The sequence below is a fragment of the Pelodiscus sinensis genome, chromosome 10, assembly GCF_052426305.1.
Source record: "Pelodiscus sinensis isolate ZL-2025 chromosome 10, ASM5242630v1, whole genome shotgun sequence".
Taxonomy (NCBI): domain Eukaryota; kingdom Metazoa; phylum Chordata; order Testudines; family Trionychidae; genus Pelodiscus; species Pelodiscus sinensis.
Window position 1 is genome coordinate 28314164 of NC_143061.1, and position 243793 is coordinate 28557956.

The window sequence follows — 243793 nt, forward strand, 5'->3', positions numbered from 1 at the left end:
AGTTTCTGACTGATTTTAAGGTGAGTTGCATTCTCATTGCAAACTGACTTTTACATTATTATAGAAAATAATAAAACTGAAGCACAAGCTTAACACTTACTTTTCAGAATGGATTTCCATCAGAAGTATATTGCATTAAGATTAAGGGCTTGATTTTAGGGTGCCTTTACAACGTACTGGCAATATTGAGTCCTACCATGAGTGTGTAAATATAGTGTATGCTCAGTTTTAAAAAGCCACTGTACACTACTAGAGTGGTGTAAACTGGTCTAAGAATAAACAAGAATCAGACCTAGTACGCTATAGGCGGCTAAGGAAATGTAAGACTACACCAGAAAAGATCTCTACTAATGTGACATACAATCATAAATGTAAGTTAAAAATATACCATGCTGTTGGTATATTTCAAATAACTTAGATACTTTACATAGGTTAGATTTTCTCTAACACAAATCAGTACATCTCCTTTTGATCTGTATGGGAATTGTTTCTCTTTTATACCATGACTGAATTGGTTCCTATGTTTATAATCAGGCCCGCCAACAGGGGAGGGGGAAGGCTAAAGGGGACAATTGCCCTGGGGCCCAAAAATTTAAGGGGGCCTAGAGTTCCTGGAGCCCTGGGGCGCTTTGTCACCATAGTGCCACTCCACTTGGCTCCAATGGCTGGGGGGAGGAGGCTGCAGTCTGGGCAGCACTAACAGCACTAATCTTCTGCCTGAGGACCTGCCTAAACATCTACAGCCTCGCTGTTTATAACTGACATCTTTCAACCAAGCACTATCTTTCTTGAAATTGTTCCTTTTCCTACATTACATTACACTGTAGGGCTACGTCTACACTGGCCCTTTTCCGGAAAAGCTTTTCCGGAATAAGGACTTATGCCCGAGCGGGAACAGCGTACGGTTTCCGGAATAGCGGCTGATTTTGTACAGTACAGCGTCGTTGCTTTTCCGGAAATTCAAGGGGCCAGTGTAGACAGCTCGCAGCTTATTCCGGAAAAGCGGCTGATTTTCCGGAATAAGTGGCCCAGTGTAGACACAGCCAATTTCTCTTACAAGTATCAAGTCATGGCAGTGGATTATAAAATGAAAAGTTGATAGAACATAACTTGTTCAGGAATATGAGTTAAATAAAAAAAAATGCATTTAACATCCCCTCTTGCCTCTTGCCAGCCTTTTCATTAACTTCAATTATTTTTTATTTGATAGCTGAACAGGCATTTTACCATTATGAATTTAAAATCTTTTTCCTGGCCAAGATCACTAATAAAGAGCACATAAGCTGGAGAGAAATAGTGATGTGCGGAGATTTCTATTGGAAAGAGAAGGAAAATATCCTAGAATTGCTGATAGGTTAGTAGACTAAGACACTAGAGATTGTCTGCAATATTTCTTTTTTAAAAAGGAAAACTTCTGTGATAAATTGTATACTAATTTCTCTAAATAAACATTTAGTAATTAAGAAAACATGTATTAAACAATTCCAAGGCAGTTTTTTGGAAATCTCTGCAGTTGTTCCAGTATTTCATTTATTAATAATCTCTCTGTAGGGATCTACATTCCCAATAGGGTCCCCAGTGTCGTAGACACTGGAAATTGGAAAGTTAGTGCAAGTGCACATGGAGAGAAAGAGAGATTTCATTTTTTTGTTTGGATTTTGGGTTTTTTTGTATGTTACACACTGAAGGTCAGGGACTTTGAGTAATGTAATTGTTGTTATGACCAAATAATTGAACATTATCTGTCTATAGAGGAAATTGCCTTGATTTCCCATAAAAAGACAGTTCTCATCCAGAATAGTTACACATTTAAATGAAGAGAATGTCTACAGGGAGCTTCTGGAAGGGTTCTTGGAAGTTTCATGTATACTTAATCACATAGGTAATACTATATATGGCCAAAAAAAAAGAGTCATTGGCCATAGCAATGTAAACAGCAACAAAGGATATGAACAGTAGCAGGTAACATCACCCCTCAAGAATTATGAAGAAAGCCCTCTTTGGAAAACTAGCAATGCTTTAAAACTGAACTTGGAGAGTGAGAACCACTAGTGAATACCCCTCACTCACAGCTTAACATTTTAAGTACATATATTTGCAAAAGCAACACTTTAATCTTGTCTGGAAGGAAGGGTGTTTTATGCATCTCTGCAATATTTTTTCACTTTATTTGAATAAAAATGTTCCATATCCGCTGAATCAGAATTACTGTAGCTTGAAATCCCTGAATCCTTAAGCAACTGAGTTCAAAGAGTACCATATCTTCAATTTATTAAATAAGGGCTCCAGTGGAGAAAGGTTTAAAAATAGTCCATCTAGATAGAGACAGTACTGATAGCATGTAACGCTGTCATTTCATTTAAGGCTGTTTGGAAGAACTGCATCTATGATCTTGTTCAAATAGGGCTGCAGTAGAAAATGAAGGTGCCATAGGATGTTTTAAGGGTGAGCTCCTCCACCATGTAACAGAAAAAAAGTTATTTTATGAAGTGCACAGTGGAAATTATAACTAACATTAAAAGGGATGATTTTGAAATAGAAGCCTTTTCAAACTTGAAGGGGGAAATATGGCATACTTTAGGATTAACCTCTGGTCATGGTATCAGTCTTTTTTGTTTGATTTTTAGCTAGAAGACTGGTGATATGCTGCCTTATCATGCACCACATAAAAGACTATTTTAGCAGAACTTTTGATTTTAAAAAGGTATTTTGAAAATGTCAATAACCAGTCCTTCATATTTTTATCCGACCATTATCTTGCAGACAACATTCCTATGTCTTACAAATGAAATGCAAATACTGTAAAATAACCCAATTTCCTAAACTCGCTGTAAATGGTAATGTTTAACTGTATATCCCATATCTATCTATTCAAGTTTTTCTCCCCCACTCTGAACAGTGGCAATGATAAAGGTCTAACAAAGCTCTATAATACTTCAGTTTGTCCTTTTCTAATAAATAAATGAGGTCACAGAGAACATAATTTTTGTCTAGAGTGATTCAGAAATGTATAGCTGCTGTTGTGTCTAAACCTTTGGGAGTTGTTTATAAGAGAACAATTCCAGACGAGCATAATATAGGCCCAGGATATCTGAGGTATAAAGTTTCAGGCAGTGAAACATTTTCAAGCTTTTTTTTTCTCTTCTCAACCATGAGGGCTAGAAATTGACTTTACTGAAAGCAAAGAGGCTATTCTGATGTACTCACAGGACTCCAGGTGATGGAGCCCAAAATACAAACCTATAATGCAGGAGTGGTCAAACTGTAGCTCACAAAGCACATGCAGCTCTTTTACCATTATAGTGTGGCTGGTGGAACCTTTCCCCCAAACCATGCTCCAGCTACCTGACTTGGGGGAAGGCGAAAATTTGGGACTTACCTTGATGAGGGTTCATGCAATAATGGCTTCTTCCCAGCAGGAAGCTCCTGACAGAGCTCAGGGTTTCAGCAGGAGCAAGGTGTGTCCCAGCACCTTAACTTCTGACGATTGTCATATGTGGCTCCGAGGGTCCGTAAGTTTGGCCAATCCTGTGTATGCCTTAACATGGCTCTGATTTACATCAATAGAAGTCGACTGACTTCAGCAGACAGTGGATCAGGAATTCTATTAAAGAAGAATTGTCACAGTGTTACCTGGAGTGGGTTGGAAAAAGGGGAAACTGATTTTTTGTGTGTGAAATTCTCCTCCCTCCCGAATATTTAGGTTGTCAACTATGCTGCTGCAATTTCCAGCTTCCAAAGCTCCCTCTGGTCATGCAGAGGTTAGTCTAGGTTTGGAGTCTTCCAAATCCTGATTTTTGCAATTCAGTTCAGTCACAAACTGACTGCTTTGGTTCTTATCCAGTGCCTCTGGCTGGCTGCTGAATCCTTCTCTATCACAATTCATCCTCAATGTGTACAGAAAATGCTCCCAACTATATACAGGCTTTGTCTACACTGCAGGGTTTTTGCACAAGAAGCTTTTTGTGGAAGTGATCTTCCGCAAAAACTTCTTGCACAAAATCGTGTCCACACCTCAAAAGCGCATCACAAAAGAGATGTGCTTTTGTGCAAGAGAGCGTCCACACTGCATGGATGCTCTTGTGCAAGAAAGCTCTGATTGCCATTAACAAAATGGCCATCAGCGCACCTGTGCTTTTTCTGATAGGCTCTTTTTGCGCAAGAAATCCCTGCCTGTCCTGTTGATTTACTGTCTTTTTTTTTGCACAAAAACACACTTGAGGTGTGGACGTTCTGCTGGTTTTTGCGCAAAAACCTTGTAATGTAGACATAGGCATAGAGAGAGACAAGGCGGGGGTCATATCTTTTGTTGGTCCAGTAACAGATATATTACTTCACCCAACTTGTATCTCTAATGTCATAGGACTGGCAGAGCTGCAATAACATTTCAGTCATTTGCCTACAAAGTTACTGCTGAACGAGCCCTCCTTATCGAAATGTTGACGTCACTTCACACAGATATGATAATGAACTCTGACATTTCATAAGGCCTTAATAACCAGGTTGGGACAGGGTGGGAGATGTCTCTAGATAACAGTCTGTCAAGATGACCAGGGGATAGTCAGAGAGGAACCTGTCACCACACTTTTAAAGATATTGAGGTGCCTAAAAATGGGCTTGTCAAAAATCACATAGGTGTCTAACTCCCATTGAAATCAAGCAGTTTGCAAAAGGAGGTAAGTAATTATGGGAAAAACAAAAGAAACAGAGAGAAGTGATTTGCCTCGGGCCACTCAATGCATGTGACAGTCAGAAACAGAACCCATTCTCCTGAATACCAGTCCATTGCTCTGTTTGCTAGGCCATGCTGCCCCTCATAAGCTAAGGGAAGTCTACTTCACTGAGAGTTGCAAAGCACCCTAAAGTATGTCATGTAAACCCTTTCCTTTGATTTACTACCACTTTCTCTCTATTTTTAATGCATCTTATGTTAAAGCAGATTTAAAGACGACCACCCCAAAGGACACTTCCGAACCTCTCTGGAAAGGAGTTCTGGAGCCTTCCTGCCTGGCTGAGTGTCATTTGTGGATGGAGTTGACCTCTTTCAATCAGGCATTTGCACAGCGTGTAGCTGGCAAATCCAGGCTTGAAGAATACAGACAAAGAGGAGTTGGTGGACGCAAGGGTGATAGTCAGAAAAAAAAATGCAGATTTACAGTCTCACTGAGGAGTCAGCCTGAAGGAAACTGGGCTGAAAGGGAAACAATCTGGCCCAGGCTTATGTCATCAAAAGGAAACAAAATCTACTTATCAATATTCTACTGTTTCAAGTTTGCCTCAAATGAAAGTTCTTTGTACAATTGTCTTTGTTGCAATGAATTGATTAGTGCAAGTCGGAGTTTCTCAGCTCGTGGTCATGATCTAAAATTGGATCACCAGAAAGTGTCAAAAAGTTTGTATGGGAGAATCAGGGACAAAGGGGAAGACAGAGCCAATCCCCACTCATCCCATAGCAGCATCTCAATTGCCACACGGCTGGCTGAGCGCAGCTCTTGGCTGGCCAATAATTACAAAGGCCATTCATTGAATTAATGTTAGTAATGTAGCAGTTATTTATTTTGGAATGTTAGCAATTTTGAGCCTGTGGTTCTTTCAGTAGAAGCTCTATAAACCAGATAATTGAACAGCCGTGGGTGCCTGTGGTTAGCTATTCAAATACAACATTCCATCAGTTTACTGTAATTTTTCAGGGGAGAGTATTTTAGTTAGAGAAGCAAGTCTTGTAGTCAGCAAAATGGAGAAATTAAAAAACAAAACAAGACCTGACTTATTTCAAGTAGCAGTGATAGTTAGAATTCTTCACAACATCAGAAAAGTAGTCAGATGTACCAGCCTGCTTAAAGACTGAACTTTTATTTACTGAGAACCAAAAGAGTGAACCTAGATCCTAGAGTGTTACCTAGGGTCTACTGTTAGCCTAAAACCATCCGAATTATGCAGGCACTTGAAGGCAAAGCATCCAAGCTATAAACAGAAGCAAGTTGATTTTTTAAATCAAGGAGTAACAATTTGGAAAAGTCATAAAAGATTACAGAACATGTATATAGTGTCCAGGAGCAAGTACATGTTAGACCACCCTGGTGCAGCACCCTCAGGACCTGACCAGTCCCAGATGAGGGATTTTGCCAGACCAGGGAAGGTCATTTCTGGCCTCCCTCGCCTGGCTTCCCACCTCCTGCTGGCCCACTGCCCTGCTGGGCCCACTAAGCAGCCACTGCTGCTGTGGCTCTCAGCCTGCCAGGCAGCCATGCACTGGGTCAGTTTGCTTGCAGGCAGCCCACTGCCCTGCCATCCTCACGGGGGTCCCTTCTGCGGGCTCTCCACTGGGACTCTCTGGTCCTGCAACATCTGTGACAGACCGCAGATGCTGCTGGATGAGAAAGTCCTGGTTTAGAGAGTTCAATCTGTATTGCATGCATCGTTCCTTATTGCACACTGCATTGCTCAATGCAAAAATGTACAGATGATTGCTGAGTAGTTAATTTTGCCTTTTACTGAATTGTTGGGTAAATCAGCTACTGAAAACCTGAAAAAAAAACCCAGTCCCTCTTTCTAATGATAGAATATGGTGAAGGATCTGTGATATTTCAGCAAACAGCAAACAATGTCTTTTAGTCAGCCAAGACACAGGAAGTAGTATCTTTTACTGGACTAACTTGTTTGTTTAAGTAAGTGATTATTTCACTTAGGTGAATTTATTGAGCTCGACAAAGCATATTGATATTACAATTGATGAAGCCATTTCTGTGATGGGAAAACATTCAGGAATTGTGCAAAGAATGCTTTTGAAAGTACCTGATGCAACATGGAATCGTGTTTTCTAAATAGGGAGACATTAGCAGCTACAGACATGGTACATGAGCGTCACAAAAAAAACTCAAAGATACTGTGAAAATTATAATAAAAGAAAATGGCAAGAATTCCCGATGCTTTCAGATTTTCTGTCAGGTAATACTGAGACAGTGTGTCCAGTTCCTGTTCCATGCTGAGGTTCGTTGGCCCTCCTATGGCAAAGTTGTATAGTGACAAATGAGCTGACAATTTTTCTTTAAGAAAAACAAAGAGACTAACCTAACATTGCATATTGTATATCTGGCAAATATATTTGATCAGCTAAATTATTAGAACTTGTTTTTACAAGGCAAATGGTACAATCGCTTTGAGCAAACTGACAAAATTGAAGCAAAATACAGGACTATGTAGCACTTTAAAGACTAACAAGATGGTTTATTAGATGATGAGCTTTCAAAAGTCCAGAAAGCACTGAAGAAAGTTACCTGTAGTCATTTAACTCAATTACACATTAGATTCAGTGTATATTTTCCAGATGAGCAGCTGAAAGATGAAGAATGGATTTGGGATCATTTGGAATAGTATAGGAGACTGCCTATAATAGAAAAATCTCAGCAGGTCTAGTCATCTTGCAATCACAATTGCATTCTGCTGAGAAAATATGTGACTCTTTCCCAGTTTTGGTGCAGCACTCTGGGTGAATAGCTTTCTCTTCTTAGTCTTGCTATGAGAATGATTTTGCCATTCAGTACTACACGTTCACGTGAAACAGGACTTTCAACCTTCAAGTAATTTAAAAAATAAAAGCACAAACAAACTGGATATAGAGCACAAGCTTCACGTTGCCCTAGCTACAATTGCATCAAGCTTCAACTAACCTGAAAGAGAAGCAAACTCACTTTGCTCATTGAGTGATGTATTGAAACATAGTACTTTGTATGTGCTGTATCTAAATACATTATATCGCTGATAAGAAATATGATAAGATGTTTTGCACTAGCTCATGACAGGTATGCAAGGTTTACAAATGGATCCCAAGCCCAGAAAGATTGAAAAACCAGTTATCTAAGTCAAAGTATTCGGAGATAACACTGCTCTACAGCCAAAATGCTTCTGAAATAAATGTAGTCAAACTTTACTAATTCTGGGTCACTGAGAATGAAAATGATGCTTAAAATTGTTGATTGGCTCTAGTTTTCAAGATATGCTATTGGGTCAGTATATACGACCCTGGACTTGCAAATGGCGGAGGATACGTGAGTTATAAAGGAAGGAATCTCAATTTAAACCAGAAATGACTAAAATACATCTTTGACTGGATCTATGAATAAATCTATGACTGGGTTTGGAAAGTACTTGCTTTTTAGGCAAAACAATGAATGATGCAATCTGAAGCTGGTATTGCATCATACATGATACGAATTGCATCATGTTATTCCTAGAAGTCATGGATGTTTTGCTGCATAATGGCAATGTTTTGCCATCAATTCCAGTTGGTCATGCAGTCCATATGAAGGAAACCTATGACAACATGAAACAACTTTTGAGGTGCATAAACTATGACCAACATCAGTGGCAGCTCTGTGGCGATTTGAAGGTTATTGCTCTCTTGCTTGGTCTGCAGACTGGATACACAAAGTACTGCTGTTTTCTCTGCGAATGGGATAGTCGTGCAAGAGATTCCCACTACATCAAGATAGATTGGCCACTCCAACAGTCATTGGAGCCTGGGAGGAAAAGTGTTCAGCATCCACCACTTGTTGAATCAAGGAAGATTTTGTTACCACCCTTACACATCAAGCTGGGTCTGATGAAGAATTTTGTCAAGGCCATGGACAAAACACAAGCAGCTTTCCAGTACCTCCGTGGAAAATTTCCAAGTTTAAGTGAAGCTAAGATAAAGGAAGGTGTCTTTGTTGGCCCTCAGATTCGTGAACTTCTTCGAGATGATGCATTTGACCATGCACTGTGTGGCAAGGAAAAGATGGAATGGAAAGCCTTCCAGTTAGTGGCAATACATTTTCTCGGAAACAACAAGGCAGACAACTACAGGTTGTTGGTGGAAAACCTCCTCAAGGCATACAAAAGCCTTAGTTGCAACATGTCACTAAAGATACATTTTTTGCACTCTCATCTAGATTTTTTTCCACTGAACTGCGGAGCAGTGAGCGGTGAGCGATTTCACCAGGACATTGCAACAATGGAGAAACGCTATCAGGGCAAATGGAGCCCATCAATGCTTGCAGACTATTGCTGGCCAGTGACAAGAGATGTTCCATTTAATGAATACAAGAGATTTTTAAAGTGTTATATAAACAGGACAGGTGAAATATTATCATGTAAAGCAACCATAAACACATGAAAAGACCTAGGTTTACAATTTATGATTAAAACTCTACTACTTACACAATATACATAGACGTAAAATGTAAAAACTTAAATATCTTGGAAACAGTAGCCAATCAGTTGTTTTAATTGTCATATTTGAATTCAGCACATCAAACTACATAATAAATAGCACATTTTATCTCTGAAGCAGACGACTTCTAAAAAATTGTAGCCCAGTGTGATTTAAGACCTGGAAGGCAGTCTGGCATAATACATCAAATATTTATTTAACTTCAGGTGGTTCATTTGAAGATACAAGTTCAGTTTCTTTAAATTATAAGAACATTTCTTAAGGCTTGTGATTCATCATTTTCTTTCCTTGAAACTTAGTTACAATTAGAACACAGTGAAATATATTTTCATTTTCTTTTCTTTGGTGACATTTGTTTTGTAGTATTTGAAAGAAGTTGAATGAAGTCCTGGTTAAACCCCTGGAGATAAAGAACAGAAAATCTGATTTCCCTATAGTGTCGCCAGCTGGTACAACACTCCTTGACAATCAGAGTTGGGTATAGATGGTATTACTATGTACAACTGAGATTTAGTACTGCAGTACCTAGAGGGACCGAATCAAAGCTAGATTGTTACCTAACTGTTTGCCTGTTTTCATGGCTATGCTTCATTTTGTGCTGTATTACTTTTATTATAATTATAGCATTTCCTAGAGTTTGCCCAAACTATTGATTTAAGATTAATTACAATGTGTAAAGGATTCTGTAAAAACTCCATTCTGTTGACATCTGAAGTTGGAGTAGCACTGATGCCTACTGATAGCATGTCTGCTAAAGTTTTGCAGTTTGATGTTACTATATACATATTTTTCATTTATTTTATAAACCAGGAAAGATTATCCTTCCAGATTATAGAATGTAGAAAAGTTTTGGGAAATTAAGAGTCCAATAAGGAATAATTACATTAATTTAGATGAACAAATGCTTCAGAGAAGATATAAAAGTACATGCTACATATTATATTTTAACTTCCCTTTCTTCCATGCTTCTGTCTTTTTTTCTGTGTCACTGTAATCTTTCACTAGGAGTTTTTGCTTTTCATAAACAATAGAAAATGATCTAGGTTTACAAGATTAACACAACTTGCATATGCCATATTTGAGTCTAATGGCACAATCCTTCCAGGAAGTGGAGCCTTAGCACATGCTTTTGACATCTGAGGTAATAAGGATTTATATATACACACACCAAACTAATTTCCAGTATATTTTATGAGGAAAAAAATCCTCCTCAAGAGCAAATAAAACTTTTAATGAAAATATGATCATAATCAAGACTGCACACAATGGTCAATCCTTATGACACAGTGAAAGATATCATGATGGTGGGATTTGAATGATGGCTGAGAAACTCTGAAAGATTTCCAAAGTTTTGTTCAAATCAGTTTTTAGTGCTAGTTCTGTATAACAATGGCACATAAGAGGGGTTTGGTTTTTTTTTTTTTTTTTTTTTTTTTTTTTTTTTTGTAGAGAGAACAGTTAGTTAACTCAAAAATCCTCCATTTTGTTCACTATAACCTTGGGATCAATTCCTTTTAACTCTACTGTGCTTGAACTATTTTCCCTATTCTAAAACAGAAAGGAGGAGGTAGATGGGATTAATAGAATAAAGGCATACCAGTGAAAACATCTACTGTAAAATATGAAGAAACAAAGCAAACAAGAACTCTTAGAGCCTGATTCTCATTTAAACTAAATCCCATGGCCTCTTTGCACTACTCTGACCGTAGAAAGGGGCTTTAAAGTGGTTGTGCATTCTAGATACTGCTACAGCACTAAAGAGGCAACTTAGCAATAGGTTGGTAGGAGCCTTTTAAGTCTTATCTTTTAATAAGAAACAACTACATTTCTATTAATTGTAATTTATTTCAAACTAATCGAAGAGAAGTTTATTCCAGTCTTGGGCAACCCACCCTCCTCCTAGACGTTCAATGGTAAATTGTGCCTTAAGTCACATCCTTGCACGAGGATGGTACAGAGATAGTCCACTGGTCCTAGGAGAGTTTGTGGAGCTGGGTGCAATTCCTGCCAAAATCCCCATTGCGCAGGGGGAGTGATGAGAGTGGATGGTTCTGATTAATATCTTCAAAGGCACAGAAAGGCAGCTTTCCCAGCACTTCACGAAGTGCCATGGTCCTTGCAGGGAGGGACAATAGTTCCTGAGCCTCCTGGCCCTATATTCACATCTATATTTTTGTGCAAACTTTTAAGATAATACTGTGCTATGTTTATGAGCCCTTAAGGCCCTGGAAAAATACTGCTGTATTCTAGTTTACTTTTACTGGGTAAGTGATTGCTTGTACTTCATCCTGTGTCTGTAGGCCAACTCAAGTCCTGGATGTTTTAAAATTGTTCCCTAATAAGCATACATAGCACTTTCTAGGAAAAGAAATTGTCATGGGATGGTAATTGCTAGCATCTACCTACCTATCTCATAGAGCTGGAAGGGACCTTGAGTCCAGTCCAGTCCTGTCCCCTTCCCTCAGGGCAGGACCAACAAATTTTCCCTGACAGATTTTCCCCTGGATCCCTAAATGGCCCCTTCAAGGATTGAACTCACCATGCTGGGTTTAGCAGGCCAATGCTCTAACCACTGAGCTACCCTCCCCCCACAACTTTCTTGTTTGAAAAACTGGTGTCACATTTGGTGTCCAGTCTTACGCTAGCGCAAAAGTTTTTTTTAAAAATGTTCTACAGTATAAAGAACTGTCCAGTGTTGTTTCATTCTTGTTTTTTTATTGTGCTTGTTTTATTTGTCTCTATGACAAATATGAATTAGGCTTATAGAAAGCTGTAGAATCAAATATATTCAGGTGCATTCATATTCAGAAATGCAGATTAAACTCAGTATCACTTCCAAGCAATGAGACCTAAAGGCTATCTTTTAATTAAAATTGTGTCAGTTATGATAAATAGTGAAACGAGAGTGGGGGGAATCACTTGAGAGTTCATTTCTGAATGATTTTCTCAAATACCAGAAATGATCATGATTCTAAGTTTTAGACTATATTATTTGTTTAAAAAACCACTCCAATCATCTGGATGACAGTTATAGACTTATAACTGCATTAGACCAAGTTGTGTCTCCGGTGAGTGACTATTCTGTCCAATTAAGAGGAAAAATGCATTTATTTGGAAGGTTGTGGGGGGAACCCTGCCACACCTTCATAACCCCATGGCTTTTAGCAAGCCATGAAATCAGTGAAAGTAGAGATCTGGTTTTAATTCTCTGAAATCTATCAATGTTTAGAAGCCATTTTAACCTACAAAGATGGGGGAAGATTTGCAAATATGAACATGTGGGAGGATTTGCCTTTACTGGGAAAAACATGCTGTCGTGACTCAGTTCCCCAACCTGACTCTGAGTGCAGAGATGGGGAGCCAGTTAGGAGAATAAACTCTGTAAAACCTGTTTCTGTGACTGCCAAAGACAGCCTTGTTCGGTCTCAGTCTCCCTGAGATCCAAAAAGACAAAGACTCATTTGCTCACTGCCACCACCCAAGTAAGCGAAAGAAAATATAAAATAAACCCTTTTCCAGGGAAGTAATCACTTGGGAATCCCCTACCTAAGATAAAGCTCTCCTCCTGCCCCAACCTCTGTTTTGCTTGGAGTTGGAAAAACAAATAGAGGGAATTCGCAGAGAACAATGGGCTCTGCTCCTCCTGGATGATTTAGGCACATAAGTTTAAAGACACAACAATCAACCAATGCTGGTTAATCAAAACAAAAAGGAAAACACTTTTATTATCAAAACAAAACTACTGTTGCAAGCATAATAAATGACTGGGTGTTAAAAAGACATGGAGTGAAATAAACTCAGGGGAAATCTCTGAGTTGTAATCCTTAGTTACAAAGAGGAAAACAATTAACCAGCTCAGACATAATTTCCAAACCCCCAGACAAGGAAAACAATAAAACCTGATGGGCTTTCCTAACTTTTCCCTACTTACACATTTTAAGAAGTCTATTCCTGAGAAAGCCTGTCTCCCTCCATACCAGGAAGAAACTGCTCTGATCTTAAAACAAAGAAAAGAGAAAGAAAAACCCATCTCTCTTGGTTTGAAATTCCTATCTGCATTTTTATTAGCTGATTGCCTAAAGCCCCCTCCTTCAGGTGCATCTCCAGTTGATTAAGCCTTTCCTTACTCTTCAGGTAAGTCAGACTCTCCTCAGTAGCTCCTATTTATGACAGATGCATTGCTAACCATTTTTATGTTAGCAGGTTTTATAAGGTGTTATAAATATACCTTTTTACATAGTGTAGAGAGGGCCCTAGAGGCCATACTCTTTTGCATATGTGTTCACTTAATAAGTGAGTAGCCCCTTCTTGCACACATATTGCTGTCAAATTTACTGTTTCTGCGAATGGAACACTTAACTATAGGACTACAACATTTGCCATATGGGACCAGAGCATTGGCCCCTCTGCTACCATCCCCATTTCTGTGAAAATCATTGGCAATGTAAGGGTTTATGTGAGAGTACTTTTTGGCTGAGCATGGAGATTTTAACCTTTAGTTTGTCAGTAAAAAGAAGGCTGATTAAATCTGATAATGCTGAGTTAAAGCTCCACATACATGTTGCTGTAATAAAAATACCAGATGAACATGGCAGTATTCAGCAAATAAGCACCTTACCGTAGCCTGCTCTTGCAGTCTTTACTCATGCAAAACTCAAGAGGTCAGATTTTCAAAAAAACTGAGCTCCCATTTTGGCAACTAAAGAAGGGCCAGCTTTTCAAAAGTACTTGGCATCCAGCTATGCCTTTGAGAGTCATGTGCCCACATTTTCTGCATAGTTTAGCACCCACTGAGCTTTTGAAGACCTAGTGACCAGGTTTCATTAGGTAGCGACAGAATGAACAGTGCAGTGTTGAGTCCTTTTTTAAACTAAACAAAGATTTTTAGCTTGTAAGAAACTATAGGCCAGTATCCCATCTGAAATATTATTCTTAATAATCTTGCTTGGGCCATGTGCAGTGTTTTTTTAAGATTTCCCCACTTAAGTCACTCACAAAATGTGTTTAGCAGTTGGCCCAAACCAGAATGCCAAGTCTAAATACCCTCTAGCTTCTTTATTTTGGTTCAGATGCTGCATCTAAACAGAAATTTGCACTGCAGTTTTGGGTTCATGTAAAAATTAGAATTCTCAAATTCTAACCTTAGAGTTGAGCTGACGTAATGACATTCAATCTCTAAAAATGTGTAATACTTCTCACAAGTAGCTGTCTAAGCAACTATGGTTTTTTGCCCCGATGCCTTACATACAGTCTGGTTCAGGGTTGGGCAATAAGCAACCTGTAGTATGATTTCCCAGAGTAGCCCCAGGCAGGCTCCCACATGCCATATTTACCTGCACGTCCACAGGTATGGCTGCTCTTAGCTACTGTTGCAAACCATGGCCAGTGGGAGTTGCGAGCAGCCATACTTGCGGTGTGCAGGTAAATAAAGCATATGGTGGCCCACCAGGGCTAACCCTAGAGAACTATATATAGACTGTGGGACGCTTATTGCCCACCCTCGATTCACATGAACTAACTCTCTCAGCACATAGTTGGAAGCTTTTTAACTGATATACAATTTATCACCCCAAAAAGTACAAAATTACATTTTTTCCCGTCAGATAAAGATGGTCTGATTCCTCTCCTCTCTCTCTCCCCATTCAGAATCTTTACAGAGTTATGTAAGTGACTGGTACAGTGCCTGATAACACATTGTAGAGTTGCTTTCTACAACTGTATATGTGGCCACGCAGTGAAGAGAGTGACTTTGTGGAGAAAGGGTAACTGAATATTTATAGTTTGTGGCTCACTGAGTCATTGTCATACTTCTTGCTCTTCTGACCTCAGGCAGAAATACCCTATTAAATGAGAGGCTGAAAACAACTCATCTTAAAGATCAGAAGTGACAGTAGCCTTTCAGTTACTGATTTTGAGTATACGTTCATCCTAACTAGGCCCTATGAACCCAAAGTGTTTCAGGCCAAGCCATCATTTTCACTGTGCTCTTTTAATGACTTCAGCATGTGTTTTAATGTAATAAATTTAGTGCATAGGACATTTAAAAACTAAGGGTAATAAAACTACAGGCAAGTCTACTACTGCTTACATCAATCTACCTTACATTGCTATGGGGTGTGAAAAAGATCCTTTCCCGCACGCTCCCAGTGACACAAGATTTTGGGTCATTGCTGGTGCTATGTCTCAGGAAATGCTCTCCCGCCAACATAACTTCCACATCTCACAGAGGCGGAGCAATTATGCTAATGGGAAAGTGCTCTGCTATTGGTATAGCCTGTCTTCACCAGATGGACTGCAGTAGTGCCGACAGCACTATACTGTAGACTTGCCCTAAGGGACCGATAGATAAGCAAAGATCATACAAATTTCCAATACACCTTTGCCAATACAGCTCAGTGTTAACCTGCAATCCCACTGCTATTCTAGTCAAGGTCCTTTGTGGACTAGAGAATGCCTGATGACCATACCAGCTTATATCAGGGTGTACTGATATGTATAAATCACTGCGTTCATTTTTGCTTGTTATCCAACAAAGATTTAGTCAGACCTCCATAAGTGAAAGGTTATCTATCAAATGGCACCATGGACTATAAGCCAATATAGCACATTATGCAAACCTACCCCTAATTTAGTATGCAATACAACTTCTGTCTCCAGCAAGTGCCTGGAATGGACTTGAGTGAGTCTTTTCCATCTCTAACATCTGCTAGCCTCATTTGCCACATATAAGTGGACACTGAAGTTCAGAAAGGCACGAATAAGTTACCTTGTTTTTGTTTTTCCTGTTAGAGTTTAACTACTATTAAGGTCATCTGCTCAGTTGATGAGTGGCCTGGGGGGAGGGGGGAAAGAGTGAATGAGAGGGACTCTACAGCACAATCTTTTCTGGTATAATGTGTAGCCTGATGTGCTTCATAGAATGTTCATACTGCTTTAGAATTTTATCCCATACCAGGCAAGTCAAATGTGAATCTAGTTTCATAATATGTCTTCCCTCGCAGGACAAATAGCATTGACAAAAATATTTTTGTTTAAGTGAACATGAGCTGATACCTTTCTAATAGGAAGTCAATCACTGCACACTAATAGGCTATTTGGAAGTAAACATTCATCTTACACATGAGAAATATAATACTTATGGGAAATAGGTGTAAATTAAGGACACACAGTCCTGTTTTTACTGCTGTTTGCGTTAAACCGGCCAAGTCCCTCCCTCCCCCGGGAATTACCCACGTTGCACAGTAACAGACTATTGCCGTGTGTGTTGCATCTCATAACACTGCATAGTGTAAATAAGTGTAACCTGGTACAAAGTGAAGTATATTTCCATTTTTCAAATAAGTTGCCAAGCTTTTAATAAGCAACCCATCAATATTTGGAGATTGCAGTTATAAAAACTGGCACTCTCATCCTTTCCTAAATTAAAGATGGTTAACCAGCAAACATGTAGTATTGACCCTCATCAGAATTCAGAATTCTCCCTCATGAAGTAGAAATCAGAACTTCAGCTGAATGTCCCACTATTTTCCTTTTTCTAAATTTCCCCCAAACAATAGTTTTTGACTTAGCTCCAAGCAAATCAGTCCATCATCCTTCCAACATGCAGAATGACTAGAGCTGTCAGCATGATTGCTAAAAAAAACAATAGGTTTTACTGGTCAGTTTGGAACCAGAGGCACTATGGGCCAGTGTTTTAGAGGTAAGCGAGAGAGAATGGCTGCAACATACATTGAATACATTAAATCCCACTGGTTGGGATTGTACTGGAAGATGCCATATGCACCATGTTAGTGCTCCAGACTTTGCCAAGTAAATAGAATAATTATGAAAAAAGATTGTTTAATGGGTCCTTAGTGTCTTCATTTTCCTTCTCATGTTGAAGGCCCTACAGCAAAAATAGTTCATATGTCTGTAAATCTTTCCTGGTAGAATATATAGAAGTACATATTTGGGATGTTCCCAGCCTCACACTGGCAATTCTATCTGGCCACACACAGACTGGAGCCACCCTGCGCTCCACACCACAGGATGCCACATGGCATAAAACCATGCTATTCCTCAAACAGCTTCATGTTATAATATTGTACTGGTTATACTGAGCTGTTCAATAGGATTTATCATAGATCAAAGCTGATACATGTTTTTCATTATCCTTCCACAAAATTACACTTCAGAAAATAATCTCCTATGGAGAGGACAGCCAACTTATCCCCCATTCTCTGCAACAGCAGGACTGGAAATACTCCAACTCCCTATGCTGATGTGGTCACTTGACAGATGGTTTAACTCTATTGGTGGCTAACAGATGGGAACGTGCAATACAGAGTTGCTCTTTGGGGCATTTCAGCTCAAGTTCATTCAAATAGTAGCAGCAATGGGAATGTTTCACTTCTTACTGTTGTGTAAAATGACGACAAGCCTACAGGCCACTTTGTGGAGGCGCATTAGTGGGCCTACCATGCATTCCCTTAGAGTGAAGATGGGGGCCTACCCCTGAAGACAGCAAAAGGCAGGAGGAGAGAGAAAGCACACATGCATACCAGGGCGGGGATAGTTGAAGGAGTAGAACTTTTGAAGGGGGTCTCCACCTCAAAACACAGCAGACAGCCCAAGGAAGCTCACGTGGCAGAGGAGCTACCCAGAACGTGAGAAACATTTACAGAAGCTAATTAACAGTCAGGACGTCCTGGATTTTAGACTTTTAGCAAATCTTGGAGTGTTTTCCTGTGTTTACTCACAGCAGCACAGTGAAATACAGCATGGAGAGGTTCCAAAAAGTTACCTTAAGGGAAAAACTCATTTTGCATTTACCTCTCTGAGGGGACGTCTATATGCTACACTATATGCTTATTACAAAATAAGCTATTCCGGAATAGTTAGTCCAGAATAACTTATTTTGAAATAGCATGTTGTACTGCAGGGAAGCCTCAAAATTAGCCTGAGGCAGGCTTCCCTAACATAGATATGCTATCTTGATTTAGAGCCCCCGGAAGTACTGGAGAGGAATAACTTAGAATGGCCCTGTTGAGGAGCTATTTCAAAATAGCAGCAGTGGAGCATCTACATGCGCCTTACTTTGAAATAGCTATTTCGGAATAGGCGTTATTCCTCGCAGAATGAAGTTTACAGATTTCTGAATAAGCTGTCCATTATTTCGAAATAATTTCGAAATAACAGAATGGCTGTGTAGACGCTTGCATTATTATTTTGAAATAACAGTAGTTATCTCAAAATAATGGTGCAATGTAGATGCACCCTGAGAGGCTGTGTTTCACTACATATTCATATAGATCTTTGTTCTTCTCATCTCGGTAATAAATCTTTTCTGTTATCATATTTGTCACTTGCGATGAGCGTATATACCTATTTTCATATTCAGTGTGCATGTAAATATTCTTTGTTACCAAACATCACCACAGCTTGGTTATTGTGTTGAGAGACAAATGTATATCAGTCTGGCGAGAAGATTCAGTGGAAAGAAATAAGATTCAAATCTAAACAAATGCTTAACAAGAAGAGGCAAAAAAAATGAAGTATGGCTGGAAAGATAGCCAGGGACATTAAAATGGATATTAGATAAGAAAACTGAAAGATGGGTTTTAAAGCAATGGGTCTGGTGACTGACTGCACTGAGCTAGAAAAATGAGAGAGGCAGTATCCATAGTTCTTGAGGGCAATGCTAGTAAAGCTGAGCCAGGTTATTTACAAGTACTAGAGAAAGTGACCCATGAGCTTTTATAGAAAGCTGCAGACAGTGCTCTAGTGCAACCAGTGTTCAAAAGCAGCCATATGGAAAGAAAAGGTCACACTTTAATCTATTTTGCTCATGCATCATGAACGATATGGGGACTATTCTTGAACTTTAAAAATAGGCCGTAGAAGGTCCCACTAGTTCTAGTGCTCAGTAGTGTAGTCAAAGAAGAGGGCAGCATTTAGAGTAAGCCAGAACAAAGGGTGTGATCGAATGAAAAATAATTTCCCACACCGATATATTGTTGGAATTAGGAATGGTAGTGAAAGCAAAGGGGAGGAACAGGGAGGTTACAGTCAGTAACAGGGTCTTTTGACATGTGTTTGTTTGCATGGATCCCAGTACAAGTGTGTGCATCCCCATGCACATAAGGTTGGACTCTTTACACAAGTAGTGTCAGTTGGGGCAGCAAATGTGTCCTCTATCCCTCATAACACCCCTCTTTTAGCCATATCAGGCACAGCAGTTCCCAATGACCACTTGTTGCCTTCACTAATACAGGCATCCAGGTCAGGACACTATGTCAGTGGGAGAGGAGGGCAGCCAGGGAACTGAGTAGAGAAAAGCATCTCAAAGTTTAGTTACTTTGAGTAGCTTTTTCTTCTTGTTTTCCAAGCTTGCCTATATAGATGCCGCTCTAGGGGAGTGACCAGCAGATACCTCCAAAGGAGGTGGGTAGATAGGATTCCAATCTAAATAACAAATGCAGGGAACAAACATGCTGAATTGGATATCTGCTCTAGAAGTTGTGAGGGAGTAAGGATCTGTAAATGCAGTACGAAAAGCTCAAATCTCAGGAGTAGGAGCACCCCTAAATAAAGTACAGATGTTGTCGGAACATCTTAATAGGGTATGCCATAACTTGGAAGGGAAAGGGCTGTTTGTTCAACAAATAAAATAATGTAATATGATCTGAAACCCAATTTGAGGGCATCTGGAAAGAAAAAGCCCCTCCTTTGCATTTATTAACTACAGTAGACTTCCGATAATCCGGCACCCTTGGGATCCACGGGGTGCCGGATTATTGGATATGCCGGTGTATCGGGAGGTACTCCAGCGGGATGCTGTGATAGATCTGCCAGGACCTGCATTGTGTGGGGGGGGTCGGCGGGGAACGGCACGGGGAGGGGCAAACCCTCCGCCGTGTTGCGGGGAGGGGGTGGAAGCCCCAAGCAGCCGGCTTGCTAGCGGGGAAACTTTTAAGCGGTGGTGGTGGAGAGGGAGCAAGAGGCAGGCAGCTGTTTAAGGTGGGCAGGTGGGGGTGGAGGGATTGGCGAGGAACGCTACCTGCCTCTCGCCCTCTCTCCGCCACCGCTGCTTACAAGTTTCCCCGCTTGCAAGCCGGCTGCACAGGGCTTCCACCGCCTCTCCGCAACACGGCGGAGGGTTCGCCCCTTGCCGCGCTGTTCCCTGCCGACACCCCTGCCCGCCCGCCTGCCTTCCTTAAACAGCTGGCTGCCTCTCGCCCCCTCTCCGCCACTGCCTCTCGCCCCCTCTCCGCCACTGCCTCTGGGCAGCTCCAATTGTCCGGCTGGCCAGAGCACTTCCGGGTTCCAGTTGGTGCCGGACTATCAGGAGTACCGGACCACTGGATGCCGGACAATTGGAGTTTTACTGTACAATGATTTTGAAATGGTTTTGTTCTAGAAGGGCAAAAGGACATAGGTATGAAGTATGAGTAACAGGGTTTGGGAAGGACATATAGCAAGATATACAAAACTATGGAAGTTAAAATCTTGAAACAATTTTGTGTGTGGCCTGAAGTAAGTCTGTCTTTAGGAAATTCATCATATAGGAGCCCTGCCATCAAAGCCTGTATCTCACTCTCTCTGCAAGATGAAGAGAGAGCCATTAAAATCCCATTTTTATAGAGACTATATAATGAACATGACTTTCAGAAGGAGGGTCCATTAAGGAGAGCAGCACCACATTCAAATCACAGTGAGGAAAAGGCTTTTTAATGATAGGAATCAGCCATTTTAGCAATTTGGATACAACAGGGTGGAGGGAAAATAAACACAAATGAGTCTCATCCTGTGAATAATTCAGAGATAAGGGCCAAGTGCACTACGAGTGAGAATCCTGAGTGCTTGAGAGCACTACGGACCAAGATAGCTGAGATAAGGAGACTTCTAGGTGAGACCAGGCCCCTGACTGGACTACAGCAAAATGCACTTCTACTGAGGTTTATATAGAAGTCTGGTTATCACAAGGCAGGGGGAGGCTTTGGGTCATTAACCCTGCCAGCCCCTGCTGAGTTGAGGCTACCTCCTACCTGCAGACAGGCTCCTTGTCAAGCTGCAGCAGATCCTCTCCAAGCCCTGGGGCAGAGGGAGTCCAGCTGGGGGAGGGAGGGAGATGGAGACAATCCAGAGAGTGATTTGGGGGGTGAGGAGCAATGGGGTAGAGGTGAAAAAGTGGGTGGGGCCTAGAGGTCCAGCTACCAGCAATTAGAAGGCTTGTAACCCTACGTCTTGCTGCAGGTACCTCTAATGAAATACTGTACATGGCTCCCAGCTTGCAGAGAATGTTAGATTTTGTCATGTAAAGATATCTGTCAGAAGGGCTTTGCCAGTTTTTTCCATCCCACAACGGCCTCTTGTTGCTCTTAAAGGGAAACACATGCAGATACATTTTCAGTATAGGCCACAACTTGTTTGCCAAAGTGCTTGACTTTTCTCTTTTTCATTCATAAATTCCTGTGATGGGTAGAAAGCAAGACTGATGCTGAAATGTTTAACTGGCTGCTCTGATAGGCTGAGGTTATTGTATGATTAAGAGAGGCTTTGCTGCAACCCACTGGTGTGTTGATTATAGTTCATTTTTGACTGTGGCTGAATAGTACAGCTAATTAAAATTACTATATTCTTTCTTCACATTTGCATCTCCATTTATTGGGTCTTCTTTTCCCCTGGGATCTGTTAATTCATCTGGATAATTTGGCTTTTAGTGAGTTTCAGACACTAATTCAGTGATTTACAGTTATGCTTTGGGTATGCTGCTTATTCCTCCATTGTCATAATAGCATAAATATTCAGCCAATCACTGATTCTTACAGGAATGCTACAAAAATTAAACAAAAGAAAGAATGGATTTCTCTGTAGAACCAATAGGAAATGTTCCTACTGGGCTGCTGTGGCTGCTATCCTAGAGGGACCTTTGCTCTAGGGTATCCAACTGCTAGCTTCTTCAGATTTTGGTAGCATACTACTAACTTAAAGCAAAAGGGAAGGATTCATCCCAGTCATAAACTGGCATAGCCCCATTGATATCAGTGAAGCTATGATGAGAATATGGACTTAGATTTTATCTTATGGTAAACAGAGTGTAAAAAAACAACAACTACCCTTCAGTCTGAGTGCATGGACTTCGGTTAGCTGTATGAAGGGAGGGTAGCACAGAGGAGGCACAATTTTTTTTTATAGGCACAATTTTTCAGAGGTAATGAAAACCTGTTGCCTCACCCCATTCAAATGGACTTGTGAGTGTGTAGCACATAAAAAATAGGCATATAGAGTACAGTAACATCTATCAGTGGAAACTTTTTTTTAAAAAATCTACTGGTGCTAGCTCCTGTACTTTAACCTACTTACAACTGATTTCTTGCTATAAGTTTCCTGAAATGGACAATAATATTATCTGCTGCAGAAGGTTCCCCAGCGATATACAATGCCCTCTTATGCCAAAGACAGAAGAAGAGAGCAATTACGGTTCACGCTGCTCACCCCTTACTACCCCTCTTCCCTCACAAGGCTATGTGATGCAAGATCCCACATTAAAGCTTTATAAGACAGTGGCACAGCTATACAGCATCAAAGGATGCCACTGTGGTGTGACCTTTCCTTTCCATGCAATTACCTGCCTGCTTCATGCTGATTTCTTGCTATTTTATCCCACTGCAAGCCCTCAGTGTAAAGGGAAAGCATTTGTCACCTCACCATTTTGTGAAATGAACAGCAAAATACAAGGTTTCTTACCACCTATTGTGTAAATCATTCAGATTTCTAAAACAGTGCAACTACCGAATCCCCCAAAGGACTGGAACAAAAACATGCACAGGTACAATAAGTAATAATACACATGTAAACAAACTGGTGTCTAACAGAATAATTGGGATCCATTGAGTGTTCCCAGAAGCATGGTTGAATGAAGTAGTTACACAGGAGGAAGAGCATACGCCCATCACGGCTGTCTGAACTGGTGCCTGGTGTAGCTGGGCTTGAGAGTGACAGCCATATCTTTAGCTGAGCTTGTGAATAAGAAGTTGCAGGAAGTGTGTGGGTGTAATTATCACCAGGCAGATTTAAACCTGTGACCTTGGGAGCTTAGTATAGGAGCTTCTATCCGCTGAGCTAAAAGCCAGCTGGGTCTCAACCTATGCTGTAGAGGTCTCTTGTTCTTATCTGTTGCTGTGATCTAGATGCCACTACATGGGACAGTGAACCACACTAGGGCTATGTCTACACTTGCGGCTTCTTGCGCAAATATGGCCGTTCCTGCGCAAGAATCCGCAGTGTCTACACGGCACGCCCACTCTTGAGCAAGGAAAATTTACAGTACGGCACGGTTAGAGAGGGCTTCCTGTGCAAGAGCTACACTCTTTTTTAACAGGTGTAAGCCCTCTTGCACAGGAGCTTTTGTGCAAGAGGGCAGTGTGGACGCTCCGCAGGGATTTCTTGCACAAGAAACCCCTACGGCTAAAATGGCCATCAGAGCTTTCTTGCGCAAGAGAGCGTCCACACTGCCATGGGCGCTCTTCTACAAAAGCACAGCTTGCACATGGCAGTGTGGACGTGTTCTTGCACAAGACTTCTTGCACAAGAACCCTTGCGGAAGATGTTCTTGTGCAAGAAGCTGCCAGCTTAGACATAGCCTACAGCTATGTCTACACTGGTGGGTTGTTGCACCAGAAGTATGCAAATGAGGCTAAGCGTTGAATATCGCTAAGCCTCATTTGCATATCTAATGAGCCACTATTTATGGAAGAGGCTCTTGTGCTAGAAGGAGCTGTCTACACTGCCCCTTCTTGTGCAAGAAAACCCTCTTGTGCAATGCCGCTATGCTGATTATTTTCAGGCATAATGGCATTGCGGAAGAGGGTTTTTCATGCACAAGAAGGGGCAGTGTAGACAGCTCCTTCTAGAGCAAGAGCCTCTTCCACAAAAATAGCAGCTCATTAGGTATGGAAATGAGGCTTGGCGATATTCCATGCTTAGCCTCATTTGCATATCTCTGGTGCAAGATCATACCAGTGTAGATATAGCCCATGTGTGTGGGTTACACGTGCATAGGAGGCAAAAGGTGATAACATGGGGGAAATGAGATAGTCAAGTGGGGATAATTATTAGGGTTTAGGACAGTGAGGCTAATGAGTGGGCCACATGAATGCCCCTCCCCCTTGATCTCAGTGGGCTGCAAGATTGCTGTAACCAAGTCACACCTCAAATTTGCAGCACTGAACTCTAGCAGCACTTTGGTTGGATGCATGGCTTTCACAAGGTTGTGTGCAATGAACATGCACCTCTCTTCATGTGCCCCCCCTTTTTTTTTTTACATGCATGCCACTTTTGTAATACTGTAATGCTACACAAAGACCAGCACAATCTGGCAACCCTGTGCATGAGCAACAGTGAACAAAATGTCTCGTGGGCCACAAATAGAACTCCAGAGGGCCTCATGTGGCCCCCGGGCACAATCTTTTCTACCACTGGTTTAGCCCAAAGATAAGGACAGCGAAGGAGTGAGGAAAGGGCAGAATATAACAGAAGAGAGGAAGTAGAAGGATCAAACATGGTGGCATAAGGGGGAATGAAGTGCAAAGCTCTGAGTTCTGTAGTGCCTATCAGTAGGGTTCCCAGGTGTCCAGTTTTGAACTGGACAGTCCAGTATTTGAGATTTCTGTTCAGGAAACAAATTGAAAAAATATAAATGTCTAGTATGTTCTGAATACAATGTAATGTAGATTGTGATGTAATGGCAAGTGTGTCTGGTATTTTTGTTGAAACCATCTGGCAACCAGGTTGGTACCCTGGTGGATTTCTCAACCCTGAGGTAGGCACTGCATCTCCCTACATAATGCATGGGGAGAGTTTGGTGCCTCATAGTAGGAGTTTTAAAAAGCCAGAGCTGCCTAAGCTAGCTAACCAGAAATGATGAAGAGAGAAGTCTTTGACGTTATGGAATTTGCACCAAGCCTGCTCTTTTTTTAAGCTATCCTGTCTGAACCTCTATGGTCAGCTGTCTTTGCTTACTTTGATTGTGCTGCTCTATGTACATTTAGTTTCTGTGCTCATTTACTTCTTGGACTTTCTACTTTGAGTATCAGTATGAGTGCCAATTAGTACCATTTGTAATGGTAGCTTTTGTTATGTGGACATCTGTCCATTGGGAAATAAACTAAAACCATCAGCCAACACAAGCTGCTGAACAGCTGTTGGATAGTACAGGCTTTGGCCCCTGTTTTCCTGCGCTGGATGTGAGTGACCTAGAAGTGAAAGACTCTGTATCCAATTACTAATCCCCCTGAGGTGCTATGTGCCCCCTATCAAATGTTTTAGCTGCTTCAGTGCTTCCCTGCACTCCTGAATTTGGGCTGCTGCATTCTTGTGGCGTTCCTCGGCAGTCACAATGAAACATAAATAATACACCTGACAGATTCAGCAGCCCTGGAGAATCAGGACTTGTGAGGGAAAAGGTCCATGGCCTCTGTTGCCTTGGAGGTCGGACTAGATCGGGGTGGGGGAGTGGGGGGGGGGTGGAGGCATGCCTCAAATTTCATTGCACAGTGACCTCTACTGACAACAAAAATTACTAAATGACCCCTGAATCCTGAGCCTGCCCAAGCCCCAAGGCGTCAGCCCCAAGTGGGGATGGAGCTGTAACCTGAGCACTCCATGCAGGGCTAAAGCCCTCAGGCTTCAGCTTCCGCCCCAGGTCATGAGGCTTTCGCCTAGGGCCAGAGCAAGCCTAATACCAGCCCTGCGAACTGCCAGCCTACATTATCAGGGTGGGCCCTTCTGGCATTAAAAAACAAAAACAGAAACCCACATACACCCTTAGACAGGAAATACTTGGAGAACTAAGAGTATGTTTTTATTTTAAAAATCATTTTTATTTGCCAATATTTTAATTATAATGCCAATATTTTCATATTGACGGCCAGGTGCGTTACATGGAATTGACTGAAGAGTACGGCTACATCTATACAGTAGCACGTAGCTCAAAATAAGCTGTGTAATTTAAGCTATGCAAATTGTGTAGCTTATTTCAAGATAGCACCAAATTTCAAAATAGGCTGTCTAAACAGTGCTAATTTCAAAACAGAGCGCTATTCTGATGAGCCTTTTAATCCTCATGCAACAAAGTTTATGGGATGTCGGCATAATAAGCCTGTTATTTGGAATGTCTTTTGAAATAACGAGCTTGCTGTTAAGACGTGCAGATGCTATTTCGGGATAACGCACGGTATCCCGAAACAGCGCCACTTTGTAGACGTGCCCTAAGTAACCGTAATGACTAAAGTCCTGAAATAACAGTAGAAAAGCATACTACTCAGAATGTTACATTTGCACCAAAAATCACAGTGAGATGCCCCCCAAAAATCACTGACAGTGTTGCTCAATCTCCCATGTTTATTGGTCGAGCTGGTGTTGGCCTCTGCTGCAGAAGCTGTCACCTCAACATCTGTCCTCCCAAACTTCAGTCAATTCCATCCTCCAAACCCAAATACCAGTTCTGCCACTTCCCTCCTGGCCTACCTCTGCCCAGACAACCTGCTGTGCTGCTCTCACCCAAGCTTTCCAAATCTCCAATCCCTCCATCAGTTCTGCCTACCCCCTGCTAGCCTTCATCCCATCCCAATCTTCAACCTCTTGCCCCTGCCTAGGGCTGAGAGTCTGCAACAAAATCACAAGCTGGCACAACTGTGATCAGGGTGATGTGAGCTCTGGCCACCGCTGCTCCTTCTTTTGAATCAGCAGCCCCAAGGCAGCTAACCCCTTTGCTGCTCGCCCTTTGCCCCTATTGGTGGGCAGATAACTGGATGGTGCTAAAGTTATAGCAGCATGACAGTTCTTAAGCATAGTCCTTTTCACTGGGTAAAAACAGAGCATGTTAAAACATGGAATTTCTGTACCAGGGGAAATCAGAACATTTCAATGTTTGCTGTCAATCCAATGTGGACTGAAAATAAACATTCAAAATTTCCTGTGAAAGGCAAATGCTGAAAAAACATTTGCTTACTAAAATATTCCAAATTGTATTTTCTAAATCAAGGTAGTAGCTGTTTTTTAGCTTTTTATAAAAAAACCTAAACAATGTTTTGATTATTATGTTAATAAAGACATGACTTGACATCTCCAATAGTGGCCAGTTATCAACTCACTCTGCAGCACTGCTTCTGCTATTGCTTGAGTCTGGGCACAGAATCGCCAGCTGCAGATGCCAAGGTCTTTGCATAGAATGCCCCGAGGGTTAGATCCCTTGTCTCCAGCCATAGGGTTGCCAGATGGTTTCAACAAAAATACTGGACACACTTGCCATTACATCACAATCTACATTACATCTTATTTAGAAAATACCGGACATTCCTAGTTTCTCATTTATATTTTCTCAATTTATTTCCCGAACAGAAAGCTCAAATACTGGACTATCCGGTTCAAATCCGAACACCTGGCAACCCTATCCAGCCCTCTTTTGGAAAAGCCTCTTTTGGAAAAAAAAAAAGCAGAAAAAGTTATGCAAATTGCAGTTCGCAATTTGCGAATCTTTTTCTGACTTTTCTTGACAGTCCAGACATAGCCTCAGTCTTCTGACTCCGGTGCTTCATTAACACAGTTATTTGGGACATACTGACTGTAACTTATAGTCTGTCTCCCATGTGTATACTGCCTTTTTTCCAACTATAATCTTGCTACTGACAAGGATGAGAACCCAGATGCCAAGAAGAAAGATTTGCCAATATACGGTGAGAGTAATGAATTGCTATTATGAGGTACACAACATAAAAGCAAGACAAATATCCGACCTGCACCATTACTCTTATTAATAAAAGACAGAACATTACTATCTACTAAATTCCGTGTTAACTTGAGATTTCAAAGCCAGTGTCATAAATAAGCTTTAAGATGATTTTAGACGAGCAGACAGGGACTGAAATAATTTATAATTGTTTGGGAAATCTTAAAAGTCAGTGGTCCTGTATGCCTCTTTGGCTTCATTTATCTATTCAGCCTGACCCTACTCCGACTAAAATAAATGGAAAGGTCTCTGAGGTGAATGGGAATTAGAACTTTTTTTTTTTTTAAAGAAGCATTTGCTAAACCCATGAGGTCAGGTGAGGTAGATGATTTATTAGATAGTAATGAAGTTCTGGAATACATGGAAGATACAGCATATACATGTATTGGAGAGTACTGATCTACTTCTGCAATGCCAAGAATTGCAAGGACTACATACCCAAACAGGCCATTCACTCAGTCTCCATCAAGATTTAACTATCATAGATGGTATTTTTTGGCCCACAACAGCTTTTTTCCCCTATTGTTGTTGAAAGAAGCATGCAGTCCATGTTTGATTTCCTTTCCATCTTATGACTGAAAATACATTAAATCAATAACAAGATTTTAGTGGCCTAAAGACTAGTATTGAACAGCTGGCAACAGTATAGCATGCTAACATTTTAATTGCTATACTCTGGTGCTCAAAATAACAGTGTACTCTTGATACTATTGTTTTGGATGGCAAACAGTCTCAGCACCTTTCTGCACCAAACGACTGATTGACTGGCTGAGATTATATAATATGTAGCGTAGCGCAACTGAAAAAAAGATAGGTGTACACCGACAAGTAGACCGCTCCATTATGATGAATGGGGAGATGAAAGAGTCACAGCAATAGCCATTAGAGCTGAAAATAACTCCTCAGTGTATCATATGGCCACATTGTAACAGTCTGTAATATTATGTTCACTACTTTTACAAGACTATGATATTTTTGTACGAAGTATGCTTTCTGGGGTATTATTTGAAAAGTTATAATCTGCTGAACATCATTATCCTGTTGAAATATACGTAGCAACACTATACGTGAAGTTATGAGATTCTGCTCTGTTAATGAAATATGCTGTAATTCTGAGTAAACCCCACAAACCAATTTTTCAGAGACAAAGACACTGGCCCCTGCCAGGTGTTGAAGGGTCAACCTTCATACCTAGCAGTTCGAAGGTATGAATAAGAAATTTACATTTAATCACAGGGATGGTTCAAGCCTCATATCCACAAGAGACTGGTTACAATTACCCAGCTGGGGGTAATTCTCAAAGAGGGGAGAGAAGCATAAGAATGAGACAGCAACCCACAACACTACCCACAGCAGCTATGAGTCTTGAATGACCTTGTGTGCCCCCCTTACAGAGAACAGCATGTGTCCATACAGAAACAGGCACAGCAGCAAACAGAATGGGTAAATTTGTGCTGAAACTACCTAGGCTGTGTATAGTCTATGGAGAATAAGAGGATTTCAGATTCCAATTCCATGTATTCATTCACACAGAGACATTTTACTGGGAATCAACAGATTATGGTATTAATCACAGTTATGCTAGAAAAAAACTGAACACATGGAGACAAATTCTGTTCTTAGTAACTGTGGTATAAATCCAACATGACTCCATTGGCCACTAGAGAGCGATTATAAATCCTGCAAAGGAAAGCAAAATTTGGCTCCTAAGGCTAAATTCTCAGCTACTTGAGAATCTGGGTAGTTCTGCATAGGTCACTAGAGTAATACTGATTTACAGTAGCTAAAGATTTCTGCCCATTGTATCTGCATTTTTATTATTAAAAATTAGGAAGAAGATGAGTGGTTTAGAAACAAAGACAAATCCCTTTTCCAGATAGGTTGGGGTAGGATGGAGGCATGGATCAGTATCCTCATCTCTCTCCGTCAGCAGGGTACAAATGTGGCATGTGTAGGCCTCCAATTCAAGCCCCTTGCCCCTGAGTGGGAGAAAGGATTTGACCTGGGATTTGCTGTCTCCCAGGTGACGACCCATTATTGAGCTATAGGCTATGCTGATGTGGGGCTTCTTCAGGTTCTCTTGTTGAAGCTGTTCCACTGCAGATGATAATAAATTAAGAATAATAAAAGATTGGTTCAGGGATAGTTGGTCTGCCACAGCCTGGGGGAGTGCTCTAACCACCAGAGTACAGTCATCCATACTTGTTTTCTCTCTCTGGTCCTGTGTTTCTTATCTACAGTGCTACAGGACAGATTGAAGGGGTCTGACATTAGAAGATCCCAAAGCCAGGGATTAGAACACTCATCTGACAGGTGGCAGTCCCTGTTCAAATCTCGTCTCCCCGTCAGACAAAGAGGAGACTTGAACTGGGAGGCTCTGGCACCTCAGCTAAGAACACTAACCACTTGGCTGAAAGGTGTGAAGGAGTCATCCTCCAGTTGGCCGTTTGGGGTAGGCACCTATAGGAGCCCAGAACAGTAGGTGAGCTCAGAGCATGCTTACCCAGTTGGTCTCGGCAGTAGAATGAGTGGAGGAATGCCCATCGTCCTCCGGTATGTGCACTGCATTGGGGCTAGGTGTTCAGACACCTGCTGTGGGACTGCAGTGCATGTGATCAACATCTGAAACATAGGAAATTTTTGCTGCAAAAGTTTAAGTACTGAGCTATTTTAGGTCCCTACTGGCTCAAGGGCAGCTGAGCCGGGGTTTAGTAAATCCCTTTCGGGTCTTGAATCTAGATCTTAATTTGTATTACACCTCTTATTTTCAATTGATACATTGTGTCCACTCCTATTGCCCTGCCTGCCCCCACAATCATCTTATCCTTGGTGGTGCAATTAGCTAAGAGGCTTGCATGGATATTTTTATCACTACTGTCACAATAACAGCCATGAAAACAGTTTGGTAGTGCTCAGTAGCATTATCAATAATGTTACAGACAGTGATGTGCAATGGAAATTCAAGGCAGTTGAAAGACAAGGCCACACAGAACTCTTAAGCACCAATTCCTGCCCCAAATGCTTTCACATTTCATAGTTACATCAATATTCAATATGGTCCAAGAGAACCAAACAACAAATGTGCTAGTATTGCCATTGTCAAACACCACCTTTCTAACACCTGTGCGTCTCTGATTTGACACAAGTTGTTCCTTTACTCACATCCATGACTTGTAATCCTTTAGAGCATCAGCACAATGCAGTTTTCATTTCAACCTTTCAAGCTGTTCAAAGGCTCTAAGTTCTCTCTCTATTATGTGCTGGGCAGACATTCAGTATGTAAATGGGGCAGAAGAATTTAAAAGAACCATTTATGTTTATACCCCCCTCAGAATAGCCAGGAAACACCACCAGCATTCAAGAGGCATTTATAATACAATCACACGATGTTTCACAGTTTAAAACACAGGCACGAATTAGCAAGGTGCCATGCATTCCATAAGCTCCTCAACAGGCTTCCCTCAAATACCCTTACTGCTTGGTGACTGTCTAAGAACCACTTACACTAACCATCTATTTAGTGTCACTCTGGGCTTGGAGAGATTTCCAGAGCTCACCAAATTCCAACACTGACATCTACTGGAACTCTATGCTGGTCAGTTCTCCTTTATAAATAGAGACAAAACAAAAGTAAATTTTAAAGCATGTTGCAGCTTTATGAACTTCATAGGGATTTAAAATATTTAACAAACACCATTTATAGGTGAATTAGTCAGAAAATGTACTACAAAATTAAATTAAATTAAAAGTGTGATTTAAAACAATCCCATCATGGTTGTGGTCAAGTGATTTCCCTGTACGTACAATATTTTCTCATGCCCATAAACCATCTTAAAGACTAGACCAATCAGAGCTCCATTTATAAGTTTGCAGAGCAAAAGAGTAAGACTGGAATAGTTTGCTGTGTATGACAATTTTTCCATTTCAACTCCTCTTGTTCTCTATAACACTGTCCTAGTTACAGGGCTCATATTGGAGATAATGAACATCCCAAACTTGAAAGAAAAGCAGTTTTGCAATAATCCATATTTGTACAGTTCTATTTTACAAATGGGATTTCAGTTCATTTGTAAAGCCTTGGAGCAGCAAAGAGGAGTGGAATCTGTTTGTTTTATTTATTTGTTAAATGTTAATTCTAATAAACATTTGGCCTTGATTCATACTTAGTCTGTGTGGGTTTTACTAAAACAACATTTGATGAGCTGCAACAAGAACTATGCTTTATCTGCTCTCTCCCCCTCTCTCCTCCGCCCCCCCCCCAAATATTGATCTGAGCTGCACTTACAAATTAGACCTTTCTTAGTTAATCACTTGCTTGTGTTTTGCAATAACAGTCCTGGAATCCCCAGACTTGATAAAATTGCACAACACAACAGGCCTGTTACCTTAATAAAGGTCACAGTTTTGGGGGAGGGATGCAGGGGCAAGTAAGGAGGCATTATAAGTGGAATCAGGGATTTCCCTGCCTCTTAATGACTCAGCCATAGGAAAGCAGCCAGCATCATATTGTTGTGACGGGAGTCAGCAGGTGGCGATGTGCCACAGCTTTACAAGTAATTTTTCTTAGCATTTGAGCACTATTCAGTCTCTGAAGACATGCTGCATTATTGTTATTTCTAATACCATTTCTGAGTTGAGGCAAACTGCAGAAGCATTTGTGATGTGAACTGTCAAACTGGAGTCAGTACCTGCATGAAAAGGGGAAACCAGGCATTGATGTTTTGGCTAACATTTCCAGGAATTTCCTCTGTGTTGTTTGACCCCTTCTGTTTCAGGTTTCTACTGCTACCTGTTGTACGAGGAAAATATTCTAACACCAGCTCTCTTCTTCGAGAAACCAACCAGGCAATGCAATTTGCTACCATTGGGCAGCGGGATGACAATACAAAGTTGGCTTCTGTGTGGGTGATTTACCAGAAAATGTTCTCATCTGTATGCCCACAGTAGAGATGTTTAAGTGCTGTGGTCACAGAGGCTCCTCTAAACATCCATAGGAGGATGTGATTGTTACAATAAACAACTGGCACACAAGATGGGTACAGACCCTTCCCAGCATGCTACCAGTAAACAACTTTTTTTCCTATCCTATTCTCCTCAGCCTGACTGTAGAAAGAATTTTCACTCCCATGCTTAGTTCTAGCCCCTCTCTAAACTTTTTGGTACAGTTTCACTGGTTTCCCTTTGGGAAAACAGAGGCACTCTTCAGAATTCAAGTTAGGACTTATTTTTTGTTCCAGACTGATTTATTTATATCTAGGGCCTGCCAATCCGAAGCTCACAGGAACCCTCCTGTCAAGCCATCTCCTGGGATGGAACCCTGGTCCAACTGAGCGAGATGGCAGTTCTTAGCAGAGTGGCATATGAGAGGGAGAGGAAATACTCTGTAAATGAGATAACTAAAAATAAGAAGCAAATGTTAACTGACAGGTAACTATGGAAGGGCAATGCGCATGGCCCTGGACAGAGAGTGCTACAAGCAGTCAGTCAGAATTCCTGCAAGACAACTTCTTGTTTTACTTAGTACTTCTTCTATCTGACATGTTATTTTCTGAGTTAAGGATGTTAAATTGCGGTTAGCTGGCTAATCATGTTGTTGATACAAGTTGTATCACCTACACGATTAGTTGACAAAGACTGCTTTTCAGAGCCACAGCAAGGGTAGCTCTAGGAGCCAGCTCGAGCTGGGACTCAGCAGTCTTGGCTCATGCTGGCTCTGGGAGCCACTCACACTGTGGCTCTGCATTTTAAATGTGGTAAGAGCTGCTAGGCTGTTACTACATTTAAAATGCAGAGATGCAGTATGTCAGACCAATGCAAGCTGGGACTGCTTGGTCCCAGCTCAGGCTGAATCCAGCAGCACCTGTTCGTGGCACCTTCCTAGTGAAATAGTTTTTCCTAATATCCAGTCTAGACCTCCCCCATGGCAACTGGCTTTTTGTAGTTACTAGATAATTCCATTCCACTCAACCACAGTAACTATCTGCAGATTCACTCACCAATTCCAGTAGTGAAGCACTGCCTCCATTTCCCCGCAACCATCTTTAGCTTTGACCGGACAGCATCTGGACTATCTGCTTTAAAATGTTCAACCCCGTCTGAGGGGACAGAGTCCCTTAGTTTCATTCCAATACACCATCAGAACAAATGTGTCTCCTGCCCAATGAGGCCCAGACTTCAGCACACTTCATCCCTAGGGTTGCCAGGTGTCCGGTTTTCACCTGGACTGTCTGTTATTCGGGTCTCCGGTCTGGTAAAAAAAATACCCCAGGAAATACCGGACATATGAAATGTCTGATATTTCCTGTTTCCCTTGGACAGAAGCCCGGCAGGGACAATTTTCTCCTGCTACGTCTGGCAGGGGCAAGGGAGTGAGGAGCGCAGCAGAAACATAGCAAAAGCGGTGAGGGAGGGGGCACTGGGCAGGGGTGGGAGAGGAGCGCATGCTGCTCTGGCCCACGTGACCCTTTGAGCAGAGACCTGGGAGCTGGCCACATGATGCCTCCCTCTACACACTGCGAGCCGAGACAGATGGGCCAGGTAGCAGGAGCGGCAACTTTAAAAGTAAGATTTCTTACCCGGCCATCCGGTTCCTCTGGTGCCTGGCTCTGCAGGAGTGGAGGGGGTGCGTGAGAAGGATTTGATTGAGGTGGGGCACTCCCGGTGCTGGGGTTGCTGGGGGAGGGGTGAGTGCACAGGGATGCTGTGGGGGGCCTGGTTCTGAGGCAGGGGTGAGTGCATTGGGATGGGGGGATTAAGAGGGTCTGGCTCTGGGGGAGGGGTGAATGCATTGGGCATTAGTGTGTGGCCCCTATCTGGAGGAGTGGTGTAAGATGCAATACAAGCTCTTCCCCTCATAGGGTCAGGCTCAGCACCCTTTTTTTCTTGCTCAAAAACTTTGGTCTCCCCCCTTTTTTTGCTCAACAGAATTTTTTCCCAGTTTTTTTTTGGGGGGGCGGTATTTTTGGTTAAACCATCTGGCAGCCGTATGCATCCCCCCAACTTATATGGGCTCCCACTGGCAACACTCTGGCTCATTGTCCACCTGTCACCTCCCAAACTCAATGAACTCACCCATCTCATCAGCTGGACTCTTCCTAACCAGAGTTTCTAGCAGGCCACAGACCTCACTTCCCAACACTAGCTCAGCTGATTTCCTCACAACAGCACAGCCTGTCCACTCTCCTGCCCATCTATCTCTCAACTACTAGGCCTTCCTCTGCTTCAGTCAGCCTACCCATGGTCCTTCCAGCCAGGGGATTCTGCCGCACCTGGCTCCACTTCCAACTCAGGCTCCAAAGTAACCCTCAGCAGCAGCTGCTTCACTCCAAATCAAGCTGTGTACGATCTTCTCCCCATTCTGCATGCAGCGCAGTGGCTTCCTCAGGAAACTGGTCAATTCTCCCCTCCCCCAGCTGTTAATCTTCAGCTACCTTCTCTTCTCAGGATTTGCTATAGCAAAATCCCCACAGCAACTTTCCTCAGCCACTTACCTGCCTCCCCTCACTCCCTGCCCCTGACAGCTTTGCCCGGGGACTTCCATTCCAATTTCCTTCTCCTCCTCTAAGCCCCACCCCATACAGAGAGGTAGCAGGGAAGGCTAATTAAACAGGGCTGTCTGGCTCCAAGCCTCCAGGGCCTTAAGTGAGATGGCCACCCTGTCAGAGGTACCTGTATAAATAGTTTGTTATCTTAACAGGTTAAACATTCTCTGACTAGCCCTCCTGGGGCACTCCTTGGAAATCAGCACTGACAGCTGTCAGCTGGTGGGCTGAGTAGGCAAGAGCATAATCAGTCTTAGAGCCTCAAGCCTTTTCCTCCAGGGATCGTGTTTATAACAATAAAATCAGTTAACACAAATAGAAAGTAAACAGAAAACTTCTTCAGTATGGGACTCAAGCCAGTCCTATGAACCCAGCTGCAAGTCCACACTCCTCTTGCCTTAAGGTAAGGGTGGGGAACCTCAGGCCCGAAGGCAGGATGTGGCCCCCAGCTTGCCTCGATCTGGGCCCCAAGACTCCTATTTGAAGTAGGAATAAGAGATCCTCCGGAAAACGGCTTTTTTCCGGAGGCTCGGGGCCAGTGTAGATGCTCTTTTCCGGCTTTTCTAAAAGCCGGAAAAAAGTGGCGGACATTTTTATTTAAATGCCGCGGGGGATATTTAAATCCCCCGCGGATTTCCCTATTACAACCTGTGATATTAGCATGCCCCTTTCGGAAAAGGGGCCAGTGTAGACGTAGCCCCAGTGTGGTGCTGTGGCCAAAAGGACTAATGAAATCTATAGACATTTAAATGGGGGAATTTCAGTAAGACTAGGGGATTATACTTCCTCTGTATTTGACAATGGTGCAACTGCTGTTGGAATGTGTCGAATTCTAGTGTCCACACTTCTAGGATTTTGGCAGGAGTTTTAGTAGAAGTCTAAACAATATGATTGGTAAATTAACTCACCTTTCATATAGGTTCAGACACTAGTGTATGCTTGAGACAAGGTGAGTGAGGTCAGATATTTTATTGCTGTTGGCGAGAGAGACAAGTTTATACAGACCTTCTTTAGATCTGCTGATTATGTAAGCTCGAAAGCTTGTCTTTCTCACCAACAGAAGTTGGTCCAATAAAAGATGTAATCGCACTCTCCCTGTCTCTCTGATATCCTGAGACCAACATGACCACAACACTGCATAACACAGGGTTGGTCAGATAACAGACATAATCCTGTGGGAGTGGGCAATCCTGCAAATAAAGTTTTACACATGGACCCTCACTGATCCAGGAAGTCCCAGGGATGCCAGTGATATTCTATATGGGGAGTAGGAATCTCTGTTTGTGAATCTATTTGCAAGATAGAGTCCTTAATCCCTGATGATCAAGGGCCAGACTGCATCCCAAACGGATACATGACCAGATTTGGATGAGGGTTTCTGCAGCCAAACTAGGGACATAGTCGCTGAGCTAAGTCTGGAGATAATCCCACAGGCAATGGCGAACATTCTGCTTGACTGTAGACAGTCCTATTAGCCCGTTCCCACGTGTTAAAAATGTATTTAATTAAAAAAATCGAACCAAATTAATGTAAAATGAATAACTTGATAATGGAAGGTCTCACAGGGATACCATGAGGCTCTGCCCCCATGTGGGTAACTAGCAAGACGTTGGCATTTTCTTTGGTGGTACTAGTGCTGTATAATGCCATCAATTTATAAGTAGAATTTTCCAAGGGAATGCTAATCAAGAATGATTAGCAATGGTTTGGCCTTATGTCTCCAATGTGTACAAAGACCGAATGCACAAAATCCTCAACAACTTAGTACTTTGTCTCCCTGAATAAATATAATTCTTAGAAACATAAATAAGCTGCTTTTGAGAAATAATCTAATTTTGAATATTTAAATTTTATGCAGAGCCTGTGAACTGAAGCTACACAAATTCAGATTACAACGTGAGGTTTTTGCAGAACTTAGTGGGTAAGGCTCCCTGGCCTGTGTTATGTGGGCAGTTAGACCAGATGATCAAAAAAAGTAGTGTCATAGATTTTTAAAGCCAGAATCGATGAAATCAGGAACTCAGAAAATGAATTTTCATTAATGCATGGGACATGTCTATAAGGGTATGTCTAAACTACATGGCTCCATCGACGGAGCCATGTAGATTTGTTGTTTTGGCAAAGGGAAATGAAGCCGCGATTTAAATGATCGCGGCTTCATTTACATTTACATGGCTGCCGCGCTGAGCCGACAAACAGCTGATCGGCTGTTTGTCTGCTCAGCGCGCTAGTCTGGACGCTCCCCTGCCGACATCAAAGCCCTTTGTCGGCAGCCCCGGTAAACCTCGTCCCACGAGGAATAACGGGGCTGCCGACAACGGGCTTTGATGTCGGCAGGGGAGCGTCCCTTTGCCTATGTTTCTAATCTACATGCCTCTGACGACAGAGGCATGTAGTCTAGACACAGCCTAAAGGATTGCAAATGTCTGATTTGGATATAATAGACTGCTTCCTGGTCTGTATTGCATATGTAACATGGCATACATGGTGAAATAAAAAATATGATAGCGGACAAATCTTTTCAGTTAAATAATTCCCCCTTAGAAATAAATATGTGAATCCATTAAAATGTACACAAAACAGTGTAACTTAATCTGAAATAGAAAAATATAATTAAGAAAGAGAAGTTTTATTAGGGCAATTTCACTTTATTTTTCCATACAGCAAGGTCAACTATAGCAGTAATAATAAAATAAGCATGGAAACAAATTGCAGCCCCGGACAGAGTACATAATTTGCAGCAACTACAAGCAAAAAGTAAGTCTGTGATTACATAATAGTAAAACCAAGCACATCTGTCCTTTCAGCAGATGAAATTTGCAGGGTTGCAAGTAAGTGCAACAGTATTAATTAATCAGTGTGAAAACTGAATATTCCAGATAAAAATAATGGCCTAATCATTTTTCTTTCCAACTTTGGCTTATCGAATTACATGGTTTCTTGGGTGCTTCTCATTCAAATAGCAACATTTAATAAGTTTTTGTTTTTCACCTGCTAAAAGAACAGGACCATTACAATAAAAAAATAATCACATAACTACAGCTACAATGTGCTGTTTGGTTTGCCTGTTCATGATTTAATTTTTTGTGAAAGTCAATATTGTTTTGAAGATTTTGTTTTGTGAACAATAAACCACTGAAATTGTCAGAAACTGTTTTGAATAGCATATATCCTTATTATATTTGTTGATTGTTTTTTTGTTGTTTTTGTTTTTTGTTGTTTTTTTGTTGTTTTTGATACTTTAAACATGCAGTAGATTTTGAATAATGTACGGAATATTTAATCCATGATTTCACCTTGATGGTTTGAAGTACCTGCTTTTTAATTTTTTTTAAAGTAATGATTTTCAGGCAGATTTGAACCAGTGGAGCTTTTGTCAGTCATGAGGTCTAGGAAGGATGGCATATCTTTCCAGCTGAAAAAATCCTGGCAAACTACAAGCTGTCCACATAAAGCAAAGCAACTTTTTTGAAGGGGTATGGAGTGCTAACTCTGTGCCACTTTTGCAAGCAATTTTGTTCAGCCTGTCATTTTATTCGCCTTAACAAAACTCCTTGTAATTATAGACATTTTTATTCAAAATAAGATCTTACTATTATACAGGTTTCTCTCTTTTTTGACTATATACAGAAGTGCAAAAAGTCAACCTTCTCTCTATACGTTCCCACATGCTAAACTGCAGCATAATCAACCCTCAAGAGTTTGCACACACACTTTAATTCTTGTTACGTAAACTTTGAGTATTTGGATTATCAACAAAAAGTCCCTTGATCTATTGATTATGCAGCTTATTTATAACAAGGCCTGATATTCAGGGATTTCAAAAAATATTTAAACAATATTTTAACATTTGAAATGGATACAGTAGAAAATAAATTTTATTCTAATATCTAGGAACTAGATTTTCTTATAATAACTAATTACAAACAAAATAAATCATCAAAATATTATTCAATTGTCTGCCAGGATTGTTGCGATAGCAACAACTGAACTTCTTACTTAGCAATGATTATATAATTATAAGATATCCATATAAAAGATCTTTGTTCTTTTAATGAAAACTAGACAAGAACTAACAATGACTGACGTTCTTACATTGTAATATTAAATCAGTAAAATATAAATCATTTAGTTAACAATAATACAAATACTCATGACACTACATGTAAGTTCAAAACTGAATATGTTATGAAGAATAAAACTACATTTTAATTTTTTTATTTTTTTTGTATTTTGAAAAAGTCATCAGTAAAATCTAATAAAACAAAATTCTACAAACTGAAATGGTATTCAACTGGTAATAGAAAATGAAAATGATCTAATAAATGTAAGAAATAAAAACTAAATTTTAACAAGAAAAATAAGTAATAGTCTATAATGTAAGTGACTACAATAACATGTGAAGTCATCTATACTTTCTTAACACGATTGAAATTACATTGGTATGGGTTTCAACCCGTAATGTAATAATCTAAGGCTTTAATAGATGTACAGTACAATCAGTAAAATCAACACATCATTCTTATACTAGAAAGCATCTCTCTCAAGCATAAAAACTTGAAGTAAACTAGGAAGTATGGAAAGTTCTAGAACTGAACTCTCACTTCTTCCAATCCATGCTATTCTACCAGTGACCTGGCCCCCACTTCAGCAGTTTGCTGAACAGAGCAAAAATATCCTTTATTAACTGCAACATCCAAACCACAAAAAGGAATTCCTTTGGATGAATCCATTCTTAAAAACTTGAATGCACATCTATTTTTATTATTATTTTGTAAAGGCTTTCTAAGGCTATAAGCAGTTAATCTGAACAAAAAAAAAGTCACATAAAACTCACCCAGGTATTTAACCCACCCAATTTCTATGCTAATTAACATCTCAGTTTTTTTCATATTTTGGTTTATCATGCATCTGATGTCAGTGCTTCTTTCTTCTTTGTTTAGAGTCACTATTTTGAAGTGTGACTTTGATGAAACATTTTAGGCAAAATTGTAACCTCTCTTTGCAAACATTTATAGTCTTTTGACTTTTGAGAGTCTATAAATAGACGCAAAATAAGTTCCTCAAATATTTTTATTGTGTCTCAGAAATGGCTTTTCCCTTTTGTATACTGAGATATTTCAGTATAATATGAATAAATATTATACTACAATGGTTTAAGATAGTTTTTATATATATTTATATGTCCCGGTATGTGTTGAATTAATCTGTACTGATAGTTTGTTTTTCTCTTGTCTATTTTTATGATAAGGTAGAATTGGCCATTTCTGAGACAGCTTTGGTTTTGAAACAGAATGGTGCCTTTGACTGAACGGTACTAACAACATAAGCAAAAATGTGGCTCTGAAAATAACACTGCAGAAATAATACTCTAATTTAATGTACAGTCTATGGCACTTCATGAGAATCCTTAACAACATGGTACTTAAAGCCATTGATGTGCTTTAAAATATACACAGTTGTGGTTTTGCTTGGCACATTCATCTGTCAGATACCTCCCTTACCACTTCTTACAATCTATTACATTAAAAATATTACTCTTAAAACAAAAATTACTGTGCATGCACGCTCTCATCTATAATGGCAATTTTAAATACAAGGTGCACCTTTGTTATTTGTAAACCTTGAAAGAAATAAACTTACTTTAAAAAATTATATCTTGGTCTATAGACGTACCAATACATAATAGATTTATGATTACATCATAGTCTGTCTTTTCAAGATGACATACATGATTATGTAGGAAATAGACTATGTATGCATATTGAAATATATAGGCATACCTCTGTGCTAGAAAAGATAGACAATGTTGTAGATTTAGACAGTAAGATCACCTCAGCACAAATATCAATTAAATGTACAAAGTATATAGGCAACAGTGTGCAGTGGATTTCCAAGTTGTTGTTTCATTTTGTTAACATGCAGTATGTGGATGTCTTACTGCTGAGGGAGTCATGTATGTGGCCTGACGGTATATACATTATGGCTAATGCTCGTGTCCTTTTCGCTATCCAAGCACACTGTCCTTTTCTCTTTAGTATGATCTAGAAAGGGAAGCAGGCAGAAAGAAAATGAATTTAGCAATTTCATTCATTTGGCAAATCAGTCTTAAAATTAAGAGGAAGTTTGCATACAAAAAGACTACAGGATTGTGCTTCAAATAATTTCTTCACAGCAAAGATTTACTTTCTAGACATATTACACATATTATAAATATTGACTATGTTTAATAAAATAGCATCCTGTTGGTCCTGAATTTTATAGCGTCTGCTACGTACAACACCAAGACAACAATTTAAACTAGGATTTCATCACAGAAAGATCGGGGGAGAAATCCGTACAGATAAAGTCGAGTAAAAGTATTTCTTTGTGAAAAAAGTTAAATGATAAAAGTCTGGCATATAATATCTAAGACTGTAGTTCGAGCAAACATATGTAAGTGTAAACTGAGTTTATATTCTCTGCATGACTGCTCTTTGTTATGTAAACTAGGCAAATACAACTTAGATGGGGCTACTATAAGATGGGTGTATAACTGGCTGGATGACTATTCTCAGAGAGGAGTTATTAACGGTTCACAATCCTGCTGGAAAGGTATAACAAGTGGGTTTCCACAGGGGTCTGTTTTGGAACTGGTTCTGTTCAATATCTTCATCAACGATTTAGATATTGGCATAGAGAGTATGCTTATTAAGTTTGCAGATGATACCAAGCTGGGAGCAGTTACAACTGCTTTGGAGGATAGGGTCATAATTCAAAATGATCTGGACACATTGGAGAAATGGTCTGAGGTAAACAGGATGAAGTTTAATAAGGACAAATGCAAAGTGCTCCACTTAGGAAGGAACAATCAGTTTCACACATACAGAATGGGAAACGATTGTCTAGGAAGGAGTACGGCAGAAAGGGATCTAGGAGTTATAGTGGACCACAAACTAAATATGAGTCAACAGTGTGACGCTGTTGCAAAAGAAGCCAACATGATTCTAGGATGCATTAACAGGTATGTTGTCAGCAAGATACAAGAAGTCATTCTTCCGCTCTACTCTGCGTTGATTAGGCCTCAGTTGGAATATTGTGTCCAGTTCTGGGCACCACATTTCAAGAAAGATGTAGAGAAATTGGAGAAGGTCCAGTGAAGAGTAAGAAGAATGATTAAAGGTCTAGAGAACATGACCTGTGAAGGAAGACTGAAAGAACTGGGCTTGTTTAGTTTGGAAAAGAGAAGATTGAGATAGCAGTTTTCAGGTATAAAAAGGGTGTCATAAGGAGCAGGGAGAAAAAATGTTCTTCTTGGCCTCTGAGGATAGGACAAGAAGCAATGGGCTTAAACTGCAGCAAGGGAGGTTTAGGTTGGACATTAGGAAAAACTTCCTAACTGTCAGGGTGGTTAAACACTGGAATAAGCTGCCTAGGGAGGTTGTGGAATCTCCATCTCTGGAGATATTTAAGAATAGGGTATCAGGGATGTTCTAGATTGTACTGGGTCCTGCCATGAGGGCAGGGGGCTGGACTCAATGATCACTCGAGGTCCCTTCCAGTCCTAGTATTCTATGATTCTATAAGCAATGGGTTTAAACTGCAGCAAGGGAGGTTTACGTTGGACATTAGGAAAAAGTTCCTGTCAGGGTAGTCAAACACTGGAATAAATTGCCTAGGGAGGTTGTGGAATCCCCATCTCTGGAGATATTTAAGAGTAGGTTAGATAAATGTCTATCGGGGATGGTCTAGACAGTATTTGGTCTTGCTATGAGGGCAGGGGACTGGACTCGTTGACCTCACGAGGTCCCTTCCAGTCCTAGTATTCTATGATAAAGTTGGTTGTATACCCCTTATTTACTGGCTGTGTATTAGGGGTCACAGCCTGGGCCCACTGGAGTATATGGAGTAAGCAGGCGTTAGTCTCATTGACTTCATCAGGATCAAGGTAACATTTTCAAAAGTACTTAAACAACCTGGAAGCCAAAGTCCCACTGACTTTTAATCACACTAATACACACAAGTGCCTGGTACTTTGAAAATGGGATTTAGACCAGTAAAGGATTAAGGTCCATTGTAATTCCTGAGAGTTAGGTGCTTGAGGCCGTGAGCCTACATGACTTAGACGCTTCTGAAAATTTGAAACATTTGCTTGAAAGAATAATAAGACTCTTGTAGGATTCCATATATTAAGTCAGTAGTTACACTCTCACCTGAAATAAAGCATTCTGTTTTGGTACCTCATTTTATGAAGGACACACCAGAAACAGAAAACTCCCAAAGAAGGGCCATAAAAAGTGGAAACTGAGGAGGGGAAGGTGAAGTTTTGCATAAGGAGAAAATAAAGAGATGATGTAACTGGGTGAGAAAACAAGTAAGTGGAAAGAAAGAGTTGGAAATAGCTTTTAATGCAATAATAAATTAGAATGTAGAAGTCAATGTTGTCAGATAATGCTAAGGCAAATAGCTTAGCGTATTATTTTTTAAAAGGACTGGACTATGACTACAATAATATTTGCAATCACTCCAGCTAGGATAAAAGTTAGAAGGGGAATCAAGCGCTTTTCTTTCATGATTGATCACCAACTAGTGTCACGAATAAATTCCCTTCTTTGCTGATGAAAATTTACAATGAAGGGGCTATGAAAAACTTTGATAATAATGGGAACTAGATATCTAAATACTACAGAGGATCTTGGCCAAAGTGAATAAGTTTTTTACCGCTTGAACCTGAATAGTAGGCAGTACCTCTGTAGTGGGATAGGACAGTGGTTTTCAAACTACGGGTGGTAACCCACTACTGGGTTGTGGAATGCCAGGCAGTGGCTTTTATTGCTACAGGAGGATCAGGTGATCAGTGGGGGAGCTAAGGCAGGCTACCTGCATGTCTTGGCACCTCACACTGCACTCTGCCCCAGAAGAGGCTGGCAACCGGCCTGGCTCCTAAGTGGTGGCTGGGGAAGAGTGCACAGGTTTCCATACATTGACCCTACCCTGGGCATTAGCTCCATACTCCCACTGGCTGGGAACCTGCTGCTGGCTCCCTCTGTGGCGCAGCATGGTCTGTGGTGCCAGGAGAGGAAGGAAACCTAACTTATCAGACCCGTACACTGCTGACTGGGAGCCCCTCAAGGTAAGCCCCTCCTGCCAAAGCCCTGACATATGGAAGCCGGAGCTCCTTCCTATGCCCCAAAGCTCTCATCCCCAGTCCTACTGCAGAGCACACATTATAGTCAAATTACATTGGACTGCAGGGATCAATAATTTTCTTCCACTTGGTCATGAGAAAAAAAAGTTTTAAAAACCACTGGGATAAGGGGTGGGAATTAAGCTGTATATTAATATTGCACCAGTTATTAAGCTAGCCTAATATATTGGATAAGTTACTATATCAAACCGAAACAAAAATGAACAGCCCAAATCATAAGTTTAAACTGGAATTTCATCACAGAAAGATCACAGTGGAAAATCTTTTCAGGGGAAGTCAAGTAAAAGTCTTTTTTTGTGAAAAAAGATTAAATTATAAAAAAATCTGACTTATAATATCTGGGGCTGTAGTTAAAGCCAAACATATGCTAGTGTAAACTGATCTTATATTCTCAGCCTGACCTCTCTCTACTATGCAATCTATGTCACAAAAATACCACACATAATTTATCATAATTTGACAGTCTGCGCTGAAAAGAAGCCACAGGCTGAGTTCAACTAATGATTAAATCCTCATTCTCAATTACAGAGGCTGGCTTAGCAGACATTGATTTAATAGGTCTTTCAAATGTAACTCTCAGTAAAGCTTCTTGTCCCACATATTGCTCATTGTTCAGTACAGCTAGTGCTGCCTCTGTCCAGTACCAAACAAAAGCCAGATTATTGTTTAATAAACTCTAAGGGTGTTAAAAGTCAGTTAAATAAGTAACCATGTAACTACTGAAAAACTCAGCGACTACATCAGGGGTGGGCAAAAGGGCTTTCGCAGGCCGCATCCAGCCCACCAAGCAGGTGGATCTGGCCTGCAGAGGACCTGCTGCTCCTCCACCCCCTCCCCAGCCAATTAGGGTCTGGGGGTGGGGGAGCGCGTGAAGCCTTCTCCTGCCCTGCTAGGAGCATGTGGCACTTTGAAGCGCAGCGCACTGCTCGCAGGGTGGGAAGATGGGGGAGGGATGAGAGTGGAGGAGGTTTTGTGTGCTCCCTTGCCCCCAGGTCAATCAGGGCCTGGGAGCTGTGTGAAGCTTTCTTCACCCGGCCCCAGCCCTGCGAGTAGCCCGAGGCACTTCCAAGTGCCACATGCTTCTCGCAGGGCAGGAGAAGGTTTCCCACGCTCTCCCGCCTCCAGACCCTGATTGGCCTGGGAGTGGGGGAGCATGCCAAGCCTCTTCGAGGGCATGGGTGCCTAGTGGGAAAGGGGAGGGGGCTAAGGGGCTCCCCCACCCCAGTGCAGTCATGGTCTAGGGGTGGTGTGGCCCCACCCCTTCCTGTTTAGGCCCTGCCCTTTCCGGGATGGCCCGGGGCTACTTCAAAAAATTTTGAAATGGTCCCCGGGCAAAAATTATTGCCCACCCCGGACTCCATGGTGATAAGCTGAAGGCTTATATAAGCTTCAAAGCCTCCCCAGGAGCTGGCAGTCCTTGCCCCACCTGGCTCCCAGGGAGGAGGCTTTGCTGCTCTTCTACAGCAAAGCTGCCTCCCCAGAAACCAGCGATTGCAACTGACACCATTAACCAATAAACATCAGTTTCTCAGTTACATTGTGAGTTGGTTACACTCTAACATCGCTAATAAAACTCTGGTTTTATTGAGAGTTCATTCCTAAATAATGCTAGATATGCCTGATCCCAGGGTTACTTTCCTCAGCAGGGCAGCAAGATGGCACTAGAAGCTGAAGCCCACTGTAATAAGGCGGCAGAACACTTAATGTACTTAAATTACCCTGTTAGGAGGTGCTGAAACCTTACACAGAGCTGCAGGTCAATTACTATTAACTCATCCTGGTAGATGTGGCTTATTAGATCCCTACTGCCTATACCCACCACAAAGAGTCAACAGTAATTAATGTGGCACTTCCAGTTCCAGCTAGCAAAGGGGGTGCATTAGAGCAAATACTGCTGCCCCATGACAGTGCACGAGTGCTAACAACCTGGGGCCTCCCGGCCTCAAAAGGTCTTTTGTGTACTTGGGACATGAAAAACATTAATTTAAAGTTGATACAGTAACTGCATCTTTTGGAAGGGACAAACACAGGGCAATTACAAAGAAACTGAGTTTCCCTGAGCCTTCTGAAAATGGGGGGCTGATGTTTCAAGAAGCAGATCAAACAGCTAAGGGTGAAATGCAGACAGCTGGAAGCAAGGTGCCCAATGGTTGAAGTCTACAGGTGGACTGGCTGCTCAAGATGTTCTCCTAGCCATTCATCATTATGGAAAGAGTCTTTGCACTCCAAACAAGCTAGCATAAAGGGTATGGTTACAGGTGGGATGGGGAAGAGATTATTTTTTGGTCATGTATTTTCATGTAGTATCACATGCACAAGTAAAGTGTGGGACACGCTGGTGATGAATGTAGATTACAGGCTACTGAGTAGCTTCTGTGCAGAATCTGTGAGATCTGTTTCTGGGAAGAGGGGAGTTCAGCTTTCTGGCTGTTTGATCCTTGGCCTCTTCTGAGAGCGTCAGCAAAGGCCAAATGTGGCAGCCTACTGATGTTGTTGACTAAGTTGACTGAACCAACCAATTCACTTCATGCACACTCCTCTGTTTCTGTAATATCTTTTAAAGATCATTTCTATATGAACACTGTGACTGATATGTGTCAGAAGTTGGGTAGTATCAACAAAATCCATATAAATTCTTTCATCGCATTTCCCCATACTTTTAATTTTGAAAACATCAACTACACGTCCTTAAAAAAGAAAAGTTAGGCACATGCACAGAGTGTGAAAACTATGCAAGCAATACATTGACAACTTACTGTTTGATGAGAAAATGTCTACATCTGTGTAACATACTTGTGGCTAGTCAGATGTTCGGCAGATATTATGGGTATCTATAGGTAAAAATGTAAAAAATGAATAACATGTGCAACAAATCAATGAAAAGATAGAACATTTAATTAAAAAGAACATAATGGCTCAGAAAAGGGGGGAGCAGCTGTGAGGTGGTGGACTTTATACTATAAGTTAAAGTACGCTAAAGTAGCAACTTAAAACTGAAAAACATTACGGTAAGTACTGTTTGGCCAATGTAAATAAGTATTATTGTTTGTTTAGAAAGTAAGAGATGTTAAAATCTACAAAAGTTCATGCAATGCAGTAATTGAAAGGAGCCCTTTTTGTTGGCCTACACAAAATTCTGTAATTTCACTTAATTATTTGAAAAAATAAATTTTAGTTAAAGTCAGCCAAATTTTCCACCCAGATCATTAACTTTCAGAGTCTCCATTATTGGGTGCCAAAGCTAAAATGCCTTGTACACTGTTTTCACAGTGGGCGAAGACCCACAGCTGAGCTGAGGGTCCTCATCCCCTATAAAAATCTGGTACAAGGTGCCAAAGTGCTCACAATAAAGGAAAGCACCCCAAACCAGTGAATAAGTCTCAAACTCAAAACCAAACTCAAAATACTAGCCTTTGCAAACAGAATGTGTTTGGCTCCTAAGATTTATCAACTCATCTCCATAGTATTTTTTAAAATTAATATCACAAGATAATATTTAGAAGTAGCAAGGAAGCACACAGGACAACCACCTCTCTAGAGCCCAATCCTGCATGCCTGCCAATGGGTGGAACATAGATTGAAGTCAGTGGCAGTGCATGTACACAGGCCTTGCAGAATTTGGCTCTCAATGAGGGAAAACAATATTGTGTTTACAGTGAACTACAAATGTTAAAGGAATTGTACATAATCTTGCATCACAAAACAGGACAGGACATGGAAAGAGGTATTTATGAACAGAAAAACAAGCCCTGAAATATGATGTGATGCTGATTTTTTTCAAGGTTAACAGCTATTTACAGTCATACAAGTTATAGTTTCCATCAGCTAATAATTTTGACATATAAACCCACAAAAGAAAGGGAGGGTGGAAATAATGTTTTGAAATTGAATGGTTTTAGTGTTTGGGATTTTTTTCCACCTCTAATGCCCTCTCTTTACCTGTCATCTTTATACAGTTTTATAGCATTGCCAACTTGCACAGAAATGTGCTTCAAGCATAATGAAGCTTCTCATACCATTTTGTTTACTGCTGCAGGAGAAGATGTTGCACCCAACTGTGTAGAAGCATCAGGGATAGTGCTGTCGAAACATACCAAGGACCTTCAACACCAGTCAATGTAGATGAGGGCCAGATCTTAAGACCTTTCGCATGCATGCGCATTGCACTGCGTGGCATTAAACAATTTCAGCATTGCTTACATACTATATACATATATTAATTATATATGTATATGTTGAGGTTTGGCTGCAATACTTTGCTGAAGTGTGTTATGAGAGTCCAGGGAGAAGATGCATGAAATGGTCAGATTCTACAACAGAAAGTTTCCCTATACTCTCCTTGGGCAAGTGCTTGGCACCTCACATTGAGAGCAATCATATTTTCTGGTTCTCCTTGCTCAAGCAATTCTCAGGGGTATGCAGGCTATACAATCAAAGTGATCTGAATTGTACAGTAAATAACTCATGCTATTAAGATACATCTGACATACAACAGATGTATGTAGCTGATGCTTATTTACAAGAATGATGCTTGAGTATTCCTGGATATTAAATTATTCTTATTCTGGGTTAAATCTATGAGAGACTTAGTTACTCACTGGAAACCAATAATTAAGCCTTTTATTTTCTCTAGCACAAAGAGGTATGTGGTGAAATATTACATTCAGCTTCTTTGAAGACTGACCAGATTATCGTTTGGGCTTTTTATATATCTAATTAATACATCATTATACCATTATGATTTTTAGGCTCGATGGCTGTCCCAATTACTGTATATACAAACAAAGAACTAACAGTTGGCTTAGTAAAAAAAGGTGATGCAAGCAATGATGGACATATTCAAAGTCAAATACTAAGGCTCTGGGTCTGGCCACATAAAAGACTCAGAGCTCTCAACCCTCAGTGAAAATGTACAGAACTCAACACTTTGCTACAGCAACAGGCTATTAACTTCTGGAATTAGTGTCCTACTTTATAAGTGTAGTTGCCTCTGAGTGCAGGCGCATTAGATTTCAGGTACAAGTACAACTGCTCATAGAGCTACCTGATTGGATTTTTAAAAAGTGCTCAGAGTTTAATGGAAGCAGAGTTAGGTCAAAGGTAAGCACTTTTTAAACTCCTGGCCTTAAAGACTATCACAATACCCCTGCAATTAATTGTGAATGCAAAATATCCCCTGCAACATTGGATACTTAGTTAAGGACATTTTTGAAAATCAAATAACCTCCTCTAACCTCTCCCTCTGGATCTCCCAGAGAATTGATAGCGAGCACTACTTGCATCTTAGCAGAGAATTTGGGGCTATGTTTTTAGCACAATGATAATATGCAGGAATTCTAAATTTCTAATATGGGTTTTAAAATTTATTTCTGGGATTTAAATAAAAGAGAAAGGAAATGGTCTTTAGAATGCTTTTATTCTTTTACGTTTAATGTTCAAACTATGGTGTAATATAAAATGACTGAATTTTAAACAATCTCTTGAGTTAAAACACTGGACCAAATTTCATCCTCATTTGTGTAAGTGCAGTTTCCATTGGAATAAATTGGAGATACACCCATGAAAACGTGGCTCCCAACATTTATCTTAACGGCACTGTTTGTTTGTGGCAGTGGAAGGAGAAGTTTAATTTATGGCTTAGCTGGTTAAGCATTTGTATTTTATACTCAGATGCAACAACATTCATGGCTGTAGTTTAGAAAGTTTAATCAGGTTTTTAATGGACATTCAATTAGTTAAAGTGTGTCCATTATAAAATTAATAAAGCCTCTTCTAACTAATACACAAGTTGAGACAACAATTTACAAGTATGCCCTGGGTGGCCTAAACACAAATGCTTTTGTTTTGCTTTGGAAGAGGTTCAGAACATATCAGACTCTTAAATTCCTTATCCTATTATCTCTCCACACACAGCTCCCACTGGCTTTGACCAGAGATTTGAATACAAAAGAACTATAGGTTTTATGTGCACAGAAAAATTGGATTCTGTGTCTGGTTCCTCTCTTTTTAGATCTATGAAAAGAAAAATAAGCAGCAAGGCCTAGGAAAAGTAAGCCTCATGTAAAATATTTTTAGCATCAGAAACAGAGCTGTTGCACCTTTCAAGCATGGACTAAGCTATGCTGCAAGCTCTTAGAGAGAATGTGTAGGCCAACAAGAAGTAAAATCAAAACCCCCATGCTCATTAAAAGCACCAATTTCAAGTTGTTTTTAAGGAACAAAGCTGTAAATTAGCAAACCTGGTTGGCTGTGGCTGTTGCAGCGAAGGGGACACTTGTGGCAGATGTTGTTGCCGCAGACACAGTGGCTGGCGTAGCACCGTGCACCATGGGAACTTTCGGAAGGAAAATCATATAAGCCAACATACAGAAGAGTGTAGCAGTATGGGAACCATGGCAACATGTGATAGAATAATTGAGCATGGTATTTATCATAGCAATAAGCCATGTGACGAGACATCATTGCCAGCGAGTGACATGCAATCACAGTGCAAAGCAGGACAACATTCCAGGGAGAAGGGGAGAAAAGGAAATGAAAGAGGGGAAAAAAGGGAAAAATGCTTGTTAACATCAAATCAAGAAAATGAACACAAACAAGTTCAATTGCTTCAATACTAAATCAACAAAAGGATTTTTAAAAGGCCCTATGTTTACATTTTTATGTCTAAGCAAAAATACAAACAAAAAATCCAACCCAAGTATCTATCACACAATAAATTAATTAGTTTTAATGAAAGAATATTTATATATAACTATAGTAAGATACAGTATGTTACTTAATACAACACAGTGTCTAAACACAAACTCATAGTCCAATCAAAATCCACCAAGGAAAAAATGTGCAATTCAGAACACTACTATCCAACTTCTAGGTGTCTATGTCAATTAAATAAAATAACTGCATTTAATTGACAGTTGTTAGTGTAGAGGGTGTGGGGAGGGGGAGGTGAACTGGCACCAGAGCTGCAAGTTAAAACCTAACAGTGGATTTTGAGGGTCTGTGAGATGCACCACAGGTTTAAGATAATCAAGAAACAAAGCTGGCACCTACCAACACTTGTAGCGGGTGTCATGCACAATATTGAGCCTGCCCATCATGCATTGCAACAGGAAGGTGGATTTGAAAAGGGAAAAGAATTAAAACAACCCATCACACGTGTAATTAGAAAAATTTCATTTGAACAAAGAAGAAAAATTGTTATTATGGGAACAGTGGCATGTAACTGTCAGCACAATCAAATCACACAATAGCATAGTGATCAATTAGAACTAGTCTTAAGTGAAGAAAAAGCTGAACTGTGTGCTGGTACATTTTGTTTGCCTTTATTTCTGTATAGTTTCAGTTGTCTTTAAAACTTACTAGAAAAAGTCTCAAGGCTTATTTCAAAATTCAGTTTTTATCAGATTCATTTTTTATCTTTATGACAATCGGTTAGCATAAAAATAAACATGTATTTCTTTTTTAACTGCATTTTATTATGATTAAAGGAAAAGATCAAACATGTTGTTTATCTTTAACACCCTTAGGGGGAGCCAACACCCAAAATTATGTTAATCCTAACACTGAGATTATATGGAGATATGTACAATAATAAAGAATGAATGAGTGGGATTGTTTTACACATTCTTCAACCTATATGCGCAAGGGACCCTCCACACTGAGTTCTCCCTGCCTAAGCTCCTCAATTTCTGATGCTGCTGAGGACGGAAGTGGCGTGTGCAGGTTGAGAATTGGAGCAGCCTAAGGGACATGTTGTCCCCTTCTTCGTTCAGCAATAAAAACAATACAACCTAGGGCTGTGCTCTTTTATCTGCAGTGGTCCCAGGAGGGACTCCAAGAAGATCTCACCAAAATGAGTGATTGGACAACAAAATGGCAAATGAAATTTAATGTGGATAAGTTTAAAGTAATGCACATCGGGAAAAATAACCCCAACTATACGTACAGTATGATGGGGGCTAATTTGGCTACGACAAATCAGGAAAGAGATCTTGGAGTTATCGTGGACAGTTCTCTGAGAACTTCCACACAGTGTGCAGTGGCAGTCAAAAAGGCAAATAGGATGCTAGGAATTATTAAGAAAGGGATAGAAAATAAGACCCAGAATATCGTACTGCCCCTTTATAAAACTATGGTATGCCCACATCTTGAATACTGTGTACAGATGTGGTCTCCTCACCTCAAAAAAAGATATTTTGGCCTTGGAAAGGGTTCAGAAAAGGGCAACTAAAATGATTAAGGGTTTGGAACGGGTCCCATATGAGGAGAGGTTAAAGCGACTGGGACTTTTCAGTTTAGAAAAGAGGAGACTGAGGGGGGATATGATAGAGGTATATAAAATCATGAGTGGTGTGGAGAGGGCCGATAAAGAAAAGTTATTTATTAGTTCCCTAAATAGAAGAACTAGAGGACACCAGATGAAATTAATGGGTAGCAGGTTTAAAACTAATAAAAGAAAGTTCTTCACACAGCGTGTAGTCAACCTGTGGAACTCCTTGCCAGAGGAGGCTGTGAAGGCTAGGACTATAATACAGTTTAAAGAGAAGCTAGATAATTTCATGGAGGTTAGGTCCATAAAAGGCTATTAGCTAGGGGATAAAATGGTGTCCTTAGCCTCTGTTTGTCAGAGGCTGGAGAGGGATGGCAGGAGACAAATTGCTTGATCATTATCTTCGGTCCACCCTCTCTGGGGCACCTGGTGCTGGCCACTGTCGGTAGATAGGATACTGGGCTAGATGGACCTTTGGTCTGACCCAGTACGGCCGTTCTTATGTTCTTATGTAAGGAATGGTTTGAATAAAGTCCTGTGTGTTTTAATTGTCCAACCCCACTAAATGAATCTCATGGGTCTTGGTAATATATAGTTGTTAGGGCTAAGGTTGTGAGACAAAATAATTTCTCAGTTCACTGGCTGCTCCAAAAAATAATTTAAAACATTTTTATTTTTGGTCCAATAAAATGTTTTGTTTGAACTGAAGCATTTTGTTTTGATTTTGAGCTTTAAAACAAACATTTTGATTTTTTTTAAACAACTGAAACAATTTGGCAAATCAACCCAAATTCACAAAATTATTTGGTCAGCCTGAATCTGCAATTTTTGCTAATTTTTTGGCCAGCTGTAGTAAGTGTAGTGATGATTTTGCACACAATATTATTGAAAATATGTAGACATTGTGGGATAAACTGAAGATGAAATGTCAACTTTTACTTTCATTTTCCTCCCAAAATAACTATTTTGTATTTTAAATGCAAGATAAAGTGCAGGCCTCCCACACAGTCCTAGGCACACTTGGCTGGAATTGTTTCTAGACTGCAGGACATACTTTAATTGGTCATATGTTGTTGGGTCTGTGGGCCTTTCCAAAACATCAACAATACTTAGATAACTGTTCAGTTGAGAGAGATAATCTTGTAGCCTGCCACTCACTTTGTGTTAATCAATAATCAATTAATTCTCCAAAGAGACATCAATGTCAATATAAGTACTGCATTTTTAGGCATGCCCAACTGCCAATTTTCAAATTCCACTACTTTGGCAATCTCATTTATTTGCTAAATGCCTTGCTCTATATTGAGAACTCAGGATTTGCATTATTTTTGTTTCTTATCCAAAACTTAAAAATGAACCATTATAAACAAAGGGCCCAATTCTTCATGTTCCAACATACTGAATGTTTTTTGAAAAATATTTGCTTCCCTATTTAACCATATTGTTAGATAAATTTACTCTGATATTAAAATAATGAAATCCTGAAAATGGGGATCATATGAAAACAGAAACAGACTATGAATAAAACTGTCTGTCTGTGGTAGCTACTGCTATATGTTTGCCTTAGTGAGACAAGGTGGGTAAAGTAATATCTTTTTATTGGACCAAATACTGTGAGTGAAAGAGAGGCTTTCGAGCCTCTATGAGACAGACCTCTTCTTCAGTTCTATGTACGCTCAAAAACTTCTCTCTCTCACCAGCAGAAGTTGGTTCAATAAAGTATATTACCTCACCCAATTTGTGTGTCTCATATCCTGGGACCAACATGGCTACAATACCTCAGTATACTATTGTCTTGACACAATATGGCAACAACAAAAATAAATTACTGTGCTTGGATGGTGATACATGTTATCCTCTTAGCTTGTGGTAGGTGGTATATAAATTTATAAGACATCTAGCTTTGCCCAAGCCCAAAGCCATTACCTTGTGGAGAAAAAAAAATCCCAGTAATGAATATAATTAATGTTGGGGATATCATGGATGTTAATGCCTGTTATTATTAGAAGATATATTTAAGGCTATTGGGGAAAACTGCATCATTAATCTTTCTGATTACTTTACTGTATTACACAAAAAACAATGTATATATTCATGAAATATGTTTTAAAGGAGGGTATTTAAAGGAAAAGGCCTTATCATGCTTGTTTTACTCACATGTCATTTGTTACTGAAGTCAATGAGACTGCTTGTGTGAGAGAGTATGTGGCCCAAGATTTGGCCCTGAACTACAAACTGTGCACCAAAAACTTTGCTCTCAATTATACCCATACATACTCCATGATGTCAATCAGGTTGCATGAGTATAACTGAGAGCTATGACACCCTATGTTATTCAACACATACAAATGCCCTATTTATCATGTTTTACATATTTTATTACACCTAGCAAATTATGTCATTCCATGCATAATTAAATCTACATGCTGAAAATAAGAGTTAGCTTTCTGTAACGATTCCCTGAAAAATAACCGTAAAGCTTTCAGCTTAAATTTTAGTTTGAGTTATCATCATCATCAATGTTATAACCAGTACACACAGTTTTGAGAGGGATTTGCAGCAAATGAACATAAGCCAGCAATGAAAATACTAGCTAGGGTGCAATAACTTGCAAATATGAAGACATAATGCAGTAGGACCCACTTGCCAATAATAAAAATCACTGTTACTATTATCTTAATATTTATCTTGACTTCAAAAGCTTTGATTTACTAATACGAATGTATGAACACTGTATTTGCTAGTTCAAATGTTCCCTGACTTTTCAGCACCAGACATCATTTGATTTCTAGCATGTGCTAATTTAACTGATTATAATTTTTCAGATACATTGTTTCCAGACTGAATATAGTAATTCATGAATACTCTGTTTTCACTGGGATTTTAAGCAGTTCCTTTTCTATTTCCTACTCCTGATTTCCTATTTTACTCAGTTTTTTATTCAATTAAATCTCGAAAGCACCATACAGATCAGATTATCAGTACAGAACACAAATGCTTCAATCTTCATGAAGAATCAGTGTTATGAAGCCTGATCCTACTCCCATTAACTTTTCAAAGGGAGCAAAAATTACTCCCCAGAGCCAGAGGTCCCAATTAAGGAAAATGCTAAATAATGTGTCTGAATCCATCTCTAGTTAGGAAAGCACTTAGGGCTGGATGCTGCTTTCACTGAAGTCAGAGGCAAAACTCCCATTGTTCAGAGTGGGTTTAAAGGATCAGCCCTTTAAACACATACTTTTTAATGGTGTTTATTTATCTAATTCAGCTAGGCACCTAGTGGCATTTTCCACACACACTTTGGCATCTAATTGCCATTCATTTCAAGGAGACTAACACAGCTAGGAGCTTTTGAATACCTGACAGGGTGTCTCACTTAGCTTCAAGTCCCTACATTATTTTCTGGCCCTTTATGTTTTCCTAATTGGGAGCCTAGTTTGAAACTTTATACACTGATCTAATGTCATGTCTAAGATGCAGTAATCCAAATTGAGCTGGTTAAATGTTACCAATGTAAGTACCAGTGGTGCAGTGCACCCACGGTGGATGTAGCAGACTCATGATCTGACTTGCTACAGTTTTGTCCCACATCTATACTAGAGCTGTTTCAGATGAAATGCCCTCTGAGTACTTATCCCACAGCTCCTGAGGAAGCTTCTGAAAGCAGTGGATACTGGAAGACTACAAAGGGCCAGAGGTGCACAGCAGAACAATCTAAACCATTTCAATGTGAAGTATTTTAAGTCCAGATCCTCAGAGATTTCCGTGTCTAACGCATTGAAATCAGACACCTGTGCCAGTTAGGAGTTGTGTCTTAGTTGTGGTATTTTCATTTTTCTACTTTTTCTGACATGTCACCACACCCTGTAATTATGGAAAGGCTCCCTCCCTGCCAACACTTCACCTGCACTGACATTATGACAGATGAAGTCTGGCCTATTGCACTTTAGAAGAAATAGCTACAGATTAAGGACTAGACTGTGAGTTGCTTTGTGCCTAAGTGAGAGAGAGAGAGAGAGAGAGAGAGCATCCGGAGCATTCACCTCCTTGTTCTTTTAATGGGGAGCATTACCACTGCTCCTCATTAATATTACTGCTGGCTACTCCTGAGAAAAGCCAGGAGAGCAATGAAACGTGTTCCCATCCTTCACACTGGCTGGGCCTGAAGGAAAGCATGCATTGCACCTGTTTAAAGGGTGGCAGAGCTGCCACTTTGATGGGCACTTTTCAAAGCCCATGAAGGTAGGGATAGTCATCGGTGTGAGACACAAGGTAGTATGCTAAAATGCACTGATAAAAACCCCAAAAGACTTGGTCACACTGGGGTCTGAGTGCAGCTGTAGCCATGGATGACAAGGTTCAGAGGCACCGGGACATTTACCTACTACATGTCCCCTTTTATTCCTCCGTGAGCCATTTCATGCAAGGTAGTCAGAATCTGAGCTCTAGAATGAGGAGGTATGTTTGAAACACAAACCCAACATCATTGCCAAACATGAAATTCAGCCCAAATCAGAGGATCCATGTAAGGTCCTGCAGACTACATACATCCTTGAGGCACAAGTCCCGTGGAAAGTGTTGTCCTCTGGTGAATTTCATCAAGAAAAGTCAGTTATTACTCTTTGGGAGCCTAATCCTGAATGGGGCTGAGCTCCCTTGGCTCCCATTAAAGGGTTTAATCATGAAATGTGGCATGTACCTGTTGGGAGTTGCCAGACACCCTGAGCTCCATGTAAAGTCAAGACGACAGAACTGAGGACACCCAATCCCTCTCAGGACTGGGACTGCTGTGTGAGCCTCCTAAAAATATAGTGTAGGTTCCCTTCCTGGCGCCATTGGAAATCAATTGAAAAAATACTACTTCCACAGCTGTGCTGACCTCACTAATGATAATGATGCACAAGCAAGAATTAAACTAATTTTAGGGGCCACAAAGAGAAGTGAAAAGTGTTATTTTAGTTGAAAGTAATGTTGTTTTAAAGTTTCTGTGACAGCATTAGAGCAATGGCAAACTAGTCTGCCCCTTAACAGTGATTTTTAATAAAGAAATGAAAAACAGAATTGGTTCAATGGTCTGTATTGGCTAAATCCTGAAACCGCTAGCCTGTTCCCTCTGAATTCAGCCTCCAGAATCCCAGTGGCATTTCAGTAAGTCCTGAAGTTCTTCTTTATGCCAAATGCCCACTGACTTCAGTATGAAGTTGCCTGAGTAAGGACCAAGAAAGGCCCACAGAATTATTGATTATTCCCTGTCAGTTATGTGATGCAAATGCAGTTCTATTTATACAAATAGTATAAATGATCTTCACAGTAATGGGCCTGATTCTAAGGGGCCTGAAATGTACCAAACCCCTACTGATTTTAAGGGATGCTGAGGTGCTCCTTAACAGAGATGCATAGCACCAACCAAGATTTAGGGAATTTCTAAAATATGTGAAGCCTGCAGGATGGACTGTGATTGTCTACTATGTAAATACATGTAAATACATGCTAAGAGACATTTATGTCCCTTAAATATGTGTATGAGAGGCCTGATCCAAAGACCACTGGAATCAATGAGTGTCTTTCTATTTACTTCAATGGGCTTTCAATCAGACCCTAGTTGCCCAATGAGCTTCAGTGGGTCCAGAGAAGACACACCTCATGTCCAGCAACTGTTCTAAATGTGTAGATTACATGTATACTTTGTTGACTGAATGAGAGACCACACCACCAAAAGCAGAAGTGAATCCTGTTTATTTGGCAGAAACATGTCAAAAATGGTTAGAAAATATTTTTTCCATTTCTGATTGCCAGTCGTCTCATTTCTAAAAAAAGGTCCACTCTTTAGAGTTAAAAGTTGCCTTTCCCACTTTCACTAATACCACGTATAACAGAGTTTTAAATAAACTGAAAATATGGATTTTATGAAGCAAGTAGTGACACAAACTTTTTATAGACCCAATCCTGCAACAAAAAAAATGACTTCAGCAAGATTTTTTTAGAAGTAACAAGTACAGATTTGGGTTCTGCAACAATCATATTAAATTGTTAAGGATCATTGCATTATTCTTGATGAAAAACAACTGGGGGGAGGTCTATCATGCTCACGTTAAAATTAATAGAAAAATTTTGGTGACTGATCCCGATTTTTTTTTTTTTACAAGTGCACTCTCAAAGTGCTTCCATATTTGCCTTACGCTGGGAATGAGGGACAAGGGATGGATCACTTGACAATTACTGGTGTTCATTTCTTCTGGGGCACCTGGTATTGGTTATGGTCAGAAGACAGAATACTGGACTAGTAGATGGAGCTTTCTTTTGACCTAGAAGGTCTATTCTTATGTTCTTATATTAGCTAAGCTATAATGCTATCTAATTATTCATTTCATGATTACTAAGTAAAATTCAAAACCTCACCCTTCATAAAAATGATATGTTTCACAAGTTAAGGCAAAGAGGGTCTTACCGCAAAAAGGAGTAATACAAAACAGCTCAAAAGATGTATAATAAAGTATTAATTAGGAAAAAAGAGAAAGAAGAGAACAGATTTCAGAGTCTGTTTTGAAATGACAGAATATGTTCTTCCAAAACATTGATTTTCATTAGAGTGAAGAACATCTACCCAGCTTCCAAGACAAGCATACATAGAAACAGCATTCGACAGGATCCCTACCTGATCATGAATATCTTAATTCCTAGACTTCCTATCCTCAGTCTATTCTAACAGCATCCTACTGTAACTGAGCTTATATCAATGACTATCAATACAGATTTATTCCAAACGTTGGACACTAATTTCGTGGCATACTTTGCTCTACAAAAACTAAAGAGATACTTACCTGGTGGAAGGAAGGCTGTATGCTGTTGTAACTGCATGTTGGCAAGAGCTTGTTGGTACTGGAAAATACCAGTATTAAAGACTGCGGTGGCACCATTGGTTTTTTCAAGCGCAGGCCTCTTTGGTAATGGGGGAAGTACAGCTTGAGGAATTCCCTGAACAGTGAATGAGTATAAAAAAATAAAGTCCAGTCCAAAAGAAAAAAAGAAAGAAAAAAGAAAAAGAAAAATCAGTAGAAGGCAAAAAAGCATCAGGCAGCACCATGTTTATCCATGAGCAAGCAAGCACCAGAGCAGACTTAACTACCAAGTAAAAAGGCAAGGTGACAGCTTTAAAAGGAAGCATTACTTTAGTGTGACAATAAAGTAATATAAGTAAATATGTTGGAGCTCAAAGTTATGATAAGGTGCTAAAATATTATATAAAGCTTTGGGTTTTCAGTAAGAAGCAACAATATTGGAGGAGGGGGGGAAAGCTGCACTGCTAGCTCCATGAGGATTGACAAATAAAAGCAATGTTAATAGTAATCTTACAGAGTGAATGAAACAGATAGGATAATATTAAAAAATATACCCACAGTTCCCAAAGTCTAACTAGACATGCAAAAATGTACCAAAGCATGCTGGTACTTGAACATTGCATTACAAATGTTAAATCTACATAAGAATATCACTAAGCCATGCCAAGCAAACAGATACACAAATACATAGTAATAAATACAATTTTAATGTCCTCAAAGTACTTCATTTACAACATTCTAAAAGGTGGTTAAAACTGAATGTGGGCTGCTGCACTTTAGGAACATTTGTTTGGCATATACATTTATGTATATATTGCATTCTTTCCCACTAATCGGAACAGGAAACCACACTCAGTTTTCCATTGTATTTCAATACTTTACAAATTAATAAAAAAAACTTGTATCTACAATAAAGCTACATGCCAAGCTAAAAGGTGAAAGGTCATAGTACCAGGTCAAAGGTTGCCTCGAGGGGTCGCTTCAGTGATTTGACAGCCGACTGAGTCTTAATTAGCAGGCAGCGAGCACATGATGGCAATGGGCCAGTGGGGTTCAAGCGCATTAACATAAACAGCAAGCAGAGGTGCATCATGGGGGCAGCAGTGCATTTTTGGGTAGGTGAGAAAAAACAAATAAAAAACAAATCATCGGAATGCCATATACAACAAATAACAAGACTAAGCATGCACAATAAAGGCACTACTGAGTTGTTATTGTGAGGATTCAACCTCTATGTAGTTAATTACAAACAAGATAATCTAACAGAAAAGAGTGAAAGAAGGAGAGAGAAAGAGAATCTGCCTTCTGTATTTTTGCTCAAGTATCCATAAACAAACAGAAAAAAGGCCTCTCTCATGTTTATTGTACTATGCTAGGGACATCAAACCATGATGTAGTATTTTAATGGTCAAATCATGTAGTTATATAAAAATATAGGACAACATTAACAGCTAAGCAAAGAACAAAAACTGGATCCATTTAAATCAGTTTTAGATCACATTAAAATTTAGCATAAGCAAATAGCCTGTTTGTACTAATTTATATCATCTTCAAATGTACTGTAGTTTTCCTACTTCCTTTAACTGCAATATTCAAGCATCGCTAGCTGTGCAATTATTCATCATACTGTAATATTTAAGATGAACAAACCAATTAAATTTCCCTCAAATAATGTTACAGTCTATTTGCTTGAAAACCTACTTTTAAGTAGTTTCAGATCATGTTTTTTAAATTAAGTAATTTTTAAGCATTTGCTGTTGGTACAAAAAAAACCCCACACATAGATTAAAGAAGAGGAAAATGAAGTTTAGTGTAGAAACAGGAATACCAGTAATGGTAATTTAGATGGATATACTTAAAGACAGAAATAATGATACCTGCAAATACAGATTTATAGCAACACATACACACACTATCTATATATAGATAGATACATATATTAGGTCTACATATAAGTAGACACATGTATGTGTACACACACACTCACACACATCCTTGTATATGCCAGCTCCCAAAAATTAGTGACATATTTTAAGTCTGAAACTATTTAAGAGTAGATATGGCATCACATGCTGTGAAAGTTTATTACACTGTGTAGTGACTGGGATACCTGAACAAACATATCTTCAGCAAGAATAGTTAATGAATTAATCCTTTTCTAGCATCAAAATTATATTTGGAAATTGATTTGGAACTCACCATGGCAGCTGCAGTAGCTGCTGCTTGGGCAGCTGCAGCTTGGTTAACCTGGTACTGGGCAGCCTTGATCTTGGCTTGCAGATGTGCAGGAGGGTGAAAATATTTGCACTTTTCCCGTGAGCACCTTCCTTTGATGTAATCCATGCAGACAGTCACCGTGTTGTCATTGGTATCAATCATTGCACTGTCAGCAGGATGAGCAAACCGGCAATCATTTTCTCCTCTGTTACAATTGCCACGCTGGTACTCTCGACATACCTGCATCATCATCAAATGAAAATTAGTGAATGTGCCTGGATATCACATGACACTGCTGACTTGAGAAAAGTGATCACAGAAAAGGTGTAAAAATAGTCAGCATTTTTAGGGAACTCTTTCAAAAACAAATTAAAATCTTAGTAGTGCAAAGGGGCCTGTAAGTTTGGCATCTTGAATTCATGTTAGAGGTTCCTTACACTGCTACTGGGGTAAAAAAGAACTCAAGTAAAGGTGAATCAGCCCCAGAGAACCCAAATCAACTGATTTCTACTACTGGTTACATTTGGTCCAGTTATGAAGGTGCACTGATTTTGAAAAAAATGTGTTTGCAATGTTCATGTTGAATGATAATTGTAACAATAAGCCAAGGTCAAAGCTAACAGTGTAACATACATTTCTAAAGTACATTGCTAAGAATTGTTTTATTAAAATAAGTATGTACAATTATTGTCAAAATAAACTTCCTAATCCTTTGAGATCAATTCCATAAGCTACCTATTTGACTTCAGTGCATTGTATAGTATTACTTTATGATTCTCCTGTATTTATATTGAGGTATGTCAGCAACAGGATCAATAGAAATACAGCACTCAGATATATTCCATCCTTTTACCACAAGAGGGCAACTCAAAACACACAATGACCTATAGTTCGTTTTTTCTGAACCTTCCTCATAACAGGTCTAACTAACCAACCAGCTAACCAACTCTCGTTTTTTTAATCCCAGGTAGGATTAAGAGGCAGTAGGTAAAAAAAAAAAAAAAACAACACAGGTGCAGTGACTGTGTTTATATTGCACATTGAAAACAAAAGCTTATAGAAACACAAATCCAGATATTTCTTTTGATTCAGGAGAAACACCACCCTAACTACTTGTTCCAATTACAAAAACTTTCACTGGATGCTAGAGACTGCAAAAATCCATCACTGGTTTTACAACCATCCCCCACTAATAGAGCAGTAACTTCTCTAAGTGGTAACTTCCTCTTATTTATTACATCAAGATGTTGGGCTTATTTCTCCTGAGCTTTGCAAATCCTAAATTTAAAGGAACTAGATTCAAATTTCAATTTTATTCTTAGTTCTTTACAAATCATGACCCATAACAATCACAGTAATGAGTTTTACATACCAACTTCCAAAAGATAATTTAGATAATGCAAAAGTTCATACCCAGGTAAACTTGCACAATGAGCCAAACTAATGTAACAGACAAAATTTTCTTTTAAAGGTAAGTTCTGCATTTTTAGCATTTTCTCAAGAAGCTTGGCTCTGATTACTACAACAACTCAAATAGCTCTTCAGTTTTCATCCACACTGGCTCTCCAGCTACACTTTAACACTCTGTACTCCTTAAAAACTCAATCAAATGATACTAAAGCCATTTTTACACTATGCGAAAGGTAGATGTTGCCGCAATTAATCCCCCAGGGTTCAATTTAGGGGATCGAGTGAAGACCTACTAATTTGATCTGAGACAGCACCCCCGTCGGTACTGGTACTCCTGCTCCTCACAGGAAGTAAGGGAAGCCAATGGGAGCATTTGCTACTGTCAACCTCCCACTCTGTGGATGGTGATTTAAGATACATCGACTCCAGATATGTAATTAACATAGCTGGAATTGTGTATCTTAAGTCGATCTTTTAGTATAGACGTGCCTTAAGACTCTTACCTACAGCTCCATTTGGTAGCAGACTTGCCACCTCCCCAGTCTAGACCACACATACGACTCTATTTTTAGGTTCATGTTTAGGCAGTTATTCTACCAAAGTAATGCTATCAGGCCATATCTAATAGTTTCCCTTAGTTTGCTTCTTTATACTGAGTAGCAACTTTTCCAACCTACAACACATTTTACATGTAAAATAAAAAATATGTATCTTTTGTACTCTGACAGCTATGTTAGATCTCCTATGACCTTGAAATATAAAAGTACTGTATCATGAGAAAATTCTCTCTCTCTCCCTCTCTCTCTGCTCAGAAAAGAGGCGGCAGCTCAAGAGTCCAATGCATGAATTCAGCCATATCTGCAGTGTTTGGATAAAATTTAAAATTATTCACATTCAAACAAAACTGAAACTTTTTTGAAATTCCGATAACGTCAGTCAACTCGTTCCTTTACATTCCCCTTTTCTATTTCATGTTATTTTCTACTGTCAGATTTCTGCCAAGGCCAGAAGCAGGAATACAGAGAAGAGCAGACTTCTACTCAAAGTATTTTTAGTTAAATTTATGATATATTGGAACTCTCCTAGGGAAGTTTAATCTCATGAAATCTCCATCTTGATTTCCAGATTGGCTGGCATGGTTAAATCTAGCTAAACATCCAAACTTCTCTACCTGAACTAAACACAATCTCCAAAACATTTGAAGTTGATCCTTTTACTAGTAACTTGGGATGTCAATGTGTAGTCAACTACATGATTATCCGATAAATCTGATCTTATCGGTTAATCTTGTCGACTACACATTCCCTCCCCCCCCTCCCCCAGTGCCTCTGATACAGAGGCAGCAAGGAAGGTGGGAGCAGAAGCCCATGAGAAGCTGGCTTTAAGCAGGTTCCCCATGAGCACTGGGTCAACCTGCCTTCCCCCACCCCCAGGCTGCTACTTCTGATAGAGAGGCAGCAATGCAGAGGGCGAGGGGGGAGCAGGCTGGAGCCAATATGCACGGGGATCTGGTTTTCAGGCAGGCTCTTGGCGTGTGCCAGCTCCGCGGACCCTACAGAGACAGTGAGAGGGGCAGGCAGCTTAAATGCTGGTTACCCCCAGCACCAGCTCCATGGTGCTGCCTGCACCTTTGCGCTGCTACCTTTATCTCAGAGGCAGCAGCATGTGGGAGGGGAGGCTACCACGAAGCAGCCTCTGTTTGTGGCAGGCCCAAGCTCCCCATGGAAAGAGACTGCTCCGTATCCCACGGCTGCCCTGCAGCAGCAGCCCCTGCAGACAGAGGCTAGTCTAGCATCCCATGGTGCAGGCTCTGTCCAGTGAGCCTGGGCCCATTGCAAACAGAGGCTGGTTGATGGCAGCAGCTTCTGTCCATGGGGAGCTCGAACTCCCACGAACAGGGTCTGATGCCACCCTGCGCTGCTGCCTCTGTATGAAAGGCAGCAGTGTGAGGTGACAGAGGGTTCCCTGGGAGTGGGGCCAGGAGCGCACTGGCTGCTGGCCCGGCCCTTGGCGGCTACAGAATAGTCGTGTAACCGCTAAGATTTCATGTGGTTACATGACTATTCTATTACACAATATTTAACATTGTTATTAGTAACTATCAACAACTTTATTGCAGGGATATTCTCACTGATTCTAGGGCCCCTATGGCTTGCATAGAATACGTTGTGGTCTGTATCTGTCTTAAAAATAAATGATTTTAATTTCCTTTTATGAATGTTGAAAAGAATAAAAGCCTGTAGTTGTAGAACATTCATAGTTTAAGCTTCCAAGAGCATGTGTGTTACCTTAATGAACAAAGCAGTACATCATTTTTGAAAATATAGTTTTAAAACTGAGAACAGAATTAATAATTTGTAAGTTTTGACTAAAATCCCATCTGCTTTATTAAACTGGACAATGCTAAAGGCAGGGAGCTAAACTGTGAATCACTCAATAATCATATAATTTCAAATTATATTAATTATAGAAAAAAATCAGGTGCATGCTGTAGAAATAAAGCACATTTATTCACTGAGTAGGATTAAAGATCTGTAAATATTTAGAAGCCAGAAGAGCATTTTTATAGTCAATAAAATGCTAAATAGGAACTTTCTCTCCAAATACAAAATCTAGATATTCTAGAAGGCAGACCAAAATAAGTTAATGTCCTTACATTCTACAAGTAGAATAAATCAGATTCCAGAAGAATAGTTGCTGTTTTTGTGAAGAGGAGAGAAGCGAGGGTGAGAGTATAATTGTAGAGGAGGAACCACTAAGTGAACTCCAATATAGTCTGAATCACAGTCAAAACAAAACAAAACAAAAATATCCAAAGATGGGAAGCACCTGGATAAAAAAAGAACACTGTCCTAAAATGGCTCAACAAATCCACTGGAAGGACAGAAAATTGGCTTAACTAGTAGACTGTTTGCTTTCAGGAGCAGTGAAAATAGCAGAGGTAACAGACCTCCTATTTCCTATCTAACACAAAATTTCCGTTGTACAGATGGCTGCTTGAATCCAACAGAACAAACTGTCTAATCAATCTGGGAAGGCAGGGACAACTCCAGGCATCTCTCCATTCAGATCAATGCAACAGTAGCTGCATTGCCAGACAGCATAAAGTTCCTAACACTAAGGCCATGTTTACACTAGGAAATTATTTTGAAATTACTAAATTTGACAACCAGCATGATCTACTACACGGAATCACTGAAATTAGTTCAAGACAGGCTCTGTTAATGTAGACACGCTACCTTGGACTTAGAGCCACAGGAAGCACTGGGAAGTAATTAGTTCAAATTAGTGGCACCAGAGTATCCACACTACCGTTATTCTGAAATAAGTATTTCAGAATTAGCGTTACTCCTGATGAAAAGCAGGAGTATAGAATTCGAATTCTGTGGCCTGTTATTTCGAAATAATGGGCTTGGTAGTGAGGATGTTCTGCTTATAAATTCAATGGGGGGTGGGGTGGGGCGGGAAGGTTGGGGGTCATTTTGAAATAAAGTCCTAATGTAGACCAGGGCTAAGTGTCTCTGGACTGATTTAGTAAAGACACATAACTAGGGGCTTGACCACACACGAAAATTGTAGCAATTTAACTAAATAAGTTTTAAAACTGTTTAGTTAAATTGATACACCCAACAACCTAATGTGCAAGAAACTCTTATTTCACTTTAGCAAAAGATGGTAAGACATTTACTTCTACTAACTTGAGCATATAAAAATTAAGTGTATTATTGAAGCAGTTGATAATGCTGTTGTTATAATAGGCAAGAAATGCAGAACGAGTCCGCGAACTGGAAATCAGAGAGTAAACCTGAAAAGAGGGGCAAATGATTATTTCTTGCAAGCTCCAAGGGCAGGGAATGACTGGGGATCTGTGAAAAAAATGAGCAGGGACAGAGCAGCCGTAAAAGCTCTGGTTTAAATTAAACAAAAAACAGCACTTTAAAGACTAACAAGATGGTTTAATAGGTGATGAGCTTTCGTGGGCCAGAACCACTTCCTCAGATCAAAATGAGATCAGATCTGAGGAAGTGGGTCTGGCCCACGAAAGTTCATCACCTATTAAACCATCTTGTTAGTCTTTAAAGTGCTACATAGTCCTGTATTTTGTTTCAGCTACACCAGACTAACACGGCTACATTTCTATCACTATTCTGGTTTAAATGGGCATTGCTTCAGAATAGGATTCTCCTATTTTGTGCCATTGAACATGGGGGATATGACTGAAATGTGAGCAAGCCATATGATTGTCCTCTCTAGAGGACTCCCCTGAAGCATCCACTTGTGAGTAGGGTCATCAATATGCTGGTGTTACTTCACAAGTGAAAGTTACCAAAGGGAAAGAAGCCCTGCTCTCTCCTCCACTGTAATGTGAAACTTTTCTCAGGTCAAAGTGAAGCCCTATCCAGGACAAATCCTCAAACAATTATTTTCCACCAGGAAACCTGCAACAAATGAGAAACTTCTTAAGTCTCAATGTGTATATCTCCAGTGGTTTGTAACTTTTTTTCAATCAAAGTTTAAAGCAAAGCAGCTTGGTCATTTTAAAAAGATTATTGCTTTTGGATGCTTGCTGGGGCTTTTAAAATTTTGAAAATGGACCTTAGGTTAGACTGTGGTTAGTACAATTAGGTGTTCAAGGAGGAGCACAATCCTCTACTACAGAGAAATGTGATCCCCCACTGTGCTAATGTTTTAAATGTCATAAGAACATTAACAAACACATTCTGACCAAATGCTCCATTTTGAAGCTCTCCTGTCAAATGCTCCATTTTGAAGATCTACTGTCCTTGTCTCCAATTTTCAGCAAATTCTTATACATGCAAGGCACCATGCTTTCTGGAGCTTCCTGAATGTAGAAAGAGTGCAGCATGCTTTTGACACAAACAGGTCAGCAGGTGGACTTAGCCAGCACTTTGAAGGAGATCCCAAAATAATTCTCACAGCAGCACTGTCTTCTCAGATTCATTTCAGGTCCTCACATTGTTTACTTATCTTTCTTCATTGGTCTTAATTCATCCCTGGCAAGTAACCACTGTGATGTAGAAATTATCAAAAGAAAACCCTCCTTGATGATTTGGAAGTAACGGAAGAGTCAACATTGCACAGGTCTCAAATTGCTACACCAGTGATCTGGCTGGGTTTCTGAAAACTCTCCTCCTTAAAAAAAAAAAAATCTCCAAAAGGGGAAGTGAAGTGATCTTTCAAAAGAGGAAACTGTGGTGATCTAAACTCTTATTATAGTTCACACAGACTTGGGAAATGTTCAGAGAGTGATGACACTTTGGATGACATTCTACACTGCTTCTAACTTGCAACTCTCTAAGTAGCAACTTGGTAACTATGAGAAGAGTTTGTGGAAGGGACATAACTTCCATACAAGGAGACAGATTTCCTCTGGATGCAGGTCCAAAAAATGGCAGAAAAAGTTATGAATTATTTTATTTTAAAATGTTTGGAATGGCAATCCATTATTTTCCTTCTCACTTTTTCCTTCAAATCCTGATGGGCCAGATCCAAAACCGGTGTAAACTGATTTACAGCAGTTGAGGATCTACACCCCAAATTTTAACTTACCTCAACATCTCTCTTAATTGAAAAGACACAATTTGTATGATGTAGGGATGTAAAAGGTTTACCCCTTGCAGTTAAACAGTAAGGGCTGGATCAGCTCTTCCCCCACCTTGAGAAGAGAGTTCCTCCTGCCCTGCGGGGCCTGTCCAGACCCCACCGCCACAGGTTACTCGGGGAGCTGGTTGCAGAGCCCACAGCAGCAGCTGGCAGCCTCGCTCTCATGGAAACTTCGTTATAGGCTCTAGAGTATAAAGCTCGGTAAGCTTTATAGTCCAGCACTCTCAGCACGTGTAACCCGCTAAGATTTTTTTGTGGTTACACAGTTACCTTTTTAAATGACTTTTTACATCCCTAGTATTATTAAAAAATCTATCATGTGATTAAAAATCTGCAGGATTAAATTACAATTTTATTTTTTATCTATACTATAATACAGAGATTGGTACTAAAAATCCTCATTTGTCAGTTACCACACAGCTCAGGAAATAATTGGGGTTATTATTGAGTGATAGCTATGGCTAAATGTTGCCTTTATTGGGGGGGGGAAGGACTCACAATATCTGAATACCCTATTTAAAGCGTGAAATAGAACAACAAAACAAATAAATATATTGCTAATATGGTCTTTTAACATTTCTAACCATTTAATTATAAATACTAAGTCTGTGAAATTTGGGATTGTAAACACTATCTTACAGACTACACTGATAACAACAGAGAAGTGGAAAGCCATCTTTCAGCATATTTTGACAGTCTGCTGCACAGTGCTGGCTCAGGGCCTACGTCGCCACAGACATAAGGTGTTGAAAACACTGTCAGGCATTTTAGATAAGAACAGATTCAGGGCAAGGGAGAATAACTGCTACAGAGGACTAAAATTTATGAGGGCTGTAGCAAAAGATAAACAGGAGGCCTCTGAGGGAATTCTAGCAATATATACCCTGAATGAAAATAAGCAAAGAGACTGAAGATCTTTTATCCAGGTAGCTAAAGTATCACTATACCAAGTCCTGAGAAAACAGCAAATAGTTCTGCAACACCTTAGAGACTAACAAAACATGTAGATGGTATCATGAGCTTTCAGTTTTGTTAGTCTCTAAGGTGCTGCAGGACTACTCACAGTTTTTTAAGTTTTTTCAGTTACAGACTAACACGGCTACCCCTCTGAAACTTATACCAAGTCCTGACAGCCTACACCTATCTATATCACACTCAATGTAGTTCTTGGGTCCTGATACTCTTGTGTTCGGATTACCAAATTTTAAAAGGTTTGAGTGTCACCTATTTCTAGGGTTGCCAGGTGTCCGGTTTTGAACCGGACAGTCCAGTATTTGAGCTTTCTGTTCAGGAAACAAATTGAGAAAATATAAATGAGAAAATATAAATGTCCGGTGTTTTCTAAATAAGATGTAATGTAGATTGTGATGTAATTGTCAAATGTGTCCAGTATTTTTGTTGAAACTATCTGGCAACCTTACCTATTTCCTTTTGTGTTAGTGAGGAAAGCATGTGAGTTATTAAGTCACTGCACGACGGTCACGTTGCATTCTGTTCAGAGGCTTTTATGAAGATATCACATTAACCGTGCACACTCCTGGTCGGGATTGTAATTTATGTGCTATTAGTTTCCTTCATAAGAACAGCACTGAAGATGGAGGAGACTAATGCATAAGATTAACTAGAGGTAATAAAGCATAATACTTCCTACCTCCAGTCTGTCTGTCCTCATTAATTTTTGTGCGGCAGCAGCGGCAGCTGCGGGAACGGGGACACCAGGATTCCCTGCAACCAGCATCGGTGCAGTTGGTAAGATCTCCGCTGGGACCAGGCCTGGGGAGACAGGCCCCAGGTAAGGATTAAAGGCTGCTGATGCATTGGTGGCTAAACTTGGTGCAACTGAAAACATTGGCTGGAAAAAAAAGAAGAAACAATTCTTTAATGTTTATATTAGTCAGTATTCCAAATACTACCATATACTCTAAAGCAGCTGTTTCTTGCTGCCTTTGATAACAGTGTATTTGTTGCTATTAATTCAAACAAAATATTTGCTGTAGCTCAAGAATATACAGCACGCGTTAGCCATCTTAGTGCACTCATTTACTAAAAATTCCATTAAGAGGGAATTCAATTTAAAGACTCATTTTTCCAATAGAAGCTAATTCGGACATGCACGTATGACAGGTGGCAGTAGTATGACTGACCTTTGACTCTCTCAACAGCATGGACACAAATCAGCACTCCCACACGGCTGTGTAAGGAAAGCATCTCACAACTGTGATCTCAGAGACTCTCGTGTGCATGTTTGAACATGAAGTGTGCACAAATATCCACAAATGAGAATGATCTCAGTGGGTGAGAGAAGGCACCCTTACATTCAGTCACTGTTAAACAGCATGGACACACATTCTAGGGTAAATAGGTACTGAGGCAAAGGAATTACACCAACATAAAAGAAGTCCAAGATCAGAATATAACAATTCTTTCTGGTAAAAGTAAATAGGTTGCCCCCCCAGACATTCAGTAGAAAGTAAACATTTTCAGTATCCTGAATATTGAGGCCAACAACTGAAGCCTTCAGTTAAACAGGTTTCAGAGGCTCCTTCAAGTTCATGTGTTGTTAAGGTCCAGAAGCTCAACCAAGTTCAACTACAAAATTCTATGCTGTTATATTACACTGGTGTAAAACTGAAGTAACTCCACTACTCCACTGCATTTGACAGAATTATTCCATCAGTATAAATGACAAAATCCATACTTTTGATTGCTGTGTAGAACAGCTGGTTAATATGTTATGAATTATAGAATCATGGAACACTAGAATTGGAAAGGACCTCGAGAGGCCATCAGGTCCAGTCCCCTGCCCTAATAGCAGGGCCAAGCACCATCTAGGTTGCAGGCAGGTTCCCGTGTGGCCTAGTGGCTAGGGCTCCTGCCTGGGGAGGACAGGGTTGTGGGTTTGAGTCTCGGGTCCCCTGGGGTCAGGTCAAGAGGCACTAGGGCAGGTGGGATAAAGAGCCTACCCGCAGTAAGGTGGAGGGGCAGGTTCCTGCATGACCTAGTGGAACGGGTGCCCGCCTTGGGAGTACAGGGTTGCGGGTTCAATTAACCTCATGAAGTCTTATCAGCTACTTGACTATTCTATAAACCCCAGTGAGTGGGGCCAGCCGCCAGTGTGCTCTGGACTGGACTGGACTCCAAGGACTCCCCTGTATCAGAAGCAGCAGTATGGGGTTGCCCCTCACTACTGCCTCTAATACAGAGCCTGTGTGTGGGAGGTATAGAGGTGAGGTATGGTATCAGGGTTGGGGATTAAGTCATGGGCTAGCTAGGGGGCACGCATCTATGGGGGAGCACGCATCTATGGGGGAGCATCTGGCGGCTCCCAGATAACAGGCTGCAGCGACCACATTAACTCTCACAGTGCCCTGCCAGGCTTGGCCTGTGGTGGCTGGGCGCTTGCAGCCAGCTCTGCACACACACACACACACCCTCCCCCACGTGGTGGGGCCTCACATGAGCCCCCCTCCAACTCCGGGGTGCAATTAAACTGTCTGCTTGGGGGGCTGGAATGGCTCCGTCCAGTACTGGGTGATATGTGTGCTGGGTGATATGTGTGTCTAAGCTCCTGGACCTGGCATGGAACTGGAACTGAGCCAGGCTGCCTGCCCACCTGCTCCTAATACACTTTAAATGCAGAGCTGCAGCAGGTATGTCCTGGACCTGGACCTGGCACAAGTTAGGACTGAGCTGGGCTGCTGGCAAGCTTGCTAAAAAATTTACTGCAGGGGGTGGGGTGGGGGGAGAGAATGTTTACAGTATATAGCATTAACCTATAAGCTTTTGCTTATTGGTTAATCAACTATACTATTACATCCGGTCCTCCCTGATAGATGTCTATCCGACCTGCTCTTAAATATCTCCAATGATGTAGATCCCAGAACCTCCCTAGGCAATTTATTCCAATGTTTAACCACCCTGACAGTTAGGAAGTTTTCCTAATGTCCAATTTAAACCTCTCTTGAAAGCTCTCTTCAAACCTGTATTCTTAGACTACAGATGAACATGCACCATCTAATGGATCTCCCTGTCTCTCATCTGAGCTCTCTTAGGGTACGTCTAGACTACCGCGTTTTGTCGACGGAAGTTTTGTCGACAGATCCTGTCGACAAAACTTCCGTCGACAAAGAGCGTCCAGACACATTGAGTTCTGTCGACAAAGCAAGCTGCTTTGTCGACAGAACTCCGTAGTCTGGACGCAACGTTACAGGCAATAACACCTTCTGTCGACAGAAGGTGTTATGCCTCGTAAAATGAGGTATACCAGCGTCGACAATACTGCTGAGTTCTGCCGACGTTATGTCGACAGAACTTAGCGGTAGTGTAGACGCTGGTATAGTTTTGTCGACAAAAGTGGACTTTTGTCGACAAAACTAGGTAGTCTAGACACACCCTTAGGCACCATATACAAGGATATGTTTTTTTTTCTCTATGAAGTGACTCATGTACCTTACAAACCAGGAGCCAAAAATGTCATTTTAAACATTGAACAAAGGCACAATATATACAAAGGTAATTTACAAAGCATAAGTTTAAGCTGGGAGTAAATCCTCTCAAGTGTCTGGATCTTCATCAGAGTCAATGAGATGAGACCCAGACAAATTAGCTGATGGATAAATTAGTATAAGAGATCAAGCAACAGAACTGGCAAGTTAGTTCTTTGACTGTGGATAGCAACTAGAAGGCTAGAAGGCTAGAAGAATCCTTCCTTCAGCTCAATATACCAACTAAAGGGTAAATAATAAGGGATATACTATAGGCTTTCAATCACTGAAATGAGAAGCGTAGCAGATTTTACAAAAACAGCCTCAAATCATTCTGAATCTTGTCTTACAGGTGTTTTGCTAAGTATTCTATACATGTGTTGTACCAGATTAATCATTAATTATACTGGCCCAGCCTAAGATCCCTTTTCAGTCTTTTGGGGGCAAAGGTAATTTAAAGCTACGATAAGCAGGTAGCACAGAATGTCCCCTTCACTGGAGAATTCCCAGGTGGTAAAGCCAGCTTTATGTATTCAGACAGTGCAGCAGTCTCAGAGAACCTTAAACACTAGGCATAATTTACAGCACCTCTGAGATTACATCAAATTATGCTAAATTATCTTTAGCTGGCCTCATGACAAAATGGGGGTAAAGATGGAGTAGAGCCACCTTCGCTACCTAGATAAACTGAGCACCCTTCTGTCACACCTGAGAACTGCACACACACAAGATATATCTATCTATATCTATATCTATAGATAGATATAAAAACATAATGCAAAAAGATATTTCCATTGACTTTTTCTACTCTAAAGACTGAGCTATACATCTAATTTTCTCCAAAGAATAAGTCAGTATTACTTATAAAATCCATTTTCTTGAGGTCCCAGAAATTTCAGTTTACTCATTTCTTTAGGCCACAATATTTCCATAAACTTTATGTGTAGTTAATGAAGGAAATACATCCAACAAAACCTAGGACTAATTGTTTCTGCTTAAACTGGGTAAACAAACGATGATGAGTTTGACCAACATACACGGTATTGGATAACATGGTACAGAAAACCTGTAAAAATATACAAACCATAATGTCTTTGAAAACATTTTGTAATTGTGCCAAAATAAATGGAAATAAAATATTATTTCACATTCTGTAATTAAACAAATTATAGAAAGCGGGCACAAAGTATAGGTAGAACATTTCTAAATGCACCACAGCAAGTCAAGGAATCTCCACAGGTTCCCATAAAGCTTCAGCTTCTATTACTGAGAACATTTTACCACATTCTTTATATAAAGATTTACTGCAATCTGGAGTAAGTCAGAAGAGGAGTTTGGGTGAGGAGGTTATGCAGTTTCTTAGGGCACGTCTACACAGCAGGGTAAAAGTCGAATTAAGCTACGCAACTTCTGGTATGTCAATGAGAACACTCTTCCTTCAACTTCCCTTACACCTTGTGAAATAAGGTTACAAGAGTCAGAATAAGAAGTCCTCCAGCTTGTCATTATTTCAAAATAATGGCTTGCTGTGTATACATGCTCTTTGTTAATTCGGAATAATTCCAGTTTTTCTGAAATAACGCTGCTGTTCAGATGTACTCGTAGAGTAGTGGAATGGGAGTTGAGACTCTAAAATTTTATTCCCATCTCTGCTACTGGCTCTTTGTGAGTCTTTGGGGAAGCCACTGGTTTAAAATGATGTGGCTTAATTTTCTCATCTGTAAAGTGGACTTAATACTATCCAGCATTGTTGTAGTCGTGTTGGTCCCAGGATATTAGAAAGAAAGTGGGCTTACCGAAAGCTCTTCCTTCATTGTCTGCTGTTTGATATTTTAACACAGAGTACTATGCAATGGTAATGAAATAATGTAAAATTATAAACATTATATAAAAGTGAAAAACTAAAATAGAATTTTAAAAAGCTGAAATAAAATTTTCCCCAAAGTTTATTTTTATTTTGGTTTTTTTTATTACAATAGATCACTTTTTCTCAGATATTTCAGTGTGATGAAATATGGTGTTTTTTTAATGAAAAACCATTCTGGAAAAAAATATCCAACCAGCTCCACCCACAATAATAAACTGATCTCATTACATGTCCCATAAACCTTAAAGACCGCATACATTAAAAGCAGACAATAAACACATTTAGGTTTACAGTGAACCAAGACAACAGGGAGAACTGGACCTCTCTTTTTGTGCATCTAAGTTTGTGCGTTTAAAGAACAATAATTACAGTTTTACCCAGATATCTAAACACCTGATTGTGCTTAAGTGTCGAGTAACTAGATATTTAAGCAACAGAAAATGTTCCTACCAGGGACAAAATATTTCCTGCAACTAGTTGCACCCACAACATGTTTCAAAATCTGGCACTGACCGCACAGCACTCAAGCTGTTGTGTAGCCGGTCAGAGGAAACTGTGTACCTCTTTCAAGGCAAATGCAGGGAAGTTGCTGTAGACAGATCAGCTCAGCATGAGGATGCTGACTCATCTCCCGCCAAGGGACTAGAAGTGGGAGAGGGGTGAGTACACAGATGCAAGCTCAGCAGGAGGAACCAGTCTTTCACCTTGCAGGGAAGGAATACAGGCAGTCCCCGGGTTACGTACAAGATAGGGACTGAAGGTTTGTTCTTAAGTTGAATCTGTATGTAAGTCGGAACTGGCATCCAGATTCAGCCGCTGCTGAAACTGATCAGTTTCAACAGCGGCTGAATCTGGACACCAGTTCTGACTTACATATAGATTCAACTTAAGAACCCCAGGCGTCCCCAAGTCAGCTGCTGCTGAAACTGATCAGCAGCTGATTCCAGGAAGCCCGGGGCAGAGCAACTCTGCCTCGGGCTTCCTGTAGTCAGCCGCTGGTCAGTTTCAGCAGCGGCTAACTTGGGGACGCCTGGGGCAGAGCAGCTCGGGTGCTGCTGGGTTGGTCCAGTAGCGCGGCCGCTCCTCGGCGCTACTGGACCAACCCGGCAGCACCCCAGCTGCTCTGCCCCAGGCGTCCTGATTCAGCCACTGCTGAAACTGATCAGCAGCGGCTGAATCAGGACTTCTGGGGCAGAGCAGCTGGGGTGCTGCCGGGTTGGTCCAGTAGCGCCAAGGAGCGGTGCTGTGGGACCAACCGGCAGCGCCCCACCTGCTCTACCACAGGCCCCGGGCTTTGCTCCACGTCTCCCTGGTCTGCTTGGGGGGGGGGGCACTAGCTGACCAGGGAGACACGGAGCAAAGCGGCGGAGGACCCGGGCCAGACCGCGGCGCTTCCAGATCAGCTTCCAGAAGACTTCCCTTGTGGGGACATCAATCCAAGAGAGGTGCAAGAGCCAAATTTCACAGTATTTCTAAGCTTAAAATAAATTCCCGGGTAGCTTTATAGAGTGCACCATTGGCTGACAATTACAGTCAAATCAAGGAACAGAACTTTCTGGCAGTGTAAAGCAGTAAGCCTTGAGGTGACTGAGAAAAGCCATACGCAGTATCAGCACATCTTCAGCACAAACTCACTCTCACTGAAACTTCATTGGATGCATAATTTTTGCTCAGAAGCGGTAGCACTCTTTGGTGAGAGGTTCTGCCTGATTCACAAGAACAAATCAATAATTTAAATACCTTACTTGATCCTAGTAAGTAAAAGGAGGCTGCCCTGAGACGGCTGAAAGAAGTATTAGGGGCACGAGACTATTGGTGGGCTGCTGGGCACAAAACCTGTAGGTGTTTCAGCATCCCCACACTCTAACTTCCTGCACCTGTGAGCAGTGCATACAAATGGTTATTGGACAGAAAATGCATACTATCAACTGAGTGACCTTCTGACTTTCTGATTGCTGTGAGTGCTCCCCATTTGTCATTAGGATGGGTAAGGGGGTTCAAATGACAGTATCCTCAGAATCTCTGTCCCATGTTTATAAAACTTTTCAATACAGCTGGTCAGGAATTTTTTGACAAAAGATTTTTTTTTTAATCAGAATATGGTGATTTCAAAATTATTCTTGGGAACATTCCAGATTTGAAACTTTCATCAAGAAAACTCTCTTGGATTCAGGGTGGGAATTTCTGGTCAAAATGTTTGAGATAGTGTGAAAAATATGTGTAAGCCTTTATTCAGTCCAGAGTAGCTAAGAGCTTGGGGATTAAGGTACTCATCAGGGTTAGAGACCCGAGTTTAATCCCTGCTCTGTTTGATTTAGATGAGGGATTTGAACTCAGATTGTGCGCATCACAGGTGAGTGCTTGAAGAGTCATCAGGTTACTGGTAATTGCTGGGTGTGGAGAGTCTCTGTTTTTTGGTAAAATAAAATAAAATATCTCCACTTTGTCCCAGTAGAGAACTGGAAAACATTCTAAACCATCAGAAACCATTTACTACTCAGCTCTATCAGTCAGACAGTGAAAGTTTAAAAAAATGCAAACAAAGCATAAGTGGAAGAAGAGTTTGAAATGAAAGGCTCAGGAATTTAAGATAGGGAATGTTAAGCTGAGCGGGCATTTTAGTTTTGTTTTAATACACTGAAAAGGTGCATCAACTTGAAATCTAGTCATTCCATAAAGGCAATGTCAGTATCAGTTCCTAAATCCCCCTGCCAATTTTTGTGGTTTTACGATCCCATCCCTGTGCAGATACAAAACTTGGATGATAGATATAAAGCAGATATTTGAGGATTTGCAGGGCTCTACCCATCTTCCTACTATTTTATTTAAACATTTTTCATATTTAAATACTCAGTGTTGTAAAAGACAAATCCAGGGTCTCATTAACATCCTTATTGTGACAACACAAAACTGATAAGCAAACAATCCTTGCTATATTTGTAACATAACCTTCCAAGGTACTAAACTTCTACAAGTCAAGAAATCTGAAGCACTTCAACCAGTATATATACTCCACCAGTTTTCAGTTTGAACTCAATGAAACTTGTGCTGCTCTGTCAAGTAGGATTTTTGAAAGTCCACACTTACTTACTTGCCTAAATGTAAATTTAGGAGTCCAATAGCAAATAGGAGCTATTTGCTGGCCTGAGTGCATATAAAATTCACATTAAGTGTTAATATACAGAACATCTAAATAACTTTTCACTGATAACACTGAAGTACTTTTCAAGGGCATGTCTACATTAGGAAACTTTCAAAATAATTAAAATCAATTTAATAACTCCTGAAATAACAAAATCTAAATAGTGTGTTCACACTACCAGAAAGCCTAAAAATTAATCCAAGACAGGGTCCATTATTGAGGATGCTCTATCTCGCCTTAGAGCCCCAGAATTACACTGGGGAGTAATTACTTCAAATTACACTGGGGAGTAGTTATTTCAAAGTAGTAGTAATAGTGGAGTGTCCACCGTAATGTGTTATTTCCTGAGGAAAGCAGGAGTACAGATTTCAAAATAACGGGCTTGGTAGTGTGGATGCTCCAACTATTTTTTTGACATAAAGGGGGTTATTTCAAAATAACTTCCTACCGTAGACCAGGGTGAAATGACAAAGATTTTATGGTGTGTAGAGAAAAGGTTTATTACAAATATAATTTTAGCTCCTGATGCAGTAAATATTTATGTATATGTTTTACATTAAGCATGTGAAAATGATGGGAATAAAGTTATATACTTTACTAAGTGTTTACAAAATTAATTCATTTTCAATATTTTGGCTATCGCTTTGGCTCATGTTTGTAAAATTCCAGTAAGTTACATTACTAGCGGTGGTTTCATCGTTGATTATTTAGTTTATTAAACATTTTAATCTAAAGTTGCAACCACACACATTTTCAAATTAGTTTTATAAAGTCTCAGCCTGATTTTAATCAAGGATTTTTAAAAAGCATGTAATATAAATAATTATTTAAATTACCTTGGTTTAAATCATAGAATCATAGAATACTAGAACTGGAAGGGACCTTGAGAGGTCATCAAGTCCAGTTCCGTGGCCTCACGTAAGGACTAAGCACCATCTAGATCATCCCTTCACCTCGGGGAAAACTGACTATGTCAGAGGAAAGAGGCTACACAAAGTCTGACAAAAGAATTAAGTAAATACACAGAAAAAAAGAGGGAAAATATTCTTCTCTAATCTCTTTCAGTTATAGTGGGCAACCTGTGGCCCAACGGCTGCATGTGGCACATGTGGCACACTGGAGGTCTATGTAGAATAGTGATAGAAATGTAGCCGTGTTAGTCTGGGGTAGTTGAAGCAAAATGCAGGACAATGTAGCACTTTAAAGACTAACAAGATGGTTTATTAGATGATGAGCTTTCGTGGGCCAGACCCACTTCCTCAGATCAGATTTTGATCTGAGGAAGTGGGTCTGGCCCACGAAAGCTCATCATCTAATAAACCATCTTGTTAGTCTTTAAAGTGCTACATTGTCCTGGAGGTCTATGTGTGGCCCATGAGACATTTTGTTTACCATTTCGCATAGGGTTGCCAGATTCTGCTGGTTTTCGTCCTCATAGTTTTTCATCCGCATAGTTTTTTTTCCCTACTGGAATTATTAAAGTGACACGCATGTAAAGCACAGGCACGTGAAGTGAGGTGCGTGATGATTGCACACAACACTGATTGTGAGAGCCATGCACTTCCTTTGCATCCAATCAAAGCGCTGGTGTGGTTCAATCAATATTTCCTACAAATTCTAGGTATGCAAATGCAGTTAGCAAAACTACCCTATACCAGGAGACCGTCTTGGTTATGACAATCTTGCAGCCCTCTTACATGAAGGAGGGCTACTCATACATCCCACTCGCCAGCCTAGGTTGCCCCTCACTGAGTTATACTATTACTGGCATCAAAAATAATTTAAAACATTTGTCAAACAAAAGGATGGATTTTGAATTGATCCTATCACTTTACTTTTTCACTTCAGGCTTTTCACTAAGTTAGTGCATTTCACTTTTGTTAAATCACCCGTTATTAATTTTTAGTAAACAAAACAAAAGGGAACAAGAACCAGAGTCAAATGGGATCATAGACATATTTTTTCTACAATGCTCTGTAATGACATCTATTGCAATTATGCTCAGGAAACAATTTTAGAGACAGATTACTAGAGTAGAATCCACTTGTAGACAATATCACCCGTGCAATAACCCTCCCCCTGCTCTCCCTCTGACATTTTACATGCACATATTGAATGCACATGCCTTTTGAAAAAACAAATTTACATAATTTTTGTACTCAAACAATTACATATAAAAATTGCACATGCAAGAGTTTTAACCCTTAATATACAGAATTTTTGAGACACAATGAGAAGTCTTTGTGCTATGTTTTAAAATACGTTGACCCAAATTCTGTTCCCAATTTGGGACTCTAGAGACATAAGAAAAGGCAGAGTTTGACCTGCCAACTTTAATATTAAAATAAATGTTACTTCCATTTATTTATCTTTCAGAAAATTATTGTTCTAGAAATGTTATTGCAGCTTAGCTATATCATCTATATATTAGTATGTGCAAAGCAAAGTGAAAGCTGTATTTAGTTAAACTGTATTATACAAATAAATGTTGTGTTATTGACAATATTTTTTTCAAAGCACCCTCCTATATTTGCATGGCCAAGTTCTTGCATGATCCAAAACTTGGATTTGTTAGCACAAATGGCACAATTATATTCCCAAATCAGGGTTTTAAAAGACTACTTAGGTATACAAATTGTTTGCACATATACATCTATGGTTTTGGATGTTCAAAACTTGCATGACAACATTTAGAGACCAGTTTGGGGACCATTTTGAAGATACAACCTGTAAGACAGACTCTTCATTTGAGCTATTTGACTGGTACAAAGAAAGGGATTATTTCAGATTAGAAAGCAGGCAAAATTAGAGGGCACCAAATCACAGGTTAAGGTCTCTGATAGGTCCATTTCTTCGATTACTGTCTGGGTTATATTTTTATAACATTATAGCATCTTCACAGTTAGTATGGTGCCTTAACATTCTCAAGTTAGTATGCTGCTGTTGGTCTACTTAACTTCCTTGCTTTAACTAGAATTAATTTTAATTTGAAGAAAGGCCTATCACAACACAGCAAAAATTGAAATATAATATTTTCTCACCTTGAATGTTTGGTATTGATAATTGGTATCAATGTCGATGTAATATGGAGATCCCTCCCCCCCTCTTTTTTGGAATGACTGAGGCATATAGTTCTATGAAAGAATAACAATTGTATTGAGTTAACTAATTAAAATATGATTAAAAATTATTGATATTTAAGACCCAGCAAGTGTGGAAATTTTCAACTGTTTTACACAACTTTGATAGTTCTTGCTACTGTTCTAATTTTTGTAATGACTCTACTTTTACATTTAGGAATTTTAAATGACTATTACATTGTTTTAAAATTAAAAACCAAGTTAAACAAATACACCATACATTATTAATGCAGTCTGCTAGGTAAGCAGGCAAAAGGAAGTTATTCAAGGGTGAATTCTACTTCTATCAAGTTATCCACAATCAAGATAGGATGCTCAGGGAATGAACAGGGAAAAGGGTTTCCATCCTCTCATTTCTCACAGGCTATCAATTTACCACCCTTCATCTCTATGTATGAACTCTAAGAACTCCTGCAACTGGCAATGCAGTGGGCTGCCTTATGTACTTTTTTTGCAAACAGCACACTAGTCCTGTTCATATTAGGGATGTTAAAATGTGTTTATTTTATTGATCGAATAATCGATAGAATTTTTATTGACTACTTGATTATTCAATAGGGGAAGGCAGCCAGCTCAGTTTCAGCTCATGTCAGGACCAAATCCCACTGCAGCTCCGCAATTAAAAACGCGGTAGGAGCTGGGCTGCCTGCCCCCCAGAAGCAGCCCCTATCCATGAGGGGTCCCAGCGGGAAGTTGGGATCCCATTCAGAGAGGTGCTGCTGCTGTCCTCCCTCCCCAGCCATCCCCTGTGCTGCCTATGCAGCTGCAAGGGGAGGGAGCAGGCGACACCCCAGAGATGATGCTGGGAGGGAATTGGCTTTTAAGCCTGCTCCCCCCAGCACTGGCTCCTGCTCCCTCCCCCTTGCTGCCTCTGATGTAGAGTCAGCAAGGGGAGGGGGAATGCAAGTAGTCAACTTGACTACCCGATAAGCCTAGCCTTATCAGGTAGCTGACTACATATTTACATCCCTAATTCATATATTTATTAATGCCCTCCAGTAATTGAGTTAGTGCTTGCATCTGAAGGACCAGGGGCCAAATTTATTCTCCGTTTAACTCAACTGACTTCAGTGGAATTATATCAGTGATGTGTCCTGCATTGTGTTCAACTCCCAACTGAATATGTATATAGTTGGCTGATGACAGTCATATTTATATACACCGAGGCTGTGGATCACTGCAGAAATATAAACTAACTCATCTGCTTGGAGACCAGCTTACATGATACATTCCATGTGTATATTAAGCAAGGTATCAGAAAAGAAGGACAGACAATATGTATTAATGATTAGGTCACATTGCAATCAGAGAACAGATTTCTGATAGGTTCTCCTTATTATTCCCTTTTTAAAAATGGGATAAATTTACTGATCCTTCTGCCTCACAAGCCTGATATGTTGACTTTGCACGTCAAATTTACAGTAAACATAGAGGTCTGACTACCAGCTCTGAACTTTGTCTAACAGTATGTAGTGAAATTGTAATCATTTCAAAGGAAGTCTATTTTTCTGGCACTCTAGAGAGAGACCTATTTTTTTCAAATTAAAATTCATACAATTAAATGAACAAAACAAGAACTTATATTATTCTAATTGCAGTACAAACAAGGTAAAATAAAGCACTATAAATGGATACAGAAAAGCAATTTTGTTGTATTTGATGTCTCCATTACTTAGTGGTCGATGCCAAATTTTATGGGCATCTTACTAGATATGTGATACTGGCTATCTTATATCAGCCTTAGTCTATTTGCAATGACCTATTTTATAATTATCAACAGCTCTTCACTATGTTGCTCTGTTGACAAATAAGAGATGAAAATATGCTTACCACAGGTTGTAATGGGGCACCAGGCATCATGGCATTGGCTAGTTGCATTTGCTGGGCCAACATGGCCATGTTCTTCTGCTGAATCAGGTTATTGCGTCCATTTATCTCCAATTGTGTTTTTAAATGTGGGGGTGGGTGAAGATATTTGCAGTTCTCCCTTGAGCATCGACCCTACACATAGAAGAAATGAGCATAGTTGGTATTAAACAGCCACAGGAATATCTATCTTCATTATGTCACTTACCAAACAAGACAAACCAAAGATCTAAGGGGGGGAAGGACGGGAGAGGAAACAGCTAATTCTACAGACTACCTAATATTTATAAGACCAACAACAAATAAAATAGTATCACTACATTACACATGTTTTTACAGTATGTCTACAGAGAACTATTGTTGCTAAAACGCTGTTCCCTTGAAAAGAAATGTAACAATTTTCTCTGATTACACAATCTTTTTCAATGAAAATACCCTCATCAAAGCACTAATGAAATCTATAGACATGCAGCCACAAATCTCCACATTGGCAGAAGGTTATTTCTTCCCAGCAGACAGCCAACTACTGGAAAGCAGTCCAACTTTAGAAGTGAGCCCAAGAAAGTACAAATACTATTCTGAACATGCCAAAGACTCATCTCTGTTTGCATTAAAGGGGAAAGGAAGCAATGAAAGATCAGACTAGCATTCAAGGGTAGCAATATTACTAGGGAAATGCCTCGGCAAACCAGTAAGGTTTTGTAGCTCTGATTATAACTACAACATGGCACTTCTGGGAAAAAGTAAAAAATACATATTTTTTTTCAATGGCCATTTATGATACGCAAACACCATTTATGATAAGCAAATACTTGTACCAACTGTGGCAGTGATATGCATTTTCTAGGCAATACATTTCACATTTTAATTCTGTCTGGATTAAAAAGATACCATCAATGTGAACTTCTGTAATTTTTAAAAAAGGTGTAGCAATAATTTCAGGTTGTAATTTCCTGGAATCCCCTTGCCCAGGAAACATTGCTTGTTATTTCAGAATTGTTCTCTCTTCTCTATTACTGCATGAAAGACACATACGTAACAGAGAAAAATTACTTCAGACTATCTTTTCAAAAGTTATGTCTGTTTTTTGGGTGCCTCCCTTTTTTGGGTTCCCAGCTTGTGTCTCCTTTTTGAGAGTGCCAGGTACTCATGACTGCAGCTGAGGTCATTGGAAATTATCCAAGCGCTATATGCTGAAAAATTGGGCTGAGCTGGGCACCCAAAAAGGTGGGCACATAAAACCACAGGTCACTTTGGAAAATGTTGACTTTTCTAAATATACAGGAGAAAGAGTAAATCCGAGTAAATAGAAAATGCTGCCAAAAATGCACAAAGTAAACACAACAGAAAGCAGGAAAAACAATTTCCCTCAGTAAATTTAAGTTATAATAATTTTTGTAAAAGCACACATAACAGTAGGAAAAACAATCAGCGCGAAATATGATTTTTAAGATGATGGCATCCCTTTAACATGTAATATGACTGAGGATAGAGAACATTATCATTCATTAGCCATATGAAAGGTCCTATGCAATAACTTCTTAAACCAGGGCTACTCAACACACTACCCAAAGCTGAGTAGCCCTGTCTTAAAACTTTCAACAATGAAGCCCACTCTTCCTCTAAGACACTAACTCAATTGAAAAAAAAAATCAAAGAGAATAAAATCTTTAGTTGAGAAAACAGATCTCTTAAGCTGCAAGTTTGTGCTTCCTCCATTAATCTTTGCAATGAATTCGAGCAGAAGCAAAACCACTGAAAAACAGAGCCTTAATTTAAGCTGTTTTTATGTGGCTTGGCTTTGTTTTTCAGGAAACAAATTAACTCAGTATAGTTGGTCCTCATATTTAATTTTGCTCAAAAAACTGCAAAGATAATTTGAACTCTCTTTTTCAGCTCTAAGTCATGTAAAACTTTTTCCCTACCTTTTTCTGCTCTTGGCAGCTCAACATATATAAACCTCATTTTCACAGCAAACCAACTGGCATGTCAATGATCTTTGCATAATACAGTATGTCTGATCATGGGATTTTACATAATTCTTGAAATTGTTTTGGGGTTATTTATCCATTGCACACTCACTCTAAAGAATACTGTACTAAAAATCAATTTTTCAGAGCACCTGTTTACAATTTAGAACATTTCCATGAGTGAAATATAGTTTCCATTACAGGATTCAATATATTTAATCTTGTTTATCCAGTGCAAGCATGAATAAACAGAACTACCAATTTATTACAGTCACAATAGAAAAAATGCAGATGAAGGTACCAAACCAACTTTCCCCTTCTCAGCTTGTCAAGCTGAAAGACATACTTGTAGCTTCTTAAGCTTGTGGTCCTGAGAAGGCCATGGATGACAGTTCTGAGACAGTCTGAGGAATATTAGAGAAAGGATGCACTGCTATAGAAAACCAAAAATACTTCCATGATGAGGAGCTGTGGCCTTATTTGGAGGAAGAAAAATGTATGCTCCCAACTTCCAGATTTTGCATTTTAGCCATTGCCTCAGCAGGGCTCACAATGGCGATGTATTCCACAGCATATGCTGTGGCATGAATAAAATACAATTCCCTTGTGATGTTCTAAGCCACCATAAAAAGGATCTGATTGGCCAAATATAATATCTAACTAAATAAAACTGCAAAAATTTAACAAGACTACGATGAGCTGTAAGACAGTTTGCATTCAAAACCAAATAAGGGTCTCCTCTTCCAGTAAGAAATTCTACCCTGAAATTGCTAGTGAAGGTGGCAGGAAAGTGAGAGATTTTTTATTCTGCGTTGACATCTAGAGATAATTCTGTCTAATGCTACAACAGGACATGGCTTTATCTAGAAGACAATGTATGGGCTGCATTAAACACAAGTCCTTGGCTGTGGTACAGTGAGAATTTACCTAAGCTAGGATAGAGGGCTGTGTAATATGGCAGTTTTGTTTTGGTGAGTCACTTTATGAAAATCCTCCTTTCTTTCATTAGTTTAAAGAAGGGCTACTCAACATGCTGGGCCACATGTGGGCCATGGCCTATTTGTTTGCGGCCCGCAGTGCAGCCTGGGTTTATGGGGGCTCAATATATGGCCTGCGGTTGGGATCCTTTGAATATGGCCTCCACTGGGAACAGGCTCCACAATGGCAAGTCATCTCCAAGGCGGGGTGAGCATTGAAAGACACAAACAGGGCATTTCTAGCCCCCAGAGAGGGGGTGCTGGGAGCACTGGGACATTGTATGAAAAAAGCTATTTGCATATATATTTGAATGTAAATGCAATCACACTTAAGTTGCAGCCCTCGGCATGTGCTGAGATATCATTGTTGCCTCTGAGGCTTCCAAAGTTGAGTAGCCCTGGTTTACAGTCTGACTAAATGTTATTTTAACTCTTTTTTTCCGATGTAGCAGAGTGTTGAGAAAAAAGACTTAAGAATTAAAAAGGGTCACAGGGCAGAGACTGGCAAGCCCAGAAACTAAGTTATACAGTTTCCTTGCCATTTTCTCCTCTAGCAGGAAGGTGTGGACTGGTCCTGAAGGAGATAGAGTACTGTGTTGGACTCTTCTAACCCTTTGCATCCTGGGAAGCCCTTGGGAAAGGAACGCTCATTCCCAAGAAAAAGCTGCCCTAAGCTGCTTCTTTGATTTCTTCCTCCCCACAAACATTGATGGAATCCAGCGAGCTCTGTAACCCGCTCTAGAATCTGACCAGAAACTCTTTATGAATTGTAATACATACAAATCTGAAAATGCACAAGGCAGGCAAGCTGAAAAGAAGTTCCACTTGCAGATTCTTCTTGGCTACGTCTACACTGGCCCCAAATTCCAGAAAAGGGATGCAAAGCAGGTAAGTCAGAATAGGGAAATCCGCGGGGGATTTAAATATCCCCCGCGGATTTAAATAAACATGTCCGCCGCTTTTTTTCCGGCTTGGGGAAAAGCTGGAAAAAAGCGTCTAGACTGGCGCGATCCTCCGGAATAAAGCCCTTTTCCGGAGGATCTCTTATTCCTACTTTCAGGTACTATGTGAGTCCTACTTTCAGGTATGAATAAGAGATCCTCCGGAAAAGGGCTTTATTCCAGAGGATTGCGCCAGTCTAGATGCTTTTTCTGGCTTTTCCCCAAGCCGGAAAAAAAGCGGCAGACATGTTTATTTAAATCCGCGGGGGATATTTAAATCCCCCGCGGATTTCCCTATTCTGACTTACCTGCTTTGCATCCCTTTTCCGGAATTTGGGGCCAGTGTAGACGTAGCCCTTATGTTAAAAGTAATTAATTTCACAATAAGTAATTTCATAAGGACGTCTGTACAATGAAAGGTCACTGTAGCAGATCTACGGTGCAACACTACAGACCACGATACAAAGGTGATAGAGAGCGAGGTAGAAAGAGGGACAAATGGAGGATAAGTGTTAAAACATGCAGAGAGAGCTTTTAGGCCAGATCTTCCACCAGTACAAAGTGCCATAGCTGCTCTAACTTCAATAATGCTGTGCAAATGAAGGCTCTCTAATGAACACAGCAACAGACTTCCTTGCTTTGGCATAAGCAATCACTGGAGTTTACAAATTTGAATCTAGAGACCCATACCTGGCCTACTTCTTTTCCTATTCTACTATGCAAGTGTAATAGACTTACTCCATTATGTAAATATTTTGTGAGATTCTTATTTATACATCCTTGTAGTGTACCATATACACTGGCACCAGAGCCCTGCACTTGTCCAGAATGCAAATGGAGTCAGTGGAACTATGTAAGTGCAGCGTCTAGGATAGAATCAGGATCTAAAGCTATCAGACCAAATTCTGTTATCATTTAGGTGGCTTTGAAACCAGCATAACTTCATTTATGTCAATGGACTCACACCTGATTAAGTCCACTCAGAGCAGGATCAGCCCACCAATTCTAGTCCTCCTGAACTATGTGATACGGTTAAATGGCAATTGGGAAGTCTGAGTTAATTGACTAGAGGTAATGTTGTTATTCTCCTATGGAAAAAAAAGGATTTCTTTGTATCCTGTCAAAGTGACTGACTACATTTGGTCAAATTAAGGCAAATGATGATTTACCTAACATCATCTGATATCAAACAGTTAATGATTTGTAAAAGGTTAAAAATAAGAGGCCAATGGTATACACTGAAAGCAATGGTTGGTGTCATTTCACTTGCAATATATCCTCAAATGACAACAACAGATAAAAAAATAAAATCTTTGTACAGATAATGGAGAAAAATGCAACAATTACATTGTAGACAAGACATGAAATGTGTGTAATCTGATGAAATAATGTAGCATCTAGACTCTGACTGTCTGAGGGACCCAGTCTAATATTTCAAATAAAGATTAGGATACTATGTGATCATCAAATCCTATTTTATAAATATTAAAGAGTTGTGTTTACTTTATGATATAAATATACATAATCCATGAATGAGCAAAGTGTTGAATTTTAGCTTATTGCAAGCATAAAATGAGAACATAAATCTCAATTTTAAATATTACCATGAATACAACTGGAAAAAAACATGCCCTCAAATCTGAAATATTCCATCCTTCTGCACAGGACTACCTCCAATTTAGCCAATTTTTTTCTAAAATACAGCAAGAACTAACACACAGTAGAATGGAAGAATTACTTCCTGTGTCTTGCGAACAACATTCCTGCTAATACATCCCAGAATGATGCTTTCTTTTTTTGCAAGTGTTACACTGTTGACTCATATTTAGCTTGTGAGCTCCTATGATCCTTTTCTTTATTACTCCTTCCTAGGCAGTCATTTCCCATTCTGTATTTATGCAATTGATTGTTCCTTCACAAGTGGAGTATTTCACATTTGTTCTTATTGGGTTTCATTCTATTTATTTCAGACCATTTCTTCAGTCTGTCCATATCATTTTGCAGTTTAACCTTCTCCTCCAGCACTTGCAATACCTCCACAAACTTTTTAAGTGTATCAACCACAAACTTTGAAAGTGTATTATCTAAATCACTGATGAAGATATTGAGCAGAACTGGACCCAAAACTGATCCCTGTTGAACCTCACTTGTTATGCCCATCCAACTTCACTGTGAACCACTAATAATTACTCTCTGGTTTTCCCACCAGTTATTTACTCACCTTTTAGAAGCACCATCTAGGTTGTATTTCCCTAGTTTGTTTATGAGTAGGTCAAGTAAAACCAGTATCAAAAGCCTTACTAAAGTCAAGATCTATTCCATCTACCACCTCCTCCCATCTACAGGACTTGTTGCTAAATTGACATTATTTGTATATACTAATTTAGATTCCTACTACAAGGCCAATGAAGAGTGAATATCTGAAGGTATGCGTTCTCCAAGACGTACATAAACACTATTTTCTTCTATCTCACACAAGCAACTGGCTGGGTGAAGGTGAGATTTTGGACAATGCCAATATCATTCTAAAGGAACAGCACGAGAGGGGTTGCTCAAGACATACCAGACAATACCAAAGCTGTTTTTAGATAAACCAAACCATGAATAACTTAAAAAAAACATTCTGGTAGCACTTTAAAGACTAATAAAACATACAGATGGTATCATGAGCGTGGAGAATGGGAGGGGCCAGCCCTAGAGCATCTCTGTGTGTCAGTAGGAATTTTGTGTTCAGGAAATATTAATACTGAAGTTTAATATTTCTAGCTCATCTCTTCATGTACATTCATTGAATAAAAAAAATGGAAGATCTGTTGTTAACCCAAGGGTACATCTAAACTACATCCCTTTTTTGATAAATGGATGTAAATTAGACTTATCGAAATTGTAAATGACGCTGGGATTTAAATTTCCTGTGCTTCATTTACATAACGGCGGAGGCAGCTTTTTTTCAAAAAGCCTTTTTCGGAAAAAAACCACAGTCAAGATAGGGATCGTTCTAACAGAAATGCCCCGTTTCGAAAGATCCTGTAAACATCTTTTTTTTTTAAATAAAAAAAGGGATATAGTTTGGTTGTACTCTTAGCGAATGGATAGTAATTTTCTCAGAGGGTATATTTACACAGCAAAGATACCCAGTGGCTGTCCCCTGCCAGGTGACTCAGGCTGTGGGTATGTTTTATTGCCATGTAGAATCTAGGCTCTGACTGGAGCCCAAGCTCTTGGACCCTCCTATCTCACAGAATCCAGCCCAAGCCCCAAAGTCTTTGTGGCACTTAACAGCCCTGCAGTTTTCAGTCTGAGTCAGTTGCTACAGGCCAGCCACAGGTTTTTCTTTGTTGTATAAACATACCCGAGTGGTCTCAAGGGCACTTGTTCTAAACCAAAGGTGAACAACAGGCCACAAATACCCCTTAAAAATAAATGAATATTAACAATAAGGATATCATATTTTGGGATGGAGAAAATAAAGTTACTGCTCTTTATGTGTGTTATATCCCACCAGTATTACTTAATACTTTATATTTCTATAGGTGCCTGACAGTAAAGGATCTCAAAACATTTTACAAATATTAATTTAGTCTAAGCGTACCCCTACTTACATTCATCACAGAAGTGTGAATACAAGCTAGATTCCCTGATTTTCAGACTTGTACTTTAACCACAAGTTTACTCTGTCTGGCTTTTTTAGGAATATGTGCACTGAACACTAAACAATCCCTAGAAGCAAAAGCTATATTCTCTCTTATATCCAGTTTTCCGTTCAGATATGTTTAGTCACTGTTTTAGCCTTCAATGTGGACAACATGAGGTTGAAGAATTTGACTTTTGTTTTGAGGCAGTGAAGAATCCATAACAAGTCAAACTATGCCATAAGACAGTATTTGAACACAGTCTGTCAGGAAATGTGGGTTAGACAATCTCAGTACAATCCAGTAGTGTCTAAATCACTGAAAGCTGCATCGTCAATAAACTATGCTTCCAACACCAGCACATGCTCAAGATGAGAAAACAGCTCTTTCTGGATTTTGCATATGCCAAGATAAAGAACATCTAACTCACCCTCTAATACATACCAGCACAAAACAACTGATGAAAAGTGCAATAATGTCAACAGCTTGCAAAGGTATTATAGTACTGAAACTAATAGTAATTGTAAGAAGCCCAATCCAACTCTAATTTAAGTCAATGGGCAAAATCTCATCAACTTTAATAAGAATTGACTTGGGCCCAACTGGAGGAGAAAGATTTTTCCAGGGAAGGGCTCAATAAAACATGTGTATTTGCCAAACACTGAAATGGGGCAGAAAGATGAGCATGCCCAGGTTCAGGAAGAAAATAATCAACTCCTTTGGAGAAATCATCCAATAATAATTACTCATTGTAAAAATGTATCTTATGTAACACTGCCAAGGTTTGCAAGAGTGGGGTGATCTGCTAAATAAGTCTGGCTTTGGTATTGTGCCTGACTATTCTAAACTTGCGCACACAGAAGACAAAAATAAGTGCAACTTTCCCTTTTGGATGAATTACATCCCCTTTTTCTCTCTCACCTCCTGTAATGTACCACACTTCCTACTATGCAGTACATAACCTGTTTTTTGCAGAACCAGCACGTTCTAATGTTTACGAGAGATACTGATTTTCATGTTTGATGGCAAACATACATGCCACACACTTCTACAAATGCCCAGGGGCTAATTGTAGTCATCTTTTTTTTTTTTTGCATGGGTACTAAAAGTTTTTCCTTTTTTCTTGAGAGAATGGTTCAAGGAATATCCACAGATATCAATATCTGATTAGCAGTATCATAAAAAGAAAATTCCTGTTTAGTGTTTACAGCAGTGTTTCTTAAACTGTGTTCCGCAGCACACAACAGAGTTCAAAATGGCCACCCTTAAAGGGTCATGTGACTTTTTTGTCATCAATAACTTTTCCCCCTCCCCCCTGACCTTCTTTTTTTTTTGGCTCAATAAAAAAATCCTCAGTGTTCCTCATAAAAAAAGATTATTGTTTGGTGTTCTTTGTTCTTAAAAAGTTTAAGAAACACTGGTTTACAGAGAAGACAAAAATATATATTATTAATAATTCTCCAACACATGCTGTATATTGTCACATCAGTACTCAAAGACTCAAGTGTATCCTATGTTTAGCCCACAGGTTGCTTTTGAAAAACTGTGAGTCATGTAAAAAAATCCTCAAAGGACAGTTATAAATCCTCCTCATATTCCCTGAAACAACAATAGAGCAAGAGATTACATGAGCAATCTCACTGTTGAAACCAGCCTCAGGCTCAGATGGATTTATAAACTAATGGCACCCAAATGGCCCTGCTTCTACTATGTTATTTTAATGAATCATTTCAGACCGGACCAATTCTAGTTCTTTTAAATGTGGCATTGATCTCTCTGGCATAGATTAGTTTATACTTAAATCTGAGAGGGACCCAATGGGTAGCTGGTTCTGCTTCCTTAACTCTTTCCTTTAGTAAGTATGTGCCAAAAATTTGCCATGAGCTGGGTTGAGGGCACTTAGAAAACATAGGTGGTCGTCATCTGAAAAAAGATATATTGGCATTGGAAAAGGTTCAGAAAAGGGCAACAAAAATTATTAGGAGTTTGGAACACGTCCCATATGAAGAGAGATTAAAAAGACTTGACTTTTCAGTTTAGAAAAGAGGAGACTAAGGGGGGATATGATAGAGGTCTATAAAATCATGACTGGTATGGAAAAAGTGAATAAGGAAAAGTTATTTACTTATTCCTACAATATAAGAATTAGGGGTCACCAAATTAAATTAATACGCAGATTTAAAACAAACAGAATTATTTTTTTCTTCACACAGCACACAGTCAACTTGTACAACTCCTTGTTAGAGGTTGCGGTGAAGGTTAGAACTTTAACAGGGTTCAAAAAAGAGCTAGATAAATTCATGGAGGTTAGGTCCATCAACGGCTATTAGCCAGGATGGGTAGGAATGGTGTCCCTAGCCTCTGTTTCTCTGGAAGTGCGAGACAGGGATGGGATCAAGTGAGGATTACCTGTTGTGATCCCTCCTTCTGGGACAACTGGCATTGGCCACTGTTGGCAGACAAGATACTGAGCTAGATGAACCTTTGGTCAGACCCAGCATGGCCGTTCTTATGTTCTAGGGGAAAATGTTCAGGCTTGGGTAAATAAATCCGTATTTAAGCATCTAAATTAATTTTTTTATTTAAGACCCTAAATTTAGTTATACAGGTTTTGAAAAATCTGGATTCAGGCCTTAAAGATGGCTCCAAAATCTCACAAACATTTATTGTTTTCAGTAACTGGAGAAGATACATACTGTTCAGACACATCCCTTTAGATGCATGTGGGGCAAAAAGTTATAAATGTACTAGCACTGTATGCTCAAATTGCAAAGGGAAGAATAGCAAATTGATCATGCTGATGGTCTTGGCTTCTTATTAAAACTTTCTTGGCTGTCCCTGTGTGCTGATATAAAAAATGAGTTCTAATTAGCAAGCTGATATCACAGCCTATTCAGACCTGTGGGTACAAATTATCTGTACCCACCTTCCCACGGGAACAGCTATGCTGGAGCAGGAATTCATGTCTGACACTCTCCTCCAGGGATTTCATCAGCAGTCTACACACCAGCTGAGGTACCACAGGAGTCTTATGGCAGAGGCTAGCACAGAGTAGATCTGTGGCTGTACCCCTTTCAGGAATCCGGTTTGTCCTGCAAACCCCAAATTTCACCTCGTTTAAAAGTTACTTGCTTACAAATAAGACATAAGAATACTAAGGAGTCACAACACACTAGCACAGGCAGTCCCCGGGTTACGTACAAGATAGGGACTGTAGGTTTGTTCTTAAGTTGAATCTGTATGTAAGTCGGAACTGGCGTCCAGATTCAGCCGCTGCTGAAACTGACCGCCAGTTCTGACTTACATTCAGAATCAACTTAAGAACCCCAAGCGTCCCCAAGTCAGCTGCTGCTGAAACTGATCAGCAGCTGATTCCAGGAAGCCCGGGGCAGAGCAACTCTGCCTCGGGCTTCCTGTAGTCAGCGCTGGTCAGTTTCAGCAGCGGCTAAATCAGGACGCCTGGGGCAGAGCAGCTGCTGGGTTGCTCCAATAGCGCCGCTCCTTGGCACTACTGGACCAACCCAGCAGCACCCCATCTGCTCTTCCCCAGGCGTCCTGATTCAGCCGCTGCTGAAACTGACCAGCAGCGGCTGAATCAGGACCAGAGCACCTGGGGTGCTGCTGGGTTGGTCCAGTAGCGCCCAGAGCGGCGCTGCGGGACCAACCGGCAGCACCCCAGCTGCTCTGCCACAGGCGTCCGGAGAAAAGCTTAGTTTGCTGGGAGGGGGGCGTACTAGCTGCGCCCTCCCCCCCCCCCCACCCCAGCAGACCAGGAAGACACGGGCGGCGGACCGAGACGCACCGCGGTCCCGCCGCCTGGGTCCTCCGCGGCTTTGCTCCCAGTCTCCCTGGTCTGCTGGCGCGCCTGGGCTACCCCAGTGCCCGAGCCCCTCCGCGGCTTTGCTCTGCGTCTTCCTGGTCTGCAGACCAGGGAGACGCAGAGAAAGCCCCAGAGTACACGGGCGGCAGGACCGCGAGGTCCCGCAGTCCGTGTACTCGGGGCAGCCCCGTTCGTACCTGCGGATCCGACGTAAGTCGGATCCGCGTAAGTCGGGGACTGCCTGTACTGAACAATTGCTTACTTTCTCATTTTTACCATGTAATTATAAAATAAATCAACTGGAATATAAATATCATATTTAGATTTCAGTATACCACATATACAGCAGTACAAACAAGTATGAATTTTTTAGTTTGTACTGACTTTGCTGTTATTTTTTAATGTAACCTGTTGAAGATTAGGCAGTATCTAGATGATCTGATGTTCCTCCTAAAACAGTGGTTTCCAATTGCCAGGCCACGGACCACTGCCTAGCCAAGGTGGCTGTAAGAGCTCAATCCAGCTGTTCATGACAAGTTAGCTCTGGAAGCCACTGTAGCTGAGGCACAACAGGAGGAGATGTAGCAGGAGGTGCCTCCCTCCCTCCTCCACGCTTGGGAAGGGAGGGGCACGGAGGAGGGAGCGCATGTGCCACGAACGGCCGCTCTCCCTGCCCACACACCTGCATTTGCCAGCAGCGGTAGGAGAAGGTGGGGCCTCCCTCCCTCCTCAGTTATGGCAGTCAGCTGGGGTCCCACACCCGTGTGGGTGCACGATGTGATAGGGGAGGGAAGGGGCACGAAGGAGGAGGGAGCATACACGCTGCCAACAGTCGCTCCCCCGTCCACGGCATAGTAACAATGATGTTCCCTAGGGGGATAGCCTCACTCTGGGGCGTGTGGGTTGGGCCGAGCTGAGGCTGTGGCTGGCCCAGCTCTCCCCCAGCTGCTGGGCAGGGAGGGCTGGGCTAAGCCCCTCTCCCCATGCCAGTGAAGGTCCGAGGCCTCCCCGGCCTCAGCTCTTCCTCCCTGTCCCCAGCCCCAAGGCTGCCCTGGCTCTTGCCCCCTCCTTACTCCTCCAAGGTCCTGGCTCTCCCCCCCAGCCCTGGGGAAGGGAGCCACCCTGAGGCCTCACTAGGCCCTGCGCTCTCCCCCCGGCCATCACCAGGGGGAGGGGAGGGAAAGAAGGGGGGCTGCTTCTGGGCCTCGCCACACCCCACAATCTCCCTTCCCCCCCGGCCACCGGTGGAGAAATGGAAATGCTTCTATGCCACACTAGTCTCTGCACTCCTCTCCCTTCCCCCCCTCCCAGCTTCCAGGGAAAGAGGAGGAGAGTGGCTGCAACCCAACGCTGGGGAAAGAAAGGGGAGGGAGGGAGGAGTTAGGTGGGACACAAAGTGATGTCATGACGTCACTGTGTTATCCCCCAGGAAAAGTTTTTTTTAATATAGAGAGAAATTTTAGCAGTTTATCAACAGATAGACATTATTTATTCATCTTTTTGCAGATACATGAAGGAGCATCTGAAATTTGCACAGATCAAGTAGGACAGAACAATAATACAGGGGATTTGAATGAATTAGAAACAATGGTCAGACATAACAATTAGATCCAGCTAGGAAAACTGAAAGCTAACATGCAGGGGATGATCTGAAAGGACAAAATCTGATAATCAGTAATGTTAAAAGAGATGTAAGAATTATCAAATGAAACATGAGTTTGCAAGGTGATGAGAAAAAAAAAGCAGCAGCAATTTTGGACTGAGTACCCAAAAACATGCATGCAGCAAGAAGGTAACAAATTCTCTCTACATGACTACACCTGGAGCACTGCATTATCAAACATGTATGTAACAGATTTAAAAAGTGTTTAGAAAAAATAAAGATAAGTATCACCTGTAGAGAGAGAATCACTTCTGAGGCAAGATTCAGAGAGCTAAAATACACAGTGGGGAAAGAAGACAAAAGAACAGCATGTAACCATTTCAAATAAACTAAAGAAGTAAAACTCCAGATTATAGAGGACTTACATAGAGTGATACACAGAATTATAACTAGGAACAACTGAATGAAATGAAATGAAGAAAAGAACATTTTAGGTTAAGTACCAGAAAATACATCCTGAATCTGAGCTGCATTAGCCTATGGAGTTATCTCTCTATGGAAACAGTGCTTGGGATTTTTAAAGTAGGTTGGATAAGACAACAGAAAACGTAGAGATGAAAATAATCATGCATTAGCAGGGAGGGACTAGATGACATAGTAAATGTCTTCCATCTCTACGGTGTAGACAAGATTTTATGATAAATGGAGAAACAAGCAAATTCCTTTCTGACATTGCTCAACCCTGGACAAGTGGAAATAATGCCGCATTAAAAAGATACATCATACAAATAAATATGGGAATTTTGAATGAAAAAAGCCTCAATGACTGCTTTCAGTTTGTGCTCTTACAGTGGAGCTGAATAGCTTTCCCTTCACACTAGATTCTAGAAGACCCACCTCTAGATGACGATTATTATTTCACAAGATTAAAGTTATGGGATTTCATATTTTAACACCACAGAGTGAGCATCGAGCACAATATTTCTGTCAATATCATATAAGGTTTTGCTACTGCAGTGATATAAAAACACCAAGCTGATATACTGTAAGCTTTAATGTGTGATATTTATTTATTCTGCTACCATTAGGTAATGTTTACTTTATAATCATATATAAGAGCACTTTCACAGCTGGCCTTGGCCAGGGAAGGTCTTAAAATTAAGCTGCGCCTGCGCCTGCCTGCTGGGTCTGTTTACTTAGGCTATTTTTATAACACTGCAGTAGCGTAACCTGAGTTACAGAACACTTGCTATATCATTCTGCTCCTTGTTTATTCAAGAACTGTTGCTTATAAAAAAGCAAATCGAAAGCATCTTGTTTTTCATAAATCAACTGATACTGCACCATTAAAATACTTCTATAGATGTTCACAGACACAGAAAAACGGAAGAGCACAAATATGCTATTTGTTAAGGGCCAAAACATTATTTGAATAAATGTTTGTTCTTTCCCTAAGGTATTAGGCTCAACCTCTTTGCCCATATGGAGTTAACTCAATTAGCCATTTACACAATTTCAGGGAACAGTCTGAAGTCTGTACTAATTCTGTGTATTTTGATAGACAAATAACAGATCGCTAGAGTAAGTTTGCACTAACAGGGACCATTTAGCAAAACCTTACTCAGGCAATTAGTCCCCACTGGAGCTAGTTACCTGAGAGAGGACTACTTTACTCAGGAGTTTTGAGGACTGGGTTCTTCTTAGTTTGAAGCAATGTGCAATGCTTTCAAGCATTCAGAGTAAAATTATTAGTAAAACAGGTCCTTGATCATAAACATCTAGTACATGTAGAATGATGCGCACACATACAAAACAAAATCTACCTTCCTATTTTATCTGGGATTCTTAATATAGTGCCGTATTCAAAGAAAATGGGCTGCTAGCATGATAATTCTCCAATTAAAAGGTGTTGCCTTAGCAACAGGTTTTAATACATATTATAAATCATATGAGCTGGCAATGCTAATAGTTCAGTCATTTGCGTGCTAGCACAAAAATAAGAAAATATATTGTGCGTAGAGGAGCTATCTTAGGGAACATTGCGACAGGTCCACTTTTGGTGTGCATGCATCAAAAATGTTGAAATTAATGGACCTATGTTGATTTACAGTAGATGAGGACATGATCTGTAGAGTCCTTTATTTCACAAGAAGTAGAAATAAAGTCTATATGAATATAAGTACAACATTGGGACATTCATATAGGTGAGACCAATGGTTCCTCTAGCCCAGCATTCTGTCTTATGACAGTGACCTATGCCAGATGCTTCAAAGGGAATTATCAAGTGATCCATCCCCTATTATTCAGTCCCAGCATTTGTCAAACAGAGGCTTAGAAACACCCAGAGTGTGGGGTTGAACCCTTCACAATCTTTGCTGATAGACACTGATTGATCTATCCTTCACGAACATCTTTCTTTTCCTAATTGCAATAAATGTAAACAGAAATGTGGGACAAGTATTTTTCTCAATTATAATAGAACAAATCTAGATTTTACACCCTAACATATTTTATTCCTTTTGTGATCTTATGGTTAAATGTATTACCCTGCAACCAACAACATTTAGGGTTATTAGTGTTACCACTGAAATCAATGAGAAAGCCTCCATACACTTCAAAAACCACAGAATCAGCCCATTAAACATTTTAAAAAGCTTTCTCCTGAAAGCACACTTTAATTTATCTAAATAGTTTTTGACTATTACTACAATCTTTAATGGTATGACATATCCAAGGAGATCATATGACATTTATGCTTCTATATTTTGGTGAGAAAAACCAGACAAATTGTCCTCTGCTACTGTAAAATCATAAACTAAAAATATGAAAAAGTTTCTTATGTTTACTAGATGTTCATACCACCAAAGTATCATTACATCAAACTAGATGCAGTTAGATTTTATTAACAGTATTATTAAAATAATCACTGTTATACACCTATACTGCACAAGGACACAGAAGGGCTAATATGGAAAATGAAGTTGTTCCACGGATATTTTCTCCAATGTGCTTTTTAACTAGAAATTGGGTTTCTGGTTTCCATGGGAAACTCACAGTGGTATCACTCATATTGATGAACTATATTTATAGTATTGTAGGTCAATACAGGCAGTCCCCGGGTTACGTACAAGATAGGGACTGTAGGTTTGTTCTTAAGTTGAATCTGTATGTAAGTCGGAACTGGCATCCAGATTCAGTCGCTGAATCTGGACACCAGTTCTGACTTACATACAGATTCAACTTAAGAACCCCAGGCGTCCCCAAGTCAGCTGCTGCTGAAACTGATCAGCAGCTGATTCCAGGAAGCCCGGGGCAGAGCAACTCTGCCTCGGGCTTCCTGTAGTCAGCCGCTGGTCAGTTTCAGCAGCGGCTAACTTGGGGACGCCTGGGGCAGAGCAGCTCGGGTGCTGCTGGGTTGGTCCAGTAGCGCGGCCGCTCCTCGGCGCTACTGGACCAACCCAGCAGCACCCCAGCTGCTCTGCCCCAGACGTCCTGATTCAGCCACTGCTGAAACTGATCAGCAGCGGCTGAATCAGGACTCCTGGGGCTGAGCAGCTGGGGTGCTGCCGGGTTGGTCCAGTAGCGCCAAGGAGCGGTGCTGCGGGACCAACCAGCAGCGCCCCACCTGCTCTACCACAGGCCCCGGGCTTTGCTCCACGTCTCCCTGGTCTGCTGGGGGGGGGCACTAGCTGCGTCCCCCCCAGCAGACTAGGGAGACGCGAAGCAAAGCGGCGGAGGACCCGGGCCGGACCCGTGGCGCTTCCAGATCAGCTGGAAGCACCGTGGGTCCGGCCCCGGGTCCTGCGCCGCTTTGCTCAGCGTCTCCCTGGTCTGCAGACCAGGGAGACGCTGAGCAAAGCCGCGCAGGACCCGGGCCGGACCCGTGGCGCTTCCAGATCAACTGGAAGCGCTGCGGGTCTGGCCCCGGGTCCTGCGCTGCTTTGGTCCCCGTCACCCTGGTCTGCTGGCTCCCGCAGCAGACCAGGGAGACGGGGAGCAGCTTTTCTCGCCCTGGAGGAGGCGGGCGGCGGGACCAGGCGTCCCGCCGCTCCAGTCCTCCGGGGCGAGAAAATCCCCGTTCATAACTGCGGATCCGACATAAGTCGGATCCGCATAACTCGGGGACTGCCTGTATTGTTAAGCAGAATCCAAATAAACTGCACTATAACTTCATGGTAATTATATATTTTTATAAATAGCTGTAACTTTTGGTATGTCTTATCATATACACTTTCATTATTCTTTTTTAATTTTCTCCCTCCTGTCCTCCACTCTATGTTGAAATTCTATTTCTGGAAAAACAATGCTACCCAAATCAAGACAATGTTTGAATCAACAGGGATAGGAAATATTATCTTTATTTCTAATCCTGGGAAAGAAAAATCTGATTTATTTGCTTGTTTGGACAATAAAAAATGAGGTGAACAATTTAAAAATCTAGAACATAAACATTGTCTGATTTCCAGTGCTAAAAAAGACTCTAGCTCTGATTCTAATCTCACCCATTTTAGTATAATTCTACTGACTTCAATGGGTCTACTCCTGATTTATTCAAGCATAAGTGAATTCAAAATCTGACCAGTTTATCAAAGGCCTCCTCCAAACAATAATCATGCTAAAACATAGACTTTTCTCCAGCAGGTTAGACACGACCATTTGTTTGAGGCAAAATCACCCAAAGATAGCTCTCCAACTCATTTGACTCCTATCGTAGTCAGGAATAAGAGGCTCAATTAAATCTATCTTACAACTTTCAAAAATACTCTAGCTTATGACTGGTGGTTATGTCATTAACAGAAATAAATAATTATATGATATTCTAGCACAGTGCGTCATTATGTACTCTGGATCAGTCATCAATAAAATCTGGAATTACTCAACATCACATCTGGATCTTTAGATACCTATATCAAAATCAAGTTTGTTTAGAAATAACTGGAGAAAAACCCAAGAGAGCAGCTTGTTGCCACACCCCTAAATTCTTTTGTTGCAGAACAGTAATGTTACTGCACTGTAGCTGTACAAATTTAAATATTTTTGATCTTACACAAAAGAATCTTTGTTTTAGCAGCATAAATGCCTTCTGCCAAAAGAGATCTCAGTTGTTAAAACCACAAATTGGAAACTGACACCCTATAAAATCTGCAGTTTGCTTGTGAATTGTTAAACAACCTGTATGAATGCATGTCTGTTTTGGTTCACAGAAAATCACTTTAACATGTCTCTTGTTGTGAATGGAGAGAAATGAGAATACAACCTAAAACTTTATTTTATGATAAATTACTATCCTTTTATTATTGTGGCAGTTCTGGTGTCCTTGATCTTCCGGAAATAATTATTTTTATATTTATTATGCTATTATGAATATTACTGTTATTTTGATAATTTTATTCTTATGATAAATAAAAATTAATTTATCTGAATTAATTTCACTGACATTGGCTTGATTTGAAAGGTGCAAATTCCATTCTCAATGAGTAAGTGAGCGTCCTTGCAGTTTAAGGACCTTGCCCTTATTTTGCAATTCAGGGGTACATCAGCAGCAATAGCACATGAAAGTCTGGAGGACTTTTTACCCTTTTTTATGCAAATAGGATTCATGTCAACAAAAATGCATCAAGAAAAATTAAGCTTGTTATATGCGCCAACCATTTATATATTTTCGGTAATCATATGAGTTCATGAAAATATTAACTCAAAATAAATTGCAGATATTTTGGTTTTTTAGCCAGTAGTAGTAGCAGATAACAATATTTTTGCTTTTATTTTTGTAAACCTAAATTGATACAGTGAGATTGTTTATAACAGCTTTTAATTTTTTTTCCATTGCTCATTTCCCGTCCATTACCTCCATTTTTCCTTGCGTTTTTATTGCAGCTGGAAACTATAAATACACCAGGAAGGAAAGATAATTTATGGATTTTTTTGTTTTGTTTTTCCTACAAAAATAATGGCTGCTCTAAAATAATAAATCCTCACCAGTGTTGGATGCATTAAAAAGAGAGACACATTTATAGCCTATCCCAAAATGCAAACACAGTATATGAAAGTGCAAAATTCTACATTGACATGTGAAAAGGGAATTCTTCTATCAGTAATACCAGTGAAAATCCAAAATAACTGAGGACATAATTAGACAAGAAAGAAAGAAAGAAAGAAAGAAAGAAAGAAAGAAAGAAAGAAAGAAAGAAAGAAAGAAAGAAAGAAAGAAAGAAAGAAAGAAAGAAAGAAAGAAAGAAAGAAAGAAAGAAAGAAAGAAAGAAACCGTTATATATATTCCAATAGTAACACTTAACAAAGTGTAACAAATTAGTGTAGCAAAACATAGGCTACCAGAGAACTTCAATTTGGTAGAATTCCTGCTCCAAAAACATAGAATAATTGAACATTGTAGTACTTACAACTTATTGCTGGGCCAAGAGCTCTGATTCTGTTCAGCAGAGGGTAAGAGAGAGACAGACTTAATAGCCAGGTCTTTACATACTCCCTTGGTTTAGACAAAGCTCAACTGCAAGCATCCGGGATTCAATGGAATTCAAATCCCATATCAAAAACCAATATAACTAACTTGTGACCATCTGGGATATGTTCACATTGCAATAAAATACACACATAGATGGCTCATGTCAGGTGACTGACGCTTGCAGGGTTCAGGATTATAAAATTGCACTGTACATGTTCAGGCTCAGGCTGCAATGGGCACCTGCCCCCATCAAAGGGTTCAAAAGACTAGGTTCAAACCGAAATCAGCTGACAAGCACCAGCCGTGGGATGTTATTGCTGTTTAGAATAACCTTAGATGATCTTTTGATCTGAGGAAGTGGATCTGGCCCACTAAAGCTCATCACCTAATAAACCATCTTGTTAGTCTTTAAAGTGCTACATAGTCCTGTTTTTTGTTTCAGCTACACCAGGCTAACATGGCTACATTTCTATCCCTAGAAATGTAAGCGTTATTTCTACATTGTACAGCATAACAACTCATAAAATCACAGTGCTAGCATGGAGAGAGTACCCTGCTTCCTCAAAAGCTGAAGCCTTTTGAACTAAAGCAGAATCTCCACTATCTAGTAACAGTATGTGGCCTATGACACACAGTTCTGATTCCATTCTAGCAGAATCACACACAGTCTGGTATGATGAATTGTGATTGATAGCACAGATGGACTAAAGATGCAGAAGCTTATTTTAAAGGTGCTGTATTAATTAACTACTTCATATACAATATAACTTGGCAATCTACTTGTAACATGGTCAAAATCTAGATAACAGGTTCCTTTTAATTTCTGCATCAGGCAGCATTGTCTGTTGATTCTACATGCTGTTCTACCACAATTTTTACAGTGAACATGCTACTGAGTCCAGCTTCTCCCCATTGCTAACTAAGGATGTTAGAAAGCATATAACCGAATATTCATGTAAGTGCATCAAATTTTAGCAGTTACTTGACTAGCAGGGAAGACAGTTTAAAAACCAGCTTCCCACACAGACTGGTTCCCACCTGCTGCCATGTGCTGCTGCCTCTGATACAGAGGCAGCAACACAGAGTGGCAGTAGCACCGTCCACAGGGAGTCCAAGCTCCCAGTGAACAGATGCTGCTCCAGCATTCCATGGAGGAGCCTCTGTCCTTCGGCAGCTGAGACCCCCATGGACAGGGGCTGCTGCCTTGGAGCAGCCTTCTCTCCCTCCCTCCCATCCCCCCGCTGCCTCTGTAGTTATAATTGAGGGGAGCTAGAAATAAACAATGGATAATTCATATCTTTTATAGTACATGCATTTGGCAGAAGAAAGCAGAGTTTTAGAAGATCACTGTCATTTCTAATTCTTTGTTAATACAGCTAAAGCTCCACTTGATTTCTTCAAAACGGGGGAAGGTTTCCTACTGGCTTTGTGTAAAGCTCCTGTAGGCTTTCATCTCCCCAGCTAAGAGGATTTAAGGTCAAATTATTTCACACTGATATTTGTCTATTCTGTTATACATTAAGCCTACTGTTCAGTAAATAAGATTATATAAATCCTCTTTCATTCTGTTACTCTAATGTGTTGTGCTATGCAACTGAACTACTTTGGTAAGTCTCAAGCATAATCTCTCTTTTACTCAACTCAGACAATATGTGCTAATCATGAACTACTCTCTGGCAAAGCCCTGAGTAAAGTGTGTTATTTAAAATGAGTTGTAGTAACCTCTAGAGACATTGTTTCCATGGGACACCCCAATTTATCTGGTGCTCCCCTCTTGCATTTATTTAGTGTGTGCTTAGTCATCAAGTCAAACAATGGCATTTTCAGTGGCGTGGAGCAGTTCTTTTAGACCATCGCTGAACCTAGTCAGTGGGCACTGACAAGGAGTAATCAACATTAGCCCTTTACACAGCACAGCATATTTCCCCTGCCACATCCACTGCCTCAACTGTCCTGCACATCTACAGTAGGTAGGGCACAATCTAGCCCCATCTCTATATCTCTGTGAGTAGGTGGAGTGCCCACTGTGCTTTAAAAACGAAGCATAGGCACAGTCCATAAATAACCCTATTTTGCTACTACTTCTGCTTAGGCTTTATTGGTAGTTGAAAAAAATACCACCATAAAATAATATTCCCCCAGACTGACTGCTGCAAAGATCCCCCTGCTCAGAGTAGGGATATGAAGGACTAGTCCACTAAGCATTTGCTTATCGGATAGTGGACATGCTAGCTGACTAGTTGCTTCCCCCCATTTGTTGCCTCTATCAGAAAGAGGTGGGCGAGCAGCAGGTGGTCCTTCAAAGCAACAATGCTGCCTGAAGCCTGGGGCCAGACCCCAGGCTCTGTGTGGCGCTGCCACTTTGAAACGCCCCAGGCTGCATGTGGCATTTCAAAGCGGCAGTGCTGCATAGACCCCGTGAACAGCAGGGGACTCTCCTGCTGACCCCAGGCTGCACGTGGCCCTGCCACTTTGAAATGCCATTGGGACCCCAGCATCAGGCTCTTCCCAGCATTTCAAAGCAGCCGCATGGAACCCAGGATCAGGTGGGGACTCCGTGAAATGCTGTGGGGAGCCTGACATCAGGCTGCATGCAGCTTTTCAAAGCGGCAGCACCACCTGGAGCCCAGGATCGGCTGAAGTCCCCAGCTGATCCTGGGCTCCACACGACGCTTTCTGCTTTGAAGTGTAGCAACTGCCTTAGGTTTATTCTTACCCTTCAAAGGCGGAATCGCCCTATCGACTAATTGAATAGCTGATGGAAAATGCATCGACTATTCAATTAGTCCATTAGTCGATATTTAACATCCTCAGCTCAGATCAGACATCACTGCTCCAGACCCAAATTTGCTCTGTCCAAAGAACAGCATTCATAGTCCTGGCAGCCTGGTAGAGAGTACAGGCCTCTTCAGCCACAATGAGACAGCAGAATTCACTCAACAGCTAACAGGGCTAACAGCGTGGGTTAATTGCATTCCTATTAAAAGAAGGTTAACACAACTTCTCAAAACATCTTTAAGTCAAGGAGTTCAGAGCTCTTGTTCTCCATAGAATAAAAATTCATTTAGCAGATACTCCTCAGTATTTTTGCAAGTGTTATAATTCAATTAGTACCATACAACATTTATGACAACATAATAAATGTATAATTCATCCTGGGGATGTACTTATACTTTTTTCCTTTTGCGTGGCAGGAGAATAAGAATTAGGTACCTCTCACCCAAGCTCAGGCTTTTAACTGCAGCTAATCAAGTTGACAGAAAAAAAATACTGTCCTATTGGTCTAGCCTGACACAGTGCTGTTCAAATGATCCATTACAACACATTTTATTTCAACATTGCAGAATATATTGTCCATAATTGCTTAAGTAAGTTTGGCTGAACAGAATTATTTTTAGGGAGGTGGGACCCCCAACCATCTTCTCTTCAATCCATATTTATAAAAAATTCTGGCCGTGGGCTGGGTTTCAACCAATGCATTGTTAAAACCAGGGTAAACACGATCAGAATCAGAATAAAAAAGTTGTGTTTTCTAAAGCAGATGCCAAAAAGTCCCACAAAGCATACGAAACAAGTATCAGCAGTTAAGTATGAAATGAGCGCAGCTGGTTTTAGCTGCCTAAGTTTGAAAACTTGGCCCATGGTGAAAACAGTTTATTGAATGTGATATCACCTCGTAGTTACCATGGCCTCCTTTGCAATTAGTATTTAATTCCCTTCTTACACAGTACAGGCAGTCCCCGGGTTACGTACAAGATAGGGACTGCAGGTTTGTTCTTAAGTTGAATCTGTATGTAAGTCGGAACTGGCGTCCAGATTCAGCCGCTGCTGAAACTGACCGCCAGTTCCGACTTACATACAGAATCAACTTAAGAACCCCAAGCGTCCCCAAGTCAGCTGCTGCTGAAACTGATCAGCAGCTGATTCCAGGAAGCCCGGGGCAGAGCAACTCTGCCTCGGGCTTCCTGTAGTCAGCGCTGGTCAGTTTCAGCAGCAGCTGACTTGGGGACGCCTGGGGCAGAGCAGCTGGGGTGCTGCTGGGTTGCTCCAGTAACGCCGCTCCTCGGCGCTACTGGACCAACCCAGCACAGCACCCCATCTGCTCTGCCCCAGGCGTCCTGATTCAGCCGCTGCTGAAACTGACCAGCAGCAGCTGAATCAGGACGCCTGGGGCAGAGCAGCTGGGGTGCTGCCGGGTTGGTCCAGTAGAGCCCAGAGTGGCGCTGCGGGACCAACTGGCAGCGCCCCAGCTGCTCTGCCACAGGCGTCTGGAGAAAAGCCTAGTCTGCTGGGGGGGGGAGCGTACTAGCTTTGCCCCCCCCCCCAACCCCAGCAGACCAGGAAGACGCGGGCGGCGGACTGAGACGCACCCCGGTCCCTCCGCCTGGGTCCTCCGCGGCTTTGCTCCCCGTCTCCCTGGTCTGCTGGAGACCAGCAGACCAGGGAGATGGGGAGCAAAGCCTCTGAGGACACCAGCTGCGGGACAGCCGCGGGGCGCCTGGGCTGCTCCGCTGCCGGCTTCCCCGAGGCTTTGCAAAGCCGCGGGGGGGCTCGGGCAACAGGGCAGCCCAGGTGCGCATGGGCTGCTCCGCTGCCGGCTTCCCCGAGGCTTTGGAAAGCCGCGTGGGGGCTTGGGCAGCGGGGCAGCCCAGGCGTGCGAGGGCTGCTCCGCTGCCGGCTTCCCCGAGGCTTTGCAAAGCCTACACTATTATATCCTACACTATTATATCTTGTTAGGGCTGTTCCCCAATCTGGCACTCTGAGTGCAGAAGGTGAGGGCCTGCAAGGCACTGGTTACTAACACTTCCCAGAGACACAGATTCCCTGGCTCTGAGAAATGAACAAACAAACAAGCTGCCACCATCAAGTGATTTTATCCCTAAAACCGGGTTGAAAACTTGAACCCATCTCCAGGGGTACCCCAAGCCCTTTTGCCCTAAAACAACTTGAAAAAAGGGGAAAAAAAGAAAAAAAAAACAAGCTGCTGTCTCTAGTAGCTGACCTCTCAGTCGGAGGCAGACAGACAGACCTCCTGTACCTTCCAGGACACAAGAATCAAATCATTACCTTAAAAAAGTGATTTTTATTACAAAACAAAAGATAAAGATACAAAACAAAAGATACTTGGTTGCTAGATGTTACAGAGCAACTAAGGAAAACAAAATTAAAACAGAGGAAAATCTCTGGGAACAATGCTAGATGGTAACTGGGGAGGGGAGGCACGGATTCACACAGAGCAGTTCAAACCAAACCACAAAATAAAGAAAAATATCCTGATCGTGACTAGATCCACTTTTTGAGGAATAAGGGTTCTTGCACGAAAGGGTTTTTTTGCCCAAAATGGCCCCGTCCATACTGCGTTTTTTTGCACAAAAAACTCTTCCACAAAAAGGATTGGAAGAGAATATGCAAATGAGAGCACGAGATATGATAATGAGTTCTTCATTTGCATTTCCTCTTCCTCAAAAATAGCGCCGTGTAGACATAGCCCAGGTGCTGGTCAGCACTCCTCCTATCCATTACACATCTCTACTTGGCACACTGGCTTCTCCACTTAGGAAAATGTAGGATCAAATTCTGCATTAAGGTATCAAGGGGGAAAGGGTTTGGAAACTTAATTCTTTGGTTAAAATCACAACACTGGCATACTGTCCGGCACAACTGGAAGTGAAACCAAGGATTAGGTTGGCTGGGGATTCTTCAGTTCATGGCCAAAGCACTCCCACCACTTTGCCTGGAATGATGATGACATCCTTGTTCTCATGAGCAATGAATACACAGGAATGTTTTTTAAAAAACAAAGTCTTGTTACTCATGTTAAGAAATTTTGATTAAGTGAGCAATCTCTGTTGACAGCACGATCACTCACTGTATTTTAAAGCAGTGGTTCTCAACTAGAGTATGTGTACTCTTGGGGGTACACAGCAGTATTTCAGAGGGATCATTTACACATCTAGATATTTGCCTAGTTTTACAATAAGCCACGTAAAAATTGCCAGTGAAGTCAGTACAAACTAAAATTTCATACAAACTGAGAAAGTACATAATTTCTCAGTGATTTTGTATTTTTATGTATGATTTCTTAATCAAATAGTTTTCAAGTGAGGTGAAATTTGAGTTTCGCAAGACAATTTCAATTCCTGTCTAGTTAGATTTTGATCAGATAAAAAAAGCATGTTTCCAGTCAGGAAAGTGTGCATCAGATCAGACACTGTGATGCTTACACCGTGAACAAAACACTGTAGGGAGCTGTCCCTTCAGCTTTTTCTATTGACCAGCCGCCTGGTCTCTTACATGCCTATGATCCTTTTGTAGTCAAAACAGATGCACATCCAGTATAGCGGGTGGAAGTATGATGCTGACAAGCAGACCCAAACCTGGGACCTCTGGAGTTCCCATGAGCCTCCACCACTTGAGCTAAAAGCCAACCAGCTCTCAGCTAAGACTGTAGAACAAACTCATTCTTTCCTCTATGCAAGTAATCTAAGTGCCATTTTATGGGAGAGTGAACCACAGCCAGTAGGTGTGGGGGTTACATAAACACCTGGACATAAAAAATTCGAGGGCAGGGACTGAAAAGCAGTACTTGCAAAAGTGTTTTTTCAGACCCACAGGTGACAGTAATAACTACTAAAAAAAAGAATCAACAGAATCTAATTACTAAAATTAGTCATACTGTCTTGAATTAGTCATATTGAATTCTTGCAGACTATTTATTTTGATTCAATATTGTTTGCACCAATTAAGAAAGGTGCACTTTTGTAATTGGAGATAATTCATCAGGATTCTGGGATTCAGCAACAATTCCAGCTGTGTAGACAAACAGTTGAGGCTGCCTCTAGGAATCACTGAATTTGCAAAATAGAAACAGGAAATATTCTAAACTCCCTGATTTCTCTTTGTTAAAAGAATTTCTCCATTATTTAAAATGAATTCTCCTGTGATGTGCACGAAGTCAAAGGACTTGCTAGCAGAAAAGAGTTGATGATGATAGATGTGGCAGTCTATGTTAGTCTGTCTTGTTAACTGCTCAAGTAGCCCTTCAAGATCTCATCTATTTTCACAATTATCATCACCATGTTCTGATCCGCTCTATACACACTTCTCTTGTTTGGTAAATTGTTTCTAAATTGTCCAGTGAATGACAGATCAATTTCACTTCCCTGACAATACCATGCTGACCATTTTCAACCTATTTCCTCTGATCTCAAGCTGACACTATGGGCTAGCTGATCAAAGCAAGTATGGAAGCTGTCACTGTGGATCCGTCACCTCTACCGGCTGGAGTGACTACAGTATTGGTCTGTGATAATATATAATAGAGCTGAGAAAATACAGTTCACAATGCTGCTGCTGACCCTTTGAGATATCAGTCTCTGACAGAGCTTGTAGAAATCTGCACATTTTCCAGCAGAAGGTGCCTCAGAGCCTTTTTGTTTTCTGCTGATGTAACTGGAGGAGACAGACACACACTAATCATACACATCTAAGTCAAACCAGCCATGGATGAGGGGAGAAGACTAGGAGGTTCTAGGTGATAACTTTTACTGGAGTAATGAGTACCTAGTCCTGTAATGCCTTCAAGAGCTCCCAGAGGCTGACAGTGATCAGCACTTGTAAAGAGGTGTTCAGTACCTTTCACGATCCTGCTTAAGCTACTGGAAAACACACTAAATAGCATGCCTTAGTACATTCATTAACACACTGAACAACTGTATTTTATAACCTGCCCACATTCATGGCTTTAAGAATTTCTGAGCTGGCAGAAACGTTACATGGCATTTTACCACACCAGAAGAATAAAAATGACAGGAAGCTAGATAAAAACCTATATTTCCCTCAGATACTCCTCAACGCTGTGCTGATTAAATTCAACTCTGATTTAAGTCCCAAGGAAGTGAGTTTGAATGGCTTCTGCCATTACATATTACATCAGTTGAGTTCATGGGAAAAAGTGTATTCAGTAAGGTTCTGTGAACTGGCCCTGAAACGTAGTTTGATTCTAGCTATGTTGCTCAGAATTGGAACAAATTTTGCACCCAGAGCTTTGTAGGTGGGTCAGTTTAACCCCTACCCCATGAATATAGATGTAGCTAGATACCCTGAGAGCATGAGATGCTTAGCCAAGGATTCCAGTGAAGGTTCTGAATAATCAGCAGCCCACAAAATCACTTCTTAAAGCCTTCGCCAAAGAATGGAGGGAAAGAAGGAAATGTGAAGGACTGATGGAAGAAATATTAAGGAAAAACACTGATGATTTAGACTCCAAATTTTAAAAAAGCATAGCCCACAAAAATAGTGCAGTACAGTGAATATCTACCCAACAAATGTTTTCACAGGACGGCAAAGCTATTAAATCAGGGTGCTCTTGCTGAAGATTTTCTTTTTAAATGCTGAAAGGGAGTAGCACCCAACTGTTTATTTTATGGTAGCTTCATAAAATAACAGAATAGTGATGAGCTATTTTCTAATAGTAACTGTGTAGCTAAATTACTTTTTACCATGAGGTTCTATGGTATGACACTTCTCAGTTTCCTAAAATGGCTGCCAGAGGCACAGCTGCTATCTCTAAACTGTAAGGTAGCTTATTATTTCTGATAATTGATAGCAAAAATATGAAGCCCTATCTGCAGATAACTTGCCTTAACAACTCATCAACCAAAATAACTGACATAACTGAGTAAGGAATTTAATGTTATTCCTTTTAATCTCAAATAGAAATCTACAAAGAATGACTGGAAGATGGCATTCAAGAACTTGTTCACTTTTCCTAACTGAAAACAATGTTTTGGTTTATTATTATTCATATGAACTTTAATTGGATTTGGAACCTTCATTGATATCCCCAATTATATCAGATTTTGGCATTTACCAATAATAATTATGAACTATAATTAACCTTCAGATATGGCAATTTAAATTCAGATGAATGATCACACCATGCTTTAAGGAGATAGTTGGAAATCAGGAAGATGATGCTTTTGCAGAGTATATTATCTTAAACAGGCAGTAAAGAAAAATGTTAGTAATGATCATATTTTGCATGTTTATACCTAATTGCTCTCTTGGAAAATCTCAAAGTATTTTAGAAACATTAACTATCAGCGGCCAGACTTACAGTGAAATTAGTGGGGACTGGATCAGGTCTTAAGAGTCAGAAAACCCCCATGAGGTATTATTAACCCCATTTACAAATGGGACAGAGAGGTTGGAGGGAGGCATAGGCACTGTGTTTCCAACAATGAGAACAGAAACCAGCTCTCCTGGTTGCCTGTTCTATGCTGTATTTTATCAAGAAGTTAATACTTCCACAGCCACATGTCAGAAAGATCCATGAAGATCTTTGTATATGTTACTGAGCAAAGAGGAAACAAGGGGTGTGTCTAGACTACATGCCTCCTTCGACGGAGGCATGTAGATTAGCCAGATCGGAAGAGGGAAATGAAGCCGCGATTAAAATAATCGCGGCTTCATTTAAATTTAAATGGCTGCCCCGATCTGCCGATCAGCTGTTTGTCGGCAGATCGGGGCAGTCTGGACGCGATGCGCCGACAAAGAAGCCTTTCTTCATCGGCACAGGTAAGCCTGGTTTCACGAGGCTTACCTGTGCCGATGAAGAAAGGCTTCTTTGTCGGCGCATCGCGTCCAGACTGCCCCGATCTGCCGACAAACAGCTGATCGGCAGATCGGGGCAGCCATTTAAATTTAAATGAAGCTGCGATTATTTTAATAGCGGCTTCATTTCCCTCTTCCGATCTGGCTAATCTACATGCCTCCGTCGAAGGAGGCATGTAGTCTAGACACACCCAAGGAGGTAGCAGGAGATGTTTGGGGCACATCTATCATATAGTGCACACTTTATATAAATGTAAAAAAGCAAACTAAGCATACAAATGTACAGTCCTTACTCAGTTATAACTCAAGAGATTGGGACTGGTGAATGAGTGAAGACTACAGGACTGAACCCTAAACAGAAGAAAAGTCAGAATGATAGTTGGGATACTTTGCAGTACAACTCATATACGACATTTAAATTTGAGCTGCAGAACACCATTTATATGAGTCAAAGTTTGGCGTACAACTCTGTGCTGGATTGCTAGCTGACTATTGCTTAACTAATAGGTTCCCTTCCTCAGAATGATATTAAAACGTCTGTTTGCTCATTCAACATGATGAAAAGATGTTTTAAAGCACACATCACCTAGTAAGGAGACTGGAATGGCTCCAACTGCAGGAACAAAGGAAACTGAAGAAGACATAAAGTAAGTCTCAAAATGAAATGACTTCATCATGATCTCATTAGGAATGCAACTTGTGATCTGTGTGGGACCATGGGTTGAGTCAGAAAGGAGCAATTTAAATGTTACTTTTTAAAATATTTGAATCTGTTGCACAGTTTAGGATTGTTAGCATTGACATAGTCAACAGTGACTAAAAGTCAGCATCTACTGGTGACCTGTATGAAATGACTTTGGCAGATATCCTAATGGAACAAATTGAGTATCAAGGGCGGGTGATTGACCCTTTCATTAGCTGTCTTTGCAGAGATGCTAAGAAATGAATGGGCAGGAAGACTGATTTACCCGTCTCTTGAGTGACAGCCCCATTGGTAAAAGACTACAACAATGGTACAGAGCACTCTCTCATGCAGGTTGAAAGAATATGATCTGTTGCTGAGATATCAAGAACTTAAGAAATTGCAGCAGTTGTTAAAAACATTGAAGTACTGAATGTTAGGACATTACAGTACCTTTGCCTTTTTCACTCTAGCTACATTAGGCAGAGAGCCTGATAAGTCAGCATGGGGTAAGGAAAGGGATAAAGGTTCTGATCCGGGCTCTGGTAGTGAGCCTGTTAAGGAAAATGATTGTGAGTGAAAATGTTTCTTTATACAACAGTTTTATGCACAATAATCCCATTTCTGCCTTCACAAACTGATTGTGACTAGCAAAAAAAAAAATCAGACCACTGTATAGCAGTTATATATGTATGTTGCCATATGTAAACAGCATATGTTCATGGAGTTACATTATCAGTGAGCTTCAGAGGGGTAGCTGAGTTAGTCTGTACCTGGAAAAACTTAAAAAACAATGAATAGTCTAGAAGCACCTTAAAGACTAACAAACATGTAGATGGTATCATGAGCTTTCATGGGCACAACCCATCTGAAGAAGTAGTTTGTGCCCACGAAAGCCCTTACCACCATCTACATGTTTTGTTAGTCTTTAAGGTGCTGCTAGACTATTTGTTGTTTTTTAAGTTTTATTGTCAGTGAGCTTTGATAAGTTTCAATATATCAGTAGGAATCTTTTTTTCCCTCCCCGAGGCTATTTTTACAATCAGTTCTACTCTGTTTTATGAAGTTCTTGTAGGCCTAACTTCTTCCTTGTTTTTTATTTTTCATTTACTAAGTTCTCTAAAATCAAGTTTTTGACTATTAGCAATAAAAAACAAAACTCAAAAAACTCAAAACAAAAAATCCTGAGCCTGCTTTTCAGATTGATTTTCTCAAACCCTCATACCAGCTTAAATTTATGTCTCTAAACCGGTTTCTAAGTCTATAATACATTGTTATATATTTTACCCAGAAAAAAATAGAACAGTTTTGACCTAAAAACCCCCAAACTCCTCAAATTTTAACTGACTGAAGTATGTGTATGTATTTTGTTCTTAAAGAAAAGTGCCTAATCCAATGTGCTTGATTTATGATAATGGTCCTGCAAACTTCACAACTGAAACTGATCTTATAGTACTGTGATTCTTTAAAATTGCAGAAGTGCAATAATACCTATTGAGCAGTACTAGCAAGATGAATAGCAATACACAGATTTGGTCAAAGATATTTGAACTAGTTTACAAATCTAAGGTACAAAACCAATACATTAGTTACAATATTAGCAATGCAAGGTTTAGAAGTATTAACATAACTTTTGCCTTTATTGATTTTAACATGTGCATTAAGGATATTAAATTGCGTTTAATCAGCTAATCAAGTAGTCGATGAAATTTCCATTGACTCCTCGATTAGTTGATAAGGGGGGGAAACTGCAGAGCCACAGTGAGGTTCTCTCTCCCTGCCTCAGGAGCTAACTCCGCATTGACTCTGCCTTACTACATTTAAAAAGCAAAGGCACAGCTTCTGGGAACAGGCACAAGCTGGGATAGCTGAATACAGCTGTACCTCTGCCCCTCCTGTTCCTCCCTTGGAGATGGTGCTAGGGGGAGCTGCCTTGATAGAGGCAGCAAGGGGAGGGGGGAGAGAGAAGCGACTAGTTGAGTAGTGACTTGACTAGTTGCTTACATCCCTAATGTGTATATAATTTTAGAATTTCATTACATACACCCTAAGGATTCTATTGTGTCTTTAGACCCTGATACAGTAAACTATCCTTGTTTAGAAAGACCACAGTAGCAGGAAATCACCTTTAAGCTATTCTTTTCCAACCTTGGCTGCAGGCCCGCTGACAGGAATTCTGGGTCCCAGGGCAGCATAATCAATGGACCCCCTAGAACAGGTGCCTTGTGGCTCTGGGGAAATTTTGAGCCTCTCCTGCCAATCAGAGGACCCCCCTGATCGATCACAACTCCATCCTCATCTGCAGACCCTAGAGGTGTTTAAAGAAGCAGGGAGCAGAGCTCCACCCCATCGCCACATCACTGCCACCCTGCAGACCCGAGTGGGGTTTAAAGTGGCAGGGAGCTCTGGGTGCCCCTGCCCTGTTGTTCCATGGACCCAAGCTCCTGGTCTCTCTGTGTCTGCTGCCATGCTATTTAAAAAGGACCCTCGTAGCTGGGCCCCCTTAAGTCCAGTGGGCCCCAGGACAATTGTCCCACCCCTCCCCCCAACCTCCTCTGTCGGCGGGCCTGCTTAGCTGTTCGGAGCAAGAAATTCTGCCCTTCCTACCTCCCAACCAGTTCTGGGGATCAAACACCAACAGGCTTGAACTGTGTTATCTCTGTGCTTCCCAAAAACTAGGACTGCCACTGTGTCTAATCTTTGCACAGGGTGCCCCATCTTGTGCACTTATTTAAGGTCAAGGACAGCTGAGTTCAATCTCTTGAGTCCTGGTCTACACTCAGGAGTTACTTCAAAATAACTCCGCCCCCCCCCCCCCATTTTGAAATAATAAGCAGAGAGTCCACACTACCAAGCCTGTTATTTCGAAATAAAGTGTTGGTTATTTGGAAATCTGTACTTCTGCTTTCCTCAGGGAATAATGCTTATTTTGAAATAGTTATTTCAAAATAGCATGAGTGTGGACACTCCACTGTTGCTATTTTGAAATAACTACTCCCCAGAGTACTTCTAATGTGAAGTAATTACTCCCTAGTGCTTCCTGAGGCTCCATCTTGAGATCTTGGCGGACACTCGATAACAAGTAGGGTGTCTTTCTGTCACCTGCCTATTTGTGGATCTGTTGATGGCTGACCATCTTGATTCTGGAGCTGCAGGTCTTATCACAGAAGGGGCAGGTGCTGGTGGCTACTGGCAGGGTGCAGGGCAGTTTCTGCAACTCTTTTCTCCTTCTCCGCCTCTCCTTGTCTGCGCTGAGGCAGGACCTCTCAAATTGCACCATGACCTCATGGATTAACGCTCTCCACTGGGAATGGGCCCAGGCAAGTTTCTCCCAGATGTTAACACTGGTGCTTCACTTTTTCATATTTGCCTTGAACATGTCCTTAAATCGCTTTCTCTGGCCCCCACCACTCCTCCATCCTTCCTTCAGCTCAGAAAAAAGAATCTGTTTGGGGAGGCACTGATCAGGCATCCAGACCACATGACCAGTCCAGCAAAGTTGTTGGTGACGATACCCTCAATGCTGGTCAACTCTTCCATGATGCTAGTGTTCATACACCTGTCCTCTCAAGGGATATTTAGGATTCTCCCAAGGCAGCGTTGATTGATATTGTTCAAATGCCTTCAGGTGGCACTTACATGTTGTCCAGGTTTCACATCCATACAGCAGTGTTGGAACTACCACAGTGCGGTACACAAGGATATTTGTCTTGGCACTGATGTCCCAGTTCTCAAAGACCCTTTGTCTCAGGAGGGAAAAAACAGGGCTTGTGCAGCTCATGTGATGCTGGATTTCCTTGTCAATGTCGGAGAGATGACTTCCAAGTTACAGAAAATGCTCCATGTTTTCCTGCAGTTCTCTGTTAACTTCAATAGAAAATACATGAGATTGTCCAGTTGGCGAGGGTTGATGGAGCACCATGGTCTTTTTGATGTTCAGTTTGAGGCCGAGATTCCCATACGCTTCAGCGAAGGTGCTTAAGATGGTCTGAAGGGCTACAGGAGAAAGAGCAGCGACCATATTGTCATCCATGTACTGGAGCTCCATGATCAAAGTTGTGGAGGTCTTGCTTTTGGCGTTCAGTCTCCTGAGATTGAAAATCTTCACATTCATTTGTAGACAATCTTTACACCATCTGGAAGCTTGCTGTCAATGAGAGAGAAGGTCATGGTGATGAAGATGCAGAACAGCGCTGGGGCAATGATGCAGCCTTGTCTGACTCTTGTTTTGACCTCAAAGGGGTTGCATTGGGATCCATTGTTGCTTAGCACTGTGGCAATCATGTCATTGTGAAGCAGCCTCAGGATGCTGACAAACATCTGGGGCAACCGATCTTTGAGAGGATGATCCACAGAGCACTACGACTGATTGAATCCAACGCCTTGGTCAGGCTGACGAAAATCATGCATAAGACTTGATTTTGTTCACAACATTTTTTTTGGTGGGGGGGGGAGGCAATTGGCGAGCGGTGAAGATCATGTCCACTGTTCCTTCGAATGATCAAAAGCCACACTGGGATTCTCGAATAATTTCTTCTGAGTGTGGCAGGAGTCAATTTGCAAGGATTAGAGCTAAGATTTTCCCTGCTGTTGCCAGGAGGGAGATGCTGCAATGGTTTCCACAGTCCATTTGTCGCCCTTCTTGAAGAGACTAATGATCACTTTGTCTCTGAACTCTCCCAGTATCTGCTCCCTGTTCCAGATCTTGAGAAGCAGGAGATGGAGTTGTTTGTGGAGCTCTGGCTTGCCTTCTTTGAAGACTTTGGCGGGGATTCCATCTAGTCCAGTTGCCTTGTTGTTCTTCATCACTTTGATGGCAGCTTGGACCTCATACAGCACATCCTCTATAACGGAATCTGGCTCAGACTAATTTAGATCCTCCTCCGTAGTGGGAACAAGCTATTTTGATTTTATTATTTCGGAAGTTATTATTTTGAACTTAGTAATTCTGAAATAATTTCCTAGTGTAGACGTGCCCTAGTGACCGAGGACACAATCAAACAAAACCATACAGTTTGTGCCTAGACTCTTATGTACAAACATTATCTGAAGAAATCCTGTAAGAATGATTTTTGCTTTTTAAAAAATTACAGACTTTCAGCACAACACATTAGGCCAAAACCTGTTCCTGGGAAAGTCAATGGAAGTTCTGGCATGACTTCAGTAGAACAGGCATAAGCTGCTTTAAAGGCTTTTAAAATCAGCAAATTTTGTTATTGTTATAGGGCTAAATCCTCCTACCCTCAGCCACTGAGTAATCCTGCCTGGCTAAAATCTGCTCTTGTTTAGGAGTCAATGCCACAGAAGTCAATGGCAATTCTCCGCTGACTTCATTAATACAGTATCAGGCTGTTAAATCCAATGCTACCTGAATGAAGTCAGTGGGGGTGTTAATAGCCATAAAGGCTTAATCATTCAAGGTCCTGAGCAAAACGGCCTAATTCTATGATGCACCTGCTTAATTTTAAACAGAAGAAAAGTCTCAAAGTCTGTGGGACAAGATATGGGATGAATTATTTTGTCGAAATGGGACCTTAATGTCTCATTTTAAGCATAAAAAACAAACAAAAAGCAATCAGTTGCCCTCCAAAGAATATTCCTAACTCCTCACAGATAAAATATAACCTATGGAGCAGACTGCTGTGTAAAGTCAAGCTAATCTCACTCTGCTGCTAAAGAACCACTGAATTCAGAGAAGTTACTATAATTAGTAACTCTGCTTTGCCAGGCAGTGAATGGTATCCAAAACATGTCACTTCTTGGTGCAAAACTGTCTCTCTGTTGGGTAAACGAGAAGGAATTAATCAATGAAAACATGACAGCGAGGGTGGGAATTTTATAACGGAGGCAATGTTTTTATTTATTAGGCCAATTAAGTATGATTGACTTGCAGATTACATCAGCTCAGACTCTCACCATTTCAATTCAGTCTGGAGCTCTGCTGAAGTGCAGAAACACTGCTTGAAAGAATGGGTTTGAAAGAATTGAAGGTATGTCATTACGAACAGCTTGCTCATACCAAGGTTTCAACTAGCTGATTCCACCTACAATAAAACAATATAACTAACCTCAACGTTATTTTATCTATGAATAGCTGCAAACAAATTCTATTCATACCAACTAAATGAGCTAAGTAATGTTATTACCACATTTCCCTAATATTTTTTTCTTAGAGAACGGTTTTGTGAAAATGGGCCTTTTTGCGCTACTCCTGCCCAGTAAGGGTTGCTTTCCATTCATAACCCAAACTCTACCAGTAGAAACAGATTTTTAAAAATATACATGAGCATTTCTGAATTTGGCTCAGCATATAATAAAGTGGAAAAATAATTAAAGGCTATGATCGGTGCTTATCACATTATAAAAGTAATTTAGTGTCTATATTGACCAGTAATGATAATGAATTAAAAATCTTGATCTGTGTATTTCAGGAAGATTTTTGCTTTGTTTGTAAATGCAGTTTTCCCTCTTGGGGATGACTCAGAGAAAAAGCCAGGCAAGTTATCCTACCTACTAAATAACCTTAAAAATTGTATATGCATTGTTTTCTCTGAATTAATGTAATACTTAGGAAAGATGCAACCTTGGAGAATGGAATCCTTCTTAATCTAGGCTAATATTCAGGGGTGCATTAACAGGAGGTCGTTTGTAAGACAGAGGTAATTGCTCCATTCTATTCAGCACTGGCAAGGCTTCATCTGGAATATTGTGTCCAATTCTGAGCACCACACTTTAGAAAAGATGTGGACAAATGGAGACAATCCAGAGGAGAGCAACAAAAAAATGAAAGTTTAGAATACCTGGCCTATGAGGGAAGGATAAAAAACCATGGCACATTAAATTTTCAGAAAAGATGACTGAGGAGGGACTGAATAATAGCGTTCAAATACCTTAAGATCTGTTATAAAGAGAAATGAGATCAAGTGTTCTGAATATAGGCAGTCCCCGGGTTATGTACAAGATAGGGACTGTAGGTTTGTTCTTAAGTTGAATTTGTATGTAAGTCGGAACTGGTCCATATTGTAGAGGAAACTCTAGCCAAACATTTCTTCTGAGCTCAGTTTTATTCTCCCACACCTCACTTCCCTCAGTCCTTTATTCTCAAGCTGAGGTGTCTGCTGAGAAAAGCTGCTCCGCGTCTCCCTGGTCTGATGGGGGCGGGGGCGCTAGCTTCGTGTCTCCCTAGTCTGCTGGGGGGAAGCAGCTAGTGTGGGGTTGCCTCACCCTGTCTGTAAGTAGGGATTCGATGTAAGTCGGATCCATGTAACCCAGGGACTGCCTGTATTCACTTAAGGAAGGACAAGAAGTAATCATCTGCAGCAAGGAAGTTTTAGGTTACGTATTAGGAAAAGCTTTCTAACTAAAAAGATAGTTAAGCTCTGGAATATGCTTCCAAGGAAATTTGTGGAATCCCCATCATTAGAGGTTTGTAAAAACAGATTAGACTGGGGTGGGCAATAAGTGGCCCACAGGCTGGATGTGGTTCACCAGGGTTTACTCCCGGTGGGCCACCAGATGTTTTATTTACCTAAATATGGCCATTTGCAGAAGGGATGTAATAGTGTAGTCAATTAACTGATAAGCAAAAGCTTATAGGTTAATACTATAGACTAAACGCATTTCCCCTTTCCTTGCTGCCAGCAACTTTTTTAGCAGGCTGGCCAGCAGCCTGGCTCAGTCCTGGCTTGCACCGGTTTTGGGACCTACTACTGCTGTGGCTCTGCCTTTAAAGTGTATTAGGAGCTAGGCAAGCTGGCAGCCTGGCTCAGTTCTGGCTCATGCCGGGTCCAGGAACTCAGAGCGCGCTCCACTCCCCCCAGATAGGGGCTACTGCTTCCCTGCACTGTTGCCTCTGGTTCTTAAACTGGCTTCCCTCACAGACCACTGCTGCCTGGAACCCAGGCTGTTATCTCTGATACAGAGGCAGCAGCGCAAAGTAGCAGGAGGCTCCTTGGGAGTGGGGCTAGAGCGCACTAGCTGCCAGCTGCTGGTCCCGCCCCTGGGGACTATAGAATATTCTAGTAACCGATAAGAATTCATGCGGTTAATCGACTATTCAATTAACCAATATTTAACATCCCTAGTTTGCAGCTTCCGTTAGCTGCCTTTTGCCGTTCCCAGTCAATGGGCTCTGTGGGAAGTGGTGAATCTCGTCTGGTCCCTTGGCTGCTTACTGCCCACTCCCAGGTTACACAAACATCTCTTAGGAATGAGTTAGGTCCTCGCCTCAGTGCAGATGGCTGGACTTGATGAATTTTCAAGATCCCATCCAGCCCTTCCTTTCTAGAATTCTATGGTTTCATTGGAGTTTCACCATGAATAAATTTGGTCCAGTGTTTCTTAATCTGAATGTCATCCCTTGCAATGAAGCAGTAGCCTAATTGTGCCCTCCAACATGCCTGCACCATGCCATTTGAATTCTCAGGATGTATCCGAGTATAGTGCTAGGCCCAAGGCCCACAGCTGCTGCTAAGCTATCCTTTTCCATAAGCTAATGTCTAGGCCTCTACCAACTTCAAGGTTGTGAAAAACACATCATGGGCTATGAAATCTGGTCTCTTCCATGAAATTTGGTCTGGTGTGTACTTTTACCCCATACTATATGGATTTCATGGGGGAGACCAGTGTTTCTCAATCCAAAAGGGAGTTGCAAAGTTACTATAGAAAGTTGCAGTATTGTCACCCTTATTTTATTGCTGTGTCAAATTTAGAGCAGGGTGGTTGGAGAGTGGTGGTAATGACCAGGTGTCCAGCTCTGAAAGCAATGTCTCGCCAGCAGCAGCGCCAACATGAGAGTGACAACACCATACCATGCCACCTTTACTTCTGTGCCGCTGTCATCAAAGTTGGGTGGTTGCTGGCCAACGGCCCACATCTGAAGGCAGCAGGGCAGAAGTGTGGGTGGCAATATCACAAAACTATGCCATTCTTATTTCTACATTGCTGCTGGTGGTGATGCTGCCTTAAGAGCTGGGCACCTGGCCAGCAGGGGCACTCTCCAGGCATCTGGCTCAGAAGGCAGTGCAGCGGCAAGGGTGACCTCCCCACACACAACTTTGCAGCTCTACTCACAACCCCCTTTTGGGTCAGGACCCCTACAGTTATAACATTGTGAAATTTCTAATTTAAATATCTGAAATCATGACATTTACTGTTTTAAAAATCTTATGACCATGTGCAACGGCGAGTTGGAGTTCCACCCAATCCTGCACCCCCGTAGCCACAGGCACAGACTCCACCAGCCAGTAGAATAGAGGGAGTGTATTGCTTCTCAACGGTACAGCACAGCATAGATGTAATCTGGTTACAGGAATTAGGGTCAGGATGACTCAGGCCCCCTCGAGATGGGGGTGACTGGGCCCTTACAACTCCAGCCCCCTCCTCAGTCTCTCTCTTTCATGGCTTCAACCTGAAAAAGTGCCCCTTCCCCTCGCGCACACACTTTCTTTGTTCAGTCTCTTCCTTTAACTTGTAGAACTGGTTTTAGCCACTGCCCAGGGGTGGTAAGGCACCCCCTGCTGGGCCGTGCTTACAGACAGCTGCCAATGGGGGTCCCCCACAGCCCACGCATAGTAAACAACAAGATACTAACACTATACCACACCAGGAACTTGACCAAAATGGACCATGTATTTTGTAGGGTCTTATTAATGCCTAAGGCTTAGAGAGTGAAAGGTAGAAGTATTAGTTCTGTATTTTGCAAATCATGCATGTATTTCTTTGGTGTCTCCACGTCCTTTCCCCTTTCTGAGCAGTTGATATGGTTATACAATGTATTTAGGATTGCTGTGCAGCTTTCTGCTTTCATCAGTTTAGTTTCCTTTCCAATGAAAAATGCATAGCATTTGAGATAATGATCCCTGACTGTTGCAACAGTTTTAATTGTATCAAGTCCTTTACCTTGAACAAGAACAAATTAGCACATACCTGACAGGAAACAGTGGGCCAAACTCATCCTTCATGTGACTCCATTAACTCCAGGGATGAACTTTGTTCTGCCTTCTGAGCCCTCATTTTCATAGCAATTTGGTAGTTTCCGAATCTTTAAAAATTGATATTTGTAATGTTGAATATATTTCCAAAATAAATTAGCATTGAAATGCAATTTGTGAAGCAGGAATTGCAAAGATTACAGCCTCCATAAATGCAGAATCAGAAATGAGAAAAAAAGCGGGTTTCTTGAAGCATGGAAAAGTAGCTCATGCTTGCTAGTGCTATACAGCTGACATTTCCTTAAAAACCAAAGAACAAATTCTGCTCTGCATAACAGCCATATTGCTCTAGAGTTCTCTGGAGAGTTAGCAGAAAGCTTAATTAACTCAATTGTATCTAGCAAAGTATATCGCTCATACCAGGTCCAAATTTATCTCCATTACACAGAAACCTAATGGCATCTCACTGTTTTACTAATGTAACTTATTGAGATGATGAATTCTGAAAATGCAATAAAAGAAAATTTTCTTCTCAAAACCAGTATTCCTTACTCAATCAATGTGACTATTAACGATGGGATGGCAAGATTTTCCCTGCTTGAAACATTGTTTCAAGTTTCTTGGCCAGCTATTGTCTGTTATGCCCATGGAAACTTATTTTATAGAAGATTGACAAAAGCTGTAAACAATATCATCTCCCTAGTATCTGTGAACTGAAAGACCCTTTCACATGTAGGTAGAGGATCTTGCCCACCTGTGCCTCTCCCTTTCTCTGAGACACATGGAGGGTGGGTGCTCTCAGGCTCCAAGGATCTGTGTGGGAGGGAAGGGGAAGATAGCAGATAGCTCTGATTTACAGTCCTGATACTTTAAAATTACACCAATCTTTCAGGGGAGTTGTACCAAATAATACTAAAGTCCTTTGACAAGTTCTGGTTAAAAAAATCCTAATAAAATACACTCAGTCCTGCAGGAGAAGTGGGATTTTAATGTTCCAGATCTGTATTGAGTAAGAAAATCCTGTTACTTTTGAAGTTCAAGTGCAATTTGTCAAGTTGGGTTATTTTGCCAGCTGTTACGTGTACAGTTTCACATGTGGGCAATGACAGCAAATATTGGAAAGCTATACAATTTTCCAAAAAATGTCTAAAAAGTAGTTCTATATTATACTTTTTACAGAAAAATAATCCTAATGCCACACAAACTCTACTAATCCATATAATCCTTAACCCAATGCATGTGAGAGCTAACATTTTAATAGTAAAAGCAGTGACTACACTTCAAAATCAAGTAAAACACATGAAGGATTACTCCATTTGTCATTGAAGCTTTGCACAGTGCAGACCAGCAAGAGGTTTTTAACAAAGAAGCACTGTACAAGTCTAAACCAGCTGCAGGTACTGTGGATTATTTTATCAACAATTCTGTCTACTGTCTACAGTTTCCCTGCAATGACTCAACTCAGTTAACCATGAAATAGTCAACTGCTTTGGAAATTAGTTATCCAGTCCTAAGTCTGCTTTTAAGGTACCAACAGTTCTGAGAAAATGAGTAAAATTTGTATTAGGCAACTGAACTGCCATTTCCGACTGATTGCAGTTGTTTAACGGATGTTGAGCACAGCATGTCTGCAATGCTTCTACCACTTACGCAACTTTTCTCCGGCTTCAGTATTGCAGAAGTTCTACGGTACTGTGCCCAATAATCCTTTAATGGATGGATACTGTATGGGGATTCAAAGATGTGTATTTTAAATTGTTTATTAGTACAGTTGTGCAAGGTGCTTCATAAACAAACAAAAGAGAGCTCCCTGCTCAGGGAGAAGGGAGAATACAGTTACAGAACCAAGATCATGCCAAAATGCCCATTCAAAAGAATGGGAGTCCTTCCATCAGATTTCAGTGAACACTGGGTCAAATCCTAAATAATGTGCACAACTTGATTGAACTACATTTTATGTCTAATATATCTACCATATATATGCATATACAATTTATAGATGCACTCTTTCCCACCCCCTCTCTTTTTTCCAGGAAATAACACCACTGTCTCTAGCTGCTATTGTGCTATAAGGTGTTTCCAAAAACCATGCCATTTAGTGCCTAATGACTCATAGTATTGAGGTCTTATTGCATATTTTTAAAGTTTGCATTACAGTGTCATTGATTTAAAAATATTTAGATATACATAAATGATGGTACTGTAACATTTTAAGCTTGTTTTGGTTGTGCATTGGCAATGGTCTCTTTTGCCTGGTGAAGAAAGTAACAAGGTTGCCATGAAAATCTAAATTGGATGAGTATAAATACTCTGGAAAACTGTGTAATATAAAGGCTATTCAAAAGCTGAATTGCTACAGTTTAGAAATAAAAAAATCTTGATAAGATTTTAAAAAAATCACTTTGTAATGTACATAAGAGCGATGTAAATGTGTAGCCATTAAAATGGGTAACCCAAAGAATTACACGCGATTCCCGGTTCAGCTCTCAGGGAGCCAGCTGCCAGCCCATTCTGGTCCCTCTGTATCAAAAGCAGCAGCACCTGGTGGCAGGTGGGAGCACTGGTATTTGCCGGGAGCTGGCTTTTAAAAGCTGGGTCCTGGTGTGCACTAAGTCCCTGGGAGCTGACTGCCACCCCACACTGCTGCCTCTCAAACAGGAGCAGCAGCACAGGCAGGAGGCAGTACACCTAGGGAGCCGGCTTCAAGGCCAGCTCCTGCCTTGTAACAGTTCCTGGGGAGCCAACTGCCGTACCCACGGTTCAAGTGCATGTAACCTCTGAAATTGTTCACAGTTAGCCAATTACCCACATTTTAAACATCCCTAGTACATAAGAAAAATGTATAGATTTGAATCCAGTTGTGACATCCTTCCCCACACTGAGATGCACTTTACTCTGGGAGTAGTTCTACTCATCACTCTACATAAGAGTCCAAATATTTATAACTTTTTTTCCCTTCCCGGCCCATTGCTCAGGTGCAACACAGACTATTATTATGTAATCCTCAAAATAAACAATAATTAAAGGAAATATACACCTCAGAAAAACAAATGCCATACCTTGGAACAGATGCTGATCACTTACTCTGACCCCTTTGTGTCATTCTCCCTATGTGTAAAGGGGGCTAAGAAGCTCAGTTGCTAATATTTTGACTACACCGCTAAATACTCCAATCCCGATTTGGGTTTGTTTGTTTTTCCAAATAATGTTAATTTAATACTTAGTGAAGGTGCTGGAGTGAGATGCCCTGGAAAAGGCCATTATTTCTTCTCTGAACAGAATGCATGTACTTCAAAGTTTCCAATATAACTCAACCCTGAAAGCGGGGGATTGAATCAGCACCAGGAAGGAGTTCTGTTTCCAAATTCTCTCATTTCTTGGTCTGTTTAAACTGAGAACACTGCTATAAATTGAACATTTCTAAGAACATAAGAACAGCCATACTGGATCAGTCCAAAGATCCATCTAGCCCAGTATCCTGTCTCTCAACAGTGGCCAATCCCAGGTGCCCCACAGGGAATGAATAGAACAGGAAATCATCAAGTGATACCTCATCTGTCACCCATTCCCAGCTTTTGACAAATAGAGGCTAAGGATACCATTCCTACCCATCCTGGCCAAGAGCCATTGAATTTATCAAGTTCTTTTTTGAACCCTGTTAAAGTCCTGGTCTTCACAACATCCTCTGGCAAGGAGTTCCATAGGTTGACTGTGCTTTGTATGAAGAAATACTTTGTTTTAAATCTGCTACCTATTGATTTCATTTTGGGGACTCCCAGTTCTTGTGTAATTGGAACAGATAAAAATGTTGTCCTTATTTACCTTCTCCAAACCAGTCATGGTTTTACAGACCTCTATCATATCTCCCCTTAGTCTCCTCTTTTCTAAGATGAAAAATCCCAGTTTTATTAATCTCTCCTCATATAGAAGCCATTCCATACCCTTAATCATTTTTGTTGCCCTTTTCTGAACTTTTTTCAATGCCAATGTACCTTTTTTGATATGAGGCAACTACATCTGAACACAGAATTCAAGATGTGGGTATACCATGGCTTTATATAGAGGTAATAATATTTTCTCTATCTTATTTTCTGGCTCCTTTTTAACGATTCCTAACATTGTGTTGGCTTTTTTGATTACTGCTGCATACTGACTGGATGTTTTCCGAGAGCTATCTACAATGACTCGAAGATCTCCCCCTTGAGTGGTAACAGCTAATTTAGTCCCTATCATTTTGTAAGTATAGTTGGGATTATGTTTTCCAATATGCATTACTTTGCCTTTATCAACATTAAAATGAATCTATCATTTTGTTGCTCATTTGCCTAGATTTGTGAAATCCCTTTGAAGCTCTTCAGTCTGATTCAGACTCAACTACCTTGAGCAGTTTAGTACCATCTGCAAATTTTGCAAGATCACTGTTTAACCCGTTCTCCAGATCATTTATGAATATGTTGAATAGGACTGGTCCCAGTATAGACCCTTGCAAGACAACACTGGTTACTTGTCTCCATTCTGAAAACTTATCATTTATTCCTACCCTTTGTTTCCTATTTTTACCAATTATCAATCCATGAGAGGACCTTTCCTCTTATCCCTCTTTATTTTAAGAGCCTTTGGTGGGGGGCCTTGTGAAAGACTTTCTGAAAATCTAAGCACACTATATCCACTGGATCCCACTTGTCCACATACTTGTTGATGCCTTCAAAGAATTCTAGTATATTAGTAAGGTATGATTTCCCTTTACAGAAATCCCAGCAAATTATGTATATCTAAGTGTCTGACAATTCTATTCTTTACTATAGTTTCAATCAATGTGCCCACTACTGAAACTATACTTACTGGTCTATAATTGCCATAATCACCTTTAGAGACCTTTTTGAAAACTGGAGTTATATTAGCTAATCTTCCAGTCATTTGGCACAGAAGATGATTTAAAGTATATGTTATAAACCACAGCTAGTAGTTCCGCAATTTCACATATGAGTTCTTGCAGAACACTTGGGTGAATGCCATCTGGTCCTGGCGATGTTACTCTTTAGTTCATCAATTTGTTCCAAAATCTCCTCTAATGGCACCTCAATCTGGGACAATTCCTAAAAAGAATGGCTCAGGTTTGGGAATTTCCTTAATATCCTAAGCCATGAAGACCAATGCAAAGAATTCATTTAGTTTCTCTGCAATGACCTTGTCATCCTTGAGCGATCCTTTAGCATTTTGACTGTCCAGTGGTCCCTCTGGTTGTTTAGCAGACTTCCTGCTTCTGATGTACTTTTAAAAATTGCTATTACTTTTTGAATTTTTGGCTAGCTGTTCTTCAAATTCCTTTTGGTCTTCCTAATTATACTTTCCACTTCACTTGACAGAGTTTATGCTCCTTTCTATTTTCCTCACTAGGATTTAATTTCCACTTTTTAAACAATGCCTTTTTATCTCTCGCTGCTTTTTTTTACTTGATAGTTAAGCCATGGTGGCACTTTTTTGGTTCTTACTGTGTTTCTGAATTTGGGGGATACATTTAAGTTGAGCCTCTACTATGATCTCTTTGAAAAGTTTCCATGCAGCTTGCAGGGATTTTACTTTTGGCACTGTACCTTTTAATTTCTGTTTAACTAACTTCCTCATTTCTGTGTAGTTCTCCTTTCTGAAATTAAATGCCACACTGTTGGGCTACTCTGGTGTTTTTCCCTCCACAGAGATGTTAAATTTAATTATATTATGGCTACTATTTCCAAGCTGTCCAGCTATATTCATCTCTTGGATCAGATCCTGCGCTCTACTTAGGACAAGATCAAGAATTGCCTTTCCTCTCGTGACTTCCACGAAGCAGCCATTTAAGGTTTCAAGAAACTTTATCTCTGCATCCCGTCTTAAGGTGATGTGTACCCAGTCAATATGGGGATAGTGGAAATCTCCAATTATTAATTAGTTTTTTATTTTTATAACCTCTCTAATCTTAGCATTTCACAGTCACAGTCACTATCACTATCCTGGTCAGATGGTCAGTAATATATCCCTACTGCTATATTCATATTATCAAAGCATGGAATTACTGTCCATACGGATTCCATGGAACAGCTTGATTCATTTAAGATTTTTACTTCATTTGATTCTACATTTTCTTTCACATAAATTGCCACTCCCCCACCAGCATGAGCTGTTCTGTCCTCCAATATATGTAATACCCTGGTATTACTATGTCCCGTTGATTATCTTCATTCCTGCAAGTTTCTGCGATGCTCAGTACATCAATATCCTCATTCAATATGAGGCACTCTAGATCACCCATCTTATTATTCAGATTTTTAGTGTTTGTATATAAGCACTTTTAAAACTTGTCACTATTTAGCTTTTTGCCATTACCTGATGTGACTGAATGGGATACTTTCATTTGACTGTCTCACCCGACCGTACCCATATCTTATCTTCAATCGTCTTCTCTTTACTAAGACATAGAGAATATCTATTAATAGGTCCTCCCCTAAGGGATGCCTCTGCCCAATCCATGTGTTCCTCCGCATCTGTTGGATTTCCCCCAGTCCTTAGTTTAAAAACTGCTCTAAAACCTTTTTAATTTTAAGTGCCAGCAATCTGGACCCATTTTGGTTTAGGTTGAGGCCATCCTTCCTGTATAGGCTCATTCTTTTCCGTAAGTTTCCTAATAAATTTAAACCCACCTCCCTACAGCATCATCTCATCAACACATTGAGACCCTGCAGTCCTGCCTACCTAGCCCCGCATGAGGAAATGGAAGCATTTCAGTGAACACCACCACTGAGGTCCTGGATTTCAGTCTCTTTTCTAGAAGCCTAAATTTGGCCTCCTATCCTTCCCTATGTCATTGATATTTACATAACCAACCAGCTCCTCCGCAGCATTTACCCATAGGCAGGGCTCAACAAACCACGGCGAAAACCACTCACCAGCCACGCACTGCACGTGGGTGAGACCCACACTGCGCATGTGCGAACTGCCAGTGAACGGGGCGAGTAGATAAGTGGATTTGTCGAGCCCTGCCCACAAGTCTATCCAGATATCTCAAGAGATCCGCAACTTTCACACCAGGCAGGCAAGGCACCCATTCAGTTCTCCCGGTTCTTGCAAACCCAGCTGTCTATGTGTCAAATGACTGAATCCCTCATGACTAAATCCTGTCTTTTCCCAATAGCAAGAGTTCCTTCCCACAGAGAGGTGTCCTCAGTGCGAGAGGATATCACATCATCATCATCTGGAAGGACGGTCAAAACGATGGGATCATTTCCCTCTGCTCCAGTTGAATGTTCTCCTTCCCTGAGCCTTTCATGCTTCTCAACACACAAAGGCTGTCTGACCAGGGGTGGGACCATTTTACTGTGTCCTAGAAAGTTTTATCTACGTACCTCTCTGCCTCCCTTAGCTCCTCCAATTCAGCAATCCTGGTCTCCAAAGTCCGTACTCAGTCTGTAAGGGCCAGGAGCTCCTTGCACACATACACCACCAGGGCAAGTAATCATACATGCTACATTGGGTGCAATAAACTGGATTATGCGCACTATGCTGCTGGGCTTCTGCCTGCATCCTCTTTTTATTCAAAGCTAATTAATTTTGTGACAGGTGGGATTTTTAAAACAGGTGGCGGTGGTTTTAGTTTAGTTTAAAGAAGTTTAAAGAATGCCAAGTCTATCTAGCCTCCTTCAAAACTCCCCCTCCAAAATCCCTTGCAAAACTTCCCTATTAGCTGCTTCTATTCACTAGCTCCTCTGATCCTTAGGAGTGGTCTTTTTAAAATAGCCTTCCTGAGCAGTCATGCTTCCTAGTTAAGGCTTGATGAGTATGAAAGGGATTAGTATCAAAGCCTCATTAAGAAGCTCTCAGGCTTGCCTAGTACCCTTCTCCATCTACAAGTTTCAGGTTGCTTTTCTATACTAAAAAAATAAAACTCTCTAGTGCTCAAAACTTTCCTATTTGTAAGTGGCAGGAGTCAGTGCTTACTTTACATGCTTCATAACACACAGTTTTATTGGCATTACCAATGTCAATGTATCTACAGAGCAGTACAATCAGGCTCATCCCATTTTCCTCTCAGCCTCTTGAAAACAAAAAGTTTCTCTTTCAAAGATATATATTCTCCCTACACCAGGGTTTCCCAAACATTTTTGGCTAGGGAGCCCCTACGGGATCCTGAAAATCTGTTGGAGACCTTACTAGCTGCTCTCTTTTTCAATGTCAGAGCAAGATTTTGAGTGTGACGTGCAACACTATTGTTTGACAGTATGGTTTCCCCAACCTGACTCCAGAGCTAAGGATGTTAAATTGCAGTTACCTAGCTAATTGTATAGTCGACAGGACTACTCTGTAGAGCCGCAGCAAGAGGTAGCTCCAAGAGCCGGATTGAGCCAGGACTGAATAGCCCCAGCTCATGCCGGCTCCGGGAGCCACCCTCACTGCAGCTTTGCATTTTAAATGTAGTAAGAGCCACTGGGCTCTTACTACATTTAAAATGCAGAGGTTCAGTGTCCCAGACCAGCGCGAGGTGGCACTGCTTGGTCCCAGATCATGCTGAGGCGAGCAGCCCGTTCGCAGTGGACAGCTCTGTCCGCTGCAAACAGGGGCTGATGCCAGAGCAGCCTCTGTTCACAGCAGCCAGCCTTATCCGCAGTGAACAGAAGCTGCTTTGGCACCAGCCCCTATTTGTGGCAACCAGGGCTTCCTGGTTTGGCTGCCACGAACACAGCAGCAGCCTCTTCTCTCCCCCCCTGCTGCCTATCACAGAGGCGGGGGAGGGGGGCCGACAGCACCCCGGAGATGGTGCTTGGGAAAACTGTCTTTTATGCCGGCTGTCCCCAGCTCCTGCTCCTGTCCCCGCCCCCTTGCTGATGCAGGGGGCAGGGGAGGCAAAGGCAGAGCAGGGGAATGGCATGTGTCAGAACTGCTTCAGTCCCTGCTCGCGCTGGTTCCCCACTATGCCTCTACCTCCCCTGCTCCCTGCCAAGACAGTGCTGGGGGGAACCCAGCACCGGCTCCTGCACCCTCACCCCTTGCTACCTCCCTCTGATAGAGGCAGCAATGGTAGGGGGGAAGCAACATATACTTATAGGATAGTCAACTAGTCACTTACATCTGCACCCAGAGCAATGATTTAAATGAAGAAAAACAAAAATTGAGTTAAGGACCCAAGCAACACTGGATAAATCTTCTAGTAATAAAATAAAATAAAATAAAATAAAATAAAATAAAATAAAATAAAATAATAATAGCAGCAAACAACAGCTAATGCAGGCTTCTCTAGACCTTGCATTTATACTCATGGACCATATTAAGATCCACGTGTTACTATGTTAGTATGGGAAGGAAAGGTTATTTAACAAAACTAAAGGGACTACAATTACTGAAGTATAGGACCTAATCCTGCAGATTCATACTCTTAAGGAGCCTGACCAAAACACATTGAAATCACTGGAAATATTTCTTCTAGACTTCAGAGAGCTCTAGCTCAAGCCTATAATGCTCATAGGTTTGCTGGAATTATTTCCAGGAGTAAGGCTTATTCACACGTTAAAGGAAGTGGCAATGCAAAGACAACACAGCTATATTTTCAGCAGAGATTTTTTCAGAGCTTTTTCTGCTCTATGAACAATGATTAAAATATATTTTGGCATGTCTAAATGTCTGACAGAACTCTTCACATGCATATATAGTGCTTGAGTGGTCGTTTTCACAACAAATAGGTGAAATGGAAAGAACTACACACCCCATATATAGTCAATTCTTTACTTAAACAGGAGAAAGAAAATCTCCTACCCATAAGGTGCATAGAGTATCCTACTAGATTTTATGGTAATATGTCACTACATTGAAAATTACTGTGTCAGAACACAAATAAACTCTCATGCAATTATAGCTGCAAAATGCACTGCTTTTGAATGGAAGGCATTTAATAAAAAGATCACAACGTCCTGGATTAACTCAAAAAAAGGAAAGAATCCCTTTAAAATAGCTTACCATTTTGATAATTTGATATTTTAATTATACAAAAATGAATTTCCTTGTTTAAGTTTTGTATGTTCATCATTTGTATTTTGTTCCTACAGTTCTATATCTCTGATGCTATAAGCTCACAGCTGTGCTCGCATGCATTTCTGCACAGCTCCATGAACTGATTTTTTTATAAAAATAGTAATTTGAAGGCAGCTCTTAAGATAATTCTAGGTAATTGTCCATGTTTTGATTTCCCAGAGCTTAAAAATATTTATATTATATTCTTATTATAGCATATACTCATTTTAGATGCATCCTCACAGTAACTGAAGTGTCTAGAGCTCTATGCCTACTATAATGGAAGTCAGTGAAAGCCGGATGTAGCCACTGGTGGTAACTGGCTATGAATAGAGGGCCAGATGAAATTCTTCACTGTGCAAGCATACACACAGCAGCTAAGCAGTCGCTTAAGTCTAAGAGCTGCTCTTTGTTATTGTGTAAAAGGTGATTGCATACAATCTTCCCCCTTACCTACCTAATTCATTGGAAAGGCGTGAGTAGCTGTAGCAGGGGCTGAAGATCTGTCCCATTGTCTGAGAACAAAGGATGTATCAGCAGGGACCTGATTGTCCTTGAAAATTATGTGTGAGAATAAACACGTCTGAGCAATTAAAAACTTAATTATTAAAATCTCTTTGTATTCGGGAAAGCAGAGTGCTTCTTCTCTGGCATTTTAGTCAAGATACTTTGTGGACTGTAACAACATTCAGCTATTTTTAATAATTATTGATGGCTGTTTGATAGCAACTAATGTACTGTATCTGAACTTTGGGTTCTTTCCTGAATTCCCAGTGACAAGTGTTTGTAATTAGAACAGTAGGGCAGATTATTTTTCTTTTAGCTCTCAAATATTGTAACTGCTGTAAAGTCAAATGTAATTAACTACTGCACTTCCCTAGTCCCAACTCTCAGGAATGTGCAGTATGCTGCTCCCAGCCTTCTCACACATACACATGAACACACATCCATAGACACCCACCGTCCTAGTTCTACTGGCCTCCCAACTGCTTCCAGCTCAAAACTCTCCTTCAGATTCATCTTCAGCTCAGTGAAGTCAATGGGCATTGTGCTATTTGCTTCAAACAGAATAGAAGGCCTCTAATTTTTTAAATCTTCCAGAGACTCAATTCCACCCCACTCAACAGACCTCATTTCTGTGTCTCATACTGCTCATCTAGGGTGAAATCTGGTACCTCTAAATCACAGCACAGAATATGGAGCTACCGTGTGGACTGGAGACAGGCTATGGTGGCACTATACCACCTTGGCACCCACCTGACTCCAGGCTGCTCTGAGGGCTGGACTGGCCCCCGATACAGCATCCTGGGAGCCTGTCTTGTAATTAGGGATGTAAAGGGATAACTGGATCATGCCTCTGACATTGTTAGTGGCTCTGCAATTTAAAAAGGCAGTAGGAGCCCTCCTCCCCCCTCTCCACCTCGGTTCCCACTGCCTTTTAAATTTCAGAGCCACAGTGGGGTTTGGTCCCAGTGTGAGCCAGTACTGAGCAGGGCTGCCTGCCCGACTGGCTCCTACTAAGTTTAGGAGCTGGGCGGGCAGGCAGCCCAGCTGAGTACCTGCTCACACCGGTCAGGAACCAAACCCTGCTGCAGCTCTGAGATTTAAAATGCATTAGGAGCCAGGAGGCAGGCTGCCCAGCTCATATTGCCTGTTAAATTGCAGAGCCGCAGCGGGGTTTGGTCCCAGCATGAGCCGGTACTGAGCAGGGTGGCCTTCCCCTATCAAGTAATCAAATAGTCGATAAAAATTCTATCGACTACTCGATTACTATAACCACCTAATTTTAACATCCCTAATTATGATGCTTGCTAAAGCTGCTGAAGTGTATGCATTCTTCTCTAGATATTGAAATCTTAGCATTATACATTATACCTAGGGTTCAATGAGGAAAATAGTAACACTCTGCTACATAATTCAAATAATAGAAGATGTGTTAAGTATAACTGAAAATAGGTTACTGATGCAGATGTCTTTGGCATGTTTGTGACTTTTATAAAAAAAAAATACAAGAAATTAACAAAGGGAAGCATGTGAAAAAGGGTTCCTACTCAACTAACAGAGCATGCAATTTAAGAACTGAAAATGTTTCATGTTATCGCCGTTGGTGACAAAATAGATGACTACCAGTCCTCACACTAATTCTGATGCATTAGAGTAATTACTTGGTTATTGTTCAGGTGTCTGAAAAAGAATGTTACAGAATCTCTCTTACAACATGTTCTATGTTTTGAGGATTTAATTCTGCAAGCACTTACGAGAAATAGTGCTTACTATCCAGTAATTCAGGATTTATATGATAATATGGACAGTAATAAGCATTCCTTCTGATAGCAAATGTTTTTAAGAGCAGACCTTTAATTGCTTAAAGTCAGTAGGAAGTGTTTAGCCCCTTTCAGGGTTGGACCCTAAACAATATGGTTTGTTTCAACATATACATGTTTATATTAAGGGCTTGATCCTTCTCCCATTTAAGTCAATGAGAAAACTGTCACGGACTTAAATGGGAGCAGGATCAAGCCCTGTGTAAAATGAGGATATAGTTTGAATTCTTTTGCTTTACTATATATGGGAAGATGTAAAGCAGAAAATAGTTTTTCAAAATTGCATAGTAAATTTTTGCAAGTGGAACTAACACCTTTGCTGGAGGGAAAACCCCTTTTATGACAAACTGTCCTCCACTTTCACCCAATAGATGTAGCGCTATTTAAATCTAAAGCTCAATTTTTTTTTTGTTTTAGGCCTTTAGTTAACAGAAATTGATTTACAAGCACTGTTGTCTGTGTTGCCAGTCACAAGCAAATACAAGAGAAGTGAAACCATGCATATAGTAGAGTTCTGAAACTATCAAGTAAACTTATAGCATAATCCAAATAAAAACTAAAATGTTCTCCGTTTCCTTGCCTAGAACGTAGAGATTTAAAAACTTGCTGTGTATTTGGAAGCATTATTTTCTGGTTCTGAAAAACTGCAGAATCTCAAGCATGGTAACAGATTTTAAATCCTTTCACTAGTTTATACACGATACTAAAGACATCTGAGTGTTTACATTGCTACTTATACATTATTCATGGAATACATTTACAAACTGCATGGAACAGCATAATTTATACAGAAACAGTCAAATACAAACTGTCCTGGAGTATGGCCCTCACTTAGGCCCCAACTGTTTGACTAAGATTTGAACATAGAACCTGAAGCCCCAATTCTGCAAGCTGCTCTCCACTAGCAGGTCTCTGTACCTCTATGAAGTTCCAATGTATACAATGAGGCTCTCTGCAGCTGTAGGGGTTACTCGTGCAGAGCAGCTTGCAGGATTGAAGCTTCAGGTTGCACATTTAAGTCTTGTTGCTCTATCCAGGGCTCGAGTCTATTGCAAGGTGCTGGCAAAGAAAGCTGAGGGGGCTCACCATCTTGCAACAGACACACAGCATCTGGTGCGACTGGCTCTAAATTCTCACTCATTGCTACCTGTGGATACTTCCCTTTTTGATGTGCTCTCTGATTTCCTGCTCCTGGTAACATTCCTCTCTCAGGCAATGCTTTTTCTATACAGGTATTTCTGATGGTTAAAAATTCACAGGTAAAAACGGAACTGAGCCTTTTACATAAGTCCAGACACACCTGAACAGCCATTCCTGTCACCAGTCATCCACCAAATGGACTGTTTTGTCCTGGAGCACCTTGCTCTGAGCAGAAGTTGATCAAGTTAAGTTAGAAAGAGGGTGCAAAACATTTTATGTTAGTTTAATGTTAAGAACTGCACTTTCTAGCTAAAAGCACAAAACCACATAGCAGACAATTTAGCTGATTAAAAATAATGGAGAACCCTGTCAACCACAATAAGCTTTGAATTAGGCCAGAAGATGCTTTGGATTAGGTCTACTGGATGCTTACCTTCCACAATTCCCACTGAAATTAATTGAAGCTGAGATTTCTCATCATCCCATAGGACAGCGTTTCTCAAAGTGTGGGACTGCTGGCTTCCCCAGGGTCCTTCGCGCCACTTCCAGGGATTCTGGAAGTGCACTCCCCTCCCACAGCTGCGGAGCGCAGCGCCGGTGGCTTCCCTGCAGCATAGTGACTGCAGGAGGGGTGAGTAAAGCGTGAGTGGGGCTTTTTTTATTTTAGCTTACCAACTTTGGTGGGGGGGAGTCACACAAATTCAATGAGTATTTTAGGGGGTCGCGGTATCAAAAAGTTTGAGAACCCCTGCCATAGGAGGTAGTCAGCTCCTAACAGGATCAGGCCCTTAATGTGTAGCATACCTGCAGATCTCACTTTTTTGAAATCAAGTTCCACCCAACATGCTCTAATTTCAAGTCAGCTGAGGAAGTATCTCTGTGTTGAAGGATTCTGTTGTGTTTTCCAATGAAGCAATATAAAAATCTCACTCAGCATCTGAAAGCATCACCCAATGTAAATGGTCACAACCTGCACTTTGATACAGACAACATCCCAGCTGGGAGGATCAATTGTTTTTGTGAAAAGACAATGTCTTGTAGGGAAATAAAGAGGCAATTTTAATATGCATCAACAGGGAACAGCTAAAATTATCATTTTTATCTACTGCATAACAGCAGTGCCTGCCCCGGGTTTTGGCACTCCTAATATTAGGATTTTGATCTGGGTAAGCTTTACATTAGCTAGTTTGTTTTAAAGCTCTAAGTAAATGGTTATTATTCCCCCTTGCCATGTACTGCAAATACTTACAGGGTGAAATACCAGCCTCAGTGAATTCAGTTTGATCATGATCTTTAACTGTAGTTTCTACAGGGTCTATGAATGACAGAGAAACAGTAGTGCCGTGTCACTTGGGCTACACTGCTTGTCAGTTTGCATTCTTGGACCTTTTCCTTCCCTGCCACCTCTGCAGTAGCCTCTTCCAACCACCTCTGCAGTAGCTTCTTCCTACTCTCCACAGACAGCTTTTAAATCTGCTGCTACAATGTCAGATATTTGGCCAGCTATAGAAACTTGGGACCGCACAACATTCTGCAACAGAAGATGCCTTGTGCACACTCTCAATCCTTAGTAGAAGGGTTTCTTGACTGAAATGGTCACAACCCTTGACTCTATTAATAGACTGGGTGCAGCCTTATGGCCCTACTCCTCATTCAAGAATGGCTTTTTGATGTGGCCTGTAGATCGCCATTTGAGGCAACAGTGGATTGAATTAGGTAGCACTCCCAGTCATGATGTAGGAGTACCGCCTGTCTGGCTCCCCTGGGATATTGGGGGATTATCTTCAGGCATCTGAAAGATGCAGTAAGACAGCCAACAATCAGAAAAAGCTAGTGGCTAGTTCTTGCCTCTAGTTAGTCAGTTGCATAGCAGACTGAATTATTCCATCCAAGTGATGCGCATCTGACAGACTGGCCTTTTGGGATGTGTGAGGTCCAGGGCAGACCTGTGTTTGAGGATGTAGCCAAGGGATGTCAATAAAGCATCATCTGGGGAGGCAAATGAATCAGTTGACCCACCCTTTCATTGTGCAAATGCAACACAGCTTACCCCTGCTTAACACCCAGAGAGTACAGCCTCATCATTTACACAACTGCAGCTACCGGAGGGCCCAATATGCCACACTGGATCATTGTCAGGCACAGGTAGTGAATCCTGGGGTCAGAATCACTAGTTGTGCTGGTCCCAGGAGATCAGCATAGCTGGCCCACAACTCAGCAGTGGATCATATACTGTACAATGGTTCAGGACAGGGAAGGAAGCTTCAGCTTCAAATTGCTATTGTCAAAAGTAGCAGCCCTTTGGGCTACACAGTCCACTTATAAGTAAAGAGAGTTTAATAGACAGAAAAGTTTCTTTTCTCCAATCCAAGAGCCACATGTGAATTTCTGATATCTTTTGATCCAATTAGTGAAAGTTAAGGATCTGAATCAAAAGGACAAAAGCAACAATATGTAAGTAATGCTAGACATCTGCTCCCTTGTTCCATATAAATTTCCCCAAATCCAGAACGACCTCATATCCCATTTATACTGGAAGAGCCAAGCATAAACATGCTTCTTCCCCAGGATTTTAAACTGGCCAAATTTATTTCAATTTAGTCCTAGCAATTACATATACAGTTTTGTAGAAGTATATAATATTTTACAATTTTATGAAATTTTCTATTTAGGCGTATGTGGTTTTTATATTAATTCAGTGCTCATTAAAATTCAGGGCTAACAGACATGGCATAAAGGTAGGTATTGTGCAAGCTCCCTCAACACACTGCAAATGCAGTGCAAATGCAACTGACGTTCATCTGTTACCTAACTTGAATGAGAGGATAAAACTTTGCGAAACTTGGGGCATAAAACACAAAAGGCATATGATGCTTAGCGGTTCTGGGGCATATCACAAATACAAAATTTAGCTCAAGTTCACTGAAAGTTTCCAATAAATCTTAGCCCAAATTCAGAACACTCTGGTGGTTAAACACTCCCACGTGTAAGAAATTTTACTATAAACTTTCTTAGCTGAGAATATATTGCTTCAATAACATCCAAAACGTGCTACCTAATTACAGTGCATATAGTGTATTTCCAAAGTAAATTGAAAGCAGCCAATATGGAGGAAAAAGGAAGAGAAATCTCAGGGTACTGAAACAAGATGGTGTATCTGGCAATAGGGTAGAAAAACAGTGCTTCTGTGTCCAACACAATAGTCAAATAGCTATCGTTTTTACCAGCACACATGACAACTGAATAATTATTCAGAGTATGCTGTAAAACATTTTTGTACTTTAACATGGAACTTAACCCTTTTATGACGATCAGTTTATACTTAGAGCCCTGTCCAGATTTTGATTCACAAAAATGATTTGCAGATATAAAGCAAAGGCCTACAGATCTGCAGAGGTCTAATTTACTATGGTTAAATTAAAACAATTTGGTCTTTTCAGAAACAATTATTTGACTGAAACAGAGTGGTTTTTCCCCCCTCAGATGCTCAGCCATCTAATAAAGATCTAAGTAAGATGCATGGGTAAAATTAATTGCTTGTGTAACTGCATTGGGTTTCAGAGATTAATTTAGTCTATTGTAACTATGCTACATAATACTTTACCTTAAAGCAAAGCACATGCATCATTTATAAGTCTGTATCCTTTGTGTTGTGTTGGTGTTATATTTGGGTTCTGTGTTTAAATAGCTTTTGAGTCACTTTCAACTGCCCTTCAGTGGAAACAATGGACAAAGAAAGAGACAAATAAACCAAAGTAGTTAGTCAAAACTCATTGGAACCATTGGGGCTTTTCTGCAGCACTATTTGCAGGACATTAAACTGCATCATGAGTGACTGTGTCAACACCTCCTTGAAGAAGCTTCAATAAGTTAACTTTTTATTATTCAAAAGAAAATGCATTCAGCTGGAACTGGCTGCCTCTGCTTTCACTGCTTAGCTTTAAATAGTTTTTATATATTTTTAAGGGGAAATGGAGAGGCTCAACATGAACCAGTTTCAAATTGCCTTTTCATTATTTTTTCATTTAGAATTAGATTGTGCTCAGCCTCTATATGGGTTGGGGGGCCAATCTGCTAAGCAGTTAGGCAGTCTCTATGCTTCCCAACACAAACAATACAGCAGTCGAGTATCTTTGATTGGCAGGTGTAGGAATTTGTCAATGAGTGTCACAGAGTCTTTGGCCTTTTACTTTTCTTCTATCAGCTTCAATGATGGCAAATCACAGCAGCTACATTTCAAACAATGGCAATCTCTTAAGAGCAAGATTGTTCTCATGTTGAGCACTTAGTGTAGTAGTCCACTTAAGTAAACTGAACTACTTGTGGAAGCAAGTGTTTTCCCAGAAAAAGGGCCTGCCATCTCTAGCCCTAAACGTTCTATTTTTTACATCTCTGAAGGCTGCTTATAGCTGGTGACAATGTGAAAAATCCACCTAAGCCTCTAGTGTTGTACTTTATGTGATTTTGTTGGACAAACAGATGGCCACACCAAAATACTGGAGGATTTTTAAAGAGAGCCAATGTTAAGCTTTTTTAATCTTGAAGAGTTCGTGCTCAATTTATTCAAAATTTCCAGAATTAATACATTGTCAGTGAAACTCTGCTTCTAAACTCTGAAATGATAAGGATTTATCCTCTTTTGCTGGAGATGGGAGATAGAAAAAGAAATAAAAAGTGGCCATATAAAATGGAACCCTGCTTTTACCCTTATCTGCAGAAGCTACTATCCCTCTGCAATATAACACAACAGCACCAGCAGGTCTAGAGCCTAGTCCTACCTCCAAAAATCCATAGAGCGCTACTGCTTGAATTAGGAGAAAACTTCAATTAGCTGTAGAGAATCCTTATGTCCTATCCAAGTAGCCATCTAGGGAGAGCAATATGTTCACTCACACACATCTACCTTTCATTTCATCAGGAGGCATATCATATAATACATCTCATACTTTAAAAGTGTGCCAGCAAGTATTTTTATTTTGGCTTCCAGGTACTTATAAAAAAATCTAAATAAAATATAATCTCACAATGGTTTATATTACAGATATGATAGACCACTAAAATCCATTTTTCTTACTTTGGGATCTGAGTTTCTCCCACATATGTTTGAGTGTAAGATTTTTCATTTGACTTAGCTGACAGATTTGCAAACCCCAAGAGAGTCAGCCACTGAAGCAGGTGTATTAACGGGAAAATCACAAGAAACATTTCTTTCCTTTTTGTAGCAGAGAGGGGCGAGGCACCACTGCAGTCCGAGAATTCCTTTAAGCAGACAGAACTTTTTCTGGCTAGCTAAATGAACAGACAAGTTTCAGAGGGGTAGCCAAGTTAGTCTGTAACAAGAAAAACTTAAAACACAACAAACAGTTTAATAGCACTTTAAAGACTAACAAAACATGTAGATGATATCATGAGCTTTCGTGGAAACAACCCACGAAAGCTCATGATACCATCTACATATTTTGTTAGTCTTTAAAGTGCTACCAGACTATTCATTGTGTTTTAAGTTTTTCCTGAGTAGACAAGGACAGGTTGCAGGTAAGATTCGGAGGAAACTACATAAATTCTGAAGGTTGGTCAAGTGACTTTGCCTCCTAGGAACTCCATGAAGCATGTTAGACTTCCTTGAGCTAACATGACAGCAATTTACTTTGTCATCGTTCCCGGCATGGGGCTGTGAGTTCACAACATATTTGAGCCCTAAGCTGAGAATCAAATTCTGATCTAATTTACATCGGTGCAGCTCCACTACAGTAAAACTGAGATTGTGTAAAGGTAGAATCAGACCCTTTGTGCTTTATTGGCAGAAAAGGGCTAAACTTCATGAAGTAAGTTATCAAAGTTAATTAACAGTTCAGAGATATTGCATAATGTGGGGAGAAAAAGAGAACCTGGGCTGAAGAACTATGGAAACCAGACAGATATTTCTGATTTCCAGTAATGAATTACTTCACTTAGTTAATAATTAACATTCTGATTATCAGGATTAAATACTATTAATCAAAGAGACAGAAATCACAAATCTGCTTCAGAGTGCAGTGTACCAACAACTTTTATTTTTATATCTGACACTTTATTCCCTTAATTATGAAGTTTTGACTAGTTCACTAAAGCCAAAATCCACCCTGAACTCTGTTCCCCAGAGATTTGGGCCAGTGCTGTTCTGCTGAGCAAGGGAGAAATGAGAGTTTGATGGGGGATACACATAAGAAATATGCACACTCTGCCTTGCTCAGCTATATGTAGGCTTCCTGCATGGCAGCTGCTGCTGTACAAATCCTCCAGTCCTCCCACTCAGGATGTGGTTATGCCATGGAACCTGCTCCAGACAAAGGAAGAGGCTCCACCCTGCAAGTCAGATGATACTCCACAGCCCTGGGAGACAAATTACTCTCATCTTTAGTTCCCCCAATGCATTTGCTCAGCTCGTATAGACTCAGGGGATTTTAGCCAAAGCAAACTGTTATGAGCTCTGTCTCAGACAATTATATGAGACAATTAACATAAATAAAAAAGATTAAATGTTTATTTAAATAAAGACAGAAGAAAGAGAAACATTTGGCAAGAGGAAATGGAATTGAGGAAGCATAAAAATTCCATATAAAAAGCTGGTTCCCCCCAGCACCATCTTAGCAGTGCCACCTGCCCCCGCCCTGCTGCCTCTACCAGAGGCAACCCTGGGGGGGGGGAGAGGGAAGAAGGTGGAGGGGAGGAGATGCTGCAAAGCAGCCTCTGCCTGCTGTTGGCCGAGGTTGGCTGCAGTCAGAGCCTGCTCCGGCAGCAACCCCTAGTCACAGTGGCTTGGACTGGAGCTCCTGCCGGAGCAGCCCCTGCCTGCAGACAGCCTGGGCCACCATGAACAGGAGCTGCTGGACCCAGCGGAATCCGGTACCAAGTATTCCTGGCTCATGCAGGCTCAGGACTGCTGAGCCTCTGCATTTTAATTGCAGTAAGAACACTTACTACATTTAAAATGCAGAGGTGCATCAGTCCTGGAGCGAGGCTCCCCTTATTGACTGATTGTGTAGTTGATACAAATTGTGTTGACTACATGATTAGCAAAATACCCATTCCTTAACATTCTTAATCATATGTATGGCCCTACCAAATGCATGGTACATTCTGGTCAATTTCATGCTACCTTTTTTCGGCACTGCAGCTAGTGGTGGGGTTGCCTTCAGAGCTCTGAAATTAAGATAGCAAAGATGAACCAGACACAGTGTATTGGGTATATTTTATGGATTTATAAATAAAAACTGGTTTAAAGTAAGGATAGTAACTAGCGGTTAATTTACTGGTCAAGCAGCCAATGGAATTTCCATTGACTACTCAACTAGTCGATAGGCACTTCCGCATTCCTGCTTTGAAATGTACACGAGCCCCTACTGGGGCTCGTGTACATTTCAAAGCAGGAACGTGGAACTCTGCGTAAGGCTAGGGCCAGCGGGAAGTCGAGACAGCATTTCAAAGGACCAGCACCGCACGCCTGATCCCAGGATCAGCTGTGCAGCACTGCCGCTTTGAAGTACCTCTTCTCCCCCCCCCCTTTGCCTCCGCTACCTGACAGAGGCAATAAGGTTGGAAGAAAAGACTAGTTGACTATCCGATAAGCATTTGCTTATCAGATAACTAGTTGTTAACATCCTTAGTTTAAAGTAGGGATGTCGATGTGTAGTAGAGCACACGAGTAATCAATAAAATCTAGACTTAGCAGTTAATCTTGTCAAATACATGCACTCCCCCATCCCAGTATCAGAGGCAGCAGGGTAGGAGGGGGAGTGGAAGTCGGTGCCATGGGGAGCCCACTTTCAAGCCAGCTCCCCGCGCATATCAATTCACATGAGCCGCTCCCCTCCCAGCCACTGTGCTGCCTATCAAAGGCTGCAGTGGGGGAAAGGAGGAGGGAGCGGATACATGGCTTTTAAGTCAGTTCTCCTCATATGTTGGCTCCCTATCAGGCAGCAGCAGGAAGGGCAGAGGAGGCTGAGGGATACTGAATAATCATGTAACCAACAATATTTTGTGCAGTTACATGAGTATTAAATTAATCACTATCTCATATCCCCAGTTTAAAGTTTTTCTATTAATTTATAGAATCATAATTAGAATTGGAAGGGACCTCAAGAGGTCATCAAGTCCAGTCCCTTGCATTCATAGTAGGATCAAGCACTATCTAGATCATCTCTAACAAGTGTAAGTCTAACCTGCTCCATCTCAATGATAGAGATTCCACAATCTCCCTAGGCAATTCTAAAATTTGGAGGAGTTGGAGTAATTTTGTTCTTGTCAAAACCGTAAATACCTAATTCTGAAAAAGACAGCATTATAACTAGTTTTCAAAGATGCCAGATGAATAAAGAGGTATTTAACAGCAACAGTGTATGTTAATTGCCTATATTTTACTTCAAAATGGGTGTGTGTCTCCCACTGAATTCAGGAATGATGTAAACTGAAATCTACATAACTCCACACTAGGAAAAACTCATGTAAGCAGCTTTGTGATATCTAGATGCTTCCACCCAGAATCACACATAAAATTGAATAGAATAAAACATGTCATAAAAAGAATTATTGGTAGCTGTTAGACAAAGTGTTTTATTTTGCAAATGCAGAACAGTAAGTAGACCTTCGCTGAGTGTAGGGATCCTATTAAGTCAATAGTTACTTCACAGTCAATTTCATTTGCAAAGATAAGAAATTTATGTAACATTTTTTATAAATTTTGTAGTAAATTTGCACTGGGTGCTGAGAATTCAGTATTTTGTAGGTTTCAGCTGATGTTTTTATTCCATACTGATTTATTTACAACTATAAATATCTATTTAGTAGAGTTGCTACAGTCAAAACGACTCTGGCTACATCTAGATTGCAGAGTTTTATTGGAAAAAGATACACGGTTTGCAATTTGTATATCTTTTTCCATTTTTTTTGGAAAAGTCTTTTCTGAAATTTGGCCCACCTACATGGGGCCAAATTTCAGAAAAACCTCCTCTTTTGGGACATCCCTTATTCCTCTCACCTAGAGGAAGACAGGAATGCCGAAACAACAAGCGTGCTTTTTTGGAAACTGTTCCAAAAAAGTGGACGCCTTCCCTGGACACAGCAGAGCTTTTCCAGGATAAAAACTCTGCAATCTAGAGATAGCCTTCGTCTGCAGTAGATAAAGCACATGAGAAACAGTCCAGCGGACTGTATGTTAAAACAGGTCATCTAATTGGGCACTTGCAATTTTGTGTGCATACACACACACATATTTAAATACCTACATGGTACTATAATTAAATGAGGCCCCTCTATATTCAAGGTCTGCTTTGAATCTTACCCTCCAAGCCTTATTCAGATAAGTAGATCTACCAAAGTCAAAGAAACTAGTTGTGGAAATATATGGGATAGAATTACTTGTGTGATTAAAGCCCATAGCTATCCAAAAATCAGTCACATTTTTTAAAGCCATACTTCATTGCTGTAAAATTAGCAGAAGCTTGTAATGAATCTCTGATGCCTTTCTTCTTCATTTCATATTGAAAAAATGCTGCTGCTTAAGGAAGTAAATATAATTTCCCTTGTTTTAAGTTTCTCATTTAATTTAAAAAAAAATCTTAATTCTATATTTAACACACAATCCAGTGGCAGTAAAAACTACATTGCCAGACAATTGCACTTGTATTCCTCCTTTAATGAGAAGAAAGCGGATTGTGGACAAACATTGTTCTTTTGGGGTCTTTCATATTGCAATGCACATCAAACAATAACATGGGTTTAGTCTCGTGTGTGTGTGCGTGCGCGCACGCTCCTGAACCCTCATGTTCCACACAGTGATGTATTTTACTTAAAGTACTGAATAAATGCATTTTAGAAAAAAAATGAAAAAAGTTATCTAAATATGATACGAATTTTGAAGGGAACTTTTCAGGTAATATAAATGAAAAGATTTCACTATCTACCAGTTTGTTTTCTTTTGCTTTCTTTCACACACATACACCTCGTAGGCATCATCACAATTATATCAGTTAAAAATCATAAATAAGTGTGGGAAATATTCCCCAATTCTGGTTTGCAGGGTACAAACAGCATAACTTGGTGGGCCACTCACACTCAGCAACACCTCCAGCTTGTTCCCAGGTCTAAGGCACAAATCCAGGTTGTGAATTAGCTGAGAGGCAAAAGACACAGGCATGCAATGCTGTGGTGCTTCTTCCTATTTCTTCCATTCAGGAGGCACTGTAAGCAGCATGTGTGAGGCTCTGTTTAACTGCTTCTGCTTTTCCCTCCACATACCCACTCCCAGGAAAACTGAAGAGGAAGCAACCTACATGTATGGCTGGGAGAAACAGCTAGTGAGTGAGATTTAAAAAAAAAAATTAATGGAGATTGCCTATCTCCTAGAACTGGAAGGGATCTTGAAAGGTCATTGAGTCCAGACCCCTGCCCTCACAGCAGGACCAAGTACCATCCCTGATGAATTTTTGCCCCAAATGGCCTCCACAAGGATTGAACTCACAACCCTGGGTTTAGCAGGCCTATGCTCAAACCACTGAGCTATCCCTCCCCCTAAAACTGGAAGGAACCTTGAAAGGTCATTAACTCCAATCCCCTGCCTTCACAGCAGGGCCAAGTACCATTCCTGACAGATTTTTGCCCCAGATCCCTAAATGGCTTCCTGAAGGATTGAACTCACAACCCTGGGTTTAGCAGGCCAATGCTCAAACCACTGAACTATCCCTCCTCTTGTCTGAGCAAGAGAAGGTGTGAGAGAAACTTGAGAGGAGGCAGATGGTTAAGAGGGTAGGTACTGGACTGAGTTAAGAGACCCAGAAATGGAGCACACTAGAAAATGCAGGGAGCTAGGTCTCATTCCACTTGGTATGAGCTGGTAGGAAATGCAACAAGGGTCTACTTGTTTAAGCCTCTGTTAAGTTTGTGGCTATGAAGACCTGGGGAATCACAAAGCTGGGGAAATTACAGAGAAAATAGTGATGGGGGACAGAAAACAAAAGGAGGGAAGGACTGATAGGACAGAGAAGACCAGAATGGGAAGGAGTGACAGGCATGGATAAGTGAAAGACTGAAACAATGTGCCAGTCAGCAAAACAGGAGAAAAGTGAGGGAGAAAGCAAGGTGCTGGATGGAGAAGAGAGCAAGAAATTGCTACAGAAAATAATGAGAATGGGAAAGAATGCCTATGGACCAGTGCATGCAACCTTCACTCACCACAAATAGGTCAGCACTTTTAAAATGGTTCCACTGATTTCAGTGGGACTATTTGAGAAGAACAATTCTATTTGTGATGAGGCTATGGCAATCTGGTCTAGGGTATTGAACATAACTTGCTTGCTTGGGGAAAATCAGAAATACAGACTGGGCAACTTACTGTGTATAATGGGAGGAATAGAGACAGCGAGTGAAATCCTGGCCTTACTAAAGTATTAGCAAGGTTCCTGTTGATGTCAGTCAAAAACTTCCAGGACTAGGATTTCACCCAGTTTGCTTAAATGTAGCTAAAAATGTCCCAGATGGGATTGTGTAACTTTAGTTAGGGCTCTCGAAAGAAAGGTAGAATTCTAAACCTAAGGGACGTTGTTTGGACTTCCTTCCTTCCATCTGACCCTGACTTAAAAGCTGTTCCAGAGTTTGGATGTTTTCCCCAGGCTGTTATTCAATAGCCCTACTCACTCACCAACATCCATTAGCTATCTCTGTTCCTTACCTTCAGTAGATAGGAGACGGCTTCCTCTTGCTCTGGCAAAGATCCAGCAGTCACCCATTACTCATGTCTTGAATGTTTGCAATATTATCAGTTGCAAAGGATGCCAAGACAGCAGCTTTTCCTTGGCCAGCAAAAAATGGAAGCAGCAACAGCAGAAGCCAGTGCAGACTCTGGGGAGGCAGCTCCTTGCACAATGCTAGCCAAAGCATTCTTGATTACTATCCATACAGAGAACAGCTATTTGTATGTTTACAAATAATGAATTACAAGGACTTGTGCTATTGCCTTTTATAGTCAAAAGGCATTATTTCCCTCTGATACAATTTGAACTCTGCATTCGGATATGCATTCTGTCAGGCTCTAGCCAAAATTGAGCTCTATATCTGCACATATTTTAGCTTGCTTAGTAACAAACCCAGCCCAATGTTCTTAAGGAGCCTTGTAGAAAATGTGTAATAAGATATGTCTGCATAAGGAAAAACATTGATAAAAATTAAATCTAAAATGTGATCTCCATTTAAGAAGCTGTTACATGTTTTAAAAACTGACTTCCTATTGAATTTAAAAAGGAAATAGACCAACAGAAACTGAAGAAGAAATGAGCTGTGGCAAACAAATCTATTAAATTCTATTGGTTAATTTAAAAATTCTCTAGTAAGGATGTAATTTGCAGTTCAATTCTACAAGACTTCTTAATATGGAATTTTCCTTTTGTTTAACTGGCAGGCCGGATTTTAATAGCCAGCGATAATCCATTAATTTACGTTAAGATTTATCATTAGGCTTCTAAATAACTGGGCTGATTTTCAGAAAATTGATATATATAGATATTCAAAAATGTATTGCTGGGGGTGGATGAATGAAAATTAGCAGGGTAATGTAAACTCCAGACTGCATTAACTCCAAGGAGGCATACTTTCAATGTTTACATTATCCTGCTTATTCATGAAATTGCAATATTATTCTAATTTTAATTTTCCCTATTAACAACTACAAGCTTTAGCATGTTGCTGAAAACAGTGATTTGGAGCATTTCCCTTTAGAGAGCAAACACTCCAATGAACTGGAAGATGATACTGGATTCCAATGGTTAAATAGCACGCAAATGAGATTCTTTGCATGAAGACTATGGAACTTAGCTGATTTGAGAAACTCTTTGTTGAGCCAAGGGAGTATGTTCTGTCATGTGGCACACAACCACAACACTATTCAATGACAGCACAGCTTAAACTTCCGATCAAGGTAACTATATTAATTCAGTTAGTAAGACACAAAAAAGTAAAATAACATTTGTGATAGAAAATAATTATCTTGTAATACAGATTGCATAAAATGGGGTGCTTAAACAGATATTTTTTATGCGCTGGGGATGATGGCATAGGTCATAAATGGCAGAGCCATGAATCATTTACGCGTGGTCATCCCTAACACACAGAAATAACTTTGTTTATTTCTTCACCCGTGTTATATTTATACTCCTGACAGCTCTGATTTACCTAGGTTATTTGTTGTTGCTGATTTTAGTGGAAACATACATTAGGTATATTTGATTTTCCAAAGCAATTAACTTTAAATTTGATTAGGGAGGCTCTTCCATGTAGGTGTATGAATAAACAACAATAGGATTTTGTGTGCACAGAGACTGAGTAAAACACCTAAGCATCTAATTTTAAGTGTGGGAGTAGACTTATTGAAGTCAATAGAACTGCTCCCAGGCTTAAAGTTAGGCATGTTTTTAGGCACCTTGCAGAGTCTTGATTGGACTAAGCTCAGGAGAGTAATTGTCTCTGGTGCAGGAACAGCATCAGCAAGTTTCCCCCTCACTCCACTAGTCTCTATGCCCAATTCAGTCTTTGGCCTCTTTGCTGAGACTGCATGCAGAGGTGCCCTTTGAGGCCAATTAAAGTTATGGGTTACTTTGTTCTCAGATAGAACCGGACTGAGCTATGAATTCATTGCACACAGTACCCAGCTATAAGACAATGTCAACTTTCAGTCAAAAGCAACTTAGGCCAGGTTTGTGCTGGTGACCTTAGAGCTAAATCAAAATATGGCCAAGTCTCTCTTACAAGCATACACACAAGGGTTTGTCTTTCTTTTGTACATTAAAACATTATCAGTTCCTAGATGTACTTTATTTTGACCACCTCTATGAACTTTTCACCAGATCTTTGTACATTTACCCTGAGTTACTGATCAGGGCGACTCACATTTTTCATAGCACTGACTGCATCTTAAAGAGACAGTCAATATGACAATCTCCTCTCCCGTTACATCCCTGAGGCAACCACATCATTGGATCACATGGAATACAAAATGTTTAGCACACATACATGCATCTCATTAATGTAATGTCCTGCATTTCATCCTGCTCATTCACCTCTTCCAATCTCCCACATATTTCTCTATCAATAGGTCTCCTTCGCCTTACTTTCCTCTGCACATCCATTTCCTCTGCTTGGAACCTTTTTTCCTTGGCATGCTGTTCAGCAACCGGTACTCTTCTCCATTTATTCATGCTGCCTGGATACCTCGTTCCTTCCACTCCTGGACAGTTTTCTCACACTCCTGGCTAACAGCTTTACTCCCATTGGTCCCAGGGAAAAAAAAATATCGACCCCCCCCCCCCCCCCCAAAAACCAGGAAAAAATGTTGTTGAAGGAAAAAAAAAGGGGGGGGGGGTAGTCATTTAAAAAAAAAACAGACACACTTGGGGGGGAAGGGGGGACTGGCCAGGAAGGGAGCGGTGCTGGCTTGGGGAGAGAGAACAGGGCTGGCCAGGGGAGATGGGAGGGCCAACGGGATGCAGGGCTGGTTGTGGGGTGGGAGGAGGCGGGCGGGCGGAACGGGGCTGGCCGCAGGATATTTGGGGAGGGAGGACCGGCTGGGAGGAAGCGGGGCTGGCCATCAGTAAGGGGGGGCAGGAAGCACAGCTGGGGGGGATCGGGGGCCGTGGGACTGGCCAGGAGGAAGGGGGACGGGAAGCAGAGCTGGGGGAGGGGGTGTAGCGGCGCTGGCCTGGGGAGATCAGGAAGAGAAACGGGATGGCGGGAAGCAGAGCTGGGGAAGGTGCAGGGGGGCTGGCCGGGGAAGTGAGGGAGAACCGGCCGGCCGGGAAGGGGGGGGGGGTGAGCAAATTGGCCGGCGCGAAGCAGGACTGACCTGGGCACTTGCTGCCTGTCCCGCCCAGGCTCCTGGCAATGCACGAGTGAGGAGGAGGCTTCCCCTCCTCACACTCAACCAACTGAGGGCTCCCGGCTGCAATCGCGGCCCTGCTGCCCAGCTGGGACTTTCAGCTGCTCCCCCGCCCACCTGGCTTCTGGTGCGCAGCCAGAAAAATCAGAAAATACCGGACATTGCACCTGTCCGGTATTTTCTGATTTTTTATTTTTTTATATTTTAACAGCGTGCAAATACCGGACTGTCTGGTACAATACTGATACCTGGATACCCTACCCAGGGCAACTCCTGTTTCCTATTCTATTATGTAGCAATTGCCTCTATTAGAGATGGTGAGTGTGGATCCTTGTTTACAGCCCTCAAGTCTTTGTTGCAGTAAGAAGCCCGGTCATCAACAGGAGCAGTTGGAAATGAGGGCAAGCACCATGTGACCACCCAGCTCTCCATGGACTATAAGCAAATCTGCTAAATCTAGGGATGAACAATGCTCACAAGAGCAGTAGGAGGGCAAAAGTGGCTTTGCAACACATTTGTAGCACGAGGATTTTTTATAATGATCTGCACTAAATTAGGCTGCTATAGCTTATGTTAACAACTCATGGCTACATACCATGGATATCAATGGATGCTCCTACCACAGGTCCCTTCTCCTAATCATAAGCCCTCTGTTGGAAGGAGAGTGGTTTATAGGAGTCTCTGGGGCAGGCCTACACTCTCCTGAAGATTCCCCCAAAGTGGGGTTATTTCAGCTGGTCTGAGCTTCTGCAACAAAGTTGGCTTTGGGATACTGGAGTAGAGATGATAATTTGGCTCCTTTCCTCCATATGCATATATTTGTGCTATGTTTCTGTGCATATGCTGTTCTCAGACATATATTTTAAAGGAGTGCACAAATACTTTAGAAGGTATGTTATGCACAGTTGTCTTCTTTTCAGATCTAAACACAATGTTCCCAAACAAATCAAACTCAGTATGATTTTGAGTTTTATTACAAAATGGGGTTTCAACCGTGGATCTATTTCTGGCTCTACAACAAAACCACATCTCAAAAATCATTATACTGTATCTGATTTTGATGCAAAACAGCTAGAAATTCAGAGGTTCATTTTACTTTGGGGGTTTGTTGAAACCCCAAACTTAAAGCAAAATCTATGGCATGCGCAACTACATGAAGACATGCTGATTTTCAGGCAGCTTCGTTAATGCTACACAGAAGTACACATAGATCAAATTACATGTTTCATTCTAATGACAAATCTGTTTTTTCTGAGGACTACATTTCACCAACAGTATCTTGATTATTGCTTTATTTTTTGTAGCTTGTTCTTCATGGTCTCTCTCCCTTTTAAAAACATGGAAGTTTTGACACTGATTTCAACTAGAGCAGGATTGCACCAAAAAGAATTTTACCCTTAGCACATTTTCCAGCATGGGAAAGCTTAAGTGAAGTCTCAGAGCTTTTAGGCTTGAAATCTGTGGTGTGCTGAGGAGACTTTCATTTTGATTTTTGCAAAGAAGTATTTATGGTGATTAAGTTCCTAATTTAAATCTCTTGTGATCAGCTCTATGGTTCAGAAATCTAACTGTAATTTTTATTCTGGTTGTGACTATGATTCCACTAAATATCAGGATTTAATGATAACTTAAAATCTAAAAAGCATGAATTTCTACACAAAGTCACTATTGCAGCAAGGAGGGGGAAAAAACTCCAGCAACACACAGCCTTCTATAAAGTCCTGAACATAGTTAACACTGAAAATAGTAAGTTCAGCATGCACAGTGGAAATGACACTTAGGGGATCAGGTCAAGCAAACTATTACACACAAGAAACTTTACACATCTGAATAAGCCCACTGGAGGCAGGGTATATAAAAATATAGTGACAATGAAAGATCTGTTATACAGTACTAAAATGCAAAGTGTAATATTCTCAGGAGACGGAAAGCAGAGCCTTCCCAAAATACCATTTGACAGTCTTTTCTGAAAGAGTGAATTTATGATAAAAATAATTTGAAATTATTAATTTTTCTTTTTCACTTTGGGACATAAGTTTAATTGAGTAGCATATACATGGACATAATGTCTGCTAATAATAAAAAGTAACTAGCAAATGAGGAAAAAATACAGTGGAGATAGAGTAGGAAAACTCCAAAGGAAGCTGCTGGCAAATAAATATTGCTCAACATGAAAAGAATATTGGGGGAAAAACTGACGGAGTGGAATAACAGGAAGCTTAGTCATTTCTGGAAGAAGAAGAAGAAGAAAAAAAAACAAAAGAGAAAGCTAGAGGGAAAGAGAAGTGGGAGGGAAAAGCAAGGTATTAAAAACAAGAATGCAGAACTGGAAGTGCAAGTGCTGAAAGACAGATAAGAACTAATTGGGCTAACTGAATTGAGCTAAAAAGGGCATACAGAAACATCAACACAACAATTATTGGAGGGATAAACAAAAACAGAACGGAAGGAACTGTGTTGTTACAGATTAAAAACTGATTGCATTTTTTTTAAAAAAGGATGATACGCAATGTATTGTATGTAGTGCAGCAGTGAAAGACCAGATCAGTGTAAAAAGCAAAACAAAGATCAAAACCGAGCAACTACCCAAAGTGACAGATTTTGGAACAAGATAAGATCAAGAAATATTAAAATAGATCGAGGAGGCCTTGAAATAAGATATCATTTTAATTAAGACATAAGTTTAATCAAGAAAATATCAAAGACCCTGGAATTCACTAGGCTAGTGATTATGGAAGAACTGAGAAAGCAACATATTTCTGTGGCTACGTCTAAACTACACCCCTCTGTCGGTAGAGGGATGTGAATTATACATATTGAAAGTGCAAATTAAGCTGGGATTTATATATCCTGTGTTTCATTTGCATAATGGCAGCCGCCGCTTTTTTTTGAAACAGGGCTTTTCGGAAAAACCCAGCACTTTAGATGGGGCTTTTTTTTGACAGAAATGCCCTGTTTCGAAAGATCCTGTATTCCTCAAAAACTGCCTTTTTTTTCAAAAAGCCCCATTTCGAAAAGAAGCGGTGGCTGCCATTATGCAAATAAAGTGCAGAATATTTAAATCCCCGCTTCATTTGCACTTTCGATACGTCTAATTTACATCCCTCTGCCGACAGAGGGGTGTAGTTTAGACATAGCCTGTAAGTGAAAAACAATGTCCTAATGCAATCTGAGTAACAGCATCCAAAAATATTGTGGCTTGCTTATATCAAATGAGATATTTTTTAATCTGAAATAATTCCAAGGGACTTTATAGACCACAGTATACAGAGAAATCATTTGACTCAATCTTGGGATGCAGTACACAGCAACGATACAAAATAATTCATGAGGGGGTTAAGAGTATCTTATGCAACTAAAACTGAAAGAAGACTTGACATAGGCCTTGTGTAGCTCATACAGTGGAATTTAGACAATGTCAGAGCTGATAAACTTAGAGAACATGTAGGATTCTACATTTTTCATAAAGTTATCAGATTTGAAAGGGTTCTCAAGCAACATACCGACAAAATTGAACAGGCATTTCTCAGAAGCTTTGAAATTTAGGAAAAAAGGGGATTGTAACTGAGGTAAAATCAAACAGTCAGATACTCTTTTAAATGGAGAGTATTTGTAAAGCCTTGAAGATACAATGTGCAGTGGCTTATATAGAGTATAGACTACTACTAAATACAATAACTGATAGAAGAGGTAGCAGGAACACATCTTGAAAAAAAACAGGATCAAAGATAGAGAGCTAACATTTTAATATATAATCTGGTTTGGGAAATGGAAGCGATGGCTGTATTTGATAAGGAAAAATGTTAAAAAATTATGAAAGTAGAAAAAATTGTGAGTAGAGCAGAGATTTCTCCAATAAATTGTGCTTATCTGCTACGCAAATAATGCAAGAAAAGAACATTTATCTTAAAGCAACAGCTTGAAATTAGAGAAAGGCAGGCTTCGCAATGCCTAACAATTGGCTTCACCATGTCTGTATATCAGTTAAAATTATTATATTAAAGACTGGTTTAGATCTGGATTCATATTTCAGTGGTAAACAAAGTTAGACTCCAAAATACAAGTAACAGAGAGTAAACAGATTCTTAAATTTGAGAAGCACTACTTTCAAAGCATATGCAGCTGAAATTAACAAAGAAAAGTAAGCCACCATTATGGAAAAGTTCAAGAAACAAAAGCCTCAATGGCAAATATTTTCTAATGTTAAAGTAAAATGCATGTTTACTGACTAAATAATTCTTCAAACCACACCCTCTACCTCCTAAACTATGCACAGCTGTGGTAAAATCAAGTAGCTTGTTGTCTTGCCAGAGGGATAGACAATAAATCAAACAGGAGGACTGACTTTGCCAAGTGAGACCTCACCTAATGCAACTATTCTACAAAAACATATTGTACTGCATTGGCCATCACGTTCTTCAAAAGACTGCCCCTTAAGGATTATCATGGACACAGGATAGAAGAATAAGAATGAGATACAGCTTCAAAGATTTAAGTCAAGAAAGAGTAGCTCACTGGGAAACCATGTAGTCTCTTACTATAAATACCATACAGTAATAAGTTTATAAAAGTAATTCCTAAGGGCACTGATAATAAAATATTTGTACTACAAAAACACTAAAGCAGACATCCTTGTATAACTTCATTTTTTGCATTTAAGAGTATGGTATTTACAAGGATGATGAAGGGTAAAAATTGACAGAAAATGTACTGTTTTATAAAACTAGAAGCTCTGTATTTCTAAAAGTTAATGAATTTATTTACTGAAAGTTATCATTCCTTTGGGGAGCTTTTAAAATACATTCATCTACAGTGTCTGTCACACAAATATTTCAATACTGTACTGGTACGACCTGTGCGCACACACATCAGCCCCTCTGACAATAATGTGTTAAAAAGGCTGGCATCTATGGGAACCTTGGCTCCAATACAGTTTCTGCTTCAACCAACCTCAGTATTAACAATGGTGGGAAATCATTGCAAATAAGCCACCATGTTGATATAGCCTTAGAGTCCCTTTTCACAAATAAATTCATTGGCTTCAATCCTTCAGGCTCTCATGTGGCCACAAATTTCAAAACCAAAAGGGACCATTATGTACATTCATAGAATTTCAGCCACCTAAAGTTCTCAACCCTTGGAGAAGCAGTCAACTCACAACACACTGCTCAGTTCACAATAATTTTTGGCCAAATTAAAAACAGTGACCAGAGATGAAACACTACAGGCACTATACATCACAGTTTCTCAAGGTTACTGTTCTAAACTCTTTGAGAGGTGCATTAATCACTAGCATTATGATTTTCTCTGGGTTCGCATTTACTATCCCTCACAAGGATGCTAATTTTAAGTGTTAACACATTCAGATCATACAACATGTTAAAAACTCAAGTAAATTAACATCTAAAAACCGACTCCAACACCATGCACACAATCACTGTCATAGGCAAAATGAAAGGTATACACAATCAACGGGTTCCTTATACTGGCTCCACTGTACAGCACATCAGAAAACATCTTAGAAAGAATATTTTCAAAGGATCACATCAAAGATCTATCCAAGGATGACCAACCAAACCTGCTCACTCCCAAGCATCTTTTAAATACAATAAAAATGGAGTTCTGGGTACCAAGCAACAATTTAAAAAAGTCCAAAAGAAAAACCAAATCACAAAACTGTTTAATATGAAAACTTTATAGCTACACATTCAAGCAAATACAAAGTTAAAGTTTAAGCTCTGCTCTTACCTCATTTTATTGAACTTTGGTTTGCTAATGTTCCTTCCACAGCTTCAGAGGTAAAAAGGCTTCATCTGAGCTAAGGGGAATTGATCCCTTTAAGGACTGACCTATTTCCTCTACCTTACAATTACAGTAGGACTGGGCATTTGATTCTTGCTGCTAGTTGCCTCTTTTAGGACTGGGAAAGACTTTTTCCCTCCTTGACAAAATGGCCAGGATGGGTGCGTCTACATTGCACCCGTAGCACAAAATATGCTATGCAATTTGAGCTATGCAAATTGCATAACTTATTTAAAGTCAATTTCTAAATACATAGCACATATTTCTAAATAAATCACTATTCTGAAACATCCCTTACTCCTTGTGTAATGAAGTTTACAGGGACGTCGGAATAATGAGCCTGTTATATTTCAAAATAATGGCCGTGCTCAAAAGACAAGGAAGAGCTATTTCAGGATACCTCCAGAATCCCAAAATAATGCTGCAGTATAAACGTTTTTTACCTCCCTTTCAGTAGCCTGGGGAGCCAGCAGGGAAGATAGATTGTAATTTGGCAGGTGCACAGAGCAGGTAATTTTTCACTACACAGAAATAAATTAAATGAACAACAATAGAGGGTCCGACTCTCAGACACTCCACTCCCCTACCACTCCATCCCCTATCCCTATCCTCCAGCCCCTACCACTCCATCAGGGAGAAGACTGTAGCCTTTTCCCAATCCTTCCCTTAACCTTCATACACGTGAGGATGATGGAATCCCAGCAATGGCAGGGGTATCAGGTTAACAGGATGGGGGGCTTGTGGTAGCTTTGCAGCAGGTGGTATAGATTACAAAGCAGGGATGACCTGCATTGGCTGAATTATTGCCAGCAAGTTCCAGAGGTGTAACTTATTCAACTTATTAATGGAGGAGTTTTGGTGTATGGGATGGAGTTTGGGTGCAGAAGGGTTTTGAAGTGCAGGAGACTTATGTGGAATCTGGGAGAGGGTATGGATGAAGGAGAGGATTCTTCCCTGGAGAAGGGAGACAGTGCAGGGTCTGGGACAGGGTTGTGATCTGGCGCAGAGAATTGTGGTGCAGGGCCTGGTAGGGGATATGGGTACAGGAGCTGGGGTACAGAGGGTTTGGGTTGTGACCTAGGGAAAGGGCACTGGAGGGGAGCAGTGGATTGGGGAGGGGGGGCTGTGATGCCAGAGGCAGACTCTGGCTAGGAGGCTCGTAGCTAGGCAGCTCCTGGCCAACAGCCCAGCAGGTCCCTAAAGCAGGCTCTCTCCCTGCCCTCACACAGCACCCAGAGCAGCCAGTTATGGGAGCCATGTGCTGCTCGGAGTGCCACAATCCAGGGCAGAAGAGAGTATTTTGTACACTGCCTGCCCTGCAAACAGGCAGCTTCTGTTGGCCAGTTTCTAATGGGAGCAGCGAGATATTGCTGGGGGCAGAGCAGCATGCGAAGTCTCCACCTTTGCCCCAGCCTTGCAGGCACATAGCCCCTGCAGCCAGCCGCTGTGAGTGGCATGGGAGTGCTGGGCCAGCAGGGAGACCGCTGGGCCATGGGCTGGATCGGGGCCACGTGTCATATTTTCCCAACCCCTAGTTTAGCTCCACCATACAAGAGTAAAATGTAGATGCAGTTTATTTATCCATTGCTGTTATAGAACTCTTGTGCCTTAGATCAGTGTTTCCTGTACCCTGGCTCATTACCCACCGGTGGGCCAGAGGAAAGGTTATGTGGGTTAACATATGCTGGAGGTATTCATGCCCTCCATGTTTTCACTGTCCCAGGGCAGCAGGCAATAGCATGGGAAGCAGAATCAACATGGTGGCAGCTAGGGTTGCCAGGTGTCCGGTTTTCTACCGGACAGTCCGGTATTTGCATTGTCTGTCCAGTAGAAAAATTCAGAAAATACCAGACACATGCAATGTTCAGTATTTTCTGAATTCCCAGCTGGGTGCCGGATGGAAGCCTGGTGGGGGAGCGACTGGGAAGCGGGGCTGCGATTGGCACTGGGAGCCCTCTGGTCACTTGCAAAAGTCGGGTGGGGTGGGACGGGGGCCAGGACTCCCAGCCACTCCCCTCGCCTGGGTTTTGCACGCGACCAGAGGCTCCCAGCACCAATCGCAGCCCTGCCTCTCAGCTGGGAGCCTCTGGTTGCGTGCTGAAGCCGGGCAAGGGGAATGGCTCCCAGCCCCACCTGGCTTCTACTAGCAACTAAAGGGAGTGCCTGCCGGGGCGCAGCCCAAAGGACTCCAGCTGTGGCCAGTGGCTGCATCCCTCCCCCCCGCCAGGTCTGCTTCCCACCCCCCTTCCTCCGTCCCCCCCTTCCTCCCATCTAGCCCCATGGCCCCCGGATCTTCCCCCCCACCAGCTCTGCTTCCCACCCTGACCCCTCCTGGCCAGTTCTCTCCCCCGGCCCTCGATCAAGCATGTCCGTTTTTTTGGCAGGATCTACCTGGCAACCCTAGTGGCAGCAGCAGCACAGAGGAATCAGCCAGAGCCAGTGAGCATAGTCAGCAGCCAATTATGATTGTGACCAGGACATGAGGAAAGAACAGCCTTTTGGGACTACAAGAGGTGACAGGACTGGAAGAGTGAAGACAAGGGGGTTCTGAGGCAATGGTGGGTCCCCAAAAAACAAAATGAAGTTTGTAGATCATCTTAGTAAAAAGTTCAGGAACTGCTGCCTTGGAGTGATACCAGATTCATTGTTCCTAATCATTACAAAATATATTTTATTTTAAAAGTTACTAATATACAAGTTTTCTATTGATAACGATACAGAAATTCTTGTTACAAGCTTATTTTAATTTGGTTACACTCTTCCAAGTTGCAGTAAAATGATAAGTGCTGTACTTAACTACGCAGATGCACTGTTGCTGGTCGAAGAGGCATACGTTTTTTGAGCCACACAAAGCTCCACTTCATATTGACTAGCAAACTTTCCATCTTACCACAGGTTTGGACAATGACCTGAGAGTGATTTCCAACTTTACAGGCTTTATTGCCAGCTTTTGGATCACTATTTTGCAAAGATAAAGTCATAGGACAAATATCTACAAGGACAAATATCTACACTGGCTAATTAAACTGCAAGTACTGCATGTATAGAATCATATAACACTAGAACTGGAAGGGACCCAGTACAGTCTAGACCATCCCTGATAGAGGTCTATCAAATCTGCTCTTAAATATCTCCAGAGTGGAGATTCCACAACCTCCCTAGGCAATTTATTCCAGTGTTTAACCACCCTGACAGTTAGGAACTTTTTCCTAATGTCCAACCTAAACCTCCCTTGCTGCAGTTTAAGCCCATTGCTTCTTGTCCTATCCTCAAAGGCTAAGAAAAACAATTTTTCTCCTTCCTCCTTGTGACACCCTTTTAGATACCTGAAAACCACTATCATGTCCCCCCTCACTCTTCTCCTTTCCAAACTAAACAAGCCCAATTCTTTCAGTCTTCCTTCATAGGCCATGTTCTCTAGACCTTTAATCATTCTTGTTACTCTTCTCTGGACCCTCTCCAATTTCTCTTGTATTCTTTCATTGTTCATACCAGTGATTCAGCCAAAACAGAACAACAATGAAACTGAAGAACAAAAATTCCATAATAAGCTATGGAATGCAAATGAGGAAAATAAATACCAGGCCAATGTAATTATAATTCAGAAAACAAGACGACATCAGCTGGTTTCATAAACCCTCTTGCTTCTTACTGTTTGGTGCAAAGTCTCTGTATAGTCTTAGCTATCAAGACTTGGAGCGCCTTTTGCAAGGCAAATAAATTATTTCTGGATTATTATTTAAATACTTACGTAGAGGTTTCATCAGTATGCTGTAACTACATCTCTTCTGGTAAGAAAAGATATCTGCATGAAAGCTAAACCAGTTGTTCATCTCTAGCTGACAAATATGGATCCTCAGGCTATACACTGACCTATTCAGGAGAGGCTACATCCTTTAATGAGATGACAAGAGAAATATACACTTCAGAGCAGGAATTGAAAGGGGGAATAGTTGGGAAAAAGCCCAGAGCTGATTTAAAGCCGAACACTTCCTTGATCAGTATTTACACACAAAAAAACCAACAAATGGTTTGGTAGCACTTTATAGACTAACAAAACAGAAAAAGAAATCATGGTAGTTGAGTGTAAAATATAGGTAACCTGTGTAAGGACCTCAGGATTTGCATCTCCAGAAAGCAAAGCAAAAGGGATATGTAAATGACAGAAGCAGCTTCTGGCTCACTGTAGCAAGAGTGGGCAATCAGTGGCCCATCAGGGTTCTATGTGAGACATTTTGTTTGTCGTTGCCCCCATACAGGATTGCCAGATTCTACTGGTTTCCATCTGTATAGGTGTATTTTCCCCCTACCAGTGTCACTAAAGTGACACACACACATATAGCAAGGGCACGAACTGAAGTGCGGGCTGACTGCGCACAACATTTACGGTTAGAGCCATATGGTCCCTCTGCATCCAATCAAAGGGCTGCTACGGTTCAAAATCAGCAAGCCCCACAATTCTAGGTATGTAAGCACAGCTAGCAAAAATACAGTATTGCAGGAGACTGTCTTGGTTATGACAACCTTGTGGTACACTGAGGTGAAGGAGGGCCACTCACACAGCTCACTTGCTAGTCTAGGTTGCCCATCACTGCACTGCAGGGTCTTACACATTTTTTGTTTTAAATGAGATGGGGAACATGAGACTTAAACAGAAAGAGGTACAGATTAAACAATCCATGGTACCTAGACTGATCTTGTAAACATGTCTGGGGGCAAGGGATCTGAGACGAGGGATGTGAAGGACTAGTCGACTATCCAATAAGCAAATACTTATCAGATAGTCGATAGGATAGTCGACTAGTCACTCCCCCCCTCCCACACACACCTTGCTGCCTCTATCAAATAGAGGTGGGGGAGGAGAAAAGAGAGTACTCAAAGCAACAGCGCCACGTTAAGCCTGGGGCCAGACCCTGGGCTCCACACGGCACAGCTACTTTGAGATGCATTTTGCATCAACTATTCAATTAGTCAATTACTTGATATTTAACATCCTTATCTGAGACCCAGAGAAAAACAGATGGAAGAATTTTCTTTTTTTAAATTGAATTTAATAATCATGGAATAAGACAGAATGGCATCTCCATTCAGCCCTTTGCTTACTGCTGAGGCTGCTAAGAGTTGTGGAGGTATTTTTTTGTACCTAAATAAAACCACTTAACCCATAATAGCAGAGAGATGGTAACATCTTTTGGGAACTACTACTTTTGCTGGATTTGAATTTTTGATACAGAGGTGAACAGCAGCACAAGCCATCACTAATCTTCTGATTCATATTTATCCTGTGGTAATAAGGCCAGTGGACAGGAGTGTTGCACTTAGACAAACACCAAATAATTAGAAATGCCATTCAGCAAAAGTTAAATAAGAAATCAGAAATGAAATGAAAAATGAAAAAGCAATACCAATAGGCAGTTACCCTCATACCATCAATATGAAAAATATTACTTATAATATTACAGTAAAAATTACATGTATTTATAACTTTCTATTGTCATCCTAAGAAAGTATGAAAAATGCCACACTGCCAATAAATATCTATTTGCATTTGCACAGGAATTTCTGTACTTATCCCTAATTATGACAATATGTTACTATTGGTATTTAGAGTTGTTGGGCTTTGTTTTTTTTTAAATCACACTGCTGCTTGGAATATGTGAGTGAAATGGACAATTACTGTTGTGTATATAGGCCTCGCTCAGCCAGAGCCAGAAAGAACTGTACTAAATGCATTGTACTTGCAAGTCGTCCTTTCTATGCCATACCAGGCCAAGTATAAAGATGTAGGAGGCCTAGAAACACAGGCCTTCTCAGAGAACTGTTAATGGAATACTATGCCTCATTCAGGATCAGATAGATTAAAAACCGGAATGCAATGGTGTGAAAGAAAAGGATTTATTTCTGTGTAGCACTGGCAATCATTTTGGGTGAGGTGGAGTCTATACAAACACTGTGGCTTATATTTCACTACAAGACATTTCAACATTTTCTTTTAATTTTCACCATTCAATGGAAAAGAATATTCAATCTTTGCTGATAATATCAATACAACATGTAAATTCAAAATACTTTCTATAATCTAATGGCTTGGGTAGTCCTTGCTTAAAATATTCTACCATCAAGATGTGGGAAATTAAAACTTTTCCATGTTCTGGAGCCAACCGAGTTGATGAAACAAGAAGTAACATTCAGAATGAGAATCAGTGTATCGTAATCTCATTCGAGAAGCAATTTTTCCTCTGTATCCAGCATATACGTGAGGTGCAATTAAAGTTGCAGAGATGAGTGTGTCAGCATTTAGCGATGAACCCCAGGAAAACATTTGTGTCGGCTTTTTAAGAATCTAAATTCTCCTTTAATATACTGGACACATATCAGTGAGGAAGAAGAACTGCTCAATTCTGAGCATAAAACTCAAAAGCTACGTCTACACTGGAGGCTTCGTGCAAGAACAACTGTTTTGTGCAAAAACTTGCCGGGTATCTACACTGCACGTGCGTTCTTGCACAAGTAAATTTACAGTACAGCGTCGGAACACAGGGCTTCTTCCAGAAGAGTTATTCCTCTCCCCACAAGGAATAAGCCCTCTTGCACAAGAGCTCTTACAGTGTAGACAGGCAACATGAATTTCTTGTGCAAGAAACACCTATGGCTAAAATGGCCATCAGAGCTTTCTTGTGCAAGACAGCGTCCACACTGCCATAGATGCTCTTGTGCAAAAGCACATGCCAGTGTAGACACGCTCTTGTGGAAGACTTTGAGGAAGAACTCTTCCACAAAACAGTTCTTGTGCAAGAAGCTGCCAGTGTAGACGTAGCCAAAGAAAATAGTCTTGAAATAGCCTTTTGCATCTTCGTCATGGACTGTATTTTGTTTTACCACATCAGGAGCTAGCCACAGAAAGAAAAGGTGAGCAAGAGCTCTATACACTAACATCCTGTTGTATTGAAAATTGTGTAGGTGAACCGTTAATTATAATGAGCAAAAGTTTTATCTACAATTCAACAGCCAGCATTGTTCTACACTACATGGCTATTTCAGGATACCAGAAGTATCCCAAAATAGCTACCCTGCATCTTCACAAGCTGCCTGTTTTTTTTAAATATTTTTCAAAATAACAGGCACACTATTTCGGCATCTCGTTGCATGAGAGTTAAGGGATGGCTCGAAATAGCGTGTTATTTCGAAATTTGGTGCTGTGTAAACGTGCCAAATTTAAAAATAAACTATTTTGAAATAGATTAGCAATAAGATATACAATTTGCATAGCACAATTGTGTTTCTTATTTCAAGGCTAGGGTGCTGTGTAGACACACCCTATGTGACTTCCAAGTGGGGAATGAAAAGGGATAACGAATCAGGCTGAAGTATTGGTAGGTCTGGTACAAGCCCCGAAGCTTCAATTTGAAAGGAAGGGAGACTGTATGGGGCTTCAGAAGTAGTGTTGAACAAGATGATATCAGTACCCCAACATTAGTTCTCCCCTTCTCCTCACCAGGTATAGAGTCACTCACCAAAAATACATCTGAGCAGCAGGACTCTCTCTAGCGCCCTTATATTCTTTAACCTGCAGTAGAAGAGCTGATGTTTGGCATCTAGGCTCTGACAATCTCTATCCTGGCATCTATGCAACAACCAGAAACAGACACCACAGGCCAGGTCAGGTTCAGATTTTCAAGGGCTCAGGCCCCACCAACAGGAATGCATTTTCAGAGACGTCAGTGTTAAATTCAGGTACCTAATAAAGGTCAGGAGCTTCAGGGGGTAGCCGAGTTCATCTGTTACAGAAAAAAAAACCAACAAGCAAATGGTCTGGTAGCACTTTGTCTACATGTTTTGTTAGTCTAATAAAGATCAGATTTTCATAAACGTTGAGCAGTCAACTTTCTGGCTCTTTTGAAAATCTGGCCTCATCTATGGTGCTGAGTATAACAAATAAGACAAGGTCTTGTGACTTCCTTGGGAGGCCTAAGACCTGCAGGCCAGGATTAGATGGGAGATATGGTAGATGTGAGACCTGGGAATTCAAAGGACTAGACTGAAAAAAAATGTTGCAGAGAAGCAACATTTGGGGAGACCTGTTAAGTGGACTTCCTGGAGACTGTAGCGGAGTGCCCCAAGGTTCGGTTCTAGGACCGGTTTTGTTCAATATCTTTATTAATGATCTGGATGAGGGGATGGATTGCACCCTCAGCCAGTTTGCGGATGACACTAAGCTGGGGGGAGAGGTAGATATGCTTAAGGGTAGAGATAGGGTACAGAATGACTTAGACAAATTGGAGGATTGGGCCACAAGAAATATGATGAGGTTCAACAAGGACAAGTGTAGAGTCCTGCACTTGGGACGGAAGAATCCCAAGCATAGTTACAAGCTGGGGACCAACCGGTTAAGTAGTAGTTCTGCAGAAAAGGACCTGGGGGTTACAGTGGATGAGAAGCTAGCTATGAGTCAACAGTGTGCCCTTGTAGCCAAGAAGGCTAATGGCATATTAGGTTGCATTAAGACGAGCATTGCCAGCAGATCCAGAGATGTCATCATTCTCCTTTATTCGGCTTTGGTGAGGCTGCATCTGGAGTATTGTGTCCAGTTCTGGGCCCCCCACTACAAAAAGGATGTGGACGCATTGGAGAGGGTCCAGCGGAGGGCAACCAAAATGATTAGGGGCTGGAGCATGTGACTTATGAGGAGAGGCTGAGGGACTTGGGTCTGTTTAGTCTGCAGAAGCGAAGAGTGAGGGGGGATTTGATAGCAGCCTTCAACTTCCTGAAGGGAGGTTCCAAAGAGGATGGAGAGAGGCTGTTCTCAGTAGTGACAGATGGCAGAACAAGGAGCAATGGTCTCAAGTTGTGGTGGGAGAGGTCCAGGTTGGATATTAGGAAAAACTATTTCACTAGGAGGGTGGTGAAGCACTGGAATGGCTTACCTAGGGAAGTAGTGGAGTCTCCATCCCTAGAGGTGTTTAAGTCTCGGCTTGACAAAGCCCTGGCCTGGTTGATTTAGTTGGAATTGGTCCTGCCTAGAGCAGGGGGCTGGACTTGATGACCTTCTGAGGTCTCTTCCAGTTCTATGATTCTATGATTCTATTCCCCTCCTCCAATTATGCAAAAACCCAGCCTTTGAAGCAAAGCTCTAAGGAGAGGGCCTCTGTCTGCTGATTACCTGTACCTGAAGACAAGATATCAAAGGCCCAAACTGTATTATGAAGCTGAGGCCTCAGATTGTTAGTTCTACATCCATTAATAAGTATGGACAGAATCAGTCCCTTAAGCAATATCTGCAATTGAGGGCCTTCTACTATTAACATATTAAAAGCACCATAACAATTCATACTCTCACTCACACACACACACACACACACACACACACACACACGCACACACACACACACTTACTCTAGCAAACAAATAGGCTGATTCAAAACCCTGAAACAAACATAAAGAAAACACAGTTAACCTATTGTACTGTGTATAAAATGGTCAATACAGAATAGAAATAAAGCGGGGGGGGGGAGGAGGAGAAAAAAGCAGAAAAGACTTGCAGGCATAAACAGTATTGGACAGCTGGCCTAGTTGCATTACTCCACAGAAACCAACCAAATTAGAAATCATTTTCCAAATCTTGGGAAAAGCAATGTTGTTCCACTTCTTGCAGCAGCCATTTTTCAAATTTGTGAAGTAGGCAAAATGATTCTGAGCCCTTCAGCAAAATATCCTGCCAGTTGGCAAAGATAACCTTGAAGGATTCCGTTAAGCACAAATGCAAGGAAGCCCATTTAGTCAGCGTAGAAAACACAACACACTGCACAACCAAGAGAAGCTGATTGGCACCTATTGCAGAGTCTCAGCAGAAAGGCCACAGAAATTGCACTGTGATGCATAGAAATAAACTACTTTGAAATTAGATCAAAATAAGAGACAATTTGCACAGCTCAAATTAAGCATCTTATTTCAAATTATGGGCGCAGTGTAGATGCATGCTCAGGATAATATGGTGATAAGAGGGCTCAGTTCCTTCTACTCCAAAACAATAGGGATCCCAAATCTTGGAGGAGAATCTCCTTAAGCAGCCAAAGTGCTGCCAAGTATCCTTCTAAATGTGATGCACTTGGGATAGCTCCTGGTTGGCTGCCAGCACTTCATTTACCTGCAACTCCAAAGGTTTAGCTACTTGCAGCTCACGTTGGCCAGGGTTCACCATTCCCAACCAATGGGATCTGTGGAAGTCATGCCCTGGTCCACGCAACTTTCCACAGCTCCCATTAGCCACAAACAGCAATCTGTGACCAACGGGAGCTGCAAACAGCACTACCTGTGGAAATGTGAGTAAATAAGTACCAGCAGCCTGCCATGGCTTACCACTGGTGAACTGTCTCCATCTTATTGCCCTCCACTGTTCTACAAGATGCAGAAGATAGTGATATTGCAAGCAATATATTAAAGAGTATTTTGAAGATATAAAATGCCATATATTATTGATAAATATAAACTAAATTAGGCAATAGTAATGCCCTACAGGTACCACTGCTCTTGCCCATGCTGTACTTGCTCCATGAATAATAAGGCTATCAGTCAAAAACACCAAAGCCAAATTCTGCTCTCATTTAAAGCACAGTAATTGGGAATACAAATTAGCTGTAAATTTTCTTCATATTTACTAAAAAGAAAGAAACAGCTACTGTGCTGGTGTTAAGGAAAATAGCTGCAGAAATAGAGGCTCATGTACACAAATCAGAAAAGATACAAACGTCAGTAACTGTACCAAGAGAAATCAACAGAAAGCCGTGAATATCCGCATCCACATCTGCAGACACCTGCAGATGTAAAGCTGATACCTACCGATATACGGTGGATATCCACGGATTTGCAGGGCTCTACCTACATACTCTGAAATGTAGTAAACTACAGTATTGTGTGTTTATTTACTAATCAGCATGCAATTTGCAAATGTGTGCTACTTTCATTTAAAGACCTCGTGGGCTAAGGTCTCTCTAACCCAGTGGTTTTCAAATTACAGGTTGCAACCCAGTACTGGGTTATAGAATGTCAGGCCCTGGATCTCATGGCTGCAGGGTGAACAGGTGACCAATTGGGAGTGCAGACAAGCTGCCTGCCTGTCCTGACACCACTGATAATGCTGCACCCCAGAAGCAGCTGGTAACAGGCCCAGCTCCTGTGGGGGCGGGAACAATGCACAGGGATCCACGCACTACCCCTGGCCTGAGCACTAGTTCCACAATCCCATTAGCTGGTGTGGCAAGGGCCCCTCTTACCCAAGCCACTGCTTGGGCCAATCTCTCGCCCTTCTCCCCAGGGATTGTGGCCTGCAGCACATGTCAGTGGTAGGGAGCCCAAACACTCCTCCTGGGACTCCCCTGCTATTTCTGCACTGAAGCTGGTATGACTCAAACTTTTGCTGGCTCTGGCTCTCACCTCTCCTCGCTCTCACCTCTCCTCACTCTCCCCCACCTTCCCGCTGTGGAGGCTTTTAAAGCCCTTCAGCAAGCCAGCAGTGGAGTCAGCTGGCCCAAATATGCCTGAGCCGGCTTCCTCACAGCTGCTTCTAATTGCCCTGCTGCCCTCTACTCCTATTTAGCAGGTCTTTCCCCCTATTTGAACTGCCTTTCTCCCACTCTGCAGGAGCCCTCTGGCCTGACCCTGCCACACTGGCAACTTGCTGCTGGCTACTTCTGGGATACATCATGGTCTGTGGTGCCAGGAGAGGCATAGAAGCCAGCTGACACAGCCAATGGGAAGGCACCTCTCCCCGCCAGCCCCAGAGGAACTGCTGCAGCTGGGGCAGCTCTGTACTGGGACCAGCTGGAAAGCATTTAGCACAGTAGATCCAGCTCCAAGGCTACAGGATGCTCCATGTACATAGGGCTCTGTGTACTGTCTTGGCCCTGCCAGTGAGAGCAGCATGTATGATGTAGAGCCCCATGTCCCCTCCCAGGAGCTGGACCTGCTGGCTATTTTCAGGGGCAGCATAATGCCCCAGGACAGACTGGCAGCAGCACCTGCCTTAGCACCGCTGCCCAAGTAAGCTTGAGCCCAAACCCCTACCCTACCCTGAGCCTCTCCCCAACCCAAAGCAACCGCCTACACTCCAAGCCCTTCATTCCTGGACCAACCCCAAAGCTCGCATCTCCAGTCCAGAGCCTGTGCCCCTCCTGCACTGCAGTGACCAAGCCTGAGCCCCTCCTCAAACCTGGAGCCCTCTCTTGCATCCCAAACACCTCATCCTAGAGCCTACCCAGAGCCCTCAATCCTTCCTTTACCCCCTGCCTCAACCCACAGCCCCTTTCTACATTCCAAATCCAGCACACTCAGCCTGGAGCACCCTTATGCACCCAAACCCCTTATCCCAGCCGCACCCAAGAGCCTGCACCCTCTGCTGGAGCCCTTGCACCCCAATCCTTTGCCCCAGGCCTGAGCCCTCCCTCACACTCAGAACCCCTTGGTCCCTCTCCCACCACACATCTCTTCACATTAGTGCACATAACAAAATTCATTCTGCTCCAGGGTGGGAAAAATTAGAGGGAACACTGCTCATGACTCAAATATATCTAACATAACAAAAAGAAGCTGAGCTCAAGAAAAAGGACAATCTGTTTATGCAATAACTGCTGTAGGTGTCTGCATCTGCAATGCGATCTGCAAGCTACTGTGTCAATGACCTGTGTTCTGTTATGAGCGCACAATGTCTCCCAGAGGAGAAAGAAACAGTCTGCATGCTAGCTACAGTCTTGGCCATGTGCCACAAACAGACTATAATTTTTAGGAAAATTGTACTTCAATCAGTGCAAAAGGTTTATAAAATGGATTGTCCAATCCAGGTTCAGCAAGAGAATCTACAGCTCTGATTCCAAATCCAAGAAGCTAAGCTTTAAACAGTAATACACAGGAATACTTCTGGATTCCTAAAATCCTTTGACTGTGCTGACTAAACTTCTGATGGTATCTAGCTGCTCTGGCTTTTTATAAAAAATAAATGTTAGATTGTATTAAACTGTAAGGTAAACCACAGAACTATCAATCTGCACATACGAAGAACTAATGCAGGCTACAACGAATACAAAATACTCCAAAATATTAATGAGAAGCATTAAATCTGGGGAAGAAGTCAGATCTATTAAACTATGTATGGTTATCTGATGTTTACTCCAAATGTTCAATAGATTTCCTTGTGAAAATTGTTGTACTTACCATTCTCAATCACATTGGAAATACAATGAGAATAGTTTTCCCTCATGCGGTAAAATACTTCCTAATTCAGACAACTAGCATGAAGCCTTTCCATAATTTAAATCTTCCTATTAGAAGACGTAAGTGGTTTTAGGACTTGCCCTTGGCATCTGCACAAGGTGAGTTTTTCTACTTCTAGCACCAAATCCTGCTTGTCATATTGACTTTGATAGAATAATTGATTTGGCCTTTAGTCTTGGACATTTCTAGGAAATGGAGTGCAGAAAATTTAAATCAACCAAAACAGAATGAAAAGAAAAAGTACAAGATATTTGAAAGTTCATAAAACAGTCTGGATTTTATTTCATTCTGATTGGTTATTTGATTCCTAGAAAACATAAACTATTAATTATCATGTTAGAAATAGACTCATTACATCACTGTATTTCCAGGCTCTGTTTACACCTAACAGATCTACCTTTGCATGGTTTCTGATGAAACAATGCTTTAACTTCAGAATGGCATAGGAAAAAGTGAGCTTCTTATAAATGTTTTCTGTTTGAAACAACTGTAAATGTCCTGGATGGATGCTATCTTTCGTAAAAGTAGATCGCTTTTTCGATGCACTTTTGTGTGTGGATGCTCTCTTTCGGGAGATCTCTTCTGAAAAAAATGTCCTTCCGAAAGAAGCCTGCAGTTTAGACATAGCCTAGGGGATTTTTCGGGAGGAGGGGAAATAATGATAATGAGTAGAAAATTGTTAACGCGTCTTGACCTTGCTGATGGCCAAAAAGGTGACTTTTTGTTTTACTTTCTGAGCCTTGATTTAAGATGTATCCGAAAACTGATACAATACTAAACATATTTTATTACCTTATCAAGAGCATCAACAATGAAAAGGAGATAAGAACAGAATTTCACTCTGCTGTCAGGAGTTTTGCCATTGACTCACTGGAAGCAAGACTGCATCTTTATCCCAAAGCTCTGGGTTTACAATTATTTTGTAACAGCATTTTATAATGTTTTGCATAGTTATTATTCATATGCTGTCAAACCGTTTCTGCATTTTTCATACTAATAAATCCAATATCCAAATAATAGTTAAATATAGTTTTAGAAAGCTAGTAATATTAAAAATGCATACAGTAAACTACTCAATGCAACCATTCAACAGCTTCAAATGTGAAGATCTGTAAGTAATACTACAAACACACAATTATTTCTAGGTTGAAATCAACCACTACCTTCACACACACATACCTCTTGCAAAAAATGAAATGTACGCCCATAAAAGCTGTTCTTAATTTGAAATTAGGCTTTCAATCAGCATTTAACAAATGTAACATATATGCAAGAGATTAAAAAGAAAATCCCAAACCTCAAACATGTCTCAGAACGGTTCATGGAAGTTACACATAAGGTTTATGATACTTTCAAGTGAACTTGGCTCCATATTTGACCAAATCTAGGACTCCTTTTGTATCAAAATCATAAGAGATTCATAGTTCTAAAACCAAGACCAAGAGAAACCTGATGTCTTCATTTTAATATTTAACTTTGAAGTTTGGGGTTCATTTGTTCAAAGCTAAATGGAAAGCCAAAGATACAAACACGTCAGTCAAACCAGAGAACATTTAAACAAGGAAACTCTCCAAAGCTTCTGAGTTTCATACAATTCTAGGGCTAAATCTTCAGATGGTTTAAATTGTCATAGGTCCATTGTGTCAGTGACCAGGATGTGACACTGACACCCCCACTACGTCACACGAGTTTCATCCTTCAGGCAGCTGGTGCTAGGTGACAGGAAATTAGAGCCAAAGCTCAGGACCAGGTTATCTTGAGTGAGGCAAGAACCCTGCCAGTTCCAAGGCAGGAGCAGTGTGGGAACAAGCAAGCATCGGAATTATTGCAGCCATGGTTTAATAAAAATTATTAACCACAAAAAACCATTGTTTAACTGATTAACCAGCCCACCACACTGCCCCTTGGTTTGGAGGACACTGGAATAGCTCCCTGCCCATCGCACGGTGGGCCTGGCGGGGCTAGACAAAAAAAATGAAGCCATTGATGAATGGCAGAGCAAAAGAAGCAGTAAGAGACAAAAAGTCATCCTTTAAAAACGGCAAGTCAAATTCCACCAAGGAAAATAAAAAGAAACAGAAACTCTCAGGAATAACGGCATTGTGCAAGAGGGTTTTTGTTGTGCAAGAAGGGGCAGTGTAGACAGCTCCTTCTTGCGCAAGAGCCTCTTCCGCAAAATGGCGGCTCATTAGATATGCAAATGAGGCTTGGCGATATTCCACGCTTAGCCTCATTTGCATAGCTCTGGCACAAAATCGCGTCAATATAGACATAGCCTGACAGTTCAGGTATAATTTAGTCAGGGAAAAAAATCTAAAGAGCAACTAGCAAAAGACACAAAACCTAAGTCTTTTCAGAAAGCCTCTGAAAAGTTCCCACACCAACAACTCTTAAACAAAGGAATCAGTCATGGGCAAGAGGAAAGGTCTTTTCCTAGATCAGTAATTGGTTAAAATATTGGAAACAAAGGGTGGGAATAATTAGTTTCCACAATGAAAAGTTTAATATTGACTGGTCCATGAAGGATATATACTAGGACATGTGCTGTTCAACATATATATAAACGATCTGAAAAAGGGTAAGATGCAAGCAGTAAAATGGCTAAGTTTTCACATGATTCTAAATTACTGAAGAGAAATCCAAAATTGACATTGAAGAATTACAAAAGGAACTTACAAAAATGTGTGTCTATGCAACAAAGTGGCAGATTGATTCCATGTTGACAAATGCAAAGAATAGCACATTGGAAAATGTAATCCCAATTATACATACAAAATTATAGATTATAAATCTGTTACTGCTCTAGAAAGAGATCATGGAGTCATACTGGCTAATTCTCTGAAAATAACTGCTCAGTGTGCAGCAGCAGTTAAAAAAAGCTAACCATGTTAAGAACCATTAGGAAAGTGTTAGATAAGAAGGCAGAAAATATCATAATGACAGTATATAAATCCATGGTTCGCTCATACACTGAATACTTCACGAAGTCCTGGTTGCCACATCTCAGAACACATTAACATTGCAAAAGATACTAAGAAGGGCAACAAAAATGACTAAGTGTATGAAATACCTCCGATATGAGAGAGATTATAAAGCCTGTATCTGTTATCTTAAAAAATGATGACTAAGGGGGTTATTATGAATGGTATGGAGAAATTGAATAGGGAAGTATTATTCCTCACCAAATACAAAAACCAACAGTCACCCAATGAAATTAATAGGCAGTGGGTTTAGAACAAACATAAGGAAGTACATCTCACAATGCATAGCCAACTTGTTGAACTTGTTGCCAGGGGATGCTGAAGGGCAAAAGTATAACTGTGTTCAAAAAGAATTATAAATTCATGGAGCTTAGGTCCATCAGTGATTATTAGTGAAGATGGCCAGGGGCCCTTGCTCTGCGTGTTCCTAAATGTCTGACTGCCAGAAGTTAGGACTGGATTACAGAGGATGGATCATTCAATAAATTGCCCTGTTCTCTTCACTCCTTCTGAAGCATCTGGCACTGGCCTCTGTTGGAAGACCAGATTCTGGACTGGATGAACCATTGGACTGATCCTGCATGGTCATTTTTATGGCCCATTAATTTCAATGGGTTTTGGATTATGGACTTCTCTACACAGTATTAGTCCTTCCCCAGTGCACCTGATGATACAGAAAGATGTCTGCAAACTCAGTGCCACATAGGAAACTTTTCACAACAAAGTTAAAATGCAATATCCTGAAAACAGGAGCTGATAATGGAAATGCTGGCAAAACCTCAACTGTAGAAGTACACAAGGACCTTTACAATAGATTATTCTTCTCTCAGGGTCAGCACCAGAATCATCCTTACCACAGGCAGGGCCACAAGAAAGTGAATGGCCTCCCAGGGATGGAAAAAGAGAAACCACATCATGAGCTGCCTCCTCTTCCACTCCTATTACTATGCGGGATGAGAGGATTTGAAATGAGTTGTTACTTCCACTTTAAGCCGACTGCAGGAGACTGTGAGTTGCAGGATTTGCATGGGAAATGGAGTCACAAACAGCTGTCTGCTTAAATTTTAATTAAGGCTGTCACAGGGCATCAAGAACCAACATGACTGCATTTTTCACAGATGGAAGTATGATAAAGAGGAGAATGTAACAAACACAGATTTTGTGGGCTGTTCCACAAATCCTTCCTCTGTGCACTAATGATTAACAGTGATTCAAAAAGGACTAAACCTGAGATCTGGCCTAGTGGGCATATGCCAAGGCGCTAATAACTTCTGATTTCCAATCACAACTATAACAGTGACTCACTATGTGGCTTTGGGCTATCCTGTGACTCGCTATGACTAAAATGGGAGTAGAATCTGTGTGTTTTTATATAAAATTTTGAATATAAGCACTAACAACAATACATGGGTACAGATAGGTATTTGAATAGTAAAATGTTTTCAAGTAAACACAGCATAGTAAATACTCTCCTATTGTTCTATCCTAAACTTACTAAAAATTGAGAGAATTTGCAGGTATGGGACTTCATTAGGACAGCTTCTTATCTGCAAATTGCTGAGATGTTCCAGGCTTATATACAAATTTTACTTGTGGTACCGTAGTTCGTCAATCCTATTCACCCAGTGACCTTCAGAGAAGCATTGAATTCCTAGGACAAAATTCTGTAGGCATCCCCCCCTCAGAGTTGCAAACAATGGTTAGCGATATAAACTACATGGAAAGATACTTCATGGTTATCCCATGATCATGCTGCTGAGGACAGATAAAGCAGCCAATAGACTTCTCAGAACTAGGTCACTGCAGAGGAAAAAGAGAGCAGTCAGGTATAGGTGGGATGATGAAGAGGAGATACGGTATAATACACCATATGGTATTATCGATTAAAATGTCTAGCAAGAGAAACACTTCTCACCACCAGTTCAACATGGCACTCAGTCTGCCCTTGCCAATGGACAGCTGACTCATCCCTGGTCTGCACAGCTCCTAGTCCCTGACCTAAAACAGCACACTGCACTACCTGATCTGGATCCATTTTCCACTTACCACGACTAAACCCCTGCTCTGTGCTTCCCCGTTCAGTGCTTTGCTTGGAAGTGGAAGTTCAGTTCAGCATCCATCCTCTCTTCCCCTTTTGCACACACAGATATAGCCAGTCTTTTACTCTTTATAAAGACAGAACTTTCAGACTGTGGAAACGTCTAGACTACAGGCTTTTGTCGACAGAAAGATGTCGACAGATACTGTCGACAAAGCTTCTGTCGACAAAGAGCGTCTAGACTACATTCAGTTCTGTCGACAAAGGAAGCTGCTTTGTCCACATGGCAGTGTAGACGCAAAGGACAGTTTAGATGCAATAACGCCTTCTGTCGACAGAACTCTGTCAACAGAAGGCGTTATTCCTCGTAAAATGAGGTTTACCAGCGTCAACAAAACTGCTGAGTTCTGTCAACGTTACGTCGACAGAACTCAGCGGTAGTGTAGACACAGGTTTAGTTTTGTCGACAAAAGTCCACTTTAGTTGACAAAACCCTGTAGTCTAGACACACCCTGTGCTTAGGTCAGCCAAAAGTAGCAGAGTTTGCAGAGATGATACCTCATCTACCATCCCATAGAAGTTTCTTCTAAGCCAATGATCTTCTAAGGCCAAGTCCATACATGGGTCCTGAACCAATATTAGCCTGCAAATGGTCAGTCCTTTGCTAAGTCTTGAAAACTGAAGAACAGTGATTTGGTGGGGAAAATACAGCATCATGAAATGAAAAAGGAGCAGAAGTCCACTGTGACTCTCAAAAATATGGAAAAACAGAAAGGCCATTTCTTTGCCTGCCAACAGCTACTCGGAAAAAAAAAATTCCTTCTAGAGGATTTTTTAAATAATGAACTCAGTCATTTTCATGAGGCAAGATCTCTGGTTTAGATGATGTACAGCTTCCAGTTTGATTGCATTTTCTGACAAGGAGTGCAATGAAAATGCATTCGCAAAGAACTACCAACTGATGAGTGAGCATATTGCTCTGGTTTCAAACTGATTCTCCCAGCTTCCTCATCAGCTCCTTCTTCCCTTGAATTTTATGTTTCATCCAATGTCCAAATATATTCATTTTGTCCACTTTGACTGAAAATTGTTGGAATACACACAGCAGGGTGAGTAGGCTATAATTATCAGAACATCATTATTTCAATCAACTCTCAGGATGATCAGTTAAGTATCAACATATAAAAACTGTAAGCATCTCTAAATCTTTCTTTTGCATCTTGGAATAAATTTTTTAAAAACTTCCTATGAACCTCTCTGTAGAGTGAGAATGCTAATGTATAAGTTATAGAACTCCAGATTTGAGGAAAGTTAGTTGAATTTATTTATCTTATTAAAGACCATTTTTCTGATTTTTAAACCTGCTGAAAATACGTCACAAGACTGAGTTAACAGAGCTAATTCATTTAATGTTTTGTGCACAGCAACTGACATTTTTTCCTTCTGTGCAGAGATTTTTTTTTAAATAAAACTGTTTATAGCACAATTTTTTTCATCTAAGTACTCAAGGCCCCCAAACTGCATTATTTGAGTAGCTGAACAACTTCATACATATGAGTAATCACACTGAATTCATTAATTAGGGACTTCAATGAGACTATTTACATAAGGAAATTTACTCTCATGTGTAAGTGTTTGCAGCAGGACAGAAAGCCTTAAATTGCAAATTTGGGACAAGTACTGTCTCTTTTGTTTCTGTAATATGTATATAATGGAGCCCTGATCCTGACTGAGGCTTTTCAGCAGTACTGTACTATGAGTATTAAATAACAACAACTCCCATTGCCTAGCATTCAAGATTAGGCCCTAAATTTGGACAATCAAGATTCAAATAATGAAATATGTGTTCATGGCAATTAATAAACATTTATGACATGCCCCTATTTTCAGTACAAGGGAAAGTAGGGGCAGAAGTCATCTTCATTTAAGTTGTTTTTTGCAATAAATTGAAAACCAAACTTTCTATAGATCAGATTAAATCCCATTCAAATTGGAGCTATAATTACATGTTTTGGTTTTCAAAATGTGTTTCTCTCACATCTAATATTCATAACGGTGCATGTGATCTTCAGCTAATGTAAATTCACTTAGCTTCACTGACTCCAAAGGAGACATGCCAATTTATACCAGTTAAAGATCTGGCTCTGTTCTATCATTTCAAGGAGTGTTTTAGACCCAAATGAGATATAATTTTATAACAATATTATCATCTTTTATTTGAAGTCATCATTTGTTTTACTTATTTTTTCTTAATACAGACTAACATACAAAAGTTATTTTAAAAGACCTGATGAATGCTACATACAAATTTATCCTTCGATACATCCATCTCACAACTCACTCAACAAACTGCTCCTGTTAAAATGGTTTAATCAATTATAGGAATTAAAGTAATGATCTCCCAGCAGTACTGTGTAGTATATGTAGCTTTCATCTGTGATTGGTGACCAAAGAATTGTTAACATTAATCTTTACAACTGTCTTGAACTGGTTAAATACATAACCATATATACTTATTTCTAAAAAAGTGCCTGAAAGTATTATAGTGCTAAAATTGCACTTGGTGAACAATTAAATGATTTCAAAGTAGAATTAATCACTTTTCTGATTTCTGAACACAAAACGTGATAGAATTAACCTTAACACATGTACAATTTAAGTTTGCTTGACAGTTAATATCAAGGCTTTAGGAAGATAACATTTAAGTAAAGTCTCATACAGCTTAGAGTATGTCTACACTGCACGGCTACAGCTACCTCACGTCTACACAAGACGCCCGTTATTTTGAAATATTTTAAAAAATAATGGGCATGCTATTTTGGCATCCCTCATTCCATGAGGGTTAAGGGATGTCTCGAAATAGCATGTTATTTCAAAATTTGGTGTTGTGTAGATATGCCAAATTTCAAAATAAGCTCAGCTACATCAGGCTAACACGGCTACAGTTTTATCACTATTTTAAAATAGATTCGAAATAAGATATGCAATTTGCATAGTGCAATCTGCATATCTTATTTTGAATTTAGGGTGCTGTGTAGATACATCCTTAGTCTCTGATCTCAAACTCAACCCAAGTCAGTCTGTAAAAGAAAAGTAATAGTACTAGAAAAGGCAAGTAGGTAATGTTCTCACAGTGGCATTGTTTTGTTTGTCAGTTAACTGTATTCTAAGAAAAGTTCTTAATTGATTGATGACCCCATTCTATATCCTATGTAACCATGTCCTCATCTCTCTTTTTGGCCACTGTATCCTTCCACCATTTCTCTATTCATATAAATATCTAACTGTCTCTTATAGTCATTAATTATATTCTAATGTAATCAAAATCTTCTCTTATTAGTAATACCGATTTCAACAGGAGCAAAACTAGACCACATATATTTTCTATAGTCTGTGTCAGCGATGGGCAACCAAGACTAGTGAGTGGCCCTCCATCTCTGTGGGCTACAGTAGTGGGCAACCTGTGGTCCACTGGAGTTACCCTTTGGCCTGCACACCCCTCACTGTCCCCTTTTACCACACTTTCTATTTCTCCCTCTCCCTCCCAGCACTTTCAGTAAACCATAAATCCGCTCACTCATGCTCCATCCCTGCTCCTCTCCCTGAACAGCCACAAACAGCTGATTTGCGGCATTCCCGCTTTGGAAGGGAATGAAGTGAGGATCAGCAGATTCATGGAGCTTCAAAAGTGCTGGGAGGGAGGGGGAGCTCCAAAAGTGCTGGGAGGGAGGGGAAGGAATAGGAAGTGTGGGGCTCCAGTATGTAAGAGGTATGTGGGGGAGGAGGACAGACAGGGGGATGAGCAGGCCACAGGTGGAATCCCAAAGGACAACATGCAGCCCACTGATTGTCCACCCCTGGTCTGAGTTAACATTTTACCTGAATTCCCTTTAAAAAAAATAACGGTTTTAAATTGAGCCCTTTCATTTTTGTAACCATCCAGACAGTTTGCTGCATTCTTCTTTTGCGATTCCGGACTCATTTATTATTTTTTAATCAATTTACCTGAAAATCCGCTGATCTTCATCAAGATCATCATCTTCAGATGCAAAATTTACTTATAATAAATATTTTTTAAACCTACAATAACTCAGGTTGCTGTCTGACACAGCAACCTTTCAAAGCAACACTATCCTTCATATCCCCTGAGAATATGACTTAAGCTAAATATAATATTTGAAATTGAGTTCAACCAGCTGCAATAAACACTGTTTTGAACTTTATTCCATAACTGGGATGGTCTCTCTCACTATCATGTCTATCTTTGGGTGCAGGTTTTCACTTCAACCATCCAGTAATGAGTTTTTCCTCTATTCTTCTGAAATAATCCCTAAATTAATTCCTTGGTGACTACACTGATTTTCTTAACTATTTAGGTGTATCCCCACTGGATTTGTTGTCCTCGGGTTTATTTAACATTTACGTAACTAAAAATGAATTTTTTGTCATTGTTTTTGTAATTTTAGAGGTCCCTAATCTTTATTCTTCCTAAATGCTAAATTTCCTTTATCAAATTTGTTATTTTCCATGTGACAGTGTTCTACCCACCCTGCATAAAACACAAATAACTCCTGTTCATGCATCAATATAATTAAGAAGGACATCAGGAATGTGCACTAGGATCTTGTGTACAACCTGGGAACAGCTCTGCTTATGATTTGTAATCTCATTTTTCTCCCCACCAATAGCTAAGACCATTAAGCGCTGTTCAAATCATGATTTTAAAAAGAACCAAATATGGTTTTATATATTATGCAGATTGATCTTTATAAAACAAAGGGTCATTAACATGAAAACTATCTCTGTTCAATAAACCATATTACGAGTTCCTCTGAACTACCCTTTAGTTTAATTGGATTCCACTTAACAAGATGTAAGGGTTACCGTTTCAGGCTGAAACAACAAAAGGTATTTTACACAAACAGACAACTCTTAATAGGGCCTAAATGTAAAAGATGAGAGGGCTTCAGAGACTCTCTCATGCAGCTTTGTCTCAATTCCTTTTCCCTTGGAAGGGGCAATGCCTTTATTCTGGAATACATAATCCTACCAATTAAGATGACAAGTGCCATGGGAGCTACTTAAGATAAATCCAGCCACTAAGAATATTGTGCCTACTTTCTCTCTCTTTGACAACTAAAATCTCTTTCTTTTGAGCCTGTCCATATCTCAGCTCACTTCAGCTGCCCACAGCTTATACAAAATGTTTCTGCTGAAATAAATTTTCCCATGCCCTGGATTTGTTATTCCTTTATCCAAATTACCTTCATAAGCATTTTGCCTCCCAAATTTCCTGTATTCACCTTTAAAACCATGGATAACTGCCTCTGTGTACATCTCTTCTCACATATCCTTCCCACGCAAACTGACATCATAAATCCTTCTACCGTATCTACTTTGTACCTTGCACCTCTAGGGCATCAAATGGTCATCTTTAAATAAACCCTTGAAAATCACTGGGGTTTTTTATTGCAGTGGTTCAGCAATGCTCCACCCAAGAAAAGGAATTTGTGTTTTGTAATAAAAGTATGTAGCACTTTTAGCCTGTAAAGAGGAAGTATCTCCCTTTATGTTCTGTACAGCACAATGTACACTAACAGTATGCAATAAACACTAAATATGTAACAAATAAGAAGGATTGGATTCCTTTTTTCCTACATTGTTCAGGAGTCCTAATTTGTATTGGATATCTTTAATCATTCAGTGCTCATAAAACAAGGATTTTTTTTCCAGCCCCGGTTATACTCCTGTAAAATTATAATGACTGAATCATTCTGAGAGAGTTCACCTGACTCATTCCAATGCAGGGAAGATTTTAACAGAGCATTGGACAAGCAGAGATATCTAAATGCAAACTGGCTTTTGAATATGCACTAACACACATAAACTGAATAACAGATGCAATTTATCCATCACAAGCAGGTTCTAAATACTGATTATATCAGTGCTTGTGCAGAAAACTGAAAGTGATAAAAAAGCCAAGAAGCTTTTCAAACTTTAATTTGCCTTGTTTCTCTTTGTGTAATATGCTCTGAACTAGTAACAGCTGATACAGTAAGGGCTAAATTCTGTTCTGTGGTAGAACAGAAATGGGTCCTAATTCTTTAATTTTTTTAATTAAAACTTTTTGTCTCAACAGTAACAGCGAATCCTAAACACAGAATACGTCTTATAAAAGAGTTGTTTATTTTATAAGTTTTAAATTTATCAAGTTTCAAATTAAACGAGTCTTCTCTTGTTCTCGTATTATGGAATGGGGCCAAAATGCATGCCTGTATTGTCACCATTATAACAACGGTTATTTTACACACAGCTAAAATTTGTCAGGCTTCTGACTAGTGAAAACCCTGTGAAAGGCCATTCAGGCTCTGAAAGATCTAATTGGAAGTTTTGCGGCCTTTTTCTAGCACAGCAGCCAGCCACAGAGAATTTTTTTAATTGTACCCAAATCAGAAAATGGATTCACATAATAAATGAATTGTATCAAGTATATTATAGCATACACCATGAATAGGAGATATATTATTAAGCATAAATACACTATGTATGGAATAAAGCATTTATGATACACTTTGACTTACAGACACCTGTTAAGCGTGTTCCCAAAAGTGGTATAATACACTGAGCAAAATTCAGTAAAAGGTAATCATGCCCAATATGATTTAACAAGTATATTGCATTGTGCTTTTAACACTGATGAAGCTGTCATTTCTGTTTTGAAACAATCCCCTATGGGGAAAAACAAGGATGGTGAGGAAGTCTGGATACACAGGGAACCTCAAAAGTAGTAATAAGGCAATATCTACACTATCAGCAACAAATGTAATTCTCACCTCAAGTGCACAATACTCATACTAGCGCACATTGAGCAAGCAAGAATATAAATAGTGTAGCATGGGCTGAATACAGACTCATGGGGTTTGGGCAGGATTATGCCCAGCAGGATTCCACTGGTGCTTCCAGTGTTACTATGGCCACGTTATTGTTTATACGAATGCTAGCTCAATGAAAGCTAGTGTGAACATGGTGTACACAAGCTGGGAATCACACATACCTAGATCAGTGATTTTTTTTTTCTTCCTTAAAACTCTGGGTTGGGATATACAGTAAGCTTCCAATAATCCGGCACCTTTAGGACCCAACGAGTGCCAGATTATCAGATATGCCAGACTATCGGTAGGGGGGGCTATGAGGGGTCCGGGGTGGAGTGCCGATAGTCCGGCTCTGCCCCAGGATTCCCCGATTCAGCCGCTGCTGGTCAGTTTGAATCGGGGATGCCTGGGACAGAGCAGCTGGGGTGCTGCCGGGCTGGTACCGCAGTGCCAAGGGGCGGCACTACAGGACCAACTCGGCAGCACCCCAGCTGCTCTGCCCCAGGCATCCCCAAGTCAGCCGCTGCTGAAACTGATCAGCGGCTGACGAAGCCCAGGGCAGAGCTGCTCTGCCCCGGGCTTCCTGGAATCAGCCGCTGGTCAATTTCAGCAGCGGCTGAATCTGGGACGCCTGGGGCAGAGCAGCTGGGGTGCTACCGGGTTGGTCCCGTAGCGCCGCCCCTGGGCACTGTGAGACCACCCCGGCAACACTCCAGCTGCTCTGCCCCAGGCGTTCCAAGAGCAGCTGGGGTGCTACCAGGTTGGTCCCAGAGCCCTGAGGGGCAGTGCTACGGGACCAACCCGGCAGCACCCCAGATACTCTGCCCCCGGCTTCCCCGATTCAGCTGCTGGTCAGTTTCAGCAGCGGCTGAATCGGGGAAGCCGGGCGCAGAGCAGCTCCAATTGTCCAGCTGCCCGGAGCACTTCTGGGTTCCCGATGGTGCCGGACCATCAGGAGTGCCGGAGCATTGGATGTCAGACCAATGGAGTTTTACTGTACCTGAATCTGACAACAATTGAGTGAAGGGTAAAAATTTAAAGCCACCTCGATGGTACATTATGAATTCCATTGGTAGATATCTCATAACAGATACCAGATGTGCTGATGACATGCTATTATTTGCCATGGAAGAAAAGCAACAAATAACAGAGTCTGTAAAAGTAGTCAGTTAGAAGAACAAGGAATATTGCTGAATGTGTCAAAGACAAAACCCCCTTACGTTGACATGACTAACAAAAAGGATGTAAGTGTACACCACAATTAAAGGACAAGTTGTAGAGGCAATAGCTGAATTTAGCTATATATATCCAGACAAGGAGGCTGTTCCCAAAGAAATTAGAAGACAATTAGGGGCAGCTAACTCGGTTGCAGACTGTTTGAAGAAGCTTTAGAAAAAACACATAGTCTGTCAAAATCTGTAAAGGTGCAAGAGATGAAAAGCCTAATTTTTTTCCATATCAATTTATGAATGTGAATCATGGGAAGTTAATGCTGCTAGAATGAAGAAAACAGAAGCTTTTTAAATATCACGCTGGTTAAGTTTTTTGTGTATTTCCTGGATGAAAAATAAAAGATGAATCCCTCAGAAGTATTATTGAAGAGAAGCAAACCCTGATGTCAGAAATCAACAGATGCAAACTTATGTACTTTGGAACCAGTAGGCAGAGAGATGGAAACAGGCTTGTGAAAGCAATTATGAATGGAATGGTGGAAGTTAACAAGGAGTTAATGACCAGCCTGGAGATAGATGGTGTGTGGCAGATCACTAAAAGTTCAGCCACTGAGTGCTCAAGTTAGCAATGGATCATGACGGATTCCACAAACTTCTGCTGTGATCTCACCAAAGTTCAGACATAAATACATTTACTTTACTTACTATTGCTGAGTACAAAATAACCAATTAAATACCATTTATAAATATCCCTTTCCCCTTTTGCAAACTTACTCCCCAATCCTGCTAATATGTATGCATTTAATTTGAAATATGTCACCCCACTGACTTCAGTGGAATCACTTGGGTTTAAAGTTAACGGTACCACCTTCTCAAACAACTGACATTTTTCAAATAGTTATTATATTTCTTGACTCTGTATATTATTTTAATAAATTAAGTCCTGAGCCAAAGGCCATTGAAGTTAAAAGCAATCTTTTCATGGATTTCGAAGGGTTCAGATCCTTGTAGCTTGCAGAGTATTATAAATACCTCCAGTACCTACAGTTTTCAGACATACAAATTTTTTTCTAACCATTGCAGCACATCTGTTTAAACAACTTAATTGTAGCCGGGCAGGTGATGAAATGTTTGGGTGTAAAAAGTACAAAAATAATATAGCACTGTAAAACTTAAAACAAAAATTCAGTTTTCTCCAAATTTCAGTTGTGTTAACATATCTTCCCCTCTCCCCCCCCCCCCGACTTCTCTCAAGTACCTCTAAGGGTAACTCATACCACTGGTTGAGAAACACTGCAATACTGAATATATATTACAGATTAAAAGTACCCGACTTCCCTGCCAGCATAGAGTATATTTAGAATTCTCACTAACTACAGAAAATTTTATACTGAAACTTTATGATGACAAATAAAAGATGCGAAAACAGAACAACTTCATCACTCCAATATACCTGGCATGTATCCATCAATGTGTCTAACTGCTTTGGCATAACAACATTGTGTCCTGAGACTCAGCGCAAATTAAAAATAGCTCTGTTTCTTTGGTATCAGGTTCCAGCTATCAGTTTTATCCCCTGGCAAGGTTGGATTGGGAGTTCCCATGTTGGTGCCAGTGAATTTTGCCATAGCACAGCATAACGGGAAATCCTACCTCTCTATATCGAAGGAATAATAATTGATCCAACAGATTTTGCTCAGACAAAAGCAATCAGATCAACATGTGCAAATTATGGCTAAACAAAACTACTGACTCATTAACCCAATGGAAGTTCTGGTACAGAGCTACTAAATGACAATTAATTCATTAAAATGATTAACAGTTGCGGGTGGCTTCTAGTGCAACTGCATGATGCAGTGGCTCTTTGAGAAGATACATGCGCTGCTGATATACCAGTTTCTTCTCCCACTGGACTGAAAACCCAAGGCTCCCTGAAATTATTCCAGCCCTTAAGGCTTGAGTAGCTGCTCTGAGGCAGTTCCAATACTATTCTTCAGTTTCACTGGAGGAGACTTTCCCTCACTGTGTTCCACAGAACTCCCCAGCCTGCAGGAGGTTTTATTTGGGCAGAGCACATAGACACAGATTTACCTTTAGTTTTCCTATCACACAAAATACAAAGGCTTTTTATATTGGTGACCTTATTATACCAATTAAAATTAAACATTGTTAATTAACCCTTAATCCTGAGCTGCAAATAAAATTAAATAGTATCAGTATTTCTGATTAACATATCAATATGATAGCTATGTTCTGTTATAGTGATACTTTATCATTCATAATTTTTAAATCAGATATTTCCTTTTCTCATATGTTTGGCTTGGCCTGGCCCAATATCTGAGTACATGCATTCAACTACAAACTCATAGCTATAATTACTATTAAATTTAATATACCATTTAGAAATCCCCATTGAAGATAGCTTTGCCATAGGGGTTCTGAAATATTCCTCACACCAATAATGCATACAGATTTTTCTACTGACATAATTTTCTATGAAAATAAATGGTGTTTTGCAAGTCCATTAAAAAAGAAAAGAACTGAGTCTGGGTAACTGAATCTCTGTTAATTTTGTTTTTAATATATTTAAGTAGTGATGGTGAAAGAAGCAAAATTCATAGCATGAAAGATGGAAATGCTATATTTACCCATAGACCAGATCCAGCATAGTCACTAGCAGTGAAAACTTCCACATATCACTTTACGAATATGCTACTTCAAAAGGACAGTTCCATCTTGAGGAGCATTCAGTCCTTTGTCCTCTTTTTTGGGATTACAAATAAGCTTCCTCATTAGCATCACCCCAGTACTTGGTTTCAGTGAGGCAGGTATGTGCCACTAAGACCTGGAAACCATCAACTCATTTCCCACAGGTATTATGACAAAATTCTACTGAAAGGGGGAAGAGAACTTTATTTGATATATTAAGTATAGAAACTGATACAGTCAAACATCATTCATGCAAAACTTGTATAGATGAAGTTTGCTCCACACGTTTTTAATTTTATTTTTCCTATCTTTCCCTCCACTTTGAAAGTGATTTAAGGGTGGAAGAAGCAGAGGAAACTTGCAGGAATCGCATGAATAAACAAACTACTTTCCAAGGAAGCCTTCTTCACTCCAAAAGAGCTGTCTAAGACCTAGGAACTGCTGTCTTTTTTTCTCCAGCTGAGAGGATGGACTGCTTCACTTGAAGTAAGCCTGGGATTATTCAGCAAAAGATTAGATAGTAAGATTCCATTTTCACCGCAGATAGGAAACAGGTAAAATCTTTTCTGCCAGTGATTGCATGGACATAAACAATGAGATGAACCCCAAAACTCCTGTGCCATTTCAAAAAGGACTTTCAGTTCTCTACCCAAAGAGAACAAAACAATGTGATATAAAACAGGGGAGTTAGGCAACAACAAACACCAGGAATAAGAATTTGTGAGTTGCTGGTTTTCCCAGAAATAATAAATAACCCTAAGTTTATTTTCCGCAAAAGCTAACTCATAAAATGTCAGAAGAACTGCAGATCACTCAACTTGATTTTAGCCAGGAGACTCTGATTCTAAGACTGCATAGACTGTCCTCATATTATGTCAATTCCTGACAGAAATAAGTTCCTCACAAATGCAAGAAGTATGACATCCTTCATGTTTCTGACTTCTAGAACTGAGTTGTAACCTTACTATCATTATTATTCGGTCCTCATAAAGCTTCTTTGAAGTTGAACAACAGATATAAAATGTTGGTCTTAATGTAATTTCTTGGATCCATCAAAATTAAGAGTGAACTTTGAAAGCCAAACATTTGTATTTAGAAATGTAGAAAACACAAGATTTTGTTTCAGCAGAAAAAGGAGAGAGATTTCAGAGGCTGCTCCTAATACCTCAATATGAAGATTTAACTTCAGATACAAGTTCATTCATGTAAACTTTTGCGCTCAAACGTTTTATTTATTTATTTTTATTTTGTGTGTCTTTACACTTTTCTCTCAAATGTGAAAGTTTTTTCATCTTTACTACTGTACCTGCATCTGCTCAGAGTTTCTTCTGTTTAGAGTCTGTATAAATGTAGTATTGTAATATTTTAAATTTCTTCCTTCAGATGCTAAATGAAACAATTTAATATGAAACATGCCTTATAGAGCTATAACTCTGAATCATTTCCGGTATGATTTTTGAATGCCACTGATGCTCCTATAATGGAACTTTTATATGTGCTTTTTTAAGTGTGTTATTCCCCTCTTATACCCTATTTTCCCACTTAATTTGCTTGTTTTGGTTTCCCACATTCTTTCCCCCAAATGGGAGCATAGTACTGAAGAAGGTAATTAAATGTGTAACTATCTCCTGTATGGCAATGATATTCTCTCTCTTTGTATGTTTATACTCAAATCAGTTATGAAGGGACTGATTCTGTGAATTTCTACTGGTATACCCCACAGCAAAATTAGGTTCCAAAAGTGTTGTTTTTCTTTTTTAATTTAAGGAAACCCAAAATGGAGATATGCATAATTAATAATTCTATCTCTCAGGTGATGGAGAATTGAGATTCTCCACAGATTAATCCATAATGAATTCATACATTTTACAAGGTCAAAATAATTACCTCTAATATTTCAAAGCTTCTCAGTAAAAAAGTGGAACACTGCTATGAATTTATGAAGAGTCTTAGTGTTCATATTACAAAGGAGGTGTCTGTACAATGGAGTGTAATTTTAGCATTAATTTTAATCATTAAAATGCAGTGCAATCTATGTATCTCATATGCATTGCTATATTATTAAATAATCTGCATAGATAAACACTGCAAAAATACCTGAAATATCTAGCATCTAACTTTTACTGAAAATGTTTAAAAAAAGGAAAAAGAGAAATTATTCAGAAGGAAATATAATATGATTGCTCATGATTTTGCACCTGGGAAGTCAAGTTTAGGTCCAAACCCATTTTATATCCCATCAATATAGAAATTGAGTATGAGGTAACAAATCCAGGAGATGTTATAAACTTAAAGAGAGCAATGGTTTATCAGTAAAGCAAAACCTTCTGAACATTAGCATTAGAAGGATAATCCTTTTTATTTGGCCCAAATCCTGCAGTGTTTACTCAGTCTGTTAAAATCAATGGGAGTTTGCCTTACCAAGAACTGCAGGCTTTAATAATAGTGAACCAATAGTCACTGAATACATTAAATGTCTTCTAAACTGGAGACCACTACTCCAATACTGTACTCACATAAGCCATCACATGACACCAGTGGGCTCAATCTTAGGACTAGCTCAATTCTCTTACCCGCAAATTTACACATCTATCCTTATCATTTATTAAAACAAACCTTGTTTTTGTCTAAACTGAAAAGGCATTTCTCAGGGATGATTTTCCCTTATATAAATAACAATATCTTCAATATTTTGGTTACTTGTAACAAACTGCATTTCCTTCTTGCAGCCAGAAACTCTTTCCCAGTATATTAAATATAAGGCACCCAGGAGTTCAGCCAAAGTCTGAAAGAGCACAGCTGAATGGTACTGCCATTTCACGGGGTCCCCTCAGAAAGTATTTGCTTTGCCTGTCTAATGTTCTAAATATAGAAAAGCACACAGGGGCTCTATCCACCTTGTGCTCAAACACTGATACTAAACAGGCTCTAGATGCATTCTTCAATATCTAACACACATCTCATCACACAAGCTAGAAAGCTACAAGATTTAAAAACCACTACTGTACTTGTCAGATGATTTTTTAAACCATATAAATTAGAGACTTAGTGCCAATTTGCTAACAAGTCTCCATAACTAAAGATCTGACCTACTTCCAATAATCTAAGATGAGCTATTTAGATAGTTTATAATTATATTATTATATGCATTGATAAGGTGATTAAACATTCTACAAGTATTTAAGAAATAATAGTCATTTTATAGTAAGCTTTTAGAGACACTAGCATGTTAATAAAGAGTAAGAATACTACGTATAAATTCAACTTATATAAATATTTTCATTCTAGATATGGAATACATAGAATACTTTCTGAAAAACATGTGTTTAGATGCCATATTTAACATTTTAACTAAAAGCAAAAAGCTTTAGAAAAAAACAAAATAATCAATACATTTGTAGTGCAGCGCGTGTGTGCACATGCACACACACAGTGCAGGTATTTTGCTCCAAGTTGAATTAGGCAGGGAATTCAGTAAAGAAATATACTTCATTTTCAAACTGCCAAAGAGATTTCTGGGCAGTTGTCAGAACAATCTAATTTAACCACAGCTCAACTATCTGCTTATAAATATATATTAGCCAAATTATCCTATATGCAAGTTTACAGTATATATGAGTTTAATGATGTAGTTTAGTCCTCTCTCATGGATGGTAATAATGGCCCTGGAGCTGCAGAACTGGTGCTCTACAACTTGCAGAAAGGAGAATTCCATCTGACACCTGTAGAGTTTTCCAGGACAAAGCTTTGACAGAGTGATTTTGGGTCACAGTAAGCCATTGAGGTTAACAGAAGAAAATATATAACTATTAAGCAATAGGTTTTCACAAAGTAAAAGAATATCTGGAACAAATTCCGCCTCAATTTATAAACCACTCAACTCTAATAACTCCACGTGGTCACCAAGAATAACCACCCCCACCTAACATTTTGGAACCATAGTCCTTTCACCCCTGGATCTCATGGCTTCCTACTGCGAACCATGTTAAGGTTTTCAAGAGTATAGTTAAACGAACACTGGTGTCTCATTTTCTACCTTTTCACATTTTTTCTGAACCCAAGGTATTTTAAATTTTCTTTTTTAAACTTATGACTAATAGAGCAATCCAGGAGTGGAAATGTGAAACTCTGTGCTGTCAAATGAGTAGAAGCAATTAGCTAGGAAATTAAACTGTGTGTTGCTGTTTCAGCTGGTTATGGTGCTTTAACAATAAACAAATTCTAATTCTTACATTCTCTTATATAGAAGCATTTTATTGAGTTCCATGAGTGAAACTTGAATATCAGATATCTAAGCTACAACACAGATACTTTTACAAAATAATAATAATAAACCTTCACAACTCTACAAGTGCAGAAAATGGAGCAGGTTCACGATCGTGGCAGGGATTAAGTCTATACACAGTTCTTATGCACTAGATCAAGCCTACCACCAAAAAAACAAAAACAAAAAACTATCATATGTATCCACTCCTATACAAATGCCCCAAAGCTGTGACTAGAATTGGTTGATAATTTTTTGATGAAATATTTTTCATAGGGAAATACTGATTTGTCAACAGCAAAACTTTTTGTGGGCAAGGATCTATTCTGATAAATTTCTCAACTTGAAAACATTGTGGAAAAAAGTGTAGAAATTTTCAAAATAATTTGTTTTGAAATTTTAGAAATGGTAACATTCTGTTTACCAGATCAAAATTACTTTTTAACTGCAAAATTTAAGCGATAGGAAAAAGAAACAAAAGTTTTTACATTAAAAAGAGCCAGAGTCAAAACAAAAGGTTTCAAATTTATTTATGTGAAATGCTTGATTGATCTGAACCACACATTTTTAAATTCTTGGTTAACAAACATTTTAATTTTTTGTTCCATTTTGGAACTGGAAAACATTTTGAAATCTCATAATTTTGGTGGGATAGGAAAAAACATTTCCTGCCCTGCTGCAGTTGTGATCCTAATCTGACTATAAATCGGCCTACAGTAGCTACCTAAGACAGAACGTTCCCTCCAGCAAAGCCCGTATACTCATGTTTTGCGCCACTTCCTGGGATTTGGCCCCAAGAGCAGCTATATTATATTCTAGAGAAAACAAAGAGAGACTCTTCTGTCAGGCTTTATGATTTATGACTTTGTGCTGTATTAAATTACAGTTTGTGGGTTAGCTATTTAAAGTCTGAGACTATTTAATTAATAAAGAATGAAGAGAAGGAGCTGGAAATCTGTGTGTTTCGCAACTGACCCCTGAAACACTATAGACAGTTGAAAATACCTGTCCTACACTTTACACAGCTTACCTAGCATATATGTTTTAAAAGTGGCAGTAAGCCTGCAGCTTCTCTGTTTTAGTTGTCCTGGCATGACTGCAGATACCTGGCTTTCAGTTACATTTTTTCAAGAAATGCATCACTACTTTCCTTAAATATTTGTAAGCAAAAAGGAAAAAACCATGGCAGTCCAAAAGATGGGTGAGAAAGATGTTTTCAGAAGTAGCCAGGCTAATTTATGAAGGAAAATACTCATCTCAAATATACAGCTACTATCCAGAGCCAACAACAATCCACATGCAGTTACAAGACAGCAACAAATCATCATTTAGAACACATGGTTTGCATTTCCAGGCTGATTTATTTAATTTATTTATTTATTAGAATCTTTATGATCACTTTACTATTTCTAAACAAAATATTCACCACTTTTTACACTAGCTGCAGACCAACAACAATTCAGGGTTAAGGAAATACTAACTGTAACCACACCAATTCCAGAGATCCCGAACTCTGTTATAATTATTTTTCCCTTATTCTTTTTCCCATCCCGGGAGAAAAACAAAACGAACAAATCAGCAATAAAAAAAAGCCATAAATCTCCACACTAGCACAGACAGCAATCCATATCTCCCAGACTCTATGATTCTGCCGATTATAATTGTTTCATCCATTAACTATTTATCCTTGAAAAGAATATAATATTTACTCACTTTCAATGAATCAAAGCAGGCGATTACTCGTCCATTTTCAACTTGGCAGCTTTTCGATGGATGTGCAAATTTACATTCCGTGTCTGGCCGTGAGCAAGTCCCTCTTTGGAACTCTCTACACACTTCCAGTGTTAGCCATTTTGTGTCCCGAATCGGTGTGACACTAACAGCCATGTTTAGATTTTTACAGGTAGTTTAAATTTTCAGTGAAACAAACAAACAAACAGCCAAACTGATAGACTGGAAATGATGAAAATGTCACCTCCAAAATACTTTCCCCCCCACTCTCTACTTTAAAAGTACATGTAAAATTGTGTTGTCACAATATCAAAGAAAAGGTTTCCAACTAGAAATTCACAGCATGAAAATGCTAATTGAAACAGGTTTTGTACTTAAAGAAATGCTAGGTTCATAAGTAAGATGAATGTTAAAAAGTGTGGCTTGAAACTAGCCTTGTGCTCTCAATAACCCATTCTGAGTGCCAATTTGGAGCCCAAAATGCAAGCATGAAAACGTGGCAGACCCTTTGACACAGAATTTCCAAGCTGCTTTCAGTACAGTTATCTGAAAGGTAATCTCCAACACAGCTGAATTTGCAACCGAGTTTTGTGGTGCAATCGGTATTGATTAGTTTGGCATAGACAGATGCAGCAGTTTAGAGCAACAATCGAGAATTTTTTTTCCTCTCCTTGATTTCCTGGCAGAAGATATCTTACTTTTTCAGCCAACTTATTTTTATACTAAAGCAGCCTAGGGCAATGCCTGATACTTAGAGCTTTTCTCTTGATTATAAGTAGAAATGGGGGTGTCTGGGCTAGAGGTGGAGGGTGGATGTGCTGTCGTCGCAGTCTAGCTGGCAGCAAGCAAGGCAAAAAGCAGAGACTGCTCTAGAAGCGGTTCCAAGCAGCAGAGACGTCAGGAAAGGCACTTCTTAGTACCAACCTGTAGAAAAAACAAATACGTTAAAATTTACCAAGCAGCATTCCACTGAGGTCCCACAGCATTACAGCCTTGCCATGTGCTCCTAGACTACTGTGCAGAATTATAGTCTGCCTGCTTCTTTCACACAAAATACTTACAGTGTAGCATATTGCAGCCAGCCATCGTAGATTTATTAAAAAAGGGGCCGTTTTCCCTTGTGAAGCAATGCATGATAGAGAGATAACCAATCACAGATAGTGTTGCAGCAATATTCTGGGCAGAAAGCCAATAGTGTGGGCTGTCTTATGAAAGGTCGCGCCTGTCAGACGTTCATTACTATGCTATAAGCACAGAAAATGTCCATCAGATGTGACTTATTCCACTGCAAGAGGACGAGCATGTGGGTTTTGAATTTACCCAACATGCAGTTAGTGGATTAAACCATGTTAGTTTTAAAACAGCTTCCAACACAAGCACAAGCACCCTGCCGAAAAAAAGCAAGCTTTAAAACTGCAGATCACTTTCAAGCTGCTTTCTCTCCAGCGCTGCCTTGAGCACAGCCAGCATACTGTCTACTGTATCCAACACGTGAATATAAAAAGAAAGGGAGAGTTCATAAATGGTACATTCTCCTGACCTAACCAATTCACTTCCTCCTAAACCATAAGTCCTGCCTCTCCTCAGAAATCAGCACTCGTTAATACAGTAAAACTATTCCATTCAGCCAGCAGACACTTTGTCAATATATCACCGGCAGGCTAGATATGAACAAAAGCACCCTTTATTCTGACCTTTCTCAAGGAAAAAGTCCAGGTCGTAGAGGGAACATAAGAATTGCAGTGTTGTCAGGATGTCTGGCAAAACGTAAGTTAACCTCAGGGGAGAAAGTGATTCCATCACAGTAACATTAAATATTAATCATGGAATTTGATTTAAGCAGCATGATGCACTTCAGAATGACACTCATTCTGCATGAGCTTATGCCTGCTGGTCTTAACCTCTAACTGCACTGCTGAGAAACTTATATTAAAATGGTATCTTTACGGCACCAGCTTAACTTATCCTTATAAAAGAAATGATATTCTTTGGCCAAATGTGGTGACGTTCTTATTATTATTAATAAAAAGAAGACAACTGCAGCACCAAACACATTAAAATTCAAAACTTAATTTCCTATTTTCATCCTTTAAATGGAATATATATATTTCCCAGGATTTCATATTGCTTCAAGATAAAAACTCGTATTGTAAGCTATGAAATGCTTATTTTTTCAAATGACCTCTGAGTTCTACTGGGGAAAAAAAAAAGACCTATAGTCATTTCCAGAAAGCATCTTACTTCTTTAACAGACAGCAAAGTTTCCAGTGACATAAAACTGCATTTGTTATTGTGTGAGTTTGCTTTATGAGCTGCCATAACATTAATAAAAAACTGAACACTGAAAGACGTTACAACATAATGTTACTGTACTTATCCAACTGCAAGCTTTCATATGCTAATATGGTAACTCAGCAGTTTGTTTATATTCTGCAGGTCAGCAAAAAGAGAGGAAAAATTCAGTTTGTCCATTTAACCTTATGTCCACGCTAAACTAGTTTTGCATTAGAAAGCTAAGCTTTTAAACTTTCAGAAACGGACATGAGAAGTTGCTCTTTGGCAGCATATTCAATAGGGCAGATGGTATTTTGTGCATTCAAATAATTATAAAGAGCCAGTCTCTGAGAAAGACATCAGGATACTGAACATAAAAATAATTCAATTAATAAACTAAACCTTCACCCCTTCTCAAATCAAGACACCGAAAGAGAGGCAGTTAAAATGACCATGAAAAAACTAACGCAAAAATCCAAGACAAGTCCTGAAAACATTTTCAGAGAACCTTCAAATGACATGCTCAGGCAGCGAGTTCCTGACGGGGATCTCCCTCCAGTCCTATTCAAACTGAGTCTTGGCACAGTGAACAAGATCAGCCCAGTTGATCTCAGATGACTTAACAGGACATAGAACAAAAGAATGTCCTCCAAATAACTCAATTCTAAGTTATCTTCTTTTTTCAGCATGAGCCCTAACATATCCTGCACTTGTCTAATCTCTTTTAGGTGAAGGAACTGCATATGCCTATGCTTCAAGTACTACACCCCATAAGCAGCAGACTTCGGTTTATTTTCTCTTTCCACACTAACATCAGTGACAACATCGGCAGAAACAAAGTTCTGGAAACAATGTTTGTCAATTTAGAATGGCTGCAACAAAATAAGGAACACAATGGGTGGGTGGTGGAGTAGTTTGTTTTGTTTTGAGCATACCAAAACAGAAGGGGAATAAAACTGGTGACTAGAAGATATAACCCATAAAATCAATTATAAATAGGGGCTATTTTCAGCACATTCTTAGCAAAGCCTCCTATATAAGTAAGCAACCAGAAATAGGCAAAATATTTTGGGCACAATTATCCACAGACACAATTTTCAGTTAGAACACATCTACACTGCAGGCTTGCTATGTGATGTAGACCAAATCCATCTTCCAACTCTTCTGTGGGAAGAGTTAAATATGCAGATGGCCAACTGAATTAAAATTCAGGGGCAAATAACTCTGGATGCAATTTTTATGCCTGCAATTATTTTCACTCAGATCTTGAGGGTGCAAAAAATGGGGCCATGCTGAGGGTGTTCCCAATTTGTTTACCACCATTTTATATTAGATGAATTTGGTCCTACTAAAACTGACATGGTATTGCCTTATCCAATTGAAAATCTATTGCTAACAACTGATTTACCAATGTTTCATCATGTTATGACAGTCTTCTATGGAAGAGAATAATATTTTATGGATGATATTTCATCACTGTCTCTGTATCACCTGTGGAATAAAACTGTATGCCTGGAAAGGAGATGCGGTGGCTGGGGGAAGTTCAGCCATTCTGCGGGGACGAGCTGCCAGTGCAGGATGCTGGCTCCTGGAAGCGATGGGACCATGACTCTCTCCGTTGGCCACAGTGTCTCTTGGAGTAGAGCCCTACAAATCACTGGATATTGGCTAGAGGTTGGGAGATACGTGTTTTATTACTAGCTGTGTAATGAACTTTTTGTATAACCTTGGGGAAACCACTAAACTCTCTAGATGAATCATAGAACTGGAAGAAACCTTGAAAGATCATGAAATCCAGTCCCCTGTACTCATGAAATCCTGGACCAATTGAAGTCAATGGTAAAATTCCCACTGATGTTCTTCAGCTTACCATCTGTAAAATGAAAGTAAAAATACTTTCTCATCTCACAGAGGAGTTATCTCATCTCATTAATGTTTGTAAATCTTCTGAGTGAAAATGTTACACAAATGCCAAATATTATTGATATAACTGCACATTTGACTTGTACCATTACTCATCTGTGCCACAAATTATTTTGGGTAGAATTAGTATTTTTTTAAAAAAAATATAGCCCTCAGAGTCAGCCTTAAAAATAATCTGCAAAGCAAAAACAAAGAACAAATGTTATCTGAAAATGCTTGAGAAAGTAACACAGAAGAGGACCACATGATTATGATTTCCAGATTGTAATTGAATATGTTCATTTTCAATCATGTCCCATGATTTTTATAAACAAGTGTTATACAACTGAATTAACAATATGCCATTTTTCTATTCTCATTATAATTTGTCTAAAGAATAAGGTATCTGAAAAAGAATGCCTAATTTATACAGAAAAATACTCTATGGGGAGCCATTGTTTTGACTCTTCCTGTAATTGGAGCAGGTGGGCATTCCTTTCTCAATGTGAAGTCACAGAAACCTTATAGAAACAGATGTACATGCCAGACAACCAAAATGCACAACATTTAAAAAAAGGTTAGAAAGAGAGGTACATAATTTTGGGCTCAAAGAAGCAAGAAAAACTAATCTTATTGTCATGAGAATTATCCACAAGAACAGAATTATGCAACACGAATCTATCTTCGTGACAATGATTCTAATAAGAAAGGGAAATGGAATAAAATTAACATACTAATTGTTAACATAATCTCACTTACTGCCTGCAGTGGCCAAATTGGGCCTAATTTAAATCAAGAAATATAAAAAACTAATCAGATTATAGCATTTTCCAAATATCTCTGACTAATATAAAAATTACCAATAAGATATCTAAACAATAAATATGAAAGGACTGCAATAATGACATCATGGATCAAGTAAGACCTGTAATTGTAGCAGTGTCACAAGTGAAAACAAATAAAAAATTAGACTAATTATTAAATTGGCCATACATTTCAGAGCCAATAGTGCAAACAGCATGCATCTTCAGTGTGCTCCTTCACAGAACTTGAAGTTACTCTGTATACTCTTTCTAAATCTGCTTTGTCCACATATTTACTCTGGAGACACCATCACTGGACCTAACCATGTCAGTTATACGATCAAGGATTATATATAGTCCAACAATGTGATATATGCCATCATGTGTCAGCAATGTCCCTCTGCCATGTATATTGGACAAACTGGTCAGTCACTTTGCCAGAGAATCAATGCTCACAAATCAGACATCTCTACAGAAAGAAAGCTGACAGCCAACATTTTAATCAAACTGACCATTCCCTTAAAGACCTGACAACATGCGTCTTACTACAAAGAGACTTTAACACCAGATTACAGAGGGAGACTTCAGAACTTTGATTTATGCTAAAATTCGACAGTTGCGAATGGGCCTTAAGTTAGATGATAATTACTTTACACTGTACAAAGACAGTCTCCCTACTTTTTGATATTCGTAGTAACTCCAGATTAGCCACTTATTTGACTCTTACAATAAGTAATTTCCTCCTTCCTTATCTACTCCTTGTCCCCTCACCCCCACCTTCTGTTCTATGTAGCTTATTTGTTACTGTGTAATTTGTTTACTTCTTCATTGTACCCCTCTGTAATATAATTGTCATGCCCAGGGCTCGACAAACTGCTGTTTCTACTCGCCCATGGTGAGTAGATTTTAGCCGGTCACTCCGTGCGCCCCATTCACCAGCTGCGCAGAGCTGATCTGGCGCATGTGCGGTGCGGGGCTGGCGAGTAGCTCTCCCCACAGTTTGTCAAGACCTGGTCATGTCAATTCACTTTCAGAATATGATCTGAAGAAGTGGGTCTGCCCCACGAAAGCTCATCACCTAATAAATCATCTTGTTAGTCTTTAAAGTACTACATTACTTCTTTTCTTGTTTTACCTGAATCTGAGAAACATTCAACTCAAGAGCTAGGCACACTCACAACATTGAGAGTCAAATGAAAGCCAAACAACTATCACAACTTCTTAGACATTGATTGTTCTAGATTTGGAGAAGTTTTAATTCTCACTAGACCAACATGGCATCAGGTCCTAGAAAAATTAAGTCACATTTCTCATTTTGTCTTTATACAGAAAGTCGTTATTGAGAACAGAACTTGGTTTGCCAGCTCTGAATTCTAATTTTTTCAGGTGCACTATGATTTCAAGCATGAGTGCTTTCCCAAACTGCTTGATGTGTCTCTGCCCATGTTACATCTACAGGCCCTTCTTGCTCCTTTTCTTGTTACAGAGCCTGGGGCAGCCAAGCTGGGGAATGCGTGAGACTCTAGCACTGCGCTATGCTGCCCATCCTCCTGGCACTGGGGCTGCTCCAGCCATGCTACCTGCCCACTGCTGGGAGGGGCCACTCTAGCCACACCACCTGCCCAATGCTGGGGCCAGGACCTCTCCAGCCATGCTGCCTGTCCACCACTGGGACTGCTAGCCTGAGGCAGGTGCCAGCAACCATGGGGTGGGCCTGGGCTGGAGCCAGCAAACACAGTGGAGCTGAGCTCCAAAGAGCCTGGAAGAGGAGGGGCCTTGCATCCAATAGGCAGGCATAACCTCCACAGTCTGAGGTTTCACCCACTACCCATAATTTCAAGTACATTGCTTCCAGTCCCTATCATTCACAAAACAATGGGCTGACAAAGAGAATAGGATTGTAGAATCAGGTTCTTATACATTAGTGAATTTGAATTGTAAATATACAATTCAACTAATGAATATATTACAAACAATTTTATTTAAAATAAATTTTGTACTGCACACAAATATGATCTAGTGCCCTTTGAAGTTACTATAATCCTAGGATATATCAGGCAAGATACTTTCAGTAGAGTCTGGGAAGTGATATTCCCATTATACAAGGCACTGGTGAGACCTCATCTTACATAAGCGTGTGCAATTCTTGTTTCACTGTGTTTAAGCAAGATGAATTCAAACTGGAACAGATACAAAGAAGAGCTACTAGAATGATCAAAGGAATGGTAAACCTACCTTATGAGAGGAGACTCAAAGAACTTGGCTTGTTTAGACTAATCAAACAAAGGCAGAGGGGAGATAGGATTGCTCTATAAATACACCAGGATAAATACCAGGGAAAGAGAGGAGTTATTAAAATAATGCGCCAATGTTGACACAAGAAGCAGTCCTATGGGGAATTCTGTAGTTGTACTATGGTTTCAAATGCAACAATTGCAAGATTCCCCCAGGGCTAAGGAACAAATGGATAAAAACTGGCCAACAGACATGTTTAGGTTTGAAATTAGATAAAACCTAACTACTAGCTCTTGCTTCTTAAAAGTTCTGGGCTTTCAATTTCTGTTTCTCAACAGTCTAAAAAGTGTCACATGCAAAGAAAGACACAGGCTGAATAGGATTGCTTTTGTTCTGTGCTTATGTAGTAGCGGACCTGGGTCAAACATGGAAAAGAAGTTAGTTAAGACACTGTGGGTACGTCTACACTACCACTCTAGTTCGAACTAGGGTGGTAATGTAGGCAACCGGAGTTGCAAATGAAGCCCGGGATTTGAATATCCCGGGCTTCATTTGCATCTCGGCGGGCACCGCCATATTTAAATGTCCGCTAGTGCGGACTCCATGCCGCGTGGCTACACACAGCACGGACTAGGTAGTTCGGACTAGGCTTCCTATTCCGAACTACCGTTACTCCTCGTGACTCCTATTTTATGTCAGTGAAACGAGGAGTAACGGTAAGCTTATTGGATAGTCAACTAGTGATGTGACTAGTCATTTCCCAGCCTTGCTGCCTCTATCAGAGCTTAAAAGCTGGCTCCCCCCAGCACCATCAGCGCGGGGGGAGAGGGCAGGGAGGTAGAGTGACAGCAGGAAACGGCACAAGCAGGGACTGAAGCGGTGTCTGCTCATGCCTGTTCTGCTCGATTCTCTCTTTTGAAATGTACAAGAGCCCAAGCAGGGACTCCCCCCACGGTCTCACGTTCTCTGCAGGGCTTCCTTTTGAAATGTATATTTCAAAGGCTCAGGCGCCACAGGGAACGCACAGCCAGTCCCCCACTGGTCCCACACTCCCTGCTGAGCTTCCACTTTTGAACTGTAGCAAGAGCCCAGTAGGCAGAGGTGCCCTTTTCGACTAATCAAATAGTAGATGGAAATCCCATCAACTATTCAATTAGTTAATTAATCTAAATTTAACATCCCTAGGACTACCCCAGTCCTCTTTAACTGCAGAAACTTAGAGCCAGGTGAGAAGCCCTTCTTCATGATCGCTGTAGCTCCAGTGGGTATAGCTGGGGGAAAAGTGCATGTCCCTCAGCTGGGACAGATCCAGGTTCCTCTGCCCCCTGCACACTCCAGCCAGAGTGAAGAATGCAGCAAACTGTGCACTTTCCCCTCGCTCCCTCATTCAACTCCACATGAATGAAGCCTGAGGCATGCCCCCCAGCCAGCCCCTTCTACCTGCCTGGTAATTCCGCCTCTTCTCTGTATAATTTTATGAGAGGCAATCCCTTTTTCCTGACACAACCAAACCCTTACGTTGCTTTTAAGGAATGATGATAGGATGCTGTATATAGAATCTGGTGGTCCTCCTAGCTCTTATCATTTAGGAGAAGTTCTTGAACAAGCAGACAGACAGACCAACAAACTTTCTCAAATATATAGTAGATTGATGCTCTGTTGTTTGCACTGATGAAATGCAAAATAAAAATATTAACACCACAACCAGAGGAGTATATTTATATTAACATGTATTAGATACTTCCAACTTGTAAGATATATGGACACGTAATGGCATGCTAGAGTGTAATACATTAAAATCTGTTTTTCTATTGATTTTACTTACATATCAAACACAAACTTGCCATTTTACTTCACTTAATATTTAAAAGATGCATACCAGCAACAAAACATATCTCTTCAATCCCTATACATATAAATCCACTTGATTTTGTTAATCATATAGAATTTTGTATCATCTATGTATAGTGGCATTTAAACCATGCTACAGGTGATACTTACAAAACAAGTTCACTGATGGTATTTTGTGATTCTGTTTTTAATTACTACTGCATGCTAGTAATTATTCTCAGAACTTCAACTAAAGTTTATGTTTCGGAACTTTCTTAATTTTTTTAAATAGTTCCCTAAACAAGGGTAATTAGCTCAGCGACATTACCAAAAATCAGTCTTCATTTGTCAGACTGAAATTACTTACCCAATCCTATTAAAAATAATTGAATACTTTTTGTCCACAAGGAGATTAACATAAAACAAAAGAAGTTTTAGGACACTCTGTTTAAGCAATGTGCAGTAACAAAAAAAGGTAGATGACTTTTCAAGAATTGAAAATCCATTCACTATTTAAACTCTCACATATCAAAAGAATTTTATTTGATTAGCCTCAAATTTACACTCTAACATCCTCCTTAAGCACAATGATTTAGGGTACATCATTACAATACAAAATTGGAAGACTTTTCAAATTCTCATCTAGGATATCAAAACTATCTCTTCTAATCAACTATGCATTTATACCAAGGGTGGGGAACTTTTTTTGGGCCAGGGGCATCTCACCCACAGAAAAATCAGTTGGGGGCTGCACAAAAGTGAGAAGCAAAAAAAAGAACAAATCCTTACTGATGAGGCTGCTGACTAAGAAGGAAAAAGATATTTCCCACATTCTCCTCACACATCAGAGCCTAGGAGGGCCCAGCCTAATAGATTTGGTGTGCTTTAGCCCCACAGTAAGGCAAAGGGAGGGGATGGGATGGTGTGCCAGCACAGGATTCCCAGTGCTGAGGGGAGCCTCGAGCCTTGGGGGGCTGGATTCAGGCAAGCCAGGGGCCGCATTCAGCTCCTGGGTCAGTGGTTCCCCAGCTTTGATTCATACCAACAGATCCTCCTTTGGCTAGAGAACACACGAGAAATGCAGTCACAAAGCTTTTTTTCCATAAAGTTGGTACAGGACATAAATTGGTATTTTGATAGATACTGGACAGTAGAACTTACAAACACTGGGATTAGAGATTGTTTATAACTGAAATGTTCATACCTCTGAACAAAACATTATGGTTTCTCTTTCAGAAGTTTACAACTGAACACTGACTTACTACAATCTTGAAACTTCCCTATGCAGAAGAAAAATGCCACTTTCCCCCTTTTTTGTAGTTTGCATTTAATGGGGCAGTGATTTCTGTATACATCTAATCTCTGACTCTGCGAACTTATGCATGTAGAAAAAAAACAATACATGGTCTGGTAGCACTTTATAGACTAACAAAATATGTAGATGGTACCATGAGCTTTCGTGGGCACAGCCCACTTCTTCAGATGATCGGAGTTATGAGTTTAGGATGTGCACACCCAAAATAAATAGAAGAGAGGAAGTGGAGGGGGGAGAGAAAAATAGGAAGGGGGGGCGGGAGACAGAGAGCTAGAGGGAATCAGTAAGTATCTAAAGATTGGATAGTTAAAATGTCTACTGAAGTCCATTAGGTATATCATTTTAATGCAGGGATGGGCAAATACTTGCCAGGGTTAGCTCTTGACAGGCCCCCCACCACTATATTTACCTACACGGCTGCAGGTACCAGCAATCACAGTTCCTGTTGGCTGCGGATCACAATTCTGGGCCAATGGGAGCTATGAAATGCAAGGTTCCAGGCCACACTGCTTCCTGCCACACCCATTGGCTGGGAACAGCAATCCAAGGCCAATGGGAGCTGCGATCACCGGTACCTGCAGCCGTGCAAGAAAATATAGTGATGGAGGCCTACCGGGGCTAATGATAGCAAACTGCCTCTGTTTTATTGCTCACCCCTATTTTAATAATACAGACTTCCAATCAGGTTAATTTTTAAGACCAATTTTGTAATAGGTAAGAACATACGGGCACCATTATGTAAAAACAAATGACTAAGATATCAAAATGTAATTAATGGGTATAGAGAATTAGCGAACATTACTAGGGATGTAAAAGAGTAGTCGATTAGTCAACTACTTGCATTCCCCGGTGCTAGACCAGTATCATTTCTGCTATGCCGTTTGCCCCCCCTCTGTGCTGCTGCCTCTCAGAGCCTGGGCTCATCAGTTAATCCTATCAGCTACAGACCCTCCCCGCCCATCAGAGGCAGCAAGAGAGGGAGAAGGCAAGAGATGGTGCCCCATGGGTGCCAGATCCAGTGTAGCCACATGCCCCCTGCGCTGCTGCCTCTGAGGAGGATTGGGGGGCGGGCAAAGGTGGGAAATGGCACAGGTAGAAGCTGGCTTTCAAGCAGGGTTGCCAGGTGTCCGGTATTGACCTGGACAGTCCAGTATTTTCGCCTACTTTCCGGTAAAAAAAAAAAAAAAAATCAAAAAACACCGGACACCTAAAATGTCCGTAATTTTCTGTTTTTTTCCCTGCCAGGAGGCGAAAATACCGGACACCTGGCAACCCTAGGACACACTCAACTTGGCCCAACTCCCGGCCCCAGACCGCCTGTTTATCTCATTCCGCAGGGAAGCTCCCTTCTGGCTCGACCAGGAAAACAAGATGGCCAATGGCAAAAAACCTAAAGACCTGAGCAAGGGGAAGCAATGCCTTCCCTTGGTCTTAGTGCTCAACCTCTTCTCTTCCTATTCTTATTCTGACTCAGCACACAATTAAAGGGGCCATTCTGTTTAAATGCTGTTTTATTTTATTTATTTATTTATTTAGCTTAACTCTTGGGGTCCTTTTTTTTCCTCAACAACTTTGGTCTCCCCGCCCCCTTTTTTTCCCCCCTCCACAGAATTTTTTCCCAGGTGTTTTTTTTGGGGGGAAGGGAGTGAGGGGGGGTTCAGTATTTTTGTTGAAACCATCTGGAAACCCTACTTTCAAGCTGTCTCCCTGCATGGACCAGCTCCCATGGGGTCCCTTCACCTCCCCTGATGCTGCCTCTCAATCAGAGATAGCAGGAGGAAAGAAGGTCAGGTGGGAGCCACTGCTCACAGAGAGGGCTGGGCTTAAAATCCAGCTCCCTGCAAACACCAGCTCCTGCCTGCCTCCTTGCATGTAAATGTGTACCTACTGAAAAATTCAGTGGTTACATGTTTACAAAAATAAACATTTGCTAACATCCCTACCTGGGACCGAATTACCTTCTCTATCCCACAAGTGGTCTATCAGGCTATGACTGAGGCATATTGGCAGAGCATTGTGAAGTCTGTTCAGTAATTAGCCACACAGTACCTGATTAGGTCTCTTTATCAGTGTTGTGAAACTGACTACACTACATTTAATTATGACGACAGTGAACAAGATCTCAACAACGCTGGGGCATCTGACATCGGCCGCTGTCGGAAGACAGGATACTAGGCCAGATGGACCTTTGGTCTGACTCAGTTTGATCGTGCATAGGAATCAAATATATTTAAAGAATTTGAAAGGAATGTATACAAAGTAAAGATTACATTACACAAACACTGTTAAAGTATTATTCATTTATTAGAACTTATATTAATATGGTTAATGTTCTATGCCATTTACAATCTAGTTCCTGGCTAGACTAATTAAAATAATTGAAAAGACAGCATTTTAAGATGCTAATTCACAAAAGCACGTAGGACCAGATTTTGGCATTGCTGCATTCAGCCTTGCAATGGTGCCTAAATCACATTGCCAGTCAATGCGATTTAGGTTACTGTGGTGCCCAAGTCCCTTTAAGAATAAGAGTTTTAAAAATAAATCAGTTAGACACTGCAACAGCACCAGCTAAATACCTTTAAAAGTCAGGGCTGTTAGCTCACTGAAAGGGAATACTCATATGCTTAAAGTTCAGCTTACATTTAAATGCTCTGGATCAGGACCTCTTGAGGCAGGATTTATGTCCTGCTTAATTTTGCACAGATGGTGGGAAATGGCATCTTACGTGTATAACACATCTAACTTATTTTCTTCCAGGAAGCCATTGCAAATTGGTGTAACCCACATTACTGTTCAGTAGACAATTCTCTGTGGAACATATTGACGTGCTGTAGGATCCAAGTTCTTTACAGCCATGTTCAAGTACCACCACTGGTTCTCAGACAAGCAAACATCAAATGGCTCACAACTAAACAACAGCAAACTCTCAAGTATTCTCAATTAGTGTTCCTAATATTTCACCCCGTTTTATAAAGGTCACATTGCACCTTGGAGGTAATCTGCACTAAGTCCAAAGTATTTCCTGCATTTCTTATCCTGGTATATTTATCAAAATTTTCCAAAGTGTTTTCCGTATGGGAAATTGAAATTAGATTTTATATCCTGTTGGAATTCTCAATTAAAAAGATACCTCCATAGCTATGGAGACTAGAGAAACTTAACAGGAAATTTATTCAATATAAATCCAAACAGTCAAACTTTGCTCTCTAAGCTATAAAAAACTGCTATTTGAAAAATGGAATTTTATGCAATCTTAAACATTACCCAGGAAAACAGAGTATTCTTAAGTACTATCTGAACAGATTGAACAAAAGCAAAGCAAGTTTTCATACATCTTCCCTGAATCAGAGAGAGAATATTAAACAGCAAAAAAACAAAAACAAAGAAAGTAAAAATAAAGCAAAAGAATCGCACATACCCTGTATTAAACACTGATTCTGCCAGTGTCATAGCATTTACAAAACAAAAGCACCAAAAGGGTCAGATTCTTTCATTTTTGCCTTCACTATTTTAAAAGAAACAAGCATTTAGAAATAAGGTCATATCTCTCGTCAGGGTTTGGGGGGTTTGAGGGGAAGGGAGGTTTCTTACCTATAGGAGGTACTATGTTATTACTATCTCTGATTCACTGCCATTCATTTTTCAGAGCACTATGAATGAAATCCTGAACTCAGTCTTAGTTTGGCTTGAGTAAGTCCTAAGAGTTGCAGGATTTTCCCTACAAGGTGATGTATAAAAAAAGATTTTTTTAAAGCTAACTATATAAAACCAAGAATTCTGTGTAGGCTTCCAAATACTTGAAAAATGTATTTCCTTGCAACTTCATAAATCCCTAAGCAAAGCACTATTATTTACCCACAGTCATATGTAAATCGTTCTGTGTTTATCACTGTGTTTGGACTTTTGTTCCCTGGAAACTGAATGGCATGGGTAAAGTGGTACCTTTCCTGAAATAGCCAGTGTAAGTTTCAAACTATAAATGCATATCATCAGTCAAATGCCCAGGAACTCATCAATGAAGATGAGTGGTGTGAACTTTCTGAATAGAACTTAAAGTACAGTGGCTGTTATATCTAAATTTGTAAGCTGAATATTAAACAAAATGTTGGAATGGGAGAATATATTTTTAATGTGAACCCAGGCCTAATTACTGTTGCCTCAAGCTTGGCAATCTACTTGGAAAACCTGACAAATCTGCCTGGTTCACTGAGCTTCTGAAGCCTGAATAGCACTCTATGATACCCCTGGGAAAAATGGAATTTAAAGGCGTTATGAGACTGTGATGCATCTAGACCCAATTAATAAAGAAAACATCTTTTCTTTCTAAAGCAATTTATTTGGGTTTTTAAAGATATGTATTTTTTATTCTGAAACAAGCATTGCTGTATTACCTTATAGCTGGGATTCTCTCAGGTTAGGTCTATACTGCACTGTTAAATCAGAAAAAGAAACACAATTTGCAACACACAAATAGCATCTTTTTCCAATTTACTTTCGAAAGACGCTCTTTCAAAATTTGGCACATCTACATGGCACCAACTGTCGAAAAAGTGCTCTTTCACATCCCTTATTCCTCATAGAACTAGGTTTACAGGGATGGAGAAAGAGCTTATCCATTTTTTGGAAAAAAATTTTGAAAAAGCGGACGTTTTCCTTGGACGTGGCATTGTTTCTCCAGTATCCCGAAAAAGCAATGCAGTCTAGACATAGCCAAAGTGGTCCACTGGCCCAATTTAGGAAAGTTGCTAACAGGTCGCTCCACTTTGTTTATCTAAAGGTTCCACCGTCACAGAGCGTCATGGATCCCAATGGCTTTGGTTTGCCATTTCCAGTGAATGGGAGCCACAGGGAGCCAGTTATATGAAGACCCTCCCACCCTCACCGCCTCTATATCAGAGGTAGCAGGGAGGGAAAGGCGGGAGCCAGTGTGCATGGGGAGCCAGTTTTTAAGCTGGCTCCCTAGAGCACGGAAGCTCCCACAGAGCCACCTTTCCTGCCTCTTCCTCCCTCTCCTCCTCCCCAGCTGCTGCCTCCCACAGAGGCAGCAGCATGCAGGGGGAATAGATAGGAGCCAGTGCTCATGTGAAGCCAACTTAAAAGCTGGCTTCCTGCAAGCACTGGGTCCCACAGAGCCACCTGCCTCCCCACACTGCTGCCTCTGATATGAAGGCATCAGCTGCCGGGGGAGGGTGGAGGCGGAGCAGGTAGGAGTCCATTGCTCACGGGGAGCAAGCCTCACAAGCACCGGCTCCTAAATCTCCCCCACCCACTCCCCGCATGTAAACATGTAGCCATTGAAAATTTCAGCAGCTATACGTTTACAAAAGTAAATGAACTCACATCACTACTGCTAACGTTGTCATACAATAGTATCTAAGAGTTATGAACACCAGAGTAACAAACAGATCAGTCAACTACACACTCATTTGGAAGCGACAGAGATTTTTAAAAATCCAATTAAATAAATACACTAAAAAATAAAGGAAAAGCAGCACTTTCCTTCTGCACAGTAAAGTTTCAAAGCTGTATTAAGTCAATGTTCAGCTGTAAACTTCTTTTAAAAGAACAACCACAATGGTTCCGAGTTACAGAAAGCCTCCATTCCAGAGTTGTTTGTAATTCTGAGGTTCTACAGTATTGTCCTTAATGGGGACTGAGACTGTATGATACTTCAGTTAAGTACCCTCTTTCTAAATTACCACTGCTTGTCACAGTTGCCACTAAAATGAAGCTAAGGTGCCTTAGGCCAGGTCTACACTAGACCCAGCCACTCAGCTTAGGGTACGCAACTCCAGCTACGTAGAATACACAGCTGGAATTGGTTTACGTTAAGCTGATCTGATGTCCTCACAGTGGGAGGCCAATGGAAGCATATGCTCCTACTGGCTTCCCTTATTCCTCATAAAATGAGGAGACAAGGCCTTAGCAAAGATGATATCCCCGACAGCTGTCAGGAAACAAGAGAAAGAAGGGAATAAGTGGACATGGACATAGAATGGAATAGATTAACAGGATTTCTGCCAAAAATAGCCTATTGCCTTAGCCCTACTAGAAGATGATAGATAGCTGGTTTTAAAACCGTGGTCACCAAGCAAGAGATCAGGATCTACTCATAGATCTTGGAGCCTCTGACAGGTGATCCTAACTAGATTGGCTGGGAGGCTATCAAGTGTCAGCACTTCAGCTGCCCCACCCCGCACCGCCCTGCTGCACTCGCCCAGAGCCTCAGAACTGCCCCTTGGGAGTCTCCTGCTTGTTGTGCAGGGTTGGGGAGACAGAGGCAGAGAGGCGCTGATGTTACACTGTCCCTCTCTCCTGTACCCCATCTTCACAGAGTAAGGAGGGTAGAGCCTCAGCAAAGGGGTGGGGCGGGGATAGGGCCTTTGAGAAGGGACAGGGCAAGGGTATTTGGGTCTGAGGTAGATCCTGGACTGATAAATTAAAAAAGTGATCTTGTGCTTAAACAGGTTAGAGACCACTGTTTTAAAAGGTCAGTTCTTTGTGAAATTCTCTGGCTACGTCTAGACTGCTCTCTTCTGCTGAAAGAAGATATGCAAATCCTGAGCTAATTTGCATATCTTCTTCTGATCGCGTTATCGGAAGAGGTTTTGTCCAAAAAGAAAGCAATTTAGACACGGTTCTTTAAAAAAAAAACCTTTTTCGAAAGAACCCTGCATACCTCACTTTTTTAGGAAGGGTTCTTTCAATAAAGGTGGGTTTTTCTGAAAGAACCATGTCTAGGCTGCTCTCTTTTTCAACAAAACCTCTTCCAATAACGTGATTGGAAGAATATATTCAAATTAGCTCCAAATTTGCATATCTTCTTTCGGCAGAAGAAAGCAGTCTAGATGTAGCCTCTGTGGTAGACCCTTATTCCTCAGTCTGAGCTAAACGATAAAGTTTAAGTTAAAAACCAATAATGGAAAGTATGACCAGTAGTTCTCAACTAATTCTTCAATGAAGCCTATACACAAGTTTTAAATTTTGAACTCTAATCGTATCGGAAGTTTGAAGAGATTCTTTTGTTTCATTTAAAGATCATCAGGGACAAACTAAAAGTCTGATAATAGGTGCTGATAATAGGTGCTACCTTTCATTAAAGACTAATCTTTAATTTTAATTTTTAAACAAATTAACAGATAATCTCTTTTCAGAAAATTCATTTTATTCTCAAAGAGCAGTGATATAATTTTGAGAAGGATACAAAGATGCATTGTTATAAATCATACGGTGTTAAACTTTTCACTTGGTTTAAGTGAAAAGCTCAGGGCATCCTTAACTATGGAGGTATTACTGGTGTTTCTACAAAGTGTGTCTCTCTCTCTCTCTCTCTCACACACACACACACACACACACACACACACACACACACACACACACACACACACACACAGAGAGAGAGAGAGAGAGAGAGAGAGAGAGAGAGAGAGAGAGAGAGAGAGAGAGAGAGAGAGAGAGAATAAGTAGAATATGCAATACAGATATTTAAAATAAAAGCCTTGTGGACTCTGAACTTGGAGGACGACCTCTTCTGTCTCTTAGCAAGAAGTGCTATATCTCATGACTTAGTATACCATATTTTCCGGCGTATAAGGCGACTGGGCGTATAAGATGACCCCCTAATTTTCTAGTTAAAATATAGGTTTTCATCTTATACTCGCCGTATAAGACTACACCCCCTTCAGAGGCCAACCGGCAGCGCCCCAGCGCCCCTCCGCCTCCCCGGCTTTGCTCCCGGTGTCCCTGGTCTGCTGGAGACGGTCCCCAGCAGACCAGGGACACCGGGAGCAAAGCCTCTGAGGACGCCAGCGGCGCGTCTGGGCTGACCGCTGCCGGCTTCCCCCGAGGCTTTGCAAAGCCGCGGAGGGGCTCGGGCAGTGGGGCAGCCCAGGCACGCCTGGGCTGCCCCGCTGCCGGAGCCCCCCCGTGGCTTTGCTCTGCGTCTTCCTGGTCTGCAGACCAGGGAGACGCGGAGCAGCTTTTCTCGCCCCGGAGTACACGGGCGGCGGGACCACAAGGTCCCACAGTCCGTGTCCTCCGGGGCGAGAAAAGCCCCATTCGTACCTGCAAGTCGGGGACTGCCTGTATACCCGGCGTATAAGACGACCCCCGATTTTTGGGGGATGTTTTTTAGCATAAAAAATCGTCTTATACGCCGGAAAATACGGTAATATCTCTTGAGAAACAGCATCAATTTTGCTAAACTCTACAAAATTAGATTGTGAGTCTGGTGATCTGCACGACTGAGTCTATGAAATTTATTCTGTTTAATACCATAAACTATAGCTAAACTGCTATCCCTTTCAAAGGCTACTATTTCACTGAATAATCCTATGTTAAAACTTAATTTAAGAGGGGTTTGAAGTAAACCTTTTGTCACCACATATAATTGGATCTCTTGACTGAATTATTGCTACTTTATTATTCTAGACCCTGAAGTTTAATTTTGGAGTGTGATGCAAGTTGACATCAGACACTGTAAAACTTTTATGTTCTGAAGCAATCATCTGCATTTAGCCTATGTTTTATGGACCTGTTTATACTTCATGGACTGTTCGCAAAATCTTCTTAGTCTATGTATTTTTATCTGTTTCTGACAGAAATTATCACAAATAATTTTAGGGCCTGAATCTGAAGATGATGAGCACTCTGAGCCCCAAGACAGCACGGCACTTAATTATGTGATTAATTTTTAATTATGTGTACAGTTCTACTAAAGTTTATTCGGAAGTTTAAGGTTAAGCAGTATATGAATTAATACTTACTAGGCCTTAGAATATGGTACATTAGACCATAAATACCTGGCTTTAGGTCAGGGGTGGACAAGACAGGGTCCACGAGCTACATCCAGCCCGCCAAGCCATTTGATCTGGCACATGGAAGCCCTGCTGCTTCTCTGCCCCCAGACCAATTGAGACCTGGGGATGGGGGAGCACGCAAAATCTCCTCCTCCCGCCAGGAGTGACCCACACCTAGAGGGAACAGTCACTTCTGCGTGAGGCTCCGCCCATTCTGCCTAACGGCACCACCCCTTCCGGGGAAGCCCGCAATTACTTCCAAAATTTGTGACATGGCCCCTGTTTGAAAAATTACTGCCCACCCCTGGTCTAGGTCAAATTATACTCCCAGGAAAGTTAGTGGGGGGGTTACCCTCTAAGTAAAGCATTTTCTATAGCAAATATTCTTACCTGTTCAGATAATGAATGCAATACATAACTCACATTTTTCCTCACCTTTTAAAATTAAGCAACTCTCCCCACCCCCAAAACCTATAAGAGAATATGCACATACAGAACTACCAAGGTGAATGTTAGCTTGCATGAGTAAGGGCCTCAGGAATTCTCTATATTGACATTATGACATCCAGGAGCTGGCCTAATGTAAAAACTAAAGGTTATGCATGGTCCTCAGTTAGGCATGTTCATTCCTATTTATATCACGTGGACTTGCATATGTGTTTAACTGAGGGAACACTTTGCTCATTATCTTCTCTATATTACATATATATAGAATGTGCTATGAATCTTTTGAACTTCCCATTCAAAGCACTGTAGGCCACATAAATCTATGATGAGCTAGCAAATTCAGGAAAGTTTATTTATAACTTTTTAATTATCTTTCAAAAAATGCCTGTTCTAAATTCAACTCTGCATATTTTGCTTCACCAAATGATCTGTGACCATTAGTTGACACATTACATTATCATCACTAAGCTTAACAAACATGTCTGCAAAGTCTGTTAATTTTCTGGCACATGAAATCTGAAGCTTTAGAAACTAAACTTCTTATTGCAAGATAGAGAAAATGTGATGTTGTAAGTTTGAAGAAAAATTCAGTGCATATTCCATTAAAATCTCCATTTTGTATATCAAAGTGTAACTGACACCCTTTTATTAGAATCCAACTATAAATGTAATGTTAATTAATATATTGGGGGAGGGGGAAATCCTTATTGCAACAGAAGCTTCTCATACTGTCAGACAACAAAGCATTCAAATAACTAAAGAAAAAAAACCTGAACATATTCAAATGTAAATTACCATCCATATACCTAAGAAAAGCATCATTATTGTCTGCATAAATGAGTGCAATAAATCAGCACTTTCAGGTTTCATATTATATTTCACATTTTAAAGTGTACAGTTACATAAAATACATTATTTAGGCTTTCAAATTCTAATTCATTTTATCATGCTAAAAAGGGGTCAGATTTAAATACAATTTTACGTCCTGCTTTTACACTGGACGTATCCCAGAATGTTAATTTACCATTAATCCCTTTTTCAATGGTTAATATACCATTAGTCAAAGAGTTTAAGACTAGAAGGGGCCACCAAATTACCTAGTCTGACTTCCTATACATCACAAGCCAACGCTTGATATCTCAAATATATACACACAAACTGATACATAAACACTCACGCACCACTCATTGATATGTGAGCTGAATTCTCATTTACACTACAGCACCTTTATGCTTCTCTGGCAATGACTAAGGCTTTGTCTAAACTTAAATGTTTAAAGTGCGGCTGTGGCAGTGCTGCTGCATCAATGCTTTAAACTGATAGTGTAGCCACAGCCTGAGCACTGGGAAACCACCCCCAGGAGGGAAGTAGATAAACAGCGCTAGGGGTGTGTTTCCCAATGCTATGGCCTGGTTCACACTGGTGCTTTACAGCACTGATATGCCTGGGGGGGGGAGGAGTGGGAATTCACACCCCAAGCCAGAAAGTTACAGCACTATAAAAAGGCTGTGTAGACTCAGCCTAAGAGCCTAAACACTGTATAAACTAGCTTAAATGATGGGTCCAACCATAAAACATATCTGTATGCACAGATAATAACTCTGCTGCCTTCAGAGGCCTTCTGAGAGACTGTAAGGATGCTGCAATGCAAATCTCATAGGGTCATGCCACCCTACAGCACAAAATCCTCCCAAATACCATGAAGAGGAGACAACTCAAGCTGAACTCCTCTAGAAGGCAGGAAGGGAAGTAGAATGCTGCCTCTGTTGCATTGCCCATCACTGCCATCCACATGTGCACCAAGAAGATCAGGCCAAAATTTAACAAAGTTACTTGAAAATAAACTAGTTGGTTGATCAAACAGGTGCAAGCTGAATTTGGACTGCAGTTATTTGAACAAATCATTCAGAACAATTTCAAAGCCTTAGCATTTGCCAGTGCTAACACATTTAAATGGAACTAAAGTCCTAGTACCAGGACCGGATTAAGGGGGGGGTTACCCGAGCAGCTGCCCGGGGCGCCAACCAATGGGGGGTGTCTGATGGCAGCTGTAAGGGGCGCTGCGCACCTGGCCGCGCAGCACCCCTTAAAGCTGCAGCCAGGGGCCGCACGGCACCCCTTAGAGCTGTAATCAGGTGCCACACGCCCGATTGCAGCTGTAAGGTGCGCAGCATGCCGGGAGGTGGGGCCACGCATACACCGTGCACCCAGGGGCAGAGCCGCATGTGAGTCACATGCCTGCTGCCTGGGGCACTGGAATGGCTCGAGCCACCCAGCAGAGATTCAGGTGCCTGCCAGTTGATTAGCAAAGTGTCCACAGCCACTCACAACGGACAGCATCTATTTTTATTGGTGGTGCACATATACACATACCTCAGTACACATAAAAAATTTATTATGCACATGGTTAGAAAAAAAATTAGAGGGAACCTTGCTCTGCAGCTATTTTTTTCCAGGCAGGAAGGGTTAACCTATCCCTACATGAATCAGAGAGTACAGTAAAGTCACTTAACATTTTAATGATATTAGAAATGTTTTTATCTTTTAAATTTACTAATGAGGTTTCAAATTAAAACCACGTAGCAATCATTCCATTGAAAACAAGCTATAATTAGAATAGTAGCACTAATCTATTTATTTATTTGTGTTTTATACAGAGTGTAAAACATTGCATTACATCTATGGCAAACTAACAACTATTTTTAATGGTACAGTTGTCCCAGCTTGTGGCACAAAAATCAGACTTCGCAGGCAATTTTCTGTTGGGATAATGTAGTAAATAACATAATTTGAGGGAATCTCTTTAGGTATGTCTACACTAGCCCCCTAGTTCGAACTAGGGAGGCTATTGAGGACGACCGAAATTGCAAATGAAGCGTGGGATTTAAATATCCTGCGCATCATTAGCATTTTCCCGGGCGGTCGCCATTTTGGAAATTGACTAGCCTGAAAGAACTGCCTGCGTCTACACGTGGCGGAGAAGGGCGATTTCAAAATAAACCCCTTAATTCAAATTAACAGTTAAACCTAATTAATAACTGTTAATTCGAAGTAAGGGGTTTATTTCGGAATCTCCCTTTTCTGCCGCGTGTAGACACGGGCAGTTCTTCCGGGCTAGTCAATTTCCAAAATGGAGACCGCCTGGGAACATGCTAATGAAGTGCAGGATATTTAAATCCCGCGCTTCATTTGCAATTTTGGTCGCCCTCATTAGCCCCCCTAGTTCAAACGAGGGGGCTAGTGCAGACATACCCTTAGAGATACTGAAGCAGACAGTATGTAGATTTTTAAACTAATTTATCTCAGTGGAAAATAATTCTCCTGATATATTGCTGTATTTTATCAAGAGGTTAATGTACAATGAGCTCTTACAACAATAGCCAAATAAATACTTGGGCAACAGAATCTATCCTGATAGCCTAATGTACCCTAACTTCAAGGGAAGTTATACATATATACATGGTCAAAATCACTGATGTATATGCTATAGAATAATATACAGTTGAGCTGGCTGAGTTTGTTTAACTGTTGTCACACACATATGTTATATAGTAAAATGGATTCTTTTGAAAACATGAACATTTCAGAGATACCTCAGAAAACAGCAAAAAAAACAAACCAACAACCCCTCCCCCACATTACCTGCCTTAATCCAAACACATTTTAAAACCACATTAGTCTATTTCTTTATTATTTAAACAAAATGTTGAATAAGGAGATGTCCACATGCTACTGATCTTTGCAGATTACTAATGGTAAAAGGAGCAGTTTGATACCAGGTCAATAACTAGTGTCTGGCATTTATTTTAATACAAAAAAACTGAAATAAAAACCTGGGAGACATGTCATGCTAAAATCCTCATCTGTTTAATATATAATCCTTTACCAATAGACATGTTGTTAAAAGTTCAATCACAAACCAAATATAACAGTAATGGACTCCACTCTTCCCCTTGCTAAATGCACAAGCTCCTATTGATGATGGCAATAAAAGAACAGACATATGCTTATGGCTTTGGTAAAAAAATCATGGCCATACTAGAAAGGAAATGTTCTTTTCATGTTGTTTCTCTTATTGAATTATTTAGAAAAACAACTTTAAAATGAGTATGTATCAATGAGAAGCATTGAGCAGTCCCCCTGGTCCCCAGGGAGCAGAAAATATGGAGACCAGCAACAAGAGCAGCCATGAAAGCATGGGGAAATTTCTTAGTCATCCCTCTATGCATTAGCATAGGATATAGCATACAAAATCCCGGATCTGAACATTGTTGACCCTGGGGCAGGGAGAGAGGATTTGAATCTGTACCTTATTATGGAAATGTTATGGCTAAGCATTATTACCTCTATAATCAGGCAAATCAAAATTCTGGATCTGAATACCTTAGTATTTTGCAATCCAATTCCTATAGCTCAGACTCCTCTCTCTAATAGGCATATAGACTTCACTACAATATCTGAGTGCATAACACATGCATAGATATAATTTCATTATGCTCTTTCCACTGACTCTTTACTCAGAAGTGTAAGAGACTGTGAGAGTGGACCTATTCTTTGATATTATACTACTGTATAATGCCACTGTGAAATAAACTGTGTAAAATTGCATCAAGCTGAACAGCTTCTAGAGATCACAGAAGATCTTATAACAAAAGAAAGGACTTTTCCCCAATTTTATCACAATGCTTTGTCCTTTGCTAACAGTAAAATTTGTTAAACATGTTAAACAATATACAAAAACAGGAACTTCATTGCATTTCATTAAACTATACCTAAGGCAAAGAAAGAACACATATTGCCTATGAAGATAATTAATATTTACTGCAAGGTCTATTTTTATGCCAATTAATATGACTATCTTGGCTTTAGCTTTTAGGAGAATGACAGTTGTAGTTTCTCCAAAGAGCTCCTAAGTAGCATCAAGAAGTGTTAAGTCTTATCCTCCTCATTATAGGTCTTTCCTGTGTTATTTATCATCTCTTTATTAACTCTCCAGAAGCAGAACTCAAGCAATAGTTATAAGCAAAATAAATAAAAGAAGAAAATGAGAGGTGTTTTAACCTGGATAGTGGTTGCTATACCCTCATACAAAACAAGAAAATATGGAGCTCTTTAAATACTCGACTTCTGGCAACACACTATACATTACATCTTGCCCACTTCTTAAATCTGTGGAATACTATTTTTTAGTTCATAAGGTTTAGTTGAATAAGGTTCTCACAGACCAATGCTCTTTGGAGAACTGTCTTAACACAGGGCTGGGGCAAGATGTGGCAAGGGGGCCAGATCCAGCATGCCTAACACTTTGATCCTGCCCGCAGACTGCATCTGGCTGCTTTCTATTTATATCCTGCTGCCTGTGCCACAGGCTTAGGCAGCAGGATCCTATTTAAATGGCTCACGGACACGGTGCTAACCCGGTAGGGGCCAGAGCCATGAGTCCTTTAAATAGCGGCTGCTAGGCAATGCTGAAGCAGTAAGGCTAGTTACTGAAAGCCCTTTGCTGTGTTTTTTCATTCAAAGCCCCAGACAATTCTGTGGGGAGGCTAGTCCCCCGCACCACCTTCTGCCCAAGGCTCTGCCCCTTCTGCAGGGAGTGGGAGGTGGAGCTGTCCCATACCACATACCAACATTCGTTAAGTGGCCCCCCCTTCAAAAATTACTGCCCACTCCTGGTCTAACATGAAGCATTCATTTATCAACCATCAATCCCCTTTTTCCTAGAGATCAAGTTTACTTTTAAATGCTTCTACATTCCTTGGGTCTAAACTGCAAGGGAGTGAACAAGCCTTGAGACATTAATAAAAAGGATTACTGCTAACCTTCTAACCCAGACCATGTAAAGTCCCCAGGGCCTTAAAATGTATCAGTCCACTAGAAGTTCCCTGCTCTGTAGGGTGGCTTCTTATAAGGCCCTCCATTTCTTCACAAACGAGTGACATTTTTAGTGCTCATGAAAGGTATGCAAGTTGGAAAACCTTGGAGTGTGAAGCCCCCAATTTATTCACAGAACATGTACTACACAAGCCAGTAGTAGTACAGGCTGCCTCCCAAATCTATCAGTGCTGGAAGGGCTCAATATGTAAGAGATTAAAAGGAAATTCAGCCTCCTTGCTGATTTGCATCGTGCCCCCCTGTACTAGGCAGAATAATGGTTAAGTTACAGCTTGATTTTTATATTAATTACTATGCAGTGAACGGCACTCGTTGTGTTATTGCCTACATCTACAAAACTGAAAAAAGTAAAAAACCATACTCAAAATAGGTTAACTGTGAGATTGTCTAGTTATGGAGGGTTTCTAATTTACCTGCGTTCCAAAGTGCTCTAAGTGAAGGGGCAGAATAAAGCAAAATTTAAAAAAAAAAAAAACAATTCAAACCTTTGCCTGAAATGAAAACCAAATTAAGCCTCATTGTGAGCCACAAAAGATACAATATTTTCTTTTCTTTTTCTTTTTTTTTTCCTGTTCAAGTTTCCTGAGTTTAGCTGGAAATAGGAGAGAAAACACTATAATAAGATAAGAGACTGTTGGCTTTCCATTATATGGGAGACTAAAGCTGTTGAACAGGAGGGAAAGGAATGTCTGCACTTCCCAAATGTGGTACGGCTGAGCACTATGACCTGCATGGAGGGAGATTCTGGGGATGAGTTGAGAAAAGGCAGCAATGTTGCCCCTGTGGTTACACTTGTAGTGGCCGCACTACAACAAGAACAGCTATACTGGTTCAGACCAACCATCCAAGTAACTTGTCTCCTAACAGCAGCCACTGCTAGATGCTTCAGAGTGAATAAACCAAACTGGGCAATTATCACTTGACCCACTCTTGCGGTCCAGTCACAGTTTCAGACGTATAGTGACACCTGGAGCATCAGGTTGCACCCCTGACCATTGTGACCAACAGCCATGTTGAAGAGCACAGAACCAATTACAGTTTCAACCTCTAGCACAACTTCCAAAGATTGACTGGTTGTGTGAAAAAATACTTCCTTCTGTTTTGGTTTTTTTTGGTTTTTTAAAGCAGCTGCCTATTAACTTCATAGGGTAACCACTGGTTCTTGCTATATGAAGGAGTGAATAACACTTTCTTATTCATTTTCTCGACATCATTCTTGATTTTATAGACCTCTATCATATCCCCTCTTAGTTGCCTCTTTTCCGAGATGAACAGTCCTGGTTTTTTAAATCTCTCCTTATAAGGAAGCTGTTCCATACCATTAATCATTTTTGTCACTTTTCTCTTTACATTTTCAAATTCTAATATATCTTTTTGGAGATGAGGTGAGCAGAACTGCACGCTGAATTCAAGGTGCGAATGTACTGTGATTTACTAGCATTACAGTATTTCCATAATGGTTCTTAATATTTTGTTTGTCTTTTTGCTTGCTGCTGCACATTGAGCAGATGTTTTCAAAGATCTATCCAAAATGATGCCAAGATCTCTTTCTTGAGCAGTGACAGCTAATTTAGACCCCATCATTTTGTGTGTATAATTGAGATTATGTTTTCCTATGTACATTGCTTTGCTATGTACATTGAATTTATCAATATTGAATTACATTTTGTTGTTGAGAGATCCCTTTTTAACTAACTCTTTGCAGTCAGCCTTGGACCTAACTATCTTGAGTGATTTTGTATTATCTTCAAACTTTGCTAGTTCATTCCTTACCTCCTTTTTCAGGAAAAACTAAAAAACAATGAATAGTCTAGCTAGCACCTTAAAGACTAATAAAATATGTAGATGGTATCATGAGCTTTCATGGGTACAACCCATTTCTATGAGTATACTGAAAAGCACAGACCCCAGTACTGATCTCTAGGAAACCCCTCCTCCGTTACCTTACTACGCTGTGAAAACTGACCATTTATTCCTAACATTTGTTCCTATTTTTTAACAACTTACCCATGACAGGACCCTTCATTCTACCGCATGACTCCTTATTTGGCTTCAGAGGATTTGATGAAGGACCTTGTCAAAGGGTTTCTGAAAGTCCAAGTAAATTATCTTCATTTGTCCATGTTTGTTGACCCTCTCAAAGAATTTTAATAGACTGAAAAGGCATGATTTCCCTTTACAAAACCGGGTTGATTCTTCTGCAACATATCACGTTCATCTATGTTTCTGATAATTCAGTTGTTTACTATATTTTCAACCAGTTTGCCAAGCCCTGAAATTAGGTTTACTGTCCTGTAATATCCAGAATTGCATCTGGAGCTTTTAAAAAAAAAAAAAAAGCATCAGCCTCCTCCAATCATCTGGCACAGAGGCTGATTTTCAGAAACAGGTTACACACCTTAGTTAGTAGTTCTGAATTTTCATATCTGAGTTCCTTCCGAACCCTTAGGTGAGTACCATCTGGTGACTTATTACGCTTTAACTGATCAATTTGTTCAAAGCCTCTTATATTGACAGCTGAATCTGAGATACTTCCTCAGATTTGTCAATTAAAAAGAATAGGTCAGGAGTGGAAATCTTCCTCACATCCTCTGCAGTGAAGACTGATGCAAAGAATTAATTTAGCTTCTGTGCAACAGCCTTGGCTTCCTTCAGTGCTCAATCACCCAGTGACCCCCACTGATTGTTTGGCAGGCTTCCTCCTTCTGATGTACCTAAAATAATTGCTGTTCATTGTTGTGTCTTTTGCTAGTTGCTCTTCATTTTTTTGGCTGCCTAATTATACTTTTACAGTTGCTTTGCCAGAGTTTATGCTCATTTCAATTAGCCTCAGCAGGATTTGACTTCCCATTTTTAAAAGATGTCTTTTTGTCTCCCGCTGCTTCTTTTACTCTGTTATTTAGCCATGGTGGCATTTTTTTTTGGTCCTTTGTTTTTGTGTGTATGCTTTGTTTTTTGGTTTTGTGGGGTTTTTTTGTTTTGTTTTTGGTGTACATTTAATTTGAACTTCTGTGATGGTGTTTTAAAAAAGTTTACATGCAGTTTGTGGGCATTTCAGCATGACTGTTCCTTTTAGTTTCACTTCATTTTTGTATAGTTCTCTTTTTGAATTTAAATGCTACTATGATGTACTTTACCCTTCACGGGTGTTAAATTTAATTACATTATGGTCACTATTATTAAGCAGTTCAGCTGTATTAATCTCTTGGACAAGATCCTGTGCTCCAGTTAGGACTACATCAAGAATTACACACCTATAGAGACTGTGTCTCTTATTCCAGACTAGAAGAGGGTCTTAGCAGCCATACTGAGTCACAGATTCCAGGGCCAGAAGGGAACATTCTAATAATCTAGTCCACTGTTTCTTAAACTTTTTAAGACCAAGGAACACCAAACAATAATTTTTTTTTATGAGGAACACCAAGGATTTTTTGTTGAGCAAAGGTCGGGGGGAAAGTTATTGAGGAAAAAAATGGGTCGGGGGGAAGTTAAAGAAAGAAAGAAAGAAAGAAAGAAAGAAAGAAAGAAAGAAAGAAAGAAAGAAAGAAAGAAAGAAAGAAAGAAAGAAAGAAAGAAAGGGTCACCTGCCCCTTTAAGGGTGGCCATTTTGAATTCTGTTGTTCTCCGCGGCACACTAGTGTGCCACGGAACACAGTTTAAGAAACTCTGATCTAGTCCAACCTCCTATATAACAAAGGCCAAAGAACTTCCTCAGAAAGAACAATTTCTACCTCAAACTTGCATTTCCCTATGCCTCATCTGTGGATGAGGAGTTGGGGTTTTTCCTGGGTTAGACTCCTACATAATTCTCTTCCCCTGTACTCATCTGTTTCTGAGTACAACCAATCATCCTAAACAACTCTACTCCTGAAGACCCTCTTCTGCCATGCAGACTAAATGATTATAATGATAGCTTTATTTATTCAATAAACAAAGTAGGTGAAGTCTAATAAAGATTCTCCCTTACCCACCATGTCTCCCCAACATCTGGGCACCAACACAGCCACAGAGCACACAAATGTATCTGTTGTTCCACTTTCTTCTAACCTGTCTAAGTTTGTCTTTCTGCTCTTAGACTGGAAGCTCCTAGGGAAGGGATCAAGCTTTGTTATCTGTGTCTGTCTACCAAGTGTCCAGCCCATTGTAGATGTTACCATAAAAATAAACAAATAAATAACAATCACAAAAACATTTCATTTAGATTGTGTGTGTGCTGGGCAAAGGGAGAAGCTTGACACTTTCTAAAAAAAATGGATAGTGTCTAGTCTTGCTTACACTGAAATCAGGAGCTCTGCTATTGGTTTAAATGACAGCAGAAACAGTTTTTCATTGTATACAGTGTAGTTTTCACTGTCACTTACAAAAACTATAGGGATTGTCAGACTGTGTCATACCAAAAGAAATGCTAGTGCTGGACCCTACCTCTGACAGTGGCCAGTATCACATGGAAAATGCAAATAAAACCCAAAATTGAATTCTATGCAGTATCCTGCTTATAAGTCAAGTTTCTTCCTAACCCTAAAAATAGGACTTTTTTTCTATCAAATGTAGCTGTGTTATGTCCTCATCATCCACATAAGTATCTAACTTCCTTCTGAATTCTACGTATCTCTTGGCCTCACTCATACCTTGCAGTAATAAGTTCCATGGGTTAATTATTCTTGTGTGAAACATTTCCTTTTATCAATTTTGCCATTTCAATTATTGTCTCTTATTGTGTTACTAGTAAAGAAAACCCTATTTACCTTCCCTATTTCATTCATTATTTTATATTGTGTCATTCTTATTAATCTTCCATCTAAAGTAAACATTCTGAATCTTTTCACTCTCTCCTCATGCAGAAGTCTTTCTATGCTTCCAATCATTTGTCTCTCTTGCTTCTGTTACATGTTTTTGGGTTAAAGTGGCCAGGACCAGATACATTATTCCTTGTGAAAGTGCCTCTAACACAGAATACCTTTATAATATTTCTATTCTGTTATTTATACAACCTAATACTTTGTTTTATCTTTTGACCATCACTGTATATTAAACAAAAGGTTTTTATTCAAAGGTTGTCCCCAGTAACCTTCAGGTCTCTAGCCAAAGTCATTATGGTTAATCTATAACCTCATAAAGTGTATGAATGTCTCAAATTATTCCTTTCAACTTACATTTAACAATATTGAATTTCATCTGGCATGTCACCTAGATTCAAAATCCTTCTTAAGTTTTTCACCCTCTTCTCTAGTATTTCCTAAATTGTGTCATCTGCAGATTTTGTACCTTTATGGTTCACTACCTTTTCCAAGCCATTAATAATATATTTAACTATCGTAAACCTAGCATGTAACCTTGAAACAAGCAATGGCTTACCTTTTGCCATGTTGAAAACTAAGTATTTATTACTACTCTGGGTTCTACCTTTTAGGTTGCTCCTCATCTGCGGCAGTACTTTCCCTCCCACCCCATGACTGTGTGATTTCCTTAGTAGCCCTTGAGATATGTCAAAGATATTTTTGAAGGGCCTGATAAATTATAACAGCTGATTTTCCTTTATGCATAATGTTGGCAACAAATACTACACTAATAGATAATCTAGAAATATCTTGAATAGTCTACTACTTACTTTTCAATAGATATTATAATTGTATACGTACACATACACACGTATATATTATGATCAGAACATACATAAATATGCATGTATTTAAATACAATCCACATGCTGAATTTAACATAAGCACACACTCTATATCTTAATATGCTGTTGTATGCAAATAATGTGCACTTGTATACCTATATACCTACACACAGTTACTGAACTTTTCAGCTATTCCTACCATTTCAGTTTTGGTAGACAAAATGAAGAACGTAACTGTTCAATTTGCAATTTAGAAGCACCATTATTTTCAATGGGATTTGAAGAGTTTCAAAGTATAAGTTGGTTCCGTTAGATTTTATATATCCAAATGACAGTAAACTAGTTGGGAGGTAAAACACTGAACAAAATCAAAATATTTGCTTATGATGTTGTGGTGCTGATTTTAACAAATTCCAGCCCATTAAAGGAAAATAAGACTTATCTTCTTCTTTGAAGGAAAACCAAAACCAAAGTATTTTAAGTTTATTTCACACTTAGTGAATGATAGTATGCAAACCCAACTTCAGTTCCTAGACACCAGTATACACACTCACTTTTCTTACAGTTTGAGTGACGCACCACAAAACAAAATGAATAAATAAATAAATAAATAAATAAATAAAAAGAACTTCTTAGGCAAGCTGTCCTCCACCCTGCAAACTTGGCAAAAGCCATACTGTACTGAAATACAGCGCTCTCCATATAAGGAAACGCAGCTAAACATGTCATGCGTAATTTATGTGCAGTAGGCAGAGAATTAACCTTTCACTGCACACATTTGGCCCACTGGAAAACCGAGCGAGATTGCAGATTGAGATGCGATGCGAATTTTCCCTCTGAATAAATTCTTTGCCAGTGTTTACGAGCCTCTGCGACTCGATCTAGGGTTCCCTCCAAACAAGGCGCATTAAGCCAGTATGACGCTTTATATGCACCTGTGTTTGTTTGTTTTTTTCCTGCTGCTTCTCCTTCCCCCGTCGCCTTCCGCCCACCCTTTTCTTTTTGCGAAGACTGCGAAAACCCTGCGATCTTGACAGAGCGTGCAAAGCACTAACAGGAAGCGCCTGCTTTAAGCAGAAGTGCAACTGCGACCTACCGCTTTCTTTTTAGCTAGAGATGGTGAGTGATATGAAACCATCCCCTGTGGAAACCCAGCCCCTGGCTGATAAACTGCAAGTCAGTGAAAGCCTAAACTCACTTCCTCATTCAGCCATCTAGATTTTGCACCCTGAAAATAAACACACGAGGACAGACAGACGGACTAGTTAAAAAGAGCCAGGCAGGCAGGCAGACTGTGGAAATGGAAACTTACCTCTCACATTTTTTTCCAGAGGCAAGCAGACTGTGGACAGAATGCCCAAGGCATTGTGGGATTCATTCTTGCAAGATGACAAAGATTGGAAATGGAGCCTGACAGTCCCCTGTCACAGGAGCATTCTGACAGCCACAACTCGCTCAGCTGCAGTGAAAGACTGTTGCATATAGCTGTGCAGACTCTTATCTCTAATGTCTGGTTTCCGCTGCTGCCTGCACTGCCCCTCCCCCATTCAGCAAAACCTACCAGGAAGCACGGGGCGTACTGGTCGAGCCTTAAGAATGCACTAGGGGGGGGGGGGGAATCTTTTCATGCTACTGCAGCGTTTTGCCTTCGTGAAACTCCAAGTACCGACACAAATGCAAAACCGTAGGCAACTGAAAAATTGTAGACGGGTGAGACAGACACAACAATGTGGTATAAAATGTATCTGAGTAAAAATCAACCCCTGAAAGCTAGTGGTGGTATATCCCAGCTTATATGTTAAACATCATAACCTCTGAACTAGAGTGAAAATATGACACATGCACACTACTGTTTTTCTGGACTGTTTGTTCAGACAATGAGTGAATCCTTTAAAAAAAAAAGATTCTGAAAGACAAAGTGACGATCAGGCTGCAAGAATGCAAAAAATAACCAAGCAAGTAGACTTTATGCGGCTTAGTAAAGTGCTGCTGCTTTAAAATTCTCTGTGTACAGTGTACCAATGGGATTAGTTAAGCACAGGCACCCTGTCTGCAAAATACTGTCTTTCTGTGACAACCAATTGGCTACAGCTCTGCAAATTTCCAGGAAATGTATATATGAATTGCCACTAGAAGTATGCAACACTTTTGCACAAATAATGTAAAATATTCCTAACCTTAAAGATTCTAGAAACAACAACAACAATCTTTAAAAATAGCAGGTGCTGTATCCTTTTTTACTAGGTCTCGGGAACATTTCAATTAATTTTGCATGGCTCCCAAGATTTATGGTTTGTTTCAATAATTACACACTTAGCCTTATTGTATTCCACAATACACACCAACTCATAATGTGTTCCAGGATCCAATAATAATTCTGAAGGAAAAGGAAGGGGAAAAACCTCCTGCTAAAAGCCTAATTTCTGCCTTAAATGATCAGACATAAATTTTGCTTTGACCTGAAATTTTTAATTAGGTTTGTACTTTGGTTTTTAAAATGTTATGTTGATCATTGTGGGTGTTAACCTTTCTTCCTCCCTGACAACTTAGCAATGTGATTCTAATTAGATAAAAACCACATTTCTTTCCATATTCACTGAAACAGGGCAAATGATCACCCCCACTCTAGAACTAGGGTCAAAGAGACTGCAAGTGAGTTTTTGTTTTTCCACTAAGAGTTCTTTTGATCCTTCCTCAGTGTGAATAAAGAGCACTGCATATGCTACTGTTTCTGGGCCACTAGATCCTATCTAGGTGTTCCCAGAGTTCCTGAAGAGAACAAGTGCAGGTAATATTGAAATAGGGAGCAGCACATTAGATATGGGAAAAAATAAGTTCTGTGGTGATGATGCATGAATGACATTGTAGAGTAACTCTATATACAAGTTTCAATATATTGCACCTAAATTTCAGGAAATAGTGCAGCTGTTCCACTTCTCCATTCAAGAGTAAGTTGAATAATGAAAGCAACTTACTCTTCTAATATTGTATTTGAAACACTTCCTGAAATTAAAAACTATTAATTTCATGAATATCGCAATTTGACTATTTATAACAGAAAGAGCAAGGCGCTGACATGGCAATCTATGTGGCTGGTCCCTGCTCTGTGTAGAGCCCTGCTGACTTAATCAGATCTCCATATTTGCACAAGAATTTGTGTGAATAGATCACGGTATTTCTTACTGCAGAATTAGTTTGACTACACCACCAGAGAATCAAATTATTGCAAAACAAAAAAACCCAAAACCCTACACCTTCATTCTTAACCATTAACAATGGGAGAAACAAATAACCCCTGCCACAGCTGTCGACTAAATACCTTCAGGATTCCTGCAATACTTAGGCTGGCTACGTCTACGCTGGAATGTTCTCACGCAAAAACTCTTTTGTGGAAGAGTTCTTCTGCAAAAACTGTTCCAGAAGAGAGCATCTAAACTGGCATGCGCTTTTGCGCAAGAGATGTGCTTTTGCACAAGAGAATCCATGCCAGTGTAGGTGCTCTCTTGCTCAAGAAAGCTCTGGTGGCCACTTTAACCATATGGCTTTCTTGCGCAAGAAATTCATGTTGCCTGTCTTCATTGGCCTTTTCTGGAAGAGCTCTTCCACAAGAGGGCTTATTCCTGAGAGGGAGCATCAGAGTTCTGGCACAAGAAACCCTGATTTTATACATTAGAATGTCAGTGTACTTGCGCAAGAACACGTGACCAGTGTAGACAGGCCGCAAGTTTTTGCGCAAGAGCGGCTGCTTTTGCGCAAGATCACGCCAGTGTAGACAAGCCAAGGTGTCCAAATGGAACTTAAACCTCACCAGATAATTAGTCTCCTTTTGAATCTTTTAAAACTTTCTGTACTTATACAAAGTCAGACCTTATTTAGCCCCAAGAGGTTTAATAAACAATGACAACATTCTAGTTCACAAAGCTGTGTACTGCCACGTTTTACCAACGCATAATAAAGGTCCAACCCTTGAAGTGAGTAGGAGATTTGCCATTGACTTTAATGAGGCTAGCATTTCTCCCAGAGAGGTAAGTATAAGTGGCTTGTGCAGTATTACACATATTGTATGTGGCATATACAAATGTGCAAATGACCATGGAGTCAATTTTTAGATATAAAAGTCTACTTTAGGGCACCCAGCACCACACTTGAATGCTCACATCAAGACTTTAGTATATCTACACTGCAAGCACTACAGCCACACAGCTGTGGCACTGCAGCTATACTATAGTGGTGCACTGCAGACAATGGAAGGTTTTTTTCCCCTCCATCACTGTAAACAAATCTACCCCTCAAAAGGTGGTAGTTCAGTAGAATTATTCTATTGACCTATCTGCATGCTCCGGTCATCTGAAGAAGTGGGCTATGCCCACAAACGCGCATGATACCATCTACATGTTTTGTTAGTCTCTAAAGTGCTACCAGACCATTTGATGTTTTTTACTAGGATTTAGGTCAGCTTAACTGTGTCTCTCACCCAGTTCCCACCTGAGTGATGTAATCAGGTCTAACTAAGTTTTAGGTGTAGATCAGGCCTTAAGAAGTATTGCATGCATTTGTAAGTATATTTTTTAAAACAAAAATTCCCTATTTCTCCCAACTTTCAAACTTAATTTCTACTTGCGTCCATTGGGAACAATTTAGAAAACTTTTACCTTATAGCCAGTATAGTAACATTTTCTGTATTTCTGCAGTCTCTATCACTCAACTAAATGGTAGGCCAATTAGTCAAGGACAAAAAGCAGAGTCAGAGTGCAGAGACCTTTAATACTGATACTTCCTTAGGAATCTTTACCATTCAGGGATTTAAAAATCAGCAGGGCCATTTTAAGATCCACTTTAGGCCTGATCCTACTTCTAAAAAAGTCTATGGTATATCTGGCAATGAGCAAAATCAGGTCCTACCTAGTGAGGGATTTTTAGAGGATTTTCAGGGAGGGTTTTTTTTTCTGTTTTTATAAAAACAGAATACAAATATCCCATAATGATTTAAATGCATAAACTTATATAAAGCAGTGCTGCAGCAAAGCACTTAGCAGATGCACATGAAGTTAAGTGCTTTTTGATTTTCTATATTTCACAGTCTTTGCATAGTTAATCATATAATTAAAGCATTTACATTTTGTTTTACAATTACTAAATGCTATTTAATTTGTCTTTAAATTTCCATTTTGAAGGAAACTGTTTACATACAAAATATACACTGCCTGTGAGTGTATTATTGTATTAGAACAGTCTTTGTAGCAATCCAAGGGTGCATTTATACAGCAAAGTTATTTCAGAATAACAGCCGTTATTCCGCAATAACTATGCGAGCCTCTACACAGCAAATTCCATTATTTTGAAATAATTTCAAAATAACAGATGGCTTATTCTGACTTCTGTAAACCTCATTCTATGATGAATAATACCTATTCCAAAATATATATTTCGAAATAAGGTGTGTGTAGACTCTCCACTTCTGCTATTTCAAAATAGCCCCTCACCAGGGCCATTCTAAGTTACTCCTCCTGGGGCTCTAAATCAAGATACATTAGAGAAGCCTACAAGTCTACATTAGGGAAGCCTGCCTCGGACTAATTTTGAGGCTTCCCTGAAGTGCAGATGTGCTATTTCAAAATAAGCTATTTTGGAATAACTATTCCGGATTTTTCCAAAATAACTATGCAGTGTAGACGTAGCCCAATTGCACAAGAAGGGGAGAAGAGATGCTTTATAAGTAAACTTTTTATGTATATTTGGCTATGGTAAAATTTTAGAAAAAGATTAGAATTTGATTTCTTAAAGGTTGTTTCAGTAAATAAAGAAAAATAGAACAAAAACTGTCAATGATGCATTTAAATTACAAACCTCAAAAATGAGTAATATCACACAGCAGAACTTATACTGTAATATTCTGAGACTGCAGCAATGTCTATTTTTGGCAGACCCCCCCCCCCCCCCCCCACACACACACACACACAAAGTTGCTTAAAGGCAATTTTTTCTAGTTTTGCTTATTTAAGTTATTAACAGTCCTTGATAATTTTAGGTAAAGCGGGCCAGGTCCTTAGGTCTGACTGAAGGTTCAGGTCATTACATTATTATAACATGTAGTGAGTATGTTTCCACATTTCCCCCTGAATTTTTGAATGCCTTTTATTACCTTTTATTGTACCAGTCAGTCTATCCTCTTTTTATTTGGAAGATTTGATAAGTAGCTCTCTGAATGACTATGATATCAGAATCATATGATGTTTGATTATTATTATTCTGTATTTTGATCAGGCCTCTATTCTTACTCTTATGAATTTTAACCCTATACTAGATTCTGTTGACTCGAAATGGTTGGTTACCACAGCAACACACTCAGCTGGTTGCTGTTACCAGTCCTGGATCATGCAGTGGTGCCCTGATGAATTCCTTTCTCAAAGCAATCTTCAAGGTTCAAACCATACATTTATTTTCATCTCTGTCCCTTTTCTTCAGAAAGGAGCTCCAGTGGCCAATTTTTTGGTCTTAGATACGGGTATTAATATTCCTATTGTTTTGCTTGAGGAAAAAATGAAGTGAGTCCAGAGTTGTCACCTATGAACTATCCATGGATAAATCATAACAAAAATAGAGATTAGAACAAAGTACCCATAGGACAGTGGTTCTCAAAGTGTGGTCCACGACCATCTTGTAGATGGGCTGCAGGCTCAGGGCTCGTATCCCTCCATAGTGAGGAACCTGGGGTTGCAGGGCCAGCACCAGCTTCCTGCTGCAGCGGGGGAAGCCCCAAGCCTCACAGGCCAGATCATGCGCTGCCGCTCCCTATGCCCCCTGGCTTGGGGAACAGCAGCAGAGGAAATTGCTCACCTCCTGCTCGCATTGGCCAGAATCCCAACCAATGAGAGCAGTGGAGGGCATTGAGTGCCCCTCATCTCCTTCATGCCAGAGCCTGCACCTCCATTGCCCTCACACATACACCCTCCTAGTGAGACCCCTCACACCCACCCTGCTCCTGCACCCCACCTCCTGTCCCACCTAGAGCCTAGAGGGTTTCTACAAAATCTATTATCCCCAGCAGAGCTAATCTTGCCTGAGGGAGAAGGAATCTCAGTCAGGAGTCACATAAGTGAGTGTTTGAGGGTGGGGGGGTCTTAGGTTTTTTTTTGTGGGGAGAGAGGTTGCTTCTATTTTTGTGTGGCCCCATCTGATTTTTCTATGGATAAGCAGTCCCTGACCCAAAAAAGGGTTCCCACCCCGTCATAAATAAAGACGATGTTGAAACCTTTTGTTTTGGATATAAATGAGTATTTTACTTTATTTAAAATGAAGTTTGGTAAACTAACACGATAAAGATAAAGCACTTAACCTATTTAATTATTTCGATTAATAGTATTTATTTTCTTACCGGTTATATATGCCCCCTTATGTTATAGCTGCATATTTATGTTTTTATGCTCCAGTAGCCTAATCTGAATAATTTAGTATTTAAGCTATTTAGAGATAAGTGAAGGCATTTTGTCATCATGGGTGGTTTGCTGGAAAGATTTGTGTTGAGCAGGGTGGGCCATGGGCCAGAAAGTTTTACAACCATTGCCATAGTGCATAGTCAGAATATTAGTGTTCAAGCTTTGAAAGTCTACAGCAATCTCATTTTGATTTACCCGTTACTGATGATATTGATACCTCACTTTTCTACCAAATGAGCTGGAGAAGCTGACTCCTTTGTTTTGTAGGACATCTAGAACTTCCTCACCTCAACCTTGCCTCTATTTGAGCATCAGCATTCCTCATTCTGCTCAGTGCTGGTTATATCTCAGATCCAACTGATCTGGACATATTTTCCTACAACCTTATAAATTGAAAAGAAAAGTTCCTCTCATAGTAACTCAGCAGCCGTTTAATAAAATTTTGATTTATTTGCATATCTTAACCTTTGATGACTTCTTGAAATATCTAAAATCATTGCATTTGCTTTTTTCTTTGATTAAATTAGCAGGAGTTGGTGGTACTGTTTTCTCTCAGCTGTGTTCAATATGTTGTCTCCTTATTTTCCCATATATTCCTTGTTCAATTACATGCTTCAGTTTTGATTAATAATTCTGTTGTATTGATTCTCACAGACCAATAACACGATCTGTTCAACCAATCCTATCGCTTTCTGCTCTGTTAAGGATTTGATTTCTGTTGTAGGTCCTGTCACTAATACTGATAATTCATCTTTGCTTCTTTCCATGAGATTTTGTGTGTACTAGTTTACTCCTTTTGACAGGTTGCAAGGGTATAACCCAGCAGTTCCCAATCACCAGTTTGCAGACTTGTGCTGGTCCACAAACTACTGGCTGCTGGGCCACCAGGGCTGTCAAAGCTCAAGCCGGCTGTTCGCAGTGACTCAGCTCCGGCAGCCATGGTGGTCAAGGCGGCAGCAGAGCAGGAGATGCCTCCGCCCCTCCTCCCTCCACACGTGGGGTAGGAAGGCGCAAAGGGGAAAGGGGCACACACACCACCAACAGCTGCTCCCTCTACCTGCGCGGCTGCTTTTGCCAGTGGTGGTGCTGGAGCTGAGGTTGTGGCAGGAGGAGGTAGAGCAGGAAGCACCTTCCTCCCCCGCTCTGTTATGGCGGCTGGCCAGGGCTATGCACTCCCCCACTCCCACCCATGGGGGCACAAAACATGCTTGGGGAGGGAGAGGGCACAAAGGAGGAGGGCCGCTCCTCCACTCATGCGGCAGTAACAGCCACACTCCCTAGAAGGGGCAACATCGCTCTGAGGAGTGCGGGGGTGGGGTGGGGACAAAGGGCAAAGGGGTGTTGGGTCAGGGCGTGGTGGGGTCACAGGCCAAGAGGATGCTGGCATGGGCTGTAGGGATGGGGTCAAAGGGTGTTAGTTACTGGGGAACAAGGGGTTGGGTTGGGTCAAGGCAGACAGTAACATTTTATTTGCACATTTGCATATTCATTATTTGCAAATGTGCGAATAAAATGATACTGGTCCGCCAAAAGTTTGTGAATGGTTTTGCTGGTCAGTGGCATAAAAAAGGTTGGCATAACCAGATCCTTGGTGAACAAGGAATCAGCCTCAGTTTAATTCCCTTTCACCGGTGCTCTGGTGAAGGTTTATCAGAGCAGCTACTTGGAAGCTACTTGCTTCAGCTACCCCAGACTAACACGGCTACATTTCTATCACTATTCTACTTGGAAGCAGACTGCTTTCAGAAAGGTCAGGCACTACACAAAGGGATCCTAGAACTTAAATGCTAAGTTGAGGAGTTTTCTGTTCCTTTCTGTTTATTTAATGCCCTTGTTATAAAAGCTGACATAATTATTTGAGGAAAAATCCTTACTGACTGAATGCTTCCGTCCTGACCGTATATTTTCTAACTAAGTCAAAACAGCTGTTTACCTCTCTACTCATGTGTCTTTTCACTCACTCCTCTTTAATGCCTCATGACAACTAACCACCTCCTTTGTATCGTTCTTCCACTCCTGTCTCTGCGTCGACATCAGTGCACTCCTGCAAACTTGCTCCATCCCCGCAACTGAGGCAATTCACCATCCTGTAACTCTTTCTTACCGCAAGATTCTTTACAATTCACTTTACCCAGATGGCCCATAAATTCCAGTCCTCACCTTAAGAGTTGTGAACAAAACAGTCATCAGAACACCTACAAGAAAACCAAAGGTCTCCCAAATAAAAAACATGGCAACAAGTCACTTGATGAGCTTGGCCAAGTGCTTTGCTTTTGGCTGCAGCTCATTTCCCATATGTACATCGTATATTTAAGATTATAAACTTGGAGGCAGAGAACTTGTTTTTATATTTATCTGTACAGCACATGTCATTCAGTAGGTTTTATATAAATATTAAATAATAATACAGATACAACAGTTAATACAATTAAAAACACTGGCTGTGAATGCCTTGATAGTCTCCTGGCAGGATTTTTACAGTGAACTTGTTCTTCCAGTTTAGTTTTTATTACAGCCTGGTATGGGAACACATAACTTACCTAATTTTTAATTCCTTATTTTTTAACCCAGCAACAGAATAGCATCTTTTAGCGTATATAACCTGCGGGTTATACACGTTTTTACAACCCTCCCCCCGTGGGGTATACATGATCACAGGGTATACAAGTTTATTTTTACTCGCCTGCGCTGCGGTCTCCGTTCCCCCTGCTCGGAGGAGGGTGGGTTGCGCCTGGCTGTGACTGCGCGGAGCCTGGGTGTGAGTGCGGCTCCCCTCCTGCAGGCTGGCCAGCTCGCTTGCATTAGGCTCTACATTCCCCCTGCTGGTATGTGCAATTACCTTAAAGTAGCGTATATAACCCTCAGGTTATACATGTCCACAGGTTCTCTAAAACTTTTTTTACTCATTCAGGAAAAACCGTGAGTTATGCATGTGTGCGGGTTATACACGAGTGCGGGTTATATACACTAATTTACGGTTCTAGGAACTTTAGGAAGAGCAGTTATGAAGCAGGTTCCTGCTCCTAAGATACTAGATATTCTAAATGTCTCATTGCCCAATGGTATAAGAATCCCCTATTATTACCTAAGGTCAGGCCCACCAACAAGGGGGAGCAACTGTCCTGGGGCCCGGTGATACAAAAGGCCCAGAGCTCCCAGCTGATATCACCACTAGTGCAACAGCAGCCACAGCCCTAAGCCCTTTAAAACACTGCTGGAGTGCTATGCAGCACGTTCCAGGCAGCCCTGAGGACTGCCTGAGGAAGGTGCAGCCCTCTCCAGGTGGCACTGAGGGTTGCCTATCCCCACTCCCACCCCTTTGGGGGAGCAGATCAGCCCCCCTGCAGCTTGCCCAGGGGCCCGGTGAGGATGTCGGACCCATTGTCTAAGGTAGGTGTGAAATAAAATGTGGATATGAGATCACATCCCTTGCAGAAGAGGAAATATTATAGTGAACCTGCTGGCTCAGTACAGTAGACTTCCGATAATCCGGAACCTATGGGACCTAGGTGGTGCCGGATTATCAAATATGCCGGACTATCAGGAGGTACTATAAGCTGGTTATATATATATACTGTATACATTATATACTGTTTATAAAGTGTTCTTAACCCTTTTTATTGTACATACTGTATACAGTATACTGTAATGTTTTAGTTTTTTTAAGCCTTTTTTACCCTTTTTGCGCAGTTCAGCTGCTGCCGCTGTTACCTTGTGACTCATTTTTTGCAGAAGCTCACTCACTAGGCTCTTGCCATTTTGATGCTGGACTATCAGGAGTGCCAGACTATTGGAGTTTTACTGTACTCACTAACCACTTTCTCCCACCCCTAGCCTCACCTAATCAACTTTAAAGTGATCTCAAGGGAAAAGATTGAGCCACAATTCATTCTGGGAAGAGCATAATATTAGGGAACAAGATAAAAATGCATTTCAGTATTCTCTTTGTAACTTCAAATTTCTCTCAACAATTGTAGAAAAAAGAACTCATTCGTGCACAATTTGGTAATGTCTATTGCAGAAGTACTATATATATATATATATATATATATATATATATATATATATATATATATATGATATTTAGATTTTTGGCTCAGGAATTCATGTCTTCAGAAAAGCTGCATGTTTTCTGTCAGAAAATTGTAAACTTTAGTGCATAAAGCAATCCTTCTGATTTTTTGAAAACATGTCTCAACATTCCTTTTTTTAAAACTGTATCATACAAGCAGTCATGGGTGTAGCCTTGTGATGGTTTATATGCAATAGCTGGGCCTCTCTATGGCATAAAATCAGAAATTAGTAGCAAAGCTTCCCTACAAATCCTGGCTATTTCTAATACTTTATATATATATACACACACGTATAAATGCATATATACACACGCACTCAGTGGTGGACAAATTCTGCTACTCTTCCTTGCATCTTGTTGAATTTTATTGTGCAAGGAGTCTTACTGAGATTCCTTCAATACAGTTTCTTTTACTTCTGGGGATTCCGTTTCCCATGACTTTCTGGAGCACAGGAGACCTCTGTCTCTTGAGGTCATGCTCAGGATAACCCTCGCTGGTTTAGCTCAAAAGCTTTGTTTACTGATAATATGTAAAGTAAACCAGTATTCTTTTGTCTAGGACAGACTTATTGATCACCTTTATCTAGGATAGCCTATTTGGTCTTCAACATGTTCTAGTAGCATGAATGATATAGAGGAAATTCCTAACTTCACATACAGTGTTAACAATTGTAGTTTAATATAGTGTTATTAATTATATTAATAACCAGAGTATTATTAATGCAGCATATTGCATGTTTTGTACAAATCACAATGATATTTTGTGTTCACAAAAATCAACATACAGCCTGTTCTAATTTGCCATTATTTGTCAGACTTTGTTGAAGCAGAGTATACAAGTTACTAAAAATCCAAACTAAAAGTTTCATGATCCTTGCTAAGCTATTTGTCCAACTCTCATAATTTCTCATAAGTTCTTTATTGATTTCACAGAAAGAAACCCCTAAAACATTTAAAAATTGTTAGTACAGTGTGAATGCTTTAATGAAGAACTTCTGTTCCTAGGTTTTGACAACAAATTCTGTAGTTTTATAGGTTGGACTACAGAATTAAAAGAGATTTCTAGTTCTTTGCGAGTTATCACAATACGCATTTTAATAAAGCAAATACAAATCTTTCAACTTTCACTTACACTGTACTATGCTTTTTTGGAAGACCTGTGCAAACGGTAATTTTTTTAAAATAATCAAATATTTATCTTTGTGTCCACTAGTTTACACACATATAAATAAGCCAAGTGCATAATTATGATATACTCTATGTGCCACCTGTGAAGGTGGTTTCTTTATTATTCTTTAATTAGTAATAGAATTCTGCTGTCAGAAACGGGCGGGGGTCTACTTTCATTTAATTTGACTTCTGATCTCGAGTAGTACAGGAGTTCAGCCCAGGTGGACTCTGACTTCATTCCAACTCGGTATTTAATCATCAAACACCACTGGGACATTCATTGGCAATGAAATATTTCATACCAGAAAGCCAGGAGCTCAGGTTCCAGGGGATTAATGTCTTTTTAATTTATAGTACATTTTACAAATGCACTTGGAACAATATCTACATTTCACATCAGCTCCTGCTCCTCTTATTCCTGACAGTTAATCTTGGGGTCAACAGGAACGGTGAGCAGAATTTAGCCCCCTTATGAACAGGAGGAATAAAATAACCCTACAATAATACCTAAAGGCAGCTGTGCTCTCATCCTAAATATAAAACTATATTCCAAATACTACTACAGTATTAAATAGTAAAAGTGGAAAACTATTGTGAAAAAGTCAGCACACCAATTTAAACACATCAGAACACTGACTTAGAGTTACAGAGATGTAAGAGAAAAGGGAGACAAAAATAATGCCCAGTGAAAAAGCCACCTAAATGGTTTCTTGTTTGTTTGAAGCCGGGATCCTTCAGTCAGATCATACAGTGCCCGTCTAGAACCCCAAAAGGACTCTGTGTAGGTGCAGTGACCAGTTTGAAGGAATCCACAAGAGTAGGACTTCATTTTCAAATTGTGTTTGGAAAATATAATTTCAACTTGTGTTTAGAAAATATAATTTCAACACATTATCCACCAGTACTAATCTAAAAATGAACATAAGCTTTAGTGATAGTTTTCACACCAAAAAAAAGTTTCCTTGCAAAATGGAGAGTCCCAATTTCCTGTCTCTGTAATAAAATATTATTTAAATCTTCAGTCATTCAATATAAATCACCAAGATAAAAAATAACAAAGTTCCAATGAAACAGTCCAGCTTCCAGAATAACTTACTAGATAGTTTTACATATTTCTAATGTCAACTTACACAATCAAACAAGTAGGAGAAACTTCAGTTCTTACCTGTTCTGCCTCAAGTGTAGGTTTGGTGTTAAAACTGCTTAAGTAATACGGTGACACAGCCGCCGCCACCACCTTGAAGAGCTCTGTTCTGCTGTATACTCTGGGCTAATTACAACATTCTTTCTTCGCAGTAGAAGGATGGTGGCCTAACTAAAGGGGAAATAGTGAAAGGCCAGAATAATTATGCTTTCCAAACCCTATAGGTTTAAGAATGTGAAATAAGCGAATCACATTAGCATACAGTAGTAACCATGGCAACAGGCTGTGGTTTGCATATGTATTTTTAAAGAACCAAAAATTACTTCCACCTATTAAAAAAAAGACATGAGAGGAAGTACTTTTGTATTTCAAGCCACATCCCTAATTGAAGCAACTACTGTAACTTACCATCTTCAGCTCACATTAAAAGAATGAACTATTGGTTCTATGTTTTAAAATCTACCAATTAAAAGTGTTCAGCATAAGGCCTAACTGCTAATCTGACAACTGACATCTGGTGTAAAAGATAGACTGGCCCTGCCTGGCAAGACGATCTACAAGTTCCTGGAAACTTGGTGGTGGTGGTGGCGGGGGGAGGGGTTGTTTGTTTTTTGTTCTTAGGTCTTATACTTCCTTCCTTCTGAAGACTTGTCTGTTAGCAACCGATAAAGCCTCACAAAACTGAAACTCCTACTATCTGCAACCCTGCTTCAGCCACCAACATCACAGGGCAGGTGCAAAGTCTTAAATATGACAGACTTTTGTAGGCAAGATATAGTAAAACCTCCTTTGTTATTTGTATTACAGCTACTACAGTCTTTGGGCTTCCTGCACACGACAGCTTACTTCCATTGCAAACATTTGTATAGCTGCCACATTTCAGACATTAGAGAATTAGTTGAGTAAACTAATCATCACTCTTATGAATTCACTTCTGGAATTCTACAAGACTTCCACAAATAGATGAACAACAGCCTAATTAATTACTGGAGTTAACAAAATAAATGCTTCAACTATTCAGTCTAAAAATATGGAGTTAAGTGAAAACTTCTTTGTAAACGTGTGCAAATATTTATACAGGCAATCTAATTTCTTGGGCACTAAGTAGGTTTATAAAACTAGACTTTTTGAGACAGAATTAAATTCCAAAGTGCAAGGGAGACGGGATTTTATCTAAAATGGTGAGGCTACGTCGAGTACCAGGGCAAGAATACACAGTACAGGTTGAACCTCCCAAATCTGGGACTCTGTGTTCCGGCAACATCCGTAGTCTGGCACAGATGTTGCTAGACCAAAGAGCCCCAGGAGAGGGAGCTGCCAAGAGAACATGGGGCCTGAGAAGTCCCCAGCTGGGCCAGCAGCAGCTAGACAGGGGAACCCCCGGTATCAGGGGGTCAGGTGTCCGGACAGTCCCTGACAGCAGAGCCGGTGGTGGCTGGGGAACCCCAGGAAACCCTCGGTGGCAGTGGGGCCGTGGCAGCGGGGCCGTGGCAGCGGGGCCAGCAGCAGCTGAGTGGTCCAGGCTAGGAAACACTGAGGAACTGCGAGAGATAACAGGGCTGGTGGTGGCCAGTAGGTCCTTGCTGGGGAATCCCTGGGAAACCCCAATGCAGCCAGTGGGCAGCAGGGCAGGAAGCCTCAGCCAGGCCAGCTTTAGTGGGGCAGCGACACGGCAGGAAGCCCCAGCCTTGGGAGCCCCAGGGAGAAGAGCTGTCAACAGGGCAGCCAGCAGGGAAGTCTTGACCTCCTGTAGTCCAGCAAATTCCCTGGTCTGGGACAGCTCGGGTCCCGAGGGTGCTGGACCAAGCAGGTCCACCCTGTACACTAAACAATCACTCTCATGACAGAACCAGATTAGGGTTGCCAGGTGTCCAGTTTTGAACTGGACAGTCCAGTATTTGAGCTTTCTGTTCAGGAAACAAATTGAGAAAATATAAATGAGAAAATAGAAATGTCCGGTATTTTCTAAATAAGATGTAATATAGATTGTGATGTAATGTCAAGTGTGTCCGGTATTTTTGTTGAAACCATTTGGCAAACCTAAACCAGAGGTTGGCCTCCTATGGCAAAATCTGAAGGGAGGCATTGTGAAATGGTGGGGTAGTTCTTGCTAAATTTCTCCTTGTGTGGCTCTCCTTGCTACATTTCTTCAACATTCTCCTATCCAGTAGAAGGGACTTATGTCCCTGCAGAGATAGGTGAAAGGATCTGCTTGCAGATAGCAACACAGGAAAGCAGAAGTCCACTGTATGGATCCCGGAATCCTCTATGTCAACTGCTCTGTACAACTTAGGTCCTTTATTAATCACACTTCCAGGGATGGAGTCTCCCTTTCTTCCACAGCTGCACAGTCTCCCCGGGGGTTCTCGTAGCCACTGAGAGGGGTTAGTATTGCTTATAGCAACATTAACTCTAGAGTAGATAATTGTTTTCATTGTTGAAATGCCCCAGGCTGGTAAAGGAACAGCTCACATTGCTGTTCTACAGCTTCATGTCCATTGACACACATACCCTCTCCTATCTGGAGATCCAAATGCCAGCAATTGCTACTGTGAATTAAGCCAAAGAATCCACTCCAGATGTGCCTTTTTGTCCTTCTCCTCCCAGATATGGGGAGCATAGCTTCATCCTATATTCACTAGTTTCTTTTTAATCATAGTGTTCAGAATAATAATGCTTTCAGGTTTTAGCATATAAGAAAACAGAGAAATTTCTACAAGTTTAAGGTTAAGAATAGTCATGATTTGGCTGTCCTTAGCTAGGGGCAAAAGAAGAGGAGAAGCAAAGAGCTCATCTTGCAGCAAGCAGCATTAGCCACAACCTGAATAGGTAAGGCAAGGCTTAATTTAAGATAGCACTGGTGGGGCACTAGATGACACAAAGATGGACAAGAGGCTCCTCTATAGAGTGGCCATCATTAGTGCAGGCTAAATACTTTCAATGGATGTACTCCCCCAAAGGCCCTGGAAAGATTATAGCAAGTACATCCTGAATTCCTCTCGGGAGTCCTGCAGTGTCATCTCATTCTCCTACCTCCACCATCTGGCCACATTTTATATATTATACTTTAGCATATTTTTTATCCACCTGAATTCCCACGATGAACTATTATTCTTCATACATTTTCAGTGCTACATTGAATTCTTTCATTTTCTACAAATAATCATAATATTATAGCTCTACAAATGACAATATCAGTAAAACAGATTCACGGAAATGTAGGAGGAAGGAACTTCAATTGGTTACTGTGGGAAGGAAGCAGCATACTCCACCTAACAGTTAGGGCCAAAGACAGCAGTTACTCCCAAAGGTTCACCTCTAGCACCCAGTTAGTTCAGTCCTCAAACAAGCAACTCTGCCTAGTGTGTTCAGTGCTCAATGGGTAGAGGAACCTGGGTCCCTTTTCACAGGCTTCTGACCCAGGGTGCTGGGAAGCTAGTTCCACTACACTTACTATGCAGGGCCTTGTGTCAACCTCCCTAGGTCACCTCCTACCTCCCACAATATCTCGGCTGGCCATCCCTGGGGAGTGCTGCCTTCCAGGCTTCTTGTCCTGGTACTAGTCTTTAGTTCCATGGTTCCCCCATTCCCTGAATTAGTATGGCACCTCGCCACATCTGCTCTGGAGCTCCCAAAACATATCCTTCTCTCTGGCCTGCCAGACCATCCAAGCCATCTGGCTGCCTTTTGAATCTCACCTATAACCTGTGCATGCTCTGAGCCCAATTCTCCTGAGCCCAGAATTGCTCCTTAATCCCTTCCTTCCCCCTGAAGGGTTCATATACCCTATCACAGTCATCTAGTCCAGTCCTTTGCACTGAAGAAGGACTAAGTATTATGTAGGCCATCCCTGACAGGTGTTTGTCTAACCTGTTCTTAAAAGCCTCCAGAGACAGATTCCATAGCCTTCACAGATAATTTGTTCCACTGCTTAACCATCTTTACATTTAAGAAGGTTTTTTCCTAATGTGTAACCTAAATCTCCCTTGCTGCATAAAAAGGCCCATTACTTCTTGTAGTTGATAAGAAGAACAATTTATATCACTATACACCTAGGCAAAATATATTAAGTATGATCAATAGAGTTCTAAGCCAGAAGCCTTTTAGGTAATAATTTGAAAATGGAACTAGCCAAAAATCACTTAGAGTTTGACAGCTTTTGCTATCAAGTGAAAACAGCATAAGCTTTGACAATGGTGCCAAAGTTCTGATCCTATTGCATTCTAGAGTGTAGAGATGGCTGGATCTCTGCATCCTTGAATAGCTCTGAAGATGCTTAGCACTACTACACATACCCTAAAGTAGAAAACACTTCCTGCAGTCACAGAAGGATGGGCTTGTGACTGAGACTGAGACATCTAGTTCTATTCTTCATTCTGCCACAAACCTCCAATGTAACCTTGGGCAGATCAATTCTCTCTGTGCCCCAGTGTCCCATAAAACAGAAATAATAAAAACTCATTCATTTTGCTAGGCTTTCCTAATTACACTGTGCTCATGATGTAAGTGTTTCTAACTAAGGGTTTGTACAGTGCCTAGCATAACAGGGCTTTAAGCCGGAACTCCTTAATTGCTATCACACAAATATAGTATTCATCATCATAGGCAACTGCATAACCACTATGTGGCTGCCAAATCATAGCCTCTGTCTACAGGCTCTTGAAAACAATAACTAGAAGACCTTGTATGTGCTTGGTCAGCATGGCTGGATATAAGGGACTTGCACTTGGAACATAACTCCAAAACAGAGTCATCACCTGTGTCAGGCAAATGGGACATCAGGCTAAAGTTCCTTTACCCCTCCAGGGATACCATGGAGGTGAGCAGAGTGTACATGAGGCTGGACCCCTACTAGTCCCGGAAGACTGGCTTAAGGTACGCAACTGCAGCTAAGTAAATAATGTAGCTGGAGTCGACATACCTTAAGCGAAGCTTGGGGCCGTCTCCAAAGCAGGAGGTTGATGGGAGCAAATGCTCCCTTCGGCTTTTCTTACTCCTTGCGAATTGAGGCATACTGATGCCGACAAGGGGTACCCTCAGCGTTTGATTTAGTGGATCCTTATTAGACTCGCTAAATCGAACGCCAGAAAAATCAATCTCCAGTGCAGCAAGTGGAGACATGACCTAGAGACAACTAGAGAGGGAGGCATGGCTATTACAGAGATAGTAGAGAAGGAAACAGATGCCTAGATCTCTTCCTTCAAACATCCCAGTTCACAAAGGTGGGATTTTTTTAGTAGCAGCATATGGACCTATTTGTTTTTCAGATATCTTGTGTCATGTACAGTAGCGCTCCACTTAATCGTTGTGGATTTAAGGTAACATAATAAATGGAATTTTTGCATGAAAATCCATAATATACTTCAAATTCTTCTTGCCATGCAGACATGTCCTCATACCAAAACATGATCTCTTGGCAGAATGTATTGACTGAAACCTGTTCTTTTTTAAATAATTTGGTTTATTTGCAATAACGAGTCATTTTGCTACAAGGGATCACTAAATCCATTCTCTGTGATTAGAAAAATTCAGTTCATCCAGGTATTTTATTAACAGGAATCTTCAGTATTGGCTACAGTAAAGAAAATTTACAGGGTTCCAGACTGATATGGCATTGAATAAAACTGTCCAGTAACTGAAAATAATAAATAATAAGTAATAATAATAATAAAAAAAAGTCTGCAGGACTTCACTGTGGCTATGGCAAATTCACCTTAGTTACACTGGTGCACATTAGTAACAGACTCACACATTTAGTCATTCATATGAGACACCAGATTTTTCATTCATATGAGCAGACCTGAGATCCAAGATATAAGCAGAGGGCCAAAAATACAAGCTATAAGACATGTTACCTCCATTGGAATATTTCTTTCTTCCCTTTGAGCTCACAGATGCAGTGCCTTGGGGGTGCACATGGGGAAGGGATCACATCTGTGATATTAATGATTATTTGTGCAAATCCCCACCGTGCTGTGGAAATAGCCTGGCAGGGTATGTGGGGATGTCCCAAGGAGTTTCCAAAAGAGTGAGTCCACAGAAGAACAGGAGAAATCAGGAACGAATCACCTCCAATAAACTCCATGAGGTCTCATTTCTATGTGGTCCCTTTTTTAACCCTTTGCAGGTGGTTTGAAGCATTCATAGAGTATTTTGAATGCTCGGAATGCTTTATTTCAAGTACCTATCATCAAGGAATTATATGTAGTGTGTGTAGTAGAAATAAAATAGGCTTTTTCACACAATGGATTTATAATAAATGTTTGCTCTTATTTCATAGGTAGAGGGGTTTAACTGAATATTCTGAAAAGATTTTGTGTCCAAGTCAATGGTTTCTTTAGGAGATGGGAGGGTCAAAGTACTAGATTGTTGGCATCTAGTATTACGTTTTCATATTTCACCGTAGAAAATAAG

At 40.5% G+C, this 243793-nt stretch overlaps 1 protein-coding gene across 17 annotated transcripts; it reads right to left on the reverse strand.

The window, feature by feature from the left end:
- Window positions 1–38632: 38632 nt before the first annotated feature.
- Window positions 38633–237667, reverse strand: MBNL1 (muscleblind like splicing regulator 1). 17 transcript variants are annotated; one of them, XM_014569964.4, is made up of 12 exons: window positions 237401–237653; window positions 192415–193356; window positions 83532–83702; window positions 81603–81695; window positions 70720–70920; window positions 62016–62273; window positions 60769–60822; window positions 59799–59952; window positions 51759–51794; window positions 50948–51042; window positions 47465–47539; window positions 38633–41565 (listed from the first exon to the last, which is right to left on the reverse strand). In XM_014569964.4, exons 2-11 carry the CDS (start codon window positions 192586–192588, stop codon window positions 47483–47485), a joined length of 1293 nt encoding a protein of 430 aa, XP_014425450.1. In that variant the 5' UTR covers window positions 192589–193356; window positions 237401–237653; the 3' UTR covers window positions 38633–41565; window positions 47465–47482. The 17 variants fall into 17 exon arrangements, with proteins under 17 accessions (XP_014425450.1, XP_014425453.1, XP_006116013.1 ...); XM_014569967.4 differs by lacking the exons at window positions 192415–193356; window positions 237401–237653 and adding exons at window positions 123198–123312; window positions 224870–225128; XM_006115951.5 differs by lacking the exon at window positions 237401–237653 and adding an exon at window positions 224870–225121.
- Window positions 237668–243793: the final 6126 nt, after the last annotated feature.

Excerpts from the sequence above, each read along its gene's own strand:
- MBNL1 (XM_014569964.4), bottom strand. The coding sequence starts at position 192,588 with ATGGCTGTTAGTGTCACACCGATTCGGGACACAAAATGGCTAACACTG. Across the intron at positions 62,274-70,719 it reads TGAGGACAGACAGACTGGAG|GTATGTCGAGAGTACCAGCG; the intron begins GTAGGAAGTATT and ends ATGATGATGCAG. Across the intron at positions 51,043-51,758 it reads GACACCCGCTACAAGTGTTG|TTCCCATGGTGCACGGTGCT; the intron begins GTAGGTGCCAGC and ends TCCTTCCGAAAG.